General features: G+C 37.5%; 1 long non-coding RNA gene across 1 annotated transcript; it reads left to right on the forward strand.

Moving 5' to 3' along the window:
* The first annotated feature begins 48774 nt into the window (after nt 1-48774).
* Nucleotides 48775-184107, forward strand: LOC137208407 (uncharacterized). The gene is made up of 4 exons (XR_010935622.1): nt 48775-48904; nt 158708-158927; nt 168542-168610; nt 182100-184107. It is a non-coding gene; the product is annotated as an uncharacterized lncRNA (long non-coding RNA).
* The last annotated feature ends 104251 nt before the right edge of the window (nt 184108-288358 follow it).

Genomic DNA, 288358 nt, shown 5'->3' on the forward strand with positions numbered 1-288358 from the left:
ATACAATTTTTAATTGAAGTAACATGGACAAAATTAAGGTCACAATTATAATGAATACTCACTTCTAGGAAGATAACAGATAATTTATGTTTTTGTATCAGCCCTGCTGTTGGATATCTGTCTAAAGAGGCCAACCCAATAAAATTCTCTTATTTGACATTGTGTGTGTTTGTGTGTGTGTGTGTGTGTGTGTATGTGTGTGCGCACGCACGTGTCTTGGCATATGCTTTAGGTGGACTGAACCCTGATTATTATGGCAACCTCTCAAGGCTACTGATATCCCAGCTACTGTAGGCACACAGACACACTATCTGAGACTTCTTTTTCTTTGTCCCTCTTGAGACTGATTAATCATTTCTAGCGTGAAATGCCTGGATTTGCAAGCACTGAGATAATGGTAGTATCTGATTTTACTATCACTGTCTAACACCTACTCTGCTTTACTAAGTCCTCAATTATGTGTTGGTGTTCAACATTTTCATGAGGGACTTCAACTGACACAACGTTACTGATCTTACCTGATTCCAATTTTTTAATGAAAAGGGAAGAAACCTTTTGATAACACCAGCATCAGAGCCTCAGAATTTTGGAGAAGATAGGGAACTTTTAGAAAACAGACTTCAGAATACCAATTTTATGTTCGTAATCATTAAAGATTTTTGTGTTTCTGTTTGTGCATGTATGTGGGTTCATCTTCAAGCCTTCAGTGAAAGTGAGGCCGTGTATTTTCTTCTGATGTATCAAATGATTTGAAAACCCTTCCAGTAAATGACATAAAACAATATAATGAAATAATTTAGTATCTTGAGGTCTTTTCCTCCCTTTGCTTTAAACTATCTGGTTTACTTCTCCATTGAGCATGGATTACACACTTGAAAAGCAATACTAGAGTAGAGTTTAAGGGTGAAGATGCTGGGGCCAGGTGACCTGGGTTCAAATCTCAGTTCTGTCCTTTAGTTGCTCTATGACACTGAATAAGTCAGTTATTTCTCTGTGCTCTTGTTTATTTAGCTGTAAAAAATGGATAATAATCTTATTTCCCCCATAATGTTGTTTTGAAGGCAAAATGAGTTAATATGCAAAAAGAGTTTAGAGCAGTGCCTGGCACAGGATGAGTACCCTATAAGTGATGTTAGCTATTATTATTATTATGCCATAACCATCTGCCGTAAATATGTGTTGTTTATGACAGCAAGGCGTCCCTTTTTCTTCACTTTGGGAAAATCTCTTTAATTTTCTGCACGCCTTCTGCATAGTGTCTGGTCTGGCTTGGACTCTTGCGCATGGCAGCAATACCACCGTTAGAGTCAAGTAAGAGGGATCTATGCCTCAGGAGCCCCCAAACTTTAGAATCCTCTGTGGTGCCTAGGAGCAGCCAACATGGCAATACCATTCAGACAAGGTCTGAACCAATGTGTGATTCATAAAAGAAAAATTTGAGAGACTGTACTCCATCAAAATTAAAAATGTTAATTATGCAGAAGATTGAATGAAGAGATGAAAAGATAGTCTACAGACTAGGAGAAATATTTGAAAACCATATATCTTAAAATAGATTTTAACCAGAATATATAAATGACCTTCAAAAATCAAAAATTAAAAAACAAAAAAACAAATTTAAAGAAAGAACTAGTGTCATGAACACATACCTCCACAAAGAGGATATAAAGAAGACAAATAAGCACATGAAAAGGTGTTTAAAGTCATTAGCCATTTAAAATTAAAATCATGATGAGATACTACTATACATCTAATAGAAAGGCTAAAACAAAACATTCAATACCAACAGCTAACAAGGAATGTATAGCAACTGGAACTCTTCATAGATTGCTGGTGGGAATGGAAACTGGTACAGCCAATCCAAAAAATGGTTTGGCATTGTTTTGTAAAATTAACTGTACCCCAGGGCTCAGCAATCCTGCTTTTGGGAATGTATCTTAGAAAATATATGTTCACAGAAAAATCTCTACATGGATTTTTATAGCAGCTCTATTAGTTATAGATCCGAACTGAAAACAAACCCAATGTCCTATAACAGAAAAACAAACCAAATATGCTATAGTAGGTAAATGGACATCCACACAATGGAACACTCAACAATATACCAAAACAGAATTGTGATGCACACAACTCGTATGAGTCTCAAAGACATTGTAGTGAGTGAAAGAACCTGTTATCCAAAGGTTACTGCTGATGGATTACACTTACATAACATTCAAAAATGATGAAGCTGTAGGTATGGAGAATGTAGCAGTTGTTTCTAAGGGTTATGACTGAGAAAACAGCATGAATATAAAGGGATAATACAGTAATTTTTTGGAGTAAATGAACTTTCTATGCAATGATTATTGTGGTTTATACATGGACCTATAAACATACATTAAAATTCACAGAACTGTATGGTGCCAAGTCAATTTTTTTGTATAAATTTAAAAAATAAAATAAAGACATTGTTAAGTAAATAAAAAGATAAGACATAAACTGAGAAAAAATATTTTCAAAAGACATGTCTATTAAAGGTCACGTGTCTAGAATATATTAAAACTTCTCAAAAGTTTATAATATGAAAATATTCAACACAATTTAAAAATAAGATTGAACAATGTTTCCACAAAGAATACAAATATGCACATGAAAAGGTTCTCAGCATCATTCATGATTAAGAAATTTCTATTTGAATGGCTTAAAAAAATAGCTCACAGTGCTGCATATTTGTGACTATGCAGAGAATTTAGACATCTCATACATTGCTGGTGGGAATATAAAATGTGTTAGTATGATCCAGTAATTCCATTTCTAGGTTTTTTATCTGAAAAATAAAAACTTATGTTCACACCGGCTGACAGGGTCTTGGTGCTCCAGCTGCTGTCAGGCCCAAGCCTCTTATGTGGGAGAGCCAAGTTCAGGACATTGGTCCACCAGAGACCTCCTGGCCCCATGTAATATCAAATGGCGAAAGCTCTCCCAGAGACCTCAGTCTCAATGCTAAGACCCAGCTCCACTGAACAACCAGCAAGCTACAGTGCTGGACACCCCATGCCAAACAACTACCTAGGCAGGAACACAACCTGATCGATTAGCAAAGAGGCTGCCTAAAATCATAATAAGTTCACAGACAGCCCAAAACACACCACTGGAAATGGTCCTGCCCACCAGAAAGGCAAGATCCAGCCTCGTCCACCAGAACACAGGCACCAGTCCCCTCCACCAGGAAGCCTACACAACCACTGAACCAACCTTACCCACTGGGGGCAGACACCAAAAACAACGGGAAATATGAACCTGCAGCCTGAGAAAAGGAGACCCTAAACACAGTATGTTAAGGAAAATGAGAAGACAGAGAAATACGCAGCAGATGAGGAGAAGCATTATGTGTGGGGAAGAGGTGAATGTGAGTGGTTACTGAAGTTGAATCTGGAGCCCCCTCTCCAGATACTGGAATCAGCTCTTGTTGCAATATTTAAAAGCCGTAATTGATTGCTTAGGTTATTTCAACTTCATTTTTGTACTGGAAAAATTCATGCCAAGGCAATTCCCTGGGTCCAGTGGCTAGGACTCCACGCTTCCATGTCAGGGGGCATGTGTTTGATCCCTGGTCAGGGAACTAAGATCCCGTGTGCCGCGGCATGACCAAAAATAAATAAACAAACAAACAAATAAATAAAGCCAAAGACTATGATGTTTCCACCTGTCCAGAGCACGGTGTTGGAGGATAGGTGCTTGGCATCTCCACAACCACCTGCATTGTCCCTTTGAACCTGTTCCCAGTGATGGGAAGAGGTGTTGACAGAGTTTCAGGTAAAAACAAGAAGTGCATGCTGAGTTGTCTGGACCCTTGCCTAGCTTTCTGTTTCTGAAATCTGGATGATATATGACTAATGCATTGAAGAAAAATATGTTAAATTAATACATTAGATAAACAAAAATAAGTGAATGTGGTAAAAACAGCTACATTCTAATCAGCTTTTTAAACTGTCATAATTAATAAATAGACAGAAAGGTAGAGCACGGGGGATAAATGCTTTCTATATCCTGTCCAGTAACCACAGACTTTCTCTTCATGCTGAAGGCTATAATTTATAAATGTGCCTCCTTCCCATTAATCATTAATCATAGCTGTCTTTGACTATTCTGATCTTCAAAGGACAGAGTTGACATTTTAATGTAGCACCTGGGCATCTCTATTAATTCCTTTCTACATTATTTAACTGGAATAGCATTCCTGAGAAAATGGGGCATGTGTTTGCTTAGCCCTTTAAGTAACAGTTGTTATTAGCCCTTCCTTTAGCTCTCACCTTTATTCAGCCATTGAGAAAGGGAAAAGCATTTCATAAATAAAGACAGACAAATAGAAGGCTACATTTATCCCAATAGGGTAACCTGAGAAAGGAAGCAGTTCATTTAAAATCAATCTGGGGGCTTCCCTGGTGGCACAGTGGTTGAGAATCTGCCTGCTAATGCAGGGGACATGGGTTTGAGCCCTGGTCTGGGAGGATCCCACATGCTGCGGAGCAACTAGGTCCGTAAGCCACAACTACTGAGCCTGCACGGCTGGAGCCTGTGCTCCGCAACAAGAGAGGCCGCGCGCGATAGTGAGAGGCCCGCGCACCGTGATGAAGAGTGGCCCCCGCTTACCACAACTAGAGAAAGCCCTCGCACAGAAACGAACACCCAACACAGCAAAAATAAATAAATTAAAAATAAGGAATGATATTCAAAAAATAATAAAAAATAAAATCAATCTGGTTTTAAAACTTTCTTTAGAATTGAGAATTTAGGGATTAAATTTCCTGAACTTTTTGGGTATAATACAAATTTCAGCCCTTTCCTGTGGGGAGGAATAAAAAATGATGAGGAACGGTTTTAGGGAGACTGGTGTGTGTGTGGGAAAAAGTATCTGCACCAAGGGTGCTGGGTTGTTGGTTCGAAACCTTGAGACGTTACTGGGTGAAATCTGAAACTGGCCTCCTTACATACAGGGCAAGGAGAATGAAGAAAGAGACAGACCACCCCAGACTGGTAGGTGGCAGGTTTAATAAGCAAGGGAACTTACATACAAGGCTTGTCTTTGGCAGCCACAAAATGGGTAGATCTCTGCCCCACCTGCCAGAATCTCAAAAGTTCAAATAGAGGCCTTAACTAGGTTCAGTCATGTATACCATCCAGATGGTCTCAACACGTTGCTCTCTCAAGGCTGTGTCCTTGAAAATGGTTCCCACTATGGGAACGGTGGGCAGACTACATTCCAAAGGCAGGAGAGGCGGTAAGGAATCTTGAATTGCCTGGGTCCAGCTTGCTGGTCAACTAATATGCACATTGTCTCAATGACCATCTCCAACATGAGTGCCCTTGTGTGCATGAGAAGTTGACTTCATTGATGCAATGTTTTGTTTATGTGAGCAAATAGAGGATTTAAGTCAGAATCAAGTCATAGAAGCATAGAACTGGAAATTGCTGAACCTCTTAAAGCAGGTGATTGAAGTCCAGGGTTAGCATTGCCTGCCTTCCCTCCCTCCCTCCCTCCCTTCTTTTCTTTTCTTTTCTTTCCTTCCTTCCTTCCTCCACTCTGCCTTCCTTCCTTCCCACTTTCTCTCCCTTCCTTCCTTCCTTCCTTCCTTCCTTCCTTCCTTCCTTCCTTCCTTCTTTCCTTCCTTCCTTCCTTCCTTTCTTTCTTTCTTTCTTTCTTTCTTTCTTTTCCCCAGCTTTATTGAGGCATAGCTAACAAATAAAAATGATATGTATTTAAGGAATACAGTGCAATGATTTGATATATATGTATATATATACACTGTAAAATCATGATCATAATCAAGTTACTTAACACATCCTTCACCTCACCTAGTTATCATTTAGCATAGCCTTCCAAAGATCCTGATTACTTGTTCTGACACACTATAGTAGACTCAAAGCGGAAGGTATTATTGGAATAATTTGGGGACTGTTGGATGTGGAGTCAGGACATTGGATTAATTGACATCTCAAGGATTTTTTATGACTTTGAGATTAGTTAAATTATTATATACCATATTTACTAAATGTTACATATACTTCATGTTTTAAAGAACACATGCAAACGTCTCCAGATAGAATTAGAGACTTTTTTCAGAAACAGTAGATTATAAATCCTGGCACAGGGAAATGCATGCACTTTTATGGAAACAAACGGTATGACTATAATGATTTTCTAATTTCTCATCATTTTTTATATTCCCCATCACAAAATGAAAATCAGGTACATCTTTTTGTAAACATTATGTGTTTTGATCCCTTTGACTTTGAAAAGGGTTTGTCTTATTTTTTTTCCTCAGTCCACTTCTGCTGCAACTAACATTACACCAAAGAGACTCCAGCTCTGGTATACCAAAACCATGTTTTTCTCTCTGGACAGTGAGAGGGCCAGTTCTGCACTTTGATTCTGAAAATGATGCAAAGACTGCTTCAGAAGCAGGGTATGCATCTCTAACCTTAGGTGGAAAATAGACTAATATTTATGAGGCAGTAGCTCCCAAGTTTCATTTTGAAAACCAGCATTTTTAGTTTTGGTTAGATAAAGGATTTTAAAAACTATATTGTCCAGGATTCAAGAAAGTGGATGGACAAAGGCTGTATTTGATTGTACCATGAGCAGAAAAGAGAGGACACCAGGGAAGTTCATCAAGTAACAGAAATGGGGGAAGCTGGGTTAGAAAGCAAAAACAATGTCCTGTTGGCTGCAGGTGTGGGGAGAGATTCCAGGAACCGAGAAGGCTGTTTATGTGTGAGGCTGATCAGGGGGAAGGGCCTAGATAGCAAGCTGATCATATCATTTTTTTGTTTTTATGTTATATTGGACGAAGTTGATTTACAATGTTCTGTCAGTTTCAGGTGTACAGCAAAGTGATTCAGTTAAACATACACATATATTATTCTTTTTCAAATTCTTTTCCCATTTAGGTTATTACAGAATACTGAGCAGAGTTCCCTGTGCTATACAGTAAGTCCTTGGTGGTTATCTATTTTAACTATAGTAGTGTATACATGTCAGTCCCAAACTCCCAATTTATCCCTCACCCCTACCTTTCCCCCCAGTAACCACAAGTTTGCTTTCTATATCTGTGAGTCTGTTTCTGTTTTGTAAATAAGTTCATTTGTGTCAGTTTTTTGGATTCCACATATAAGAGATATCATATGATATTTCTCTTTCTCTGCCTGACTTACTTCACTTAGTATGATAATCTCCACATCCATCTATGTGGCTGCAAATGGCATTATTTCATTCTTTTTAATGGCTGAGTAGTATTCGATTGTATATATATACCACATCTTCTTATCCATTCATCTGTCAGTGGACATTTAGGTTGCTTCGATGTCTTGGCTATTGTAAACAGCACTGCAGTGAACATTGGAGTACATGTATCCTTTCGAACGATGATTTTCTTTGGATATATGCCCAGGAGTGGGATTGCTGGGTCATATGGCAACTCTATTTTTAGTTTCTTAAGGAACCTCTATACTGTTCTCTGTGGTGGCTGTACCAATGTACATTCCCACCAACAGTGTAGGAGGGTTCCCTTTACTCCACACTCTCTCTGGCATTTATTATTTGTAGACTTCTTGATGATGGCCACCCTGAACACACCCAATCTCGTCTGATCATATCGTATTGTAAACAACAAGATTCTTTCTGTCTTTTATTTGGATCCCTTCTAGAATCAAAAGTCTAGAAAAAGTCAGGTCTAAAGGGGACATCAAGAATATCCTTGCCAGGGCTTCCCTGGTGGTGCAGTGGTTGAGAGTCTGCCTGCTGATGCAGGGGACACGGGTTCGTGCCCTGGTCCGGGAAGATCCCACATGCCGCGGAGCGGCTGGGCCCGTGAGCCATGGCCACTGAGCCTGCGCATCCGGAGCCTGTGCTCTGCAACGGGAAAAGAATATCCTTGCCATACTTCACAAGAACATGGCTTATACCAATCCTATTTCTAAGGACACTACAAGAATTTGTGAAGTTTTTATTATATGTCCTGTACAGAACCTGAAGATCTATCTCAGAAACTTTACCACAACCCTGTGAGGTATGTACTATTATTACTCCATTTTAAAGGTAAGGACATTGAGGCTTAAAGAATTTAAGTAACATAAACAAAGTCTCATCATTCAAAATGGTAGTGATGGAGTTTGAATCTAGGTCCATAAGACCAGAAAGCTCTTAATGATTGTTCTGAATTGCTAGGACACTATTGGCGTGAAACCATTTATTTGTAGGTAATTGAAATTAAATAAGTACCATTTACATTTAAAAATGAGATTTTGTTGAGAAGAGTAATAGCATTCAAATGCTATATGGTATGCAATTAATAATTTGTGTCTTTTTCTTGTCACCAAGTGCCCATACGATTAACCAAGCATTATTGAGGTAGCTTTGCGATTTAGAGATGTGTGTTGGCAAATAATTGTATGAGAGCCTGTGGTAAAAGCCGGCAGTTTTTAAGCAGAAAGGAAGAGATTTAGAAAGAAAACTCTATTATAAAATCATCAACTTCTTGCTTAAGGTAAAAATCTTACAAGATGCTGGAAAAATGTATCACAAATGAGTGCAAACCATCATCTATATTTTTGCTCTTGTTGTGTTTATGCTTGAGGCATTTTTATTTCATCATTGTTTTATTAATGGACTTGAACCAATGAACAAGCTGGTGAAAGCTGCAGTACCTGTGGTATAAAGTATATTTTCTGAAGAATAACTTTTATTTTTCACATCCAGGTGTAATACCTCATGGAAGTCAATTTAGCATGGGTAGCATTAATATATGGTTGAGGGCTAGGAAATTTTTCAGGGACGTAAGCACAGCCAAATCAATCCATATTGGAAGAAGAAATTCACCAGAGAAAAGAGCTCTTCTCCATTGTATATTTGGTTGTATTATTATGTCCAAAGTTCAATTCTCAAAGGATTATGTTATAGGGAGAATTAGTCTGTCATTTACATACTATGTAACAGGCTGTGCATTCAAGATCAGAAAATAGTTTATCTTATTAATGCTATAATGGTTAGGCTTTGAAACTTCTAAAAAGACAAATACTATGGCCCCGGAGTGAAGTCTGTTACTGAAGATAGGAATATAGAGAAATTGGATTCATTTTTTTTAATCTCCTATAGAGCTGGTGCATACAGAGCAAGTGTTCAGTAACTAGTGAATGCAGGAGAGAATGGAAAGTGAAGATGAGGAAAGTATGTGATGCGTAGTGCCAGGAGTTAGAACTCATATGCGTGATCTGCATCTCTAGAGCAGTTATTTTACATCAGGATTTAATATGTGAGATGGCTATATTTCAGGATTCATACTTTGTCCTGCTACATGTATAGCCAATATAATTTTAATCTGGATGGGATTTTGAGGATCACCCACTTTAGTCCCCATGTTTTGCAGATGAGGAAATAAAGTTTCAAAGAAGTTAATTATGTGAAGTTACCCTTTAGATAATAGAAGAGCCGGAATTAGAATACAGATTTTCTGAAATTCCCTTCAGTAAACAGATGATTTTTTTCCCCCAATACAGATCTTCCTGCTTTCCAAAAGTTCACGTAAGGCCACTTCACTCTTATGAAGACATACTTTAGTACCTGTTTTCACTAACTGAAATAAATCCGAAGAGGATTTTCACTTTTACCAAAAAAGCCATTACTGTACTAATGCAGGTCTGAGGGATAAAGCAAAGTGGTAAAACTGGAATTTTCAGAAAGTATGGTATACTCTTCACTTTACTCCATTTCTGCTTTTGAAAAGTTTCACAGGAATGCTGTGTTTTCCAATAGCACGGAAAACCTGTAATTTGAGCTTATGGCTAGAGATTAATAGAATCGAATAAAATAGAATTTACTTTTCTTCCAATTTTATTGATAAAATGTGAAAGGACAAGCAACAGAGTGGGAGAAAATATTGACACATCATATACATGATAAGGTACTTGAATCCAGAATATGTGAAGAACACTTAAAACTCAATGATGAGGGGCTTCCCTGGTGGCGCAGTGGTTGAGAGTCTGCCTGCCAATGCAGGGGACACGGGTTCGAGCCCTGGTCCGGGAAGATCCCACATGCCGTGGAGCAACTAGACCCGTGAGCCACAACTACTGAGCCTGCGCGTCTGGAGCCTGTGCTCCGCAACCAGAGAGGCCGCGATAGTGAGAGGCCCGTGCACTGCGATGAAGAGTGGCCCCCACTTGCCACAACTAGAGAAAGCCCTCGCACAGAAACGAAGACCCAACACAGCCCTAAATAAATTAATTAAGAAAAAAAAAGAGTAAATCCTATTTAAAAAAAAAAAAAAAACTCAATGATGAAAAGACACAGAACTCAATTTAAAAATGGGCAATGGATTTGAATAGATATACCTTCATATAAGATGTACAAATGGTCAAAAATATCGTGAGAAGATGCTCAATATTGTTAATCATTAGGGAAATGGAAATAAAAACCACAAATACCAATTCACACCTACAAGGATGGCTAAAATAGAAAAATGACAGACAATAAAAAGTGTTGACAAGGATATAAAGATATTTAAACTCTCATATATTTCTGGTGGAATTCTAAAATGGTACAGATATTTTGGAAAACAGTTTGTCAGTTCCTTAAAATATTAAATATAAAGTTATCATATAACCCAGCAATCCCGCTCCTTAGTATATATCCAAGATAAGTATAAACATATGTCCACACAAATACTTGTACAGAAATGTTCATAGAAGTATTGTTCCAAATAGCAAAAAATTATTTAAGTAACCCAAATGTCCATGAACTGATGAATAGATAAATAAAATGTGGAATGTCCTCCAGCCATTATAAGGAATGAGGTACTGGTACAGTCTACAACATGGATGAAACTTGAAACATTATGCTAAGTGGAAAAAGCCACACAAAAGGCCATATTTTGTATGATCCTGTGGAACATAAATGAAGACCACCCAAATGAGAGCAAGCTAAGGTGATTTATTCAGAGTTGGCTATAGCAAGGGAGTCAGCCACCAGCACTTGCGTTTGGCAGAGACTCAAAGGCAGGCAGAAGGGTGAAAAAGAAGGGCGGCTTCAAGTATGCCCTCTTTGGATGCTGTTGACATGGGCAAGTTGTAGGGTGGGCCAACTAGAAACAGGGCATTCTTAGTAATTGATTGATTAGGGGTGGCTTTCTCCAGGTGGCCCTAATTTGGAAACAGGGGCAAAAATTAGAAAAGTGTAAGTCATTAATCAAATCCTGGTCATTTGGGGTCTATTGTTACAAGGGTTTATTATCTAACTTCCTGGACTGGTTACTTTAAGATAATGGGTTGACTTCCAGGCCTAATTAATTACTACAGGTTGTGGGTCAGAGTTCTATTTTCATATGTAATCTGTCCACTGTGTTTTTTGAGTGCTCAGTCTCTAAGTTCATTATATGAAATGTACAGGATAGGTAAATACATAAAGATGGAAAATACATTAGGAATTGTCTGGAACTGGCGGTGTAGGATGGAGAGTGTTAATGAGTATAAAGTTTCTTTTCAGGTAGATGAAAGTGTTCTAAAATTAGGTTATGGTGATTTTTGCACAACGCTAAATATACGAAAAACTACTGAATTGTACACTTTATATGGATATACTTTTTGTTACTTTATACATCAATGAAGCTTTAAAAATAGCTCACTGATACTCATGTTTATTTGAAATGATAACATTTTGAATGTAGCTGTTTAAATGCCTTTAAAATTATTTTCAGTTTCCTTTAATTTTTCTTAATCTATTAGAAATTTTAAAATGACATATATGGCTAACATTTAATTATTGGTCTAATAGGAAGTCAGATATTTTAAAAGTGATTACAAGTGTAAAGAATGCTATGGCGGGTTCTTTGAGGTTATTCTTTTTGCTTTTTGTAAACATAGATGAGGAAAATGAAATTCCTAAGAATTTGTTAGGAAGATGCAGGATCTACAACCTGTAACTTTTTGTTCCTGATTTAAATATGTATTTTCTATTTCACAGCTACCTTCATTGTAGATAAAGAAACATGGGCTTTTATCAATTATTAACAACTTCAAAGGTTTTTGACCACATTGAAAATCTGATAAAAGCCATGGACACTCTTCTCAGGGGGAAAAAAATTAACACACTTGTGAACCATGGTGAAATCTGTTGTTTTGCCTATATAATGTTTATTCACACTTCTGGTAAGAGTAGGTAGACTTTTTTGGGGAGTGATGTCCTTCCCCCACTCATAGTCCTTGGGACTTGGGGTGTGGGGTAAGGGATACTCACCCTTTCTAGTCACAGTGATTCATTCATGAATGAATGCTTTACTTTAATTGGCCCAAACTGGAGATTTTAGGAAGGTGAAGCCCCCTCTTTTGCTGGACTCAAAGCAGGAAAAGTCTAAGATAGAAGATGTTGAGTACTATTGCATGGAGACAGGAGACCTGAGAGATGGAAAATAACAGAAAATCTTTAATATCACTTCAGCCTCTGGGTGCAGCCCTGCCTTAAACTAATTTGTCATGTGAGGAAGTCAATACATTTATTTTTTTTGGCTAAGGTGATTTGAGATGGATTCTTTGACATTTACAACAGAAAGAAAGCTGGTTGTTACCCATTGTAAACACAAGGGGGTTTTATGGATATCACCAGGCACACCCACAGGTCCCATCTTACAGATCCATGAACTATAGCATAGGTAAGCTGGGAGGGTTGCTTTGTGGGCTTTGAACAGTGGGTAATTAATCAACTTAAATTATATATGTAGTATGTATGTATTTTTTGTGAATCATCCTGTGTGCTTGTTTGGGGAGGGTGATATTTATGAACTGAAAGCCCTGTATCTTCTCTTTTCCTGTGATCACCAATCACATCCAATAATTAGTTGAGTGGTTTTCAATTTCGATTTTATCAAAACCACCCATGCATTTATAATGTGGTAATCCTTGGACCACATTTTGAAAATACTGAAATAGAAATGTGTAGTTTTGATTTTCCCCAATGCCGTCCCTCCACCCTCAGCCCTGGGATAACCTCAGAGCCACTGTTAGAGTTTGTATATCCAATTAAATTATAGATGCAAGAAAGTGACTTCTGGGATTTGATTTGCATAGGGTTCTCTGTGAATAGTATTGAGAATTTTGAGGAAGATTTGGGTCTGTCATCTGAGTTTGGAAACTGAGAATATGTGTGTAATTCTTCTCTCCTACCCCATGAGTCAGGGAAAATGGCCTTCTGTGGCATGAGAGCTCACCTAAACCAAAGTGGATTCATGGGAATCTGTCTGCCTCGGGGAACAGGAAAGGGCATCTGATAGATAGGGGGCAGAGCACCTGTGAGTTCAAAGACCAGTTGCAGCATAACAGCCATTACTAGAGGGTTTGCACCAGGGCTATGCTTCAGCTGTTTTCTGGAAGCAAGTACACTGGAACCGTCCAGATTCAGAGGGGCCTAATAGTTTTTTAAAGGTGTTGTGTAGGGAGGTAGAAAAACACTCAGGACTTCATAGGACAGTCACTGGAAGTAACCAATGAAGGGAGCTGCTGCTAAGCTGCTTGAAGTAAGGACTAGAAAGTTACAGTTATAATCTTGTGGGAGCAGTTGCTGGGAATGATCACAGATATTTATGAAGTACTTTCTGTGTGCAAGACTTTCGCTAACTCTGAGAGGACTGCCAAAGAAGCTAAGGTATGACTCCTGCTGTAGGAGATCTTGCAATCTGGAAGGAGACTGAGCAATATTAACTGTCTTACCTATCCAATGGGGATAACAATATCTGTCTGACAGGGATTCTTGTAAAAAATAAATATTGTATTCTTTTATAATATAAAACACTTAGTCCTGAAATGTGATAAAAAATCTCAAATAACTAGGTGGTTGATGATGACTCTCATCTCCTCGTGAATCAAAAGATACAGAATAATATGCATGCTCTTGGTAGGAAAAGAGTTGGACAGTCATGATCCAGATGTATGGTTCAGTTGCAATAAAGGAAGACAGCCACCACCTTGAGTTCACTGGGAGTGTCTTTGTTTTCTGTTGATTACCCCAACTGGAATTTAGGAGGGATGCCTCCTTCATCCACTTCCAAATATTGTCTCAGTTCAAACAACTGTGTGTGAGTGTGTGTGTGTGTGCATGTTTATCATTCATCCAAGAGATTATAATTGCTTACTTGGCAAGTTTCCCAAATGTGGCTGAGGTCAAAATACATGACTTATACGATCCATTTTCCTTGGTAACTGACAGTTATTGAGTCCTCATTCTGTGCCAGGTGCTGCATTAGGGATACTTCATTTCATGTTGTGTTTTCATAAACAAGGCAACATAGGTACTATTATTCCAATTTTACAGATGGGGTGAATGAGGCTAACTTTCCTGATCACATAGCTAATAATTAGTAGAGTTGGGATTTCATTGTAGCCATTACTATTTTGGAGGCCACATTCTTAACCACTGTAACTTTGTGCTTCCTTGATGGATGGTCTGAGGTTCTCACAGCATTAGGATTATTGATTCTAGTCCAAGCATTAGCTCTTACCTCTTGGGACACTCCTGGTAGTTATGGAATAACAGAAGTGCTTTTCATTGGCAAGATTTTGTGCTACCCTGATTAAACTTGACTCCCATTCCTTAAAACACAAGGAAGGTCCACCCACACCTGCCACTAGCCCCTGCCAGGTACCCATTATTATCTGTTTAGTTAATCCCCCCAAAAATAAATATTTCATTGTTTTTTTAAAAATTAATTAATTAATTTTTTGGCTGCGTTGGGTCTTCGTTGCAGGCACTGGTTTTCTCTAGTTGGGGTGAGTGGGGGCTACTCTCGTTATGGTGTGTGAGCTTCTCATTGTGGTGCTTTTCTTTGTTGTGAAGCACAGGCTCTAGGCACGCAGGCTGCAGTAGTTGTGGCTCACAGGCTCTAGAGCGCAGGCTCAGTAGTTATGGCGCACAGGCTTAGTTGTTCCGCGGCACGTGGGATCTTCCCGGACCAGGGCTCGAACCCGTATCCCCTGCATTGGCAGGCGGATTCTTAACTGCTGTGCCACCAGGGAAGTCCCCAAATACTTCATCGTTAAACTTCACTATCAAAAGCTTTCAGCTTACTCTCTGCCCCCAGAATCCTATGGGTCATCTATATGTGAGTCAATTGAGGAATTAAGTAATTAGTTCAAATATAGATCTCTAGGTCCCACTCCTGAAAATTCTGAAGCAATTGGTCTTGTTGGTGCCACAAGCATCTTCTTTTATAAGTGCTCCCAGCGTTTCTTACTCACGTTTTTTGGATCATAATGATTATTGCTGTATATAGATGAATTTGTCAGAAAATATGGTCTCTGTACGTAAAATTAGAGTTGTATTAAAATATACAGAATATTAATATGAGAAGATATAAATGATCAAGTTTAACATAAATCTTAATGTATATAAATTTAAGTATGTTTATTCCTTTTATGATATTAGCCGTATGCTCTCTTCTAGTTATAGATATCTAACTTGCCTACTGAGAACACTTCATCTTTTTCCAAGCATTTTCATATCTCAGTCTTATTATTTGAAATTCAAGGATCGAAATGAGAACGCATATCATCCCCCCATTTTACAGCTGAGGAAACTGAGGCTAAGCAAGGTTAGATGGCCTTTCTAGGTTAATTAGGTTTGTAACTATTGATCTTGGCTCTGTTTAAGCCAGACGCTACCTTCAATTGCAATCAGAATTACTTCAAGAAGACAGAGACCTCTTTAAAGACCATTCTTTAACTCCCAGGACAGAGGGCATCTATAATGTCTTGGATTAAGGAAGGCATCATTTAAAGGCAGCTTGGGTGTCAGACCCACCATGACACCATATCCAGAGAAATCCTTCTGCCAGTAGCACACACTGCTTTTGATGTCCCCAGCTCTGTCTTTGATGTTTCTGTCAAGTCCTAGCCAGAAGATAAGGAAGAGAGATTGAAGACATCTCAGATATCCTTTAGCCCAAACCACTCATTTATTCACAAACACAGAGCCCAAGTGGCAATACATGTTCTGTCTGTAGCAGCTCAATGACTTAGTGACAGAGCCAGTGCCAGGGTGTCTGTCTCCTGAGGCTCCATAATGGGGTAGATGAGCCCTGGGATGGGAATCGAATAGACTAGGCTTTGAAATTTACCTCTGCCCTTTACTGGCTTTGTGACCTTGGGCAAGTCACTTAATATCTCTGAGCCTCAGGCTCTTCATCTGTGAAATGGGGATAAGAAACAAACCCCACAGACCAGTTTTTCAAATTACTGATATCATTTTAAGGCATCTGGCCTTATTCAGGGTAGGTTCTCAGTGAATGATGGTTTTCTTCCTTGCCCAGTTTCCTTTATGGTTCAAAGCTCATTTTTCAGGTCAAGTCCAGCACCACGTAACTTGCTCTATAACCATTACTGTGTATATGGTTTCTTCGATACTGCCACATTTGTAAAGCAATATCCTACTATTCATGAATGCAAATCAAGCCCCCGGGAAGCAGCCCTTTGACACTGCAAATTTAGACCTGGTTATTCACAGGAATTTCTCTAAGTGTCTCTGGATTATATAATAACCCCTGCGGGATGAACTCCTGCAGAGTCACCAGCACCCCTGGATTGTAAGTGCCCCTGGGCAGGGAGTGTTGCTACTTTATTCACTACTGTTTCTGTAGCTTATAGTACAGTAGCTGGCGCATAGTAATACACAATTACTAGTACAATACATAGTTAATGTGTATTGATGAAAGGAATCCCTAATTTTAACTCTTAATAGTTTCCTATGTTCTGTTGTTGGCTCATTTATTTAATTTTGATTAGTCTTGTCCCTCCTCAAAGGCAGGTTCCAGTAAAATTAGTCATGAAATTAACCGCAATTTCGAAAGTATCTGCTTCTAATAACAGGGCCTATAGAACACACATCGCAAACAGAATCCTCTGCACATTTTTAATTAAGTTAATTATTATTTCCATATGACAGTTGAAGAAAAAGGGAGGTTACGTAACTTGCCCTTGATCACACAACCTCTTCACCGCACAGCCAATGGTTGAATCCAAAGCCTGTATTTTTCATCACCATACTTCTTCTCTATCCCATACAGTGTTTTGCAGAGTTTACACATTGCGGACATTAAATATAAACCATGATCAGCAGAGCTGGGAAAGGTTAAAAATCTGACATGAAAAAAGTGGCTTTTTCCCATTTTGGATTGCCATTTTGCTCCTCTAGAGATGTCCATGGTCCTGGCTCCCTCTTGCCATACCCTATTTAGTCCTGTCTATCCCACGAAGTGCCTTTTCCTTGAAGTTTCCCCGACCAGCTCCCCTCATGAAAAATTGTTTTGTTGTATTTTGTTAGCTGTCATTTGTAAAATGTTCATGCTGGCCCAAAATCCATACTATGATCATTTTATAGAGTATATTATGTAATTCTCACAGTAACCTTATGAGGTGAGTTTTATTATTTCTGTTTTAATGATGTGGAAACTGAGGCTCAGGAAGATTAAGAAACTGGATCAAGGTCATAGAAATATGGCTCATTTCATCATGCCTTTCTATTTGTTCTTTGCTCCTGGGTCAAAATCCTAAATGCAGTTAGTGCATGCGCTACTGTACCAGCCATACCTTAGAGTTCTATGTTCCAAAGATTTCAAATAATGTCTCACATTTGATCTTCACAATAGCACTAACAGATCAAAAATCTTAAGTGATAATTACACAGCAGCAAGGGAAAGTAACAAGGATGAAAGGCCTTGGTCTCCTGTCTTTATCAAATATTCTTCCTGCTGTACCATACCAAGCCTTCAAAGACACACTTTCATATTATGTCAGAGGCCTTTCACAAATCAGTGTCTGAAGGTGGACATACAGACCCTAGGACCACAGGGAAGATATTTTGGCACAGGGAATATCTTTGGCATTCCTTTGGTCTCACCACCAGGCTGTTGCCCTGCTAAAGGCCAACCTTCTCTTTAACCCAAGTTAAACTGACCTTGGACTTGGATAAATCAGAAGGGGATTTATCCAAGGATGTGTAGTCTGTAGAGTCCTGGAGAGTTTGGGACTAAAAACTCAACTTCCTTGTTGTGAAGAAACATTTATTTCAAGTTCAATACTTCCTTTTAATTTTTTCCATTTCCCTTTCCTTTGTAGTACTAAATTAAATTTCAAAATTTTAATTGTGTTGAATATATTATGATTCTGTTGAATTAGATTTATTCAATACAGCTATTTTTCTATCCATCTATTTATTCTTAAAGAATAGAAAGACAGCGGAACTTATGTCCAGCAAATGGTAATGCTGTTTCTCCCTCCCTGGGATGTAAAACTTCTAGTGATTTTATTTTTACTCTCCTTTTTTGTATGCTTCTATATTACTTATTTATTAAAAGTTTAAAATATATTTTATTTTCAGAAATCATTGCTAGCGAATAAAGTTAATTTGCATACTAGTTTCTTATGGCTGCTGTAACAAATTACCACAAACTTGGTGGCTTAAAACAACTATTTATTTTCTCATAGTTCTGAAGTCTAGAAGTCTGAAATCAGTATCACTGGTCCAAAGTAAAGGTGTCAGTAGGGCCATACTCCCTCTGGAGGCTTCCGCGCAGAATCTGTTCCTTGCATCTTTCAGCTCTGATGACTGCTGGTATTCCTTGGCTTGTGGCTGCATCACCTCCATCTTCATGGTCAGTATCTTCAAATTCTCTCTGCTCCATCTTCACATTTTCTTTTCCTCTATATGTAGTCAAATTTCCCTCTGTCTTCCTCGTATAGTGATGCATGTTATTGTATTTAGGATCCAGACAGATAATCCAGGGTGATCTCCTCATCACAAAATTCTTAATTTAAAACATCTGCAAAGTCTTTGCCATACAAAGTAATATTTACAGGTTCAAGGGATTAGGATCTGATCTTTTTGGGGACCATTATTCAATTCACTATAAGTAGTTTCCAAAGGGAGAATGATAACCAATTAAAATCTCATACCTGCTTTTTAAATGGATTTATGCATCAGGAAGCCCTAACTCCATGTTCTGCATCAGCTTTGTGTCTATATTTAGATCAAATCATGGCCAACTTACCTGGAATAGCTCTAATTTAGATCAGTTGCCTATAGAATTATTAATATACCATTTTAATTCTCAATAAGTGTTTTAGTTTGTGTGATAAATTATATAGTCACCCTTCATATGCTACCACATATGTTCACAAAGCCAGACTCTTTTAGGTTTATGAGAATCATGATCTTGGGGCCAGAGAATCTTGCTGGGAACAAAGTGTGGTCACTGTATTCCACCATACATCTCCTCTAAACTCAGCTGCCAAGTGATAATGAGAAGGCATCTCAGCAGACTGGGGCTGGGGCCCAAGTGCCTCCCCAATACATCTGAGGATGTGTACAGGCAGAGTGGCCGATGACAGGCATTTATTTAGGTTGCTGTAGGCTCTTTTGCTTTCACTTGCCCTTGTAATGGTGTCTATAATTGCAGAGCAAGGGCAAGGCCATTCATCTGCTGATATTCTCTGCTAGGCCACATGGTCACAAGGGGACTCAGCATCTTCTCACTCCACCACCACAAACAATTAATGTGCTTGACACTTGGATGGCCTTAGGGCAAATGCTCCTAGAAGGCTGACGTTCCTTCCATGTTTATATCCTCCTCTATTTTCTAATTCATGTAGCTCACAAATTATATCAGTGAAATTTGAAAACAGGAACAGGCTCTGGTAGAAATGCTTTGTAAAAGATGTCTCCAGCCTGCCCTATTACAGATCATCTGTAATAAATAGTTGACTTTGGACAATTTTCTTTGGTTTCTTCTCCTCTTCTTTCCTTCCTTCTTTTGTTCCATCTGTCCTTCCTTCCTTTCTTCTGCTAAATATTCTTTCTCGTAAGCCTAATGTAGGTACTACTATATATACCTTTTTCCTAAGTAGGAAATTCTAGACTCAGAAATGTTAAATAACTTCCCCAAATGTTACTCAGCTACAGACTGAGCTGAGATTCAAACCTGATCTGTGTGACTCTGGAGTCCTCACTGTTAGATAATCTACTCTACTCCTTACCTTCCAAATAGGGCATCAAATTTTAACTGGACAAATTTACAAGCTGTAAGGTCCAGGGATTGTACCTGTGTACTAATAATGGTCAGGCTCTAATCTGGAAGCTACAGAAGAGAGTAGGAGAGGACTAGGCTCTCACTGACAGCAATAGGATCAGAGAACACTCAATAATAGAGGCCACTTGGTAGCATTTAACTCCAAATAAATAGCCTGTGGGACAGCATTTGAGGAAGAAAATGATGTTACAGAAAATTCCCAGGAGACCAAGAGGCAATTGAAATAAAAGTGTGGAAGCCAGAAGAGAAGGCATCCTTGGTAGCTTATTGAGAGGCTCTCATGATTGGCAACCAGAGTGCTCAGAAACCTGAAGACCAGGTACTGAGTCAGAGTGGCTAAGCTCCAGAGAAGATTAAAACCCAGCCAAGGGAGGTCTGCTTTGCTAAGGACTTACAGAATGAGACCTTTTCAAGGGAAGTCTTGCTGCCAGCTCCCAACAAATAGACTTTAGTTGTAAGCCCATTCAGGATTTGCTTCACTGTAGAGAGCCACCTCTCCTAAGGACATGACCAAAAGCCCAGACATTTTGGCCCAACATGGAACAACTCAGACAGGCCATACATACTCCAACACTTCCAGTGGGGTTGGCCAGGGTCTTACGTGACCTGCTTTGCAGTTAGACATCTCCCTTTTACCAATCTCACTTCCGCTGACACCTTCCCACAGGTGTCGATCCCTAATAGATATCTAGCATGCCAAATTTCATCTTATTATCTGTTTCTGGTATGCCGACTTCCAATAAACCCTGAGAAACTTCAAGTCAAGTTCTTCTTTGGACAGAATTAATATTCTTCCTTCTACCATGCTAAGAACAATTCCCCCAGTCAGAAGGGTAGAGTGTCCTAGATAAGCAAGAGAAGAGGACTTTTTACAAAACATCTGTTGTGCACCAGGCTATTACTAGGCACGGTCTGACCTACCACCCAGAGACCTCATTCCTCTTTTTCTTGAAGAGGTTCTGGTGCCTAAGCATTGTTCTCTGGAAGCAGACAGATGGAATACAAACTGTAGAGAACTCAGTTTGCTAAAGCATTATCATGCTTGGACTTTTGATGACTTATTCACACAACAGAGTGTGTTAGATCAAAACTTTCCTAAATCTGACACCTTCAGAATGCTTCAACATCCATAGCTGGCAGCTGTCAAATTTGGGAACAAAAACATCACCACTTACCAGTATTCATTAACCAGTTCTAGAGAATCACATGACTCTGTGTTCTTTCATCCAGCCACCCAACTCTTGGCATGTGTGAGAATGAAGCACAGTCCCACTGGGAAGTTGCCACAACTGCCTGGGATTGGTGTCACTGGGTTGTTTTTTAAGCAGGACCCCTCCAAGAGGGACAGGAATTGCAAATGCTCCATCCCATTTCTGTCTTGGAGAATGGCCATCCTAACAACCTTGCTGTCCTCTACCATACAATGCCACATGGGGAGGTGTGTGTCATCTTTAGAGCTGCTACAACTCAGGGCCTCAGGCTACTACCATTTATAGCATCAAGTCAGATTTAATAGGTCTCTATTTGACAGATTTAATGTCCAGCAACTCCTGGGGAAAATGTATCCAAAGGGCCTGAAGATGAAAGAATTTGCCTGCCTTGCAAAGCGGAGTGAGTGAAACATTTCCACACAGAATCTTCAGTAAGTTATAACCCATAAATCTGTCAGCAATCTTCATCCTCTGTGTGCATGAAATTATGCGAGCTTCTTTATTGTCATTTTGAATTACTCACTCTGTGTTATAGATAGATCAACTCTTCCTAGGCAGCTAACTGAGCCTTGGAAGACAGGGATGTCTTGGAAGACAGGGATTTTCATGTCGACTTACTCTGATTCAGTGTTTAGGGTGACATATAATCAGGCATCAAGTTAAAAAAATCTGTATTAAGTGTAAAGTGCTTTCCATCATGACCGATGAGATGTAATTGCTGCTATTGACGGCGCTCTGGGCTGCACTGATTTTCCCATCAGGCTGAAACCTTGATGACAACTTTTTTTCCCACCCTAACTACTTGACTAGTTATGAACCATCACAAAGGGAAAATTATATAAATTACAATTTGTTGTACACAGCTATGCTGCTTTTCCAAAAGAAGCAAACTTGGACATAAATTATTGATACAACATAATAATTTCCACTTAATGACTGTTAAGCAGAGTTGCCATATCCTGGTCTTCAGAGACCTACTCGCCAGTTGTTTGCCCATAAGAAAAAGCACAGTTTTCTTATTCCTATAAATGTTGTATGGGCTTGTGGAGGGCCCGCTACTGTGGGCCCACATTCTGAAGGTTTGATGCACATTTATGTGGAACTCATATACAGTAGATAGTATTACCCCCAGTTTACAGCTGCAGAAGGTGAGCCCTACAGAAGTGATACAACTCATCCACGGTCAGACAGCCAGGAAATGGGGGACTCAAGTCCTGGTCTCTGAAAGTGCAGAGCCCTGGCTTATTTCCCCTCAGCCGTGGGGTCTACACTGCACCACAGAGATGCTTTTCTAAGGAGAGGAAATGTATCTTTTATTAGTCAGATTAGATACCAGTTGGCTTACCGGCAATTCTCCAAAGCTATAGTGAACAGTTTTGCTTATGGTTTTTCTGGATAATCCCCAAACATTAGCCAGAGTGAAGTGAAACTCTAGGAACATAAAACGTTGCTTAGTTGGCTCCTTGAAATCTTTGCTTTTAGAATTAATATAGAGATTCCCATCTATTTGGAAAGAAAAGAAAACGAGTAGGTACAAATGAAAAGGATTGAGTGGGAACCATGGAAAAACTACAGTGAGATTTCATTGGAATCTAGGAAGAGCTGAGCATGAAGCCTCGGGAATATCAGGAATTGAGCCTCCAGAAGGACAGCTCTAGAATGTGGCTGCTTTCTCCACCTGCTCTCTTTCTTGTGATCTCTCTGGGTCTCTCTAAACATTTACTCTGTAAAATTTCCCATGATCTGCATACTCTGGGACTTCACTGCTTTACGATAGTGCTGTGTACATTGGCTGGTAACCTCCCCTTTCATGGATCTCTCAGTTCTACATCTGGAATTGGAATTTCACTCTGTTCAAATTCCCAATAGAAGGGAGAGGGTGGATAGTGACGTCATGTGCACCACACACTCTGCAGGGTACAGTGCTGGGGACTTAGATAACAGAAGGGCTTCAGCCCCTGCGTGTCGGCTTTGAAGTTACTCCATGCTCTAATTCCCACGCTGTGCTTCAAACATGTTTCTCTATCTGTTCCTCTTGGTGGTAGAGCCTATGGGCATCACTCCTTTTTCTGATGAGCCTATTGGATTGACAGTAGCATTTTAAGTGATCCTCTAAACTCTGACGTGGCACTCCTTGAGATGCTGTTTCCCATACACATTCTTGAGCTCCACCTAATCATACCCAGTTTTGATCTCTTTCCTATAAGGTTTTGCTTGTTACTGCTGCTACTATTGCTACTACTGCCGCTATTACTACTACTACTAGCTAACACGTATGAGCATTTACAATATAACAGTGTTCCTTTTTTTTTTAATGGCTTAGCTCATTTAATCTTCATGAAAATCTTAGGTGGTAGCTAATATCACAGTCTCCATTTTATAGATAATAATATGAAGTTTTGGTGAGAAGAACTATCTTACCCAAGCCAGCACAACATCTAGAATATGCTCCAGGTGTATCTGACTCTGAAGCTTATACTCTCAAGTACCACATTATCCTTGTAAGTGACTAAAAACTGGCCAGTTGATACCTAATACTGATTGTCTTATCCATGGGGAACAACCTTCCTGTTTCTTTGCATGTAATATACACAGAAACCTTGTCTCTTCAACTAGTCTTTGAAACTATGGTGGGACGGAAGCATAGAAAACATGTCTCTAGAGTCATTTGTAACTCATCCTAGGTGAAAGCACAAATAAAGCTCATATATGCTTATTGTAGGTCCGCACTTATATTTTCTTCAGCTTTCGGTCTCATCAAAAATTAGCTGTAGCTATATATTTTTTATTCTGCTCAACTCCAATTGACTTTCCAAAGACAAGAAGATTTAGGATTATTTTTCTGAGCCCTAGACCCTTGAATACGAAAAATTCTCAAGATACGGCACCATGATCTAATTCATTTGTTCTGATCTGGTAACAATAGAAGCAGAAAGTGTGATTATCTGGTACAGGCAGTGTTGGTAATAATTTGCTTAAGGAAACTGCACAATAATTAAAAACGTAACACTAACCAAACCAAAATAAAGAAAACACACATTTGGCCCTGCTGCACTGAATAGTGAGAAGAACTAGCACCTGCCCCTCCCCACATACAAACCTTGCCCAATTAACCTCCCTAAACTAAAGGGAGACTCTGAAACATTTTTAAATCATTATTATCTGGCTGACAAAACGAATATCCTTCTTTATTTCCTCCCTACTCTATCACCTTCGTAACACAGTAGGCTGGAACATGCTTAGATCTCTCTGTTTCATAACTGTCAAGATAATAATAATGTGGGAAACACAAGAATGCTTTAAACCATTAGCTGGTATGTCCTTAGCCTCAATTAGCTATGAGATATATTTGGGAAATAACTTTTAAGGACAAACATATGGGATTTTATTCTAAAGCACAAGGTTCAGAGAAGAATAGGAAATGGTAAAGACAGAATAGGATCAGTTGTTCACAGATTTCTCCATCAACTGCCCTCTGACTCTCTGAGATCTTTACTTTTTATTTCAACCAGTCTCTGAGCTGTAATAGAAGGGATGCTTGAAGCTGAAGACCAGGGGTTGGTGCTGGCTCTGCTAATTACTAACCGTGTGACCTTAGGCTAATTATTTAGTTTTTATGGTGTCAGAACTTAAAAAAAATTAATTTCCTCACCTGTAGAAGGGGAGGTAAATAATCTCCATCCTGTTTTCTTACATGGCTGCTGTAAGGATCTAAGAGGGCAATAAACACTAAAGCACTCTATAAAATTACAAATCCCAAGTAAGAATTACTATTTTCACTTTATTATTTCAGTATACTATGCTGGCTATTGAATAGATTAAGAATGCAGAAATACTTTTTTCCCTTTAGTAACTATGACAAACCTTGACTTTTTTCTAAGGGAACTTTTTTACCCTAGAAAACAAACAAATAAAAGAAGATAAATCCTCCTATCATTATTTTGGTATCTCCTTAAATGACATGATATCTGGACTCTCTCTTCCTTTATGCTGTTCTTCATTCTATTTCCATCTCGTCAAGCCACACAGGATGCCTGAAAATAGTCCAAAGGATATTGATAAATTCCTCTTCCTTTGAACACAATATAATTTGAATAAAAGGAAGCCTTCGCTGATGACCAAAAAGAATCTTTGGCCCACTGCGGATGTGGGTTTTTGAACGAGTAAAGTTTGATGCCTCCCAAATCTTACCAACAAATGGGGGCTCATTGTGCTTGTGACTGACAAAGAACTCAGGTCATCAGGGTTCTCTGTCCCCCATTAATCTGAATTGGTTGATAAGAGTACTGCTGGGCTATAACATGGTGGGTTAGACCATTGGCTTCAGTATCTTATCCACTTGGACTTTAATCCTAAGACCACCAATCATTAGCCACATAGCTTTGGACAAAAATCTTTAGTATGTTGAACCACATTTTCCTCATCCCTCTAGAAAAATGGTGTTAGTAAGAAATTCTATCTCACAAGATTGTTGTGGGTTTGAATGAGGTATGGTACTTAGCACAATGTCTTATGCATAGAATGTCCACACAAGTTGTAGCTATTATAATTTTATTACTCTGATTATTAGGTAAATTAGTAAACATAAAGTTAACTTGAAATGATAAAAATCTTTGCCTGTTTAGGACACCCATGTAACTGCCATCTTCCAGTCAGCTCTCTATGACTTTGCCTTGCTCTAGTTTTTCCCAGGACCCTGCACTTAAGTGGAATGAACAAACTAGAAGAAATTTCCTCAGGGGCTTCCTGAAGGTCAGGGCCTACTCTATGGGGAGCTGTCCTCAGTGTGTTAGGCTGAGCCCAGAGGATTATCATTGCCTTAGATCAGAGCTTGACTCACTAAAGCTGAATCATTATTGTCTAACTCACAAAGCCTCTTCCTGTAGAGAGGACAGCCTGGCTGATCTCTGGCAAGGGATAGCCCTTCTGGTTTTCTTCAAGCAATAGCTCATTTATAATTGATAAGATCCAAGGACATCTCCGTCATTCACCACCTAATATAATGAAATACCTTGTTAACTAAAACAGTGGTGCCTGAAACCTCTATTGATTCTAAAATGTCTGTTGATTCTAAAGGTTGTCATTATGGACCAAGTGTAGCACCACAATTAGTTAAATAAGACAGACATAAGCAAAGAAAATACTCTCTCTCAGTGAAATCTTTGCAAGAGCAAAATAGATAGCTACCAACACCTGTGTCTCCTTGCTTGCTCTCACATACTCCAATCTTCTGCAGATTTAATGTCTTGGCTCAGGATGGAAAAGGAAGGGTGGGGCTTAATTACTTGCTAATTGCCCTTTAATTGAAAGAGTATCTAAAACACCTGAGGAGTAGAACATGTGACTTTTACTGGGTACTTATCCAAGAAAGCTGGGATGAGATTTGCGTGAATGCCTGGGTCCTAAGGTCTTTGTATGTCATTTCTGCTGGGGTGGAGAGCTCTTGGAAAAAGATTGTCAGAAAAGTTTGATGGCTGTTTCTCACAACTGCTGTTTGGAGAACTATTAAATGAAGTGCTCTTCAACACACTTGAAAAGTCATCAAGCAACTGTTTCGTTGAAGATGATCTTTGACTTTCTTTGGACCAACAAGGTAAAGAGAATTTCTTTAAAAATATATATATTTACTTGGAAAAATAAAATGAAAACAGAATAACAATTCAGTGAATAATTATGTAGGACTAGTAATGGAGAATTATGCCAAGTTTGACGTGGTTCATTACTATTACTGTGCTAGGCCATCACAATAAAAGCGTGGAGAGAGACAGATGAGGTAGTAGTGCATTGCTCCTCAAAGAGCGTTTACAAACTGCAAGAAAATCAGCAATGGTTGGGGGCAGGGTTGGAGTGGGGAGGGAAGTAGAATGGGATGGGAGTGGTGGCTGCTTGTTAGGAATGAAGATTTATGAGACCCCTTTGGGATGACTTATTGGATTGGTAAATTTGTAACATATCAAACCTCCTTGGCTTTTCCTCTCAGGTGGCAACTGCCTGCAGGTAGGTGGTATTCTCTGCTGTTTTTTCAAAGGTGGCTTTTCCCTTTGCTACCTCCTCAAACGTGTGGGGGTCTTGCCCTGGCCCAACACCTCTGAGTGCACTGATAGTCTTTCTGATTCTGGGATCAACCGGCAGACCTATTTGTTTTGCTTTGTTTTGCTTATATTTGTTTTTATAATAACCTATGCCCCCCCCCACCCTCACTTTGATTTTATCATAGTAAAGGTAATATTTTGAACTCCCATTGACCTTATTCTTTTGTTCAGAACCCAGGATGGGACAGAGGGCTGTCATTTATTGGGTATCCTGAGAACCTGATCCATTTAGCTAACCTTTTCCTACTTAAAATTTGCCTACAGTTGACTCATTAGTACAGAGCAATGCGTTGAAATCTGCATACTTCCTTTGATCTGTCTATCCCCAGCCCATTCACCTGGAGAATCAGCTATTTTACATTTGATAGTGACTTTCTTCTAGTCACACTCCCCCATTGGTGCTAAGTTATCTTTTTCTTGCGATTGCCCCTCCCTCTGACCTTTCTCTAAAAATATTCCCTCTCTCCTCAATCCAGGATTTATTTATTTATTTATTTTAAAAATTTGTTTGGTTCTCCTTAGTATAGATAAGGTTGTTTGTTCTTCAAGCATGATGGATTTTCCTCCTTCATTGAATGGTACTTTGAATAGATGTTCTTTAATTTATGTAAAAAGAGACACACACAAGAAATCCTTGGCAGAAGTCTCTTCCTTTAAATCCCAGGGCAAAGAAATGCCACTTGCATGAACTTTCCTATTACTCGCCAGCTAATTAGTCGCTCCTTCCATTCAACTTCCCCAAATTGCTTCTTGTAACATTGTTGAAAATTAATGTTACTGTGCCTTACCTAACTGGTTTGTATGTTATTATTCCTCTTGCCAAATTGAAGCCCCTTAAAGGCAGGCATTTGTGGGGTTTTCATTTCCTTTGTGTACACTTGGGTTCTAACCCAATTCTAGAAAGAGAATGTGATCTGGAGCATGAAAGGCCTCATGCTTTTGTCCTCAGGACCAACATAATCAGGCCCGTGAATGGATGCTTAGAATGTGGTGTGCACAGTGCCAAGACAGAACTACACACAGCAGCCCAAAGGAAGTACCCCTGTCTCAGACAGTAGGTGGGGAGGAGATGGGGCCTTACATACTGGCACAGCCAAGCTCATAGTTGCCGTGGCATTTCTGACCAGAGTGCCATCTATCTAGTAGTATGGAATAGATGAAAGGTAAAATTGGAGGACTTAAAAGTTTCCTTAACTTGGAAGCAATTTTCCTTAATTGGAAACAACTGGAAATAGTCTTGGGGAGACTACTGAGTCAGAACTGATGGTGTTTGCAGGTTTACCCAATTTGTGATAATCGGATTTTGTACGTGGATATTCATCTGACAAAAAAAAAAGTTTATCTAAAAAGTTTGGGTGTTTATTTACAACTACTGTAGCTGAGAAAAATATTTGTATTTGTTGTTGATCAGGGAGTAACAAGGCAGCAAGCCACTTACACCTTAATTACAAGATAGTATTAAAACAAGACAATTTAATTGCAGTCAGTGTAGAATAATTGATTTATAAACTGCCATTATGTACATTTATATCCTGTAATACATTTTATTCCAGCCTAGTACTGTATGTGCCTCATTATATTGTAAAGTACAATGTCATTAACCTGCAATTTCATTTGCCATCTTGTTTATTATATTCTGTTCTGTGTTTAGTATGAAATTGTTAAATTCTCTTTAGTTATTTCTTACTACTTAATTTCTTTGTGAATCTCTTAAGGCTCTGACTACAACTAGTTAAGCAAGTGAGACCTGTGCTGTAAGCAGTTGGCTTTCCTTAAACATCCAGAGTGGGTCCGGGATGGGTTCTGCTCTTCACCCAACTCTCCTTCCTCATATTTGGCCCTGGTTGGTAGTGATTCTGGAAGCTCAGTACATTTTTCCAAGTACTGAAACATTAGAGTTCTTTGCACTTTTACAGAGAACACTTGGAACAGAGCAAAGTGAACTGTAGATAAACTCTGGAAGTAAAATGCTACTCCTGATTCTGAAGCTAGTTGTTTGGTGAGCTGAGTATGGTTAATATGTGTAACAAGTCTAGGATTGTAGAGTTGAAATCCCCATGTTGATAGTTTCTCCCAGATAAAACCAATTTAACAAAATATACATGCAAACATAGTCAAGAGCAGCCATCACCAGCCACTCTTGGGCTCAAATACGAGGACGGATCAACACAAATCTGTCTCCATTGCTAGCAGAGTGACCTGAATATTTGTATGAATAGGAGGGAACTGCTACTTATTGAGTTTGTACTATCAGTGTGCCAAGAACTGCTGAGCTAGACATTTTTCATTTGATATTTCAATCCAATTTCCCAATTCTCAAAGCTAGGTATTATTAAAAAAATCATTTTATATCCCCCAAAACTGAGGCTCAGAGAGGGAGAGTTACTTACTCAAGATTACACAGTCACTAGAGAGCTGGGTAAGCTTCAGACTCCTGGACTCCAAAGCTCTCTGCAGTATACTGCACTCCAGTTGTCCTTTTAGCATCACTATTTACAATTCTCCAAGGGTTCATTATTCTTTCTGAAGATTAATTCTATAAGATTTTCTTTCCTCTGCATAGCCCTGTATTTACCACAGAATTGTTTGCTAAAGCCTTTCACACAGTCAGCAAGCAGAAGGGGGAGAAAGTGCAAGGCAGTTACTATAAAAGTCTAGTTATTGATCACTCCTGGGGAATGAATATTTCAGAATAACCAAGTTTTCTTTATTTATTTATAAAGCACACCCATACTTATTCCTTCAAAATTAAAAATAAGGTTCTATTTGACTATGTTTTCTAAGACGAATTTTATTTCCTACATTTTTAAACATAACCACTTTACATATGTGTTTGGTCGTTTTTGGTAAATTGCCTTCACCCCAGGATGGTAACTCCATAATAGCTGTGACACTGATGGCAATATTAATTATGTTTCCCCTGCATCTACAACAATGCAAATGACACACTAACATGCTCAGTAACTGTTGAATTAATCAGTGCCTATTATGGTCATTATTTATTATCCTGGAGCTTAATATAATATGCCTTTAAGGATATTGGAAAGTGTAAGATTATTTGTTCCTTAAAGATCTATGTTCATTGTTCTCTTATCTGTTTTCTACAGTTTTCAGGCTTCTTCACTGTCAGCTCTTACAACTCCACTGTCATTTATTGTGTTTTCAGCACATGTCTGCCACTAGGAAGCACCTGCTGCATCTAAATGAAAGCTTTAGTGAATTAGGGATCTATATGCCCTTTGTTACTCAAATTTCGTAAAGGTTCGAAGCCTCTTCTAGGAGTGAGCAAATATGTTTAAGTGGGAGTTTGTGGCATTTTCCAAAAGAAAGGAGCTTTGAGTACTCAAGGATACCTTTCTTAGCTAGATTTTTCATCTAGATCTGTTTTAGAAAGTTGACAAATAAGTAATCATAGAAGACACATTTGGTACCCTGACTGCATCCCCTCTGCCCTTGCCTTTTCACTGCATGTTGACCCAACTTGCAACTGCAGTACATGCTTCCTGTCTGTTTGAGGCTTTCTCTGACAATCAGAGCCTCCTATGCTATAAGGTCTACAGGCCAGATGTGCTGGGGAATTATCACTCTTAAGGAGGGAGAGGACCCTAACTGATGGAATTGGTGCATAAGTACCCCAGTTCCCTTCCCACCCCCAAGTGGGATAACTCTGAGATGTACATTCCCCACTAATTCTCAGACTTTTGTATTATGATTATACCCTAGCCATTCATAATGCTAACGTGCTTGATAACTCACTGATATTGGCTTCCTACTTTTTGCTGTCTGGCTACCATATTCCCCTACTGTGTTTCATGAGGTTTCCTTCCAACAGGTCAATGACCTGCATTTAGATCTTTGTCTCAAGGTCTGCTTCCTGGAGATATTTAAAGTAAGTCACTTAGTTATAGATGAGTGAAGTGTTACAGTATTTATTGCAAGAGAATCTCTTTGTGTTTTTTTTTTCTCTATTGTATGTTCTTGATGCTTTTATATAAATTAATTGTCCGTATATGTATGGGTTTATTTCTGGACTCTCAATTCTATTCCATAGACTGGTGTGTTTGTTTTTAAGTCAGTACCTTACTGTTTTGGTTACTACAGCTTTGTAGTATAGTTTGAAATCAAGGAGTATGATACCTCCAGCTTTGTTTTTTTTCTCAAGATTGCTTTGACTATTTGGGATCTTTTGTGGATCCATACACATTTTAGGATTATTTGTTTTAGTTCTGTGAAAAATGCCATTGGAATTTTGACAGGGATTGCACTGAATCTGTAGATTGCTTTGGGTAAAATGGACATTTTAACAATTTGATTCTTCCAAACCATGAGCATGGAATATATTTCCATTATTGTGTCTTGCTCAATTTATTTCATCAGGGTCTAATAGGTTTTAGTGTGCAGGTCTTTCACCTCATTGGTTAAATTTATTTTGGGGTATTTTATTCTTTGTGGTACAAATATAAATAATACTGTTTTTCTTTAAATCTCTCTCTGATAATTTGTTATAGGTGTATAAAAATGCCATGGGTTTCTGTATAATGATTTTGTATCCTGCAACTTTACTGACTTTATTAATTCTAACAGGTTTTTGGTGGAGTCTTTGGGGTTTTATATCTATATCTATACATAGATATATTTATATTGTATCATGCCGTCTGCAAATAGGGACAGTTTTACTTTTTCCTATTTGGATGTGTTTTATCTCTTTTTCTTGACTAAATACTGTGGCTAGGACTTCCAATACTATGTTGAATAAAAGTGGTAATAATGGGCACTTGTCTTTTTCCTCATTTTAGAGGAAAAGATTTCAGCTTTTCATCATTGAGTATGATGTTAGCTGTGGGTTTGTTATATATGGCCCTTATTATGTTGAATTATGTTCCCTCTATATGCACTTTGTTAAGTTTCTATCACAAGTGAATGTTGAATTTTGTCAAATGCTTTTTCTGCATCTATTGAGATGACTGCAAGATTTTTATCTTTCATTTTGTCGATATGGTGTATCACACTGATTTGTGGACGTTGAACCACTTTTGCATTCCTGGAATAAATCCCTGTTGCTAATGATGTATGATTCTTTTATACATTGTTGAACTTGGTTTGCTAATATTTTTTGACGATTTTTACATCTCTGGTCATCAAGGATATTGGCCTGAAATTTTATTTTTTTGTTGTGTCCTTCTCTGTTTTTGGTATAAGGTTAATGCTGGTCTCCTAAAATAACTGTAAAAGTGTTCCCTCCTCTTCGATTTTTTGGAAAAGTCTGAGAAGAATAGGAATTAAATCTTCTTTGAATGTTTGATAGAATTCACCAGTGAAACTTTCTAGTCCTGGACTTTTGTTTGTTGGGAGGTTTTTTGTTTGTTTGTTTGTTTTAACTGATTTAATCTCCTTACTAGTAATTAGTCTCTTCATATTTTCTATTTCTTCATGATTCAGTCTTAGAAGATTGTATGTTTCTAGGAATTTATCCATTTCTTCTAGGCTGTCCAATTTGTTGGTGAAATATAACACTAAAGAAAGCCATCAAACCACAAGGATAAAGAGAAAGAGAAGAAAGGAACCCAGAGAAACTACAAAACAGCCTGAAAACAATGAACAAAATGGCAATAAGTACATACCTATTAATAATTAATTTGCATGTAAACATATTAAATCCTGCAATTAGAAAAATGATTGGCTGAATGGATAAAAAAACAAGACACATCTATAACTGCCTAGAAGAGACTCACTTCAGATCTAAAACACACACAGACTGAAAGTGAAAGGATGGAAAAAGATAGCCCATGCAAATAGAAACAAAAAGAAAGCTGGTGTAGCTATATATCAGAAAAAATAGACCTTAAAACAAAGACTGTAAGAAAAGAAAAAGAAGGGCATTACATAATGATAAGGGGGTCAATCCAGCAAGAAGATATAACATTTATAACTATATATACACCCAACATAGGGGCAAAAAAATATAGAAAGCAAAAATTAACAGACTCTCTAAATGGAGAAATTGATGCAATACAATTATAATAGGAAATTTTAGCACCCCATTAACATCAATAGATACATCATCCAGACAGAAAATCAATAAAGAAACATCAGTCTTAACTGACTCATTATACCAGAAAAACTTAGTAGATATATTTAGAACATTCCATCCAAAAGCAGCAGAGTACACATTCTTCTCAAGTACACATGGAACATTCTCCAGATAGATCACATGTTAGGCCACAAAACAGGTCTCAGTAAATTCAAGATAATTAAAATCATATCAAGCACCTTTTCATACCATGATGACATGAAACTAGAAATCAATTATAAGATAAACTGGAAAAACCACAAAAATATGGAGATTAAACTGCATGCTACTGAACAAACAATGGGTCATTAAAGATATTAAAGGAGAAATAAATAAAAAACCTAGAGCCAAATGAAAACATAAATACAACATACCAAATTACATGGGATGAAGTAAAAGTGGTTATAAAAGAGAAGTTCATAGCAATATAAGCCTAGCATAAGAAGTAAGAAAAATCTTAAACAATCTAACTTTACACCTAAAGAATCTAGAAAAAGAAGAACAAAGCTCAAATTTAGTAGAAGAAAGGAAATAATAAAGGTCAGAGCAGAAATAAATTATATAGAGACTAAAAAGACAATAGAAAAGACTGATGAAACTAAGAGCTGGTTCTTTGAAAACAAACAAACAAACAAAATTGACAAACCTTCAGCTAGACTCACCAAGAAAAAAATGAGGGCACAAATAAGTCAGAAATGAAAGAGAAGATGTTACAACTGATACCACAGAAATACAATGAATTTTATACTTTAAATGAGTGAATTGTATGGTGTGTGAATTATAGCTCAATTAAGCTGTTAAAATGCTCATTGAATGTTTAAATACAAATAATAATAACAATGTATTATATAGTTTTTAACTTTTGTATAAGTAAAATATATGACAGCAAAAGCATGGAGATCTCACAGATTTTATGGGAATTGGATTTGATAGCTGAAAACCATTAAAGATTTTTCTCTGCATCTGACTCTGTCAGATGATGTCCTGATTTCTATTTCTGTCTCTGTGTATCTCTCTCTCTCTCTGAGACCACGTTTTCTCTCATTTCTGCTTCTGTCTGTTCATGTGTCCCATTATTCTCTCTGCAGATAAGCTCTATTTGCTTTAACCCATCTGCTTTACTCCTTCTACTTCACTCTTTGCCCAAACCATAGTTTTCTGTGAGGCATAAGCTCTAACACTATCTAAACTTTTAGGTCAGACACTTATACCAATATAACATATTAGGGAAGCAATACTTTCTATGTAAAAAATGCTCTTATGCTGTTTTCCTACTGATAGCAGAATATTTTTCTTCCCTTTTAATAGCGGAGATGTGTGTGCTCTGAGTAACCCACACTTTCTGGCCTAGAGCTCTCTGTAACTGTGTACTGTCTGAAGAAGAAAGCAAAGCTAAGTGCTCCACAAAGGAATGTCATTCATAACACTGATTTTACCAGCAAAGGAACTAATGAGACTTAAGGATTAATAATTGCTACAAGTAAGAGAATTTCAGACAAATTATTTCAAGGTTGGTTTTAGAGACCTCCAGCAGCTTCACCAAGTGTTTTACTTTAAGTCCGTTCATGCTAATGACCAAGGCTTTTCCTGGTTAAAAGTCATTTCCAAGCAGCCTGAGCAGAGCCATTCATTGTGATTAACGATGACTTTTTTTCCTTGTTGGTGTCAGCCGTGCAAAAGGGACTCCTTTTTGATGGAGGGCTGATCAGTGGATAACAGACAATTATAGGGTAGCTATATTACTCCCCCAGTGTCTCTGCCCCTAACCCTCCCATCTCATGGCAGCCATGTGGGTGTTATGAGCAGCTTAATACTCTCATTATCTAGTTCTGCCTTCTCACTCTGTTGAGGAATGGAGGAGGCCCATCTGTCACTTGTTCTTGCCATCATCTTGTTCCACCAGGAATCGTCTGTACTTCTCTCTTAACTATGTAATCAAGAACATGTGGTGTTTTGACTGTGATGAGTAGTCAGGGAAGGAAATTGAGTTAGATGTACATGGGTTACAAAGATGAAAGCAGACTTGTCACTTCAAAAGAAATACCTGACTTCTTTGCTTAGAGTAAAGGAGTAAGAAATACATGAGCTTTGGAGATCTCAGTCAAAACTTAAATCAAATAACTCTTCACTTACTTGCTGTGTGACTTTGAGGCGATTACATAATCTCCTGGAGACTCAGTTTTCTTATTTTTGAACTGTGGATGATAATACCAACCCAGAAGCATTGTTGGGAGAATTATCTATTACCATTGTTGAATCAGGGCTAAACTGTGGCTATAAAGGGTAAAAACTGGTGATGGGAGATCAAGGACTGGGGTTAAAATTTTGGTCCTGTTGTTCAGAATTGCTCACTTGCTTGGTTTTTAGCACTTGGCTTTGAGTTTCTCAAAAGAGCCCTTTCTATTCATGTTGATTTGCCCAGTCATGGTGACTTTTTGCTTTTCTGACATAAGCTCGTCAATTTTTCTGTGGTATATTACAAACTCCATTCTCATTTACAAAATATACCAAGGGAGTGAGACGTCTACTTATTTGTCTCTAGCACAATTAAAGTGAAGTTTGGTTCTCAAAATTTTTTAATAAATATTTCCTTGTGTGCATTTCTAATGTATAAAATAAGATTTGCTTGTACTAGAGTTTAAAATAATTTCAGAAGAATTATGTATTATTCTAATTTTATTTTATGAATTATACCTTACAATTAGTACTTTTCAGAGCACATCACATATGTCATTTCATTTGATTCTCATGATAGCAGACTTATTACTTCCACCTTTCAAATGAGAGAGGTTATGACTCAAGGAGCAGCAGAAATAAAATTGGGACTTGGGTCTATTGATTCTTAACACAATATTCCATCCATTTTATATATTGTCTCCCATCAGTGTTAATTTTTTTAATGTGATAGTAATAATATTGTTAATTATAATAGGGAGATGTCTTTCTGCTAATTTATGCCCCACATATTTCTGATTCTTACAGAAAAAAAAAAACCCACCTTTACTCCTAAGCATATGTAAGAGTTACGATTTTCATATCATGATCTAAAGAAAAGAACTGTTCTTCATTTTCCTCCTAAATTGTCTTTCCTACTCCATGAAGTATTTTTCAGTACTAGGATTTCATAACTCTAGGTAATGTTACAAGAATGACATTCGACCATGACTTTTCTGATTGGCTACAAACATAATCCAGTATCCTAATTTTACTGTATTGTCAGAGGAGTTAATTGGATTGGTAGAGCCACCAGCGAAATACATTGGTTTCAGGAAATAGTGAATCTAATTTCCTCCATAAATATTCCTGCACAGGAACAGTGCAGGCAGAGGATTCAGGAGAAAGGGTGCTTGTGTAACTTCAAAAGTCAATTTGGCTCCAATGTTTTACTCATGACAGTGATAGAAAGAAATGTAATTAATTTATTTTAACATATATTATTGTTTTTAAATTGGGCCAGACCAACAAAGAAATGATCAATTTTACAGTGCCGTCCAGTTTCCCCAAAAGCAGGGGAGATGGATGCCTCCATCCCACTTCCCAGCACTTCATATACCAAGTCCCTAAGAACTTTAAGAATTAGCACAGAGAGGGGATTTTGATTTTTATTTTTGGTAATCAATATATCTCTTTTAAAAAATCTTCTTATTTATTCAGACTTTAGTGATTTACACTGGGTAGACTTTGGTCAATGCTTACCTGAGTTATTAGGAGGAACTTGATTCTAGCCTCACCCCCTACACCCACCTGCCTGTCCTCAGGCAAGTCACAAGATACTTTTCAGCCTCATTATTTTGCCTATGAAAGTGGCTTTAGTTACCTCTTGAAGACAAGTAATTATTAAATGAGAATGTCAACTTAAACTTTAACCTATTGCATATATTTAAGGAAAAAATTATAAAACTCAACAAACGATAATGTAGATAGGTATAAAAGGAAGAATTTAACATTTCAAAGAACAAGCTATTTTCACTTATGCGGGGATCATTGCTTACATCCCAATAATAAATAGAATAATGCCAAATTTCATGATTAGTTTTTTAAGGAATGTTTGTTGTGTGGCGCATTTACACTTTGTTAACCAGATTCAAGTTATTTCACCTTTTAAATATTCCTCATAATTCTGAGTTTTTAAAAATTCACATTGATTGTTACTGTAGTCAAAATTAGTGAGCTGGTGTGTTAGTTATTTTCAATGCCTGATTTGACAAGCTTTAGCATTAAAAATCTATGTTGAAAAACAAACTTGACTTTCGGAAAACAAAGAATACCCCTTTGAACTTCCTCTTCTGAGATGAGCCCTAAATAGATAATAGAAGAAATAGGGTAATGGTCTCCTTACTCCATGATCATTATTACTGTAATGCTTCAGGGTGGACAAAACACTGTCTAATATATGATAAATGGCGTGAGTTTTATCTCTCAGCATGGGGTGTTTCTTAAGGTATTATTCAGACTAGGAACCAATTTATGTCTCAGCAAAGAGTCAGTTACCCTGGAAGTCAACTATTCTGCTTGTTGTTGGGCTATTCAGTGTGCTTCATATAAGCAGTACTAAACCTCTGCTACCCCAGATCTGTTCCCAAACATAATCTTACTAGGGGTTTAACAAGGTTTGTGGTACAAACTGATGTTGAAACAACAAAGATAGTTTTAACTATGCTTTAACAATTCTTATGAATATTTCTTATAAATATACAATAATTCTTATAAATAATTTTATATCAAAAACAATGTACAGTAAACACATTGTATCATCAACAAATGCAATGTATACATTCTTCTGCTTCTTCTTCTTCTTCTTCTGGAAGTTGGGGGAAAGGATTGACAGCTATGGATGGTACTTGGTAAAAGCTTCAAGGAGGGAGAAAGAAATGCATTGAGTGTTGTGGGGTATGTGGAATTTAAACAGAACAAAATGTTGGAGAAGGGCTACTCAAATGGAGTTGAGAATGGGACCACAGGACTAAGTTATTAACAATTTAACCTGATTATATATACCATGTTATTCTTTTTTCTTATTCTATTTTTATAGGAAGTTGTACTCAATTACATGGCTGATGCAGGGCCTTCCCTCATACATGTAACTTTAACGGGTACTTAGTTATTTTATCTAACCAGTAGTCCTCCATTTTCTGCAAAAAACAGTGAAATTCTTCCTAAAATGTTACCCTCCAATACCATTTGGTTTACAAAGATATAACTTCTAAATAGATAGTGCTTATTATACAACACACCCTCTTGGCAAAGTTTCCTTTTAAGGATGGAGTAACTGACTCAAGCTGTGCCAATGAGTCTCTTCTCCATGTTTTTGAGACTTAGAACCATGAAGAGCATTAGACCATAAAATGAAATAATCTACAACTATTTTTTAATTGAAGTATAGTTGACTTACAATATTATAATAGTTTCAGGTATACAACATAGTGATGCAATATTTTTATAGATTAAAACTCTTTCTTTACCAATAAAAGAAACAAACAAAACCCCACTAAAGTATATGGACATTTGCTAAACTGAAGGAAAGCACATTGTTAGACTTGGAATCTTATAAAAACACTTCAGTACCCTGAAATGAATAAAAGGAAAATAAAATCCATAAAGAACTATTGCAGAAAGTCTGGAAGCAAAATTTTACACAAATCAACTGAATAAAATCCTCCTAACCTCAGGGCAACCACTCTAAAAGTAACTAACAATTATAGTAAAATAAATGACAAGGCATATAAATGGTAGACTAGAATATATCTATTTAATAAAAAAGAAGGCAGTAATAAAGGGCTAGAAGGACAAAAAAGGCATAAAACATGAATAAAACAAATAGCAAAATAACAGATGGAAATTCTACATTTAAAATAAATGAATTAAACAAATAAAAAGGTAGAAATTAGAAAAATACAAAAGTATGATCCAACTAGATATATATAACACACACACTGAGATTTAGAGACACAGATAGATTACAATTAAATAGATGGAAAAAGTTGTGTCATGCAAACAATTAAAAGGAAGAGATACGGAGTGGCTATACTAATACAGTCAAAATAGACTTCAAGATAAATGTTGTTATGAATGACAAAAATAAAATTTTAGAATGATTAATCCATCAGGAACATGAAACAATTATAATCAGTTATGCAGCTAACAATAGAGCCCCAAAGTACATGAAAAAAAATCCCAAACTGTCAGAATGGAAAATAGCAATAATAGTTGGAGACTTCAGTATTCAACCTTTTTTAAAATTAAAGTGAAATTCATATAAGATAAAATTAACCATTTAAAGTATACAATTCGGGGCATTCAGTACATTCACAATGTTGTACAACACCATTTATATTAAGTTCCAAAATATTTTTATCACCCCAAAGGACAGCCCAATACTCATTAAACAGTTACCCTCTATTCCACTATCTTCTTATTCTTAGCTCATGGCAATCACAAACCTGCTTTCTGTTTCTATGCATTTGTTTATTTTGGATATTTAATATAAATGGAAATATAGACTATCTGACAGTTGGGTCAGCTTCTTTCATATATCATTACGTTTTTGAGGTTCATATATACTGTAGCATGTATCAGTGCTTCATTCCTTTTTATGGATGAGTAGTATTCTATTCAATATATACACTAAAATATTTTTAATGCATTCATCTGTTAAAGAACATTTGGGTTGTTTTCAGCTTTTGGCTTTTGTTAATGGTACTGCCATAATGTAGATGGACATGTATATATTTTGGTACCCATTTCCAGTTATTTGGGGTATATACTTAGGAGTGGTTATATAATAATTCTATGTTTAAGTTTTTGAGGATCCACCAAAATGTTTTCCACAGCAGCTGAACCATTTTACACTCCCACCAGCAATGGACAGGTATTCCAATTTCTCCACATCCTTGCGAATATTTTTTCTTTTTTTCTTTAAAAAATAATTGTAGTCACCCTCATGGGTGGAGAGTGGTACCTCATTGTGCTTTTTATTTGCATTTCCCTAATAATAATGTTGAGCATCTATGTTCCTGTTTGCCATTTGTTTATTCTTTGGAAAAATGTCTATTCAAGTTCTTTTCTTCTTAAATTGAGTTTTTGTCTTTTTGTTGTTGAGCTATAATTTTTCTTTATATATTTTGGATACTAATCTCTGATAAGATATATGATTTGTAAATATTTCTTCCCATTCTGTAGGGTATTTTTTCATTTTTTGATAATGTCCTCAGATGCAAAATTAAAAAAAAAATTTGATGATGTCTTATTTAATCTATATTTTCTTCCGTTGCTTGTATTTTGGTGTTATATCTAAGAATCCACTGGCAAACATGAAGTCAGGAAGATTTATCCCTATGTTTTCTTTTAGAATGTCATGGTTTTAACTCATATTTAGGACATTGATCCATTTTGAGCTAATTTTTTTTATATATAGTGTGAGGCTGTATCATTCTTTTGCATGTAGATATCTGGTTATACCTACAACATTTGTTGAAGAGAATATTCCTTTCCCACTGAATGGTTTTGACACCCTTGTCAAAGCCAACTGGCCATAAGTAAATGCATTTATTTTTGGACCCTTAATTCTATTCCATTGCTCTATGTGCCAATCGTTATCCTAGTTATACAGGCTTTTGATTACTCCAGCTTTGTAGTAAGTTTTGAAATCAAGAAGTGAGTCCTCCAACTTTATTCTTTTTTTTTGATATTGTTTTGGCTATTCAGAGTTCCTCACAATTCCAAATTAATTCGATGATTTCATAGTTTTTCTACTTTGGATAAAAAGTCCATTGGTATTCCATATAAATTTGAGGATTTCAGTTCTTTTAAATTTTGCAGAAAAGGCTTTTGGGTTATTGTTAGGGATTGCATTGAATTTGTAGATTGCTTTGGATAGTAGTACCATGTTAACAATGTTAAGTTTTCCAGTCCACAAACGTGAGATGTCTTTCCATTTATTCAGGTCTTTTAAAATGTCTTCCAGCATTATTTTGTAGTTTTGAATGTACACGTCTTTCACTTGATTACATTTATTCCCAGTTATTTAATTTTTTGGCTGATGTTATAAATTGAATTTTCTTAATTTCCTTTTTGGATTGTTATTGATGGTATACAGAAGCACAGATGATTTCTATCTGTTGATCCTTGTACTCAGGAACTTTACTGAATGTATTTATTAACTCTAGTAGGGCTTCTTTTGTGATTCTGTAGGATTTTCTCTGTATAGGGTCATGCCATCAAAAAATAGAGACAGTTTTATTTATTCCTTTCCAATTCGAATGACCTTTATTACTTTTTCTTGCCTATTTACTCTGTTTAAAACGTCCAGTACAATACTGAATAGCACTGGTAAGAGCAGGTATTCTGATCTTGTTCCTTTTTTCAAGGGAAACACTTTGAGACTTTCATCATTGAATATGATATTACCTATAGTTTTTTTTTCATAAAGGTACTTTAGTCTCTGAAGCCCTGTTCTATTACCTGATAACTAGGGTCTAGTTCACACACTGGGGCTTTGGGAAGTTTTGTGAGTGGCTGTCAGAAGTAGTTTAATGAATTAGCTGGGTGTTATTTGGATACTCTGAAAATAGTGCTGCTGTATGACTGTCCCTGGGCTGTGATACACCTGTAAGCTGGGGCACTGTTTGCATCCACCACATACTCAGGGGATGCAGGCCGTGAGAGCAGTGACTCTGCTCATGCCTTATGGGCTGTACAACATCATGAAGGGAAGGGTTGGGAGCTTGAAGATGAACAGAAAAGAGCTCCAGTATGTATTTGAAGTTTATATTCATCTATTATAATAACAAGCCTGGTTTGATAATCTCCTCTGTGCACTACATGAAGATGAACTATTTTTATAAGGAGCTTACTGCAAACATTCATCTCCTTTGTCCTTTGTATTGTCATTTTCCTTGGATTTCATTTTAGGTGTAGTCTCAGGATACAAGGCACAATTGGAGTTACAAATGATGAATTTTATGCTGAGGCTATGACCATCTGCAATCCACAGAAACACACCAAAGAAATGCAGTAGATGTTTCTTTCAGTGATTTATTTCTCCTGACCTTCCAAAATATTTAACTAATTATAATGGGTGACAAATCCAATTATGCTCTAGTAGAGAAATCACGTCATTTTATATCACTTCGAGTAGCCCGAATACTTATCCATATCAATTGGAAAAATAAGCTCCATGATTAAAAATCAAGTTTTCAAGCTCTCACCAAAGAAGGTTTTCTCTAATAAAAGGCTTTTACCACTGAGAAGGCTATCTCCTTCTTGATATCTTGATATTTCTTGACATCTCATGATGTCATTATCATCATCAACATCTTCACCATCATTATAATATTCATGGAAAAAAATTAGGGTTTACCATATATGATAAAGCACTTTATATACATTTTTCATTGTTTTTAAAATTTATGCAAAGATTGTATAAAGTGAGAGGCACTCCTATTATTCCCATTTTACAGGTGAGACTTAAAGAATTTGAGTAACTTTCCCAATTAGCTAGTAATGCCAGAGTAATAATGCCTATATTCTGGAGGGAAAATCTGATGCTATAACCATTCTGTACTCTTACCTCTCATCCAAAAGCATCTTTCATGCAAGTTTCTCAGTGCCTACCACAGTCATAAATTAATTTCTTACTCAGTCCTTGAGAGACAGTAACATCACCCAAAATAGAACTAACCAATCAATGGACAGAAGAGATTTTATTGATCAAGAGTAACAAATCGATATCAAAGTTGGGAAGGAAATCTAGTGTACTCATGACCAATAGCTCTGCCATGATAATCAGAATTTATTACTACCTTTCAATGGCTAAATACTTTTTAATAGATTTTTCTTTAGCAACAGGGTTTTACAACATGTAAAAATATTTATTTCATACCTGTCATGTTCTGGGTACTTTTTATAACATAATTTTTTCTTACAGCAATCCTGAAAGGTAGCTAATATTATCATCATTTTAGATGTATAACAAACTCACAACTTTCCCAAGGTCACCCTTATGGTAGAGTTAGGTTTCCTACCACATCATTTGATACCAAAGAGCATGTGTTTAATCTATAAACCACATGGCCTTTCTGATGCAGTTGATATTGTTCATCAAAACCTTGATGTAAAGATTAAGAAGGAGAGAGGAAGTGACACTGAAAAAGAAAAGTAATGGAAAAAGTATCCATAGGAAGTTTGGAGTCAGATGTGGGGGAAAACAAATGGAGGAGGAGGATGGAGGTGGAGGGAAAGGCTTGTAAATTCTATAAGTTTTCCTGTATTTTTCTAATTCTGGATTTGGGCATGACTCCAGAACAGGAAAATAACTACGTGATGCAGTGCTGCTTGATTTAGACACTTCTCTGTTGATTCTTGCTCTACCCATTAAGTGGCTTAAGTTAGAATTAATATATGTTGGAGTTGGTGTCACCCAGCACAGCCAAATTCATGAGCTGAATAACTGAGCGAGGAATATCAAGGAGAAATTCTATTTTAAATAAGGATGTGAATAAACAAGTGGAAAAGATAAAAATGGTTGTTTCTGGGAGCTGAATTTGGGGAAGTGGAGGGTTGGTGCAAGACACAGTGAAGTATCTTTGTTTTATTGATAAAATTATTAGTAAATGTTGTTGCTGTTAACTGTGGTTTTTACTACATATATTACATACTATTATGAAATGTAAAATAATAATAGTCTCACAAGCAGTTAAACATAGATAAGGAGCATAGTCAAAGGAAAAGAATTGATATTTATTCCTGCCTTTTTGAGAAGAAACTAGTAGAATGACCTAAAGATGATGTATTATGACATTTCATGAGTAATGTCCCAACAAGTGCTGGCCACACTGAGGTTCACCATCAGGAAGGGGTTAGTTCTTGGCACATAGGAGATACTTTATACATGACTATTGAAATGATATTAATTAACTCTCTGTTGATCTGGTGAGTTCCCTCAGCCACCAAACATCTTTCAGGCACACTTGCCCCACTTGAGGAAGATGGAGTACTCTCAGAATCAGAAGTTGTTTCACATGGTAGGGACTAAAACTTAGATAAGAGAGGAAATATGCTATAAGTAAAATGTCTCAAAACAAATAGAGATGGTTCATCTATATGCTTGTGTTTTTTTTGCCTATTTTTATCATGTAAACTTGGGGCTGAGGCGTTTGTCCTGTAATACTTGGAGCCAGTCGGAGTCCCATTAATTTCTCGAGAAGAAAACAGTGATGGGTTTTCCAGATGCTGATGTATAGACACCAAGTTAAAGTAGTTTAAACCGAGCTTGCTTTGTTTTTCTCATTCAGAATACATTTTTCTGTCTAAAACAAAGTAAAATGCCGGGAAAGAAAGCAAAACCAAATCAAACCAGCGAACAAAAAAACAGTACCAAGCAGATGGCTGCTTTGGGGATAAATAAAGTAAAAGTTGTTAGGAAGCTGTGGAATTCTATTTCAGGGACGTGGGGAGCAGGTGTGGTATTTGCAAGTGGATGATTCTTTTGTGATGTTCATATGGTGAAAGAAACACTACCTGAGAGCATCTGTGTGTTATTCTGACAAGTAACTGCCATGATACAGGTACACACATTCCTTCAATAAATCCTCTGATTCAGAGCATGATATTGCTATTCAGACAACAAGTGCCAAAGATATTGCTGAGAAGCCAGAGAGAGAAACAACGAAGTCTACATCCTGGAAATGGAGACAAACTTAGTGAGAAAATAACTGTATGCACCCATGACTAGGAAGTGAAGAGCACCATCACCTGAATGGGTTTCTGGAGAGCCACACTTTGATCATGTGCCTTAGGATGGCCACCATTTATTTCTTGAAATAAGGTGGGGGAGGGAATTGCAGAGTCCACAACTTTTAATTGAATGTATCTGCTCCAGGAACTTTATTTTCTCAGTGGACCTCTTAACTGGATATTCTGATAACCTTCCTATAAATGTGGAGTTAGTGGGCTCAACCAAATTAAATAATGGATACACAGCTAGTATATGACAGAGCAAGAATTCAGACATACTTTTTTTTCTTTTACTATAGCTTTTATATTATTACTTGCACAAAGCTAGGAATAGAGGGAGAAAAGGTGGGCATCTATCTATATTTGCTTAAATCTGTGTTTACGTTCAGCCCTTCATGTCTCACCAAAGACCTCACTCTGTCTCTGTCTTTATCTTTACCATCATCCCAGTTTGGAAATCTGTTCACTTACCCACTCTCCTACCAATGGGAAGATTGTCCTAAGTTAAATGAAGAGCCTATATTGGACCATTTAAAATGATTACTACAATCAACTTTGTCTTTAAAACAATCTGTTCTTGGAGAAGCACTTTTCAATTGAAAAATAGTTTTAAATTATTTTATGCTACCCAGAAATATAGCGGCTGTATTAAGAATGATTGGAGCAAACTAAGGACATCCAAGAAGAGCCTGTGGCTTCTGAGAGCAGGAGTTGTACCATTTGGAAGCAGAAAGGAGGTGCCTTTGATTTTGGAATCAAGTTTTAAAGGGGTACATGAGGTAAAGTTATATTGCTTCCAGAATCCCTTAAGAAGGTGCCACATTGGAGACACAATGCCATCTTTCAATGAGTTTAAGTTCCCTTCTGGATGTGTGTCCTGTGGCTCCTTCTGTGATTGGGCATCAGATGAAGTAGTTGGCTCATCTATAAGCCATGCCATATGAAAAAGTTTTGTATTTTAGATACTGAAGGATGTCCAAGCAGCTTACAAGACCCCACTGTGGGAGATACTGAGCCTGATGAAAGGAAGGTGAGTCAGGTTTCCCATGTTTAGCTCCTCTAGGGAGCATACTTCATGCACAGAATGGCAGAGGCTGTGTCTCCTACTGATTGTCTAGTTATGCTATTCTCTCTCTGTCTCTCTCTCTCAAACTTTCCTCCTTCCTTAAGCAGGTATAGTTGCAAATTTCCACAGAATGCAGAGCTACTGCCGCATTCATAATGGTTGAGAGTCTTACTGCCTGCACTTGAATTCAGGCTCCACAACTTAGTTTTCACTTTACACAACTTAAGTGCTATAAGCCTCATTTCCTCACCCATAAGATAGGCTTAATAATAGTTCTGATACCATTGAGTTGTTTAGGAGAGATAACAAATGTGAATTGCTCAGCACAGTGCCCAGCACTTGGTAGGTTCTCAACAGGAATTCCCTGCTAGTGCTGTCTTCCTATGTGTATCCATTGATGAATGCTCTGATGCCCACTGTGGCCACCTCTTCCTCTCTTAGGTCTCCTTAAACTGTGTTCCAGTGATTTCCCATTTCTGCCAAGGCCCAGAATCTAACATAGGTTTTCTAAAGAATAATTCTCTTTCATTTAGTTTGAGCCCTGCTGCTGCTGTAGCACTTTACTGATGTCTGCTTTGCTGTTTAGAGAATCAAATTTTAGGTAAATATTCACTGATCTGTGCTGGATTTTATATTCTAGGTGGGCATTTTCCTCCCTGAACTGGCAAGATGTGGTAAAAACGAACCAATAACTTGGAAAAATGAATGAAGTTAGGGTGGCCAAGAGGATTTTCTCTTTCTAGGTGATCCTCTCTCACTCTTTTCATTTTTCTCTTTTACACAAATACATCTAGTCTTTGTCCCTCTTGTCTGTTGTCTTTCTCAGCTCATGTTAAACAGAGGGGTCCTTATGACAGGACACAAAACCTGAGAAAACTTAGTTGAGTGGGTTGCAGCATTTATGACACCATGCTATGTGCTAAGAAATAAAATTAAATAAATAATAATCAGGTAAATATTGTTATTTTGAAAATAAGATGTTGGAAGACAGATATTTGAAAAAATGAGTGTGTTAAAAATATGAGCAGCCAAATGAAATTCAGATATAACAGAAAATTAGAGAGGATCACACACATGTCAGTGGCTGGGAAACAAGTTGTATCTATTAAGGGATAGTGCCATCCATCTTAGTATATTGAACAGAGGTTTAAATACTGAAAGATTCATGAAGGAAAATGAAAGCCGGAAGCCCAGTTACAGCATCAGGCTCTGGTTTGACGTATACTATTCTGACAGGATAAAGGGAGAAGAGGAAGAGAGTAGGACCAAGGGAAAATCTCCATGTTCATTTATTTTTCTTTCTTTCTTTTCTGACCATATTTATACACTTTTGCACTGGGAATGCCATAAAATAAATATATACATTTCCAGAAGGAAAATTTTAATATATCTTTCTAGAATTTCTTTCTTCTAGGAATATTTAGATACAATGTCTGTGTGCAAAGCAATGTGGGTCTTGTTGGTGGTGAACTTGATGTAGGATGAAGTAGAGTGGTCTCCAGGGTGATGGTTGGTTTAACTCACAACACAGCCTCACTGCCTGATGTCTCTTTGTGCTTGCAAGTAAACCTGAATCCAATTAGTCTGCAATACACTTAGACAGAATTAGCTCAATCATAAAGAAAGGAGATGAGAAATTTTACTCTCAGAAGATGTGCACACAATGATATTGAGTTAAACCTGGTGAAGTTCAAGTGTGAGTGGTATTGGAGATTGAGAATCTTTGTTTACCAAGATCTCAGTGACCCTCTGACCTGCTGAATTTTACCTACTGCTATGATTAAACTAAAGATATTTACTTTTCTTCAGAAAAGGGAGAGGGAGCCCAAAGGTTGCAGAGACTATATATAAGATAATTTATGCATACAAGATCAACTAACCAACAGTATTTTTGGATGTTTTGCTTCTGAAGATATATGAAAAAAGGCATTACTTCTTCATGTATTTGGTTGTATAAGTTGCCTGGAATGTTAAAAACGTTACTTGAACATTTAATGATATAGAAGAAATGCAAGATCTTCTCTACAAGATATACATTGTTTTGCATTCTAGGATTGGGAAATTTCATTTACTTGCAAAATTTTTGACTCAAGAACAGATTATTCCATTCAATATTAAGCTGGGGCTCCAAGACACCATTGATAGAGATGTGGTTAAGATGTATACATAGGAAGAACACCCAGAAATTTTATGATTGAAGGGAGAGAGGAATATTGTGCAAATTAATGAATTACAAGTCTATTTAGATTCTGTTGTGAAAGAAAATTCACTTTTTTATTATTAGAGTTAAACATAGACGTATAGTCTAAATGGATTCCTGATGTCAAATGGAACAAAATATGTGAACGAAAAACAAGTATCAAAACACACATTTTAATTTACTCATGGACACTAATGGCTTTGAATAAGACTAGCCTTTCCACTGATAATAAATGATTGACCTCAGCCTACAGAATTGTTACTGATATATTTGATTATTCTTCTTCTCTGCTCTAGACATTATGTAATCATTGGTCTCTGACTGCGACACACATACTTCATGCATTTGTCACTGGTCTCTGGCATTTGAGGATGCTGCTGCTGAGAATGGTTACCACCTACATGTGCCGTTGCAGCTACAAATTCTGGTAGGTCTTTAACTGTTCTTGCTATATTATTGAGCAACTTTCAATCTTGGGTAAAAATTTCTGCTTTGGAGTTTGTTGCTGTAACCAACTGTGACACTTGCCTTCCTAGCTGGCCCAATTCACTGTCCTAAAATTCTTCACATTACAGAAGTTTGGTTACTGTTATACTTTATACCATTCTTCAGCTATGCCTTGATACTGATGTATATGCATCAGAACATATTTAAGGTGTTCTTTATTTCTGCTCTGCTGCCTACACCACAGTGGTTTGGTCTAGAGGCAATAAGAATTGCAATTACAGAGCACATATTACCGTACATTATAAAACTCACAAGTCCTCCTCTTGCCCTGACTGGAGGGAAACTGAGAAACAAAGTCAGTTTCCTGCAAGTATTTAGCACTTCGTGGTAGTTCTTTCTAGAATAAGGTGGAGTAGTAACCAGCCAATTAGGTAAGATTTGTGGTGTCATGAGCTGTCTTTTTGTCCTTCATTCTTTGTGGTCATTACCGATCTCTTTAATAATATTTCCTCTCCTGTCCCAGTAAACCAATTGAGGCAAATATGGGTGGACATAGCTGCTGTGATTTGTCTAGTTTGGAAATCTACTCTATTTTAAGTTTGCAATTTGATCATAATGCATTTTGGTGGTTGCTTACCTACTTAGTACTATTTCACTCTGCTGTGCTTTAGGGAAAATCATAAGATGGCTGATAGCAATTATTTGTAATTGGGAGTACAGAGATCTATTTCCTATTTCCCCTGCTCTCCACTGCTTTAAATCCTGACAACTTTCTCTTATCATCGTCCTTGACCTTAGGAGCAGCTCATAGTTATTTGCCTGTTAAAACTCTGTTCTGGCATTCCTTCTCAGTTTGCCCTCAGTAACTCAGCCAGGAAAAGATTTATAGTAGGAGGGAATCCTAAATGCTGCCAGGTGCTAAAGCAACTGAATTTTCTCATTGAGCTGTAATGCTGGCCATAGAAATGCATCAGATTTCAGAGCACATTCCTTTTTCTGACACTTTTGCCTGTGGTTAGTAGTGGCCACTGTTTACTCTAGAGAGACTTTATGAACAATTGTACAGGTCATTCTGGAGGAGGTACCTATGCTGGTTACTGTTTGACTTGTCCATGGAGAATGGTCTACGGGGGAGCCCAGGATTATCAAAGATTTACCCATGGAGCTACGAAAAATGTCACCACAGACTCATTATATTTTATTGGAAAATCTGAAATTCAGTGATGCAGAGAAAACTAGTTTTCAATTAGAGGAGATCAAATGCATATATTGCTGCAGGAGAACATGACAGTTTCCAAGAATAGTTTCTGAGTTGGTGAGACATGGCCTAATGCTGAGGGAAGGTGAGAATATGAGGGTAAGTCGAATGTTGATGGTTTAAGCAAATGGGTGGTGTGATGGAGGAATATATTTAGAGGAAGAAATCAAGAGTTCTATTTTGGATATATTACGTTAGAACTGCCTGAGCAATATCCAAGTGGAAGTGTGAATTAGGTAGCTAAATATATGGATTTGGAACTAAAGGTAAAAGCCTGAGGCAGGGTATACCGTTATCATGAGATTAGATGATATTACCTATGGGGAGTGAGATAGAGGATCCCAGTCAGAGAGAAGAAGCAGAGCCAGCAAGGAGTGAGGTGGGAGGAAACTACTAGAATTAAGTTAGTCTCTGTATTGATCCTCAAGACATTACAAGGAAATCCTATCATATTAAAGATGATATTATTGTAGAGTATTGAATATTTTGTGTTAACTCTTAAAAGTTAACTGAGGATTTTTTCCTGAAGTCTAGAATCATGAATAAGGGGTCACGCTGTAATCAAATATCTTTGGCCTGCCCTACCGCCAACAAATAGCTAACCTCAGCGCATCTTAGGAATCCTGCAGAAGCTCGTATGTCCAAATTCTAGACTTCCAAAGAGAAATTAGAATAAGTTTAGTGATTTAGCAGCCATTTTATTAATTTCATTTAATTGATAAACCTATATCTCAATAGTTACTGTCAGAGAAAAATCAGATAGGATGTGATAAGTTTATGTAAAATATAATTAAATTCTGAGTACAGCCACTTGGCCTAGATTGATGGACAGTTTTCTTTTTCTGAGATGAGCCACTATGAAAGATACATCTTCTGATCTTCTGGTTCAATCATTTATTATTCAGTGTTTCTATCTGTTCATTATGTACTGGCTAGGGATAAAGCAATAAAGAAGCGGAGCAGGTCCTTTTCTCCTATAGTTTATATCAAGTAGGAGTAGGGGTAAAGTGGATGATGCACAGACTGTAACCAAGCTAAAGCAGATGAATATATTAATTTCAGATTATGAAAAATGCTATGAAGTAAACAAAATAAGGTGATATGAAAGAGTGCTGTGGCCGCTCCTCTACTTTGGGTAGACAGGAGGACCTGGCTGAGGAGCTGACAGGACATCTGTGCTTGTCTTCTAGATGATCCTGATCTGTCCTTCATCTCCAAACCCTACCTCAGGGCTGAGGGTTAGCAATGGGTGGCAGGGGAGAGCCTCAAGAATGGAGTACCATGAGCTTATTCATGAAGTGTTCATTTAAAAAGCTGAAATTTAAGTGTCTCTCTCTTAGGCTGTATTACTATATCCTCATTTAAAAATGAGTATATCAAAGTAATCCATTAAAGAAACAAGGCAATGTTTGGAGGACCCAATGAATTAATGGACAGAGAGGCCCTTGGGAGACTGAACAATGAAAGTCAGAGATTCAGGCCAAGAAAGTAAAGGAGATTAAAAAGATCACAACCACTATCAAAATGTTTCCCATCCCTCCGGACATACTGGAGGTGGATTATATAGTGTGTAGTGCTTTGGAGGAAAGAAGACAAACAACAGTTAGTTGTGTTCTTTGACTCTCCTGAAGGCAGGAGTTAAAGAAGCCAGAGGGATCTGAGATGCAGCCAACGTGGAGAGAAAGGGGAGCAGACTGACCTGGAGTATTTGCTCAGAGGGTTTTCCTGGCAAGTTCCAAGCTTTAATGTTTCAGTGGGGTCTCAAAATGTTGGGTGGTACAGAATAAACTGCAGCCCTAGGTCTTAGAAAATAATCCAGGAAAAGGAATAAAGCGTAAATTGCCATTGGTTGGGTCAGTGGACTTTGTGGATTTAGCAATCTTCAAATACTTCACATAACCTCTACAATCAAATCTCAGTATTTGACATTCATTTTACATTATTTTTAGTAAATGTAAACATCATCATAATATTTCTTTCACATATATTTATTTACCCTGGATAGTGATGGAAAAGGGAAATCGACCAACCAGGTATATTCTGTGTATCTAATTTAGTGAATTCATGATGATTAGATGAAGGGAGTAGCTACACTGGCCTCTACCACCAGTCTGTGTGTTTCTTGATGCCAGAGACTTGTGTCACTTAGTTCTGTGCGTAAGTCAATCTCTAGCACAATGTTGATTGTTAGTATTTAAGGTAGCGAATAGAGAATTATTTGGATGGGAGGACTTACAACTATAAAAACAAGGTAGCTGCAAGAAGGGATGACTCCTTGAAGGCAGGGCTTGTGTTAGTATTTAATTTGCTATATCTCCGCAACACGGCACAGAGCAGATGCTCCAAAAAAAAGAATGAATGGATTAGGGATTTTTAACTTACAAAGCTGTGATAGTTAGTCTTCAAATGCCTAATGGATTCGTCTCTGGGATATAAATTAGACTTGTTACATGTATTGCTAGGGGCTTAATCCAGAGCAGTTAGTGAGATTTACATATGAGTGTTCAGTTAAAAGTAAAAGGATGTGCTAAAATGTAATTTCTGATTTAGTTCTCTCTCCATGAAATAAATAGTTTGCTGTGGTAGAGATTCTTGTCCACTGCTGTGCTCCTTATTCATAGCACAGTGCCAGCAGATAGTAGAAATTTAATAAATGTTTGAGTTAATGCATAAATGAATGATGATTAGAGCTTTTCACATGGAAGTAGTGAGCTACCTGTTAGAGGTGTTGTAGTATTGCCTACATCACTATATATCATAGGCCTTATACCAAAGATTCAAGAAAAAAGGCTGAACTAGGTGACCCAAAATGATTGTTCTAATCATGGAAACTGTGTTAGGGTTCTCCAGGAAAACAGAACCAATATGGTATATCTATCTATCTATCTATCTATCTATCTATCTATCTATCTATCTGTCTATCTAGATATATGTATATTGGCTCAGGATAGCTCTCTCTGTTTCCTGTTACCTGGATTTTAGAAGCTGCATGTTTCCCAGGCCACTGTTAGAAGCATCTCATTCACCCGTAGGAGGGCAACACAATAAAACCGTGTTCCTAAATGTTGCCTAATAATAGATTTTCTGCAGGGAATTCAGGCCAGATGATAATCCCAAGAACTCAAGCTATCAGATGTACCTTCAATGTCTCTAGGAACCATCTGTTGCTTTGATGTGTGTGTGTTTGTGTGTGTGTGTGTGTGTGTGTGTGTGTGTATGTGTGTGTGTGGGCATATGATGCTTCTCATAGACAGAGCAGCAGAGCCATGAGAGAAATCATGACAATGTCTTTGGTACTTGCTGGAGCCTTCTTTCTGAGCAAAATCACATTAACTGGAATTTCTTTTTCTTCTGAAAATATTCTGATATTGGACTACAGTGCTAGAGCACACCTACATAAACATTGCTTATTTCCTTAGAAAAGCTGCTCTGCTCTTAAAATAGCCGCTTACCGAGGTTTTAAAATCAGCCTGGAATGATGTTGTGCGTTTCGATGTTTACCTGTTCACTTCATCTTCTATTTCTAGAGTTGATGGGCAGAAATGCAGATTTACTGTTTTCATTTATCCTTAATTTAACATTTTTCTTGGCTATTGGGACAAATTGGAATAACAGTTTTCCATCTACATTGAGCACAGAATACTAAAATATCTTCAAAAATAAAGATACAGAAAGCATTGCACAGGTGAAATTTTGTGACTTGCCCAAAAGAACCTTCATGACTAAATTTCACAAAATCTCTCAGAAGGTAAAAGAGAAAGGGTAAAGAAATAATAATAGCTAATATGTATGCAGGACTTTATATCATTCAGTCTTCACCCTTTAGAAGACTTGTCAGAGTAGAATTAAATTATGATTTGACAAGAGGAGAACTGAGGTACAGCGTGGCCCAGTGACTTTCATAAGGTCACATGGTAAATTAGTCCTCAGGCCTAGAGCAGTAGTTCTTACGCTCTTTTGGCTTATGGATATTTTCAGGATTCCTGTGAAACCTTTGGATCTTTTCCCCAGACCATGTGTGTGTGGAGTGCGTGTGTGCGTGTGTGTGTAGGGTTACTGGCATTTGAATACATTTTTTCATTTGACTTCAGGGGATTCCTAGGCCCCTCAAGTCCATCTATGGGCTCTGAGATAAAATCCCTTCATCACCTGAGGGTCATTTCTCAGTCTCCTGACGACCAGGTTAATAACACATTGTTAAAAGGGCTATTGAGTGAGAGTGTTCAAAATCAGGTAGTGTGTACAGTTTTTGAAAGCCATTGGCAAAATAAATTGTAAACAGCACCCTATGAACACAGTTAAGCTCTTGTCCTACAACATCTACAACATAAATCTGGGATGAGAATTAAAAACCTTCATAAGGCTGATAGCGCGGGGCTAGGGTTCCTGGACCCAGATTAGTGGGTCAAAGCAGGGCTTTGACGAAATTTTCACCAGTCTACAGGAAAATTAAAAAAACATTAAAAAGACAAGTGAGTTTTTCACTCAGGTAGTATTAGGGTCCACATTACATGGGATGGTCAGGAGAGCAAGCTCTGGGGCCAAACTTCCCTGAGCCCACAGCCTGGCTCTGCCATGGGGTTAGATGGGGAAGTACACCTAACCTCTTTGAGTTCCGGTTTCCATATAATTAAAATGGGAATAATAATAGTACCTAGTTCATAAGGTGTTGTGTTGAAATGAGTTAGTAGACAAAAAAACACTTAAAAGAATAAGCGCTCAGGAAATTTATATCCCAACATTGCAAAATATTTTCCAACCCTATATCAATATTCCAAATAATTATTATGTTGAATTTAACTATTATTATTATATTGAAGTTATACCAGTTATGAAAGTTCATATGTGTAGTATGTGAAAGGGAGAGAAAGGGGGAGAAGAATACGGAGAGAAAAAGAGCAAGCAGGAGTGAGGAGAAAAATAGCTCTTTAGTTCCTTTCTGAGAAATACTTTGTCTAGAAGGGGGTGGGAGGAAGAGGATTAGGTGAACTGGGTTCCATTAGAAACCCCTTTTATTTGAGGCCCTCACATTAAATTTACTCTGTGTGTGTGCTTTCCCTTTCAGTGTCAACTTTGAAATCATCCCTCTTGTCTGTCTTGCTTGCTGCTGTTCCCCCAACACATAGAAAAGTCATGGAGCTCAGTAATTATGTGTTGAATGAATAAGTGACCGTTCGATGACACCATTAGTGCCAAAGGCTCTGACATGAAATTATCTTGCTGTTGCCAGTTCTCTGTCCTCCCTTGACCCATGCATCCTACTGGCTAAGGCACAGCCTCCGCCCAACCTAGTCCAGGTGCCATCCCTGGGGCAGTGGCTTAAATCTTCCATTGGTCTGTAAATTCTATATTGTATATGATACGTTATATAGATGTATAAATATATAAACTATATATCTATATAACATGTATTTAATTTCTCTCCCTCTCTTTCTTGCTCTTGTTCTCAGTCTCACCAGTAAATTAACTGCAGGCAATTAGTTAATTGACTTTTTAATGCCAGGGTGCTTCCATCCATAAGATTAAAAGGTGTTTGTCTTACTTAAGGCAGAGAAGGGATGAGCATGCTTTGGTGGTGTGAGAGACACAGCTATCAGTGTGTTTTAAAGCTCTCTTCTTATGAACAAGAATAATTATTGTTTTTCTCTCTTTGAGGAACAAACTTCTCCTTTTTTAAAAATCAGGCATAACAGAGAATAAATAAAAGTCTTACATTCACTAATGTCAAGAGGAAAACATTTAAGGCAGCAACACAAGCAACCTGACAATGACTCAGCTATAGCTTGGAAACTTTCTCAGTATGGAGGGCCCATCATGGTGCACTACAGAATCACAGGGTTTGTGCCGATTATATCCCACCTGGTTCAAGCTTATATTTGATAGCTGATAGAAATATAAGCTCAAACAAGTAAACTTTAGCTTTAAAAAAAGAGAAGGAAGGAATGATGGAGGGAGAAGGAATAAATAAATCACCTGGACCTTAGTCCCCCAAAACAGCATCCTGAGCTTCTTAACAATGTATAGTTATTAATCTCGGCACACAGTAAATTAGCCCATATCCCTGCTATTTATATTTGAGTTGAGGAACAAACAAAGTTCCAATTCATTTATTTAGTGAGGTTTGTTGGAAGGGATGGAGTTTGGAAAGTCTATACACTCTTCCCTTGGTCTATACACTTCTACACAACGGCAGTAACTTCAAATTATCACTTATGCAAATACTCTAGTGTTTAAGGGCTCCTATCTCCCCCTCACCTCTTCAAGATAGTATCTGAAAAGAGCAGAAACTAGAGAGAAAGGATTTGAGAATCAAAATTCAAACTTTACTACTACAAAAAGACATAAGTACACAAGTTTAGAGAAAGAGATACTGATTCTTCTGTGGGTGTCCATTTAATATCCATTTAATAGGAGACACTATGGATTCATTGAGCAAACAGGATGAAGAAGGCATTTAAGGCAAGAAAGTGGCTTAAGTGAGCAAAACAACTTTCACCTTTATTTAGAGTATGATTTCTCCAGTATAAAACCCTTCTTAAGGTAATCATTTATTATAAGCAGCATAGGTGCATTCTGTTTTATTTGAAACTTTTAATATAGTTAAATATATATTATTGAATGTCTGTTTATCTATTTATAGATAAGAATTCTTAAGCAGTTTTTGGCTTATGCTAATTCTTCACAGCATTAAGAGATATTAATTGACAGGGGAAAAAGGCTTCATTTCATTAAATAATTTTCTTTATCTGGATTATCCCAACATTACATAGGTGGGTCATCTTGTGTGTTGTGAATCTTCAAGGGCGCTAGTTCATGCAAGACTTCCAAAGTTATTTGAACATAAGACCCACTCCCTCTTTTATTCTCTGTAGAGTGTTTCATGGTTGGGGGCAGGGTTGAATAGTTCACAGAATATGTTTTGGGAAATGCTGGTATAGATTTTGGCTCTTTTCATTTGAAGGTTAAAGCCTTGTTGGCAAAGAGACACTAGCCAATCATGCCTAAATTCCGAATACCCTTCTCAAAAAAAAGGCACTCTACTCCTGTGAGAGAGGGTGTGTATTCATTATTGGAGGGGACTGACCTCTTCTCAACTCCCTCCCTCCCTCTGGGTTTAAGAGGTTGTTACAAATCAAACTTTACAGTAATAAGAATGCTTTCTCTAATCACCTCAATTAATTACAGGGAAGAACGAATCAATCATTAAGCATCACTAGCACTGCTAATAAATCCAAAATCATTTAAACAGGGTTTTAAATCCCAGGAAAAAAAGAGATAGAGTGATAAACATTTAAATGAGTGTCCCTGTTGCCAAAGGCTTAGCAGGCCGTGACTTATGGGGCACTGCTTCCATCCACTGACTCAGGGCTGTATTTCCTGAGCATTTATCACATGGTGGGCAATATGCTAGTCATCTTCGGAATATCTCATTTAGTCCTCCTGACAGCCTCCAAGGTAGTTCTTGGTATTTTCTCCTTATGAGCTTGTGAAGCTCAGAGAAGTTGATATTTGCCCAAGTCCTAGAGTTCATAAATGGAGCAACTAGGATGGAAAAGAAGGCTCTGGCTCCAAAAGACCCTCCTTCAGCTTCCCCAGACACTCCCTGACCAAACCCAGATGCCCTTCTTAGTGGCTAAGGGACATCAGAGTGACACAGAATATCAGCTATTTTTCAAAAGGAAAAGGAACTGCTCTAAGTGCTGTGAAACATCATGGAGGAGAAAGGCATGAGACTAACTAAAAATAATAATTATAATAACCATTAATATATGATTAAATAGGAGGCAGGCACTTAGGAAAGCGCTTTTACAACTTATGTCATTTAATCTCCATGATGATCTTGTGAGGAAGTTTCTTCTATTATCATCCCATTTTACACAGGCACACTCATGAGTCCACTGAGGCTACTAATGATTTAAATAACATGTCTAAGATCACAAAACGTAGGATTTGAACCCAAGAAGCCTGACTCCTTTATGTAACCCTTTGTAGGAGGATGGAGGTCTGACCTCCGGTGCTAGAGCTATCAAGGACTCAGGTTTGGGAACTTGGTCTAAACTAAAATTCACTTGGTTTTTTCTTCGTGAATTCAAACAGTTTTACTACAACAGATGATGTCTAGACAGACTCTGCCCTTGCAAATGCATATTTATCTTCTGGGTTTCCTTTAAAAATATCAGTTAGGGCCTTGAATAGTGTCTAAATGACATAATCACAGGCACATTAGAAAGACCCTCTGCTTGTTACTACATGGGTATCTAGCCACTCTTCCCCAGGTCTCATCTCACATGAGTCAAGGATTAAAAACAAAAAAGATGTTTTTGCTGAAGGAAAAATATAATGAAACACAATGAGAAAAGAAGAAATTAAACAAAATTTATCTAAGGAAATTAAGATAATTTTATATTCTTTGTTTTACTTTATCCTATATTTTTCACATTTTTGGGAATAGCCTTGAATTACTTTTATTATTATAAAACAGATATAAAAGAGAAACATGTACAGATTAGTCTGTTATTTTACTTTGCCTCTCGGCAGCTTCCAAGTTTTCCTTTTTATATTATTCTCAAGTTTTTAATTAAAATATTACATTTATTCTCAAGATTTTTCCAATATGTGCTTTGTCCCCTTCAATTATATCGCAGGCCTGCTGGAGGGAAGGGGCCCTGAGAAAGTCTTGGTGTGGCACTTCGTATTTTCTCCTTGTGTTTAGTTACCATTTTAATATTGCAAACTACTATGTGTCAGTTCTTAAAATGCAAATACCTCCTTTAAGTATTTTGGCCAAAAAGAACCTATTTGTATATTTGCATGTAAAGCTTATTCTGTGCCTTTGACTGTTTGCACAGGGTAGACTCTCATAATTGACATTATGAACTCTGTCTTTTGACACTTTTAAAGCTTGGATATACACTTTCTAAAACCTTTCCTATAGCATTGTATACTCTTAACACAAATATATGAGAGCCAGCTGAATTTTTTCTAATCAGGTTATCTTCATTAAAAAAATATGGCCAGTGTGATAAGTGGAAAAGTATCTCATGTTTCTTTTAATTAACATTTTTGAAGGTTGGACAGTTTTCTATATACTTAATTTCCTAATACCTTTCCTCTTGTGATTGCTTTTTTTATGTTTGATATCTGTTTAGTTTGGCCTTGGATGTTGTTTATTTGCTTCTGTTAATTCGTATAGAAAAAACATTTTGCCCCTTTGATGTACTTCCTAGAAATACTTGTTTCAGTCTGTGTTCCATTAGATAAAATGGGATTTTAAAATTTTACTTAGCAAATATTTGCAGTTTCCTCTCTTGCTTTCATATCTATTTCATGTTTTTACAATTCTTACACTTTTCAAGGACAACTCTGTGTTTACTCTAGAATGTTAAAGTGTAAAGCACAATTTATAGTCAAGAAATAAAGTAAAATTTTAATTTCCTGGAATAAATAGCAAGTACTTAAGTTATGGAAGTGATTCACGTGTGTTTCACTTTCCCCAGGGCTAACAAGACATCCCTTTTCTCCCACTCCAGTTAAAGTCAAGCCAGTCAAGGCTTTGCTGAAAATATAAGTGTATCCCTGTACTTTTTGAAGAAAAAAATCTATTGATCATTGACTGTTTGTCAGGTACTGTGCTAAAAATTTATATAGATAATATTTAATTTTTACAGCAACCCTCTAAATTATTTTCATTTTATAGATGAGGAAATGGAGGCATTAAATGCTTAGATAACTTATCCAAGCACACACAGTTAGTAAGAAGAGCCAGGATTGAATCCCAGACATTCGTACTCCAAATTCTAGCAGCATTATAGCCACTTTGCAAAACTACCTTCTGGATGCCTCCAGATATTGTGTGCTCCACCACTCCCAATTTTCTCACATCACTCGTTTACATCCCCTGTGTGGTCTGTGTAAGCGTTTAAGTTCCAACACCTACTGTAGCTTCTTCACCTCTGTATTCTCAAAGAGCAGTGTAGATGGGTGGGGTGTAGCCCTATTCACTACCAGGGGACTAACTGGATGACGTTTTCTTCCAGTTATCTCTGATAAACAATTTGTTCCTAATTCTGCAAGACTCAAAGACGAAAGCACCAAGAATATAGAGTTTTCCAAAGTCACACAGCTGGTGACAAGGATGCACAAAGCAGCCACTGGAATGTTTCAATAAATGTGAGTGTCCATCAAAGTGATGAAAAAGAGGACTAAAAATTGGAATCTTGTGGTTTTTTGGGTCCTCTTGTTCCTGAGGGTTGCATGTTACATTTACTGAGAGGTCTTGATGGCTGCTTTGTACTTTTTGTCAGTAACTTAGGAAGCTGATATAAGCTCCCGTTGTGTAACAAAAAGAAAAAAAAAAAAAAGGTAGCCTGTACGTTTTTTTTGGTCACTTCTTTCTAACCCACAGTACTCAAAACCTAGAGCATCAGGCATAAAGATTGGTTTCTCTTTTTCCTTTGAAGAAAAGGCTATCTTGACTAATTTTCACACCAAAACAAAGTTTCTAACAAAAACAAACATACCAACAAATAAAATATGCATTAAATAGAATGCATTTAAAAAATAAACTTTGTGTATTCATTGATAGAATGAATTTCTGGGTTGACAATTTAAAGTCATATATTGGGAGTGAGTGTGTGTTGTGATGCAATTACATTTAAAGCTCCATTTAGATATATAGACATATAAAAGAGATCTAATTCCTGCTTTTTGAAAATTACTAATTTGGTAGTTTGGGGGATTAGTTAGTGCTCTGAACCTCACTTTTATTATTTGCTAAAATAAGGATAATACTATCTACCACAAAAAGATTGTACACACTACCATTTGATTGAGAAAGATAAAAGCATAAGTACACCAGTCTGTGACTGGTTTTTAACAGATGCTAATTTATTTCCTTCATTGAAGCAGCACTTCCTGAATATCCACCTCACATCTCTTCAGTGATGAGAGCTGGAGGTTTGACCACTTAACTGCCAAGTTTTTTATCATAACCCCAGCTCCAGGGTCTTAGTTATGGTTCAGATTTAAACTTTCCCTAAGAAACAGGGATCTACTCAGAGGGTCAGTCCAGATTGGTCAGATTCTCATCCTGACTCAGACTATTTCTCAGAGTAGTTTACCTCTCTAGACCTCGTCTTTCTCATCTGCTTTGTACTCCTGTGGTCAATAAGAATAACGTATTTAAGAGTAAGCATTTATTTATTAATTACAACTGTAGAGAGCAAATGGTGATCTCTCCGCCACAATTAACTGTTTTCCCAAGACCCCGGACTTTGCTGGGCATCTGTCTAGCCACCTTAGACTGAACAGAATTGTGTTTTGATCTCCATACCAGTGAAAGCAAGTAAGCAAGCTCTCGATTGACCCTATCAACAAGTTCTTACTAACCACTTAAAGCTCCAGATACACTGTAAACTCACAGATTATTGCTAAGGTGAGGCTTGGGAGTGGGGCTTGGGATCAGATAGATTTTATATGAGTTGACCAATGACACTGTGGAAATTAGAACAAGTTAATTAATATTTATGAGCCTCAGTTTCCTCATCTTTATACAGGGAAAGAGTACATAACTCACAGGACTTTTGTGAAGGTATGAGGGAATTATACATCCAGCATTTTTAGTACAGTTCCTGGAATATAGGAAGCCCTCAATAATGGAAGCTATTATGTCATCATCATCAATTTCAAATGTTACCACCAGCTTTCAGTTGCTGCTCAGACACAATAGAAGTAGACTGGGCAGTGGATTTGGCTGAAGGCTTCTGTGCTAATTAACCCATGTGTTAGTTGGAGAAGGCAACCCAATGGTGGGGGTAGGCAATGGGAAGTGGGCAAAACAAATCTGACAGTCACATTAAAAGTCCTCTCATTGCTTTGGTCTCACTTTCTGTTATTTTGAGATTCAGTTAATTGAAGTGTACACAGTGAGGTCTGACACTGAAGGTAAATGTCAGTTCCTGAGAGTGCAAGATGTTGACAGTTATTGATAAAGATACAGCAGAAACCTTTCTATTCTCAGAGAGATATTACTACTTCTACACATGATTTTCCAGATCCATGCATTTATTTACTAAATCAGTTTGGACCCTTTATTTTAGAAGCAACAGAAAACTTGACCCAAATTATCAGAAGAATAATTTCTTCAGTCTAAGTAACCAGAAAGTTTAGAGCTAGCTAATTCCATGTAGGCTTGACATTCAGGCTCAAATGATGTCATTAGGATCCAGTCTTCTTCATCTCCTAGGTCTTACCTTTATGTTGGCTTTAGTCCCAGGGTCCATGTGGAGGAAAGATAGCAAACAGCAGCCTCAGGCTTATCCGTTCCCATGCTCAAGGTCATTGCCAAAGCAAACATCACCTGTTCAGTCACTGACTCAAAAGGCCTAAATACCTTAAATCAAGGTATTTGATTTAAGCTCTAAATACCTAAATCAATCACTGTGGATAGTAAAATCAGATGATAGGCCTAGGTTACCACCAGTAACAGCAAATACATTCAAAGAGCACGGACTAGAGTGGTACTTCCTCAAAGGAAAATCAGGGCTATTTTGCCAGGAACACAATGAATATATACCAGCCAGCAAAAATAAGATCATACATGTTCTTTATTTTCTGTGGAGAACCTTTCTTCACCACCTCCAAATGCTGAGTCTAACTGTTCCTTCCAGTCTCATCTGAAGTGTAACTCCCTCCATAACATATAAGTGTCTTGACTCAAGTCCCATTATCCTGGTGAATTTGTTTCCTTCCTCAGTTTAATCCAAATGGCACTTGGGCTTCTCATGTGGGCTTTATTATAATGTTCTTTTTCTTGCTTAGATGAGTTTGAACATTTGTCTTAACTAGCTAAAGGCTCATGAAGGGCAGAGACTCTGTCTTATTGTCATGGAATCCTTTAAAGTAACCAGTATATTGACTTACACTCAGGAGATATAATATAGTACATACTTTCTGAATCAGATGCCAATAACAATTTTATATGTCTAAAATGCTAATTATATTTCCACTGGAGCATTAAACAAAACAAAACAAAAACTGAGCTCCCACTCTCTTCCTTTGGTGGAAACTGTCCTAGATTTTGTATTTGAAATCTTGTGAAGCCTCGTCTCGGAAATTGGCAGCGATTTGAATATAGAGATTTGAGCTCACGTGATAGATAAATGAGTACTATCTCTTCGATTATAAAGCAGAAGCTATTACATGTAATCACCTTCCAAATCACCATCTTAGCATGGTGATTTTTGTTAATGTGAACTGAACAGTTTCTTAAGTCAAGAAGGAGATAAGAGGCTGGAGAGAAACATGTTTGAATAAAAATAATGTTTCTTTGTGAATGTTTGGGCTACGTAGAGTTTTTATGTGATTCATAAACATGGGGGTAATTGGAAATAATATTCTGGCCTAGGGGTTTGTGTACCACAGACATAACAACAACAACAAAAACAGGTCTGGTTTCTTCATCTGAAATCTTATTTTTCTTGTGATATAAATCAATCCACAGTGGAATCAATCCTCACATATAATAAAGATGAACAATTGAGGCTGAACTGTTATTTAACTTCCACAGTTTTTAACTTGCGATTTGTTTCCTGGAGATAAATGTAACTCTGAATTGGGAATTTTCTACTGCTTTTGTGACTTGACTTTGGCTAAGATATTATAAATTGATATGTATTACATGTGCTATGTATTTTTATTTTGTGGTGAAAATTAAGTCATTCATTAAATATCTGAGTATGCACTATGTGCTAAGCATTGAATTGGATACAAAGAAAGGGAATTACCTTTTTTCTTATGGAACATACAGTTTTATCAGGGAAATTAAATTTACATATCATGCATGATAGAAAATAAATGCAAAGAGAAAAATATAGGTAAAGAGAGACTTTAAGAGCTGCAATGCTTATATATAGCTATGGGTTCAAAAAAAGGCATCCTTGAAGTAGAGGATCGAGCTGCTTTGAAGGCAAGATTTGGAGATGGGATAATAATAGCTGACATTTATTCAGTATTTACTAAGTAATGGGGTACCTTTCTAAGTACTAATTTTTTAATTGTCATATTCACTTCATGAGTTATGTACTATGATTATTATTTTCTTTTATCAATTTTGTTTATCTTCTCAAAGAACCAACTATTAGTTTTATTGATCTTTACTATTGGTTTCTTTGTTTCTATTTCATTTATTTCTGCTCTGATCTTTATGGTTTCTTTCCTTCTACTAACTTTGGGTTTTGTTTGTTCTTCTTTCTCTAGTTCCTTTAGGTGCAAGGTTAGTTTACTTGAGATTTTTCTTGTTTCTTGAGCTAGGCTTGTATTGCTATAAACTTCCCTCTTAGAACTGCTTTTGCTGCATCTCATAGGTTTTGGATCATTGTGATTTCCTTGTAATTTGTCTCTATGTATTTTCTGATTTCCTCTTTGATTTCTTCAGGAATCTCTTGGTTATTTAGTAACGTATTGTTTAACCTCCATGTGTTTGTGTTTTTTACATGTTTTTCCCTGTAATTGATTTCTAATCTCATAGCGCTGTGGTTGGAAAAGATGCTTGATATGATTTCAATTTTCTTAATTTTACTGAGGCTTGATTTGTGACCCAAGATGTGATCTATCCTGGAGAATATTCCATGTGCACTTGAGAAGAAAGTGTAATCTATTTTTGGATGGAATGTCCTATAAACGTAAATTAAATCTATCCGGTCTATTGTGTCATTTAAAGCTTGTGTTTCCTTATTAATTTTCTGTTTGGATCATCTGTCCATTGGTGTAAGTGAAGTGTTAAAGTCCCCCACTATTATTGTGTTACTGTCAATTTCCTATTTTATAGCTGTTAGCAGTTGCCTTATGTATTGAGGTGCTCCTATGTTGGGTGCATATATATTTATAATTGTTATATCTTCTTCTTGGATTGATCCCTTGATCATTATGTAGTGTCCTTCCTTGTCTCTTGAAACATCCTTTATTTTAAAGTCTATTTTATCTGATATGAGTGTTGCTACTCCAGCTTTCTTTTGATTTCCATTTGCATGGAATACCTTTTTCCAGCCCCTCACTTTCAGTCTGTATGTGTCCCTAGGGTCTCTTGTAGACAGCATATATACAGGTCTTGTTTTCGTATCCATTCACATTTAAGGTGATTATCGATATGCATGTTCCTATTACCATTTTCTTAATTGTTATGGGTTTGTTTTTGTAGGTCATTTTCTTCTCTTGTGTTTCCCACTTAGAGAAGTTCCTTTAGCATTTGTTGTAGAGCTGGTTTGGGGGTGCTGAATTCTCTTTGATTTTGCTTCTGTGTAATGGTTTTAATTTCTCCATCAAATCTGACTGAGATCCTTGCCAGGTAGAGTAATCTTGGTTGTAGGTTCTTCCCTTTCATCACTTTAAATATGTCTTGCCAGTCCCTTCTGGCTTGTAGAGTTTCTGCTGAGAAATCAGCTGTTAACCTTATGGGAGTTCCCTTGTATGATATTTGTTGGTTTTCCCTTGTTACTTTCAATAATTTTTCTTTGTTTTTAATTTTTGTCAATTTGATTACTATGTGTCTCAGTGTGTTTCTCCTTGGGTTTATCCTGCCTGAGACTCTCTGTGATTCCTGGACTTGGGTGGCTATTTCCTTTCCCATGTTAGGGAAGTTTTCTACTATAACCTCTTCAAATATTTTCTCGGGTCCTTTCTCTCTCTCTTCTCCTTCTGGGACCCCTATAATGTGAATGTTGTTGCGTTTAATGTTGTCCCAGAGGTCTCTTAGTCTGTCTTCATTTCTTTTCATTCTTTTTTCTTTATTCTGTTCCGTGGCAATGAATTCCAACATTCTGTCTTCCAGGTCACTTATCCATTCTTCTGCCTCAGTTATTCTGCTATTGGTTCCTTCTAGTGTATTTTTCATTTCAGTTATTGTATTGTTCATCTCTGTTTGTTCTTTAATTCTTCTCAGTGTTTGGTCTTTAATTCTTCTAGGTCTTTGTTAAACATTTCTTGCATCTTCTTGATCTTTGCCTCCATTCTTTTTCTGAGGTCCTGGATCATCTTCACTATCATTATTCTGAATTCTTTTTCTGGAAGGTTTCCTATCTCCACTTCATTTAGTTGTTTTTCTGGGATTTTATCTTGTTCCTTCATCTGGTACATAGCCCTCTGCCTTTTCATCTTGTCTGTCTTTCTGTAAATGTGGTTTTTGCTCCACAGGCTGCAGGATTATAGTTCTTCTTGCTTCTGCTCTCTGCCCTCTTGAGTTAGGTACTGTTATTATTCCTGTAAAATAGATGAGCAAATGGAGGCACAGAGAGACTAAGTAACTTGATGAAGAACACACAGCTAGTAAGTGTCAAAACCAGGATATAAATGCAAGCAACCTGACTTCAGAGTCTGTTTTTAATCACTCTACTATGGGAAATTCCAAGTATAAGTAATAGTATGAGTGTAATAGCAAGGAGAGGAGAATATGAAGAGGGTGTGGGAAAGACAGGGCTGAATCTGGCTGTAACAAAGTGTCCCGTGCAGAATGTGTTGAGAAAGAACATTAAAAATGACAATTAGTGTGAATCACCATAGGCCATTTAAACTAAGAAGTTTGGGTTTTACTCTGAAAGTAATTGAAAGCTGTCAACAGAGTTTGAGCAAGTCAGTCATCGATTGGGGTTCCAAAAGTAAACCCTAAGACAAGCATTTGAACCAAGTAGTTAATTTTATAAATGATCCCAGGAAGGACTCACTTGTGTGGTGAAGTTATAAATTGAAGAAAAAGATGCATATGATATATACCAGAATGTTGTGAATTCCACATTGGACCACACACCAGCATATCCCCAGATGGAAATATAGAGCAGAGAGCAAGTACACTTCTGCTTCCCTTTATTATGCTTCACAGATATTGCATTTTTTTTTACAAATTGAAAGTAACCCTGTGGCAACCCTGCATCGAGAAAGTCTATAAGTACCATTTTTCCAACAGCATTTTCTCACATCGTGTCTCAGTGTCACATTTTGGCAATTCTCACAATATTTCAAACCCTCCACTGGCAAAAAGATTATGACTCACTGAAGGCTCAAATGTTAGTCAACTCAAAGGTTAGCACTTTTTAGCATTCAAATGCTAAGTTAGCATTTTTTAGCAATAAAAGTTTAGCATTTTTTAGCAATAAAATATTTTTAATTAAGGTATATACATTGTTTTTTAGACATAATCCTATTGCAAACTTAATAGATTATATTGCACTGTAAACATAACTTGCATACTTGCTGGGAAACCAAGAAATTCATGTGACTTCTTGCTTTATTGCAATATTTGCTTTATTGCAGTAGTCTGGAACTGAACCTGCAGTATTTCCAAGGTATGTTTATAGTAAGCACACATCAAGAAGAGCTCAGGAATGAAAAAAAATACCTTTGGACACAATCTATCTCACAGAGGTGACAGCTACTCCTACATTCTTATGAACTCATCTGAGATATTTTGCTCTCAGAAAATGTAGAAATGGCCCAACTTGGAAATCTTGAACTTTGCTCCTGACTGATTCTAAGTGAATAAGGTTTATATACCATGACAAAGTTGATTTAACCCCTAAATGCAAGGTTGGTTTAACATCCCAAAGTCAGTTAATGTAACACACAGTTGTTTTTTTTTTTGTTTTGTTTTGTTTGCGGTACGCGGGCCTCTCACTGTTGTGGCCTCTCCTGCTGCAGAGCACAGACTCCGGACGCGCAGGCTCAGTGGCCATGGCTCATGGGCCTAGCTGCTCCACGGCATGTGGGATCTTCCCGGACCGGGGCACGAACCCGTGTCCCCTGCATCGGCAGGCGGACTCTCAACCACTGAGCCACCAGGGAAGCCCTAACACACAGTTTTGATAGAATAAAAAGTTAAACCAAATTTTCATTTCAACAGATGCATAAGTAACATTTGACAAATCCAACAACCTTTCACAATAAAAATATTCAACAGGACATCTAGCTTCCAGTCTGACATATAGAGAGGTTGTAAGTTGTCACTCCTACCCCCGTTGCAAGAAAAAACCTGAAGAAATTGGAATAGAAAGGACTTTTCTTAGATTCTTCAGGGAGTCAAGGTCAGCGGACAAATTGCCACCCTCAAAACTGGAGAGACAGGTGGATACACAAAACACAGAATACAGATTAGCTAGCTTACCTAAAGCAGATTCTGGAACCAGTAACTTGTAGGAAAACTTAAACAGTGGCTTCAGTGAACTTCTGGAGGCTATATATGGACTAACTTGAAAGTTAAAATCTCTTGGGGACCAGTCAAGGAGGGGTAGACTTTCATGTGTTTTACCTCCAGGAGCCCCACCAGTAAAGATGGGAGAAAAATCTGCCAGTGTTTGAACAGGGAAAGGGGAAGAGTAACCTATTTAAAGTAAGCCCAGAGGGGCTTCCCTGGTGGCACAGTGGTTAAGAATCTGACTGCCAGTGCAGGGGATATGGGTTTGAGCCCTGGTCCGGAAAGATCCCACATGCCGTGGAGCAACTAAGCCCGCAAGCCACAACTATTGAGCCTACGCACTGAAGCCCACAAGCCACAACTACTGAGCCCATGTGCCAGAACTACTGAAGCCTGTGCACCTAGAGCCCATGCTGTGCAACAAGAGAAGCCACCACAATGAGAAGCCTGTGCAATGCATTGAAGAGTAGCCCCTGCTCGCCGCAACTAGAGAAAGCCCATGCAGAGCAACGAAGACCCAATGCAGCCAAAAATAAAAATAAATTTAAAATAAAATAAAATAAAGTAAGCCCAGAGAATTCTTCTCAATGACAACTTACCTGCCAAGGCAAAAGACTTCACCTGAGCCTCATTTGACTTTGGGGAAGGAAAATTATACAACTTCCACCTCTACTAGTCTTCTGTGTCACCAGAGTGGGGAAGGGTTGAGAAGCACTTGAAAAAGCCAGAGTCCAGGGGCTCAGGCCCACTAAAAACCTGAAACCTAAGCATAGAATTTTGTAATACATTCCCTACCCCCCAACACCTTACCAGCACATCAATAAGCCCCCCCCCCCCCCCCCGTATACTAGCTGGGGATTATAGCTGAAAGAGCTTCAAAGCTCAAACTCTATTTACCAACGAGTTTCTAGGGAAACTCAAAGACAATAGAGGGAACAAAAACAAGGACATTAGAAGAAGTTGGAGTCTGTGATACCTACAGCCACAGCAAAGAGCTTAACTCCTAGGCAGATGAACAAAAAACTTCACACTAGGGCTTCCCTGGTGGCGCACTGGTTGAGAGTCCACCTGCCGATGCAGGGGACATGGGTTTGTGCCCCGGTCCAGGAAGATCCCACATGCCGCAGAGCGGCTGGGCCCGTGAGCCATGGCCGCTGAGCCTGCACGTCCGGAGCCTGTGCTCCGCAACGGGAGAGGCCACAATAGTGAGAGGCCCACGTACCGCCAAAACAAACAAACAAACAAAAAAAACCTTCACACTAATGGCCTATGTACCCAGTTTCTGTTCCTCAATACATCATGCCTAGCTTTAAACAAAAAAATTACAAGGCATGCAAAGAAGCAGACACACACAAACACACACACACACACACACACACACACACAATTTGAAGAGACAAAGCAAACATCAGAGCCAGACTCAGATGTGACAGAGGTGTTGAACTTATCAAACCAGGAATTTAAAATAACTATGATTAATATGCTAAGTGCTCTAATGGAAAAGTGAACAGACCAAAAAAACAGATGAATAATGTAAGTGGAAAGATAGAAACTCTAAGAAAGAATCCGAAGAAGCTGCAGGAAAATAATACTGTAACAGAAGTGAAGAGTTTCTTTATGGACTCATAAGTAGACTGGGTCTATGAGCTTGAAAATATATCAATAGAAAACTTCCAAAACTGAAATGCAAAAAGAAAAAGAACCAAAAAGATGAAGAGAATATCCAAGATAGGTGGGACAATTACCAAAATAGTTACAGATGTATAAATGGGAACATCAGAACAAAAAGATAGAAAGGTTCAGGAAAAGTTAGGAGTAATAATGACTGGGAGTTTTCCAAAATTAATGAGAGAAACTAAACCACAAATCCAGTAATGTCAGAGAATACCGGGCAAGGTACGTACCCCCAAAATATGCATACCAGAGCATATCATGGTCAAACTACAGAAAACCAAAGACAAAGAGAAAACCTTGAAAGAAGACTGGGGTTTGGTAGGGTGGGTAACACCTTACCTATAGAGCAAACAAAGGTAGGAATTACATCAGATGTCTAATCAGAAACCACATAAGCAAGGAAAGAGTAGAATGAAATATTTAGTGTTAAAAGAACAACTTAACGAATGTAGAGTGTTATATCCAATGAAATTGTCTTTCAGAAGTGCAGGAAAAGTAAAAACTTTCTCAGAAAAACAAAAACTGAAGGAACTCATTTCCAGTATAGTTGCCTTTCAATAAAAGTTAAAATAAGTACTTCAGGGCTTTCCTGGTGGCTCAGTGGTTAAGAATCCGCCTGCCAATGCAGGGGACACGGATTTGAGCCCTGGTCCGGGAAGATCCCACGTGCCACGGAGCAACTAAGCCCATGTGCCACAACTACTGAGCTTGCGCTCTAGAGCCCGTGAGCCACAACTGCTGAGCCCACGTGCCACAGCTACTGAAGCCTGTGCTTCTAGAGCCTGTGCTCCACAGCAAGAGAAGCCACTGCAATGAAGAATAGCCCCTGCTTGCCGCAACTAGAGAAAGCCCACACACAGCAACGGAGATCCAACACAGTCAAAAATAAAAATAAAATAAAATAAATTTATTTTAAAAAAGTACTTCAGAAAGAAGGAAAATAATATAGGTCAGAAATTCATATCTACATAAAGAAAGAAGCTGAGAAAAGGGAAAAAATGAATTTAAAATAAAATCTTTATTTTTCTTGTTTCTGTCTGATTCAATAGATAATTCAAAGCAACAATAGCAATAATTATTGGTTGATTACAGCATGTGAGTAAGTGAAAAGAAGGCAGCAAGGTTACAAGGGATGGGAGGGAGGAATTGGTAACACTCTGCTGTAAGGTATTTGCATTACTCATTAAGCAGTATAGCATAATTTGAAAATGGACTTAGATTAGTTAAAATGTAAATTGCAATCTCTAGGGAAACCACTGAAAACATTTTTAAAAAGTACAGTTAGTTTGCACATATAAAATGTTCAGTTAACGCCAGAGAAGCCAGAAATAGAAGAGATGATAAAAATAAAATGAGGGCTTCCCTGGTGACGCAGTGGTTGAGAGTCCGCCTGCCGATGCAGGGGACGCGGGTTCGTGCCCTGGTCCGGGAGGATCCCGCATACCGCGGAGCGGCCGGGCCCATGGGCCATGGCCGCTGGGCCTGCGCGTCCGGAGCCTGTGCTCCGCAACAGGAGAGGCCGCAGCTGTGAGAGGCCCGTGTACTGCAAAAAATAAAAATAAAAAATAAAAAAAAATGAAATGAAGATCCAGTGCAATGGATACAAGAGTTACAAACATAGTATATATAAAAAGAAATATATCAATAATTAAATACATAATTAGATGTGAATGATCTAAATACATTGCTATGGTCTGAATGTTTATGTCCTCCTCCAAAAGAAAAATAAATCATATATTGAAATCCTAATGCCCAATGTGATGGTATTAGGAGGTAAGTCCTTAGGTCATGAGGGCAAAGCCACATAGAGCTCCCTGGCTCCTTCCACCACGTGAGGACACAGTGAAAAGTTGTGTCTATGAACCAGGAAGAAGACTTTCACCGGAATGCGACCACACTGGCACCTTGACCTTGGATTTTCCAGCCTCTAAACTGTGAGAAATAAATTTATATTGTTTATAAGCCCCCCAGCTGTGATATTTTGTTATAGTGGCCCAAACAGATTAAGACATACATCAGTTAAAATACAGTGTATAAAAAAGCAAGATCCAACTATATGTTGTCTATAAAAACACTTTAAATACACAGACTTTTTAAAAGGTATGGAGAAAGATACACTATTTAACACTAATCAAAAGAAAACGAGTAGCTATACTAATTTCAGGAAAAGCAGACTTCAGAACAAGAAATATTATCAGGGTTATTGTATAATGGTAAAAAGGGTCAATGCTTTAAGAATATATAACAGTTCTTACATATATGCATCTAACAATAGAGTATCAAAATAAAAAATGTACAAAAAGTGATAGAAAAATTGACTAATTCACTGTTATCATTGGGAACTTCAACAACCTTCTATCAGTAATTGAGAAAACAGGCAAAGAGAAAATCACCAGGGATATAGTTGAATGGAATAGAATCAGTTAGCTGGATCTAATTGACATTTATAGAAACTTTAATCAACATCAGAATACCTATTCTTCTCAAGCTCACATGAAACATTCACCAAGATAGACCCCATTCTGGGCCATAAAACATATGTTAACAAATTTAAAAGAATGGAAATTATACCAAGTATGTTCTCAGATCAACAATGGAATTATACAAGAAATCAATAACCAAAAGATAGCTGGAAAATCTCAAAATATTTAGAGATTAAACAATATTCTTCCAAATAACACATGGATCAATAAAGAAATTTCCAAGAGCGGCTTTAAAAAATAATTTAAGCTGAATGAAATGAAAGTACAACTTATCAAAATTTGTGGGGGCACAGCAGAAGTACTTAGAGGGAAATGTTATAGCATTGAATGTATATATTCAAAAAGAAGATCTAAAATTATGTTAGGAAACTAGATAAACAAAAGTAATATAAGCCTAAATCAATCAGAGGAATAGAAATAATAAAAGAGCAGAAATCAATGATATTGAAAAAGGAAAACAATAGAGAAAATCAGTGAAAACAAAAACTAGATCTTTGGAAAGACCAATAAATTTGATAAACCTGTAGCCAGGCTATCCAAGGGGAAAGAAAAAGAGAAGACATAAACGACTATTATCAGAATGGTAAGTAGGATCATCACTGTTAATCCCATGGACATTAAAAGCATAATAAAGGAATTTTGTGAACACTATGCTGCAAAATTTGATAATTTAAATTAAAATGGACTAATTCTTTGAAAGACACGATCTGTCAAAACTGACACAAGAATCAATAGACAAATTTAATAGGCTTTTAATCTACAAAAGAAATTGAATCAGTAATTAAAAAGCTTCCCCAAAATGAAAGCACTTGGTCAAGATGGTTTCAGTGGTGAATTCTATCAATCATTTAAGGAATGAATGCTACTAATTCTCTAAAATTTTTTTCCAGAAAATAGAAGCAGGAGGATTACTTCCTAACTCATTCTATACCAAAACCAGGTAAAGACATCATAAGGAAGGAAACTTATAGACAAATATCTATTGTGAACATAGATGATAAAATCATCAAGAAAATATTAGCAAACTGAATCAAGCAACATATGAAAAGATCATCTGCAATGATAAAAACGTTTAGAGTCTGAATTCAGGGTGGAGATTATATTTATGTGAGTGTCTCAAAAGTAATCAAACTATACACTTAACATGTATACACTTTATTATATCTAAATTATACCATAATTCAGAGTGGGCAATTGAATTAAATTTGACAAATGCATATACAAATACGTATGTTTCTTTTCTTACGGATTATAAGATACATTTTCTTGTTTCTTGACATGGCTATTAATTTTGTGTTACCTGATGTGCTTATCCAAATTTCACCAGTTATATATGCAAAATTATATGCAAACTATTGAGAGTCTGGATTTCCTTCTCTTTTTAAAAGAAAGTTGAGTTTTATTCTGAAAGACAGTTAATTTTCCAGGGGATATGCTGAGCCTCTCATGGCTTGATTTTGAATCTTGTTAGGACAAGTCTAAAGAATACTTTATTCTAGGTCTAGAAGTGCATCACCCCTAAGATCTGGCCTTTCTGATGTGTTCAGCTGACCTCCCCAGGAGCTCAGCAAAGTCATTCTACTGTGGCCAGTCAAGACCACCGTATTTTCCACCTTCTTCTTCAGTCTCCCTTCATCTCATAGCTCCCTGGAAGCTTTTCTTTGCCAATCTTCAAGAGCCTTGCTCTTTACATGCATAGCTTAGCATATGGCCAGAGACCTAATGGGACATCTTTAAACTTTGGAAGCTCCTTTTTTTTTGGTGCAACTTTCTTGTCTTTAGTACATGTCCTACAAATTCCAGTCAGTTCAGTAACTCAGTTTTCAATTTCTATATCCTCTTTGGGCAAGACTGTCATATTCTGCCTAAACTCTTAACTCTCTAACTCAGGCCACGGGCTTGAAAGTAATCTGAGTCAGAAAGCTTGAGGAGTTGAGGGGCTCACCTTATGTGTTTCTCCTCTGTCAAAGAGGGAAGTTCTATGCCACCTGTAGTCCAGTGTCTAAAAACAGTTGCCTTATATATTTTGTCCAGTTTTGTAGTTGTTCGTGGTGGGAAGACCAGGTCTAGTTTCTCCATTATGGGCAGAAGCAGAAGACATACTTAAGTAGTCATAGTAGTTATACTAGTATATGCTTAATGGCTTCCAGTGGCTGATGGTTATACCTACCTTCCCCTTTGAATAATGTTATCAGGGAGATTTAATCTTATATTGTTACTTGCAACACTAGTCTTTCACCCTCCCCTTAGGAATTATAAGTGGGGTAATGGATTAGATTATTGGTACACTTGTTATATATAATTTTTTGCACTGTTTGTAAGATACAAATAAAGATAAAATTCAATATTATTGACATGATAAAGTGAAAATGATTAATAAGGAGAGAAAGTTGATCATACTCTTATGTGAATGGATTGGAAAGACAATATATTAGATTAAAAAAATTTTTACAGGACTAATCAATTTCTATTTGCAGTTTTGTCATAAGAAATTAGTATACGTTGTGATGACTATTTTTAAATACCATGGACACTGAAGAAAATAGAAAGTAGATGATGTGAAACAAAAAGATAATTTATATTTCAGTTGAGATGAAATATCAAGTATGGGAATATGCACATTATGTAGTTTATGATCCATTTTAGATTTATGTTTGTTAGTATAAAAGTACATTATCTGATTAGGGCAGTGATGGAGAACTTTGCTAACAACAACAAACTCTTTAACCCATGACATGTATGCCTTAAACAGAACCATGAGAAGGGATGTTTACTCAGGCAAGTAGAGCTGAGAATAAGGATAGAAGAAGATGTTGTCACAGAAAAGGGCAATGTTGTCATTTTAATAGGGCTATTAAAATTTTGTAAATTCCTTTACCAGATAAACATTCTTAGAAATCTGTGTGTGTTTCCCAGCAACAAATGTGTATTTCAACCTTACCTGGATTTAAATAAATAATGAAGAAAAATCTGATTAGAAATTACTTTAAATCAGAGCAGATATATGGCTGTACATTTCAGAGAAGGAAGAGTTATAATACTTATTAGTCTCTCCCAATCAGTAAAATGAAGATTTACATGAAATTTAAGTGATCCCATATAAAAATGCATCTTGCAAATTACCTTGCATATAATCATAATTTAATGAATACTGATTCAATGAACAATTGCATATGGGTACTATCATTATCTTCACATGATAGGTGTAAAAATGTTGCCCAGGGAAGGTAAGTAACTGGACAAAGGCCTTACAGGCTGAATTTGGGATTCTAACACAGGCCACCTGATTCCAAAAGTCCACCTGTCCTTGAATTTTAAAATATTCAAGTAGTATAACATAGAATCCTATATTCCAGTACTAAGAAGGCATCAAGTAAGGAACATTTTACCTTTTTCTCTTTCCTCCATTTATCCAAGAGTACTGAATAGATCATGAAATGTTTCATTTTCAATGATCAGTACATGAGGGCTCTCCATATGGAAGGAGCTTTGTAAGGCAACACGCAAGAACAAAAACATAATAAGGACCTATTCTCCAAAAGAAGGGGCTTTGAAAGAGCTTTATTCCAGCTAGGGGAAGGGGATTTTTCCCACTTGAGCCCATTCTAGGCTTTCTGTTTCATCTCACGGGGGAGGAAGACATAATCAACAGGAGTTGGATCTTTAAGTAAACATATTAGAAACGTGAAAGGGATGGAAGGGGAGTACAAGGCATGGAGAAGGGTTTTATTACTGGAGAAATACTTCTGAAGTTATAACAGTCCTGAGACACAGGTTAAATAAGAGACTGAAATTTAAGTGGAAGATTATAGAACACAACTCATATCCCACATCTAACCACCACACCAATAGGGCTCTAGTACAATAACAATGGATCACAGGAAAAAGTGTTTTGAGACATAAACTCTCTGAGGAGTTGTGCTTAGGGAAGCCCCAGATCAAGAGAGAGATAACAATAAGGACATTAGAGGAATTTGAAGCTATAGCAAACATTAAAAATACCCGAACTGCTAACCAGATTCACATAAACCTCACAATAAAGGCATATTTGCTTCTGTTCCTATTAACCAATGTAACATGTGTGGCTTTTAAGAGGTACAAGGCATGACAAAAGGCAAGAAGAAAACAGTGACAGAAGAGTGAAAACAATAATCAGAACCAGACTCAGATGCGACAGAGATATGGTAATTATCAGACAGGGGATGCAAAATAACTATGATTAACATGTTAGGGCTCTAATGGAAAAATAGACAATATGCAAGAACAGATGAGTAATGTAAGCAGAGACTTAGAAACTCTACAAAAGAATTAAAAGGAAACTCTAGAGATCAAAACCCTGTAACAAGAAAGAAGAACGCCTTTGATGGACTCATCAATAGACCGGACATGGCAAAGGGTAGGCTCAGTGATCTTGAAGATAGGTCAATAGAAACTTCCCAGACTGTAATGTAAGTAAAAAACAATGGAAAAAATCAGACCAGAATATCCAAGAACTTTGGGACAATATCAAAATGTGTATTATGTACATAGTTAGAATGCCAGAAGGAAAAAGAGAACTGAGCAGAAGAAATATTTGAAGTGATAATGGCCAAGAACTTTCCAAAATGACATGCATAAGATTACAGTTCTAGGAAGCTCAGAGAGTATTTTAAAAATTGACACATAAAGAGACATGGGAACATATGTATATGTATAACTGATTCACTTTGTTATAAAGCAGAAACACACCATTGTAAAGCAATTATACTCCAATAAAGATGTAAAAAAAAAATTTGACACATACACATATCATAGTCAAACTACAGAAAATCAAAGATAAAGACAAAAATCTTGAAAGAAGCCAGGGGTGGGGAAACTCCTCACTTATGGAAGACCAAATATAAGAATTACAGAATTCCTATATTCAGAAACTATGCAAGAAAGAAGGAATGAAGTGAAATATTTAGAGAATTGGGAGTATGGAGGAAAAAACCACACCAACTTACAATTCTATGTCCAGTGAAATTATTTTAAATTGAAGGAGAAAATGTCAAGGGACCGAGGAACCAACTGAGAGTGCCCATTGGCCAAAACTGAAATACATTTGGGCAACAAAATAAATGAATTTTTATTGAATTATAACTTAAGGTATAAAATAAATAAATATTTATTCTCTATAATATATAGTAAATAAAATAAATATAATAATATAAGTATATAAAAATAAATATATTTGAATAAATGAATAAATAAGGGAGGGTAAATTTCCCATGCTGAATAATTCTAAATAATTTATGTGGATACTCTTCCCTCAAGGAGGTAGAGTATAATTCCCCTTCCTTAAGTATGGAGTTAGGTTACAGTATGGAAAGTAAGAATACAGTATGAAAAGGGGAAAAAAAGTAGCTTTATAGTAGAGAAATCTGACAAACACTATTTCAGCCAGTAGATAAATATTAACATCAAGGTGATAATTCATGTTGATAGTATATACCCGTTAAATCATGATGAAAAAGACACTTTACCTCTGTGATCTTCCTCCCCAAAACACATAACCATTGTGCAATCATAAGAAAACACTAGATAACCTCAACAGAAGGACATTCTACAAGATATCTGACCAGTATGTCTCTAAGTGTAAAAGTCAGCAAAAAACAAGGAAAGTCTGAGAAATCATCACAGACAACAGGAGCAAAAGGAACCTCAACTATAGAAAGTTGTGTGCTATCCTGGATCCTGCAGCAGAAAAAGGGCACTAGGTAGAAACTAAGGAAATCTCAAAAACTATGGTCCTTATTTAATAATAATTTACCCATATCAGTTCATTAATATGTAGATATACCATAATTATGTAAAATCTTAATAATAAGGGAAACTGGATGTGTAGTATATGGAAACTTTCTGTATTACCTTCATAACTTTTCTGTGAATCTAAAACTATTATAAAATAATTTTTTTCAAAAGAAAACCCAGAGAATAGGAGAATACATTTGTGAAATACATGTCTGTTAGCATCCAGATTATATAAAAAACACTTATGAAACAATTTAAAAAAGGCACACAGGGCTTCCCTGGTGGTGCAGTGGTTGGGAGTCCGCCTGCTGATGCAGGGGACACGGGTTCGTGCCCTGGTCCGGGAAGATCCCACATGCCGCGGAGCGGCTGGGCCTGTGAGCCGTGGCCGCTGAGCCTGTGCGTCCGGAGCCTGTGCTCCGCAACGGGAGAAGCCACAACAGTGAGAGGCCCACGTACCGCAAAAAAAAAAAAAGAAAAAGTCAAACAATCCAATAGAAAAATGGATAAGATTTGAACCATCACTTCATAAAAGGTTACAAATGATCAATGAATATATAAAAATTGTCTCAGCTCCATTAGCCATCAGGGTGATATAAATGGAGTAGCAGATGCCCCTTGAGAATGTATACCAGCTACTCTGTAAATTCAGATTGTGCTGCAGTATCTGGAGCCCCGTAAGCAAGCACAGGCAGCCTTCTCCTGTTGTCTTTGAATCCTACTTGGTCTTTAAGTCACATCTCTTCCATGTTGACACCCTTGACCATTAACTCACAGGACAGTTTCTGTCTCATTTGTTATAGAATTAACTAATTATATCATTACACATAACTTTTCTTGAATTGCTGTCATTTTCTGAATATTGATGTATTTTATATGTATATTTTCCTATGTGTATTGAATTCTGTGTATTGTATTTCTATGGTGTTGTGTTATATTTCAGTGGGCCCCCATATGCATGTCAGATCAGATGCCTGTCCCTCAGCCCAATACTCCAAGACATGCAAATGAGCCTTTCCCACACAAAGTCCAGGTTTTGAGTTGCCTACCAACTCTGTGTCACATAGCCAGGGGTGGGGTTTATGGCATGATTGTGTCTTCCTGCTTTTCTCTTTGCCCAGTGTGAAGTTGCTCAGCCAGTTTTCAGGTTTTGTTTTGTTTTGTTTTTTTCCAGAGAAAACTGTTCCATATGTAGATGTGGATTTGGTATGTTTGTGGGAGGAGGTGAGTTTAGGATCCTCTTACATATGACCATCCTAAACAAAAACTTGTCTATATTTCTTTGTGTTTTTAATGCATATTTTTCTATATGTGTTTTTCTATTTGCTAAATAGAAGTGTGTTTTTCTATGTGTTAAATTGTACCCTCCATAAAGATATAAGATAGTGAGTTAAATCAACTAATATCTGCATTAAGTTTTAGGGTTCCACAATCTCATCTCATTTGCATGCACCACAGATCCTATGAAGCGGGAATAATTAATGCCTTCATTTTAAAGATGAAGCAACTAGGTCTCAGACAGGGAATTTCTTCATGATTATAAAGCCAATAATAACTCATAGCTTCTGAATCTAAATGGCTTAGCTCTATCCAGCTAGTGCCTTTTCTCTGTTTAATTCCTATCTGTAGACAAGCATAGAGTCTGGCTCATATAGGTACTCAAAATGTTTGTGATTGTACAAATAAGCATAAATGCACATTTGGTCCTGAAAGATGAATTGGTGTTTTCCAAGTGAATAAACAGGGATGGACATTACACAAAGAGAGATCAGTATGTGCCAAAGCCATGGAAGTGAAGAGATATAGGGAAGGTGAGAATGGCGGTGTGGAGAGACAGAATGGGAAAGTGGAGTTATTTGCAGAGTAGGCTGTAGAGACATGCATGGCGTCTCTCTGGAATAATTTCTGTCTCAAGTACAGCATTAATTCTCCACACTCCTGTTTATCAGAGGAGCTATACAATCTACTTTTTATAATGGAATACAAAAAACAAACTATAAGAGCCACAGCTTATTATGTTCCTCTTATATATCTTAGCCTTATAGTAGGTGCTTTATGGATGTCATAAAGTTAATGGACTAGAATAACCCTATAAGCTAGACACCATTATTCTTATTTCACTGATGATGCATCTGAGGGCAAGAGAGGATAAGTAACTCACCTATGGCCACAAAGCTTATAGGCAGTGCAGCCAAGACTTTACTCTAGATCAACCCCAAAACTTATGATTTTGCTGGTAATCAGAAGAAAGGGATATACATGCACATCACACATATTGGAAGCTAGGAGACCAGTTATGAAAGAGGGAAATTATACAAGTACTAGACTAGTAAAGATGTTATAGGGCTTGAACTAAGGCAGAATCAATGGGTTTGGAGAGAAGGATGGAATCTGAGGGATGTTTCTAAGGTTGACAAACTCTTGCCCTTTTCCAATCCAGCCACCATCAAAAGAATCACATCATTTTCCTTCAGTCTCTTTTTGTAGAATTAAGTAAAAAAATTCAACATGGAAAATAAATATCTGCCAATTTTTCCAGCCTCCTGTCCTCTATTCCAAGAATATCAATCTTCCTCAAATTCTTCCAGTGTGATGAGGTGTTTCTGATCTCAGGGCCTTTGCATATGCTCCTTTCAACTAGCTAATTTAACACACAGACTCTTTCAATTAGCTAATTTATCCTACACTCAGCTTAAACATCACCTCTTCAGAGAGGCTTTTAAAAAAAAATCAGGAATTACTTTCTAATGATAAAATCTGGTCAAAATAAAATAGACTTAATTTGTAGTAATGAGTTACGTGCCACTAGAAGTATTTATAGAGGAACTAACAAAGATTTGTTGGAAATTTTACAGGCTACAACAAAAGAGAATAACATATATAAAAATATATTGACATATAAGGATATCCTCATTGAAGTAGTGAAATTATGGCTGGAGGCGTAGGAAGAGCCAGTTTAATAAAAGTAGGGGAGGGCTTGGTAATGAAATGAGGAAAGTGAGAGAAAGAGCATTCAGGAAAGACAAAAGCAGAGGACCCAGGGTGCAATGAACTTGATACACTCAAGTACCAGAAAGAAGACCAGTGTAGCTGTACCACGCACAGGGCAGCGAGGTTACAGGTGGATTGGCAGACAGGATTATTGTGCAGAGGTGGACGTTGATGCCTATGCTGAGAGGTTTCCTCAGTGCCACGGGGTGCAGAAGCTCAACTAACCTTCATCTTGAGGTGCAGGAGTAAAATTGCTTTCTCTTGAGGAAACTCAGAGTTCAGTGGCCTGTGGTCCCGGCCAATTTCATCAACCACCAAGTTACCATGTACCCATCCTGATGGAGAGTTCAAAGAAGTCTCTTATGAAGTCAGAATATGAAACAGATTAAATCAAAATGTGTCTGAGGAAAAGGTCAGGGATGTGCTAGTAAATCTTCCCGCACTTCCCACATGAAAGAACACTTCAAATCCTGTCCTGTCAAACGCTCCTGTTCACTTCAGTATTGTTCTTGGCTGAAGGAAAGGCCTGTGGGGTTTGTGGAAGTTGGCTCTTTCAATATAGAATTTTTCATGCTCCTTATAAAAATGCCAGTGGGTTGATTCAAAAATATTTTTATTGGCACCCGAACTAGTGAGTCTGCAAAAGACTCTGTAAAAGTTGATTCTTTAGAATATACCAGGCTCCCTCCAGGGAAGAACGAATAAAACCCTCAGATCTGGGCTTCCCTGGTGGCTCAGTGGTTGAGAGTCCGCCTGCCGATGCAGGGGGCACGGGTTTGTGCCCCTGTCCAGGGGGATCCCGCATGCTGCGGAGCGGCTGGGCCCTTGAGCCATGGCCGCTGAGCCTGCGCGTCCGGAGCCTGTTGCTCCACCACGGGAGAGGACACAGCAGTGAGAGGCCCGCGTACCGCAAAAAAAAACAAAAAACAAAAACAAAACAAACCAAAACCCTCAGATCTGAATCTAGAGAACTTTCCTCCCAGGGCTCTTTGCAAACACATTATTTTACAGCTTGAGACAACTAAAAGTGCCCTAGCCTGCCGGGAAATATCCATTTATTTCTCTTCTTTTTCTCTTTCTTTTTTTTTTTTTACTTTAAAAATACCAGTTTCAAATTGTTTTATAGGTTTTATATTGTAATGATTTTTGTTTTAGGGTGACAGTGGCATCACCTACCTGCACCCCTAAAATAGTCCACTTTTGAAAAAACTTCCATGAATGGGAGATTTAAAGGGGTTCGTTCAGAAAATAACAAGAACTCAGATTTATTCATCTTAACTGTGTAAGGTGTGTTGCTTCTTTGATAAGAAGTAGAGAAAGCAATGACCTGTCAACTTAGTCTGCAGCCTGGAGACGAGGCCATTAATGAAGCCACTGATAAAGCCATGCCAATCACTTCACTCAGACTTCCCCACAGGGTCAGAGCTTTCACCAGTGTTCCAGTTGAGGTTATTTCCAAGCCAAATCTAGTTTTCCCTGTGGAGGAAGGGTGAGGACAAGTTGGGCTATGGCAGTAAAATGAGGAGAGAAGCCATGATGTCTGAATGTCATGAATGGTCTTCTGGGGGTCTTTCTCATGAGAAAGAACAATAACAATTACTATTAGTTGAGCATCTACTCTGCGTGAGACACTGTGCTATGCACCATAGATGAATTATTTTATTTAATATTTTAATCATGGATATTATTATTGCCTCTATTTTGCAGATATGGAAAGTAAGACTTAAAGTTAGTGTGGGCTAAAGCCAGTCCTGGAGCTCCATTAAGCTTCTAACACATCCATAGACAGGTTGGTGATGAATGGAGAGGAAGCAGGTACTTGCAGTTGGGAGGATTGAGTTTAAACAGTGGGTGTCTTACTCGTGTGCTCAAGAGTGATCCCCTTGAGGTTCAGTTTCCTTGTCTGTTAAATGGAGATCATTATAAGACCTTGATGAAAATTAAATAAACCAAAGTTAGTGAGTGTGCCTGGCACATTGCCTGGTATCAGGAAGGTGACCTTTGCTTGACTCTGAACTTTAGAATCATCCCAAAAGCAGACAATGAGCCACATTTTTAACTCATTTAAAGGCATTTACTTTAATAGAAAGCATTTTTGTAAGTGTTTGGCTATTCATACCCTTGAAGTACTTAAAAAATCTTATCCATGAAGATGCAGAAAAAGTTAAGGTATATCCCATTGGGCAGCTGATCAGATGCATACATCTGTGATATTCATAGACGGTGAGAAGGAATTCACAGAAGGCTTCAGTTATAGGTATTTATTTCTTCACCTGTAAGGTATATATACAGGTGTTCATTGCGTGTGTCACTACTCCCATTGTACCTGAACTATTACATGATAACAAACAAAAATGTAATGCTAGCAAAGAGAGCCCTCTCAACGCCTCCAGTTTTCAGACTGAACCCTGTTTTATTTAATATTTCCTATTTGTGCTTCTCTTTCAAGGAGCCTACACAGAGGCAGACACTCTCTCAGCTTTGGGTTGATCTATCTTTGGACCATTGCTCAAAATTATGTGCTTTATCATTAAATAACTCTCTAGTCATGCCTTGTGTGACTCTTATGTCTCTAGCTAGAATATATGCCAGAGAATAGGCACCGTATCCCAGCCTTTTTTTTTACTCTGGGCATGAAGCACACTTGAGAACAACCAAGATGGAAAGTTCAGTGAGGGCAAGGAACCCATTTGTCTTTTCCTATAGGATCTTTAATGCCTAGCATAGCGTCTGGTACATAGGTGCTTACAAAGTGTTTGCACATTAGCTGACCTGCTTGCTTCTATGCACGGGCTTTATAAATTGTCATAATTAAGGATGGGGTATTCTTGTCAAGGATTGTCATTCCTTAAGTTTCAACCTTTAACCCTGATGTAATTAAGCTCAGGAAAAAAGCAGCAGATGTAAAGCATGGCTGGGGGGCTCGGAAGTAACACCACCATCATCAACTGAAATAATAACAATAAGAATGAATTTTGTTTACCATGTGCCAGGTACTGTACTTAGTACTTTATGCATTATTTCATTTAGTCCTAAGGAAACATATCTTTTACCATTTCAATTTATGGATGAAAAAATGAGGCACAGGGGAGTTAAATAATTTGCTCTAGGCCCTAAGTAAGTTGCCACGCTGGGCTTTCAGCCTGGCCATTCATGGTTGGGGTCACGTTCTAACCACTATGCCAAGTTGTGATTCCAGGTCTCCAGATCCTGTTTTGTCTTTCAAAATAAAAACACCATATGCTAACACATATATGTGGAATCTAAAAAATATATACATATATATATGGTTCTGAAGAACCTAGGGGCAGGACAGGAATAAAGACACAGAAGTAGAGAATGGACTTGAGGCCACGGAGAGGGGGAAGGGTAAGCTGGGACGAAGTGAGAGAGTGGCATGGACATGTATACACCACCAAATGTAAAATAGATAGCTAGCGGGAAGCAACCACATAGCACAGGGAGATCAGCTTGGTCCTTTGTGATCACCTAGACGGGTGGGAAAAGGAGGGTGGAAGGGAGACGCAAGAGGAAGGAGATATGGGGATATATGTATATGTATAGCTGATTCACTTTGTTATAAAGCAGAAATTAACACACCATTGTAAAGCAATTATACTTCAATAAAGATGTTTAAAAAATTTTTAAATAATAAATAAATAAAAACGAACGCCATAGAAGTCTTCATGTGGAGGGCTTGTTTTCCTTCCTCTAGTGCGTGCTTCTAATGGCATGAGATGTTTATAAATTCCATATCTTCTTCTTTTGGCAGCTTGGTGAAGTAGTGCTCTTTGGTGGTTAACAGGGGTTCTGAAGTCAAAAGGACCAGAGTAAGAATTCTTGCTCTGTGTTTGAAAGCTGTGCTCTTAAAAAAATGCTACATGAATGACTAAATCAGTTTATTTTTATTTTTTATTTATTTATTTTTTTTGCGGTACACGGGCCTCTCACTGTTGTGGCCTCTCCCGTTGCAGAGCACAGGCTCCGGACGCGCAGGCTCAGCGGCCATGGCTCACGGGTCTAGCCGCTCCGCGGCATGTGGGATCTTCCCGGACCGGGGCACGAACCCGTGTCCCCTGCATCGGCAGGTGGACTCTCAACCACTGCGCCACCAGGGAAGCCCTCAGTTTATTTTTTAAGTGGTGATGAATCTGTATTCTACAGCTGTATACTGCTTGACCCCATCATACGCAAAATACTTTAGCACAAAGTCTAACGTGAAGATAAACTATCATTATCTTATAATACCAATAATAATTGCTATACAAGTAGCATGGGTTCTTTGTGTTTCTGTCATGAGGTGAATACAGAGCAGTAGGTAAGATTTAGATGTAGATGCTAAGTAATTTAGAAGACCTTGGATCATTAGAATTCCCCCATGTTTGTGTAATCTTTTCAAAAAGTCAATTGTCAAATCAAATTATGTGGTTATAATGATCATATCTTTTCCCAAAATAGGATCATATGAGCTGACCAAAGATATTTTGCTGATATATAAATACACACAGAGGCTTACCAACCGTTAACAGTGGATTTAGTTGTACTTTTATTGAACAGGACTAATTGAGGTGAATAAAATTATCTACAATTGTGACAGTCTTAGGAAATACAAGATGCATAGCCATAATATCTATAATGCAGAGTATTAAGAAAGCAGATACTTCTCTCTGTATTCAAAGATATCGATGACCTACTTTGTGGAAGACAAATTTTTGTTTCTCCCAAGTCCAGAAACTATTCTTCCCAACCATCTCTTCACTGTTAGTGAATATTAGCCAACAACACTGCCACATTATTATCTTTCTTGATTCATTGTTCCAAGTAGTTCTCATTTTCTCAGCCCTTGGACATGTTCTATGGAATCTTCTATTCTATGAACATATTGATCCACTCTGTTCCCCACTTTGCATTACACTGTGTGGTATTAAATTTTGTGATTGATTGATTGATTCTTCCCAATATTTTCCTTTGCTTTCCCTACTCTTCTTTTCATGAAGAATTAAGTTCTAAAACCCTTATATTGGGCAGCATGGGAGAAGTACCTGTGCTGGAAGGTAGGGAAGCCACAGTGACCCCAGTGCGGGGTGTCAGAGGTGAAGCAGGGCAGAAGGGTATGCATGCATGTGTTGGGTGGTGGGAGAAGCCCAGCTTGGAGTGTTGGATAGCAAATGGATAAGGAATAAAGGCTTCCCTGCTGGGGGTGGCCTCACATAAATTGTTGGAGCCCAAGTTGGGTAAGATGGGGATTGGAAGAGGTGAAAGATTGGTTATGTACAGGGGAATTAATGGAAAATAAGAAAAGTAGATTAAGGATAATGGGAGCCTTATTGCTCACTGTCAGAGAAGGGAGAATATCAAATATCAAAAGGGAGAAAACTGAAAGGAATACTTTCAGTTTGGTGGGTTGGAATTTGAAATATCAGTATGACTTCATGGAAGTATGTGTGTGTGTGTGTGTGTGTGTGTGTGTGTGTGTGTGTGTGTTGTTTAATTTCATTCATTCCTTTGTCCATTGAGAGGGCCTGGGAGCAGTGAGATACCAATAAAAATGAGCACACCTTATGCCCATATCTTGTTTTCTGAATATATTATCCACTAATAGGAACTAGAGATAGCTTTCTGTGCCAGAAAGTAAGAATATGCTCAGAGTGATGAGGGCATGTCAAAACAACACAAAAGCCAGTTAGGAGGGGGCTCTCTGTGCCAAATGAAGCATGATTTGAGCATCAATATAAATAATGCCTGTAACAGATTATTAATCATTGCATAACGTAGGAAACCATTTATCTAGCCATATATGAATAAATGAATGAATAAATTTGAAGAACAAAATAAACTTTGCATAGTTTCAAAGTAAATCTTCACAAAAAAATAGTGGAAAAAAAAGAGTTAACTTTGCAGTGGAGAAGCACCATTTAACATCATCATTTGTAATAATAAAGTGAACATTATCAGTAATAGGAAAAATTTAATCATTAAGATGACAAAAGAAGAAAACAGAACAAAAATGTGCACGTAATCTAATCATGAGGTAACAGCAGACAAACCCACGAGGGTAGTTATGTGGGAGAATATCCTTGTTTGATGAAAGTGCTGTGGGGACCTGAGACCAGCAACTCGCTCTCAAGTGGGTCGGGGGAAAAAAAAGTCCTTTTTTAGTCATTTTTATGGCTATAGAGAGTATTTTGAAGCGGCCGGTGGCTCTTTTGTAAGCTGTAGTCTATTAAGAACACTCTCTCTCTGTCTCTGTCTGTCTGTCTATCCCTCTCTCTCTTTGGAGTTGGGAAAACAGGCAGATCTCTGTTCAGCTCTGCCACTTTCAAATTGTGTGACTTGAATATATGTAATCTTTCCAAACCTCAATACTGTAACCTATAAATAGAGGATAATAACAGATGAAAAGGGAATAGCACAGTATCTGGTCCATGTTAATTACTCAATAAAAGTTAGGTGTTGCATGATCATTATTATTGTTGTTCAAGTATTTCTGTGTCACGTTGAATAGATCCATCTTACCCTTTTCAACCATTTTTAATATTCAATATTTTGACATACCTTCTGCATCTATATGTATTTTTATTAGATATACATTTATAAGTTATCTTTCATGTACTTTAGATTGTTTTTAACTTCTTGCTATTGTGTATAGCATTACAATGGACATCCTTGTGTCTGCATCTTTATTTGTTCATTTCTTCATTTCTTCCCTTAAGATACAAACCTAGAATGAAAGACATACCAGTCTATTTAAAATTGGGGTTAGCAAATTTTTTCTTTAAGGAGACAAGATATTTTAGGCTTTTCATGCCATATAGTCATTGTCAAAACTTCTCAGCTTTGTCACTATAGCACAAAAGCAGTCAGAAACAAATAAGCGTTATGTTTATTTACAAAAAACAAGTAGTGGGCCATATTTATTTGTCACTAAAATCATGAAAGAAAGAATCCCTCTAGTATTTTTAGTTTTAAAATACTGAAAACACAGGAGGAAATCAACGTTTATTTTACAATAACCTGGATATAGAAATTCTACAGTGTGATGGGGAAATGTCAGTTGCCATAGATGGAAGCGTGTTTATCTCATCTGGCAGCCGTGACTCTTGTCATATGAGGTCCACCATCCAATATAGGTCCTGAAAGCACTGACCTTCAGGCAGAGAAGAGCATGGAAAAACACTGTAGTGGTGCTTTGCTCTCTAATGTAGAAGAGTGATTAGCTTACAATGGATTTTAAGCATTGTTTTAAAGTAGGAGAAAGAAGCACGTGGGTCATGAAGTACTGGTAGTGTGGCTTTTTAAAAAAGAGAGGGCTATATATTTAGCTGCTTCTGAAATGGGACAGATTAAAGTACCTAGTTTCTTCAAGGTTAAGCCTTTCTACAAGCCTTTCTCTGATACGTTCTTGTATATTTATTTACACCATCTGATCATTACCTGCATCTTTTTGTCTTAGGATGGTGTGCAGTTCCCCAGCTGATCATCTAGGATTTTTGGGAGTCTGGGCACTTTTTCCAATCTAAAGCTGCTGGTTATGGAGGAGGAACCTAGGTAGCAATTTGTGTGATACAAGGAGGACTTACAGTGCTTTTGGGCAGAAGGTCAAAGGTTGCTGAGAGGGGGATTTCCCAGGACAGATCATGCTAAGTGACATTCCGTTGTCACAGAATGTGTATTGTTGTGGGAATTGGAGGCTCCTAGAATGAGATGTTTTCACAGTTAATTGTAATATTAACCACATAAACACTTATATAGGACCCACTAGTTTCCAAGCATTGTTCTAAGTTCTTCATATATATTAACTCATTTAATTCCCACAACTACCCTGTGAACTAGATGCTTTTATAATATATAACTGCAGAACCTGAGGACAAAGAGAGGTTAAATGAGTGCTCAAAGTTACGGACTGTGAAAATAAAAATGGAAGCACTGGTGTTGGAACTCAGGTGATCTGGCGACAGAGACAAATTCTTACACTGAGCCACATTGTTTCAATAAAATGGTTTTATATTAAATTCTACAGGCCCTAAATCCCCACAGGATCCCCAGAGGCCACACACATCTCTGAAAATAGGGTCCTGACACAGCTAATGATTAATGTTTGGAAGCACTCTCTGTGTGGGCTTCCAAAACCATACTACAGAGTCTACCTTTTATTTTCCCAAATTTCCTGCAAGATAGTTCCTATTTATATTCTCATTTGACACATTATGGGCCCAAGGCTTAGAGACATTAAGTTTTTCTTTCTAGATCAAACCACCTAAGTGGCTGGACTGGTATTCATGTGCAAGTCTATTTCCCAAATCCAAAATCTTAACAAATATCCTATACAATTTCAGAAAAAAAAATAATGGGAAGAGCATTGGATTGGAATTAAGGTTCCTAAATTTTAGATGCCGCTCTTCTGTTGTATCATTAGGAGGCACTAGGTAAGTCATTGCTTTTCTCTGGGCCTAAGTTTCCTCCTATATCAAATGAGAGGATTTGGCTTAATTACTGTTCTTTCCATTCAAAATGATATTGTATGATTCTGTGATTTTTTTTAATGTCAAAATATGTACGAGTACATTTCCAAATTCTAAATTATTCCAAGATATATCTCAGTCCCCAGAGCTTAATGTAAATAAAGAAATTTAGATAAACGCTACTTTCAGTCATTGGGATAAAACTCTAAAATCTTAAAAATAGAACACCTACTTTGAAAAAATAACGCTAATCTTTAATAGAAATCATGTTGATTTCTTCAGGCCGTATTCTTCACATCCATACTCTGGCTACCTGAATGCTAGTGCTCAAAGACTCTTTCTTTGGATGTCCCACATGTGACACACACAGTAGAAGACCACAGGGATACGGAACTCTCTGGTGCCAAGCCGCCATGCAAATCCTGATCTGTATTTTAAGGCATCCTTCGATGCTGAGTTTCCTATCCCTTTAATCAGGGCAAATCAATGAGAAATGGAGAGTGAGTGGACTATCTTGTTGTTGTTCCCTCTGCATTTTGCAGGATCCCACTAACTCATGTCCTCTGAATCCTTCAGGGTCATTTCCAAGTCCTAGCTAAATGTAATATTACAGTTTCTACTGTAATCATAGAAAAGCTTTCACTGGGGTCTTTCTAGGTCTACTCATTTAGAATCTCTCTCTCTCTCTTCCTTAATACCCTCACTTCCCCAATATATATACCCTGTTCATGTGTCTAGGACTCCTTCTACAGATTGTTGGAATCTGAAAATAGAGCTCATTCCATTCCTTGCACCATTTAAACCAAACCAGTTCCTTAAACTTTTTTTCTCTCTCTTTTCTACTTATTATGTGTTGCCAACACAGTTGATTTATACCTAGTTCTCTTCTTTGCAAAAAGTCTATGATGTAAAGGCTGAAAATACCAGACAGTACATGTGATCTATTCCATGCAATGGGTCCTGAGGGAAAGTATATAATGATGGGGGTTGGGGGGGTGGTCTCTGGAAAAGATATACAGATGGAGATTTTACACTTTCTTCCTGTATAAATGGTTAGGCAAATATATGATGCATGGAATGGTGGCAGCCATTTTGTGATCACGAGGGTGTATGCATGAGCATTAAGGCCAACATGCTGAAGATACTGAGTGGTAAGATGGAAGTACCTGTTTCATAGATGACATCACTATGTTTCCGAATTAACCAAATCTAGAGCACTCTGGATGTTTTAGTTGAAATGATGACAGCACTGATCTTAAGACACTTTGATCATTCTATGAGTTTTAGCTAAGAGCTTTTTGATACATTATGCAAATCCAAATTACCTACTTGCAAAATTTTTCCATCCTCTTTGTCTAATTTAACAGACTTTATTTCAAGATTCTGGTAGAAGTGTTATCTCAGAAGGACACTAGATGGCAATATATGCTCCTTAATTTATGGTGGGGGAAGGGAATTTGAATTTAAGATTGAACTGTCAAAAATACACAAAATGCTCAACTTAATGTGAAAAATACATCAGAGTTTTATTTATTCTGTAACTCTGTAAAAATTATCCTTTTAATTAAGTAGAAATAAAGTCAAGGGAAATGGTTGAGCACTGGGAGTTATTGGACAGGAAACTCTTAATACCCTATCCATTTTTAGAGAACAGAGAATGCCCTAACTCAGAAGACTGTGTACAGAGAAAGAGTAGAGACATACAAACCTCATTTATCCCCTGCTGTTTATGTCAGGCAGGCTACTTACTATGTCTGTGGCACAGATGCTAAGGCAGGAGTGCCATGTGTAAGGTACATATGTCTCAATCTGAAAAGCATTATACTTTCTCAAAGGAAAAATATTTAAGAAATATTAGCCACATGTTTAAATTTTGCCCAAATATCATCCTTTGGATAACTTGTTTTTAGGTCTAAGAGATAATCTTAAGGATTGCGGTTGTTTTCATTCTTGACAGTAATTTGCATGTGAGTTTACCTTACTAGAGTCATCAATAAAACGCTGCTATGTAAAATATAGCTTCCTACAAATACGTTTATGTATGGTATCAGCTGTTGTTGTTTTCAAACGTATAAACAAATACGTTTATGTATGGTATCAGCTGATATTTATAAATGGTATATCAAATGTCACTTATTATCAGAAGACTTGTGTGTGTGTGTGTTCATGGGATAATATCTATGTATTTATATTCAGAATTTGCCTTACACACCCATCACCCTCTGGGCCATCTGTGAATTCCCTATAGTTGCAGTTAATCTTTTCAGACACACGGTTGTATATTAATAGAATGATAACTTTTTGAACCCAATTGATTTATTTTAGTGAAATATGGTATATATATATGTGTGTATATAGACACATATATATTTATATATATATATGTATATATGTACATACATAGTTGTTGTTGTTCTTTTTTATAAGAACATGGGCAACAGAATAGAAACTTGGTCAGTGGATTATTTGCTATTATGTTCCAGTGGCTGGGCTGCTGATTTTGGTGGCAGCTCTTGTTTAATTGCTTTCATTGGCACATCACACTCCTGTTGAAAAATAAACAACTTGTTTCAGAGTGTCTTCCTCCATGATCCATAACTAATGTGGAATTAATTTGCTTTAAATCTTATGACAAATAAAAACTAGAGCATCTTTATCTTAAATATTTTGGTACTGACAATGTTTAAAATCATGGAATAAGTGTGTGTCTTTGTAAATATTTAAGACATGCAACTGGTTTTACTACTTTTCTCTCTGATGCAGAAATAAAACAATTTGTTTTTTCAAAATAATATATGCTCATTTTCTCATTAAGAGATTGTGGAAAATCATGACCGGATGCTAAAATTACTTGGCAATTTCAATGTCCTCCCCAGAAAGATTTATGAAAGGCAAAATGTCAGTATAAGACATTTTAATTGCGTGTATTCCTAAAAGGATCAGTCTCGGATGGAGACATATTTATACTTTTCATGAGTAATTGAATAATTGGACTCATTTCTGAGCTTGAGATTACTGAAGGGTTTCTTACACAGAAACTTGATCCAAAACATTCAATTCAAGGAATAGTCAATAGGAATGAACCTTCCCACACCCAACTCAATAGATCAGCAACAGAACTGAAGTCAGAGAACATTTCTCACAAAGGGATTAAAACAGCTAACATTTTATGAGAACCTAACCACTAGGTGACAAGAATTTAAAGTAAATTATCTCTAACCATTACAATACTTTAACTGTTTCTACCCAGTTTACAGAGGTGAAAATGAAGTCCCGAGAAATTAAGTAACTTGCCATCAGTGGAATTTGTCTTTTTCCACACAGACAAGCCAATTACTGTATAATTCTCCAGATACAATGCACATACACACACACACACACCGACACACAAACAGTACAAGAAAGATTGTGGGGTTGGACTCATTTTAAGTTATTTATTTTATAACTATTTGTGATGAAGAGCTATGAATAATTATGTTTGGAGAACTAAATAGTGTATATGCCACATTGCCTAGAACAGAGCAGATGCTTAATAAACATTTGGCAAAAGATTGAATGAATGCAGTGGCATTGCAGTAAGCTTTTATTTGTGGCAATGTAAAACATTTATTAATACTGTACAAAAAGAGTATGTGAGTACTTTGAGATAATATTAAAAATGTAGATTATAGAGATGGGTCAATCTGATGAGTACAGAGAGGAAGAAAAAATCTTGTGTTTTCTAATTTCCAGCAGGGATTAAAATTATTCCCAAAGACACATTCAACTTTTGATGTGATTCGCAAACAAAACTCATCATGAAAATTTTTAAGAAAGGTCATTACTTTCTTTTCCTCAAAAATGATTTGCATGGAGACACTGTAATGCTTCCCTGTCCTTAAGTCTCTTTTGAGAATATTTATTTTATGAAACTACAGTAAGAAAAAATAAAACCTGTCCAATGCTTATGTTCCAAATTAGAAGAATTCTAAAGCTCTCCAAGTGGAAAACAATCTGAAATTGAATTGTCCTAGGCACCATGGTTTTATTAATACTCATAAAATAAAAAAGGAGATTCCTTGAGAGAAATTCAAAATCAACATCTGTGGCAACTACTCACTAGCTTATATAAATAAATAAAATTAGTTGTATTTTGAAAAAATAGGAAGCATATAATGAAGTACCTGCTTTTTTTTTTTTAACATCTTTATTGGAGTATAATTGCTTTACAATGGTATGTTAGTTTCAGCTTCACAACAAAATGAATCAGTTATATATATACATATATTCCCATATCTCTTCCCGCTTGCGTCTCCCTCCCTCCCACCCTCCCTATCCCACCCCTCCAGGCGGTCACAAAGCACCGAGCTGATCTCCCTGTGCTATGCGGCTGCTTCCCACTAGCTATCTACCTTACGTTTGGTAGTGTATATATGTCCATGCCTCTTTATCGCTTTGTCACCGTTTACCCTTCCCCCTCCCCATAGCCTCAAGTCCATTCTCTAGTAAGTCTGTGTCTTTATTCCTGTTTCACCCCTAGGTTTTTCATGACATTTTTTTTTTTAAATTCCATATATATGTGTTAGCATACGGTATTTGTCTCTCTCTTTCTGACTTACTTCACTCTGTTTGACAGACTCTAGGTCTATCCACCTCATTACAAATAGCTCAATTTCGTCTCTTTTTATGGCTGAGTAATATTCCATTGTATATATGTGCCACATCTTCTTTATCCATTCATCCGATGATGGACACTTAGGTTGTTTCCATCTCTGGGCTATTGTAAATAGAGCTGCAATGAACATTTTGGTACATGACTCTTTTTGAATTATGGTTTTCTCAGGGTATATGCCCAGTAGTGGGATTGCTGGGTCATATGGTAGTTCTATTTGTAGCTTTTTAAGGAACCTCCATACTGTTCTCCACAGTGGCTGTATCAATTTACATTCCCACCAACAGTGTAAGAGGGTTCCCTTTTCTCCACACCCTCTCCAGCATTTATTGTTTCTAGATTTTTTGATGATGGCCATTCTGACTGGTGTGAGATGATATCTCATTGTAGTTTTGATTTGCATTTCTCTCATGATTAGTGATGTTGAGCATTCTTTCATGTGTTTGTTGGCACTCTGTATATCTTCTTTGGAGAAATGTCTATTTAGGTCTTCTGCCCATTTTTGGATTGGGTTGTTTGTTTTTTTGTTATTAAGCTGCATGAGCTGCTTATAAATTTTGGAGATCAATCCTTTGTCAGTTGCTTCATTTGCAAATATTTTCTCCCATTCTGAGGGTTGTCTTTTGGTCTTCTTTATTGTTTCCTTTGCTGCGCAAAAGCTTTTAAGTTTCATTAGGTCCCATTTGTTTACTCTTGTTTTTATTTCCATTTCTGTAGGAGGTGGGTCAAAAAGGACCTTGCTGTGATTTATGTCATAGAGTGTTCTGCCTATGTTTTCCTCTAAGAGTTTGATAGTTTCTGGCCTTACATTTAGGTCTTTAATCCATTTTGAGCTTATTTTTGTGTATGGTGTTAGGGAGTGATCTAATTTCATACTTTTACATGTAGCTGTCCACTTTTCCCAGCACCACTTATTGAATAGGCTGTCCTTTCTCCACTGTACATTTCTGCCTCCTTTGTCAAAGATAAGGTGACCATATGTGCGTGGGTTTATCTCTGGGCTTTCTATCCTGTTCCATTGATCTATCTTTCTGTTTTTGTGCCAGTACCATACCGTCTTGATAACTGTAGCTTTGTAGTATAGTCTGAAGTCTGGGAGCCTGATTCCTCCAGTTCCTTCTTTCGTTCTCAAGATTGCTTTGGCTATTCGGGGTCTTTTGTGTTTCCATACAAATTGCAAAATTTTTTGTTCTAGTTCTGTGAAAAATGCCAGTGGTAGTTTGATAGGGATTGCATTGAATCTATAGATTGCTTTCGGTAGTAGAGTCATTTTCACAATGTTGATTCTTCCAATCCAAGAACATGGTATATCTCTCCATCTGTTTGTATCGTCTTTAATTTCTTTCATCAGTGTCTTATAATTTTCTGCATACAGATCTTTTGTCTCCTTAGGTAGGTTTATTCCTAGATATTTTATTCTTTTTGTTGCATTGGTAAATGGGAGTGTTTTCTTGATTTCACTTTCAGATTTTTCATCATTAGTATATAGGAATGCCAGAGATTTCTGTGCATTAATTTTGTATCCTGCCACTTTACCAAATTCATTGATTAGCTCTAGTAGTTTTCTGGTAGCATCTTTAGGGTTCTCTATGTATAGGATCATGTCATCTGCAAACAGTGACAGCTTTACTTCTTCTTTTCCGATTTGGATTCCTTTTATTTCCTTTTCTTCTCTGATTGCTGTGGCTAAAACTTCCAAAACTATGTTGAATAAGAGTGGTGAGAGTGGGCAACCTTGTCTTGTTCCTGATCTTAGTGGAAATGCTTTCAGTTTTTCACCATTGAGGATGATGTTTGCTGTGGGCTTGTCATATATGGCCTTTATTATGTTGAGGAAAGTTCCCTCTATGCCTACTTTCTGCAGGGTTTTTATCATAAATGGGTGTTGAATTTTGTCAAAAGCTTTCTCTGCATCTATTGAGATGATCATATGGTTTTTCTCCTTCAGTTTGTTAATATGGTTTATCACATTGATAGATTTGCATATATTGAAGAATCCTTGCATTCCTGGAATAAACCCCACTTGATCATGGGGTATGATCCTTTTAATGTGCTATTGGATTCTGTTTGCTAGTATTTTGTTGAGGATTTTTGCATCTATGTTCATCAGTGATATTGGCCTGTAGTTTTCTTTCTTTGTGACATCCTTGTCTGGTTTTGGTATCAAGGTGATGGTGGCCTCGTAGAAGGAGTTTGGGAGTGTTCCTCCCTCTGCTATATTTTGGAAGAGTTTGAGAAGGATAGGTGTTAGCTCTTCTCTAAATGTTTGATAGAATTCGCCTGTGAAGCCATCTGGTCCTGGGCTTTTGTTTGTTGGAAGATTTTTAATCACAGTTTCAATTTCAGTGCTTGTGATTGGTCTGTTCATATTTTCTATTTCTTCCTGATTCAGTCTTGGCAGGTTGTGCATTTCTAAGAATTTGTCCATTTCTTCCAGATTGTCCATTTTATTGGCATAGAGTTGCTTGTAGTAATCTCTCATGATCTCTTTTATTTCTGCAGTGTCAGTTGTTACTTCTCCTTTTTCATTTCTAATTCTATTGATTTGAGTCTTCTCCCTTTTTTTCTTGATGAGTCTGGCTAGTGGTTTATCTATTTTGTTTATCTTCTCAAAGAACCACCTTTTAGTTTTATTGATCTTTGCTATTGTTTCCTTCATTTCTTTTTCATTTATTTCTGATCTGATTTTTATGATTTCTTTCCTTCTGCTAGCTTTGGGGTTTTTTTGTTCTTCTTTCTCTAATTGCTTGAGGTGCAAGGTTAGGTTGTTTATTCGAGATGTTTCCTGCTTCTTAAGGTGGGCTTGTATTGCTATAAACTTCCCCCTTAGAACTGCTTTTGCTGCATCCCACAGGTTTTGGGTCGTTGTGTCTCCATTGTCATTTGTTTCTAGGTATTTTTTGATTTCCTCTTTGATTTCTTCAGTGATCATTTCATTATTAAGTAGTGTATTGTTTAGCCTCCATGTGTTTGTATTTTTTACAGATCTTTTCCTGTAATTGATATCTAGTCTCATGGCGTTGTGGTCAGAAAAGATACTTGATACAATTTCAATTTTCTTAAATTTACCAAGGCTTGATTTGTGACCCAAGATATGATCTATCCTGGGGAATGTTCCATGAGCACTTGAGAAAAATGTGTATTCTGTTGTTTTTGGATGGAATGTCCTATAAATATCAATTAACTCCATCTCGTTTAATGTATCATTTAAAGCTTGTGTTTCCTTATTTATTTTCATTTTGGATGATCTGTCCATTGGTGAAAGTGGGGTGTTAAAGTCCCCTACTATGAATGTGTTACTGTCGATTTCCCCTTTTATGGTTGTCAGTATTTGCCTTATGTATTGAGGTGCACCTATGTTGGGTGCATAAATATTTACAATTGTTATATCTTCCTCTTGGATCGATCCCTTGATCATTATGTAGTGTCCTTCTTTGTCTCTTGTAATAGTCTTTGTTTTAAAGTCTATTTTGTCTGATATGAGAATTGCTACTCCAGCTTTCTTTTGGTTTCCATTTGCATGAAATACCTTTTTCCATCCCCTTACTTTCAGTCTGTATGTGTCTCTAGGTCTGAAGTGGGTATCTTGTAGACAGCAAATATATGGGTCTTGTTTTTGTATCCATTCAGCCAATCTGTGTCTTTTGGTGGGAGCATTTAGTCCATTTACATTTAAGGTAATTATCGATATGTGTGTTCCTATTCCCATTTTCTTAATTGTTTTGGGTTCGTTATTGTAGGTCCTTTCCTTCTTTTGTGTTTCTTGCCTAGAGAAGTTCCTTTAGCAGTTGTTGTAGAGCTGGTTTGGTGGTGCTGAACTCTCTCAGCTTTTGCTTGTCTGTAAAGGTTTTAATTTCTCCATCAAATCTGAATGAGATCCTTGCTGGGTAGAGTAATCTTGGTTGCAGGTTTTTCTCCTTCAACACTTTCAATATGTCCTGCCACTCCCTTCTGGCTTGCAGAGTTTCTGCTGAAAGATTAGCTGTTAACCTTATGGGGATTCCCTTGTGTGTTATTTGTTGTTTTTCCCTTTCTGCTTTTAATATGTTTTCTTTGTATTTAATTTTTGACAGTTTGATTAATATGTGTCTTGGTGTATTTCTCCTTGGATTTATCCTGTATGGGACTCTCTGTGCTTCCTGGACTTGATTAACTATTTCTTTTCCCATATTAGGGAAGTTTTCAACTATAATCTCTTCAAATATTTTCTCAGTCCCTTTCTTTTTCTCTTCTTCTTCTGGAACCCCTATAATTCGAATGTTGGTGCATTTAATGTTGTCCCAGAGGTCTCTGAGACTGTCCTCAGTTCTTTTCATTCTTTTTTCTTTATTCTGCTCTGCAGTAGTTATTTCCACTATTTTATCTTCCAGGTCACTTATCCATTCTTCTGCCTCAGTTATTCTGCTATTGATCCCATCTAGAGTACTTTTAATTTCATTTATTGTGTTGTTCATCATTGCTTGTTTCATCTTTAGTTCTTCTAGGTCCTTGTTAACTGATTCTTGCAATTTGTCCATTCTATCTCCAAGATTTCGGATCAACCTTACTATCATTATTCTGAATTCTTTTTCAGGTAGACTGCATATTTCCTCTTCATTTGTTAGGTCTGGTGGGTTTTTATCTTGCTCCTTCATCTGCTGTGTGTTTTTCTGTCTTTTCATTTTGCTTATCTTACTGTGTTTGGGGTCTCCTTTTTTGCAGGCTGAAGGTTCGTAGTTCCTGTTGTTTTTTGTGTCTGTCCCCAGTGGCTAAGGTTGGTTCAGTGGGTTGTGTAGGCTTCCTGGTGGAGGGTACTAGTGCCTGTGTTCTGGTGTATGAGGCTGGATCTTGTCTTTCTGGTGGGCAGGTGTACGTCTGGTGGTGTGTTTTGGGGTGTCTGTAGACTTACTATGATTTTGGGCAGCCTCTCTGCTAATGGGTGGGGTTGTGTTCCTGTCTTGCTAGTTGTTTGGCATAGGATGTCCAGCCCTGTAGCTTGCTGGTCGTTGAATGAAGCTGGGTGCTGGCGTTGAGATGGAGATCTCTCGGAGATTTTTGCTGTTTGATATTATGTGCAGCTGGGAGGCCTCTTGTGGACCAGTGTCCTGAAGTTGGCTCTCCCACCTCAGAGGCGCAGCACTGGTCCTGGCTGCAGCACCAAGAGCCTTTCATCCACAGGGCTCCTTAATTTGGGATGATTAGTTGTCTATTCAGGTGTTCCACAGATGCAAGGTATATCAAGTTGATTGTGGAGCTTTAATCCGCTGCTTCTGAGGCTGCTGGGAGAGATTTCCCTTTCTCTTCTTTGTTCTGACAGCTCCCAGGGGCTCAGCTTTGGATTTGGCCCCGCCTGTGCGTGTAGGTCGCCGGAGGGTGTCTGTTCTTTGCTCAGACAGGACGGGGTTATAGGAGCCGCTGATTCGGAGGCTCTGGCTCACCCAGGCCGGGGGGTAGGGAGGGTCACGGAGTGCGGGGCGGGCCTGCAGTGGCAGAGGCCGGCGTGACGCTGCAGCCTGAGGCGCGCCGTGCGCTCTCCCGGGGGAGCCGTCCCTGGATCCCGGGACCCTGGCAGTGGCGGGCTGCACAGGCTCCCCGGAAGGGCGTGTGGCTAGTGACCTGTGTTCGTACACAGGCCTCCTGGCGGCGGCAGCAGTGGCCTTAGCGTCCCATGTCCGTCTCTGGGCTCCGCACTCTTAGCCGCGGCTCGCGCCCGTCCCTGGAGCTCTCTCAAGCAGCGTTCTTAATCCCCTCTCCTCGTGCACCAGGAAACAAAGAGGGACGTAAAAGTCTCTTGCCTCTTCGGCAGGTCCAGACCCCTCCCCGGACTCTCTCCCGGCCAGCCGCGGCACACCAACGCCCTGCAGGCTGTGTTCACGCCGCCAACCTCAGTCCTCTCCCGGCGCTCCGACAAAAGCCGGAGCCTCAGCTCCCAGTCCCGCCCGCCCCGGCGGGCGAGCAGACAAGCCTCTCGGCTGGTGAGTGCCGGTCGGCCCGATCCTCTGCGCTGGAATCTGTCCGCTTTGCCCTCCGCACCCCTGTTGCTGTGCTCTCCTCCGCGGCTCCCAAGCTCCCCCACTCCGCCTCCTGAAGTCTCCACCCGCGAAGGGGCTTCCTAGTGTGTGGACACTTTTCCTCCTTCACAGCTCTCTCCCGCTGGTGCAGGACCCGTCCTTATCCTTTTGTCTCTGTTTAGTTTTTTCTTTTGCCCTAACCAGGTACGTGGGGGGTTCCTTGCCTTTTGGGAGGTCTGAGGTCTTCTGCCAGCGTTCAGTAGGTGCTCCGTAGGAGTTGTTCCACGCGTAGATGTATTTCTGGTGTATCTGTGGAGAGGAAGGTGATCTCCGCGTCTTACTCTTCCGCCATCTTCCCCTGTTGTTCTGAAGTACCTGCTTTAAACTGATTCTTAAGTCAGACGACTTTTGTAGCTAGGTGAAAAAAATAGTGAAAGGAAATATCCGGCTTATTGTTGATAAAAGATTAATCTAGTGTCTCTTTATGGAATTGTTATTTATTACAGAAAGGTTAACCTTTGTGACTTCTCTCTTCAGCAGTGTGGTTGAAGAGTAAAATTACCTTGCTGCAGATTTCAATTATTTGCATTTGCTGGTCATACACACAAAAGATTTGTATTTTAAGACTGATAGTTTTTTCAAAATACGAAATACAAAAAAATAAAGGTTTTAAAAAACCAACATTCTTTCCTTTATCTTTATAATTATCAAGCTATCAGTTTTCCTTTTGGGGTGAATCAAATTATTTTAAATAAGCTAATGTTTTATTCCTTTTGCATCATCTTTAATAACAACTGTTTCCTGAGGATAAACCATGTTTAAGAAAAGCATGGGCGAGGGATTGGAAAGAGATGGAAACCCTGTTCTCAAGGGGCTTCTACCTAGCGGTGGCAGAACCTTACAAAGTGGGATTTATTCTTCCTTTCTGGCAGGACCAGTCCCCTGCTCTCTGCTCTAGAAAACTGGAGCTTGTCTTCTGCAGCAGATCCTGGGCTGTGCTCAGTCCCCAGTTTGAAAATCACCAGCATTCTCGACTGTGTTTCTTGTTCTTGAGTATTTAGTTTTATAATCCTAAAAGTTTATGTAGTTATCTTGGGATCTCCCCCAAGTAATCAGGAGTTTGGATTTTTACTTCTGAGTTCCTTACAGGCTTGTGTAAAAAAGCTCTTTTACATTCTTTATCAAATTAAAGTTGGATCCAGAAGGCCTTGTGATGGGGGAGGATCTCTACTCAGAGGGGTGATAGAATGAAAACTAAACTGATTCATGAACACCCCACAGAAGATCGTCCTCATACTTGACGAATCTTCCTCCTTTCATCCATGCTCACCAGGTGAGGACTCTCCTCCCTGACCAGCCTCTAAGTTTGGAGTTTGATTTTATTGTAAGATGTGGCAGAGTCCTTATACTTTTAAGCTTATACTTTTAGAGATGGGAACAGTACAGCACTAAGAAGCCAACCCACAAAAAAATAAAGAACATAAAAAGGAAGTGTATTTTTTTCTGGAGTAAACAGATTTTTAAAAAATTTTAAACCAATTAACAGCTCTCTTTGCATAAGAGAAAAATCACCTTAATGTCAGAGAGTAAGTTATAATACCTTAAAGGTTATATTGGTTAGGAATCCCTTTGGGTTCAAGGAAGAGAAATCTTCATTGTTCCTGAAGTGGCTTAAACACTTAAAATATTCTATTTCTCAAATAAAAAGTATTCCAGGTGTCAGCAGTACAGAGCTGGTGCAGCTTCTTAATGATACCATCAAGGAGCTTTCTCACTCTGTACTCCGTCATTCTTAGTGTATTTTTTTTTATCTTTATGGTTGTTACCTCATGGTTCCCAATGGCTGTTGTACCTCCAGTCTTCACATACACATTCCAGCAGGAAGAGGGAGTACGAGGAAGAGGCAGAAACCATAAGCTTATTTATGTCCCATTGGCCAGAACTGCGTCACATCACCTCCTGTTCCCAATCTATTAAGATGGCTAGAAATGTGCATTTTTAATTTTTTTATAGCTTCTGTTTTAAGGTAGTGAACAGAAGAATTGAATGGTGGAACAGCCACCCAAAGTGTCTGCCAGAGGGAGAGATGTGTGAATACTCCTCAGCTCACTTTTGGCATGTTGGTAACATAAGTCAGCCCTGAGTGCTTTGATGAGTTCTGTACAATTTGGGACTTTTTTCCTCTTTAATAAGTTTCCTTATAAAAGTTTGGGGAGAATACTTATTAAGAATCTCAGATCCTTTCAAAAGTGTACTCAGTTGTCAATGCCTCTGCAAATATGTACTTATAAAATCACCCATGTAAAAAAAATTCCATAGATCTTATATTGTCACTGTTCTTGTTTCCTTTCTATATGGTTTATTTTTGTGATTCTTCATCCAAAGGCCAATTTGGTCAATTTGGTGAAAGTTATGAGTATATTAAGTATATTAAGTATATTAAGTATATTATATTAAGTATAATATATTAAGTATATTTAATTCCATGGCTACCTCCTACTCTGCCTCATTCTCCTTCCAGAGCCTCTGTGTTCTCTGCTGTGTGACTGGGCTTTGATTGAGTGGATCACAGCTGTTGCTCTCTTGTCTCTTGAATTTGAATTTCATTGATTATCAGAGGGCATGGGGAAGACAGCAGCAGTGGGGTTTCTTTCATTGGTTTGGCTCCTTGGGCTTTCAGCCTCTCTGTGTCCAAGATACAATGAGAAAACTTATTCTCAAATTTAACAACGAACTTAGGGATTACGAAAAAAAATCTCTTGCAAAACCAAAAACAACCCAGAGCCTGTGAAAGGCCCAGGAATGCCTTTTGTGTGAATTAAAACAGCCAAAATGGTGAACAAATGCAATTTTGGAGAAGGAAGCTTCTCTTATGGAAGACCTGAATCAGCTTTTAAGAGCCAGGTCAGGAGGCCATTACCCGTAGAGGTGTATGCACATTGTGCCCACGAGGACAGAAGAGATGGATCGGTTAGCCAAGGTGCAGGCAGACAGCGTTGTTCCCATCCCACCCACAGACTGTTCCATCACCCACTTCCCACCCCAGCACCACACCCCCCTGTTCTCCTCTTCCACAGCTCCAGATCCAGAGAGGCCAGGTGTCAAGAAGCCCTATCTTCAGGGTGTGGTCGATAGTCAACTGTTTACTTAAAGCCACAGGAAGTCCAAGTATATCTCTGAGACCTTTTTTTGGAGTATAATTGCTTTACAATGGTGTGTTAGTATCTACTTTATAACAAAGTGAATCCGTTATACATATGTTCCCATATCTCTTCCCTCTTGTGTCTCCCTCCCTCCCACCCTCCCTATCCCACCCCTCCAGGCCTAAGGTGGGTTAGAGAAGCACTGCAAACAGCATTGAAACTAGGGCTATAAGGGAGGCAGCAGGAGGTGGCTTTGGCATCAGTGTGATCAAGGGTCAAATCCAGACTCCACTACCGCCTGCTGAGGCCATAGGCACGTGGCCTAAACTTTCTGAGTATCAGTTCCTCATATCTTTCAAGAAAGCATATGGAAGAAATAATATCTCCTGCAGAATTTCTAAAAGGATCTCATGATTTAAGAAAATGTGTACAAAGTATCTAGTACATCCTGACAAAATGGTAGCGATTGTTATAAAATATCCAAACTATGAACAAGCAACTCATGATTTAGATGTTTTGCAGAAATAATGGGGTTAGCCAGACAGGTGTGATTTTCACTTCTGTGTGTACGTGCTCCACGTAAAGATTTCTCTGCACTGAGTGGGGAAATTTGTTGTTTGGTAAATGCATTCTGGTGACTCATCCTTATTCTTGCTGTGAAATTTAACAGTGTGAGGACTTTCTACAAATGCCTTCACTTTTGAAGTGTGTGATTACTTATTCATTAAGTAATATTTTCATTGGTGAAGTGTGCAAGTTATTTCCTTTACCTCATTTTTTCTCATAAATTTAATTGTTGGGTTTAATTATAATCACTTTGTAATTACTGTATTTGGCATTAATTATATGACATCAAGCCATTAGCAATATTATTCAGCATAAAACTAATCAAATAATGAACACACATAGCCCACGGCTTACCTGTAATACCTTTTTTCTGTCTTCCCTTCTTTCCCCTTTTCTTTCTAACATATTTGAAAAGGGTTCTCAGTGACTTAGTTGTTTCTCAGTCCTATTTCAGTCAGAAGCACGCAGCACCCACAAATGTCTTATGGAGCCTGACTTTCTAAGTGCGACCTTCTCTTCTCACTTACCAACCCCCTGGACTCATCATTCATTGGTCTTTTCAGCAAACGGGACATTGAAGTTATCAGAGATATTCCTTAAGACTGGATTCTTGCTACAAAATATAACTCTCCATGTCTGTAATTCCATATACAAATTTGACTAAGTCTGGATTTTTTTAAAAAGTTGTTATTTTATGAGTCTACCTTCTGTCAGAGGATCATTATGTATAGAAATCTACCAGTATTCTTTGGGTTAAGTGACATATTAAATCATTTATGAGACAGTTTCTAGCAAAACCTTCTGTTTTTCACTTTCTAGTTCATTTCAACTATGTTAAAAAATGTTTAAACCCTAAAACAGAAAAGCATAGATTCAGTGTGTCTCTCATTTCCCATTTGTGTGTGTGTTTGTGAGTGTATTTAAAATAAAAATGTTTATAACAAAATATAGGAAATCCTTCTACACTACTTTTTACTACCCTGTTCCCCTCCACAGAAGTAATCTCTTTTTCATTTATTTTAATTATTTATTTAAGTTTTTATGCTCGTATTTTTAAATAATTTATTTGTAAAGATTCTTTAAAACTGTCTTGTTTTGTCAGTATCACTGTCAGTAATGTGCAATATCCATTGATATACTGTAGTAATAAAGCTATATCATTCTTATACAGCACCTCATCCCCAGTTAGTTTTTCCCATTCTGCCAATAGATTTATCCCAAATACTCCTGGGATAAACATTCACTGTGTACATTATTATGACTATTATACTAGTCATTGCAGATACAGAATCATATTATTTCTTTATGGAACATTTTTATGTTTTCTTAATGTATATCTGCTATTTTGGTCAGTTTCGTAAGTTTCAGTATGCCTACTTTAATGTTCCATTGCATATATCAAATGCTGCTTGATCAAAATTTTTCCTGAAACATTCAAACATATCTAATATCTAACCATTTTTTAAAAAAAATTTCCCTGGAGCTCTCTCTCTAGGAACCTCAATTCACCTGTTGCAATCAGAACTGGCTGGTTTTTAGGTTTGTTTTACAGTTGTTGTTCCCTACATTCTGTATCTTCCTCTTTGTTTACAAGCTTTATTTTGGTGGGTAAAATTCTTCAGTAGATTCCTGAGAAATATCTTAGAACGAAACACCAAGTTATTGAATGTATGAAATGTCTATTTTCACACTTGATTGAAAGCTAAGCTGAATATATAATTCTAAGGTAAAAATAATTTTCTTGCAAATGGCATGGTAAATACAACTGTGAGTTCTTTTCTAACCCTTCTATTGTGAGGTTCAGTCTAATTACACCCTGCTTGAATCTGGGCTGGCCTTAATGACTCACCTGACAAATAGAGTATGGAAAAAAATATTTTGGGAATTGTGGAGCTAGGTCATTAAAACCCTTGTGGCTTCCACCCAGTCATCTTGAAAAACTTGTTCTAGGGAAGCTGTACCCTGAGACTGCCATGTCATGAAGAAGCCCAAGGTAACCATGTGAAGAGGCTGCCTGAAAAGAGAGATGCTCATGCAGCCCTCAGATGGTCCAACCATCCCAGCCCAGATCCCGGATACTAAGTGAAGAAGTCATTTTGGAGATTTCAAACCCAGTAGATATTACTGGAGAAATAAAACAAAATAATCCATCCAAAAACAAAAACTGAGGCCCTAGACTTATGATCCCAGTCAACCTATCCCAGCTATTTTTAGCTGTTTGAGTCCCCTGGCTGAGGCCTCTTGGGGAAACGAAGGACTATCACCACTGTGCCCTGCCATAAATTTGTAGGTGTTCCAAATCATTTCTTTACACCACTAAATTTTAGTGAGATTTGCTACTCAGCAGTTGATTGAAAGCCTATCTCTGGCTTTAATACTGTGATTGAAAAAGGCTGATATCACGTTGAGTTCCTACTCTTTCAGCATCTCTGAGAATTTTTAGGATTTCTCATTATTCTGAGGTTCTGAAATTGCACAAAGATGAACATTGGTTTTTTCATTCAATTTATTAAGCTAAGCACTTGGTGGACTCTTTCAAACTGGAAAGAGGTGGTTTTTGTCTTTCATTGTGTTGTTGTGGTGTATCACATGAATTGATTTTCATATGTTGAATTATTCCTGCATCCCAGGAATAAATCCCACTTGGTCATGGTGTATGTTCCTATGAATGTGCTGTTGAATTTTGTTTGCTAGTATTTTGTTGAGGATTTTTGCATGTATTTCCATTAGAGATATTGGCCTATACTTTTCTTTTCTTGTGGTGTCTTTGCCTGGTTTTGATATCAGAGTAATTCTGACCTCATAAAATGTATTTGGAAGTGATCCCTATACTTTGATTTTTGGAAGGGTATGAGAAGGTTTGGAATTCATTCTTTGAGTGAAATGATATATGACAAAACTATAGTAATGAAAGCAATATGGTGCTGGCATTTAAAAAAGACACATAGACCAATAGAACAGAACTGAGAACGCAGAAAAAAAAATTTAAAAAAACAGACACACATGTGGTCAACTAATATTTGGAAATAGAAGCAAGAACAGTCAATGGGGAAAGGTAGTCTCTTCAATAAGTGGTGTTCAGAAAACTGGATATTCACATGCAAAAGTATGAAATTGAGGGCTTCCCTGGTGGCGCAGTGGTTGAGAGTCCGCCTGCCGATGTAGGGGACATGGGTTCGTGCCCTGGTCTGGGGGGATCCCACATGCCGCGGAGTGGCTAGACCGGTGAGCCATGGCCGCTGAGCCTGCGCGTCTGGAGCCTGTGCTCCGCAACGGGAGAGGCCACAACAGTGAGAGGCCCGCGTATCGAAAAAAAAAAAAAGAATGAAATTGGATCTTTATCTCACACCCCTCACAAAAATTAACTTGAAATGGATTAAGGACTTAAATGTAAGACCTCGAATCATAACACTCCTAGATGAAAACCTAGTGACATCAATCTTGGCAATGATTTCATGTCTATGACATCAAAAGCACAAGCAACAAAAACAAATTTAGGCAAGTGTGACTACATCAGACTAAAAAGCTTCTGCACAGCAAAGAAAACAACAGAGTGAAAAGGTAACCTATGGAATGGGAGAAGGCATTTTCATATCATATTTCTTTTTTTTTATGAATTTATTTATTTTTGCTGTGTTGGGTCTTCATTTCTGTGTGAGGTCTTCCTCTAGTTGTGGCAAGCGGGGGCCACTCTTCATCGCGGTGTGCGGGCCTCTCACTATCGCGGCCTCCCTTGTTGCGGAGCACAGGCTCCAGACGCGCACAGGCTCAGTAGTTGTGGCTCACGGGCCTCGTTGCTCCGCAGCATGTGGGATCTTCCCAGACCAGGGCTTGAACCCGTGTCCCCTGCATTAGCAGGCAGATTCTCAACCACTGCACCACCAGGGAAGCCCCCATATCATATTTCTGATAAGGGGATAATTTCCAAAATATATAAGGAACTCCTACAACTCAACAGCAAAAGTCTAGTTATTTAAAAATAGGCTAAATATAAGGAGACCATATGTGCATGGGTTTATCTCTGAGCTTTCTATGCTGTTCCATTGATCTATATTTCTGTTTTTGTGCCAGTACCATACTGTCTTGGTAGCTTTGTAGTATAGTCTGAAGTCAGGGAGACTGATTCCTCCAGCTCGGTTTTTCTTTCTCAAGATTGCTTTGGCTATTTGGGATCTTCTGTGTTTCCATACAAATTGTGAAATTTTTTGTTCTAGTTCTGTGAAAAATCCCATTGGTAGTTTGATAGGGATTGCATTGAATCTGTAGATTGCTTTGGGTAGTATAGTCATTTTCACAATGTTGATTCTTTCAATCCAAGAACATGGTCAACTTATCTTTGATAAAGGAAGCAAGAATATACAATGGAGAGAAGACAGCCTCTTCAATAAGTGGTGCTGGGAAAAATGGACAGCTACATGTAAAAGAATGAAATTAGAACCCTTCCTAACACCATACACAGAAATGAACTCCAAATGGATTAAAGACATAAATGTAAGGCCAGACACTATCAAACTCTTAGAGGAAAACATCGGCAGAACACTCTATGACATAAATCACAGCAAGATCCCTTTTGACCCACCTCCTAGAGAAAGGGAAATAAAAACAAAAATAAACAAATGGGACCTAATGAAATTTAAAGCTTTTGCACAGCAAAGGAAACCATAAACAAGATGAAAAGACAACCCTCAGAATGGGAGAAAATATTTGCAAACAAAGCAACTGACAAAGGATTAATCTCCAAAATATAGAAGCAGCTCATGCAGCTCAATATCAAAAAAACAGACAACCCAATCCAAAAATGGGCAGAAGACCTAAATAGACATTTCTCCAAAGAAGATATACAGATTGCCAACAAACACATGAAAGGATGCTCAACATCACTAATCATTAGAGAAATGCAAATCAGAACTGCAATGAGTATCACTTCACACTGGTCAGAATTGTCATCATCAAAATATCTACAAACAATAAATGCTGGAGAGGGTGTGGAGACAAGGGAACCCTCTTGCACTGTTGGTGGGAATGTAAGTTGATACAGCCACTATGGAGAACAGTATGGATGTTCCTTAAAAAACTAAAAATACTACTATATGACCCAGCAATCCCACTACTGGGCATATACTCTGAGAAAACCATAATTCAAAAGGAGTTATGTACCACAGTGTTCATTGCAGCAGTATTTACAATATCCAGGATATGGAAGCAATCTAAGTGTCCATCGACAGACGAATGGATAAAGAAGATGTGGCACATATATACAATGGAATATTAGCCATAAAAAGAAACGAAACTGAGTTATCTGTAGTGAGATAGATGGACCTAGAGACTGTCATACAGAATGAAGTAAGTCAGAAAGAGAAAAACAAATACCATATGCTAACACATATATATGGAATCTAAAAACAAAATGGTTCTGAAGAACCTAGGGGCAGAACAGGAATAAAGACACAGACGTAGAGAATGGACTTGAGGACACGGCGAGTGGGAAGGGTAAGCTGGAACGAAGTGAGAGAGTGGCATGGACATATATACACTACCAATTGTAAAATAGCTAGCTAGTGGGAAGCAGCCACATAGCACAGGGAGATCAGCTCGGTGCTTTGTGTCCACCTAGAGGGGTGGGATAGGGAGGGTGGGAGGGGAAGCAAGAGGGGAGAGATATGGGGATATATGTATATGTATGGCTGATTCACTTTGTTATACAGCAGAAACTAACACACTATTGTAGAGCAAGATGGGAGAGATATGGGGATATATGTATATGTATGGCTGACTCACTTTGTATACAGCAGAAACTAACACACTATTGTAAAGCAATTATACTCCAGTAAAGATGTTAAAAAAAACAGTAGGCTAAAGACTTGTACAGACATTTCTCCAAGAAAAGATTTTTTTAAATGACCAAGAGGTATGTTAAAAATGTTCAACATCACGAATTATCAGCAAAATGCAAATCAAAACCACAATGAGATTTTACACCAAACTTGTTAGAATGGCTATTAGCAAAAAGACAAAAGACAAGTGTTGGTGAGGATGTGGAGAAATTGGAACTTAAGCATTGTTGGTAGGAACGAAAAATGCAGCTAATATGGAAAACAATATGGAGCTTCCTCAAAAAATGTTAAGTAGAATAACTAACAAGCTCACTTCTGGGTATCTAGCCAAAAAAATTGAAATCTGTATCTCAAAGAGATGTTACCATTACCACTCCCATGTTTATTGCAAGGCTATTCATAAGAGCCAAGATGTGGAAACAACCTAAATTTTCATTGACAGAGGAATGGATAAAGAAAATGTGCCATATACATACAATGGAATATTATTCATAATTGAATAAAAGGGGAATTCTGAAATATATGACACCATAGATGAACCTGTAGAACATTATGCTAAGTGAAATAAGGTAGTCACAGAAGTATAAAAGCTGCATGATTCCACTTGTATGAAGTATCTAAAATAGTCAAACTCATAGAAACAAAGAATAGAATAGTGGTTGCCAGGGGCTAAGGGGAGGCAGAAATGAGGAGTTGCTAATCAACGTGTATAAAATTTCAGTTATGCAAGATGAATTAGTTCTGGAGGTGTGATACACAACATTGTGCCTATAGATAATAATACTGTGTTGGACACTTAGAAATCTGTTAACAGGGTAAATCTCGTGCTAAGTGTTCTTACCTAAATAAATAAATAAATAACCAAAACCCCCAAACAAACTGTGAACAGAAGTTGGGCAGTTCAGAGAAATTCTCTGATTAGTGTTGGTTGATCATTATCGTTTTAAATTAGAAATTTCCATTAAATTTTTCATTCCATATGTCCATTTGAAAAATAAAATTATATTCAAACCCACTCTTTCTTGCTTGATCATCTGCAGATATTTTTTGGCATCAGCATAATGGTAACCAATTAGTCATCACCTGACGTTAAACCATTGCCATCTTGATGTCTTGACTCAGTCCTGTCCCATGTTTTCTCTTCTGATCCAAATACTAGTCACCATGGCCCAACTCAAGCCTCATGTCCTTAGGAGGGCTTCTTACTATTCTGTCACTATCCTTATCTCTCTTTTTCCTGAATGCCTAAAGGTTAGTATTTCATATTTGTCTCTGTTGTATGCACGGAAGCGAGCAGTTCCAGATGAGTGCTGCCCCACAGAAATCTAATGCAAGCCAAATACGCAATTTAATTTTACTAGTGCGATTAGTCATGGCACCTAATACTTATACAGCACTTATGCACTAGATGATGTTCTCAGTTACGTTATCTCATTTACTTCAACCTACCTGTAGTATAGGTAGGACCTATTTTATTATACAGGCATACCTCAGATCTATTGTAGGTTTGGTTTCAGACCTCCTCAATAAAGCAAATATCACAAGAAAATGAGTCACAAGAACCTTTTGTTTTCTGGTGTATATAAAGGTTATGTTTACACTATACTGCAGTCTATTAAGTGTGCAATAGCATTCATTATGTCTAAAAACAAAGCAGGTACCTTAATTAGGAAAGATTTTTTTGCTAGAAAATGCTAACCATCATCTGAATCTTCAGTGAGTTGTGGTAGTGATAGCAAAGATTACTGATCACAGATTACCATAACAAATAAAATCATGAAAAAAGTTTGAAATATTGTGAGAATTACCGAAATGTGACACAGAGACACAAAGTGAGCAAATGCTGTTGGAAAAATGGTGCTGACAGACTTGATGACACAGGGTTGCCACAAAACTTTAATTTGCAAAAAAAATACAATATCTGTGAGAGCAATAAAGCAAAGCACAATAAAATGAAGTATGCCGATACCCATTTTACAAGTGAGGAAACTGGTGCACAGAGGTGTTATGTGACTTTCTCAAAGCTACACATATGGAAAGCTGCAAATTTGAGGTTTGAACGTAGAGGGTCTGATGGCAGAGTTTGAGCTATTAACCTTCTATCTGCTGAGTTACAGGTAAATTGCTACTAATTATAGTTCTGAAAGTTAAGTCAGTGATGTATATTTAATTCAAAGCTAACTCTATATATCACATCCATTGACCTGCATTCTGATACATAGTTCTAGTTATTATATCTATAATGAAGAAGAAAATGAGTTGAATTAACTCCTGCTTTTTGTGAAGGGCTCAGCATAGATGTCAGTTATCAAGAATAGTATTTCTCAAACTTCCTTAACAGTAAGATTACCTCGGGCTCTTGTTAAAAATGCATAATTTGGAGCCCTGACTTCAGAAGTTCTGATTTTAAAAGTCTAGTTTATTGTGACAGCCTGGAGGGGTGGGATAGGGAGGGTGGGAGGGAGGGAGACGCAAGAGGGAAGAGATATGGGAACATATGTATATGTATAACTGATTCACTTTGTTATAAAGCAGAAACTAACACACCATTGTAAAGCAATTATACCCCAATAAAGATGTTAAAAAAATAAAATAAAAAATAAAAGTCTAGTTTAGAGCCCTGAAATTGGCATTTTTAATGAGCAATCCAGGGGGTTCTGGTACAGTTTGGAAAAATTATTTTATTAGATACACTTCCTGCCATCAAGACTGCTTAGGTGGCCCACATATTAGCCTCACAAAAAGGCACACTTAACTTACTAGAATACTTTCCACACTCTGGGGTTATTGTTCACTTACTCCTCATTCTCTCTTCTTAGACTCTAAGATCTTTAAGGGCAAAGATTGCCTTACGCCACTGATTTATCTCTAATACACTGACCTTCCTCCAGATAGGTGCTTAATATTATGTGTTGAAGGAATGAACTGTAGGATGGACAGCATGAATGAGGGAATAAATGATTATGAGACAGTCTTAGAGTATGCAAAGTGATGAATCGTTTTCAGATAACTGGGTTTAGTATGCCTCATTGTCTCACTTCGTTGAATGTGTGTAGACAGAAAGATAAAATTTTTGTTTCAGTGATCTATTCTGCATAACAAAGTATCCGAACACCTATTGGTTTATGTTTCTCTTCTCCCTCTGCTGGTGTTGCCCAATTTTAGCCTTTTAAATTCATTTTCACTTTATAGAGTTTCTCAGAACTTGCTCATGAACTAAACCGTGGTGCTCACTGAAAATGGATACACTTTGGCAATTCTTTTGGGTGCATCTAGGTTCCAGAATGTGGTGTTTGCATGTTGTTCTTCTTCTTGGATGGGAGACAGAGCCTTGGGCTTTGCGTTAAGGTCTTCTGCCCTAACATAGACCTTGATCAGTGATGGATTCACATCATTCACTTTAACAAGTATTTAATGGTATGTTGATATGATGTTAAATACCAGAGAAGAAGAATTTAGTATGTAGAGGGATTTTCAATTTTTTACATTTTCCCACACATAATCCTATTTTATTCTTGAAATAACCATTTGAACTAGATAGACCACTTGACATAATTCTTAATTTTTCAAAACCTACTAGGACTCAGAAGTAGAATGATTGCCCAAGGTTAAACACCTGCCTAGTGACTCAGTTTGGACTGGAACCCAGTTCATAAAATTGGAGAGAGAATACAATCCAGATTCTCTCTCAAAGAACACATTCAATTAGATCAACAAAAGTTTACTGAGCCAATCCCCAGTGGTGGGTAGTGAGCTAAGAACTGGGAATTCAAAGATGAATCAGAAATTCTACTTGCCCTCAAGGAACTCAGATTATTACAGGAAATAGACTTGCAAACAAGTACATTAAAATCAACATAGTAAGTGATATTACAAAGGTATGAACTGAGTGCAGGTTGCAGAGGAAGGAGTAAAACTTGCCAAGGGTCAGAAGAAAAAGTTTTTTGCTTTCTTCTCAAGTTCATTTATGAGCATGAGAAAGGTAATTTAGATTTGGGTGCCAGTAAGGTGGGGGTTAGGGAGAGCGAAAGTTGAAATGCTTCCAGGAAAGAGGAACAGCATAGCAGAGGCATAGCATTCATTATAAAAGACTCAGCTTGTTTAGGGCAAGTGTTGGTTTGTAAACTGGTCCTCTTACACAGAGGGCAAGGAGAGACTGAAGAAAGGGGCAAGCCACATTGGTAGGTGGCAAGTTTAATAAGCAAGGCGACTTACATATGAGGCTTGTCTTGGGTGACCACGAGATGAGTGGATCTCTGCTTGTGCCCACTAGAATCTTAAAATTTTATATACAGGTCTTATCTAGGTCACGTATACCATCGAGATGGTATCAACAACATATTGCTCTCTCAAGCCTGCATTCTTTAAAACGGCTCTCACTGTGGAAATGGTGGACAGAGTGTACATTCCCAAAACATGGGAGGAGGCAAGGAGCCTCCAATTGCCTGGATCCAGCTCTAAGGTCAACCACTAGTCATGTCCTCTTGATGACCTCTTCCAACATCAAGTGAAGTTTTCAGTGCATTGCACCAGGGCCAGACAGGACAGAAGTATGTCAGGAAAGGTAAACACTTCGGTGTTCCTTTCAACCAATATAAATTTTATTTATTTATTTAAAGAGATTCACTGATAATCTTTTAAGAGAATGGCTGAGAAAGAGGACTGTTGTGGGAATCCTTGATCTCTATTATTCTTCACAGTTTGTTTGAAACTTAATTGTGCATTTCCATCTCAGCACAGCAAATCCTTAGAAGGAAGTTTAGCTACCATGTTTTATAACTCAACTTGCCCTTTGGAAGTGTTACCACCCCAAACAGCTTAGCAAAATGCTCTTTTGAACCCATGTGGTACTCCTTTTTCTTAATTTAAAATATATTTTTGTGTCTCTTATAGATTGGTATTCTGGAAACTTCTCAGCTAGTCCATCAAGGAATCCTCCCTGTGTAAGTAGCTGGAGAGGAGGGCACAGGGAAGGTGTGTATAGCCTTGAGTGACAGATTAAAATATCTGGACTTAATTATTCAGGCACTGGGAAACTAAGATAACTTCAATACAGAGGACTGTGAGGACTAGTTTTTACTTTTAAGAAGCTGTTTCTTTAGGGGATTTCACCTTACTAGTTAGATGAATTAGAACAGAGAGAGAGTCCCTGGAAATGGAGAGATTAGAAAGAGGACTATTGGGGAAGTATAAGAGATCAGGGCTAGCTTCAGTGTTGTTGCAATATCTTAGCAAGAAGCACCCGAATTCAGAGACATTATGAGCTACAACCAACTTCATTTAATGATTGATTTTTTGTGAGGAGTAAAAGAGGAGCAGGGGTTTAAGGGCAACTCCAAGATTTCTGACTACAAAGACTGGTTTGCCTGTGATCAACACTGAGACAAAAAGAAAGAATAATGGAGATGTGGATCTGAAAGAGAGGATAATACTTTCTCTTGGGGCCATATTATATTTGAGGGACCCTAAGATGTCACAGTGAATGTACCCAGGATGTAGCTCTGACTCCAAGTTCAATCTCTGTTGGTGTTTTATTTTATTTTGTTTTATATTGGAGTATAGTTGATTCACAATGTTGTGTTAGTTTCAGGTGTACAGCAAAATGATTTAGTTATACATATTCATATATCTGTTCTTTTTCAGATTCTTTCTTTTCCTATATAGGTTATTACAGAGTATTGAGTATATTTCTCTGTGCTGTACAGTAGGTCTTTGTTGATTATTTATTTTACATATAGTAGTGTGCATGTTTTGAAAGTGTCACTTCTAGAATTGCCCACGACAGGTTAACAATATGATTAAAAATAGGGGAAATGCTTGAATTTGATAATTTTAAAATGTCCACATTTTAGAAGATTTTCTGTGTACATAGTGAAGTGAGGCCTGGCTAAGTGACCCAGCCCACTTCCTTGACTAGTCTTTAAGGAAGAAATTCATTTATGAATGATCCAAAGTGTAATGCATAAAGCTACCCACAAGACTTCCCCAAGTCATTCCTGATATTGGTATTTGGTCTTCTTGCTTCAGTTTGAACATTCTTATTGATAGGAAATCCCATGTTTTACTAGGATATCTATATCTGTATCTATATCTATATCTATATCCCTTAGAGTGATGTAAAATTCACTTTCCTGTGACAACCGCCCATTGGCCCTCCCTCTGCATCCTAGTAAAATATAGACTAAGGCCATATGACTGATAGATTTATGTCCATTTAATAGCTGCTAAATATATTCTCTGTAAATTCTCTAGACACACTCATTCAACTTCTAAAAGTCACTTTATTTTATTTTACTATCACTTTTTTTCCTGTGACAGGGTTTTCAAAGCTCTTCCCCAGTTTGTTTTTTGTTTTGTACTCTAGTTTATTCTAGTCTGTCTGTGTGCCCTTTTCTTTAAAATGTGATAACCAGTATAAGCTGAGTGCTCCTGAGTTGGTCTGAGCTATCTAGAGCATGTTCTTCTAACTGATAGTACTAGAGGAGAAAATCTGAATGGATTGATCATTAATAATGAAATTGAGTCATTAATCAAAAAACTCCCAACAGTCTCACAGACATAGAGAACAACCTTGTGGTTGCCAAGGAGAATGAGGGGTATGGGGGAGAGATGGATTGAGAGTTTGGGATTAGCAGATGCAAACTATTGTATATTGAATGGAAAAACAATATCCTACTGTATAGCACAGGGAGCTGTATTCAATATCCTGTGATAAACTATAATGGAAAAGAATATGAAAAAGAATATATATGTGTGTGTGTGTGTGTGTGTGTGTAACTGAATCTCTTTGTTGTACACTAAAAATGAAGACAACATTGTAAATCAACTATACTTTAATAAAATAAATTAAAAAATAACTCTCAGCAAACAAAAGTCTAGGACTAGATGGCAGATGGCTTCACAGGTGAATTCTATTAAGTATTTTTTAACAAAGTTAATACTTATCCTTCTCAAACTATTTCAAAAAATTAAAGGCGATAGAATACTTTCAAACTAATTTTGTGAGGCCAGCATTACTGTGATACCAAAACCAGACAAAGACAACACAAGGAAAGACACTAACAAGCCAATATCCTTGAAGAACATAGATGTGAAAATCCTCAGCAAAATACAATAGACCCTTCAGCAATGAGGGAGTTAGGGTTAGACAACCCCTTGTGTAGTTGAAAATCCACACATACCTTCACAGTCAACCCTGCATATCCACAGTTCCACATCTGTGGATTCAACCAGTTGTGTGTCATGTAGTATTGTAGTAGTATTTATTGAAAAAAAATCCACATATCAGTGAACCTGTGCAGTTCAAACCTGTGTTATTCAATGGTTAACTGTATTATCAAACAAAATCCAACAATACATTAAAAGAATCATACACAATAATCAAGTGAGATTTATTCCAGGTGTTCAAGGATGGTTCAATATTTGCAAATCAATCTACATGATACACCACATTAACAAAATCAAGATAAAAATTGTGTGATTATCTCCATAGATACAGAAAAAGCATTTGACAAAATTTAACATCCACTTACTATAAAAACTCTCAACAAACTGGGTATAGAGGGAATATACCTCAACATAATAAAACCCATATATAACAAACCCACTGCTGACAAAATACTCGACAGTGAAAAGCTGGAAGCTTTTCCTCTAAGATCAGGAACAATACAAGGATGCCCACTATTGCCATTTTTATTCAACATAATATTGATAGAACTAGCCACAGCCATCAGACAAGAAAATAAAATAGAAGACATCCAAATAGGAATGGAAGAATTTCCTAAAATTGTCACTATTTGCTGATGACATGATACTGTATATAGAAAACCCCAAAGACTCCACCAAAAAACTATTAGAAGTAAAAAATTAATTCAGTAGAGTTAAAGGATATAAGATTAATATACAGAAATTTTGCATTTCTATACAATAGTAATGAACTATCAGAAAGGAAACAATCCCATTTATAATTGCATCAGAAAGAATATAAAAATACCTGGAAATAATTTAATCAAGGAGGTGAAAGACCTGTACTCTGAAAACTATAATACCTTGATGAAAGAAATTGAAGAAGACACAAATAAATGGAAAGATATATCATGCTCATGGATTGGAAGAATTACTGAAAGCAATTTATAGATTCAGTTCAATCCCTACCAAAATACCAATGGCATTTTTCACAGAACTGGAACAAATAATTCTAAAATTTGTATGGATCCAGAAAAGATCCCATAAAGCCAAAGGAACCATAAGAAAGCAGAAAAACGCTAGAAGTATCACATTCCCTGATTTCAAACTGTACTACAAAGCTACAGTAATGTAGACTGTATGGTACTGGCACAAAGGCAGGCACATAGATCAATGGAATAGAATAGAAAGCCCAGAAATAAACCCACACACATATGGTCAATCGATTTATGACAAAGTAGCCAGGAATATACAGTGGGGAAAAGACAGTCTTTTTGATAAATGTTGTTGGGAAAGCAGGAGACCTACATGCAAAAGAATGTAAGTAGGCCAATTTTTTACACCATTTGCAAAAATAAACACAAAATGAGTTAAATACTTAAATTAAGAATTGAAACCATAGAACTCATAGCAAAAACATAGATGGTATGCTCTTTGACATCAGTCTTAGCAATATTTTTTTTGGAACTGCCTCCTCAGGCAAGGGCAACAAAAGCAAAAATAAACAAATGGGACTACACCAAACTAAAAAGCTTTTGCCTGGTGAAGGAAATCATCAACAAAATAAAAAAGCAGCCTAGTGACTGGGAGAAGATACTTACAAATGATATACCTGATTAGGGGTTAATATCCAAAATTTACAAAGAAGTCACACAAATAAGATAAGAAAATCTGAATAAAAATGGATAGAGGAACTGAATAAACATTTTTTTCCAAGAAAGACATTCAGATGGCCAGTATGAAAAGGTGCTCAGCATCACAAATCATCAGGGAAGTGCAAGTCAAAACCACAATGAGATATCACCGCACATTTGTCAGAATGGCTATTATCAAAAGACAATAAATAACAAGTGTTGGCAAAGAGGTGGAGAAAAGGGAACTCTCATGCACTGTTGGTGGGAATGTAAATTGTTTTAGCCACTATGGAAAACATTATGAAGCTTCCTCAAAAAATTAAAAATAGGACTACCACACAATCCAGAACTTCCACTTCTTGGTATTTGTCCAAGAAAAACAAACAAAAAACCTAATTCAAATGTACGTATGTAGTCCTATGTTCTCCACAACATTATTTACAACTGCCAATATGTGGAAGCAACCTTAATGTACATTGATAAATTAATGGATAAAGAAGTGGTATATATAAGTGATGGAATACTATTTATCCATAAAGAGAAATGAAATCCTGTCATTTACAACAACATGGATAGACCTTGATGGTGTTATGCTAAGTGAAATAAGTCAGGTGAAGGAAGACAAATACCAGATAATCACATTCACATGCGGAATCTAAAAAACAAAACAAATAAACAAACAAAACAGAAACAGACTCATAGATTCAGAGAACAAACTGGTGGTTACCAGAGGGGAGGGGGTGGCTCATTGGTTGAAGTAGCTAAAGGAGATTAAGAAGTACAAACTTCCAGTTATAAAATAAATATGTCAAGGGGATATAATTTATAGTCAATGATATTGTAATAATTTTGTATGGTGACAGATGGTTATTAGACTAACAATATTGATCAATTCATAATGTATATAAATGTCAAATCACTATCTGGTACATCTGAAACTAATATGTTAAATATCCTTCAATAAAAAATAAAAATTGAAAGAAGACATTTCTTTATAAGCTTAGACCAATGAAGACTCTAGGCCTTTTCTTCAAATACCTCTCAGATTTGAGCACCTCCACCATAGACTTGTATTTCATTTTTTAATTTTACCGAAAATGTAGTAGTTTTCTGCTCAGAGCTTATAAATTCTTCTTTCTTATTTTTGAGATTAGATATTAGCTCACATTCTAATATACTGGCTGTGGGGTAAGGTACAAATCATTAATTTTGACCTTGGTTATTCCTGGGACCATGACCTGGGAGTGTGACCACTGATGGTATGGCTCATTTCAATGATACAAAGTACATGATTACAGGATGTGATTTTTTTGGATAATCGTTCCTATAGCTTTAATGAGGTCATGTAATTTCCTAGTGCCTCATAATATCTGTAGCCATTCTACATAAGACAGCTAAGAGGATATTCAAATGTTGCTGCATCAGTGCTCAAAACAAGTGCCTAGAAGACCAGAAAGTAATTTCCTCTCCCATGGTACATTATTGTGTTATTTCCTGGTTGTTCTAATCTTAGAATTTTGAAATATTATTAATTTGGGGGGCAGAGGTTCTGGATTTGGCAAGGTGGCTTTTAATTCCAAACATGTCACACCTAAGGCTGCAGAAAAACTGGGAAAACACACTCTCCCCACAGGCACAGGATATTTAAGTGCTAGACTTGTAAATATCCTTATATATAATTTATTTTCCCAATTTTCAAACTATTTAATCAGCTAATTAAAGAAATTCTAGGGAACATTTGCCAATGTATAAAGTGTACAAAGCTAAATTGGCTGGGTAAGGATTTAAATTTTTACTCCAATAAGCCCTCCATTTACTAAATATGTGTAATTCGAAGGTTATTAAATGTATCTTATCTTCATATCTTTTAATCTTAAAATGATAATGATAATTCCTGCTTTGTCTACATCATAGATCAGTTGGTTTATATAAAACTATAATTTATAAAATATCACATTATACCCACACCTATTAGTTTTGCTACATCAAAAGAGAAGCACTTATGGTAGTACATGGTAAAGTGGTAAATAGATGGTTTAAACAACATGTGTTCTGGAAGAGACGAATAAGAGATTCTAAGTGGGCTTCCCTGGTGGCGCAGTGGTTGAGAGTCCGCCTGCCAATGCAGGGGACACGGGTTCGTGCCCCGGTCTGGGAAGATCCCACATGCTGCGGAGCGGCTAGGCCTGTGAGCCATGGCCACTGAGCTTGCGCGTCCAGAGCCCGTGCTCCGCAGCGGGAGAGGCCACAACAGTGAGAGGCCCGCTACTGCAAAAAAAAAAAAGAGAGATTCTAAGTATTTTATCCAAAAATCAATTTCTGTTCACTCCAAAATTACCAAATGATTAAAACAAATCATATGAAGACATATCATTTTATTAGGTTATGTCATATTGTATGATTATCCTAGTCAGAAATGAGTAGTCTAATACTAGATATTGTCAAAGACTATGGATGGCAAATGTGTTTCTTGTTGAAAATTTGGGAGTGACTTCTTGGAAGGCTGGGGTCATAACGGTTTTGAAGCTTCCTCATTCCTTAACAGAGAGGGGTTTGTTGCTAAATTAGTTTGTAAGTGACTGCGTTTTTTTGTACCTCTTCACTTTCAGAGGTGCAGTCTAATTCTCCCATCCTTAAATATGGGATGCTTTGAGACTTGATTTGTCCATTAGAATGTGGGGAAAGCAATTTTGTTATGAGTTCGGAGCCTAGAAACCAAGGGGCTTTGTACCATTCAGCTTTTGATTCTAGAACTTTCACCGCTACCATAATTTGAATGGATCCATGCTATCCCTCTGTAGAATGAGAGCATGTATGTGCAAAGACCAGCTCTCCCAACTGAGCCATCTTCGTACATTCAGCCCTGAGCTAACTCCAGTGCTGACTGCAAACGCATGAGTAAAAACGAACTGGAACATACGAGCCCAGCCCAGACTAGCAGAACTGTCCAGCTCACCTGCACACTTATGGGCTAGTAAATGCTTCAAGCCACAGAGTTTTGTGGTGGTTCGTTATATAGCAATCAATCCATAATTGTTACAATTAATGATGTCTGCTATGGGTAGAAGATAAGATTGATGTGCATTTTCCAGCACTATCATAGTTACCTCCATTTCTTTGATTCTTTCCCCTGCCTTTTCCTCTTTCCCACATTCACAGTTCTGGTTCATAATGCTGAAATTCACAGCATTTCTTAGGACAGTTGGGACCCATTGTTCTCAAAATTGCAAGGTGAGGATGGGGGCTGAATGCTCAGGCTTTCTGTTAGTACAGTTTGTGTCTCTGTTTTCTGAGCCTGACAGTTTGGAATTCTGACTGTCTGTCAGCCTGTCAGTGCCATGTTACTGTCTCCTGTATAATATGCCACTATTAGAAAATCATCCATGATGAGTGTCCACTGGACCCCATTAACCTGTGGACTGACAAATCTAATACAATATCATTGCAAATGCCTCTTACCTTTGGTATATTTTGAATATAAATCCAAGTGCCCTGTTGGGGAAATAGAGAACAGTCTTAATGAATGATCACTTAACAAAACAGGACCATGGGAGGCACACATGAGAAACAGGGGGTACAACTTCCTCTGCTGGTTCTTCATTTGAATATTTTCAAGCTTGTCCCACCTGCTTGGCAAATACTGAAGGTGCCACTGAGAGAAGGAACAGAGGCAGATGAGCAATTCCACAAACCCCCACTGAGTTGATGAGAAATGAACAAATGCTGCTTCTTTGTTCCCTAGAGACAGCATTGCATATCCTACTGCAGTTCCCAGTGTTTCTGATTTCTCTGTATGTGGTTTCTCCCTTGGCAATAGCCCTATTCATGCCAAGGAAGACAAAGTGATAATGGCAGCTCTATCTCTAAATCTTGCCCCTATAATTATGATGGCTTATGAAAGTATTGGCCTTAAGTCTAGATTTGGAGTCCACAGAAAATAGCCCCTTTCCTTTCTGAAACAGACTAAATGAGTGATTGGAGTAGATAAAAAAATCACTTTCTGAATGATATTTTGTAGATTAATGAATGTATTGAACCATTCTGATGATAGATAGGGAAATTATTTCCACTGTAAGTTAAAAAACTAAAACTGCTCTATCTTAAAGAGGTCTAAAATTTGTCGAGCTTATCAAAAGTGCATGAGCAATGAAGAAGTGCAAGTTTATAACCCATTATGGAGTACATTAATTTCTTAACATGCATAATTTTTCTGCTTCATTACTATTGATGTGATCCTTGTGGGAAACAGTAATTTTGGAAAAACATAAATATGGGTCAGAATATTAGATTTTTAGGGGAATATTAAGATTTGTCCACTTGATTAATATGTTGCAAATTAATTTTATTTCTCTGGCATTGCCCTCTTTTAGCCTCTATTTTCCAAGCTAGAAACATGATCCATTTTGTTCAGTAATGAAATCTAGATTTGAATTAAATCCGGTGAAGATGTTAGTGAAGTCTGCAAAAAGGGTGAACAAAAGGTTTTATAAAGTCAAAAAAGCAATGAGGAAAAGGTGGTAGCAAGCTAGAAAAAAAAACTCCTCAAACTGTGAAAGGGAAGCTATCTTCTGTGGTAACCTGGAAGCTAAGAAATTTACATGATGAACTTGTGAGCCTTGGAAAGATAACTTTCATGCACAGTGTTACGAATTCCAGTTGGCTTTGTTTTACTCCCTATGAAAATTTAGGAGGAGATAGAAATGAACTAAAGAAGGAACTGTTTAGTTTCAAGCAACATTTAGGGGCTATACAAAGGATAGGGCTTGCCTGGTTGGTAAAGTATTTCTTTTCTTTAGTTATTCCAGAAATTTTTCAAGTGAAATGAGTCTTGGACCAAAGTGCACATCAAGGGTATAGCTGTAAAGACACTTGATTAAAATCTTCGAAAGGTTTAAGTTGTTCCCCTGGTAGCTCCTCTCAAACCAAGGGGCTCCTACGTTTCCTAGGGGCATTACTCCACAGCAGCCGGGCACAACCCATGTAGAGAGAGACCTGTCACTCAGATTTCCCAGTTATTTCTCTTTTTCTTTTTTCTTTTTCTTTTTTTTTTTTTTTTTGCAGTACGCGGGCCTCTCACTGTTGTGGCCTCTCCCGTTGCGGAGCACATGCTCCGGTCGCGCAGGCTCAGCGGCCACGGCTCACGGGCCCAGCCGCTCCACGGTATGTGGGATCTTCCCGGACCAGGGCACGAACCCGTGTCTCCTGCATCGGCAGGCGGACTCTCAACCACTGCACCACCAGGGAAGCCCTCCCAGTTATTTCTCTTAATACAATTTTTTTTACATGTCTAATTTAATCTGGGCCTCCGCTTCCCAAGAGAACCTTTACTTAAGTTAAGCAGAAAGAGATGTATTATTTCCCAAGAGTTGCCATAAAAATCTAGAATTATATCTCAATGATTCAGATGGCTCTGGCTTGGGTCATGTGACTAACCCTAAATCAATCACTGTGGCCAGGGGTACGTGACATTCTCATTGGTCATTCCTAAATGATATTTCAATCCCTGATATTCAACTTCCTTTCCAGATTATTTTTCAGACTGCCGGCTTGTCGGTTGTATTCTTCCCCTAGCATGCTGTCAGCTTCCAAATAACACAGACAGTCCTTTACTTGACTTCTCACTGTATTTCCTACCTCCCTTTTCTGGGCAAACACACATCTCTTTACAAACACTCCATTAGTTTTGATGTTTGTCTGAGTGCTCTGGTGTGTTTAAAGGGTTTCTCTAAGGTCTGCCGGCATTTCCTGATTGCCCGCTGTGTGTGATTTCTGTTTTTCTCCTGGGCCATCATTCTTGGAGAGACATCCACTTCATCAGTATCCTTTAAAACTGTTTGGATTTGTGGGTGTGCATTCAAGCAAGAAGGGAGGCCTACTGAGGTGAGCAGAATCTCACTGATGTGTTTTGTCAAGTACCGGGGAAACTTCATGGTAAACAGGGAGCATGCTTAGACAGGCAGGCTGCTCCTTTCATCATGGGGCTAATAGGACAGAACGGGTAGGGTAATGGAGGAGATGCTCAGGTGAGAAGGAAGGGACAAGTTGTTGACTATGTGTATGTTAGATTGTTACATTTTCTCTCTCTGGTGGAACATGAAGCCTTGAATATTTTTATCTGAGGACAAGAAACCATTGCCACCGCTTTAGCTGGGGTCTCAGGAAAAGGCAGGATTTGGTGTCTATTTCACAGCTTCCCAGCTGTTCCTTACAAAAATTCTCAGGTGCCTTTGACTGGTACAGGCATTTCTGCCCAGACACATATTTTAGGAACGGCAAAATTCATCTCAAAGATGCTATTATAGATGCAGTTTTTCATGGGTGATGCACAGTTCTGAGAGCATAGGGGTGAGTTTAAATTCCTGGATAGCTCCAGGCTGTAGCTCAGATCCTCAACAGTCACCTTTGTAACTGTTGTCAGTTGATCACAGTGTCCATTGTTAAAGAAAGGGTATGTGATGCAGTACAAAGGATGCCTCTTTTCCCTTTCGAATTTTCACCAGCTCCGTTTACTATCCTTAAATGATCCTTGCCTGAATTATCTATTACATTGGTGATTATAAAATATTAGTTTTCTAATACTACAATTATTCCCATTCTTAAAAGCTGCTATTCTCCTTTAGAGCAGAGAATTGACTTGGGAAGGTCAATTTTAAAACCGTACATTATGAAATATTTATATTGTCATTGATATAAGCATCCCATGAAATATTTGTCATGTTTCATAAATAACCAAGAAAAACTAAGTGCTCTACAGGCCTGTGGCAAATGTGTACAGCTGAGTGCTTCTCATGTTTGGACAGGACAGAGAACAAACTAGAATTCTTTTTGCCAATTCACTTAGTGGTCATTTTCCACCATATTTCTATCAGTACAATTTCTACTTGTGTCCTTACGGTGCTAACTCTACTAAATTCATCTCTTAGAGAGTTTGTCACAGTGAGAGTATGGTGGGCTGTTGAGCAGGTTTCAGTATATTATAGTTCAAAGAGTATTGGACTAATAGTCTAGAATCATAGATGCTGCTAACCAGATTGTGACCCTCAATTTCCATGCCTACAAAACGAAGATGTGTGGCTTTACCTCTTTTTTCCCCTAGAGATATATACATTTTTAAATTGAGATCTAATTGATATATCACATTGTGAAAGTTTAAGGTTTACAGCATATTGATTTGGTACATTTTCATATTGCAATATGATTACTACTGTAGTGTTAGCTAGTACTTCTTTTATTCCTAACATTGGTTGGTTCTAGAATTCTGTGTGTCTACAACTTTTTATGAATGATTTGATGGATTCCAGAGGACTTTTTATAAAGTCTTCACTATGTTAAAATATTAAAGAGCATCTCTAAAATTTTCGATGTCTCTAAAAATTTTCTTTAAGATGATTAAGGCCTTAATGTAGTTGCAAAATTCAGTATCGTCATCATCATCATCATCACTGTTACCATCGCCATCAACATTTACATTATCACCAACATTTCTTCAGTGCATTTTATGTTCTAGGCATAATACTAAAGGTATTACATGTATTTTCACATGTGATCTTACAATAAGAGGTACTAGCATTATTCCTATTTCACATATGAGAAAAATTAAATTGAAAAGGAAGTTTTCCCAAGGATGCGAAAGTAGGAAATGATGGAACCCAGTTCTTGAAGTCAGTTTGGTCTGACTTTGAAGTATATGTCCTTCACTGCTACTTTATCACTCCTGTATGGACACAGTTAATGAGATAAATTATTGAACTATTTATGAGGCCCATTATCAAATTAAGCAGTAGAGCAAGGACACATTATTCCATTTTATGTATTGGTCCCCTATAACTCCATATACTCACAGGATACATTAATACCCATCCTTAAATTTTACCTCTATCCAATGAAAACAGGCCCCAGATTTGTCCATTTTAAGGTTCCCAAAGCCAGGGCTTCAGACTTCAAAATGCTTCCCTTTGGTGCTCCTTTGTTTTAAGTGTCTTTTATTATGAGACTTTGTTGCTCTGTTTTTTGGTTTCTATGGTTAAAACTTCATTTCCTCATTTCTATGTTCAATTATTCCCATGCATTTCCAGGATTGAATAGTCCAGTGACTCATTACCATTTAGAAATATTTTTCACAGTAATAGTCAAATTAAAAGTCTAAAATATAGAGATATCTCTGTGCTAATATCCAAGGAAAATTTGCTGTTTTTTATCCTCCTGCCAAACTTTTGACAATAGAAGCGGTTATTTTAATTTCTTAGTTTTATGTCTTTACCAAATAATGAGTTTATTTCTCCACATCACCACTCAAAGAGAAAGAAGGCAGATTCTCAAAGTTATCCAGGGATCTCGGCTTACAGCCCTGACTCTTTTTTTCCCCACTCTAATCTGTCCTTAGAGTCAAATTTTAAGGATTTTCAGAGACCAGAAGTAGAGGGAGGACTGCTGAGAAAATTTGCATTTCTTATGCTATTTGCGTATGTTTATTTAATGTGATCCCAAACATTTCCCTGTGACCTTGAGTTGTACATTTAAAAATTAAAACCTTAACATTTACACTCAGTTTGAGGAAGGAAATTTTGCGAGTGAATATTTATGGTGGCAGTCGTTTTAACAGTCCATCATATGGAAAATGGTAAAAGAAGTAAAACCTGAATGAAGGTTATTACATTATATGACCATTAGTCATATACCCTTATTAAGTGCCTGTTAGCCTGTCATATTCTATGTCTGGCATTTAGAAGATCATGGTGGTGAGAACTAAAACAACAACATAACAAATTTGGGCTCTAACCTTATGGAAAAATATATATAGTTTACTTGGCTTTAAATTTTCCTCCCACTAGTCCTATGAGGTTGGATTAATTATCCCCATATTACAGATGACTATTCAAAATAGTAGGTACAATGAATGCAGTCCTCAGTATCCAACCCCAGTATTTAATAGGTATAGCCTGTGGACGCTGAGTAGAGGATGGTGGCAGGGCGTTGAAGTAGATACTTCCCTTTAAGTATTTGCCCTACAGTAATTGTGGAATCAGGAAGAAACATAGGAAAGTTCAACAAAAATTGATAGCTTATTATTATTCATAAACCTGGATCATTTAGACTGAAATAGTAGGGTAAAATTGTTACCGAGTCCAAGCTGCTCTGCTCGCCGCACAACAGGCCAATAAATCGGAGACGAGGTGTTGAGGCAAGAAAGATGACTTTATTTGGAAAGGCGGCAGACTGAGAAGATGGCAGACTAAAGTCTCAAAATAACCATTTTATCGGGGTTTGGATGCCAGTTTCTTTTATAGAATAGAGAGGGGGAGGAGATGAGGAAGTAAAGTAAAAAGCCCCGTAAGATTTGCAAATGTCTCCTGGAATGGCCAGCCTCGGGGAGGGGATGTGTTAATTTCTTCTTTCTTGCAGCCATCCACAGGTGGACAGCGTCCGCATGTTTCCCCGAACAAAGGCACTTTGGTTTAACATTCAGGCAGAGGGGCAGGGTTCCCCGAGGCAGACCATTATGTAGAAACAGTATCCTTTTAGTGAACAAAAGCAGCGGAAAGCAAAGGTTAAAGTAAAAGAAGCAGATCCAACATGTAGTCAGATTTGGCTCTTCCCTGTTACAAAAGGGGATGAGTGAAAGGAGATGTTTATTGTAGGATTGGGCAAGCACAGTACCATTTTTGGACAGGACAGAAGAAAGAAGAAAAGACGTTAAGGTAAAAAGAGAAAACAATGCACATTGTGAATTTTCCAATTATACCTGTCTATCATACATTGATATTGGGAAGATGGGACTGGAAATCAAGGGGTTAATATAGAAAAATAGACATTCTTATGTATAATATCCTTAAGTTTAATGTATGTTAGAGACTTTATCTTAACTAATCCTCCCACACAAACTCTATGTGGTTTGTATTATTATCCTAATTTTGCATGTGGTCAGAGTACATTACAGATACAAAATGTACACAATCCTTAAGTTTCCCATTTATATATATATATATATATGTTTCATTCTCCAAGTAGGGAACATAGAAGCAAGTGTTAGAAAGAGGGAGATTCCTAATGATTTTGTTGAACTTCTTGATCCAGTCTTATCTGGAGGCATTTTCCCAGTTGATTTGTTTGCTTGTGTTTGCTTAGGAGCCTCAGGACTCAGTTTAACTTAGATTTTTGTCATCAAAATCAAGACAATCCTGATTTTAGTGTGGAAAAATGGAAGGGACAAAGTTAGACTGAGGTATAGTTCAGGAGCCCTCCAGCAGAGGGGCTGGGGAAATTATTCAGGGTGACCTTATTTGTCTCTTCATTTGGTAAGAAGAATCTCTGTACCAAGTCAATCACCAAATCAACATAACTGAGAAGTTTTTTTCCTGCCTCATGAAGGGGAACTTGCAAATTTCTAACTAATCTAAGCACAAGGTAAGGCAGGAGAAGACTGATACTTATTATGAAACATCTAAGACCAGTGCTGTTCTGCTTCCACTGATTTAGAGATATTAAAGTGGGAGAAGCTGGGAAGAGATGTGCTTTTCCATACCCAAACATCGTTTGTTTTATTTGCACTGGCTGCTTTCCAGAGAACTGTTGCCTTCCTCCTTTCTCATGTCTCTTTTTCCCATTTATCAGTTAGTCCATCAATGTCAGTATGTCTTTCTGGCTCCCTTTTTTCCTTTCCTTCCCTTTTATATTTCATCTCAAGGAGATAAACCTTCAGAGAGAGAAACTTCTAACCTTGAACTTGCGTAAATGACCCCGTGATGGATGACTCTCCCAATTATCTTCTTAAAGGAATAGGATGCAGGTTTTATGTATTTTCTGAATGCCACATTCTCAATTCCTGATCCCACACTCAAAAGAGAAAGCAGTAGGTTTCCTGCTTAAAATAGAGGTAGCCTTTTCTCTTTTCCTATGGTTTCTAATGATCATAACTTTAATAAAGTTCGAGGTGATGGGTAAAAGTGAGATAAATTGGGGTTTATAATAAGAATGATCCTTTATCATTCCCGACAGAGCTCGAACTCTGTGTAAGCATTCATGAAATAAGGGCTTCAGGACTCATAAACACACACATGCACACACACAAACAAGGTTTCTAGTAAGGTAACTGCTCCTTGTAATGGCTAAGCCAGGGACTGTGCTCAACATGACCACACAGGTGTTCTTGTAAGCAGCTGTTTGGAGATCTCCATAGAGATTAGAGGAGGAGATTGAGTGAAGGATAGGAGTAGGAAGGGGGTTTCCTGTTGATGGGCAAATCTGCCCTCACATGTCCTCACAATTTTAGAGATGTTGGAAGGAGCCATTGCAGACTGGATCTCTAAGAGGAGCTGTAGACAGTGGAGTTAGTCAGATCAGTTCCTAGTCTAGAAGGAAATAGAAATGAAGAAATGACTCAAGGTAAGGGGTTTATAGAGGATAAACTGGTAGGCCACTGTCCTTGATAGCTGCTGAGGTTGAGGCAAGAACAGATGCCTTGGCCATGCACCTGGAACAAGTTAGATTAAGCAGCTGAGAAAACCTTCTGACAAGTGAATACGAAGGCTTTAGAATGAGTGGCAGAGGGCAGATATTGAAGCTTCATCGATCAAGATCTGGAAAAGAGAGATTTTCTTTTTCCGCCAGGATGAGAAGTTCTGCAATGTCCTCACAAGATTTCTCTTCATTGCAGACACCAAGATTTGAGGTGAATGTTTTTGATAAAGGTACATTTCTCCTCCTGCTTCTGACTCTGCTGCATAGAAGGAGAAAAAGAGAGAGAGGGAGAGGAGAAATAGAAAGAACAAGGATTAATGAACAAGAGAGAGGCCTGATAAGCAGAAATATGTAAGTAGGAGTAAGACTTTGAGCACTGTGAAAACCTCAACCTCCCTTGTATTACGAGGGGATAGTGGTAAACATTAGATTCTGATTTATCAGTTCTTATTTGGAAAAAAAAAAAGAGTTCTGATTTGGGGCAGATATTCTGTATTTCTATCAAGTTCCCTGGTGCTGCCAATGCTGCTGGTTTGAGTTTACACTTAGAATCGCAAAGACAAGAGAACAGGTATGTATCCAGGTGAAATACAGCAAACATCAACAAGTATGAAGGAGAAAATGAGAGAAAGCTATGCTACAAAGTGGAAACCTGCAGCCTGAGGTCAGGAATGCAGTGAAGCTGAGAGTCAATATACCCTACAAATTTGTCTATTCTCCTTAAAGCCAGGGGCATGGTTGGGAGCTAGCAATTACCTACTAGCGCATGAGTCAGCTTTGGAGACAGGTGGCAACACCACCTTCTCCTCCCTGTCTCTCCTCATTTCTCAGCTTTGTTCAGTTCACGTGGGGAGAGGTGGCTGTACCTTGGAGAGTAAATGCTTCTCTGAGTGGAGTCCTAGAAAAGGAATAATCTAGATCTGTTTTCCTCTGCCTTTCAGGATGACAGGATAACAGAGATCCTTCCACAGCTCGTTCATACTTTCATTCCACACTTGAAAACATTTTGGTTTTAACTTGGAGTCTAACACTCCAAATTAACTTGTTTTCTTAGTTACTTAAAATTGATTTCTTAATGTATTTTCTTAGCGAAACACATTGAGAGAATGTTCCCTTTAACATACTCTTCATCTTCAAATAAGGGGTCTGATGCTGAGATCATATGAAAATTTTCAGTTACCTCAACAAAAATTCTACACTGATCCATTTTTCTTTCTCCCTGTAATTTCCACATTTAAGCTTAATTGACCTTCCCATAAGTGAAAGCAGAGTTGCAGTAATATTTCTGCACACATTAAAAGAAAATGTCAGCTGTCTTTCTTTGTATTCTTCCCTTTGGAAAATAAATGATGTTGTCCTGCTTACAGGAGTACCTACATGAATCTGAATATTTTATTATTGGAGTCTCATATTGACAAATTTGTGAAATGCTGATTTATGTTCCTGTAAATCACCACACTAGAATAATGAAGAGTAAGTGTTCAGGAGAAGGAATGGGCTTAGCAGATGCGAAAAGGGACATCAGTCATTGTCCTTTTCCTGAAACTTTAGCCATCTCAATTTAACTCCCTTCTCAAACTATAGCTTAAAATGATGTTATTAGGCTGTGTTTCCAGGAAAGGAATGGCAATTGGGTTATATCTCATGTAGTGACTGGAATCGTTTAATAAGTAGCTGTTCAGAGTATGTGTTAAAAAGGATCATGAGACCTTGTATAGACTCAGAAACTTCTTGGCTTGGTTACGGCTGACCATCATGGACACAGGGGAGGAGAGTCACAGAATATAAGCCATACAATTTCCCAAATAGATATTTAAAAATACACCAACGGTTGAAAGCTTATGTCCACACAAAAACCTGCATACAAATGTTTATAGCAGCTTTATTTATAATGGCCAAAACTTAGAAGCAACCAAGATGTCCTTTAGTAGGTGAATGGATAAGTAAACCATGGTACATCCAGACAATGGAATGTTGTTCAGCACTAAAAAGAAATGAACTATCAAGCTATGAAAAGACATGGTGGAACTTTAAATGCATATTATTAAATGAAAGAAGCCAATCTGAAAGGCTACATACTGTATGATTACAAGTATATGACATTCTAAAAAAGGCAAAACCATGGAGGTAGTAAAAAAGATTAGTGGTTACCAAAGGGTGTGTGTGGGGGGAGAAGAACAGACAGAGAACAGAGGATTGTTAAGGCAGTGAAAATATTCTCTATGATATTATAAGGTGGATATATGTTATTATACATTTGTCCAAACTCATAGAACTTGCAACACCAAGAGTGAACACTAAACTATGGATTAGGATGATTATGGCATGTCAATGTGGGTTCATCCTTGGTAAAAAGAAAGGAACCCTTCTGGTAAGTTATATTGATAATGGGGGAGGCTATGAATGTGTGTGGGCTATGGTTATATGGGAAATCTCTGTACCTCCCTCTCCATTTTTTTGTAAACGTAAAACTGCTCTAAAAATTAAAGCCTTAAAAACAAAAAAATATAGATCAAGGAACACATAAGATTTTAAAACCTATGATAGAAATCAGATGACATAGAGCTTGGAGACTAGGAGAGTTCTACTGTCACATATTGGCATTAAATCATGAGGAACACATTTGGGACATACTTTCAAAGACCTCTGCAAATCTTGATCATAGGAATAACGCTCAACATTTACTAATCACTTACTATGTGGTGATGATAATTATTATTATTCTCAGTCCTTACCAGAGCCATTGGATAGGTGCTGTACATATCCTGGCTTCTTTATTCTTCACAACAATCCTGCGTGGGAAATGTGATTATTCATAGAAGTCAATCCTTGGAATCATTAGTAAATTATCAGAATGATGAATATTAGATGCATAAACACAAAATTACTATATAGTGCTAAGTACCAGTCATCACCATATTTTGAAGTTTAGCTTTTGGAAAACAGAGCAGGAGAAAAAAAAGGTACAGACTTTTTTCAGGTTGTTTTTCATTACTTATGATTTAGACCTTTAAATGAAAATGCAAAAATAGTCATATTGTAGAAAAATCTGTGTGCAGTGGAATGCCCTGTTTATATTTCTTTCCATTCAGAAATCATCAAACCCCACTTCACTGCAGATAAATATTTTATGGAACTCATTAGTGTTTCTAATTCATTATGAATCTCATTTATCTTCTGCCATTATTTATAGTCTAAGAGCTAAAAATAGTACATGAAAATTAAAATAATAGTAGTGGGGGGGGGGCTTATTTTGTCAGCCACTTCTCTTCTCCACCAAGGAAATATTCTGCAGAATTTTGGTCAAATTGATTTATTTTTATTAAAATTTACTTTGCAAGACTCCCTTCTTTATAATGACACTCATGGTAAAATTATATGTCCACTTTCAACCCATTCCTTGAAAACTAATACACAAACTGTCAATAGTTCACATAAGTAGGCTCAGGTCATGTAAACAAATCTTCAAGTTCAGACATTATTATGACCAGAATATCTTGGAAATAAAGCCAAAATATGAGTAACAGCCTGCTGCTTCTGCACATCTTCACATAAGTCCTGTTTGGAAAGGCAAAAACATTGCTTTTATGCCCCATGAGTCTGCTCAGCTATAGCTGTACTGTTACTTCATCTAAAAGATAGTGGGGTTTAGGGATGAAGTGTCAGATGGCAGAAAATGGAATCATTTTCAGGTTTTTTTTTTCTTTTGGAATCAAGAAGGTTTTATATAAAAGAAGTGATGGTGAGAGGGATGTCTAGATACACAGATGTAAAGCATCTAAAACCTTTAGATGTAAATGTAACTGCAAGAATACTAGAATATAAAGATATAATGGACCATGATAGAATTGGAAGGAACAAGAACTTCAGACTCAGAAAGAGCTACTCAAATCCTGTATCCACTTCTTCTCTGCTGTTTGAGATTAAGCATGTTGATGAATATTGCTGAAACTGTTTTCTCATCTTTGAAATGGAGAACTAGGAAAATGCCCAAAGCTTGTCTGCTGAGACAAGTTTGGTGCCAAGGTGCAGATGGGGCACCAGGGTTGGATCTCATCCTCTACAGTGTGGGCAAATATTGACCTATTCATGGAATGGCTGTTTCTTCTGGCAGTAAAATGGCATGCTGTAGAATCTGGAAAAGAGGAAGGAGGCTTACATTGAATATTAATATTTGATGTTGAAATCTAACATTATACCTCTATTAATAAACTCTTATGATTAAAAATTTATAAATTGGACTCAATCAACTTTGGATCTTTTAATTAGATGTGAGCAGGTATAATTTGTTGTTATATTCTGATACTCTTAAAATTAGCCTCTTTAAAAGATGCTTTTTCTATCTTGAGACAGTGTGTGAAGTGCTTAAAAGGAAGGTAGACTGCTGCTTTTAGTCTTGAATCTACTACCTTTTAGGTGTGTGATCTAGGACAAGTTCATTAACTTCTCTAAGCCTGTTTCTTCACCAAAAAACAAATATAAGAATCCTAATTCTATAATCTGACAGGTTTTGTTTTACGACACCATGAGCATTTTATGGAGTGATTTCTCCCTGTCCTGAAACAAACCCTACTCCCAGATCATCCTCTTCCATTTCTTTCATGTCATTGGTCACCTTCTTCCCTGTTGTCTCCTTTGCTATATTAGATTCTACAGTCCTTGATGACAGGGTACGTGTCTTATTCATTGTATTCCTAGCAGTTCTTGTTATATAATAGGTGCTCAAAAATGGCTTTAAGGAGGGAGGGAGAAAGGAAAGTAAGGAGAATATACTTGTTGATTCAATCAACAATCCATACATTCGTTCATCTTAGAAAGTGCTGTGAAAGTGTCAGATATTGTTATAACATTTGGCAAAAATAAACTAAACTTCTGACTTCAGCTCTGAAACATTTTATTTTCATGACTATTATTATGTTTGCTCTTCCCCTGGGTAAGTAGCCTATGAGTATTTTGCCTGCCTTTTTGCTCAGAAAATGTGTGAGGATCTAAAGCAGTGGGGTCCACCAAATTGTTGTCTGGATAGGTTGAGGAAAGATAGGACAAAAATAAATAAGTATAGCTGCTTTATAGGTGATGTGGCTCCTTCATAGACCCTCTCTCTGTGCTTCTGGTTTTGGCAGGGATTTGGAGAGGATTCCATTGGTGAGAGAAAAAAATCCAGGTGTGCTTGAAGAGAACAAGCACCTGAGAGAGAGGACATCTTCTCTCATTGTGATCCCTCCTATACTTTTCTTTGTAGAGTAGCATTTTGTTTGTTTGTTTGCTTGCTTGCTTATTTGTTTTCTTTAGAATTTGGTCATACCACTACTTAATTTAGATATTAAAATCAATTCCCCTGAGCAAAAAGACTAAAGTTTTCCTTAAACCTGACATTTTCATACCCAATTTCTGTAAGCCCACAGTATGACCAGAGTTACTTCCTAAATCTACAGACTCAATGAATCCCTATCCAAATCCCAATGGCATCCTTTTAAAAAATAGGGAAAAATCATAAATTTCATATGGAACAAAACAAGACACCAAATAGCCCCCAAATTTTTGAGAAATAAGAATAAGCTTGAAGGCATCACACTTCCTGATTTCAAAATATATTAGAAAGCTATAGTAACCAAAACAGTATGGTATGGGAATAGAAACAGATACATAGATCATTGGAACAAAACAGAGAGTCAGGAAATAGATACAGACATTTACAGTCAACAGATCTTCAAAAAGGGTGCCAAGAACACACAATGCGGAAAGGATAGTCTCTTTAATAAGTGACGTTGGGAAAACTGGATATCCACATGCAGAAGAATGAAACTGTACCCTTTTCTCAAAGCCATATACAAAAATTAACTAAAAAATGAATGAATAAATGTAAAATAATTAAATGTAGGACCCCAAACTGTAAAACTACTAGAAGAAAATATAGGGAAAAAGCTTCTTGACACTGTTCTTGGCAATGATTTTTTGGTCATGGCACCAAAATCACAGGAATTAAAAGCAAAAATAGATAAGTGAGGTTGCATCAAACTAAAAAGCTTCTGCACAGCAAAGGAATCAAGCATCAAAATGAAAGGCAACTTATGGAATAGGAAAAATTGTTTGCAAACCATGTGTCTTATGAGAAGTTCATATGCAAAATACATAGGGAACTCAAATAACTCAACAGCTAAAAAACAAATAGCCCACTTAAAAAATGGGCAAAGGGCCTGAATAGACATTTCTCAAATGAAGGCATACAGGTGGTTAACAAGTACATGAAGAGGTGTTCTGCATCACTAATCATCAGGGAAATGCTAATCAAAACCACAGGAAGAGATTATCTCATACCTGTTAGAAGTGCTGTTATCAAAAAGATAGAAGATTACAATATTGGTGAGGATGTGGTAAACGGGAACTCTTATGCATTGTTGGTGGGAATGTAAACTGGTACAATCTAGAGGTTCCTCAAAAAATTAAAGATAGAAGTACCCTATGATCCAGAAATCCCATTTCTGGGTCTATATCCAAAGGAAGTGAAGTCTTGAAAGGATATCTGTTCATCCATGTTCATTGCTGTTTATTCACAATAGCCAAGGTATGGAAACAACCTAAATGTCCATCAGCAGTTAAATGAATAAAGAAAAAGTGATTATATGTTGTATATGTGCATTATTCAGCCTTATGAAAGAAGGAAGTCCTGCCATTTGCGGCAACACGGGTGAATCTGGAGGACTCTGTGCTAAGTGAAATAAGCCAGACACAGGAAGGCCAAAACCATGAGTTCCCACTTTTGTGAGGAATCTAAAATAGCCAAACTCATAAAAGCAGAGACTAGGATGGTAGTCGCCATGGGATACTAGGGGGAAACGAAGAGACGTTAGTCAAAAGGTACAAAGTGTCAGATGAATGAGTTTTGGAGGTCTAATGTACAGCATGATGATAAAAGTTAGCAATACTGTATTGTATTCTTGAAATTTGCCAAGAGGATAGATAGATATTAAATTAAGTCTTCTCACAACACATAGACACACACACACACACACACACACACACACAGAAATCCCAAAAATAGTAACTATGTAGAGGTGATAGATTAGTTGTTCAGCTTGATTATGAAGATATTTTCACAATATATACATATATCAAAACATCGGGTTGTATACCTTAAACATATATAGTTTTTTATGTGAAAGACATCTCAGTAATGTTGTTAAAATGTATTTTAATTTTTCTAAATATGAATAACAAATATAGGTCACACACTTCATTTTGTTTTGTTTTCCTGAGTGAAAGGTATGTCTCTCAGGGAAGCAAGTTGAATCCCTATGCAACCAGACTCCATCCAGCATATTGGGTCTTCATTGTTGTATAGGCAATTTGTCACAGAGGACATGAAGTCACTGGGAGATATGGCTCATTTTCCCAGGGCTGATCATTTTGCTCAATGATCAGAGAGAAACATTTTTGTACTAAATCAAACATGAATAAATTCAAAATCATTGGCACTTTTAAGATGAATGCACACTTCTAAGAGATGTCTTATTTGTATTTGGCCAATTCATGTGGCTACCTGAGGTCTCCCAAGAGGACTTTAGTGAGAACCACTGGTGTAGGGAATCCTTAGAGATAGATTTATCTCTGATACTCCATGCATGGAGAGGTTCTAGTTACAATAGGATGGCTCTTATCCTAAAAGTATCACTCTCCTTATTTATATACAGGTAGGCTATGATCTGAAATTCTAATATGAGAATTTTGTTTCTCTCAAGAATTTGATTAATTCAGACTTGACTATTCACAATTTCAAAAAACGCTTTAGTGTTTCCTGCCTCAGTATCTTTGCTTGTTCTGTCCCCACATACCGGGAAATCATTTTCTGTCACTTAATTCCTAATGTATGCATACCCAAATCCTTCCCTTTCTTTAAAATCAGTCTCAAATTCTAAGTCCTTCATGCATACACGGACACACACGTCTTTGAAAACTCTGCCTTCCTGCCACTTTTAGCCAGAACATATACTCAGTAAGTACCTGTCAAGTCTCAATTCTGTCTGGACATTATGCCAGACATAAGGGATATGACTTTGAAGAAAAGAACCAGCTGAGTTACATCTCCTCTGATCTACCCCACTTTCATCTACAATCGTTCATATTTATTTTATTATTTTATTATTATTATTATTTTTGCGGTATGCGGGCCTCTCACTGTCGTGGCGTCTCCCGTTGCGGAGCACAGGCTCCGGACGCGCAGGCTCAGTGGCCATGGCTCACGGGCCCAGCCGCTCCGCGGCATGTGGGGTCTTCCCAGACCGGGGTACGAACCCGTGTCCCCTGCATCGGTAGGCGGACTCTCAACCACTGTGCCACCAGGGAAGCCCTAGTTTATTATTTTAAACTCTTTCTTACCATTACTTCTAAAAACATAATGCAGTGGAAAGAGCATGGATTTTAAAGTTATTTTTAAACCAAAGTTCTACCAGTAACAAATCTGTGACCTTGAAACAATCATTTAACCTCTCTGAATCTCAGCTCTTGCATCTTAAAATTTATAGACAATGATATTTGTATCATGGTCCATCTATCATGATAGATGTTAAATAAAAAACATTGGATTTCATAGCCTAGACTGCTGAATAGTCAATGAACCACAAATACTGTTTTCACCTTACTCCTGCTAGCCTACTTAGCCTTTGAGAGCTGCATACCCCATAGAATCCAGCAGAATGATAACCAAGTATTGGAAACAAAATAAATAATAGAGTATGAATATTGATGGATGTACTCTAGGGAGAAGTGACATAGTCATAGACACTTTCAAGCAAATGGAGAGTTGGAGAGTAAGTAGGGGGATGGGGAGGAAGCATTGCTAAGTGTTTGTGAGGTAGAGTTTGAGGGTGACTCATTATGCAGAAACTGAGAGTTCAAACTGGACCTAACTACTATTTATCAAAGACCAGTTCTGTCTACTATATCCTTAAATATCGCTCTGATCCGCCCTTCTCTATTCTTTGGAGGTAAGGAAAATGTTGTATACATTCAGAACCATGACCAGAACCATATTGCTTTTCATAACCCATCATATCAGTATCACTTCTCTCAGGATCCCATCACTATTTTCAGCAGGATCTCGTAGGTACAGTGGAGGGAGTTCTATATGATACCATCATGGGACAGTTCATTTTTATCCTCAAATTAGTGACATGTCCCAAATAGTTGGAAATTTTTTTCCTGAGGTTCTCTAAACACCCAGCTTCTTCCTTCCCTAGAATTAATTCTTGACCAGGTAATACTGATTATTACAGCTAAATTATCTTTGTGGTCATGGATATTATACTGAATAAAAACTAACTTCAAATCAAGACAATATAAAAGAGAATAAGATAGTAGCCTTATAGTACTGAGCAGATAGGGTCATGGGTTGAAACTAAACTAATTGGCTTTTTGAACAGAACCCTCCTCCAGGGGCTCCAGTGACCTTTCATTTTAATGAATATTTGCCAAAATTAGAGACCTCTCTAAGCTACAGTCACTCAGGTATAGTGCAGAATTGTTAAAGGTCTAAACTAGAAACATTTCAATGAGTCTAACAGAGAATGGAGTATTAAGAAGATACAGTGTTATTAGAGTCTATTAGCATTATTTTAACTTCCTTCATCCCCTCAAAGCTCAGGAAAAGTAGCTTTATTTGCATCCTATGAATAGTGTAAACTGGAGTTCCTGGTAGTTATAATTTGGTTATTCAATCAGTTTGTGAAGTAGAACTCATGATTTCTGGATCCACACCAGAATTTCTACCCTTAGTCAAGTCATTAATCAGTGCTTCTATTGTATTATTTACTTTTATTGCTTATAACACTTAAATTGCCTATTATTCTTTTTTTCTTCCAATAAATATTTCTCTAATCACCTGTATTGGAGGAGATCAGTTGAGAACATTTGAGGACTCTTCTATTTAGTTGAGTTAAGATATGGACACATAAGAAGATAATTAACATTGCATGTGTCAAATTTGTCTTTAAAATTATTACCAGTGGTGCTATGAGAAGGCTTCTTGGTGGAAGTAATGATTAAGAGAGTTGATATAAATGATGAGGGCATATAAGGGCACTGTTTACAATAGCCAAGACATGGAAGCAACCTAAATGTCCATTGACAGAGGAATGGATAAAGAAGATGTGGCAATATATACAATGGAATATTACTCAGCCATTAAAAAGAATGAAATAATGCCATTTGCAGCAACATGGACGGACCTAGAGATTGTCATAGTGAATGAACAAACAGAGAAAGAGAAATTTTGTATGATATCTCTTATAAGCGGAATCTAAAAAGAAATGATACAAATGAAATTACTTACAAAACAGAAAGAGACTCATGTAGAGAACAAACTTATGGTTACTGGGGGGGAAGGGATAGTTAGGGAGTTTGGGTTTGACGTGTACGCACTGCTGTATTTAAAGTAGATAACCAACAAGGACCTACTGCATAGCACAGGGAACTCTGCTCAATATTATGTAACAACCTAAATGGAAAAAGAATTTGAAAGAGAATAGATACATGTATAACTGAATCAATTTGCTGTACACCTGAAGCTATCATAACATTGTTAATCAACTGTACTCCAATATAAAACAAAAAAGTTAAAAAAAATTGACTAAGAACTTCCAAGCCTGGGAATTAGTATATCTACTAGCAACTAGTCAACTAGCATATGTGCAACACCATTACAGACTGGTGAAAGACTTTGCCTTATCCTTACTTTGCTTCCTTTAAGTAGCTTATGCATGTTGGGCACAAAGGAGACACTCAACAAATACTTGTTGACCTGAGGCACAGCATGGCTTAGTGAAAAGATTTAAAATAAAATAGATTTTGGCTTTATCATTGACCATGTGTTGAAGACAAAATTAAATACACCCCTGGGACTGATTTTCCTCTTTGATGGGGACCCACTGTCTACCTCATTGGACTTTTCTGAGCAACTCTTCTCACTTTAAAAACCTTCCTGAGCAAATGCATCCATGTGGTTGGCTGCTGATCTCATCTCTTTTTTTTTTAACATCTTTATTGGAATATGATTGCTTTACAATGGTGTGTTAGTTTCTGCTTTATAACAAAGTGAATCAGTTATACATATACATATATCCCCATATCTCCTCCCTCTTGCGTCTCCCTTCCACCCTCCCTATGCCACCCCTCTAGGTGGTCACAACGCACCGTGCTGCTCTCATCTATATGCTGAGAACTTCCATACCTGAGTCTCCAACATCTGAGTCTCTGTTTGTTTGCCTGCTATAGCCTTCTTAACATCCACCAGATACCTCAAAATAAAAGTGAATAAAAACAGAGGAAAAAAGAAGATATTCTCTCTTCCTGTTCCACTCCTTCTCCATAGCCTCTTATTGCTCTTTTATTCTTCATTGAAGTGAAGAGTAACCTCTCTATCTCAAAACTTCAGTCTCAGAAAAAAGTCTCAGAAATGCTTAACCCTTAAATAGCTGAAAACAAAACAAAACAAAATAAAACACAAATTCACTCCAGCAAACTAAGGATGGTTAAGTCATCATGTTGCCTCTTCTAAGGGTAATTTTGTACACCATAGATTTATAAATAACTCTTTTTATTTGTATAGTCTAGTGCGTTATATATATATTTCAGAGGAATTATTATTTGTATATTTTAATTCTCAGTAAGAGGTTATGGAGGGACAGTGGAAGTAATTTTTAATTAGAGAAGCTGTCTGGCTTCAATTATTTTTCACCTACCACTTAACCAGTGTCTTTTCTAACAACTTGGGCTAGCCCAAGTACCTCCTACACTCACACTTTGTAGATGTTAGTAAAAATGTTATTTTTAATTTTGTTTTTGTTTTTGTTTTGACTGCACCACGAGGCCTGTGGGATCTTAGTTCCCCAATGAGGTATTGAACCCACGCCCTTGGCGGTGAAAGCACAGAATCCTAACCACTTGACTGCCAGGAAATTCTCCAGTAAAATTTTAAAATGGATGTATACATGAATGAATAATTGAATGAGTGCCCTATGTACTGTGGATCCATGAAAAGTGGACATACCCACATGCCCAGCTGGAATAGCTGTCCCCTAAACCACACAACTCCTGAATGCTACCTTGATGCCTTAGACTGAGGATATGTAAATTTGGCACTTGACTCAGGAGACTGAAAGTAAATTCCCTTTAAACTCTAGATAACCTTATTGATACCTGTTACTTAAGAATCGCACATCGTTAGCAGGGAACCCTAGCTCTACAGGTTCTTAAAAATCATATAACAAAAATTCTGAAAGTGAGGATGCAGAATTTTGAGAGATAACATAAATTTGAGCTTAATTTTAATAGAACCAAACAACACATGTTAACCTTTCTTCTGTGTTTGGAGACCCTGCATAAATCCTCAGAGCCTGAATTACTAACATTGTATCCTGACGATGATGTCTTGAAAGACTTGAGTAATGGACTAAGAACTCTTGGTTGGATTCTAAATCAAGCTACCCTCCTAATTTCAATAATTAGACCTTGAGGCTTTTGCTTATTTTTGAGTTGATACTATATATGTTTATATACAGTATACTATATAGTTAAATAAAATGTTATATATATTATGTATATAACATTTTGTGTGTATATATAACATACATGTATACATAACATATATATGTTTTATGTTTAAAAGTATGTTATGTATATACCCACTTTTTTTTTTTTTTTTTTTTTTTGTGGTACACGGGCCTCTCACTGTTGTGGCCTCTCCCATTGCGGAGCACAGGCTCTGGACGCACAGGCTCAGTGGTCATGGCTCATGGGCCCAGCCGCTCCGCGGCATGTGGTATCCTCCCAGACCAGGGCACGAACCCGTGTCTCCTGCATCGGCAGGCGGACTCTCAACCACTGCGCCACCAGGGAAGCTCCCTATATACACACTTCTAAAATAACAAGTGAAGTGGGAAAAGTGGCAGTGTGGCTCTGGAATTTTTGTTCTAGGAGTTGTCTCAAGAATCACTGAGCTAGAGGTTTCTGAAGAGTTTCTTCTGCTGTTATATCTGGGTGCTAGTGTGTTTGTATGTTTAGTAGCCTGCACCTGAGCTGATTTGGGTTTGTCATGCTTGGCAGCAGATGTAGCAAACCTCAGCTTTACTGAAGAGTGACTGAGACAGCTTTGCCTGATGGGTGAGTGTTTGTCAATCTTTAATCATCTCACACGAAAGGGAGGTTCGACTCTCCCAAAGTTGACACTTGTTTTAAGGGAGATCGACCCTAATTTAATCCTGTTTTTCACTTTATTAGCTATGTGAAGCTCTTACTGGTGCTAAATTTGGAGCAATAAGTCATGAACATGTGATAATATGAGCCTGTCCTGTACTATGGAAATATCAGAAGTTAGATGAAAATCTTACTCACATTCCTTAAGAAGCTCATTCTAAAGGAGCTGGTTAATCAGGATATAGATGAGAGATTCTCTCCAGCAGAAGGAGGGGGCAGCTGTAGATAACAATGCAAATTTTTTAAAGGATATGGTTATGTGCAATTAGAGGAAAATCCTTACAAGAAATGAAACCCAATTCTTTAGAAGGGTATGAATTGAGGATGAATGTCCATTTGAAGCACACGTTTGGAATTGATTCAATACAGAGAACCAAGCATAAAATACAGCCTCCGTTATTTACTCGAAATCCTTTGAAATGCTAGAAAGGATTTTCAGAAAATCCGTCAGTATTCTTGAACATAGAAGGATAATCTTCAATGGATGAGTAGCTGTGCAGAATCCTAAGCGAATGGAAAGCAAGACGGGATCAATTGAAAACGGGAACCTCAGCCCTGGCATGTACATCAGAGGGCCGCTGCAGAAGGAGAGGGTAGGGATCTTCTCTAGGAGTCCTCCAAGCCTAGTATTTTACCCATTTTATAGATATGGAAATTGAGGCTCAATTTAAGTAGTTTGTCCAAGTGAGATAAATTTCAAACCCAGAAGTGTCTCACTCTCAAGCCGCTGAATTAATTGTTCTAGCTTTCTATCCTGTTCCATTGTTCTAGCTTTCTATCCTGTTCCATTGATCTATATTTCTGTGCTTTGTGCCAGTAACATACTGTCTTGATTACTGTAGCTTTGTAGTATAGTGTGAAGTCTGGGGCCTGATTCCTCCAGCTCCGTTTTTCTTTCTCAGGATTGCTTTGGCTCTTCAGGGTCTTTTGTGTTTCCATACAAATTATGAAATTTTTTGTTCTACTTCTGCGAAAAAGGCCATTGGTGGTTTGATAGGGATTGCATTGAATCTGTAGATTGCTTTGGGTAGTAAAGTCATTTTCACAATGTTGATTCTTCCATTCCAAGAGCATGGTATATCTCTCCATCTGTTGGTATCATCTTTAATTTCTTTCATCAGTGTGTTATAGTTTTCTGCATACAGGTCTTTTGTCTCCTTAGGTAGGTTTATTCCTAGATATTTTATTATTTTTGTTGCAATGGTAAATGGAAGTTTTTCCTTAATTTCTCTTTCAGATTTTTCATCATTAGTGTTTAGGAATGCAAGAGACTTCTGTGCATTAATTTTGTATCCAGCTACTCTACCAAATTCACTGATTAGCTCCAGTAGTTTTATTGTAGCATCTTTAGGATTCTCTATGTATAGTATCATGTCATCTGCAAACAGTGACAGTTTTACTTCTTCTTTTCTGATTTGGATTCCTTTTATTTCTTTTTCTTCTCTATTGCTGTGGCTAAAACTTCCAAAACTATGTTGAATAATAGTGGTGAGAGTGGGCATCCTTGTCTTGTTCCTGATCTTAGTGGAAATGGTCTCTGTTTTTCACCATTGAGAACGATGTTGGCTGTGGGATTGTCATATATGGCCTGTATTATGTTGAGGTAAGTTCCCTCTATGCCTAGTTTCTGGAGGATTTTTCTCATAAATGGGTGTTGATTTTTGTCAAAAGCTTTTTCTGCATCTTTTGAGATGATCATATGGTTTTTATTCTTCAATTTGTTAATATGGTGTATCATATTGATTGATTTGCATATATTGAAGAAACCTTGAGTTCCTGGCATAAACCCAACTTGATCATGGTGTATGATCCTTTTAATGTGCTGTTGGATTCTATTTGCTAGTATTTTGTTGAGGATTTTTGCACATATGTTCATCAGTGATATTGGCCTGTAGTTTTCTTCTTTTGTGACATCTTTGTCTGGTTTTGGTATCAGGGCGATGGTGGCCTCGTAGAATGAGTTTGGGAGTGTTCCTCCCTCTGCTATATTTTGGAAGAGTTTGAGAGGAATAGGTGTTAGCTCTTCTCTAAATATTTGATACAATTAGCCTGTAAAGCCATCTGGTCCCGGGCTTTTGTTTGTTGGAAGATTTTTAATCACAGTTGCAATTTCAGTGCTTATGATTGGTCTGTTTATATTTTCTGTTTCTTCCTGGTTAAGTCTCAAATGGTTGTGCTTTTCTAAGAATTGGTCTATTTCTTCCAGGTTGTCCATTTTATTGCTGTATAGTTGCTTCTAATAATCTCTCATGGTCCTTTGTATTTCTGCAGTGTCAGTTGTTACTTCTTTTTCATTTCTAATTCTATTGATTTGAGACTTCTCCCTTTTTTTCTTGATGAATCTGGCTAATGGTTTTATCTTCTCAAAGAACCAGCTTTTAGTTTCATTGTTCTGTGCTATCATTTCCTTCATTTCTTTTTCATTTATTTCTGATCTGATCTTTATAATTTCTTTCCTTCTGCTGACTTTGGGGTTTTGTTGTTCTTTTTTCTCTAATTGCTTTAAGTGTAAGTTTAGGTTGTTTATTTGAAATGTTTCTTGTTTCTTGGGGTAGGATTGTATTGCTGTAAACTTCCCTCTTAGAACTGCTTTTGCTGCATCCCATAGGTTATACGTTGTTGTGTTTTCATTGTCATTTGTTTCTAGGTATTTTTTTATGTCCTCTTTGATTTCTTCAGTGATCTCTTAATTATTTAGTAGTGTATTGTTTAACCTCCATGTGTTTGCATTTTTTACACATTTTTCCTGTAATTGATATCTAGTCTCATAGCATTGTGGTCGGAAAAGATACTTGATATGATTTCAATTTTCTTAAATTTATCAATGGTTGTTTTGTGACCCAAGATATGATCTTTCCTGGAGAATGTTCTAGGTGCACTTGAGAAGAAAGTGTTATCTGCTGTTTTTGTATGGAATGTCCTATAAATATCAATTAAGTACATCTTGTTTGATGTGTCCTTCAAAGCTTGTGTTTGTTTATTTATTTTCATTTTGCATTATCTGTCTACTGGTGAAAGTGTGGTGTTAGAGTCCCCTACTATGATTGTGTTACGATCGATTTCCCATTTTATGTCTATTAGCATATGCCTTGTGTTTTGAGGTGCTCCTATGTTGGATGCAGAAATATTTACAATTGTTCTATCTTCCTCTTGGATTGATCCCTTGATCATTATGTAGTGTCCTTCTTTGTCACTTTAATAGTGTTTGTTTCAAAGTCTCTTTTGTCTGATATGAGAATTGCTCCTCCAGGTTTCATTTGATTTCCATTTGCATGGAATATGTTTTCCCATCCCTTCACTTACAGTCTGTATGTGTCCCTTGGTCTGAAGTGAGTCTCTTTTAGACAGCATATATATGGGTCTTGTTTTTGTATCCATTCAGCCAGTGTATCTTTTGGTTGGAGCATTTAATCCATTTACATTTAAGATAGTTATCGATATGTATGTTCCCATTACCATTTTCTTAATTGTTTTGGGTTTGTTATTTTAAGTCTTTTCCTTCTCTTGTGTTTCCTGCCTAGAGAAGTTCCTTTAGCATTTGTTGTAGAGCTGGTTTGATGGTGCTGAATTCTCTTAGCTTTTGCTTCTGTGTAATGCTGTTAATTTCTCTGTCAAATCTGAATGAAATCCTTGCTGGGTAGAGTAATCTTGGTTGTAGGTTTTTCCCTTTGATCACTTTAAATATGTCCTGCCACACCCTTGTGGCTTGCAGAGTTTCTACTGAAAGATCAGCCATTAACCTTATGGGGATTCTCTTTTATGTTATTTGTTGCTTTTCCCTTGCTGCTTTTAATATTTTTTCTTTGTATTTAATTTTGATAGTTTGATTAATATGTGTCTTGGCATGTTTCTCCTTGGATTTATCCTGTATGGGACTCTCTGTGCTTCCTGGACTTGATTGACTGTTTCCTTTCCCATATTAGGGAAGTTTTCAACTATAAGCTCTTCAAATATTTTCTCAGTCCCTTTTTTTTCTCTTCTTCTTCTGCGACCCCTACAATTCAAATGTTGGTGAGTTTAATATTGTCCCAGAGGTCTCTGAGATTGTCTTCCATTGTTTTCTTTCTTTTTTCTTTATTCTTCTCTGAGGTAGTTATTTCCACTATTTTATCTTCCAGGTCACTTATCCATTCTTCTGCCTCAGTTATTCTGCTACTGATTCCTTCTAGAGAATTTTTAATTTCATTTATTGTATTGTTCATTATTATTTGTTTTCTCTTTTGTTTTTCTTTGTCCTTGTTAAACATTTCTTGTATTTTCTCCATTCTATTTCCAAGATTTTGGATCATCTTTAGATTCATTACTCTGAATTCTTTTTCAGATAGACTGCATATTTCCTCTTCATTTGTTTGGTCTGGTGGGTTTTTACTTTGCTCCTCATCTGCTGTGTATTTGTCTGTCTTCTCATTTTGCTTAATTTACTGCATTTGGGGTCTCCTTTTCATAGGCTGCAAGTTCGTAGTTCATGTTGTTTTTGGTGTCTGCCCACAGTGGATAAGGTTGTTTCAGTGGGTTGTGTAGGCTTCCTGGTGGAGGGGACTGGTGCCTGTGTTCTGGTGGATGAGTTTAGATCTTGTTTTTCTAGTGGGCAGGACCACGTCAACTAGTGTGTTTTGGGGTGTCTGTGAACTTTTTATGATTTTAAGCAGCCTCTCTGCTAATGGGTGTTGTTGTGTTCCTGTCTTGCTAGTTGTTTGGCATAGGGTGTCCCTCACTGTAGCTTGCTGGTCGTTGAGTGAAGCTGGGTCTTAGTGTTGAGATGGAGATCTCTGGGACAGCTTTTGCCATTTCATATTAGGTGGGGCTGGGAGGTCTCTGGCTGACCAATGTCCTGAACTCGGCTCTCCCACCTCAGAGGCTCAGGCCTGACACCCGGCCAGAGCACCAAGACCCTGTTTGGAAGTCTGAGGTCTCCTGCCAGTGTTCAGTAGGTGTTCTGTAGGAGTTGTTTCACATGTAGATGTATTGCTGATATATTTGTAGGGAGGAAGGTGATCTCCATGTGTTACTCCTCTGCCATCTTGAAGGTCTCCTCTCTAAGAGTCTGTTTTTAAAATCTACTCTTTCTTCATCTTTTTCTCCATAATAATATTAGTAAGGAGCCAGATAAAGATTTCAAGCCTTCTAAATCTACCCTCTCTACTCATTTAATTGGAGAAATTATTCTTCATTCTGGACTTAACACATTATAGATGTTTACTTCATGTTGTCATGTTGTAACCTCATTTCACTGGTAGAAAAAAGAATATTATTGCTGTGAGCATTTATTTGTATCCCCATTTCATATTCTAGCCTTTGGCCCTGGTCACTGGGTTAACCATTATAAAACCTGATCTGACAATGCTGGACATGACACAAATCAATCTGAAGTATAATTGTTATGATTTTTCAGGTAGCACTGAGGATTTAGGAAATGGGTTCTATGTATTTAATTTTAGAGGGTAAAATGATGACTGAGTGACCCAGAGATTCAGCATCCAAGGATCAGAAATGTAAAAGTCTTACAGGAAATTCTTGTAAGAAAGCAGAGTCACGAAGCTGAGGCATTAGTGAGTGGTTATCAATTTTTAAAAAATCTGATGTATGGGCTTCCCTGGTGGCACAGTGGTTGAGAGTCCGCCTGCCGATGCAGGGAACACAGGTTCGTGCCCCAGTCCGGGAAGATCCCACATGCCACGGAGCGGCTGGGCCCGTGAGCCATGGCCGCTGAGCCTGCGTGTCTGGAGCCTGTGCTCCACAACGGGAGAGGCCACGGCGGTGAGAGGTCCGCGTACCGAAAAAAAAAAAAAAGTAGGCAATACTATTCCATAGGGTGGTGCGGCAAACTTAAGTGTCTGCAGAGACCCGGCAGGAAATATGAACCCAAACTAAAGGGAGGTCCAACATATTGCTGCTCTGTGGGAAGGTAGGCCCGGAATTGCGAGATTTCTAATTTTTAAGTAAAATCCATGACTCCTTAGTTCAACTGATATTTTTAAACTATTAAATGTAGGTTTAAATTAAAACATCAACAATGAAAAAGAACTGAGGTTATGAAGGTGAACAAAACCTGCCTAGAAGCTGCTGGCTTGAGTTATCTGTACCACAGAAGTAGGAAATCTTTTTGTCACAAACAGTTATTGTACTAGAAAATGAACAAACAAACAAACAAACAATATATGTATAGTACTAGGTATATAAACTTTGGTAAGGCATATGACCTTCTAGGACCTCAATTGCCTCAGCTATAAACTATTCTCCCAATGCCCTGTACACTTCTCTTGCCCCAACTCTAAAATCTCAGATGTTCATAATAAAACCCATGATACTGAATTTGCATCATTCATAGGATGGTTGAGGAGTTGTAAAACACTTAGATATAAAAAAAATATATTTGAAGATTCTTTCGTAGCAGATGACAGTTAACTTCAAATGGGCCCTTATATGCATCTTTGATCTCCTCTTGCCAAGTGAAGGTGATTAGATTAAGTAAATGCAAACTTCCAAAGGTGTCCCAGTGGTCAGAGCCTAGAAAAGTATTCAGGCACCTGGAACTCTAGCAGTAGGATATATTTGGCAAAGATTAGGTAAACATGAATTTGGAAAATGGGGATTGGCAATTTGGTGAGCAATATATGAGTCTGCAGGAGAGAAGACTTGGAGGACAATTATGATTTCAAATAGATGAATGACTGTCAGACACAGAGAGGGGTTGATTTTTTTTTCTGCCTGACTCTAGAGGTTTGCATTTGCATCAGCATATGAGGGATGCTGGAGAGAAATTTTGCTTGTATAGAAGAAATCACTTCTTAAAACTGTTATATATAGACAGAGATGCTTCAAGGGACATTTTGAGTTCATTATTAAAAATATTTAAGCCAAGGTAACAGAAACACTTGGCAGCAATATTGCAAAAGGGACTTGAGCAATGGAATTTAGGGTGAAATGAATAAGATAGTGATTTGCAAGTGTGACTGCCCACCAGACTCACTTAGAAGGGCGGTTAGGCATATAGTAAACATAGTATCTAATTCACTATCTATGGGGTATTGAATGAAAAAACACGTATTTTTTATCAAACAGCTCTAGACGATTCTGTTGAATTCACTTGTCTACAGAAACACTGGCGTAAATTTCCTTAAGCTTCTTATATGCCCAGTATTATCAAAAAAAAAGGAGAAGAAAATGATCATTAAAATCTACTGAACAAATGCTTTGTTCCAGGTATTGGCTACTTGCATTACATTTATTTCATTGTAAGCTCACTCATCCCCACTGCTTTATGGATGATAAAAGTGAGGCTTCAAAAAGTTAAATAAATGGTAACCATGAGGTTGTGAGGTAAGTGAAGGAGCAAAAATCTGAATTTGGAGGTTTACACCAAAACCTCTTAACTCTTAGATATACTGTCCATGGTATGTTTTTACTGTGCCATAGAATCTGCTGTTGGAGACAGAGATCTTGCAAGGCATTGGGTGGGGTGATACTCTTAGGAAGAGATTAGCACCTTTGTCAGGTATTCAAGCACCAGCATCTGTAATTTTGTCTCCCTAGAACAAAAAATTGCAACTTCCACCTTAACACTAATCCCTCAGGTGGCATCTATGATTATATGAATAAATTAAATCAAGGGGCAAGGACAAAGATAAAATGAAGCGAGGCCACAAAAAAAGCATGATTTTCAAATGGAATGCTATTTATCTGATTGATGCTCTAGGCTGACTGCCCACATTTAATGAATACAGCTCTTAGAGCCACACAGAACTCTGTAATGAATATGAAAAAACAAACTTAATACAAACACAAGCAAGAGGACCTGTTTCAGAGGGAAGCAGGGGCTGTGCCTGCAATGTTAAATTTTTTTTAAATAAATTTATTCATTTTATTTTTGGCTGCGCTGGGTCTTCGTTGCTGCGTGTGGGCTTTCTCTAGTTGCAGTGTGCGGGGGCTAGAGCACAGGCTCAGTAGTTGTGGTGCACAGGCTTAGTTGCTCCACAGCATGTGGGATCTTCCCAGACCAGGGCTCGAACCTGTGTCCCCTGTATTGGCAGGCAGATTCTTAAGCACTGTGCCACCAGGGAAGCCACTGTTAAATATTTTAATTTTCATTATCTCCATAGCTGCAGCAAGGCAGAGCAATGTCTACGTGATTAAGAAGAAAATTTTGTTCACTTCTTTAATTTATTAATTTCTCCAGGATAGGACAAGGCAAATGTGAAGGTATTTCTATTCATATCAAGAAGACCAAATTTTGTTAAATTAAAATAGTCTCCAGGTTGTAAAAGTTGGCCTCAGTCTTGACTGTTTTTATTTATTCTCAGCAACTCCTTGTCCAGTCTTTGTAGCTTCCAGCTTTTAACAGAGATGCTTGAAGATGCCATGAGAAATGGCCAGTGATGAATATAATACGTTGCAGAATTATAAATAGCTGGGGCAAGTTCAACACACACACATACACTCACAGACACAGGTACACCCACCACACTCACACACACCACACTCACGTTGACTAAAAGCACTATAAGTATACAGCATATGATTAAATAAACTATTAAATTTAAATAGAATGATCTTTCTAGAAAGAACAATGGGACCATTGTGTTGTGCAGTTCTGTTACTTGATGGTTGGTTGTTTAGGGCCTGCAGTTATAGGGGTTTTATCAACAAAGAAATCAAGTGACACCTATTTCTTTTTTTACTAAGGTCTTGGCATGTATTGCTATCCTATTTATGGTGCAAAATAGATGTTAGTTCCCCAGGTAACAAAATTCCCTGCTAGTAAATGCCGTATACAAGAGAAGAGAACAAGTAGGGGAATGTTACCATAGGGTAGTAGGAGTAGAAAGGGCATATATGCCTTTGAGGCTCCATTCAGAGACAGCATTTCTGCCTGTCACCACGCAAGACACATACTAAGCTCCCAATAAATGTTGCTTTCTTTATAACTGAATTTAAAAAATGGCAACTGACTGGATAAAGGACTTTAAGTTAAAGCCGACTTTAAGTTGAAAGCCAACATGTTCATGATAGAGGACCCAGGAAGGGTTGGGATTTGGAAGTATGAGAAAGCTGGTGATTTGGATTTTGACTGAATGATTTTGCCAACATTTGTAAATGCTGCAAAAATTTAGATAAAAACATGAAATAAAGTAATAAGTAACAAATTGTGAGATATCAGTATTTCAACAAAAAGATGATCTCCACATCTAAGGAATATGGATTTTTAAAAATTGGCCCTCCAGTTGGCACTTACGTACAAGGGGATGAGATTTGGAGCCTCTGCCTTAGTAGTTTTAGTTTCCACAAGTCACTATTGCTTGTAACAACCCATCAGATTAATGCACCAAGTTGAGAGAAATGCTTTGTACTGGAGGACAAAGACATAGAAGTCAGAGTTGGAAAGCATACATATGCATCTTAGAGTCAGGGTCAATTTTACGCAATGATGTCTACCAGCAGAGTGACCATTTCATTTTATCAGGTCTTTGACGTGTTACCTACTAACATAGTTATCATCCCCTAAAAAAGCCTCAAATTTCCCAAAAGTACAGACTCAGAAATGTTACCTAGGGATAGATTTACATAGAAGTGGTTAAAACATTTGGTTTACTTCTTATTTATTTAAAGTCCTTCACTTCATGAACTTCAATAATTTTAATGAGAAAATAGAGACACATTAATACGTGTGATCACCAGGGATTTAATGCTCCTTTATTTTTTTTTAAATAGCTAATATCTTAAATAGTTATTTCAGATTTCTAAGCCTGAAAGCAGAATCATACCTCAGTCACAAATATGGTGGTTGTAGGTTACTATGTCTGTTTCTGTCTCTCAGCATGGTTTGGTCTCTTGCCTTCAGTTTTCCACCTGCAGAAACTGGATTACTGGTAAGCCTATTTCATGGGTGGTTAGGGGAAGACACATTTGACCTTCTTTTAGTGGTCCAAATTAGCCTTATTGAAAATCACAGTAATGTTTTCTCTGGACTTAGCTCCTGGCCTTTTTTCCAGATAAAGTCTAAGAAAGAGAAAAATATTCAAGTCTTGAAGAGAGGATTCATGTTTCTTTTGAATCATTTCTCTAGTTTAGTGTGCCTGGTTAGTTTACTCCTTTGGGTGTAATAATAAAATGTTATCCATTCCTTAGTACATCATGTTGATGCAGAAAGGAGATACTTTTGATTCCTGCCAACATGGACGTCCTTCCTAGACTCCCAGTTAATTAATAGCTTTGCATTCACAGTCAGACCACCTCCTTCCATGGTTTCTCATGCTGTTCTCAAAAGCGAGTGTGTGCTTTCCTGTTTGGATCACGGACAAGTTATTATCCTGAACTTAGTCATCCAATTTCTTGCACTTATTAGACCACATTGTAAAATCAATTTCAAACCCTTCTTGCTGTGCCATGTGTCACAGGACATAATCTCAATTACAAAGATACTAAGAAGTACAGGTTATTTGATGCAAAGAATATATACAGATTGAAGAGAGTTTGGAACGCTGGTCATAAAAAGAGTTCCCCCTTAACAGTTGTTTTTCTTATTTTTCCGGAGGTGACATTCAGTCTTCCCTGAGAATGTCCATTGAAGTTGGGCATCTGGGAACATTCCTCAAAACTGCCTGTGTTTAGTCAACTAGTCAATGCATGCCATCTATTACCAAATATCTAATATTTTTAAGACCTTTGATTTAACAATATTTTATGCTGAGCAGATGCTCTGTATTCCTATTATATAGTATTTTTTATCCTTGCATGATGGAATAGTTCCATGTTCTCAAATACCTTATTGGAATCAGGCACTTCTAACACCAGTTAGGCTCACTATAACATGTAACGAAACAAAATCACTACATTACATGGAATGGTGAATTACTGGGAGTTTATTGAATTTATAGCTGACTTTTCTTTCCAAATGCTTTTATTATTTATACTAAATGATGTTTGGAATTCAAATGGATAAAGCATCCAATTTACCCATGAATCAATGAATACAGCAATTTGGAATTTGTTACTTGGGTATCTTACTGCTCTTAGCATGTAGGATCATCAAAATACCCTAAGGGCAGTGATAAATATTTGAATAAACAGCAGTTCAATTATTTCTGTTCATGAAATGAAAGGTTTTACAAAAGCTAAGTATTATATATTACCTACATCCTCTGAATCAAAACAACATGGGAAAGGGAATTATTCTGGAAGTGATTTAAGTCAGATAAAAAGGGAAAAAAAAGAGTGAGAAAGAGCTAAGGTATACTAATCAAATTGAAAACTTACAGTCAATATCTGACTTTCACTTGTGTCCACAAAAATTGCACTAGTAATTGCCAAGTCATCCTGAGGAATCCAAAGAGGACTGCCATTCTCTATATACAAAAGCAGGGATTTATGAAGAGAATTTTGCTTGAGATTCTGGGAAAATTATCTATCATCTATCTCTCTATCTATCATCTATCTATCTATCTATGAATTTGTGTGTGTGTTTGAACCTCTCCTGTGCATTTTCTAATTGATTCTTAATTTTGTCACATACTAAGAAAAAAATTTTAAAAAAAAGGGAAACGAATCTCCTCAACAGTGGAAACTGGGCTTAAAAATGAAGAAGTTCCCTCAAGGATAATACTATCATATTCTTAATTCTGGATGTAACAATCTTTCTTCAAAGAGAAATGTGGCCAAACTAATGATAAACTGCTTTGAAATTCCAGATGGGAAAATCACTGTATGTCTCACATTCAGATTTGTTGCTTTTGGAAAGTAGAAAAATTGGCAGATTCATCAAAATAAGACCTTCCACTTTCCATCATGCTTTTGATGAGGGTAACCTCTCATATTCACCCCAAATTTTGGCTTCTCAGTGATAGTTTTGTGGGTTTTTTCCCCACAATAAATGATCAGTTTAGCACTTTTGAAGCAAAGTGCTATGTAGAATTTTTGAGGGAAAATGAGTTTGTAACCACATGAAAAATCAGCTGTTCTTGTTTTGAGCCAACACCCGGCTAGATCACGGTTATTTAGACCCAGGATCCTGGTAGGATGCCTGGGTTACCAGCTCTTTATGTTCCGAACTCAGCTAGCTGGCAACACACCCCTTCTAGTCACAGATGTAGAAGACACTTGAGTAAATAACGGTTAACTGAGCCAAGAACTCTCCATCCTTGACAACCTTTTCCACTATGACTGTTCATACTCTTCTCTGCTAAAGCTGGGCCTTGATGTTTCCAACATTCACAGAAGGAAACATGTTCACTGAATGTCTTCAGTGGACTAGGTGCAGAGGCACCAGTGATTCAAAAGTGAACCAGGCCCAGGCCCTGCCTTCAGGATGCTTGCAGTTCTCTGAGGGGAGACAAAGAGATCAGCTATTATCATATTATTGTTAAGAGCTACCATATTGCATTCCCGGGGTGTAAGAGGAACAAAGTGGAGGGATGAGCATGGTGAGGGATCCAGCAAGGACTGTCAGCAATGGCTGTTTGAGAATCTGTGGTCTGTATGTTGAAAGATTAATAGGGGATTGTAAGAGGAACAAAAGAGGACTAAAGATTATTAATAACAGCAGCCAACACTTGTGGAGTGAGTGCCAGGCATAAGTTACTGCACTTAATACCCTCGAGCCCCCTATGTGTTAACTGCTGTTAGTATCTCCATTTCACAGATAAAAAAAAGTAAAAGCTTTTGGGAGGATAAGTGATGGACATGATATTCAAACCCATCCTCTTTACAGGGGGTCTGCTCTTTACCAAGGCTCATATATGACAACAGAAGGGAGGATAATCAAGTAAAGGTGACAAATTATAATTGTTTTTCACACTTTTGTAGTATGGCTATATATGAAAGTAGAGAAAATAAGAGAATAATAACTATACTGAAGAGGTAGGAAGGGATACATCAGGTGACATCATCTAAGCTGTACTACAGAGTATGGATTTTACCTGGAAAGCAATGAAGTATCATTGAAGAGTTTTCAGCAGTGTATTCCACTGGGGTCTACTGGAGTTGAGCTGTATTATTCTGCTGTTCATGGATGAGCCGGCTCGCATGTGTGGGCACAGAGTGGCTGTTGGCTGATTTAGGGTAACCTTGACTGGGACAAGACTGCCCCCATTTACCTCTGATTCTCCAGCATCTAGTCTAAGCATGTTCTCATTACAGAGGCAAAGATACAAGGGTACAAGTGGAAATGCACAAGTGCTTTTACAAGATTCTCCTTCTATAACTTTTGCTAACGCTGTCCAAAGCAAGTCAGATAAAGGAACACAGAATTGAAAGGCAAGAGATCATACTTTGCTTCTTGATGGCAAAGGGCATTAACAAAAGGCGGGGTAAATAAGTGAGGCCAGTAATGCCACTGATCTGAAATAGTTTTCAAAAATGGGCCTGTCAACTTATATTCCCTCAGTATTTTTTTTTTTTTTTTTTGCGGTACGCGGGCCTCTCACTGTTGTGGCCTCTTCCGTTGCGGAGCGCAGGCTCAGCGGCCATGGCTCACGCGCCCAGCTGCTCCGCGGCATGTGGGATCTTCCCGGACGGGGGCACGAACCCGCGTCCTCTACATCGGCAGGCGGACTCTCAACCACTGCGCCACCGGGGAAAGACCCCTCCAATACTGTTTGAGAGCCACAGTTACTCCTCTTCCAAACCAACACTTGGTATTCTTTTCTCTGTTTAAAAATTCTTCTTGGGCTTCCCTGGTGGCTCAGTGGTTGAGAGTCCGCCTGCCAATGCAGGGCACACGGGTTCGTGCCCCGGTCCGTAAAGATCCCGCATACTGTGGAGAGGCTGGGCCCGTGACCCAAGGCCGCTGACCCTGCGCGTCCGGAGCCTGTACTCCGCAACGGGAGAGGCCACAACAGTGAGAGGCCCGCGTACCGGAAAAAAAAAAAAAAAATTCTTCTTCCTCTTCCTCCTCCTCTCTCTCCTCCTCCCCTTCTGTCTCCTTCTTTTTCTCCTCCTCATTAGTATCATTATTATCTTAGTTCTTCTGGGGGATGTGTGCATATTTGGCATCATGGTTTTATTTGCATTTGCCTAGTAATTAAATAAGCTAAATGCATTTTCATAGCTTTATTAGCAATTTAGATATCCTCTTTTATAAAATAAAATGCTTAAATAAGTTGTCTTTTTGTTTGTTTAGTTGGAGTTTTTGTCCATTTTTTTCCCTGTTGGGTTGTGTGTCATTATTTATAGAGCTGGGTACAAGTTTTATTTATAGAGCTTTATTTATAGTTTTATTTATAAGTTGATTTATAAGTTGATTTTATTTATAAGTTGATTAAGTTATAAGTTGAATATATGTAAGTTGAATAAGTTATAAGTATAACTTATTTATAAGTTTTATTTATAAGTTGATTTTCCCACTTTGGAAAACTTTATATATATGAAATTTATGTACACACATGCATATGCACACACACAGATTTCTTCCTTTCTCTTTCTCTGAGTTGACTTTTCATTCTCTTAACAGCTTCTTTGATGACAGAATTGCTGAATAAATCCATTCTGCATTGCATTATTATTAGTTTGCTCAGTCCTGTGCTAGGAGATACATGTGACTCTGAATGGAAGAGAGTATCCTTTCTGCATAAATATTTTGTGGTCTAGGTTAAGGGTCAAGCGTAACACTCTGAGAGGAAGCAACATAAAACCAAATATAATTTTGAGCTACTGAGGCATTTAAAAGCCTAATTTAAATTCTGGGGTTTTTTTGTATTAAATTTAAATGTGTATAATTCACTCATCCTCTTTGAGTTTCAAATTCCTTGAAGAATGTATTTTGTTCATTCCTCAGACCTAGGACCATGTCAAGTAAAAGAGATAGTTTAACTGTTAAGGTCATGTCCCAGATTGGGAGAAATATCTCCATCTTAAAAAAAGGCTAGAGGGGTTTCCCTGGTGGCGCAGTGGTTGAGAGTCCACCTGCCGATGCAGGGGACACGGGTTCGTGCCTCGGTCCAGGAAGATCCCACATGCCGCGGAGCGGCTAGGCCCGTGAGCCATGGCCGCTGAGCCTGCGCGTCCAGAGCCTGTGCTCCGCAACGGGAGAGGCCACAACAGTGAGAGGCCCGCGCACCGCAAAAAAAAAAAAAGCTAGAGTGAAAGGGTAATATTATTTACATTACTCTATAATAGTTCAGAAAGAAAGAGAAACACATGTAAAGCTATTTGTAGCTAGGCTGCATGTTTTGACTTACTATTACAATTTCCCAAGAAGTGACATTTAATGTGTTAAAGTGTCCTGAGTTTCTGATAAATATCTGTACATCGTTTCATATTGCAGAGCAGGGAGAGAAAACCTCCAGGGGAATATTATTGAGAATTTTAAATGATGGCAATCTATCAGGAAAGACCAGTCCACGTTAAGGAGAATGAAAACTGAAAAGAAGTGTTGGAAGTCACTTCACAAAGGTAAATTGCTGTGCACAGAGGAGAGAATTTGAAACCAAGAGCTCCTAGAAAGAAGAACATTCTAAATATATGCACAGCCATCTCACCCTCAGGTATGAGGTTCTTCTCCAAGGCTAATTTCATAGTGTTATTTTAAATGAAAGTTTTATTCAATCTATAATGCCTTGAGATTGCAGCAGGTAGATCTCATAGAGAGAAGAGTCTTCCTGTAAAAACATAGGATTTAGTCTTCCACATCTCTGGGCTATTAAGAGGAAATTGTCCATGGGATTATATGATTAATTCAAAGCTGCTACAATTGTGTGTGTGTGTGTGTGTGTGTGTGTGTGTGTGTGTGTGTGTGTTTGGTCAGTATGTTTTTAAGGAATGTAATAGTTGGAATTCGAATATATTTGAAAAGGTACGTAATCATTTTTATTTTGTTGAAATTGGGACTTCAGAGAAATTTGCCTCTTCATATGTATGGTAGACTGAATAATGACCCTCCAAAGATGTCCATGTCCTAATTCCTGAAACCTAAGAATATGTGACCATACATATAACAGAGACTTTGCTGATATATGTAAATGCAGGATTTTGAGATGGGGAGATGTTGGCTCCATGTAATTAGAAGGGTCCTTATAAATGGGAAGCAGTAGGTAAGAGAGAGAAGGCAATGAGAGGATGCAAGCTGAGATAGGAGGGATGTGGCTACATGCTAAGGAAAGCCAGCAGCCTCTAGAAGCTGGAAGAGACAAGGAAGGGATTCTGCCCTAGGGCCTTCAAAAGGAAGCAGTCCTGAGAAGTAGCCCCAGAGTCTGTGTCAGGGTCCCCTTGCATCTCTGGCTGAGTACTGAGCTTCATATGCCTAAGACAAGGTCCTACGGGGCCTGATAGAGAAGAGCTACTGGTAAGCTGTGAACTTATTGGAGATTCTGTAATTCACACAGTGTTGGGCGATATTAAAATTCCAACCAGCCAGGGCGGAGAGACATCACTAAGTAACCCAGGCATTTATTTGAAATTCTAGAAAAGCTACATTTTAGGAGGAAGTTTTCTCTAACCCTAGATTAGCCCTACACTAGACCCACCCTAACAAAGCCTAAAATCCAACCTCAGCAATGTCAAAATAAGCCACTATTTAGCTGTCCATCAGAACAACACTCGAAAATCTTTGAGTAGACAACTAAATTCGGACTCTCAACAATATGGCATTCAGAGTGTTCAGAATGATAGTTGGGGAAGTTCACCATTAAGGTTTCCCTTCAAGAAATAACTTGCTATCCTCATGCAACCAGGCCAGTTAGCTGGGAGCCTCTGGCTGCAGTGCTTTCATGATCCAGTTCAACTTATGAACCAAAGCTCTTGCAGGTCAGCCTTCAGCTACTCTAGGGCTCTCGAATAAGTGCTTGTGTTTTTAAGTGATGTCTCTCCACTCTAGCTAGTTGGAATTCTATTATCTACCAGCACTGTGTGACCTCTGCATCCTCCAGAATCTCTATTCTGCTAGAACTATCTAATCATAATTAAATTCTTACTTTTCATCACTCTGGACATCAGATAATTTCCAAGTATCGTTGCTTGCTTCTTTTTCCCTAGTATCTTATCTCTCTGACTGCTTTTCTTGACACACAAGCCTTCAGTTTATATAATCTACCCAGCTTACTCCCTCATTATTTCTTCCCTAGATTATTGTAAAAACATCACACCTGATCTTTATTGTATTCTAGGAATCTGGGGCTCTTCTAGTTACCTTTATCCAACATTTTCTTAGGAAAATTTCAAACATTAAAAAAAAAAATTAAAGAATTTTGCAGTGAATACCTAACCATCTACCACCAATATTATGCAATTAATATTTTACAGTACTTCCTGCAGATCCATTTATCCATCTGCTGATCCATCATTTTTTGTTACATTTCAAATAAATTCTAGATATCAGTATTTATATCTGAATGTTTTATTTAATGCATATCATTAACTAGACATCAATATTTTGCAGGGTGTTTTTCTTACGAGATAAAATTTATGTACAATAAGGTACACACATTTTGTACTTTTTCTTTACATCACAGAATAACAATAGTTTTGGCAGGTGATAGGGAAAAATAATGGTAGAAGAAATGAGCAAAAATAATGATTTTTCCTTTACACAAAAATCATAGTTTACATATACTCATACAAGTACCTATATGAAATTGTTTGAAATAGTTATGAAAACATTAGTTATAATAATATTGGGGTAGTAGATTGGGGAGGATTTTAAATAAGTGTATTTAGGGTAATATTTTATGTTATTCTTGTCAGAGTCTAACATATAAGTTTTTAACAATAAATTAAAATAAGAGGTGTTGATCATATTGACTTGAAGGGAATGAACATAAAGATTGAAAACAGAGAAACTAGGAATTTGACAGAGACCTTAGGATGAGAGATACAGGATGGGAGAAATGCTTTGCTTATAAATGCCACGAAGTCATGTTGATGATGAATTAATACATGCTAATTTAGCTTTATTAATTTAGTTTTGTCTACTTCCTTTGGCATAGCATATTGAATATTTGGAAGATAACATAAGCAAAACATCACGCATATTATAAATATCTAGAGGTAAAATAGATGGGTTTTTCAACTATATTTAATTGCATTACTACTATTAGCATTATTATCACTGCTATTACTATTGCTAAAGCTTTTATTTTATTGATTGAATCTTCCAGTTTGTCAGCTCTCATTACCAAATAGCTCTGTAAGTATTATCCATGGGTTAATATCTATAGATAAGAGATAGTCCTATAGACCCCACATTTTTTAAACACTATAAATACTATTTTATTAATAGGTTGCTTCCTTTATATTAAGTTACCCCTAAAAAGTACTTTCTTACAAATAGCTTATGCAGTTTTAAAACTCAACAGATCTCGGTTTAATCACAATTACTGAGAAATCAAGCTGCCAGCTTGATTTTGGCTAGCTCGTGTTCTAGATGAGCTAGCCAAAAGTTATTTCATAAATAAAAGCCATGAGTTCTCACATAGAGAATAGCCTGGCTCAGTTAATAGTGGAATTGGGGTAGAAAAGTTGTTCAGTTCTGAAGCCAATGGCTTTTCCCCCTGCCCCAACTTGCCTTCTCAGTTCATCCTTAGAAAATCCACATTTTTCTTCTAACAAGAATATCATCACATGCCCAGGGAAGTCCGAAGAACTTCGGAGATGGGTCAGAGTAAATGACTGTACTTTTCTTAAACTTGAGGCCACTCGCATTTATCTTTGCCTCTAAGAAAGAGAAACAGAGAGGGAACCGTAGTAGGGGAAAAGTACCTTGGAAGGAAACATGGTTTCTCCTATTTTCTAGATAGCTTTAATTGCCTTTAAATAATTATAAAAGTAATTGATGTTTAGTTTAAACAGTTTGGAAACTAAATAACAAAAGCACATAGAAGAAAATAAAAATCATAACCTCCTCACACAAAGGTCAACACCTTGTGCTGTAAATGTTTCTGGTTTTATATATATGCATATCAAATAATGTACAATTGTATGATATGAAATGATATATAATAATACATATACTCTCCAGCTAGCTAACATGTTTAGAGAAAAAAGAATATAACTTAAATTATCAATAGGAATTAATATAGTGATTACTTTGAATTCCATTGAAAGAATGTTGTACTGTAAGATACATATACACACATGTACATGTGTACATCTTTTAAGACTTTATTTTTTTAGATCAGTTTTAGGTTTACCACAAAATTGAGAGGGAGATACAGAGACTTCTCATATACCACCAGCCCACATGCATAGCCTCGCCCATTATCAACATCACTCACAGGAATGGTACATTTTTTACCAAGGATAGACCTACAGTCACACGTCATAATTACCTGAAGTTCATAGCTTACCTTAGGATTCACTTTTGGTGTTGTACATTCTATGGGTTTGGGTAAATGTATAGTGGCCTACAGCCATCTTATAATATCACAGTGTTTTTCACTGCCCTCAGAATCCTCTGTGCTCTGCCCATTCATTTCTCCCCCTGCCTCTAGCCAGCAAATATTCATCTTTTTACTGTCTCCATAGCTTTGCCCTTTCCAGAATGTCATATAGTTGGAATCATAGTATATAGCCTTTTCAGATTGCCTTCTTTCATTTAATAATATGCATTTAAGTTTCCTCCATGTCTTTCCTTTTTTTTTTTTAATTGAAATAAAGAAGTTTATTACACACGTCCTGGAAGAGGCACGTAGCACAACACCAATATCTTTGAATCAACCCTTTGCTGATAGCTTAAAAGTTTGTATGCCCAGGGTGATGCCAGAGTTAGATCCAGGATGGGCAAGAAGCAGGAAAATGAGGATTATGAGAGGAGAAATAGGAAAGGAAACCCTGTGCTTTCATCTCACAAGAGTTCCTAAAAGGAAGATCAATTTTCAGAAAAGAATGCATATGAAAAATAGAGGATCTGGAAATTGTCATGTGTTTTCATAGCTTGATAACTCATTTCTTTATAGCACTGAGTACTATTGCTTCCAATATGTATGTATCTTTAGGGAAAAATTCAACAGTGATACTTTTTTCTAACAGAACATGTTAATAATAAATGTGGGCATTTAAATTAACATATATCATTAGTGAAAACTAGTATTAAATGTATTTGCTTTTCATATATTTTGGATATTAATCTATTAATTTATAATATTTATTTCCTTATTGATAGTAGGAACTCTTTGTGTATTTAGTACAGTAACTCTTTTCTTTCATATATATTTCAAATTATTTTTACCTGATTATTTTAACTTTTGTGTTGGTAAAAGGCATTCTTTCTATTTGCTTATGTATCTGTTTTAGGGGTAGAAAGTGATAGGATCATTCTTTCTAAAATCAACATTTACAACATGAAAATTCAAAATTCATCCGCCCACATCACTATCTTATTACAGAATGCATTCCCATAGAATAGAATTGGTGTTTGATTGTTTTTACCCTTCCATCAGGCATACCTGTTTCACAGTTTAAAGTTCTCTCTGCGCAACATGTAAAGAGGTTGATGTTCTTGCATGCCAAACAGTAAATCTACAGGAAAACTGCCCATAACATCTCTTTCAAGGTGCTTAGTAAGATAGGCTTTGAAGAAATAGAAAATTTGACCTATATTGATTCTATGTCCTTTGAGAAACAGGCAGCTTAGGCTCGATTAATGAGTATTTCCCATCTCATTTATGTCCCAAATCCCTGAAATTGACATCTGAAAATTCCTGTGTATTGTTCCAAAGTAAATTATGTTGAGTGCCTTCTCTGGTTGTAGTATCTCTTTGCCTCCAAAAGGCCAAGTGCTATATTCCTAGCCGTGTAGACAACAGCTAGTTTGGGAAGAAGCAAAAGAAACAAAATCAAAACAAAGCAAATCAAACCAAAAAAATTGAAATATGATAAATATGCTCTGAATCTTAGACCATAGCTACACTGAAATATTTTTGAGATGGTTTTTCTTGCATCCATGGACTCCCAAAGGACCTTTTTGTTTTGTTTTGTTTTTATATTTAAAATAGAGTAACAGTATCAGTATGAGTTAACCAATAGGAGACTGGAGATTTTGTGTCCTTATTCTAAGATTAAAATTGCATGCTCTTTTTCATGAATTTATAATCGGACATCTACACTGATATCTACAATTAAAGAATCTCAGAAATATAAGGGATCTTATAGATATGTTAATGGAGTGTTTTCTATAAAAGGATATACATTAAAATCATCTGGGAATTTTTTTTTTTTTAAATACACATGTCAGGCTTATTTCCTAGAACAGGAATTGGTAAAAAAAAAAAAAAAACTCTGTAAAGGGACAGATAAAAAATATTATAGGTTTTGTAGTTCACTCAGTCTTCATAGCAATGACTCACCTCGCTATTCTAGCCAAAAAGTAGCCATAGATAATGCCTAAACAAATAGGTGTAGCTGTGGTCCAATAAAACTTTATTTATAAAAACAGATAGTTGTCCAGATTTGGCCCAGGGCTGTAGTTTGCTGACCTCTGCTCTATAAGCTCAGTTTGATGTGTTAGCGACTTAACCGGCGATAGAAAAACAATAGCATTTGTCTTCAGAGGAGGATTGCAGAAATTAGTTTCTCTGATATATCACCCACAATGTCTCGAATAAATTTTAAAAATACTGGACATGAGAAGGAAACAGAAAATACCAGCCACAGTGAAGAGGAATAATACTTTAAAGTAAGAGATTCACAATTGCTCAAATGTTGAAATTAGCAAAGCCTTTAAAATAAGGCTTTGATAAGTTAGTTAAAAGTACACTGAAAATGATGATTATATAGGTAAAAATATTAGGAGTTTAGGGGAGATAATGAAACATAAAAGAGAATCAGGTTTAATAAGAACTAAAGAATACAGTAGTTGAAATAAATAATAAACATGAAGACCAGACAATAGAGAACCAAGTGGGTCTTGGGTAAAAGGGAAGCAGGTATTCCCAGCAGAGGAGACAACTTAAGCAAACTCATGGCAGCATTAAAAAGAAATGCATGTCATGAAAACTGCACAGAGGTGGAGTGACTTGTCCAATATCATGCAAGAACTCAGTGGCAGAGCTCATTTTCAAGTTCAATATTCTTTCCACATCTTCTTCCCTGGTGGTAAGTATCCAGGCTCTGTCTAACACACTGCTTCAAGCTTCTTGATTAGGATACTTGCCTGATTAATTGCCCTCCGAATAGGTGCTCAGAGCAAATTATCATCTTCACTTCATAGTTGCAGCCAAAATTATTTGCCATAATTTGCAAAACAGTTATGATCATGGTAATAACATCATTTGAATAATCAAATGCAATTGAAAGTAAATGTGCAAATTTAGGCTGGACATGAGCTATCGTAATGTGCATTTATGTTTAACATCCTTATGTTTCCCTGGATGCTGTGATGGACTGAGCTCTGCAATTTAGTTGTATAGGCAAATTTTGTTTCAACCATCTCTGTCCCTACGTTTGAAAGGGAGGGGGAACAATCAACTTGCTGTAAACTGATTATAAACAAATTACAATAGGGCTCAGGTAATGAAGGATGGGCAATTATAATTGCATTCAAATTATTATTATTGACAGAGCTATATTGGACTAGTGTTAAGTAGCCATGAAATAAACTGGATTTAACAAAGCACATCTGCCCTTTTGTGCGTTTCATGTAGTCTTGCTTAATACTACAGTATATTGTAAAGTGTGGACGTTTCTATTTTGGCTGCTCTAGAAATTCTCATATTAGTTGAAGACAGTGTCTGCTAAAATTTTTAGCTTTCTATACAGGAAAGGCACAATGTGTTTGGAAGTTGGAAATCCAGGACGTGTATTAAAGAATAATTTGCAGGGCTTACCTGGTGGCGCAGTGGTTGAGAGTCCGCCTGCCGATGCAGGGGACACGGCTTCGTGCCCCGGTCCGGGAGGATCCCACGTGCCGCGGAGCGGCTGGGCCCGTGAGCTATGGCCGCTGAGCCTGCGCATCCGGAGCCTGTGCTCCGCAACAGGAGAGGCCACAGCAGTGAGAGGCCCGCGTACAGCAAAAAAAAAAAAAAAAAAAAAAAAAGAATAATTTGCATATCAAAGACATTGCTTTTATCTGCATCTTGTATTTACTTGAGATAGGTTGGGACTGAGGAGCAGAGTGTGACATGCTATCGTTACAGCTCTCCGAGGTTACCCTGTAGGGGTCACAAGTTTTGGAGACCAACTTACCCTCCCTCCAACTGTAATTGAGCTGAATGTATAAACATATTCCAAATGATCAAGCCAGGGATGGCACCTGCTTCTGTGGCAATTTATACCAATAAATAAGGACTCAAAACCCCCTTTCCAGGCTTTATTGTTCTGTATAGAAAACAATAAATCAAATCCGTCTACATTTCTTTTCCACGCAAGACTTGCTAGACATTTCAAAATAAGCGTACTGCCGTAACTAGTTGGCTGACAAACCACTTTACACAGTGAATATATACAACTTGAGGCTCTTAGAGTAATAACTGTGAATTTGTCTATTGAATTTATTTATATATAATTGCTAAAAGCATTGAGATGGTCTTAGCTAAAGACCATCTATGGGCGTCATAGAGGGGGTGTGTCCCCTGATATACCCAGGCCATCCCTGTGGATGGAAAAGATGGACCCCTCTAGACTTCCCACCCTGTAGATTCTTGATATAAATAACAAAGTGAAACAACCATACATTGCCCACAAATGTGTCCTCATATGCTGTAGTTTCATCAACTTTAGGCAAGTATGATTAACTAGGCAAGTATTTTAACTAACAGGCATGAAATAATAATTGAGGTTTAAATATTTGCATTTCATTTTTCTAGAAGATCCCTCAGAATAATAACATCTTTGTGCTTGGGCTAATTGATAATAAACCCACTGAATTAACCCCTAAGTCCATAGCCAACAGAAATAAAAACCAAAATTAATGATGACTATCAACATATGTTATTATGTACCTGGCACCAGTCTGAGCATCTTGCAAATATAAACGTATTTGTTTTTTATCAATGGCCCTATGACAGAGTTATTACTATTATCCCAATTTTATCGATGAGGAAACTGAAGGTTATATATATTATTCAAGAATTTGGCTGCTCAAGAAAGTGGAGACAAGAGTACCAACAGCAAAATCCATACTCTGAACCAGAGATCTGCAGACTAGACTTGGGGTCAAATCTGGCCCATTTTTGTTTGGCCCGTGAGCTACTTTTAAATAGCCAAAAAGAAAAAAAAAATCAAAGATGTACAATATTTCCTCAGCCATGAAAGTTATGCTAAATTCAAATGTAAATGTCCACAAATAAAGTTTTATTACAGTACAGCTGTGCTCATTATATATTCTCCATGCCTGTTTTCCTACTATAGTGGCAGAGTTGAGTGGTTGTAACAGAGGCTATATGTGGATACAGCGATGCTCAGATGTATTCTCCATGTCTGGTTTCCTGCTGTAGTGACAGAGTTGTAACAGAGACCAGATGTGGTTCTGTCATCACTTTGCCCTGCTGCTTGGTACACTACAACTTGAGCGATGCAGTTATAACTGACAGTGTTTTGGTGCTTCATATATAGCACTCAAATAGGGCATAAAATATCAAGATATTTTATTTATCTTTTTATTACTAGTGCATAATAAACAATGTAAAAATAACAATAAGAAGAAAAAATAATGTGATTTAAAGGCACAATAGTGTGGATTATTTTGTTATTGAATTAGAAGTCAAAGAATTGTATTTATTATGCAATGGCATTATAGCTATTCTAAAAGAATTCATTATACATTGACTTTAGCAAACTAAGCACTCATGACAATATCCCTATTGTGGGATATTGGAAAGCAATGTTTATAAAAATTAGAAAATTTGAAACAATATCTTATCACAGCAGAATTGCTTCACTAAAATAAAAATAAGACCACAACTAAAGTGCCTGAGTGACTCATTTGTTAGCCAAGCAAAGAAAATGTTTACCAATTGTGGGTTAATTACACCATCTTTGATTACAACAGCAAAAGAAATGTGTCCAGAGAGAAACAAAATTGTTAGAAACTATTTGCCTTTCTGTGAAAAAAAAAATTGAAGAGTTGTGGATATTAGGAGCAAATCAGTAGTCAATTAAAAATAAGCTGGGTGATTTTGAGTTGTTCTCCTTGACTATTGATGAGTTAACACATTTTACTTTTTTCCAGGAGTCAATACTGAGTTTGAAGTGATTGAAGAATTAGCCTTTATGAATAGCCTGCATGGAATAACCACAGGTAAGAATATTTTCAAAGAAGTTGAGAAAATACTAGTTCATTAAAACCTGAAGTGAAATCTGCTATGATGTGCTGTAACTCATGGTGGTAAAGGTATGGGTGAAGCATAAAAGGACTCATTTGGACAGATTTACAAAGCTTGTGAAAGTGTAAGTTGTTTAAAGGTATGTTTATTTATTATATTATTCATCAGCACGTACTATGTGGAAAATATTTTAGCCTGTTGAATCTGTAGTACCAATGGTGAACATTATCTGCTCTAGTGGATTTAACATTGTCATTTCATGAATTTTCGTAAGAAATGGGAGTTGAATATCCTAACTTGGCTTTACCACATAGCAGGTTGATGGTTTACCAGTGGTGAAGTTTTATTGTGATTTTTGATGGCAGGACCCAAATTGAATTTTTTTGAATAAGAAGAACTAACCTCAATCATTATTGTTAAACACTGACTGGCTTTAGAAATTAGCTTCTGTTGCAGATGATAATACTTCTTAGTGAATCCATCTAAACTTTCAAGGTGAGATATAGCTTATATACGAAACTTATATTGGTTTAAAGTCATTTCCATAAAAACGAATGTTTGAAATACAAGTAATTTCAACAGACTTATAACCTTCCCATGCTGACAAGAGTTAAAACAGGAAGTAAAATTATCACTATCACACAAATTTTCAGTACACAATCTACAAATTTCTAAGCTTAAACTATAGTTCCAACAGTTTGTTTCAAACCTCACACCAAGTGAAAAAAAATTTCTATATTTCAAAATCAATTTAACCATGAAATTGAGTAGCTTCCACCTAACCTTCAACTGGAAATGATTAATCTGAAATATTATGGCATGTTAAAAGAAAAATATCAAGAGAAAAATCTAGTAGAATTCTGTAGGTGCCTTCCAAGCAAAGCTCAATTTAAATTGAATAAAGAGTGACATCACCAAGATGGCAAAGTAGGAGATGCCAGCCTCTATTCCACAACAAAGATGGACAATTTGACAGTTATTTATGGGAAAAAAACAAACAGCTCTGGAAGAGCACAGGGGTCTACTTAAGAAACTTCAGCAGCATACTAGAACAAAAAACCTGAGAATAACCAGGAAAAATATGAAGGAAGAACAGCTTCATTTTGCCTGCATCATCATCATTCCCCAGGCCAGCACTGCTCAGCGCCGAGAAGAAACTCCCCACCTAGAAAGTGTTCCTCTGACTGGAAAGAGAGAGTGGAGTGAGTGACCAGCTTCCCCACTCTTTTGGGGCACCAAAAGAAGGACCTGCTTTGATTTCACCCCCCCAGAGACCAGCAAATCTCTGATATATAGAGATGGCTAGGAACAAAAAAGAAGAGCAGGGGCTACCGGTATCAGCCATGCAGCAGCAGCAGCTGTGGTTCCCAGTGATGAGCTCTGCAGGAGATCTTAGTAGCTTTTGCCACTGAAGAAACCAATGGTCAGCACAGCCATAGTGGACCCAATGCAGATTTCACCATGCTTTGTCCTAGATGTATTCATGTTCACAAACACCAGCCACCCAGTTCCCTCCCCACTCCCTCCTTGCACCTCGATCAGAGCCAGGGATTCACACAGGCCACCAGCCCAGGCTTCTGTGGCAACATGGGTGCAAGATGCCAGCCTGAAACCTCATGGCTGACTGCCACCACTATGTGCACACTTAGGTCTAGCCTCCCTAGCTGTGCACCTGTATACCACCAGCTTGACCTTTTTCACCAGTCTCTACTGTGGTGTGCACACCCATGGCAAGATCCTTCTACCACGAAGGATAGCATCTAAACTAATCTCTGGTTTAATACTAAAAATATTCTTAATCATGATATATTTGAAAACCATGTTATATTTATAATGCAGTTTCTAAAACAGAAGCACGTGGCATATTCATTTTACAGTACAATAAATTATAGATACAAAAACTCAGGTTAATGCTTTCAAGTTATCACCTTAATGCAAACAAAACTTTCCTTTAAAAAAGATTTTTTTTAATTTTTATTTTGAAAGATAATATTTCTACACATCTTTAGAAGACATAAACATATCTAGGCCATAACATGTCCTGACCAGCATTCAAGCACATTCCGCCTTTACCTATATCATTTCTGTACAGATAAGGCCATTCCTGCTCTTTCTAAAATATGAATGCTTAGTCCATGAGACGATATATCCAGTTACATATTTACTAAATGAAGGAGATATTTTAAAATATGACTTTCACAGCATTGTGAACAACTCCCCACTTTTCTTTCAGCATCTAAAAGAAAATGCTGGCAACATCATTGAATAGTAATTCAAAAGAACATGGTAGGAAGAAAACGTCAGTTACGATGGTTGAATAAGGACTTTCACAACTTCTCTACTTCATAAAATCAAAGAGAACACTGGCAAACATTGTGAATATCAACTTTTTGACAAATCTGGAAATTAATCAAATACTCGCAACAATTCATAAAACACTTAATCCAGAAAAAAAAAAAGCTGTGTCTCAGTAAGAATAACAAGTATTATGGTGTTTTGACTTTCTCTATCCCCATCCTCCACTACCTGACTCAGCGGTACCCTTGAAAACTAATACCTCCATAATTACAGTAAAAAGCAGCAGCTTAAAAGTCCATCGGGCGGAACTGAGTTGAAGCTCCTCTAAAACACTGGGTTGAGGCTTCTACAAAACTCCATTCCTAGAGAAGTGTAATTATTTGACTTACTTAGAATTTCCCCAGAAAACTCCATCTGCAAGAGTGTTCTTTACTTGACCTGATGTAGAGCCCACCTAATGTGAACACCTTTTTCTCCCGGAATAATTGTCAAAAGCAATCAGTGGCAATTGTTTAACGTTGCAGGAGCAACAAAAAAAAACTGACAAAAAAAAGAGAGAGAGAGAGAGAAATCTGAGAAATGAGATGGCCGTAGAAGCTTTGTAAAGTTCTGACATATTCCTGAGAATCTAATAGTCCATGAACATGCAAAGATCTAGGCGCAAGCTCAAGAAATACCTGAGAAGGCCCTAAGTCCTCACCTCTGGCTGACCTTGAAGCTCTGCACAAGCAAGAAGGCAGAGTTGTAAACTGCCTACCTGAGCATTGAAGGTATGTCCCAACGTGAACACAGAGCCCCTTGGCAAATAGTCTGGGGGACTTATTCATTCTAGGCATTTCGGGAAATATCTGGCGATCATTAACTGACACTAAGCTATCTGAGCAGAAACTACAGTGGCCACAGAAGACAAAGTATACAGACTTGACAAAGTTACATCGGCAAAGTCACTAAGCAAATAAACAGTATGAACAAGAATAGAAACAACAATAAACAGCAATAGCAGCTTATGGGAAGGGAGGAAAATCTGATATCCAGAATAGTCACATTTTATTATTTAAAACCTTCAGTTTTCAACAAAACAAGTGTAAGACACACAAAGAAACAAGAAAGTATGGCCCACACACAGGAAAAAATAATCACTAGAAATTGTCCTTAATAAAGCCAAGGTACAGAATTTATTGAAAACAGTATTTGTTGCCCATTCTGATTTTTATCTCAAAAAGTCAGGAATGCAACAGCAAAAGACTTAACTTTCTAAGTATCATTTCTTATTTCCCCAATGCATGTGTTCTCTCTTTCTGTATTTTAAATATATTGAAAGAACTAAAGTAATCCATGCATGATACCCTATAAAAAATATGAGAACTATATATCATTATGGAAAGAATATCAAAAGTTGAAGGCTTTAATACTTCACTTTCAATAATGGGTAACAAAATGAGACAGAAGATCAACAAGGTAATAGGACATATAAAAGACACAATAAACCAACTAGACTGAGTAAATAACTATAGAGCACTGCTATGATCTGAATGCTTCTGTTCCCCCTACATTCATATGCTTAAATTATAAGCCCGAAAGATGAAGGTATTAGGAGTGGGGCCTTTAGGCAATGCTTAAATCTTGAATGTATAACCTTCATGAATGAGATTAGCACTTTATAAAAGAAACCCACAGGGATCCCTAGCACTCCCACCATGTGAGGACACAGCAAGAAGGAGCATGCTGTGAACCAGAAATGAGCTCTCACCAAAATTCAAACATGCTGGAGCCTTGATCTTGGACTTCCTAGCCTCCAGAACTGTGAGCAATAAATTTCTGTTGTTTATAAGCTACCAAGTGTGTGGTGTTTTGTTGTACCTACCTGAAAAAACTGACAAGCACAACAATTTCAGATATATATATTATTTTCAAGTTCACAGGAGTCATTCCTAAGGTAGCCCATATGCTAAAACATAAAAAAGTCTCAGTAGAATTAACTGGATTATAATCATACAAATTATATTCTCTAAGCAAAATGAAATGAAATTAGAAGTCAATAACAGAAGGAATTTTGGAAATTCACATATATGGGAACGTTAAACAAATACTCTTATAATCAATGGATCAAAGAAGATAAATTAGAAAATACTCTTCTATACATGAAAACACAATGTTCCAGAGCTTGTGGAATGCAGCTAACACAGTGCTTACAGGGAAATTTATGATGTAAAAAGATATATTATAGAAGGAAGATCTCAAATTTATAATCTAACATCCCACTGTAAGAAACTAAAATAAAAAGAAGCAGGTACTTTGTTACAGCAGGTCTGAGAAAGTAATACAAATTTTGGTATCAGAAGTGGATATGTTGCTATAAGATATCTCAAAATGTGGCAGTGGAATTGGGTAATGTATTGAGGCTGAAAGACTTTTGAAAAGTGTATTAGAGAAAGCCAACATAGTCTTGAGATTTTTGGTAGAAATATGGAGGTTAATGGTGCTTCTGGTGAGATCTCAGATGGAAATGAGGAATACCTTATTGGAAATTGGAGGAAAGGTGATCCTTGTTATAAGTGGCAGACAACTTGGCTGTACTGTGTTCTAATGTTGGGCAGAAAGTATAACTTTTAAACAATGAACTTTGATATTTAGCTGAGGATATTTCCAAGAAGTGGGCATGGTACAGCCCAATATCTCCTTGCTACTTATAGTAAAATGTGAAAGAAGAGAGGAATTGAGGAAGGGACTATTATGTAAAGAGGAACCAGAACTAAGTGGTTTGGAAAATTCTCAGCCTATCCATATTACGAAAGATACTAAGGCATGCTCTGGAGAGAACACTAAGAATACTACCAGAAAATCTTTTGCTGAAGATATTAATCATGTGCGATTTGACTTTAATCAAACATCTCAGCAGAAGCCAGCATAGAGGTGGTGTGCATCCTTTTGACTTTACATCTATGGGAGACCAGCAAATGTTTTGAGAAGGATATATCAACAGAAACACTGCCAGCTTGGACTGAAGTATACAGGGACAGAACAAAATGCAGGAAGGCTATCAGACTTCCAAAAGTCTACAAGAAGGAAACAGTCGAGAGGATGAAGTCATGTCTGCCTCTGCAGATCCAGAGGGCAGGGCTCCAGTTGTTTCCATGGGCAAAGAGGTAGGGCAACGAACACCTTCACAGCTGAGAGGGCAGTGCCATCTCTGAGTGCTGAAGGGGGGCAATGGGCTGCTACCATAGGCCAGAGCATGGGGCTATTCCTTGGAATCCAGAGAACAGAGCATATACCCAAAGAGAATCATTCTCAGGACTTGAAATCTAATGAAAATTTCCCCTGCTGATTTTCATACTTGTTTGGGACACGTTACTCTTTATTCCTTCCATTTCTTCCTTTCTGAATGTGAATATCTATTCTATCTATGCATGATTCAACATTGCATTTTGGAAACAGATAACTTGTTTTTTAGTCTCATTGGTTCACATATGGAGAGGAATTTTGCTTGAGGATAGATCATACCCAAAGTCTCACCCATACCTCATTTAGATGATGAGACCTTGGACTTTTTGAGTTTATCATAGACTTAGAGTTGATCCTACAATAGGGTGGGGCTTTGGGGAATGTTAGGATGAAGTGAATGTATTTTGTACATGGGAAGGATGTGAATTTTTGGAGACTAGCAGCAAACTACTGGGTTGAACAGTGTCCCTCCCAAAATTCATATCCACCTGGAACCTGTAAATGTGGACTTATTTGGAAACAGGGTCATTGCAGATGTAATCAAAGTTAAGATGTGGTCATAATGGACTAAGATGAGCCCTAAATCCAGTGAACAGTGTCCTTATAAATAGAAGGGGACTTGGATACAGACACACACAGAGGAAGGAAGACCATGTGAAGATGGACATTGGAGTGATGCAGCTACAAGCAGAGGAACACCAAAGATTGCCAGCAACCAACCTCTAGAAGTTAAGAAAAGACAAGTAAGAATGACCCTGCCAACAGCATAATTTTAAACATCTAGCACTCAGAACTGTGAAGATATAAATTTCTGTTGTTTTAATTTACAGAGTTTGTACTACTTCATTACAGAAACCTCTGGAAACTATTAGACAGTCTGTAACCGCCCCCCCAAAAAAGCAAAGCAAAGCAAATTGAATTATTTGTCAAAATCTTCCCAAAAAGAGAAGTCCAGGATTAAATGGATTTATTGATGAGTTCCACAAAATGTTTGAAGGGGAATTAACACTAACCCTTCACAAAGTCTTCCAAAATTGAAGAGGAGAAAATTCTTCCCAACTTATTTTATGAGGCCAGTATCACCTTTGAGCAGACAAAGGTGTTACAAGAAAATACAACTACAGACTCCCTTAGGAATGTAAATTCAAAACTCCTCAATAAAATATGATCAAACCAAATGCAGCCAAATATACAAAGGATTATATACCATAACCAAGTGTTCAGTAGTGCAAGGATGCTCCAACATAAAAAATTAAACAAAAGAATATACTGTATTTATGGAATAAAAGACAAAACACACAATCCTCTCAACTGATGCAGGAAAAAAGTATTTGACAAAATCAAACCCCCTTCTATGTTAAAAGTCCTCAATGAAACTTTGAATAGAAGGAAACTTTCTCAAGCTAATAAAAGGCATTTATGAAAAACCCACAGCTGACATCATCCTTAATGGTGAAAGACTGAAAGCTTTTCTCCTAAGGTCAGATATAACACCAGAATGTCCACTCTATTCAACATCATATTGAAGGTTCTAAGTAGGGCAATTAGGCAGGAAAAATAAAAGTCATCAGACTGAAAAAGGAGAAGTAAAAAAATTTCTCTATTCACAGATAAACGATTTTGTATATAGAAAATCCTAAAAAAACACACACAAAACTCTTAAAGCTGATAAACTACTTCAGCAAGGTTTCATGATATAAGATAGATATTATATAGATAATACAAACATCAGTTGTATTTTTACACACAAACAGTGGTTACAATAGCGTCAAAAAACAATAAAATGCTTAGGAATAAGTTTAACAAACTTGGAAAACTTGTACACTTAAAACTACAAACCATCACTGAAATAAATTCAAGAAGACCTAAATAAATGGAGAAATATATCATGTTCATGAATTGGAAAATTTAATATTAAGATAATGCTACTCCCCATATTGAACTATAAATCCAACACATCCTACATCACAAGCCAGGTTTCTTTTGTGTGTGTGTGGAAATTGACAAGCTGATCCTAAAAATCTTATGTATTTTCAGTAGAACCAGAATATCTACAACTATCTTGAACAAAAAGAGAGCTTAAAATTGAGGAAATAATGTTTTCTAATTTCAAAAATTACTACAAAACAACAATAATTAAGAGTGTGTGGTACTGGCATAAGTATAGACACAGATCAATGAAATAGAATTGAGAGTTCAGAAATAAACCTTTGCATTTAAGGTCAACAGATTGTTGACAAAGATGCCAATATAACTTAATCATAACTTAAGGAAAGAATGATTTCTTCAACAAGTGGAGCTGAGACAACTTGCTATCCATTTGCAAAATACAAAATTGGATCTCAGCCTTATACCATGCACAAAAAGTCATTCAAAATGCATTAAGAACGTAATGTAATTACTAAAAATATAAAATATGGACTTTAATTTTTATGACCATGGATTAGGCAAAGGTTTCTTAGACGTGACACCAAAATGCCCAAGCAAAAAAAAAAAAAAAAAGATATTTATATTGGATTTCGTAAAAAACAAACCATGTGTCCTTCAAATGGTACTATCAAGAATTTTTTAAAAAAAGATAATGGAATAAAATATATGCAAGGGACTACTACCTATACTATGTAAAGAACTCATACAACTCAACAATAAAAAGACTACCCTATTAAATAATGGACAAAGTATTTGAAAACATCAGTTTACCTACAGAAGTTATCCAAATGACCAATAATCACATGAAAGGTGCTCAACATTATTAGTCATTAGGGAAATGCAAATTAAAACTACAAGGTATCACTTTATACCTGCTATCATTGCTGTAATTTAAAAAATGGATAATAACAAACCTAGGACAAGAAGAGCAGAAATTGGAACCCAAATACATTGGTAGTAGGAATTTAAAATAGACCAGTGACTTTGGAAATTGGTTTGGAGTTGCTTCAAAAATATAAACATAAGATTACCATATTTCCCTGCAGTTCCACTCCTGGGTATATAGTCAAAAGAAATGAAATTGTTCACACAAAAACTTGTACATGAGTGTTTATAGAAGCTTTCATTATTCATAAAAGCCAAAACTTGAAACTATCCAAAGGTTCAATAATGAGTAGATAAACAAAATGCTATATATACCAATACAATGGAATACTGTTTAGCCATAAAAATAATGAAATACTGATACATGCTACCACATGGATGAACCTGAATACTTTAAACTAAGTGAAAGAAGCTAGGCACAAAAGGCCAAATATTGTATGGTTCTATTTATTTGAAGTGTCCAGAATAGGGAAACCCATAGTGGCAGAAAGTACATTAGCGATTACCTGAGGTTGAGGTTACAGAAGTATGAAGAGTGACTGCTAATTCACAAAGGGGTTTTTGGGAGGCAATAATAATATTTTGGGAGTACACAGTGTTGGAGCTTGCATAAGTTTGTGCGTACTAAAACCCACTGAATTTTAAAAACTTTTATACTTTAAAATAATGAATTTCATGGTATAGGAATTATATCTCAAAAGTAGCTAAAAATACTATATGATATATAATATTAGGCATGACTTAAGGTAGGCACAGGATAGGAGCCTTCACTGTAAATTACTGAAACCATTTATGTATTTCTTTTGTTCTAATCATTTGACTCTAAAAATTCTGATATCTGTGCCATGATTTCTCTGAGGTGATTCTTTTTTTCTTGTGATTTCACTATCATTTCTTCACTTTCTTTTTCTCCCATTGAAACATTGGTAATAAATTCAGTTTTTAGAAGTTCATTTCTATTAAAGTCTATTGAATGTTTAGAAATTTATGTATGAAACTGTGTGGCAGATATTTTACCAGGAACTAGGGATAAAACATTGAAAGATAAACAAACATATTCCCTGCCACCGCTGAGTTTTGGGCCTAGATAAGGATTGGCACAAATTATGTCAGTAAACAAAGCCAGCGTAATATTTTTGAAGACCATATATTACACAGGATTGAAACAAGTAGAAGTAATCTTGACTAGAGTGTAATAATACGTTTTCCTTTATTTATCTCTTATTATATGCCTGTTAGCCACCATATTCAACTGAGATGTCAATTTCTAAAGAAATAGTCCATTTAAAATCAATACTCAGTTGATCCTTGACAGTCAACCACCTGTACTAGATTTCAGAACTTCAGAGATATTAAATTTGTGGTAAAAATAATGAAAAAAAATGGGGAAAAAGTTTTTGGTAGATGTTCAAACAGTTGATCTTAGTTGAAAGTATGATACAAACACTGATGGTTAATAAATTTATTCAGCTGTAGTTTAAACATCTAGGGATGGTTTGGTGACCAGATCCATTTTCACCTGGGGTAATCAATTTCACTCAGTTTCCAGACTCTGCTCTGGGTCACACATGACATTACTAGAACATCGCTCCTGCTCTAAAACCTTACATATATGTGTAAAATATACGTACACATATATATAATCCTACATACATAAATCATGTATGATTTATATATATATAATTTATTTAAATACACATGTAGTTATCTATATATATAGAGAGAAACAGAGACAGAGACAGAGATAAAGAGAAAGGGAGAGAGAAATAATGTAATTTTAAAATTCTAAGCCAATAGCATAATTATTACATAGAATAAGTAGGTACGTGGCCGTTTCCTTAACATCTAGGGTATTTTAATGACCATGAGATCTCACTGTTTCATAATATAGGATTATATGATATTCTTATATGTGATAAAGCATTGGAAATAAGAATCTTATCAAATTTGTGCATTTAATCTTCTATTCATGGGTTACAAAACAAATATTTGAACTATCATTTGTTTATGAGCATTATTCAGTACCAAGGGCATTCTAATGAAGACTCTGAGCCTATTACTTTTAATTATACTCTTTCTAATTAAACCCAATAAATCATCTCCTGAGGAAGTACAGACAGTCCTCAATCTAGGATGGTTTGATTTATGAGGCAATATGTATTCAGTAGAAACTGCACTTCAAATTTTGAACTTTGATCTTTTCCCAGGCTAGCGGTATGCCATAGGATACCCTCTTTCATGATACTCTGTTGGCATGCTGGGCAGCCCCAGCACGTGGCAGCTGCCAGTCAGCCACAAGATCATCAGGGTAAACAACCAATATACTTACAACCATTCTGCACCCATACAACCATTCTGTTTGTCACTTTCAGTAAAGTAGTCAATAAATTACATGAAGTATTTAACAATTTATTATAAAATAGTCTCTGTGTTAGATGATGTTGCCGAACTACAGGCTAATGTAAGTGTTCTGAGCAAATTTAAGGTAGGCAAGGCTAAGCTATGATGTTTGGTAGGTTAGGCATTAAATGCATTTGCCAATTGTAACATTTTCAGTTTACCATGAGTAACCCTACCGTAAGTCAAGAAAGATTTGTAGTTTAATTTTTTGCTAGATCCACCATACTAAAGAATCCAAATAAAACTCGTTAGTGATGACTCCAAACAAAACACATTGTCCTTTTTCATAGTTGAAATCCACTATAATCTTCATATCTAACAAATTCTCTTCCACTGGGCTTTCCAATGACTGTCCCTAAATTGCCATTGATCTTTTTGTCTTCCCTGAGTTCCTCAAATTTTCTGTATCTCATGGATGGGACAGTCTGTCTTCAATAACATCATCCTACCTTTGCTGGACTGTACCTTCCTTACAGGCAGAAATCATTTTGCCATTCATCCCTAAATCTTTAAATATTTAAGTCCCTGACCTTCAATATGAATCCTAGTTCTCTGAGTTGGCCTCAATAATGCAGTAAATTGTCTCCTCTAAGGCTTTCTTTTTATCACAGTTTTAATAACTGTTATGTCAAGAAGTAACCTTGAAACTGTTTGAAAAGAAACTACTTTGGGGGAATGTGCTAGAGGTAGGTGGATGTTCCCCTTGATGTCCTCCAAGATGCCTCTGGAATAAACGGAGGCATAGAGATTAAGCAACTCCTCTGAGTATGCAAAGCAAGGAAATAGGGAAGCAAAAATTCTGACCTCGGTTGGTCAGAATCTAGAGTTCAAACTTTTAACTTCTAAGTAATCTATCCTTAATAATAGGGTGTGGAGAGCATTTTTAAATCCTGTTCATTGTCTCTGCCATTAGATAGAGTTCTGATTCCTAGTAACTATGATATCTTCAACCAAATTAGTACATAATTTCATTTTTCCACTTTTTTATTGAGCTGAATACATCAAAACTTCTCAGTCATTCACACATTTTCAATAAAGAAAACACTTATGTGCAAAGTGAGGAAAATGACTCTCAGACTACATGGCTATTCATCTCTAGCTGGGTTGCTTTTTAATACAGCTGTTTTTAAAACAGCCCTTTATATTTAAAAAAAAATCCTTTTCTTTCCCCTGAAGCCAAGTCTAGAGGACTTTTTTTTTTTTTTTGGAAGGAGTGTGACTCAACACTTCACACCTTCTTCTTTATAAGAGAAATGCATGAGACAGGGTTAGTGACCACTATCTCTGTGTGTGAGAATAATTCCTTGCTTGACCAAAATTTGGTCAGGGTCCTCAACCTTCTCCTAGGCCCATCTGTGCATTTCTTTGTAAATCTAGTTTTAGCAAAACCCCTGCTAAGTCATTTTAATTAGAACCCCCGACCCTTGATATCTGATTACCCTCGATAGCTGATCAGGTTCCTCACTCTCTGCTGTCCTCCAGATGATGTTCGATTCCTCTGGCCTGTCTTCAGCAAGAATCTGGTTAGGTCGGTTTAGCCAGAACTCTCCTTACCCCTAACGTTTTCTCTTAATAATTTTCCATCCACTGACTGCCACCGTGTTCCCTGGCTATAAATTCCCACTTGTCCACACTGTATTTTTAGTTGAGCCCAGTCTTTCTCCCCCACCGCAAAATCTCATTGCAGTGGTCCCTATACCTCTCCCAACGGTCCTGAATCAAGTCTGCCTTACCATGTTGAGCAAGTGTCATTGAATATTTTTTTTTTTCTTTAACACATGCCAAGGGTTAGTTCTGGGAATTTCAGCAAGAGTCATTATTGCTTGCAGGAAAGAGAGAAGGGAACCCAGTGATCCTCTCAGCATGGAGGGTCCAGCCCTTGGGTCAAGTCCCCAGGAGTCCCCTGCAGTTCTGCCAACTCATGCATTTCATGGGTGGCATTAAGTCTCTTCAGTGGAGACCAGGTGTACAGGGGAAACTGGGACAGTGAACAGTAGGAAACCAGAAATAAACTTCATATATCATAGCTTACAATATTGAGATTATTAAACAACAATAATTCTAATAATAGCAGGCAACATAAATATGCCAAATGTCTCCTCCAGAACTAATTAAAAATAATGAGCAATTACTAAATAACACAGCTCTCCCAAAAGACTGTAGTATTCTGGGAATAGTAATAAGTATCAACAACTTTCAGAGAGAGGTGACCTAAGTCGGAGAAAAGAAATACATCTCAGAATCTTATTTTATAAGCTACAAGAGGAGGAATAAGATGAAAGAAAAATTAGTTTATTGGTTCAAATAATTTTTCATTTTACAGATACAAGAGAAATATGAGACCCAGATCTGTCAAAATTCTAAAGAAATGCTATGTAAATTTCCTATCTTATTAAGAATCTTATTAGAAAGCAAAAAAACCCAGATAAAATGTAATTGAGTTTGTGAGCCACTGTAGGGATTCTGAACTTGCAAATAGGTCAATTGCCAAGGAAAATTATACATGAAAGAAAAATCTAGAAGATTACTATCTAATAAGTCAAGTGAGAAAACTTTGCATGTAATATCTTTATGTTTATCCCACACCCCCTGTGGATACTGAATTATTCAATTTTATTCTTTAAAGACATTTTCTTGTTTTGATTTCTGTGTTAGCAGAGATCAAAAATCCACTAGCGAAATAAACATTACAATGTATTTTGGCCTCATATATTATGATAATTCCAGCAGTCAAACAGCTGATGTCAGGAGATTTGAGAAGATGGCGGAAGAGTAAGATGCGGAGATCGCCTTCCTCCCCACAGATACATCAGAAATACATCTACATGTGGAACTGCTCCTATAGAACACCTACTGAACGCTGGCAGAAGACCTCAGACCTCCCAAAAGGCAAGAAACTCCCCACATACCTAGGTAGGGCAAAAGAAAAAAGAATAAACAGAGACAAGAGAATAGGGACAGGATCTGCACCAGTGGGAGGGAGCTGTGAAGGAGGAAAGGTTTCCACACACTAGGAAGCCCCTTCGTGGGCGGAGACTGCGGGTGGCGGAGCGGAGAGCTTCGGAGCCACAGAGGAGAGCGCAGCAACAGGGGTGCAGAGGGCAAAGCGGAGAGATTCCCGCACAGAGGATCAGGGCCGACCAGCACTCACCAGCCCGAGAGGCTTGTCTGCTCACCCGCCGGGCGGGCAGGGCTGAGAGCTGAGGCTCGGGCTTCGGAGATCGGGTCGCAGGGAGAGGATTGGGGTTGGCTGTGTGAACACAGCCTGCAGGGGGTTAGTGCACCACGGCTAGCCGGGAGGGAGTCCGGGAAAAAGTGTGGACCTGCCGAAGAGGCAAGAGACTTTTCCTTGCCTCTGTTTGCTGGTGCGCAAGGAGAGGGGATTAAGAGCACTGCTTAAAGGAGCTCCGGAGACGGGTCGCAAGCCCCGGCTATCAGCGCAGACTCCAGAGACGGGCATGAGACGGTAAGGCTGCTGCTGCCGCCACCAAGAAGCCTGTGTTCGAGCACAGGTCACTATCCACACCGCCCCTCCCGGGAGCCTGTGCAGCCCGCCACTGCCAGGGTCCCGGGATCCAGGGACAACGTCCCCGGGAGAATGCACAGCGCGCCTCAGGTTGGTGCAATGTCACGCCGGCCTCTGCCGCTGCTGGCTCACCCCTCACTTTGTACCCCTCCCTCCCCCTGGCCTGAGTGAGCCAGAGCCCCTGAAGCAGCTGCTCCTTTAACCCCGTCCTGTCTGAGCGAAGAACAGACACCCTCAGGTGACCTACACGCAGAGGCTGGGCCAAATCCAAAGCTGAGCCCCGGGAGCTGTGCGAACAAAGAAGAGAAAGGGAAATCTCTCCCAGCAGCCTCAGAAGCAGCGGATCAAAGCTCCACAATCAACTTTATGTACCCTGCATCTGTGGAATACCTGAATAGACAACGAATCATCCCAAATTGAGGAGGTGGACTTTGGGAGCAAGATATATTATTTTTTCACCTTTTCCTCTTTTTGTGAGTGTGTATGTGTATGCTTCTGTGTGAGATTTTGTCTGTATAGCTTTGCTTTCACCATTTGTCCTAGGGTTCTGTCCGTCCGTGGTTTTTTTTTTCTTTCTTTTCTTTTTTACTTTTTAAAATTTTTTTCTTAATAATTATTTTTTATTTTTTCTTACTTTATTTTATTTTCTCCCCTTCCTTCCTTCCTTCCTTCCTTCCTTCCTTCCTTTCTTTCTTTCTTTCTCTCTCTCCCTCTCTATCTCTTTCTCTCTCTCTTTCTTTCTTTCTTTCTTTCTTTCTTTCTTTCTTTCTTTCTTTCTTTCTTTCTTTCTTTCTTTCTTTCTTTCTATTTTTTCTCCCTTTTATTCTGAGCTGTGTGGATGAAAGGCTTTTGGTGCTGCAGCCAGGAGTCAGTGCTGTGCCTCTGAGATGGGAGAGCCAACTTCAGGACACTGGTCCACAAGAAACCTCCAGCTCCACGTAATATCAAATGGCGAAAATCTCCCAGAGATCTCCATCTCAAACCCAAGACCCAGCTTCACTCAACACCCAGCAAGCTACAGTGATGGACACCCTACGCCAGACAACTAGCAGGACAGGAACACAGCCCAATCCATTAGTAGAGACGCTGCCTAATATCATAATAAGGCCACAGACACGCCAAAACACACCACCAGATGTGGACCTGCCCACCAGAAAGACAAGATCCAGCCTCATCCACCAGAACACGGGCACTAGTCCCCTCCACCTGGAAGCCTACGCAACCCACTGAACCAACCTTAGCCACTGGGGACAGACACCAAACACAATGGGAACTATGAACCTGCAGCCTGCAAAAAGGAGACCCCAAACACAGTAAGTTAAGGAAAATGAGAAGACAGAAAAACACACAGCAGATGAAGGAGCAAGATAAAAACCCACCAGACCTAACAAACAAAGAGGAAATAGGCAGTCTACCTGAAAAAGAATTCAGAATGATGATAGTAAAGGTGATCCAAAATCTTGGAAATAGAATACAGAAAATGCAAGAAACATTTAACAAGGACCTAGAAGAACTAAAGAGGAAACAAGCAATGATGAACAACACAATAAATGAAATTAAAAATCCTCTAGAAGGGATCAATAGCAGAATAACTGAGGCAGAAGAACAGATGAGTGACCTGGAAAATAAAATAGTGGAAATAAATACTGCAGAGCAGAATAAAGAAAAAAGAATGAAAAGAACTGAGGAAAGAAGGACACTACATAATGATCAAGGGATCGACCCAAGAAGTAGATATAACAATTGTAAATATTTATGCACCCAACATAGGAGCACCTCAATACATAAGGCAAATACTAACAGCCATAAAAGGGGAAATCGACAGTAACACAATCATAGTACGGGACTTTAACACCCCACTTTCACCAATGGACAGATGATTCAAAATGAAAATAAATAAGGAAACTCAAGCTTTAAATGATACATTAAACAGGATGGACTTAATTGACATTTATAGGACAATCCATCCAAAAACAACAGAATACACATTTTTTGAAGTCCTCATGGAACATTCTCCAGGATAGATCATATCTTGGGTCACAAATCAAGTCTTGGTAAATTTAAGAAAATTGAAATTGTATCAAGTATCTTTTCTGACCACAATGCTGTGAGACTAGGTATCAGTTACAGGAAAAGATCTGTAAAAAATACAAACACACGGCTTCCCTGGTGGCACAGTGTTTGAGAGTCTGCCTGCTGATGCAGAGGACACAGGTTCGTGCCCCGGTCCAGGAAGATCCCACATGCCTCAGAGTGGCTGGTCCTGTGAGCCATGGCCGCTGAGCCTGCGCATCCGGAGCCTGTACTCCACAAAGGGAGAGGCCACAAGAGTGAGAGGCCCACGTACTGCAAAAAACAAAAACAAAAACAAACAAAAAAAACACATGGAGGCTAAACAATACACTACTTAACTACTTAATAAAGAAGTGATCACTGAAGAAATAAAAAAATACCTAGAAACAAATGACAATGGAGAGACGATGACCCAAAATCTATGGGATGCAGCAAAAGAAGTTCTAAGAGGGAAGTTTATAGCAATACAACCCTACCTTAAGAAACAGGAAACATCTCAAATAAACAACCTAACATTGCACCTAAAGCAATTAGAGAAAGAAGAATAAAAAACCCCCAAAGTTAGCAGAAGAAAAGAAATCATAAAAATCAGATCAGAAATAAATGAAAAAGAAATGAAGGAAATGATAGCAAAGATCAATAAAACTAAAAGCTGGTTCTTTGAGAAGATAAAACAAAATTGATAAACCATTAGCCAGACTCATCAAGAAAAAAAGGGAGAAGACTCAAATCAATAGAATTAGAAATGAAAAAGGAGAAGTAACAAGTGACACTGCAGAAATACAAAGGATCATGAGAGATTACTACAAGCAACTCTATGCCAATAAAATGGACAACCTGGATGAAATGGACAAATTCTTAGAAATGCACAACTTGTCGAGACAGAACCAGGAAGAAATAGAAAATATGAACAGACCAATCACAAGCACTGAAATTGAAGCTGTGATTAAAAATCTTCCAACAAACAAAAGCCCAGGACAGATGGCTTCAAAGGCGAATTCTATCAAACATTTCGGGTAGAGCTAACACCTATCCTTCTCAAACTCTTCCAAAATATAGCAGAGGGAGGAACACACCCAAACTCATTCTACGAGGCCACCATCACCCTGATACCAAAACCAGACAAAGATGTCACAAAGAAAGAAAACTACAGGCCAATATCACTGATGAACATAGATGCAAAAATCCTCAACAAAATAATAGCAAACAGAATCCAACAGCACATTAAAAGGATCATACACCGTGATCAAGTGGAGTTTATTCCAGGAATGCAAGGATTCTTCAATATACGCCAATCAATCAATGTGATACACCATATTAACAAATTGAAGGAGAAAAACCATATAGTCATCTCAATAGATGCAGAGAAAGCTTTTGACAAAATTCAACACCCACTTATGAGAAAAATCCTCCAGAAACTAGGCATAGAGGGAACTTTCCTCAACATAATAAAGGCCATATATGACAAACCCACAGCCAACATCGTCCTCAATGGTGAAAAACTGAAAGCATTTCCACCAAGATCAGGAACAAGACAAGGTTGCCCACTCTCACCACTGTTATTCAACATAGTTTTGGAAGTTTTAGCCACAGCAATCAGAGAAGAAAAAGAAATAAAAGGAATCCAAATCGGAAAAGAAGAAGTAAATCTGTCACTGTTTGCAGATGACATGATACTATACATAGAGGATCCTAAAGATGGTACCAGAAAACTACTAGAGCTAATCAATGAATTTGGTAAAGTAGCAGGATACAAAATTAATGCACAGAAATCTCTGGCATTCCTATACACTAATGATGAAAACTCTGAAAGTGAAATTAAGAAAACACTCCCATTTACCATTGCAACAAAAAGAATAAAATATCTAGGAATAAACCCACCTAAGGAGACAAAAGACCTGTATGCAGATAATTATAAGACACTGAAGAAAGAAATTAAAGATGATACAAATAGATAGAGATATACCATGTTCTTGGATTGGAAGAATCAACATTGTGAAAATCACTCTACTACCCAAAGCAATCTACAGATTCAATGCAATTCCTATCAAACTACCACTGGCATTTTTCACAGAACTAGAATGAAAAGTTTCACAATTTGTATGGAAGCACAAAAGACCCCGAATAGCCAAAGCAATCTTGAGAACGAAAAATGGAGCTGGAAGAATCAGGCTCCCTGACTTCAGACTATACTACAAAGCTACAGTAATCAAGACAGTATGGTACTGGCACAAAAACAGAAATGTAGATCAATGGAACAGGATAGAAAGCCCAGAGGTAAACCCATGCACATATGGTCACCTTATCTTTGATAAAGAAGACAAGAATATACAGTGGAGAAAAGACACCCTCTTCAATAAGTGGTGCTGGGAAAGCTGGACAGGTACATGTAAAAGTATGAAATTGGACCACTCCCTAACAGCATACACAAAAATAAACTCAAAATGGATTAAAGACCTAAATGTAAGGCCAGACACCATCAAACTCTTAGAGGAAAACATAGGCGGAACACTCTATGACATAAATCACAGCAAGATCCTTTTTGACCCACCTCCTAGAGTAATGGAAATAAAAACAAAAATAAACAAATGGGACCTAATGAAACTTAAAAGCTTTTGCACAACAAAGGAAACCCTAAACAAGACCAAAAGAAAACCCTCAGAATGGGAGAAAGTATTTGCCAATGAAGCAACTGACAAAGGATTAATCTCCAGAATTTACAAGCAGCTCATGCAGCTCAATAACAAAAAAACAAACAACCCCATCCAAAAATGGGCAGAAGACCTAAATAGACATTTCTCCAAAGAAGATACACAGGTTGCCAACAAACACATGAAAGAATGCTCAACATTATTAATCATTAGAGAAGTGCAAATCAAAACTACAATGAGATATCATCTCCTACCAATCAGAATGGCCATCATCAAAAAATCTAGAAACAATAAATGCTGGAGAGGGTGTGGAGAAAGGGGAACCCTCTTACACTGTTGGTGAGAATGTAAATTGATACAGCCACTATGGAGAACAGTATGGAGGTTCCTTAAAAAGCTACAGATAGAACTACCATACGACCCAGCAATCCCACTACTGGGCATAAACCCTGAGAAAACCATAGTTCAAAAAGAGTCATGTACCAAAATGTTCATTGCAGCTCTATTTATAATAGCCAGGACATGGAAGCAAGCTAAGTGTCCATCAACAGATGAATGGATAAAGAAGATGTGGCACATATATACAATGGAATATTACTCAGCCATAAAAGGAAACGAAGTTGAGTTATTTGTAGTGAGGTGGATGGACGTAGAGTCTGTCATACAGAGTGAAGTAAGTCAGAAGGAGAAAAACAAATACCATATGCTAACACATATATATGGAATCTAAGAAAAAAAAAAGTTCATGAAGAACGTAGGGGTAAGACGGGAATAAAGACACAGACCTACTAGAGATTGCACTTGAGGATATGGAGAAGGGGAAGGGTAAGCTGTGGCAAAGTGAGAGAGTGGCATGGACATATATACACTACCAAACGTAAAATAGATAGCTAGTGGGAAGCAGCCGCATAGCACAGGGAGATCAGCTAGGTGGTTTGTGACCACGTAGAGAGTTAGGATAGGGAGGGTGGGAGGGACGGAGATGCAAGAGGGAAGAGATATGGGACCATATGTATATGTATAACTGGTTCACTTTGTTATAAAGCAGAAACTAACACACCATTGTAAAGCAATTATACTCCAATAAAGATGTTAAAAAAACAACAGTTGATGTCACTTAAAAAACAAGAATACTTAAAATGCAACACTTGAGCAATAGCTCCTACCTGAAGATGGAATAGTCTCCCTTTCAACATTTAGAGCAAATATTTTCTTTCTGCTAGTACAATTAATGATCAAAAATTTTTTCATCTGCTTTTATACTAACATGAGTAGATTAAGTGGAATAAATATACAATTATAAGAATTCTGAAACTGTGGAATTGCTGGCAAAGGATTTTTTTGAACCTCTCTGCATGAAATATTGAAAGCAAGGATATTCTATCTGGATAAAGAGAAAAATGGAGTGTGGGAGTGGAGCGTGAATAGTTTTAAACCTCTCTTCACAGCTTTGGTTGCTTTCTGGAAGGTTTCAAATAAATCAGTGTTCATCTGACACAATTTTCTGATAGCCATCTTAATTCCCATTTTATCTAGTGTTTGCATAAGGTTTTGAAATTTTCAAAAATGCTTTATTATTATTATTTTTAGAGCTGCACATCCACCTTATAGGAATGCAATGAAGATATATACATAGAGAGAGAGAGAGAAGTCAATTAAGATATAGAAAAATTAGGAATCTTGAAAAGGTCACACTACAAGTTAATGGCAAGATCCAGGACTGAATTTACCACTTACTCATTAATTCTTTTGGATAAGCATTTATAAGCTCATACCCATCATTATTTAAAGATAAGTTAGTCCAGCCTGTAATTACACAGATGTAAAAGCGAAGTTCTGTGGAATAGGTAACAGAGCTAGAGCTCAAGGGGGAGGGAGGGAGGGAGAAGAATGGACTGGGAGTTTGGGGTTGATAGATGCAAACTATTACATTTAGAATGCATAAACAACAAGGTCTTAATATATAGCACAGGGAACTATATTCAGTATCCTGTGATAAACCATAATGGAAAAGAATAAAAAAAGAATGTCTATATGTGTATAACTGAGTCACTTTGCTGTACAGCAGAGACTGGCACAACATTGTAAATCAACCATACTTCAATAAAATAAAAAGAAAGAAAGGACTAGGTCAAATATGGAAAATCTAGATTTATTACTTCTTTAATTTTACAAATGATTTTGTAATTAAATTCACACTCAATGTTTCCTGTCACGTCTGCACTTGCTGTGGAACAGGCTTCAAGACACAGTCCTGACTTAGCTCTGCCTCTCTAGCCAGCTTAGAATTGAAGCAAAATTTTTAAGTGTCAATGCATGTGAAACCAGTATGATGATAAAGGGCAACAATGGACATCACCAAAACACAACTTTATTTTCCACCATCCCTTTAAAATATATTCAAGACAGGGTGATTTTTCTCTGCCCTTGGATGAAAACTTCCACACCAGCACCTTTTATGCACACTTTTTGACAGAGATCAGAATGTCCAATCAAAGATATCAATGAAAACTCTGAATTTTACTAAGCATTATAACCTCTCCTTCAGTGAGGACTTCAGGGGAAATGGAAGCCTGCAGTAGGAAAAAGAGAATAATAACCTTCTTGTTTAATTCTTTATTTGTTCTTTTCAACCCTCACCCGACCTTGCTGGGCACATTCTGACACCCACAGAGTCCGGGAAGGGTGAGTGTGAAGTATTAAAGGAAAGTGAAATCTTTTATTTAAATGATACAATTATAGGTTGTTTTTATGGTCTCTGGGCCTCAAAGATGTTTAAAGCTGATGTGTGTGTGTGTGTGTGTGTGTGTGTGTGTGCGTGTGTGTGTGTGTGTGTGTGGTGCTACCAGAGACGCTTTAATAGTTTGTGGCTTTTCTTTCCAACTAAAGTTCACGTGACCTGGGTAAGCAGATGCATCATTTTATGGATGACAGTTTTCCATAAATTAAGCAATTCCTAGGAATAGAAAGCCTCCCCCCTTAGTTTCTTGTTACAGGGATTTGTGCATCCCATGTGGCCCAATTGGACAAGACCCATTATGAACCCAGGCTGGTTCTTCCCCTTTACAGATGGCCTCCAACTATCTGTAGGAAATACCTTTTTCTCACCAGCTCTTAGAGGTAGGCTGATTGCAGACTAGCAGCCCTCTCCTGGATATCCAACAAAGTAGCATGTCTTGGACCTTCCTTCTGTCCTTTGTAGGAGTCACACCAGCCTAGATGCAGGGTGACCTCTTTCACTGGGAATGAGATGAGACCTTTCTGTGAGGTGGTGGGCAAATCAGAGCACAACAACTCTTTCTAAAGAAAAACTCTTCTCAAATATTTCTTACCAAACCCTCTCTTCTTTCACTTGCCAACCCCTTTTTGTAGATTTTATCTAGCTGAGGAATCCAAAAGTTCTAGACTTGATTCAAAGAATTGCCTTTTAACATCTGCTTATGGAGATTTGAAACCGCACTTTGGAAATTCTCATGTCGTGTCAATTGGTGCCTGGTTGGATTTCATTTTTAATATCTTGCAATATGTGATTTATAGTCAAGGGTATATGTATATGAGTCGTAGAGAAGCAGTTCCTGCAGCCAAGTAGGTGTTTATTAGATGTTGAGATAATAGATGGATAAAAGCAAATTCAGCCATGCTGTTGATCATTTCTGAGCTGAAATGGAAGATCTTACCTCCAGTCTATTATTTGCAATGGAGATGATTGGGAAAGGGAACATATTTACAAAAATCGTATATAGGGATTATTATTTTGACTTACCTTCCAAAATTCGTACAGTGAAAATTCTCTAATCAGGTGGCCTCTTCTAAATCAAATTAAATTCTAAGGTACTTATGGTTGTCCTTTATAATTTTCAAAATAAAATTTAAAAAGCAATATTTATTTTGTTTAACTTAGAATATCTTCAAATTAATATGTATTTATCATATTATTTACCATTTGGAAAAAGTGCTTTTTTTTGAAGCCATCATTTGATACCACCATTAATGATAAAAACAGCAAATACAGTTTACAGATCATTGTTTATAGTCTTCTTTTCCCCATCATTATTCCTTTTATTCCAGAGGAATAAATAAGTTTTTCCAGAGTCAAGTGAAGAGCTATAGTGACAGTGATGGGCATGCATATTTTGTGCTTTGTCAATTCAAATAAAATCCAAGCTATTTTTTAGCAAGGATTGAAATCAAGTGATGTATATTTAAAAAGGACCTGTGTATACAGTCACAAGTAATGATGATAGTATTTTAGAGTATTCTTTTTTAAAAATTCATCATCTGTTCAACATGATTTGTCACGTGTCTAGTATTTTTGTTCTCCTCAGTTTTCTATCATTGGTTATATTTGAAACTGATTTGAAATACAAAACACATTATAAGGCATATTATGTGACTGGGTGCAAGACAAAGCCAAATTATCCATCAGGAATGGGGAGACGTACAACGGGAGAAGGGGAGCAAAAATGAGAAGGATGTCACCTATGCTCACACTGTACAATTATACTATCAGCAACTGTGCTATTCCCTGGATCACTGGCCTTTCAACACAGTAGCAAACTGAAATGACAAACACAATTTTTTCCTTCAGATACTTTATACAATCAGATTTGTTTGTACAAAATAACTAAAAAATGACTCAGAACTTAAAGAAGGCTGGAAATTATAACTGCCCAATTGTTATACTAGTGAAGCATGGATTGTGGGAAGGACTGCCCGGGTTCTAACACTGCCTTCTACACTAAGTAGTTGTGTGACCAGGATAATCACTTAAATTGCTTGAGTACTATTATTACTTAAGTAATAGTACTTACCTCAGGCAGTTTTTGTAAAAATAATGAGATAGTACATGCAAAACATGTAGCAAGTTCCTGGCACATAGTGAACTTTTGAGAATATTGGGTAGTGATTTTTTGGAGATTGAGCTGCTGTACAGGCGTCAGTCAGTCCACCACTATTTAGTGACCATCACAGGGGGTCAGATACTGAGAGAGCATTGGGATCAGAGATTGACAGGCAGTCGTAGTCTCTATTCTAAAGAGCTTTCCATCTGGTAGAAAAGACAAAACAGAGTCAAAGGAAATGATTGCAAATTTTACAGATAATAAGGAGATAAAATAGGACAAAACTAGTGAGGGATCTATGTTAGTTATGGTTTTAGAAATGTTATCATTAAGAAGGGAACATTTAGTATTGCCAGTGATCAGCTTAAAAGATGAGAGGAGCCATATGAAGAATGTGAGCTCAAGCACTCAAGCAGGTGAAAGGCACGTGTAAATGCAATGAGAAGGGAACAATGCTTCGAACAATGTAAGAACTGATAGACCAGGGAGGCTGGAGCACACTCTGAGTAAGGGGGGTAGGGGCATCATGCCTTGAATATAAAGTCAGAGTTCACCTCACTCAAGATCCCATGGACCATTGTAAGGATTTGGGATTTCATTGTATGGAATGGGAAACAACTGAAAGGTTTTAAGCAAAGTTGCAACATGGCGTAGTTTGCACTTAAAACCTCTCTTCTGCTGCTTTATGGACAAGTATCACCAAATGTTTTGCATGCTGATCCGTTAATGGCGAAGGCAGAATTTGAACCTAGGTAGTCATCCCCACAGCCATGTGCTTAACCATTGTGCAATGCTGCTTCTGATTCTATAACTCCTATGTCTAGGTTGTGTCATTTTTAGTTACTTCGTACAAACAAATCTGATTGTACAGAGTACCTGAAGGAAAAAAAAAAGAAATGCATAGCCATTTCAACTTGGCATTGTGTTGAAAAGAAATAACGTGCTAACTACTCATGTAATTCTGTGATGTGGGCACCAGGTAATATGATTTTCACTTTGCAGCTCTTCTCCCTCTTATAGGCTGTCCTAGTCTTAACTTGGCTCCTTCATCTTGCAGTCAATCACATATGTCTTATAATTGCAACAATGTTTTGATACTATTTAACAAAATACTTGGTTCCCAATGGATACCAGGCAGTATCTTGCATGTTAGATCAGTTTCAAATAGAACCAATGATAGAAAACTGGGGACAATAAAGATACTGAATGTGCTCAGACCCTATCAAAGGAATGGCAGATTTAAAAAAAAAAAAAAAAGAATACTCTTTAAAATACTATTAGCACTAGCTGTGACTGTGTATACACAGGTCACTTTTCAGACATCACCGGCTGCTAATCTTTGCTAACAGAATAGTCTGTCATTTACTACTTGGGGTTTATTTGAATTGACAAAGCACCAAACATGTTTGCTTATCACTGTCACTACAGTGCTTCAATTGAGTCTTGAAGAGCTTAATGCAGGAGAAAGAAAAATGATGACAGGTTAACTAATTACCAATGTAATCACCTATAAACTGTATTTGCAGTTTTTCAACAATAATGATGTTATGATCTGAGGGACTTCAAAAGAAAAAAAAACTTTTTTTTTTTTTTTTTTTTTTTTTTACCAATTGGCAAATATATTAGAAGACATTGCAAGTTAAAGAAAATATTTTAAAAAATTATTTTGAAAACTATAAAAAGTAACCAGAAATGATGAAAACTTCCATTTGGTTTAGTGGCAATCATCTGATTAGAGAAACATAATTGTGTCAGCTTTGAGAAGTAAGTCAACATCATGACAGCAATCCATATATAAAATTTGGGAGATATGTTTCCTCTCCCAGTCATCTCCACTCCAAGTGCTAGATTGAGAGTTTGAATCTTCCATTTTTGTTTTCAGTTATATATGTACTGAAATCATCAAACAAAATAATTCAATAATTGAAGGTTAATAAAAGTAAATCTCTCTATTTTTTTATACAAAAGTTAGTCTACCTAAAATATCTATGATATTTATCCTGAGTCCATTGCTGCTAAGATAATGTAACCCACATTGGAGACAATTGTAGTAGAAAGGGGATGGGAGCAAAGCAGTGTTGGAGGTAGGGGGTGTGTCAGTGTACATCAGTGTAGCTGCTGTGGTTGTCCAGTTGTAATTGAGGACAGCTTCAACGAGGGTGGTGGCGATTCTTATGATGAAAAGACAATGCCTTTAAGATATATTTTTCTCATGCATAATTGACAGATCACCATAATTACTGTGACTGTACCCACTTCTTGGCTCACAGCATCAATGGTTTTCCCATTAAATGCTTATTCATTTTAATTCCACGAATGAAGTCTATTGAGGAAAGTTAGTGGGCTAATGGATTAAAAACACCTCTAATTAGATTAGTTCGCTTTCTGATATGATTGGCAAAAGGGGATTGATTTGGAGAATTTGTGATATTTTTATTCTGTTTATTGACAGAGGTCAATGGGTGGTAGAGATGTATAAAATTAAATGTAATAATGTGAAAAATTGAAGTCAACTTAATCTATATCCAGCTAGTTAGGAGGTGCCAATTTTATACTAGGGTACAATCCTGGGTTCCCAGAATAAGCCATTATCAAGGATAGCACACACACCTGTGAACTTCCCAGGGTCCTCTGATGACAGACAGGAAACTTGCTCATTCTTCCTTCCACCTTTGTTATCAAAGGCTGAGACTTTTTTTTTTTTTTTTTTGCAATAGTTTTCAGAAAGAGGACTGTTGGGTAACACCACTTGTGAAGGTTTGTAAAACAATTAAGTGTATCAATTTTCTATAAGTGTTACCTATCAGCTGCGAACTTAGTGGCTTAAAACAGCAATCTTTCAGGTCACTCAGGAATTTGCCTTTGGGCAGGAACCTCTCTTCTCCGTTTCTCTTTTTTTTTTTCTTTTTACAACAGTCTGCTTTGATTTTTTTTTAACATCTTTATTGGAGTATAATTGCTTTACAATGGTGTGTTAGTTTCTGCTTTATAACAAGTGAATCAGCTATACATATACACATATCCCCATATCTCCTCCCTCTCGCGTCTGTTTCTCTTGACATTTGCTGGTACACCTTCACTAGGGCTGAGCATGCCCTTTTGAGATACCTTGATCACAGGGCCCAATCACTTGCCAAGCTGGCAATGGCTGTCAACTGGGGCTAGTTTCTGGGGGCCTTTGTTCCTCTTCCTTATGGCAAGGTGGCTGAGCTCCAAAGCAAGTGTCCGAAGAGAACCAGGCAAAACTTGTATAGTCTTCTGGCATCTAACCTCAGAGATCGCATAATGTCACTTCCGTCACAGCCATGCTCTGGCCAGGTTAGGAGACGGGAATGTCAAAGTCATATGATAGGTAGAGCATGTGGGGTGAGTGAAATTGTTGCAGCCATTTTCAGAAAATACAATCTGTCATAACTAACTTTTCTTAGATATTACCTAAAAGTTTTCATTTTTTATGATTAACAATTTCTCTCGAGGTGTTACCATTAGAGGCACACAGGCTAGATTTTCTGTAAGAAAACATAGTTATATTAGAAACTGGAAGTAGTATTACTTTATTGTAATTGTTATTTGTATTTTTGGCATCATTCGTTATTGATTAAATGAAGATACATTAGGATTCTAAAAACTGCAAAGACATTATTAAGCAGGCATTTCAGTCGGCTACAGGCAAACACACACACCGGTCCCCACACAAGCAGGACCTCACATTACCCTCCCCCCACCACGTGCACACACAGACCCTGCTGCTGCTTTGCATTTCTGGGATGTCCTCCACCCTGGGACGTTCAGGTTGTGTTCTGAGTGTCCCAAAGACCAAGAGCAGACAGGACGCCATCCCTACCTGCAGTACACATACCGATAACACCGACAGAGTTTCTGGAGCCCTGGAGACAAGGCTCCCAGGGGGGACAGGAGGCAGCAAAGAGAGAAGAGGTGGGGTAGGGTGTGGGACCAGGTGGCCGCAGCACCCGAAAGCCGAGAGGAAGGGTCGTTCGGGGCGGCGGCGCGTGCAATCCGTGCGCAGCCGGGGCCGCAGCTCCCTCACTCCGGCCGCCCCGCCAGCCCGCGGTCCCTCCGCCGGTGCTTCCGTCCACCTCCAGGCCCCTTGGCGGCGGTGGGTCGTGTGCTCAAGGGGCGCCACCCGCCCCAGAACTGTCTTCGTTGGTGCCCCCTTCAACTTAAATGGAACGGGGGGTCTAAGCGCCCTGCCCTAGGACCGCTCAGGGGAGATCGCTGCGTCGCCACTCAGGTTTGGGACCTCTCTCGGGTTCAACGATGGGGAAAGGTGGGAAAAGTTGGGAGGCGGCGGCGCCACTCTTTAGCCGGGCTGTGCGCCTTCCATCACCTGTGGGCTCGCGCTCCTCTGCGGGGCGGAAGGTTGAGGCTTCTGCGGCCTCAGCCACACCCGGGCTCGGAGCTGCTCTGCACCCTGCTCTAAGCAGGGTGGCGGGATTTCAACTTGGGGAGGCGAGGCTGGGCTCCTACCGCGCCTCCGCTTCGCCCAGGGCGCCCTCTAGAGGGACCAGTGGAGAAGGGAAGGGAGCCTGAGCCCGGGGGGTAAATGTCCTGCCCTAGGGCGTGGACAAAACCTCTAGCTTGCTGGTGGAGGAGTTAAGGAGGATCCGCAGTGGGTTTGCTCCAACAGGAGATTCAGCACCGGAGCAAGCCATGGTCCGGTGGTTAAAAAAAAAAAAAAAAAAAAAAAGCATAGTGAATAGAGACATGGTGATGGGCTGGGAGCCAAGAAATGAAGAGTGGAAAGGGTTAAAGTCAGCGGGGGATCAAAAGGGGAAGAGGTTGGATGAGGGCTTCTGGATTTGGGAGAAGCTATGAACTAGAGCCTACACCCATATTCCTTGGAAATAATAAAACTTGCTGAAAAAACTATCTCCATCCCATCTCATCTCCATCTCCTTCAAAATCCAAGTGTCCAGGAAACTTCCAAGCAAGAAGACAAATCTATTTCCTGGAGAGTGAGTGCACAGATTATCCAGCCTGGTACCTTTCCCTGTTTTCAGTTGTAATGTAATTGCCAGAAACATTTTCCTGGAAGAAAAGTGCTACTTTAGTTAGTTGTACTCATCTTTAGGTTCTTATTTAAAGTTGTACACATTTTAAAATAATCTGCTCGTTTTTATTTCTTTGGTACATAGGTATATATTACATTAAGACAAATCATAATAATAACATTTAGTATGATATCATCCACAGGGTTTACCCTACAATTCAACCTTTATGTCACAGGTTATGATTTTATATCATTCTTTGGATTGGTTTAATTAAATAATTGAATCATATATTCTTCCATTAGGGTTTGAGAGACTTTTGCTTTCACTTCGTAACTTAATTACCATATCTCTCATATCATAACCCTGAAAATTAATCCTCCAATTTGAACTTGAATCCTCTTAAACTAATTGAATAACTTTCCTGCTGCTTTAAATAATTATCAAAGTTCTATATTTAAGCAGAAAGTTTAAATTCTTGAAACATGTAAGACTCGTTAAGCCAAAATTCAAAGAACTTTGGGCTTGAATTATTTCTCCCTTTTAATACTGTCCAAGTTGGAAAACACCCCTTTGGGTTCTATATTTGTTCATCCTGAAATAAAAATCTTGGAAAGACTGAGGAGAAGAGAGCACATTTTTTTTGGCAAATCAGAAACTTCAGTTAAGAAATGGAACAAAATACTGCTGGGTTTTTGTCTAAAGTGCTCGAAATCTTAGTGGGGCTTATTTGGTTCAGGACACAAGAAGTGAATGACAGAATGAAATTTCTGTAGTAACCTATAAAATTTGTTAAATATAAATATCAAAGCATGTTTATTAATGGAATTTCTTTTCTTTGAAGCCTTATATTCAATAATGACAACCCCCAAACACACTAAGAGGTAGCTTTTTCACTATGTGCATACTCGCTGAAAAGGAAGAATTTATTTTGTTCCCCTAAAATAATATGAAAATACAGTTCTACCTGTTTGTTTATCTTAATTACTGTGTTATTTCTCTACCTAAACAAAGATTCTGGGAAAGATTCCTGAAAGATTCCTTTCCCTTTCAGAAAGGGAAACACTGGACAAACAGCATTCCTGCAGCAAGCAAAAGTCATGGTAGACAAGAGTGTCAGGATGAAACACACCAGAGCGAGATTAATGGCCACCTTTGAGAAGCATGTTTCTCATTACTTTGGATGGGAAAGCTATTTGAAAGATGTACATGAGACAAAGAGCAACTTATTATATAATGTTTATTATGAAAGAATAGGATCTATTCTGACATATAGGTAAGAAAAAAATAGGGTGTAAATGTTGTACACAAGAAGATTCATGTGTTTTTAAAATTCTCATGTTGGAATAATTTTAGATTCATAGAAGAGTTGCAGTGGATGTGGAGAGTTTCTGCATTCCATTCACCCAGATTTCACATTTCATATCACATGTTTGTAATAAAATAAGATAATTAGTTTGCATCCCTTCCTGCGATTTCACAACATGATGGTTGACTTTTCTTTTAACTTGTACTCTTTGTGATATACAGTTATATGAGTTTTGTTAGATGCATAGTCATGTATCCACCACCTACTACTATAAAGAAGAGTTCCATCACCCTAAAATATTCTCTGTACTGCTGTTGTGTAGTCAGCACTTCCCCCTTCTCTCAGTACTTAGCATCCACTGATCATCATGCCATCTCACAGTTCTGTGTCTTTCTCAGTGTCATACAAATGCAGTCATGCAATATATATCCTTTGGGGTTTGACTTCTTTCACTTAGCAAAATGCTTTCAAGGTTCATCTGTGTTTTTGCATGAATTAATATAGCCCATTCCTTTTTATTGTTGAGTATTATTCCATTGTACGGATGTACTATAATTTGTTTATCCATTACCCTGTTTCCAGGTTTTATGAATAAACCTACTATAAACTCTCTTCAGGGGATTTTTACAGAGATGGTAATGTTTGTGTTGGGTCTAGAAGACTAAATTGCAGCTCACCAAGTAGAAACGCTAAATGAGAGACTTAGAGGTTGGAAAACTAATGAATAAAAATAAAAGAAAAACTTGAGTTTCAGCCCAGAGTCTACCACCCAATGTTGGGAAGGACATTCTGAGTCTCAATTTCTTTATCTGTAATAGGGCTATTGCAGTAATCAAGGAAGATGCTGCACATGAAACATCCCATATGTGATAAGATGCTGTGCTGTATTGGCCATCATAGTAACTGCAGCTGAGTTCATCAAGCACTTTTTTTTTTTTTTTTTTTTTTTTTTGCGGTACACGGGCCTCTCACTGTTGTGGCCTCTCCCGTAGTGGAGCACAGACTCCGGACGCGCAGGCTCAGTGGCCATGGCTCACGGGCCCAGCCACTCCGCGGCATGTGGGATCTTCCCGGACCGGGGCACGAACCCACGTCCCCCTGCATCGGCAGGTGGACTCTCAACCACTGCGCCACCAGGGAAGCCCCCATCAAGCACTTTTTGAGCACACCCAGTGTGCCAAGCACTGTGTTGGTAGAAGTAGCAAGAACAGATGAGTCAGTTCCTAGATCTAAGCCCAATGTTTTATGGGAGACGGATCTGAAAAAGGAGGAACACAGAAGGTGTGTTAGGAAGACGGCATATAGATGTTAACGACAGCCTCTATGCATGTTGGGCTGACTAGGAGATGGTGATGTGCACGGCAAATATGTAGATGTCAATCCTTAGAGTTAGTGTGGGGTACTGGAAAGAGCATGGACTTTGGGGTTAAAGAGAATACATTCAATCTTATTATTCATGTGGCTATTAAATAAATCAATAGTCTTGAGCAAGCTTCATTTCTTAGGGCAGAGGGATTTACAGTTATTAATCAAGATATAAAAAGTACTTGACACATTCACTCACTCACTCACTTATTCATTCAACCAATATTAACATTGCTTTTAATGCAATAGATTAGATAGCCAAGGAGAGGAAATAAAACCATAAATACATGAAATGAATAATGAATTCTGGATGATGATAAATCATGTAAATTTAATAGGGTGATGTGATAGGGAGTGACAGAAGAAGAGACATTAGATTGGGTGGATAAGGAAATGCTTTCAAAGGAGGAAATATTTTAGCTGAAATGTGAATGATGAGAGGAGTTGGCTATGTTCAATGGACTGTTCCATAAACATAATGAATGCTTATTACAGAACCCATGTTTTTTATCTTAAAAAGTAGGTATCAAATTGTCAGATCAGGAAGGGGTTAGAGATAATCATAACGTGTGATTGTTTTATCTTTAATTCTGAGGAGTGTGTTAAAATGCAGATCCCAGGGCTCCAGGTCTCAGTTGCTCTCTTAGCCCAGCACAGAGCCAAGGTCTAATTTCTAAGCTTGGCAAAACTATCCAAGTCCAGCTTTCTTTCTAAGGCCTCATTCTATTTGGCTTCCAAAGAGTCAACAGAGGGCTTCCCTGGTGGCGCAGTGGTTGAGAGTCCGCCTGCCAATGCAGGGGACACGGATTCGTGCCCCGGTCTGGGAAGATCCCACATGCCGCGGAGCAGCTGGGCCCGTGAGCCATGGCCGCTGAGCCTGCGCGTCCGGCGCCCGTGCTCCACTACGGGAGAGGCCACAACAGTGAGAGGCCCATGTACCGCAAAAAAAAAAAAAAAAAAAGAGTCAACAGATACACTGTTTCTGTGCTTCTAGCAGCCTAATTAAAAAGAAAACTGACAGGCCTCGGAGGTCCTGAAGGGTAGAATTGGAAAGAATGCCTTGAACTTATGCTGGATGTTGACCATGAATCAGGCTCTTCCAACTGCAGCTTTTTCTTCTCTGCTGGCTTCCCTGCTACCTAAAAGACAAATTCTAGGAAAACACCATGGATTACTGTTGACTGGATAGTGAAAAACAATCTCATCTGCTTGGACCCTGCCTTGTATCAATGTTGCTATTAATGCTATCGATTTAATCAAAGGGATTTGATTGGTACAGCCCCTGTTACATGTTAACAGATTGCTGCTCTAAAAGATTGTCAGTTTATATTATTGCCAGCATTGGCTCAGGGGTCCAATAAACCCCAATAGTGAGTAAAAAAGAAGGTTCTGAATCAATTTTTTAGCTTGAAATAACTGATGCTTGCTTTATATGCATACTTTTATTTAATATCCAACTTCATTTTTTCCCCTTCAAATAGCTTAAAAGAATTTTGAGATTTTGTTCCAGTTGTCCTTTCTTAGGCTCAATTCTGCCCTCTCTTCCTCCCAGGAACTGGGTTATAGAATTGTATCTGCAAATCTTTAATGCCAGTGGCACGAAATATTGTGAAGCTATATACTGAGAGGGCTAAGTGCAAGTGCGAAGATGGTCCCTATATTGGGGACTTTTTCCTGGGCTGTCAGAGGGACTGTCCCTAAGAAAATGTACTCTGAGACCCCTTCTCTCTGTTGCTCTTTCCTTCTTACTTCCATAACTATGGGAGATGCTGTCACATCAACATTCAGAGCAGGTTCAAAAATGTGAAAAAGCCCCTAAATGTTTTCAGCCCAAGGCAGCCAACAGAGACTGAGGAGAATCCAATATCTCCCCTTTGCCTAGGGGATAGTAGGTGCTCACAGGTTTTCTGTTCTTATATGGAGTTTACTTGAGAGATAGAGGGGGCAGAAATAAATGTTTTATTAAATTAAAGAAAAGGAGTACACTGGAGTGTAAAAAGTAAAAATTAGTCCCCTTCCAAATAATATCTGGGTTAAGTTTAATGTGTTTCTAATAGATTTACATTATTTTCTTTAAAAAATGAAATAATTCTAACATATATAAAGTATTATAAAGTAACGTAATGGACTAGTGGACTCAAGAACCCATCTTTGAAACATTTTGCCATATTTCAATTTTTTATTTGCATATTAAAAATAAACTCATGATTAAGTTGGTTGATTTTTGTAACACAATTGGATCATACTGTTCATATTGTTCTTAACTTGTGTTTTTTTATTCAACAATAACTCACATTTTTGAATATATAGGATCATGTTTCTCAACATGGGAGGTGCATCATAAGCATTTGAGGAGCTTTGAAAACAACATCCACACCCACACCCACACCTGCTGAGATTCTGAGTCAATTAGCTGGGGGAGGGGTAAAAGTCCCCAGATGGATCTAATGGGTAGCCAGGCTTGGAAACTATTGATGTGAATATGCATCCTTTAAAAAAATTTATGTTGGATGTGCATGAGTTTCTGTACTTTTCCATTACTTATTTATTGATGGATATTTAGGTTAGGTTCAGTTTAACAGCATCTGGCATAGTTATCTTTTCTCCCGTACATATATATGTCCGGGAGCCCTAATGCAGCTGACAAGTCTCTGATTGATAGAAGTGCTCCTAAAATTGTAGGACACACACCTATTGACCTTGTTTGCCTTGGTTTGAAGCTAGCTTTGATAATTAGGAATCATGGTAAATGATGTGAGCTTAGACTTGATCCCAGAAAAGGCAGGTAATGACCCAACACAGGTGTGTCTGCTCAGGGCCAATCTGCGAGTTACTTTACGGCAGGCCAGCGCTGTCGTGATTTGTGCTATTTAAACTCATTACCACAGCACCGGGGTGCTCACTCTTTTCTAGTAGCTCAACTGACCGTTCAACTTGCGTGACAGCATCACCAGTTTTCCTGCCTCGTAGATTAGATGTTTGGTTGCCTGCTCTACGGCAGAGGCATCTCGTCAAAGATCCCGAGGAAGCAAAACATGGGACGAAGAAATATTAGCTCCTTCACTGTGTTCCTGGATATAAGGTAAGAGGAAATATTGAATTTTACTGCGTGCAAATGCGAGCTGATGTGACCTTATTCTTTAAAATGTTTGCCTGTGCTTTAAAAACAAAGCCTCTGAAAGAAATGTAAAGGAAGGGGATTAAATTTAAATGTAAGAGAAGTGGAATTTGTATCTAGACTTTCGGATTTTAGAAAGGCTGGTGTAAAAGATAATTTATTTGAAAAGAAATATTGGTTGCATACAGATAGGCTGAAAGTGGTGTTTTCTCGGTGTTTCTTTATGCACCCTGTGCCCAGGGTCTCTCCTCTGCTGAGACTGCCTGGAACCAGTACTCTGGTTTTAAATTCCAGCCCGAGCTCCTTTTCAACAAAAAGAGCAATACTTCTAGGTACATTGGTGATAAATGCTGGTAAAAATATGTATTTGAGGCAAAATTCATCCTTCTCAATCCTGGGCAAAGCTTGAATCTGTTTGACTTTATTCATTTTTTAACGTGTATTTACTGAGTGCCTGATATCAAACAAAGCAAGTATGGTATCCTCTTTCATAAAGCTACAAGTCTGGTGGGAAAACAGATGGAAGCATTACAGAATGTAATTCAGAAAACATTCCCCCCTTTCTCTCTGTTTTTACTCTCCTCTTTCTACCTCTCCACTTCCCTTGATTCCCTCCTCCCTCTCTCTGCCCCACCCCCCGCAATGAGGACACACACCTGAGGCTCCTGAAGATAAAGTATCTGAGTCTGTGGGGAAATGATGTGATACATTCCGTTATACACCTGGACCAGGAAGTCTCCCAACTTGTAAGAAATAAAATAAAATTGTCCAGAGCGAGAGACCAGCAACTAGGACATGGGCATGAATGGCGGGTGGGGGAAAGACAGAGCTAAGACCCAGGCTGGGAAGACGGTTGTGTGGGATGCGTGTATGGGAGGATACTAGATTCGGAGATCTGAAATAATTTCTGTACCTCGTTTAGAAAACTATGCTTTTAGAGTTATAATTCTTTACTGAAGAAATGAAATGCAAGTACGTGGTATGAACTATCCTTGGATGTAGTGAGCACTTGGCTCAATTCATAAGATGAGGCTGAAAAAAAAGACGAGTTTACAAATGTGTCACTCCAAGAGGACATCTGGGATCATGACAGATTTTAAAAATTGTTGTAACAGCAAATTGTTCTGTCTCAGATCTCCCCTTGAGGCATTATGAGGGGTGGACCAAATACACACACACACACACACACATACACACGCACTCACACACTCAGTTTTCCTTGCCATCTAAGACTGTTGAACTGCATGAGGTAGAGGAAGATTCAGGCAGAGAAACACTGTATGTAGCTAGAGCTATAAAAATATCAATACACACCATATACATATATACAGAGACATACACACTACCTTTAAAAATATATTTTGGTGCTGTCCTGGTTTTTCAAAATGGGAGAAAGGATCTAATTCCAATTAATGAGTCTGATGTGATTCAAAAGAAATATAATTTTTTCTTTGGACAAATATTAGTGACAGGACAAGGACTCTGCTGGATGGATTCACACTTGATTAAGACTCAAATCGTGGCAACCTTGAAAGCTGTTTCTAAGATTTGCTCGAAGTTTCTTCACTTGACCATGTCTGGTACAACATTTTTTTCAGCAACTAAAAAAAAAAGCTTTTTATCACCTTGAGATCATTTAAAAACTAAGCTAAACAGTCATTATATTATGAGGAAAAAAAAGATTCAAAACAAAATACTTGAATAAGTAATTCAGCAAGAGATACCCAAAATAAAGTTCTATAAAACTATGCACACCTTTTGCTCCCGAAATTCAAATTATACTTTTCATCCTAAGAAAAATTTAGGCAAGAGTCAATGATACAGCACTACAATTTCTCATTACTGCTTTACATAAAATAGTAAATTACAGAAACCTACATTCCCAAGACTACAGTATTAGTTTTGGCCTAACAAATTAATGAAATATTTTAAAAATCACATAAAATATGCTTTAGTAATTCCATAAAATGACCATGATATTTTCAGAAGGTGGGGGGGGAGAATGTACAAGATATTAGAGTATGATGACATTTTTTGTCTAAAACTGCACTGATTGATTTACTAGGCACAACCACATAGCTCATGACTTCACGAACTTTTGTAAGTTGAACCTAATTAATTTAACTGGGAATTAGCTTTGTACTCAAGTAGGGGAAGGTGGAGGGAGTTCTGTTGGCTAAAATCCATAATGTTCATGAAGCAGCATCTTCATCAAGAGAAAAAGGAACTACAGTTGGAACTGGAAATCAAGAGTGGGACGCAAAGTGAGCAGAGGTCTGGGAGAAAAATATAAAACAAAAATTTGTGGAACCCAGTGAAAAACAACCTGGAGAACCAGGAACCTAGGAGACCCAAGGGTGAATAATGCCAGGTTCCACCAATAGGGGGAGCCCCACTCATGACAGCACCTGGGCTGGGTGGCCTTTTCTCTCTCCTTCAGCACTATTTGCTGTTGGAAACAAAAAAAGAATGAGACACTGATGTTGCCTTAAATCACAGAAGGAAGTAGTAAGTGAGGTGGGGAGTGTCAGGGGATATTCATTTGAAACAACGAATAAATGCATTAAATACAAGTATAAGGGATGATGTCTATATTTTAAGTTTGCATGACACTTTTTGATTTAAAACCTCAAATGGAATTCGTCCCACTTGAATCTAATGGGTTATGTGAAACAAAGACATTATCGTGCCCATTCTACAGATGAGAAATGTCACTTGCTGTGTTACCCCCAATGATAAAACAATGGCTCACTCTCATAACACAGGGAGAAACACCTTCCTGTGAGCTGGCCTGGAGAGCCTTTATGGAGGTCAGGTAATTTACAACAGTCCAGATTGGTTGAGCTAGAATGTAAATTCCAGGAGAGTATGGACTGTAACTGTCCCATGCATAACTGAATCACCAGCACTGAAACAATGAATACTCAACAAATGCAGAATGAAGGAATAAATGAAAGAATACATGAATGGACTGCAGCTGAGGTGTGGTTGTCAGGCAGGTGTGGACTCCTACAGACTAGGGCCCAGCCAGCCCTCTCTGACCAGGATGTTATGGGGCAGGGATTGGCCCTCTGGAGAGCTTTAGACCACACGGTTTGGACTCCTCCCTCTGAGGTGAGGATTGGTAGGCGGGGCATTCATCTTTTTCTATCAGCAAATATTTATCTGACACCCACTGTGGGGCAGGTGCTGGCCTGAATACCAGTCAATTTCCTGGCCTGGTTCAGGGCTTCACATGGTTTCCCAGGCCCTTAGCAAGTGTTTGGTTGCCCCCGACAGGCCCCGTCCACTCAGGCCTCCAGCCAGGAGAGGCTGAGTGAGTAAGGTTGCTGCATCAGGGTTCCCTGTCCTGGTGAGTTGACACATCAACCTTACCCTTCTCTCCACCTACACACAGGGGCCTTGAAATGGGATCAGTCTCTGGCAGGAAGCAGAGATGGAGTCTTAGTTCTTTCCCCACAGAGGCCAGAAGAGAAGCAAAGGAACATGAGGAATTGGAAGCAATGTCACAGTTCCAAACCTCTCCTTCAGGAACAGAGGCCTGAGAGGGTAACAGGCTTTCCTAAAGCCCCAGCCAGTAAACAATAGCTCCTACCCTATATCCGAGCAACATGTTCCCCTTCCCCTCCCCCAGTGAAGAACAGGTGCCACAGCAGTCCTGGGAGCACCAACCCTCTCAAAGGCAGGCCCTGACTCCCCAGGAGCAGAGGACTCCTTACTTTAAATGCTTGAGGAGGTCTGGAAGCAGCTGCTTCCAGCCCTGTTCCCTAAGGCGTAATGGACCCCTTGCTGCTCCCTCAGAACCGGAGAAGCATTAAACACAAAGAAAACAGGATGTTTAAAAAGCTTCCCTGTCAAAAGTTATTTTACCATTTATTTCTTTTTTTTATGGTGACAATGGGCAGAATATTTTTTAACATCTGTATTGGAATATAATTGCTTTACAATGTTGTGTTAGCTGCTGTTGTATAACAAAGTGAATTGGCTATACATATACATATATCCCCATATCTCCTCCCTCTTGGGTCTCCCTCCCACCCTCCCTGTCCCACCCCTCTAGGTGGTCACAAAGCACTGAGCTGATCTCCCTGTGCTTTGTGGCTACTTCCCACTAGCTATCTATTTTATACTTGATAGTGTATATATGTCCATGCCACTCTATCACCTCGTCCCAGCTCACCCTTCCCACTACCCCATGTCCTCAGGTCCATTCTTTACTGCTGCGTCTTTATTCCTGTCCTGCCCCTAGGTTCTTCAGAACCGTTTTTTTTTTTTTTTAGATTCCATATATATGTATTTGTTTTTCTCTTTCTGACTCACTTCACTCTGTATGACAGACTCTACATCCATCTACCTCACTATAAATAACTCAATTTCGTTTCTTTTTATGGCTGAGTAATATTCCATTGTATATATGTGCCACATCTTCTTTATCCATTCATCTGTCGATGGACACTTAGGTTGTTTCTATGTCCTGGCTATTGTAAATAGAGCTGCAATGAACATTTTGGTACATGACTCTTTCTGAATTATGGTTTTCTCAGGGTATATGCCCAGTAGTGGAATTTCTGGGTCATATGCTAGTTCTATTTTGAGTTTTTTAGGGAACCTCCATACTGTTCTCCATAGTGGCTGTATCAATTTACATTCCCGCCAGCACTGCAAGAGGGTTCCCTTTTCTCCACACCCTGTCCAGCATTTATTGTTTGTAGATTTGTTGATGATGGCCTTTCTGACCTGTGTGAGGTGATATCTCATTGTACTTTAGATTTGCATTTCTCTAATGATTAGTGATGTTGAGCATCCTTTCATGTGTTTGTTGGAAATCTGTATATCCTCTTTGGAGAAATGTCTATATAGCCCTTCTGCCCATTTTTGGGTTGGGTTGTTTGTTTTTTTCATATTGAGCTCCAAAAGCTGCTTGTATATTTTGGAGATTAATCCTTTGTCAGTTGCTTCATTTGCAAATATCTTCTCCCATTCTGAGAGTTGTCTTTTCATCTTGTTTATGGTTTCCTTTGCTGTGCAAAAGCTTTGACGTTTCATTAGGTCTCATTTGTTTATTTTTGTTTTTATTTCCATTTCTCTAGGAAATGGGTCAGAAAGGATCTTGCTGTGATTTATGTCAAAGAGTGTTCTTCCTATATTTTCCTCTAAGAGTTCTGTAGTGTCTGGCCTTAAGTTAAGGTCTTTAATCCATTTTGAGTTTATTTTTGTGTATGGTGTTAGGGAGTGTTCTAATTTCATTCTTTTACATGTAGCTTTCCAGTTTTCCCAGCACCACTTATTGAAGAGGTTGTCCTTTCTGCATTGTATATTCTTGCCTCCTTTATCAAAGATAAGTTGACCATATGTACATGGGTTTATCTCTGGGCTTTCTATCCTATTCCATTGATCTATATTTCTGTTTTTGTGCCAGTACTATACTGTCTTGATTACTGTAGCTTTGTAGTATAGTCTGAAGTTAGGGAGCATGATTCTTCCAGCTATGTTTTTCTTTCTCAAGATTCCTTTGGCTATTCGGGGTCTTTTGTGTTTCCATACAAATTGTGAAATTTGGGCTTCCCTGGTGGCGCAGCAGTTGAGAGTCTGCCTGCCAATGCAGGGGACACGGTTTCATGCCCTGGTCCGGGAAGATCCCACATGCCGTGGGGCGGCTGGGCCTGTGAGCCATGGCCACTGAGCCTGCGCGTCCAGAGCCTGTGCTCCACAACGGGAGAGGCCACAAAAGTGAGAGGCCCGCGTACTGCAAAAAAAAAAAAAAATTGTGAAATTTTTTGTTCTAGTTCTGTGAAAAATGCCATTGGTAGTTTCATAGGGATTGCACCAAATCTGTGGATTGCTTTGGGTAGTATAGTCATTTTCACAGTGTTGTTTCTTCCAGTCCAGGAACATGGTATATCTCTCCATCTGTTTGTATCATCTTTAATTTCTTTCATCAGTGTCTTATAGTTTTCTGCATACAGGTCTTCTATCTCCCTAGGTAGGTTTATTCCTAGGTATTTTATTCTTTTTGTTGCAGTGGTAAATGGGAGTGTTTCCTTAATTTCTCTTTCAGATTTTTCATCATTAGTGTATAGGAATGCAAGAGACTTCTGTGCATTAATTTTTTACCCTGCACCGTTACCAGATTCATTGATTAGCTCTAGTAGTTTTCTGGTAGCATCTTTAGGATTCTCTATGTATAGTAGCATGTCATCTGCAAGCAGTGACAGCTTTACTTCTTCTTTTCCAGTTCGGATTCCTTTAATTTCTTTTTCTTCTCTGATTGCTGTTGCTAAAACTTGCAAAACTATGTTGAATAATAGTGATGAGAGTGGGCAACGTTGTCTTGTTCCTGATCATAGTGGAAATGGTTTCAGTTTTTCACCATTGAGAACAATGTTGGCTGTGTGTTTGTCATATATGGCCTTTATTATGTTGAGGTAAGTTCCCTCTATACTACTTTCTGGAGTTTTTTTAATCATAAATGGGTGTTGAAATTTGTTGAAAGCTTTTTCTGCATCTATTCAGATTATCATATGGTTTTTGTCCTTCACTTTGTTAATATGGTGTCTCATTGCCTGATTTGTGTATATTGAAAAATCCTTGCATTCCTGGGATAAACCCCACTTGATCATGGTGAATGATCCTTTTAATGTGCTATTGGATTCTGTTTGCTAGTATTTTGTTGAGGATTTTTGCATCTATGTTCATCAGTGATATTGGCCTGTAGTTTTCTTTTTTTATGACATCTTTGTCTGGTTTTGGTATCAGGGTGATGGTGGCCTCATAGAATGTGTTTGGGAGTGTTCCTCCCTCTGTTATATTTTGGAAGAGTTTGAGAATAATAATTGTTAGCTCTTCTCTAAATGTTTGATAGAATTCGCCTGTGAAGCTATCTGGTCCTGGGCTTTTGTTTGTTGGAAAATTTTTAATCACAGTTTCAATTTCAGTGCTTGTGATTGGTCTGTTTATATTTTCTATTCCTTCCTGGTCCAGTCTCAGAAGGTTGTGCTTTTCTAGGATTTGTCCATTTCTTGCAGGTTGTCCATTTTATTGGCATAGAGTTGCTTGTAGTAATCGCTCATGATCCTGTATATTTCTGCAGTGTCACTTGTTACTTCTCCTTTTTCATTTCTAATTTTGTTGATTTGAGTCTCTTCCCTCTTTTTCTTGATGAGTCTGGCTAATAGTTTATCAATTTTTTTTTATCTTTTCAAAGAACCAGCTTTTAGTTTTATTGATCTTTGCTATTGTTTCCTTCATTCCTTTTTCATTTATATCTGATCTGATTTCTTTCCTTCAGCTAACTTTGGGGTTTTTTTGTTCTTCTTTCTCTAATTGCTTTAGGTGTAAGGTTAGGTTTTTTATTTGAGATTTTTTTTGTTTCTTGAGGTAGGATTGTTTTGCTATAAACTTCCCTCTTAGAACTGCTTTTGTTGCATCCCATAGATTTTGGGTCATCCTGTTTTCATTGTCATCTCTTTCTAGGTATTTTTTTATTTCCTCTTTGATTCCTTTAGTGACCTCTTGGTTATTTAGTAGCGTATTGTTTAACCTCCATGTGTTTGTATGTTTTACAGCTTTTTTCTGGTAATTGATATCTAGTCTCATAGTGTTGTGGTTGGAAAAGATACTTGATACGATTTCAGTTTTCTTAAATTTAGCAAGGCTTGATTTGTGACCCAAGATATGATCTATCCTGGAGAACGTTCCATGAGCGCTAGAGAAGAAATTGTATTCTGTTGTTTTTGGATGGAATGTCCTATAAATATCAATTAAGTGCCTCTTGTTTAATGTGTCATTTAAAGCTTGTGTTTCCTTATTTATTTTCATTTTGGTTGATCTTTACATTGGTGACAGTGGAGTATCAAAGTCCCCTATTATTACTGTGTTGTTGTCAATTTCCCCTATGGCTGTTAGCATTTACCTTATATATTGAGCTCATATGTTGGGTGCATAAATATTTACACTTGTTATATCTTCTTCCTGGATTGATCCCTTGATCATTATGTAGTGTCCTTCTTTACCTCATGTAATAGTCTATTTGAAACTCAATTTTGTCTGATATGAGAATTGCTACTCCAGGTTTCCTTTGATTTCCATTTGCATGGAATATCTTTTTCCATCCCTTCACTTTCAGTCTGTATGTGTCCCTCGGTCTGAAGTTGGTCTCTTATAGACAACATATATATGGGTCTTGTTTTTGTATCCATTCAGCCAGTCTATGTCTTTTGGTTGGAGCATTTAATCCATTTACATTTAAAGTAATTATCAATATGTATGTTCCTATTACCATTTTCTTAATTGTTTTGGGTTTGTTATTGTAGGTCTTTTCCTTCTCTTGTGTTTCCTGCCTAGAGAAGTTCCTTTAGCATTTGTTGTAAAGCTGGTTTGGTGGTGCTGAATTCTCTTAGCTTTTGCTTGTCTGCAGACGTTTTAATTTCTCTGTCAAATCTGAATGAGATCCTTACTGGGTAGAGTAATCTTGATTGTAAGTTTTTCCCTTTGATCACTTTAAATATGTCCTGCCACTCCCTTGTGGCTTGCAGAGTTTTTGCTGAAAGATCAGCTGTTAACCTTATGGGGATGCCCTTGTATGTTATTTGTTGCATTTGTCTTGCTGCTTTTAAAATTTTTTCTTTGCATTTAATTTTTGATAGTTTGATAATATGCGTCTTGGTGTGTTTCTCCTTGGATTTATCCTGTATGGGACTCTCTGCAGTTCCTGGACTTGATTGACTATTTCCTTTCCCATATTAGGGAAGTTTTCAACTATAATCTCTTAAAATACTTTCTCAGTCCCTTTCTTTTTCTCTTCTTCTTCTGGGACCCCTATAATTCAAATGTTGCTGCGTTTAATGTTGTCCCAGAGGTCTCTAAGACTGTCCTCAATTCTTTTCATTCTTTTTTCTTTGCTCTGCAGTAGTTATTTCCACTGTCTTATCTTCCAAGTCACTTATCCGCTCTTCTGCCTCAGTTGTTCTGCTATTGATTCCTTCTAGAGAATTTTAAATTTCACTTATTGTGTTGTTCATCATTGTTTATTTGCTCTTTAGTTCTTCTAGGTCCTTGTTAAACGTTTCTTGTATTTTCTCCATTCTGTTTCCAAGATTTTGGATCATCTTTATCATTACTGTGAATTATTTTTCAGGTAGAATGCCTATTTCTTCTTCATTTGTTTGGTCTGGTGGATTTTTAAGTTGCTCCTTCATTTGCTGCGTATTTCTCTGTCTTCTCATTTTCCTTAACTTACTGTGTTCGGGGTCTACTTTTCGCAGGCTGCAGGTTCGTAGTTCCCATTGTTTTTGGTGTCTGCCCCTAGTGGCTAAGGTTGGTTCAGTGGGCTGTGTAGGCTTCCAGGTAGAGGGGACTAGTGCCTGTGTTCTGGTGGATGAGGCTGGATCTTGTCTTTCTGCTGGGCAGGACCAAATCTGCTGGTGTGTTTTGGGGTGTCTGTGAACTTATTATGATTTTACGCAGCCTCTCTGCAATGGATGGTGTTGTGTTCCTGTCTTGCTGGTTTTTTGGCATAGGGTGTCCAGTACTGGAGCTTGCTGGTTTTTGAGTGGAGGTGGGTCTTAGCATTGAGACGGAGATCTCTGGGAGAGCTCTTGCCGATTGTTATTACATGGGCCCTGGAGGTCTCCGCTGGTCCAGTGTCCTGAACTCAGCTCTCCCACTTCAGAGGCTCAGGCCTGACACTTGGCTGGAGCACCAAGGCCCTGTCAGTCACACGACTCAGAAGAAAATGGAGGGAAAAAAAGAAAGAAACAAAATGAAGAATAAAATAAATAATGTTATTAAAATAAAGAATTAAAAAATTCTTTAAAAAATTTAAAAAGTAACTTAAAAACTGAGAAAAAGAAGAGAGCAACAAAACCAATAAACAAATCCACCAATGACAACAAGTGCTAAAAACTATACTAAGATAAACATAAAAATCAGAAACTAGGCAGTGGCATACAGCAAGTCTATAGTTGCTCCCTAAGTCCACCTCTTCAATTTTGGGATGATCCGTTGTCTATTTAGGTATTCCACAGATGCAGGGTACATCAAGTTGATTGCGGGGATTTAATCCGCTGATCCTGAGGCTGCATGGAGAGATTTCCCTTTCTCTTCTTTGTTCTCACAGCTCCTGGGGTTCAGCTTTGGATTTGGCCCCGCCTCTGCGTGTAGGTCGCCGGAGGGCGTCTGTTCCTGCCCGGATAGGATGGGGTTAAAGTAGCAGCTGATTCGGGGGCTCTGGCTCACTCAGGCCGGCGGGAGGGAGGGGTACGGATGCGGGGCGAGCCTGCTGCGGCAGAGGCAGCATGACGTTGCACCAGCCTGAGGCGCCCCGTGCGTTCTCCCGGGGAAGTTGTGCCTGGATCCCGGGACCCTGGCAGTGGCGGGCTGCACAGGCTCCCGGGAGGGGCCGTGTGGATAGTGACCTGTGCTCGAACACAGGCTTCTTGGTGGCGGCAGCAGCAGCCTTAGCGTCTCATGCCCGTCTCTGGGGTCCGCGCTTTTAGCTGCGGCTCGCGCCCGTCTCTGGAGCTCCTTTAAGCAGTGCTCTGAATCCCCTCTCCTCGCGCACCAGGAAACAAAGAGGGAAGAAAAAGTCTCTTGCCTCTTAGGCAGGTCCAGACTTTTTCCCGGACTCCCTCCCGGCTAGCTGTGGTGCACTAACCCCCTGCAGGCTGTGTTCACGCCACCAACCCCAGTCCTCTCCCGGCGCGCCGACCGAAGCCGGAGCCTCAACTCCCCGCCCCGCCCGCCCCGGCGGGTGAGCAGACAAGCCTCTCGGGCTGGTGAGTGCTGGTCGGCACCAATCCTCTGTGCAGGAATCTCCCCGCTTTGCCCTCCGCACCCCTGTTGCTGTGCTCTCCTCCGTGGCTCCGAAGCTTTCCCCTCCGCCACCCGCAGTCTCCGTCAGCGAAGGAGCTTCCTAGTGTGTAGAAACCTTTCCTCCTTCACAGCTCCCTCCCACTGGTGCAGATTCTTTGTCTCTGTTTTTTCTTTTATCTTTTGCCCTACCCAGGTACGCGGGGGTTTTCTTGCCTTTTGGGAGGTCTGAGGTCTTCTGCCAGCGTTCAGTAGGTGCTCTGTAGGAGTTGTTCCACGTGTAGATGTATTTCTGGTGTATCTGTGGGGAGGAAGGTGATCTCCATGACTTATTCCTCTGCCACCTTGAAGGCCCTCCTACCATTTATTTCTAAAAACAGTTTAACCACTCCACGCTAACAGCTGCAATCAAAGCAGATAAAATGCCTGCTCCTGTCAACCGGAAAGATGGGCGGTGGGAGAGAGTGGGGAACGTGTGGGAGCTACGTGGCCGCACATTAGTTCTCCCTTTGCGTGGTTGCAGGAGAGTTTACGTGCTGGCTGTGGGGCTTTAAGGAAAAGCTAATGTTTCCAAGGCTAAACTGGGACATCAGGACAAGAGAGGATGGAGACTGAACAGACTCACAGGAGGAAGGGAACTGTGCTTCTGACTTTAGGGGGTGATGAAGATAGTGAGCAGTTCTTCCCATTCAGTAGGAAATCTTACGCATTAATGCCAAAGTCAAACAATAAAATATCACCTCTTTAGGACTGTACACAACTTTTAAAATCCACCCTCCCCCAAAATATCCATAGTTGTGATTTCATATCATTCTCACCACAACCCAGAGAGCTGGAACAACTTTCATTATTACCCTTGGAAAAGACAGTACGCACAGCAATGCACTGTGTCCTGCCCAAGGTCACATCTCAGAAAGATAGTGGCAAAGCTTGGATTAACACCTACATCTCTTGCCTCCCAGACCTGTGTGTGTTCTTCCACTAGGGCAGAGGGTGACAAAGGATAGCACTGCAGCAGATCTGGCCCCTAATCTGTATTTGTAAATAAAGCCTTATTGGAACACAGCCACATCCAGATTATAGCTGCTTCCGAGCTACAACAGCAGAAGTTGAATAACTGTGACAGAGACCATCTGGCCCACACAGACTAAAATATTTACTAACTCGCACTTTACAGAAAAGTTTGTTTCCTCCTGTTCACCCACCTACTCCCTCTAGGGTCATTACATGGCCCTTTTAATCCAGAGGACCACCCCTCATAACGCCTCAAGGGGAGATCTGAGACAGAACAATTTGCTGTTACAACAATTTTAAAAATCTGTCATGATCCCAGATGTCCTCTGTGGAGTGACACATTTGTAAACTTGTCTTTAAGTTTTTTCAGCCTCAGCTATGAATTGAGCCAAGTGCTCACTACATCCAAGGATAGTTGGTAATACGTACTTGCATTTCATTTCTTCAGTAAAGAATTATGACTCTAAAAGCATACTTTTTTAAACGAGGTACAGACATATTATTTCACATCTCTGAATCTAGTATCCTCCCACACCCTCCCTCCCTTCCTTCGTACCTTCCTTCATAAGAAGTCTCATACCTCAGCTTACTACTTCCTCGTGGATTTGGGCATGAACTTTGGAAAAATTTGGGCCCGTAATTTTGTAATTAGAGGACGGTTGATTACAATTGATTACTATGCATCATGGTGATATGTTGGGAAAAATAGAAAATTCGGGGCTTTAGAATTGGGGTCATAGAGATGAAAAGATAATGACAGGGACCTAAGAGAAACTTGGTCAACTTTATAATTTTGAGCCTCATTCCTTTATATTGTAGAGTTGGAAAACTTGAAAAGTTTAGTATTTTTCTTCTTTTCCTGCAAGCAGGCATTGCCCTTCCACTGCCCATTTGCCTTTGGTAGTTTACCCAGTCCCGGTTTTGTGGGGAAACAGAACGCTGTAACATCCTGGTGCCATGGTAACCCTGATCTCTCTTGAATAATCCAGCAATAGCATAGTGGTCCTTTTCAGAGCCAGGGAGACAAGATACAGGCAGTTAGGAGTATGTCACTTTGTTCCGTTTATCTTTCATTTTTTTAAACAAGGGTTTGCATTGGCCAAGAACAGGAGCCAGGAAAGAAATAGCTTCCTCCTTATCAAAGTTCCTTATTTAGAGGGGCAGACGAGGTCCTGGCATGTCTTCCTTTCCCCACTCAAACTGAAGCCTAGCACTGCTCATTCCCTGCCTGACTTTGTGAGCTACCTAGGGGAAATCCACACTGACACCGAGAAAAATGTTGACTAGAGACCCAGCTGGTGGACATGAAATGTGAGTGAAAACTAAGTCTTTTAAGCCACCTAGATTTGGAAGTTGTTTGTTTTTGCGGTATAACCTAGGCTGTCTTCGTTTTCACAGCCACACAGGGGTGTGTGTGTGTGTGTGTGTGTGTGTAAGGGAGAGGAGAGAAAGGTGGAAGAAGTAGAGGATGAGGAAGGAGGAGTGTTGGAGTCCCTGTTTGGAGTCTTTTGCTTTTAGCTGAAAGAACAATTGGCAACTTTAAATGTGTATCTAAGCTAATGGGAAGCTTCAGCTGTGTCACGTTATTTAATTCATACAAAAACTAATTTATCATATCCTATGCATAGCCTCATTTTACAAAACAAGACACTGAGACATGGTTTGGTTAAATCATTTAATTAAGGTCTCACAGTAAGTAAGCAGAAACCCAAACCCTAAGGCTGCCAGTAAGGTTTACATTTTTTTTTTTTTTTTTGCGTCACGCTGGCCTCTCACTGCTGTGGCCGCTCCTGTTGTGGAGCGCAGGCTCAGCGGCCATGGCTCATGGGCCCAGCCACTCTGCGGCACGTGGGACCTTCCCGGACCGGGGCACGAACCCGTGTCCCCTGCATCGGCAGGCGAACTCTCAACCACTGTGCCACCAGGGAAGCCCAAGGTTTACGTTTTAATTGCTAAACTATATTACTTTTCTAAGGCTTGAAGTTGTTTAAACGATAATTGATCACCAACCTGATAATGACTATTAAATTATTGCATTTAGGGTTTCTGATTGAGCCAGAATGGAAACATTAGTTCTGCTTGTTAGGTTCTGCTCTAGACATGGTAAAAACTAGGGAGATAAACAATTCCCAGTGTATTTTCAAAGAGGGTGTATCTTCTCTGACAGAAAAGAGAAGATAAAAAGATAACATAAAAAACTCTACAGGACTTCCCTGATGGCACGGTGGTTAAGAATCTGCCTGCCAATGCAGGGGACACAGGTTCGAGCCCTAGTCCAGAAAGATCCCACATGCTGCAGAGCAACTAAGCCCATGCGCCACAACTACTGAGCCCACATGCCACAACTACTGAGCCCACATGCCACAACTACTGAAGCCTTGCTCCTGGAGTCCATGCTCCGCAACAAGAGAAGCCACCACGAGAACCCCGAGCACCGCAATGAAGAGTAGCCCCTGTTCGCCACAACTGGAGAAAGCCTGCCCGCAGCAACAAAGACCCAACACAGCCAAAAATAAATAAATAATAAAATAAAAATGAAAAAAAAAAACTCCACAGTGGGGTAAATTATAAATGCCGTAAGAAAAGAATATATAAAATTCTATGAATGTCTAGAGTTGTGAGGGATTTCTTCTGGAGAATGTGAAGTCCTTTTATATAGTTAGTATGAGTTTGAACAATAAAAACCCATGAAAATTGTGAAACTAAGCATTAAAGAGTCTAAATATCACCTTAAGGATATACATTTTGTCCAAAATATTGTCATTAAATAAATGAATTTGGAGCACTTTATTATAAAGGCAAATTACTAGATGCATTGATAGTAGAGGTTTGTGAAGATGAAATGAGGTGAAGCTGGGAAATGAGGAGGGATCATAAAATTTTCAAAGAATTCACTGCTAGGTCAATAAATTAGCAATGGCAGTACCAACGCCCTGATGACATTTCTCAGGAAACTTTTAAAATCCTGCCTATAGCTGTTTTTTCTCACAGACATGGAAATTAGCATCACTAGAAACTACAAACAGCTGAAAGTGGACAGTATAGCTCTGACTTAAAATCTGGTCTGATCCTGGGTTATTTCCCAGTACCGTCATGAGGGAAAGGAGCTATCTTTTACCAGGAACTATTTCTGATTTCCAGAAAATAAATGGCAATAATTTGAATGTGTGGTTTCCCAGGATCAAAAGCAAGAGGAGCGCTTTACTTGACATTTTGTCCTGTGAACATAGCACAGGAAGACAAACTATCACTTTTCAGTGTGTTAAAACTTTTGACATTTACATTTGACTGGAATTTGAATTTAAATTTCTAGTAATTCCCTGCCTAAGGCATGCCCCAAATATGGGTTGTCACTGCCAGTTAAGCCTTTTCTTTGGTGGAGACACTAACTTGAGGCATCCTGATTGTACCGATTCTCCCCTTTGCCTCTTTAATGCCCCTGCCTTTCCCTCACCAACATCTCAGTGACAAGTCTCAAGAAGGGAGATTGTCTGAGTGGGTATGATTTTACTAGTCAGTCTGATGACAACCCCAGTGGGCTCTTTGGAGGCCATAGTGGTGAGATAGTTAAGGGTGTGGGTGCTAAGCTCAGCTTGCCTGGGCTAGAATCCCAAGTCTACCTCTTAATAGAGCCAGTGCCACGTCGTATTGATCTTTGGAGCAATTAAGAGACTACATGACCTTATGCCATATCAAGTCTCAAATCTAACCCTTAATAGCTGGGTTTCTCTGGATAAGTGACTTGTCTCAGAGCCCAGAGCTATGGGGTCCCAATAGACTTTACTTGGGCTCAGGCAGTTCTTTGTGAGCAGGTAATGCAAGGGGAATTCTAAGTCAGGGTAGATAGTCAAATGCTGTGTTTGGTGATCTATGGACCAATGGATCTGATTGATGTATGCTCTGGGGAAAAGAGGAGGTTTCATCAATTTGGCATTGAGAATTGGCATTCTCAACTTGGCATTGAGAATTTCTAATCTTCACCCTTATTTTCCCTTCTGACAAGTATATACTGGGGCTCATCCAGGCTCTAGGGGCTCCAGCCATTTGAGTGTTCTCCAGTGGGCCCACAGACCCCAATGTCAGGCTGAGGAAGACAACCTTAGGAGAAAAGGATGGATAAATGTCTCTGATTAATCACTAGATTAATCAGAATTAATCTCCAGTTCCAGGGACTTCTGGCACTAGAAGCCTCTGGAGGAACCAGGTGTGTGTGTGTGTGTGTGTGTGTGTGTGTGTGTGTGTGTGTGTGTGTGTGTGTGTGTGTGTGTGTGTGTGTGTGTGTGTGTGTGTGTGTGTGTATTTACATTCATAGGGTCCAAAACCAAAGTTCTTATCTTCCAGCCTCGTTGCAGTAATGAATGTAGTAAAATGCTGCTAGGTCTTCTTGACAGCTAAAGAAATGGTCAGAGTTGGGTTTGCATATGCAAGAAAAAATTTGAGTCATAATGAAGAGTTCTGGCCGCTGAGTGTGCAAAAAGTTGTTAGATTGGACAATACCTAAATTGTGTCTCCCACAGAGACATTGGATCGGGCGAGGATTTCTGCATGGCTTGTGTTGGAACCTTGAAAGGCTCTGTAAAGATATGACTGGTCTGCATACGTTTTGATATCTCTCTTTCCCCTGAACCAGAAAACAGTAGTAATAAGAAATCTCCTTTGGAAAACAAAGTTAGTATATTCAGGTGAGAACATCTTTGGTGTTGTCCATCAGCCTGCAGGTCATGAAGGTTGGATTGATATTACTGAAGCCTAGGAGAACATTTGAGCCCATCTCTTCTTTTAAGACTCATATTTACTTCAGGATTGACAACTCTAGGATGGTGAATAGTGAGAACTGGGGAGGGTAGGAAAGGGTGTAAGATGAGAGTGGTCACAATTTCAGAGCTTTTCTACCTCTATGACTTTACTCTTCATCTTGAAAACTATTTGCAGAATAGGTATTTGGGGCAAGAGTAAAAGCATGTGAAAACATGCACTGAAATTAACAGGGGAGCTGGCTGTCTCCACTTCCGTAATCCATCAAAGGCTTGTCAAATAGTATTTATTTGCCATTAAGCAGTATTGTTCCATATTATAATTCTCCAGGTCAGTAGCTTGATATTCTGCTTTACCTGTGTGTGGTTACACTCATGTTTCTGTCACTTCTTTGTTAAATGATAGTTATATGATTGCTTACTCATTCCTGATTTATACTTTGTCCAAAGACAAAGAAAAGACAATATTTCAAATACTTTGGTGGACATCACAGTGAGCAATGAATGGAGATATCAGTCATTTGAGATGATCTCTCCTAGGGAAATACCAGTAACCAACCAAAAACTGCTCTACAGTTTGTGCTAATGGGATGAGGAATGTACCTCAGAGTGGGTTCCATGGGTGTTACATAAAGCAATGGATCCCATAAACAAGTTATAAATAAATTAAATACATACATTTGGGAAACATTGGATAAAGAGTTTTTTGTTTTTATTACTACAGGATTACCAAAGTCTTTAATAGGGTAATGTGAATTAAAAAATCCTCTGATTAATTTTTTCTGTGTCATCTTTCAGGCTGATTGTTCTATGAAAACCCCTGGAAATAGCTTGTTAAGATGGATTTTTTCTTGTTGTTATATTCATATTGATAAATAAGATGGGAACCCAGACATCAAAGTTTGAGGGTGACAGTTTCATCTCAGTGGTTCCATCAGAGACAGTCTTGAATCAAAGGTAGTTTACTACCCAACAGTCATTCTTTGTTCTTTCCCAGAAATTATTTGCTAACAGACTTTGGCTTTTTTTAGAGGATGCGGTTTTAATTTCTCTTACCTTTTGCTAGATATTTATTATACTATCCAAGCTTTTCTTGCATTTAAGCATGTCCAAGTAACCTAATTCTAGAGAAAGAGAAATGAGAAATCTGTTAGGAAGTTTCTGGGAAATATTGTAGTTTCTAATAGGAGGCAGGAAGGCAGATAGGAAGGAAGAGCTCTTAGATATCAACTGTTCCCCCTCCTTCTTGCCTTGAGTGTCTTTGGCATTTCTGAAGTGCCATCTTGGGAATGTAGGAAAAAGCCAACAAGAAGAGTAGAAAACTGTGAACTCTGACCGTTTTGTTGAGGTACTGCACTAATTCTGGAACCACCTTCCTCCAAATGACTTGTTATATAAATGATGAATATCCTTAGGTTTAAGGAGCTACTCAATATCTTTCCTGTGACTTGCAGTTGAAAACACCCTGACTAATACATACTTTATTTTCTTTTGTTCTTTTTTTTTTTTTAACATCCTTATTGGAGTATAACTGCTTTACAATGGTGTTTTAGTTTCTGCTTTATAACAGTGAATCAGTTATACATATACATATGTTCCCATATCTCTTCCCTCTTGCGTCTCCCTCCCTCCCACCCTCCCTATCCCACCTCTCTAGGTGGTCATAAACCACCAAGCTGATCTCCCTGTGCTATGCAGCTACTTCCCACTAGCTATCTATTTTACGTTTGGTAGTGTATATATGTCCATACCACTCTCTCACTTTGTCACAGCTTACCCTTCCCCCTCCCCATATCCTCAAGTCCATTCTCTAGTAGGTCTGTGTCTTTATTCCCATCTTGCCCCTAGGTTCTTCATGACCTTTTTTAAATTCCGTATATATGTATTAGCATACGGTATTTGTTTTTCTCTTTCTGACTTACTTCACTCTGTATGACAGACTCTAGGTCCATCCACCTCACTACAAATATCTCAATTTCGTTTCTTTTTATGGCTGAGTAATATTCCATTGTATATATGTGCCACATCTTCTTTATCCATTCATCTGTTGATGGACACTTAGGTTGCTTCCATGTCCTGGCTATTGTAAATAGAGCTGCAATGAACATTTTGGTACATGACTCTTTGAATTATGGCTTTCTCAGGGTATATGCACAGTAGTGGGATTGCTGGGTCGTATGGTAGTTCTGTTTTTAGTTTTTTAAGAAACCTCCATACTGTTCTCCATAGTGGCTGTATCAGTTTACATTCCCACCAACAGTGCAAGAGGGTTCCCTTTTCTCCACACCCTCTCCAGCATTTATTGTTTCTAGATTTTTTGATGATGGCCACTCTGACTGGTGTGAGATGATATCTCATTGTAGTTTTGATTTGCATTTCTCTAATGATTAATGATGTTGAGCATTCTTTCATGTGTTTGTTGGCAATCTGTATATCTTCTTTGGAAAAATGTCTATTTAGGTCTTTATTGTTGCCACTTCTCTCTCATTCATTTCTCAAATTTCTTCTCCTCAGGTTGAAAGCATTTCAAGGAAGTAAAGATCTTTCTTTGAATGTTTTTATAAAGTGCTAGAGTTTGGTTTGTTTTTGTTTGTTTTCTTTTTTCATAGACTGGTCAAACTGGAGAGTATTTTCTAAGAGTACTCTCCCCCCTCCCCCTATATTCCCTAAGATGCTTGAGGTAGGTCTTTGTCCCACCCCATAACAAGAAATAGACAAAAGAAAAAAATATCATGGCATACACTATATATGTATAGCTAATTACACAGAGCCAATATTTATTTTATAATTGTAATTACTGTTAGATTAAGTTGTAAGCATCCTCCTGCACTTCCCATAGAATTTTAGTAACAAAAACTAAGCTTGCATGGGGCCTTTGAGGAACACCTCCACTGAATTGATTGAGGTTTGCCCTTTATTCTCTTTGCTATTGCTGTCTCCTAACAGCTGGGCAGCCTGTTGGCAAGAGGGTTGTCAAGAAGTGGGTTGCAGTTTCCCCAGGTCCTAAGGGAATCAGTGCATAATGGTGTATAATTTAGGATTCAGGGAATGCAAACTGAGATAAGCTAAAAAGCAATTGCAGCTACTTAGGACCTCTTAATTTATGGCCATTTTGTGCATAGTGGATAATGCATCCCTTGCCACCTCTTACCAAATTAAGTAACTTTCGTATTCCCAACCCTCAACCTGGCACAGGATTGTCTTTTCCTACTTAGTGTACCTTGAAAGAACTTGGAGTGACCATAGCTGCTTTATAAGAGTTTGAAAAGCTAGGAAAATAGATGCAGAAGCATGGGTAAATTTCATCTCCCCATCTACCTACTACCCAATGGGACATCTAGTGTTTTTGACATCAGAGTGCATCATTTTTAGTAGCCCCTTCATCTATGTAACACAATTATTTTTTTAATAATAATTACATAAAATGAGCAATAAAAATAATGGCCCAAAATACAGAGTGCATTTCTTCATTTATCAAATTTTAAATGTATAATCATAATGGTAAAAAGTTTATAATGCAGAAAGTAAAAAGAAATAAATTAATACTTTTCAGTGACATTAATGTATTTTTTAAAGAGCTTACATCTGCATATGAACGTATGTTTAACACTGAATAAAAACATTATCGTTTATTTTTTTCAAGATTTGGTTTCTGCAAATTTGTCATTGACTATGTAAAGTTATTTTTCCTGTACATAGTCTTCTTCAATTGTCTGTAATCCCATTTGGCACATGGCTACCTTTACTCGACTTAATCTGATAAACTTCTGTATTTTCATTTCAAAAAGTTCCTTCTATACTAGGCAACACGTATATAAATATCTGGAAAATATAAATGTCTTTATGGAAATTCTTAAACCTAAAAATAAAGTTTGCCATAGATTATTAAATATCCCAGATTACAAACAAACGGAGAAATCTCATGTCTTTGGTTGTCTGAGATTTATTTCTAGTGGCTTTCAAAGGTCTCTGCAGTTAAAAATTCTCTACTAAAATATCCTTACCAGAAAATTCATCATAAGTTAATTTTTTTGTAGTTTATGAGTTTTTTCTTTCTGCAGTATTCATAGAAAATGACTAATTAATAGCAAACATTGAAATTTTATTCATTTATTTAGAATATCCAGTCCTAGAAGTAAGTAGTTAAAGCATACAAATGTTGCCTATTTGGATTCTTCTGCCAGTGTAAGTGCTTACTTTCTTACCAGGATCTTTTAAATCACTGCCAAGGTGTTGACTTGCAAACCCTGGAATTTCCCAGGTGAAATCTGAAACTGACCTTCGAACACAGTGGACAATGAGAGCAAAGAAAGAGGCCACTCCAGATTGGTAGGCAGTGAATTTAATAAGCAAGGGAACTTACATGAGGGTTGTCCTACGCAGCCACAAGACTAAGATCTTAGTGCCTGCCTGTCAGAATGTTCATATAGAAGCCTTAACTGGGTTCAGTCGCATACACCGTCCAGATAACCTCAATAACACATTGCTCTCTCAAAGCTGTGTCCTTGGAAAGGGCTCCCACTGTGGGAATAATGGGCAGGATGTACATCCCTAGGACAGAGGAGGGGGTGAGGAGCCTCCAGCTGCCCAGGTCCAGCTCCTGGGTCAACCAGTGGTCACATCCTCTTGATGGCCTCCTCCAAAACTTGGCGTTTGCTTTCCTTCATCTCCGTGTCTGCAAATCCTGCACCGTTGCTTCTCAAAGCTGGTTTTCCAATACCAAGTCACAGCCTGATCTTATTGCCAATAGCCACATGTGGAAATACATCTGGTGTTGGTTGGTGGAGAGTATGCAGAATACAAGAAATAGACAAGACTGTGGGTCAGATAAAAAGCTGTTGAATACATGTGCTAGCAGAATCACTTTAGCAGTTTGTGATACTAACTTCTAGTGGTGACTTTATTTAAATGATCAAATATTGTACGAACTTCTAGAACTTAGGATTTTATTTTTTGAGAAGCTTATTTATTTTTGGTTTGTTTCATTTTCTTCCTTTCATTCTTAGCAGAGGTTTAACTTCATCGTACGATATGGGCGTCTGTCATTTATTAGCCCCTCCACCACATAAATCCATCACTCTAAGTTGTAAGTCAAAGCAGTGCTGCAGGCTAAACACAATTTCTTTTTAGGGACTGTATTTGCATAATAATACCAGTAAACATTTACAGGTTACATAATAAATCATGAAGTGAGAGAAAAAGGGAGAAGGAGTCATTCTTGTTTCCCAAGAGGGAAGAAAATTATTTTGATCATTTTATTGATAAATTTGTTGTAGATCTGGAAGCAGAATTTATTCAGCAAAAGGTGCATGAGGGCAATAAGGGGTTTTTGTGTGTTTTTGGTTTGTTTTTTGATTTTTTAATGTTGCCAGATAGGCTTTGTCAAGACATTCTAGAGAGGAGAAAGCAGCATGATATACTAAAAAGAGTAACAGATAAGGGAAATAGTCCTGAGTACTTGTTCTGGCTCCATCATTGATGAACTCTGCGACCACACAAATCACCTTCTATCACTGAAAACTAGTTATTCAGGGTTATATGAGAGATCTGGCCTGGACAGTTTCCAGAGTCTTTGCCAGATCAGTATTCTATGAAGTGTCTGTCTTTCTTGTCTTAAAAATCCCGAAGCAAGGCAATTGCATACCTTCCTCATTAGCATCTTGTGTATTCCCAAGTAGCTTAGGAAATGAGATAAAAGGGAGGTACATGATAAGGGAGAGTTTGAAGTGAGCCCCATCTCTACTACTTAGTCAATTGCTCTATCATCTTGTCCTTGGTGTATGGAGAATGGGTGGTATATTGCTTAAGCACACAGGCTCTGGAATCCTATGATCTGAACTGGAATTCGGGCTTTCTCATTTACATATCATCTGACCTTGGATGTGTTATTTGATCTTTTGGGCTTAGGTTTTCTCATCAGTGCCACTGGGATAACTAATACACCTGTCTCATTAGGTAGTTGATACAAATGGAGACAATCCGTAGAAACAGCATCTTTCTCATGCTTTTTCATGAATGTTTTGTTTCCAAGACATATTCCTGTGGTGATAACTGTGCTCATGTTACAAAGCTTCCCTTTGATTCTTTTCACTGGCTTCAGTCAAGAGAGCTTTATGAGTTGCTTTTTCAGTTCTGACAAGTTGTTAAACAGTAATATATTCCTTTATCCCACAAATATTTATTCAGCACCTTACTGTGATTCTCACAGCTTAATGCAATAGTGGAACTGAAGAATGTTTATAAATCCAGTTTCCCTTTTGGGTAATCAAGTGTCGGTCCACCTGATTTCTTGTTTATGGGTGGCAGAACCCAAATGTTCAGTACCATGGAGAGCTCCAAAAGGGTGAGAGTCAGAGATGAGAGAAGGGCTACATGGACACCAGGCAGCCTGTCCCACTCTTGTGGGGATTCGGGGATGTTCACTAAAAAAGGATATAAGCTGAGAGTGTAAGCAGGGCTGAATCCTAGAGGAAAGCAGGATTTTGATTTGTGGAAAAGTATCTTTTAGGATAAAAGTGGCCCTGTCTCCCAGGTTAAACATCTGCAGTGTTTGGTTTTTTTTTCCTTTCCAATATTTTGATCCTCTCTCTCTCCTGTCCTTAAATCCCCATCCTTCAAGGCTATCAATTCTGTTCCATTTACTGCCCTTCCTCTTTTCATTACTATGTAAAGTATGCTCCAAAACATGCATTTAAATTTTTATGTAGTACTTATTTTATTATACTAATAAATTCCTTTTTGTTTGCCAAAGCCTTGTAGGGGATGTGAAGAGCTTATATGTAAATTAAGAAAACACTTTGTCATTTTAATGATGCAGAGCTATATATAAGAACAAACAAGTGCTAGATAAAAGAGAAAGAGAGCTGGGAAGGAAGTTTCTCTTCAGTTATTTTCATAGGTCAATCCTCTAGGCTCCAGTGGATGGAGTACCTCCCAACTCAGCAGGAAAGGAGGGGATCTGTTCTCTTCTACATGAGACTTAAGTACTCTTTCCTACCACAGCATGATGTAAGTAAAGACTCATATAGTTGAAGCAATTCAAACTTTCCATGAAGAAATTCAGCCTTCTCACTGGTAGGGTCGTTTTGAAACCTGGCTTTATATTACAATCAGTAGGAAGGAGGTTAAAAATTGTCTGATGTCTGGACCTCATCCAAGAAAAGACTAAGTAATTAAAAATTGGTAGAAATAGGGTTTTATCATCAGAATGGTTTTAAAAGCATAAAGGTGATCCTGTTTTGCAGTCAAGTCCTGAAAAACTTGCTTTCCTATGGATTTGTTTGATAGCAACACAGAATCGTTTAGGAGCATAGCTGGACTGAGTAGAAGTTTCTCAATCCCTTCCTTTGTTACATACAAAAAAATAAGACACATACATATAGTTCAAAGATAGTTTCACTGACATAGACACACAGACATACTTGGAGACATACATGTAAACCCCCAGAAATACCTTAAGACAGAGATAAGACTGGCCTGATCTGGCTCAGAGACCCAGGGAGGCCTGGAGTCGGGACAGCCTGCGAAATACAGGCTCTAGTGCTGGAGCTTTGAGAACCACTCTACTTTCATTTTCTGATCGAGCAGCCGTTGCCACTGTCCTCTTTTCAAAGCTGTTACCTGGGTGCAAATAGCAGTTACAGATTCATGTTTAAGACACCATTCACGTATGGTTACAAAACATTATCTGAAGAAAGAAGAAAGTCTTTGCAGAGCAGCCAGTTCTGAGAGAGAAAGAAAGAGTAACAAGCCATTTTTCATTCTTCTTCACCTGGGGGGAAGGTTCAGAAACTCACTCATTCACTCAATCAAAGAAACATTCCCTATTGCTTAGATGTTTTCAGTGGCCTCTTCCACTGCTCTTCCTGCCCTTTGCGGCTGCCCACAGCCTGCTGCCCTCTTAGCAGATGAGTTTCCTAACAGCATAGCTCTCAGTTTATGCCCAGATTCTGCCCCCTCCCACATCTGGCCCCAGCTTCTCTTGCTGGTCTTACCACATGCTCACTCCCTTTCTTGAGGGGGGAGTGCCCTTCATCCTCTCTTTTTTTAACTGGTACAAATATTTAACTTTACACCTTTTATCCCATCCCTAAACCAAACCAACACAGCTGCCTTAACAGTGCTTCAACACACAGCATTTTGTTTGTACCTTTAAGGTGTATATTATATCTAGCATTTCTCTATAGCTGGGACAGGGATAAAGAAAATGATATTAATTCCCAAGTGATTGAAACTGTCCCCCCTTCCTGCTGATTTTTATGGAGGAGTGACTTGATTTCTATGTCTACTCCCAGGTCTTTCTTTATGGTGTAGAATCTGAGTAAAGAGGATGAGAACATTTGGAAAGGGCCACAGGCTTAAGTTGATGTGAATGACAAATAACTAAGCTAGAGAAGGCAGAGGCTGGAGGATAACATCAAAGCCTGTTTGGGCTTATGGCTCTGATGTAGAAAAGATGGTTTTTATTTGTATTTTAAGGAGATTTTGGGATGGAGGAAAGGAGAGACAGATTTTGAAAGTCCTGCAGCCATGCATGAGTGAGGGAGGCTGGGCGTGAGAGAATGTAAGGAGGTTTGCTGAGAGTGACGTACGGGATCCTCAGTTGGTATACATAGCTAGGCTTCAAAGAAAATAAATATTAAATTTCAATGATTTATGGTTGTCACATTGAGGTTTCTTAAAATATGAGTCTGTGCTAGGATTGAGCCAAAAGCTGTTTGGTTTGCTATGTTTTATACTGTTTTATTGTGGGGTTTTAGTTGATATTTTTCTACTTCACCTCCCCACCCCCAATACAATGGGATGTTTCTGGAAGACAGAGGCTTGACATCTCCCATGTCTTGAACATATTGCTCATTTCATGATTGCTGAAAAATGATTTTATTATTATCATCATCTAATATATATGTGGATCACATATTGTCTATCATATATATTATATCTGTCAAGATTTAATTTCACAAGCAGCAGTGCATGGGTATGATTACCATTTCCACTTTTCAAGAGAAAACAGGGATTCTAGTTAAGTAACTGGCCCAAAGACATGCATCTTAAAAAAATATTGTTAGTAAAAATAATCGGCCAAGAAAGTTGTTGTACTTTGGCCATTTCATTCATCGGAACATTTTTGCAAAGTGCAGCTCTCTGAAAGGCATTGTACTAGCCTGCTTTTTCCTATCAGTTGAATGGGAGATACCAGAGGCTGCCAGGATGGCCTTGTTAGCTGTCAGTAGGTGAGCCTGTAGTCATTTCCCAGGATATTTCAGCCGGTAGGTTGGAGATATTAGAACCCCTTCTATTTTCTTCATTTATTGGCAAGTCCTTCATCTACCTCTGCCTCTCCCCGCAATCCCCAAACTGCTAGAAGTTGATGGCCCAGAGAAAATGCACCTATCTTATTCTTTTTGTGAAATGACTTTCTGCTGTCATTGGCTTTTTTTTTTTCTAGCCATCAGAAAACTTACTTTTGTGAAGTACTGGAAAAAGGACTTTGTGAATTTGTGTGGAGAAGCTGTTCATGGTAAAGGACGTAACATTGTGCTGAAATAACTGGCTGAAAAAAGTTGAGGGAAAAATAAGAGACACAAGAAGCAGCCTCTCTGCTGGATATAATGATGTCACTTGGTGGAGGGAGGTCATGGGGAGTGGGAGACAGGTTTCTCAGTGAGATGCAGGCAGAAATTATTATCCAAGAGCACTTGCTCTCCTCGTTAGCGCCCCCTGCCTGTCTCCAGCTCAGAGTTCACCTTCACTTTGGCAAAGGGAGAGGCATTTCAAGATATTTGGTTCTCAGCATCAGGAAGAGATCAAACTCTTAATATGTGGTGAGTCATCGAATAAAAGAATCCAGGAATAAATGCACAGAAAAGTGGTTAGATCAGAGGGAGTGTTATCAGAAATAACAATCACATTGCTACCACCACCATAGTTGATGAAAATATGCCATGTGCCAGACCCTGTGCTAAGCTCTCATCCGTCTCTTCATCAGTGCATTCCGGTAACCACCGAGGTAAATAGCACCGCTATATTTATGTCACTGATGAAGCTATGGAGGCTTAAGAGGGTTAAGAAATGTGCTCAAGTTTGATAGGGTGGTAAGTAGGAGGTCTGAGATTTGAACTCAGGTCTGTCTGCTTACGCTAAAATGTCAGACTTCAGAGAAACCTAGTGTAGGCCTTGCGGTTATTATTTCGATTATACGGATGAGCAAACTGAGGTTCAAAGAGATTGACTACGTTTCTCATCAGGGATACAAGTTGCTGGAGTCACTTTGATGCAGGTTTGACTCCCAAATTTGCCTTTTAAAAGTTGCATGATCTTGGGCATTTGTTTAATGTCCAAAAGTAGGCTTTTGGAGCCTAACTTATTATAATTTCTATAAAATGGGGTAGAAATAGTATCTAACTCATAGGGTTGTTGAGATCTTTTGAATGAGATCATCTATGCAAACTCCCAACACAGGCTAGTACTTAGAAAACTCAATAAATGTTTCACTTTTGTTTCTCAGAATATTCACACATCCAAACACACACATAGTGAAAAGGGGGTTTTCAATGGCTGTATAAAGTAGGCTGAGGATTGAGGGAGGCCACTGTTGGGGTGGCAGTATAATTCCCAAATGTTCCTTGAGAACTGACTCTGTGTATCTCATCATCCATTCAACACAGTCCTGGGTGTGTAGCAGGAGCTAAATAAATCCATGTTAAATTGAGTAGAGTTTGGATCAAAAAAAAGTTGAATTTAAATAAAATAAATCCTGGAGACTTTATTTTTTTAATTTATTTTTTATTAGAGTATAGTTGATTACAATGTTGTGTTAGTTTCAGGAACACAGCAAAGTGATTCAGTTATACATACATATATATCTTTTTCAGATTCTATTCCCTTGTAGGTTATATGTAGTAGTGTGTGTATGTTAATCCCAAACTCCTAATTGATCCCCCCTTTCCCCTTTTGGTAACCATAAGTTTGTTTTCTATATCTGTGGGTCTATTTCTATTTTATATATAAGTTCATTTCTATCTTTTTTTTTTAGATTTTACGTATGAGTGATATCATATGATATTTATCTTTGTCTGGCTTACTTCACTTTGTATGATAATTTCTAGCTCCACCCATGTTGCTGCAAATGACATTATTTCGTTCTTTTTTATGGCTGAGTAATATTCCATTGTATATATGTACCACACCTCCTTTATCCATTCCTCTGTCGATGGGCACTTAGGTTGCTTCCATGTCTTGGTTATTATAAATAAGGCTGCACTGAACATTGGGGTGCAGGTATCTTTTCAAATTATCGTTTTCTCTGGATATATTCCCAGGAGTGGGATTGCTGGATCATATGCTTGGAGACTTTAAACCCTTACCAGGATACATTGCAGATTTTCCTGCAGAGGTCACATTGAGGGACATGGCTAAATTTTTTTCTGGGATGGTATCTGGAGAAAAGAGATTAAATTAAAGCCTTCTTGATACCGTTTCTAGCTCTTAAAGTACTGATATTTCCACAAAAGGAGCCGGGAGATAACTGCCTTTTGCAATATATACCAACTGCCATATCCTCTGCATCTACCTACATTGTCTCATTTAATCACAGTTCCTGCATAACAAACCACCCATCATGGAACTTAAAATGATGACAGTTATAATATTTTGTTCATAAATCTGAGGGTTGACTGGGCTCAGCAGGCACAGGATTTCTCATTAGGCTAGAGTTAGAGGCTGACTCTGGGTTCATAACAAAAGCTTCTTCAACTGTATATATGGCATCTTGGTTGGAAAGTTCAGGTAACTGGGAGCTCCCTTCTCCTCTCCTCTCTTCCTTACTTCCCTTTCAAGTAGACTTTCCACCCAACAGCCTCAGAGTAGACTGAATTCTTGCATGGCAGATGAACACCCCCAGAGTGAGTGGACCACCAGTGACAACACGATTTTTTTCTGTTCTAGCCTCAGAAATCATGCAACGTCACTTTTGTCACATTCTGTTAATCAAAGAAGTCACAAGTCATTTGAGTTTAAGGGACTCCATCTTTTTTTTTTTTTTTTTTTTTTTTTTTTTTTTTTTGCGGTGTGCGGGCCTCTCACTGTTGTGGCCTCTCCCGTTGCGGAGCACAGGCTCCGGATGTGCAGGCTCAGCGGCCATGGCTCACGGGCCCAAACGCTCCGCGGCATGTGGGATCCTCCCGGACCGGGGCTCGAACCCGCGTTCCCTGCACCGGCAGGCGGACTCTCAACCACTGCGCCACCAGGGAAGCCCAAGGGACTCCATCTTTGATGGGAAGAGTGTCATACGGTTTGCAGACATGTTTTAACACTAACCAGAGGCCCCCCTCTTGCCAAAGTTATTTACATTCCTCCCAAATACAAAATATACTCACTACCTCCTAGGATCCCCCCAAAGTGTCATCTATTGTAGCATCAGGCTCAGGGTCAAGGTCCGGTATCTCATGATCTAAACCACATTCATGAATGATAAATGAAGCTTCAGATGGATGAAGCTTCCCAAGTGTGTTTTCCCAAGTTCAATTATAGCTCTTCAAGTAACACCCGTCTCGATCTGAAGCCTTCTGAATTAAACAAGATACCTGCAAATGTTTTGTCTTATTTTCGGAAATGCTTTTACATTCATGTGCTTTGTACTTAAGCTGCAAAAACTTAAAAAAAAAAAAGACCCTCAACAGTATAACATGGTTCATCCCAAAGTTTTCTTCACGCACGTGTCTGCACCTGGGCTGAGACTCAAATAGTTAGGTGCGGGGGAGCAACTGAGTCTTCTTTAGTCTCTCACCATCCCTTCTTCTCCTTTATCTCCATATGTTATTTCCACATGACAGCCTCAGGTAAGTTGACTTCTTAGATACATGATGCTACATTCATATAATGGATCATTTTACAGCCTCAGAAATTGTGCTTTTAGAGTCTTAATTATACATATGAAATATATACATATGAAATACCTAGTACGTAAAATATGTGAAATAAATCAGGGTACGAATCATGTATAAAGTATCATTCCATGAGGAAACTAGACAGAAATATATAAAATGTAATAGTCATCTCTAGGGTGTCATCTTCTAGACTATTTAAAACTTATTTCTCTTAATTTTCTGTATTTCCACATTTTCTACAAAATGCTTTGTATTAGTATTCAAGATATATATGAAAATAATATAGAGGCTCATAGAAACTAAGGAACTTTCACAAGGTTCAAAATTGCTCTGAGTTTTCAAATTGAGAATTAAGCCCTGGTCTCTCTTAATTCCCAACCCTATAACTCTCCTCTCAATGCTGTTCTTTCTTCCTATAGGAAAAACCAAGATCATGTCTGCCTTAGTTAATAGCCCTTACTCTATACATAGTCTCTGTTTGGCTTCAAATATTCAAGCCTGTCTTGTCCAATCACATTTATTCAGCAGTATGTAAAGAAGGCATGGCGAGTAAGGTGTCTGTGCCTTAGGGTGAATATTCATGTTCTAAGCCCCTTGGCCTTTAGAGAGCACAGGACTCGCTGTCTTTTAGATGTTATCGATGTGAACTAAATGTATACATTTAACTCATATCTACTGCCCTCCCTGGACTCATTTTTTTTGTGCCAGCCTCTTCAGTAACCGCCAGCCTCCTGCAGTCTTGCATTCCCTTGTTTTCTTGCTTTTTTGGTCCTGCTCAACCCACACCAGCCTTGCACGTCCATCTCTAAATGGAACCAGCCTTCAGCATTTCCTGGGCATGATCCTACAGGTCTGTACCCAACTCTTCCTTTTCTGATAGTTTTATGTAACTCCGTTTTGCAAGGTCAAGATTCAGGTGAAAGGCTAATTAGCACTCAACCTAAAAGTGAAATGTTAGCAAGTTTTTCTGAAAATGATCAACTATTGGACCTCTGTTAACAACTTTATTATCAGGTGCTAATAGGTTTGGCAAGGGCACAGTTTTCCATTAGTTTAATTAAATAAAGTTGGAGATTAAAGTTTATAATCTGTTTAGGCTATCTCAGGCTATCATTCCAGGCCCTTTCATTTTTTTTTTAAATTGAAATGCCCTGGGGCTAAAAGAAACTTGATAAGAAGATAAGACATCCACAGAAGTCAAGGACCAGGGTCAGCAAGATATTTTCAAATATCTTTTTCTCCCTGTAGCAGTTTATCTTCCTCCTTTGACCTTCATATCCTCCTTCCCCCCTTCCCCTCCTCCTCCTTTCTCTTCAGGAAAATGCTAATTTGTCTATAGCCATATCACTCCCAGCCTTTACACTGTTCATGTGGAGGCGCCTACAAATGAGATCCAGGAGAGCAAAGGGTGGGCCAGTTTGCTAATGAGAATATGTTTCTCTGAGTCACAACTGATATTCATGAACACAACCATACAGGATGACCATATTGTATATTTTTCTATATAGCACATTACATTTGTCTTCATGAATAATTACACCTCTTATTTTTCATCCACAGAATATCATGAGATAGGTTTTGCAAGTATTATCATCTCCATTTTATATACGAGGAAACTGAGGCTTGGAGGAATTAGAGTTGCCCTTCTTTTCATCTCTCATTCCTGGAAATCATTTTGTACACTAATGCCCAAATGATGTTATGTACTACAAATATGTCCCTCCTCTCCTTAACCGCCACCCCCCCAACTGCCAATGGAAAAAACTACAGACTCCTGTGATATTTTTCTTTAACTGTTTGTACCCTTCTTAAATGTAATCTCACAGCACTGCATACTGGGATCTCTAGTCAAACTTATTTGTTAGTAATAATTGCTAACCTATGGAGCCCTTCCTATAATCTAGGCACTTAATGCTTTAAATAAATCATGTTATTCATTACAAATATGTGAGGCAGGTAGGATTATGATCACCATCTTAGAGACATATTCATTCATTCTACAAATATTTATAGCATGTCCTATGTGTCAAACACTACTAGAGAGTAGAAATACAGTAGTCAACTGGATAAAACCCATTATGTAATTTCTATTAAAACATTGGTTAATTAAAAAATATTTTAGCTGAGGATATTTTAAAATAGTGACCTCTAGTGTATTTAAAGTACAATTTTTCAAAAAATTCAAACTTAATTTAGGGGCAAAGCTTTTATTTTTCCCCTTTCCAGTTAGTATAAATAAGGAGATTGGCTCATAAACCATAAATTTCTCCCCAGGTCTAGATGTGTGGAAAAGTCAACCTTCATCACAGGGCAGGGATCAACTTGTCTGGGCTAAATTGCATTGATTCCCTATACAAGTGCTAGTTTGAGAAGCTGGCATTTGTGGGTGACGAGTAAAGCAATCAAAAGACAAAAAATATACAGCCCCAGCTTGCAGCACATCATACTATCTCTGCAAGTGCCTCCAGGAAATGGATGTCTTGCTGCTGTTCACACTCTGCTCATTTTCTTCCTTCGCCCCAGTCTCACCCGATTTCCTGCGGGGTCTCACATGCCATTTTCAGTCTTTGAAGATGACAAGCTAGGCCGAAGTCTGATTTTTATCTTCTTGATCAATATGGTCAAATGTCAAAAAAAAATGTGAAAGGAACTATTATTCTGGATTATGATGACCTGTACTGAGCACTTACTATGTTCTAGGCACATTTGTGTGCAACCAAATCAAACCATGTTGACAGAGTGGAAGGGTGGGTATAGCTTTTTCCTTTTAAGATCTGGGGTTCTGGAGTTAGAATACTTGGGTTGGAATCCTGGTTCTGCCACTTTACATAATCACCTTATTTGATTCCTCAAATAAACCAATGAGTAGATGGTATTACCCCTGTCTTCCAGATGAAGAAACCGAGGCTAAGAAAGCTTATGTAATTGGTCAAATTTGCACAGGCTTTAAGGGTTAATGGTGGAATTGAACCCATGTCTGAGTGTAAAGCCTAGCTCTTAGCCCTGGCACTGTGCAAAGGATGCCTGATGATCAGTCCTTTGTCTCTATAATCTCTGCACAGTACTCCTGGATAAAATTATAATGCTGACCGCCTAAAACTCTTCCTAGTAAGCGCTACGGAGAATTACAGAGATCCCCCAAGGGAGTTTAATAACGTATTGAATATTGAGTTTTAATCATTTCAATTTCTTAAAGATAATATTTTAAAAATAACTCTCTTGTCGCCAATTCTTTCATTTATTAATATCATAAACTTGTTTATTTTGATTTGTCTACAAGCAGCTAATATTCAAATCCAATTTTCTAATAATTTAAATTCAACATAAATAACGTTGTCTTTGCTATCATCTCCAGAATCTCCCAACATTTCCATTTTCACAAGTGTGTAATATCCTTCAAACACTCTACTTTCTTGCTGTACAAAGTTGGATGTGCTCTGATATAGATCTTCCTTATATAGTACACTTTTGTGCCTTCAACAAGCCAGTTTTTAATGATATATTTATTAAGTTAACATTAATCTCACCTCAATGAGAACTCGGCTATGCTTCCAACTTTTACACCAATATGAAGGTTCAATTCATTTTCAAATTATTGAGTGCTGCACTCTGCTCTCTAAAATTAGACCCTAGTTATTATTCTTTTACTTGCTCATTTATTTGAAATCTTTCTGTTTTTCATGTCAGTGCCTCTGAAGGCGTATATATTTCATTAATGATTCTGAAACAAAGCAGTAGTGTTAAAAGTTATAAAAGTTCAACACCTTTATTTGGCAAAGATGCAGCATCCTAGCGGTATTGTTAACTTGATAGTAATTTAAACTGCTATAGCCTCCTTGAGATGAAGATGCACTCTGATTTTAATAATTATCTGAATTGAGATAGATAAATTCTTTAAAGGTTCTTTCCAACCTAGAGATTCAATACGATATGAGGAGCAAGAAAATGGATATATCTTTTTAGGATGTTGGATAAAATTTTAAAAGTTGGAACTTTTTAGAAAAAAAAAGTTAAACATTTTATGTGCCAATGACTTGTTTTATTTCATCTTTATATGGCTTCCAATTGGCAGCATTTTAGTCCCATTTTATAGATAAGTCTGGGAGTGGTCAAGTAACCATCCAAGGTGGATTAAGGGGAGAACTGCAGGCACCAAGGCCCATATGTGCAAAGACTTAACCTAGAAAGGAAGTGGATGAAAGTTGGAAAAATGGGAAGAGTGGTCTGAGCAGAGGAATGTGAGATAGACAAGGCTGGTATATGGAGGATCTTCCAGGAAATGCTAACTATTTGGGGCTTCAGGTATTACAACAATGGAAGGGTCACTCTTTATGCCAGAAACTCAGCCTCTGTGCACTGATGCCAAATTGAATCTCGGAGACAGTTTCAGGTGAAGTAGAATAGCTTTATTGCTTTGCCAGGCAAAGGGGTACACAGAGGGCTCATGCCCTTCAAAACTGTGTGTCCCAAACTGGGGAGGATTTGGAGGTGTTTTATAGTAATGGCTCAAGGGTGGGGTTGCTGATACAGATCGGGGTGTGTGTCGGCCCTGCATTCCTTTAATCTGGCCTCAGGTGGTCTCCTGATGAGCTTCTCTCTGGAATGAAGAATGCTTCATCAAGTAGTTAACATCTTCCATTTGTTGGGGGTTTAGTTCTGTAGAAGAGCTCAAAGATATTGTTATGCGTATCCCTTGAGGCAGAGCCAGGATCCTGTCTCAAGGCTGCACTATTGTTTATTGACTTCTCCCTTGTCTCTGCATCCCCTTCCTTCTCTAATTAGCAACTGTTTGAACCTGCCCTTTGGAACTCAGGGAAGGTTATGGAGGTTGAAACCTATGCCCTACAAACAAGAAATGTGGGACACGGAAAGGCTTCTGTGCCTAGAAGCCCCACAGGGTCCTGCTCGGTTTCACTCTTGCCACTGTATGATAGACATATTGGAGGGTACAAGCAGCAGAGCCTATTAAGAAGGTTTGTGGAGTCACCAAAGCAACATGATGGCGGTGTGGACTTGGGAGTTGTTAGTGGAAGTGGAGAGTACTTGGTTGGAGAGGGATTTTGGAGATAAAATGATAGAACTAATTTATAATTATAAGGAGATGGTGGGAAATGTTGGTGAAGAATGTATTGAGCGTAATTCCCAGGTACAGGCTTGCAATACTGTTAACATCTGTTGAGATTTGTAACAGCAGGAAAAAAAGAAATTTTCAGGAAAAAGCTTGTCAGTTAGTTTTAGGATATAATATTTTGATTGCCTTTGAGACATTCAGAATAGGTAGTTGGATGTACAAACTTGGAGTTCAGAGTTGTTTGGATGGAGATTTAACTGAGAGTGGAAAAGTAAGGAACACACATTATTTGTCACAGTGATTCATGGACTGCTCAATCTTAAGCCTCTTCATGTTTATCCTTAACTTGATTCATGCTGGAACTTAAGATGTATCAGAATCACCTGGATAATAAATAATGCAGTGGGAAAGATGCAAGATTGAGAGTCACACTGCCTAGGTTTAAATCCCATAATCCCATCTCTGTCATCTCCTAGTATAATGCTTATAATTTAATTTAATCTTTCTGTGCCTCAGTTTCCTCATCTGTAAAGTTGGACATAATAGCTAACTTCTAATGTTTCTGTGAAGTGCAAATTACGTAACTGATGCAATGCTCCCAAAACAGTTCTTAGTACATCTTAAATGCCCAGTAAAGATTAGCTAACATTATTAGCCAAGGAGTTGTTAAAATGAGCATTCCTGGAGCTCAGACTAGGATTTGCATGCTCACTAATTTTGAGAACCATTGAGTTCCAAGATAGGTATCCCTTCCTGAATTAGTCTGACTGTGCCCCTGCTTGGAGGTAGATAATGGATTTTTAATTTTTTTCAACATCTTTATTGGAGTATAATTGCTCTGGAGTATAATTGCATTAGCTTCTGCTGTATAACAAAGTGAATCAGCCATACGTTTACACATATCCCCATATCACCTCCCTCTTGCACCTCCCTCCCACCCTCCCTATCCCACCCCTCTAGGTGGTCACAAAGCACCTAGCTGATCTCCCTGTGCTATGCAGCTGCTTCCCACTAGCTATCTGTTTTACATTTGGTAGTGTATATGTGTCCATGCCACTCTCTCACCTTGTCCCAGCTTACCCTTCCCCCTCCCCATGTCCAAGATTATTCCTGTCCTGCCCCTAGGTTCTTCAGAACTCTTTTGTTTTGGTTTCTTTTTTAGATTCCATATATATGTGTGAGCATAAGGTATTTGTTTTTCTCTTTCTGACTTACTTCACTCTGTATGACAGACTCTACATCTATCCACCTCACTACAAATAACTCAGTTTCGTTTCTTTTTATGGCTGAGTAATATTCCATTGTATATATGTGCCACATCTTCTTTATCCATTCATCTGTCAGTGGACACTTAGGTTGCTTCCACGTCCTAGATATTGTAAATAGAGCTGCAATGAACATTGTGGTACATGACTCCTTTTGAATTATGGTTTTCTCAGGGAATATGCCCAGTAGTGGAATTGCTGGGTCGTATGGTAGTTCTATTTTTAGTTTTTTAAGGAACCTCCATACTGTTCTCCATAGTGGCTGTATCAACTTACATTCCCACCAACAGTGCGAGAGAGTTCCCTTTTCTTCACACCCTCTCTAACATTTTGTTTGTAGACTTTTTGATGATGGCCATTCTGACTGGTGTGAGGTAATAATACATCATTGTAGTTTTGATTTGCATTTCTCTAATGATTAGTGACGTTGAACATCCTTTCATGGGTTTGTTGGCAATCTGTATATCTTCTTTGGAGAAATGTCTATTTAGGTTGGGGTGTCCAAATGTCTATTTGGATTGGGGTGTTTTTTTGGTATTGAGCTGCATGAGCTGCTTGTATGTTTTGGAGATTAATCCATTGTCAGTTGCTTCATTTGCAAATATTTTCTCCCATTCTGAGGGTTGTCTTTTGGTCTTCTTTATGGTTTCCTTTGCTGTGCAAAAGCTTTTAAGTTTCATTAGGTCCCATTTGTTTATTTTTGTTTTTATTTTCCTTTTTCTAGGAGGTGGGTCAAAAAGTATCTTGCTGTGATTTATGTCATAGAGTGTTCTGCCTATGTTTTCCTCTAAGAGTTTTATAGTGTCTGGCATTATGTTTAGGTCTTTAATCCATTTTGAGTTTATTTTTTATTATTTCTTTTTTGAGGTATGCAGGCCTCTCACTGTTGTGACCTCTCCCGTTGCGGAGCACAGGCTCCGGACGCGCAGGCTCAGTGGCCATGGCTGACAGGCCAGCCGCTCCACGGCATGTGGGATCCTCCTGGACTGGGGCACAAACCCGTGTCCCCCACATCAGCAGGTGGACTCTCAACCACTGTGCCACCAGGGAAGCCCCATTTTGAGTTTATTTTTGTGTATGATGTTAGGAAGTGTTCTAATTTCATTCTCCTATATGTAGCTGTCCAGTTTTCCCAGCACCACTTATTGAAGAGGCTGTCTTTTCTCCATAGATAATGTATTTTAATTAAGTCATTCTGGTTAGAGTGTATCTTTAACTAGAAGTGTGACCTGAGGGAACTTTTAAAATATCCATTTCTCGATACTATCACAGACTTTCTAAACCATAATATATAAATGAAGAGCCACAGGAATATGTATTTGAAAAGAAATTTTCTATGTACTTAGTGATATCCTGACCCACAGTCTAATTTTTTTTTTTTTTTGGTATGTGGACCTCTCACTGTTGTGGCCTCTCCCGTTGCAGAGCACAGGCTCCGGATGCAGGCTCAGTGGCCATGTCTCACGGGCCTAGCCGCTCTGCAGCATGTGGGATCTTCCCAGACCGGGGCACGAACCCACATCCCCTGCATCAGCAGGCAGACTCTCAACCACTGCGCCACCAGGGAAGCCCCCCACAGCCTAATTTTTAAACAATTAAATGACTTTATTTAGATGATGTCTTGAATTTCCTTTTGCACTTTAAGTGTTTAAATGCGGGCTCCCCCTTTCAGAGTAGAGAATTTCTGCTAACGATAAGCTGCGTATATACTAATCACATTTACAAGCCCTTTCCATCTAAGTACGGCCATGTGACTATTTCTTGCCATTGAAATTTGAGTAGAAGTGATGTAATTTCTGGGGCAAAGCTATGAAGAAGTAGCTGTTCATATTCAATATTCTTCTGTCTTGCTGACTAGCTGCAGAGGATGATGAGGCCCTAGGTGATAATGGATGCAAAAGATGGAAGAAACCCGAGTCTTTGGACAGTGGTGTGCAGGAAGAGTGCTTACAAAACCTATATCACATAGGGCTATAATAAGGATAAATATTAAGCTTCTATTTCATTAAATCATGAAAACAGCGGGGCATGTTTTTTACAGAAACTTCTGTTACACTCAGTGGTTTTCAACATGAGGCATTTCTCTCCAAGTCTGTGATGGTTAAATTTTATGTATCACCTTGGTTAGACTATGGTGCCCAGACCTTTTGTCAAAATTAGTCTAGATATTGCTGTAAGATATTTTCTATCAATAGATGTGTTTAACACCTACAATCAATTTACTTTAAGTAAGATTATGGTAGATGATGTGGGTGAGCCTCATCCAATCAGCTGAAGGCCTTAGGAGCAAAACTGAGATTTCCTGGAGAAAGAATTCTACCTCAAGACTATAACATAGAAATCCTGCCAGTTTCCAAGCTGCTGGCCCAACCTATAGATTTCAGAATTTCTAGCTCCCATAATAATTATCTGTTTACACACGTATATCCTATTGATTCTGTGTCTCTGGAGAACCCTGACTGACACAAAGTCTGTATTCTTCAGAAGATGCTTGATAAAATGTGTCTTCATCATCATAAACATATACATAGAGTTCATTCAATGTATACTGGAGGTCGTACTAGACCCTGAGGAGGAAAGGAATGGACTATCATTTGTTTGGTGTTTAGAATATAGCCCAATTATGAATAAATATTAACGTTTCAGGCATGTTGATTTTATATTGTTCAAATATGCAGTCATTAAAAAAAGTGCATTTTGTAGACTTATTTTAATATTTCAAAATACTTTTACTATTGGTACCTTTATGCTTGGCATCACTCCTTTCTTAGCTCAGAAGAGTTTGAGTGGTTAGTTTTCTTTAAATAGGAGATGGATTAGATCTCTGTTTTGTAGCTCCACAGACAGCCAACTACTGTGTTGTAAAAAATGAAATAATGGCTTATAAACCATTATTTTAAATATAACTTTTAGAGATCCTCATAGACAAATAATATAAATATTCATAAATTATTATTTAAAATATGTTGGTTAAGTTTACATAGAGCTAAGAGTTAAAATTTATGAAATGCTATTTTCTGTTCATGCTGATGGCTTAATGCCAGTCATCTTCATGGCTGAGGTTTTAGGACAAAGTGGCCTACACTTCTCCATCTGACTGAGAACACATGATTCTTATCCTCATGCAGACAACACAGGGTTAAATTACAAACTAGCTTCCTGATGACGGAAAGATGGGTTGGAGAGGGGCTGGGGCTTGGAAATTAGAATTACATGAAGTTAATTCATTTGACTTGAGAAACTTATAATCAACCTGTCTCCTCTTAAAAGAGAGGTTATAAATGGAAGTTTTAATGATTGAGGCTGCATGCATGGTGCCAGCTTTTGATCAGCACCATCTAAGCTGTTCTCTATTAGGAAAAGATAATAATCTCCTTGCCCAGAGGTTATTGCGTGCGTGTGGGTATACACACGCATACGCACAGGCACACCCCCTTTTGGCAAGGCTCTTTCACTCATGGCCTGATGTAAGTGGATATAAGACCCCCCTCTTTTCTTTTAGATTTACTTTTTAATTGCTTTCATTTGGGATTGGGTAACAAGAACTACGGTTTTCTTTCATTTTTTCCAAAGTCATGTTATTAGCACAGCCAGCTTATTGGCCTACTTTGATCCCTCAGGGAATAATGATTCATTAATATCCATAATGAGCCCCCTCAAACTGAGACTTGACAGACTTTCCAATTTACAATAATCTTCCCTCCCCATTTTTGATCTTTCTGCCTTTCCTACACCATTTGTGTGACCTTGACCCAATAACTTAAACTTTCTGAATATCAGTTTCTTCAGCTACTAACAAGAGGGGCTGTTATAACAATCTTCATCAACATCCTATCATGATTAAGTGGAATGATAATTTTCCTTTATTCCTGCCATGTCTGCTTCTTTTCCCATCACTATTAATTCCAGGGAGCACCAGCTACAGGTGTTTTGCCGTCTTGTAAAGTGACCTTTACAATGGGACCAGTTTAGCCTTACATAATAGACTAAGAACAAATTTAAGGAGGACGGAGGGTGGGGCAGAAGATCAATGGAAAAAAAGGAACAGGTGTCAATAAACAAGTTATATGCAAGATAATAAACAATTAGAGTATATTGATTGCTTTGGTATTACTGAAAATGTGGCCCTCAGCCCATCAGATGCACCTCAGGTGCTTCTAAAACACTGAGATTCCTTGTTCTCACTCAAGTGCCCCTGAATCACACATCCTTGGGGGCTAGTCCTGGGAACCTACTTTTTTTAACAAGCCTCCGTAGTGATCTTGAAGGACAGGAATTTGAGAACCACTGGCCTCGGATAGGTCTATCACTGGGGTAGTTTTCATGAAAGTACAAATATGTAATAATTCAGCTGCTATTACTAAATTTTACCTTTGAAATAGTAATTGATAATCTCTACCCTCCCTCTCCAACCCTCCCCTCCCTTCTCCCTCACTCACAGGTGCACTTGGGTGGGATAAACAGGGCTACCTTCAGCTTCCCCCAAAGAACTAGGACAGTGTAAGGCACAGCCTTAGTACAAAACAAGTGTTCTTTAAATCTTTTTGGTGACTAGACCATTGCTTATAAACAAACTAGATAAACAGCAAAATCAAGGGCATTCCAGAAGCTTCAGGCCTCCAACTCTCTGATCCACGGGCCATCAGGAAGCTCAGTAGCCTTAGAAATATCATCAGTTCTGCAAAGTAGGTGAAAAATAAAGTTTTTTACAGGTGGATAACAGGGATAATATAATATCTTTACTACTTACAAGCAGATACCTAGCTTTGAAGCACCATAATAATATTCACACTTTTATATGTTTAATACCTGCAAGATATGTTTCTTTTTCAGTACCTGAGCCCCATTGATCAGTCCTGCATTATTGATTTTTGTTTCTACATTGGATAAGAATCATGCAATAAATGTGTCATAAATTAGACCCAAACGCCTCAGAGTCAGGATTGAAATCCTCTTGCAAAACCAAGAGAGAGGATTTCTCATTTTTTCATGATTCTGGCTATATAGAGACTGCAGGAAAGGCAGAGGGAAGAGGCTTATTTTCACATTTACACTATATGTGGTTTTGTAGCTATGTGTTTACATACAAACACACACTCATTTACACATACAAACATTCATATTCTTCCTGTGTGGAATTTGATGTATTATTGTGGGAAAGAAAGATTTGTGACAGAACTATCTTATCTGGTTCTATAAAATAATAGGCTAAATTCTGGTAGTTTTCAACACTGAACTTCCCCTCCCTCCCTCCCTCCTTCCCTCCCTCCTTCCCTCCCTCCTTCCCTCCCTCCTTCCCTTCCTCCTTCCCTCCCTCCTTCCCTCCCTCCTTCCCTCCCTTCCTTCCTTTCTTCCTTCCTTCCTTCATTCCTCCCTCCCTCCCTCCCTCCCTCCCTTCCTTCCTTCCTTCCTTCCTTCCTTCCTTCCTTCCTTCCTTCTTTAAGGAAAGACAAGGATATAAAAGATCTTTTTGTGACATTTGGGCAGAGAGATTTAAAGCTATGGAGGTGTTCTCTCTGAACTATATAATGGGTGCATATTTTGGTCGACTATTTGCTTCTCCTTTTTCTGTGTCCGATTCTAAAATTTACTTTCATTGAGAATTTACCATGAGCATGTGTCAGGCCTGGACTAAGTACTTTATGTACATTTCCTTTAATCTCATAAGAGCTCAGTGAGATATGTAAAAATGAAGAGGCTGAATGAATTGCCTAAATTACCCAGTTAGTCTAGGAAAGCAAGATTGTTTGTTCATTCATTCATCTCCCAGATACTTCTGGAACATATATCATATGCCATTATTCTAAGTGCTGGGGATAGAGCTGTGAGCAAAACAGAAACAGTTCTGTCTTGTTAGAATCTACATTCTAGTGGGAAAACAAATGGTGTCTCAATTAAAAAAAAAAAGCAACGCATAAATAAGGGCTGTGGAAACAATAACACAAAGAGAAAGAGCTAGAGAGTGGTAGACTCCACATGTTACTTTGGATGCCGTGGTCAGGGAAGGCCTCTCTATGCACATGACTTTTTGCACAGAGAGCTGAATGAATCCAGTGAGTGAACCGTGGAGGCATCTGGAGGGTGAGATTCATTAACATGGCATTTTCTGTCCTGTAGAAGCTGGCCCTGGGCCACCTCTGAAGTCTCATGCCATTCTACTCTCCCCCAATGCTCTAACCTAGATTGAATGTTTCTTCTTCTTCACTGAGTTCTGTGCTTCCTATTTCAGAATTTCTTTTCATACTTTTCCCACTTTCTTCTGCTTGAATGTCCACCCCGGCCCCAACCCAAATCTTTTGGGTAAGTCTAGCTGTGATAGTTTCTTTTGGCTGGAAATGCCTTTAAATACTCACCACAATCAGAACAATATTGTGGTCTTTCTCCTCCTGCATGGAGGGCTGGATGAACAATGGGGCCATTATGTGAGTTGCTAAGGATCTACTACTGCTATTGATCTAGAGAAGTTATACAAGTCAGTATATGCTTACACAGTTTCACTGATCTACATTAGTGGAGGAGATGTATTGCTTGCTTTTTCTGATCTGTAAATCTAGAAACAAACACATTGCCCCACTATGTCAGGATATGGTTCACTTATTCCTGTGTTTGTATGTTCTTGTGCTTTTATGTTTGGAAAGATTTAATTTATGGGAAAACACACTTATCCTTAAAACATCTGCCCAGTTACAATTTCTCATAATCTGTATTGACCAATTGTAATAAATAATAAATATTTATTATTTAAAAATTTACTGAATAAGTTGACACTTTGACTCTGTTACCTGTCAGATTGGTGTTTCTCTGGCTAAAGTGGTCTGCTCACTCCTTCCCTTTGCCCTGAATCTCTCTTGCTCCAGTGACTGGTATCTTGGGAGCATCTCTTTGAATCTGGTGAGCGGGAATGAGCACTAGTGTGTAACTCAGGAGACAACTTGTCTCCCAGTTATTCTATCCTCAGCTTGCTGGGTGGTTTGGGGAGATATCTCTAAATTTGTGAACTTCAAGATTTTTTTTTTTTTTTTTTTTTGTGGTACGCCGGCCTCTCACTGTTGTGGCCTCTCCCTGTTGTGGCCTCTCCCGTTGCGGAGCACAGGCTCCAGACGCGCAGGCTCAGCGGCCATGGCTCACGGGCCCAGCCGCTCGGCGGCATGTGGGATCGTCCCAGACCGGGGCACGAACCCGCGTCCCCTGCATTAGCAGGTGGACTCTCAACCACTGCGCCACCAGGGAAGTCCATGGATGATGTTTTATAAATTATATAAACTCTAAGCTTCATATACCTCATCTATAAAGTAATACCGGCCTGTAATTAACATTATATTTGGAAAATTCCCCACCCACCACTCATTTTGGTGGGCTGTCAATCATGGAACCCTACTTTTTGACCCTCAGAGTTGGGCATATGACCTGAACTAGCCGATAATGGAGCTTCATGCTCCCAGTTATGACAATTGGCTAAAGGATAGACATGTGGTGCAAGCAACATGGATCAAGACACTGCCTTGGAACTTCCGTGCTTAAAAATACAAGGGAGATTCTCCTTGATAATTTTAACTATTTATCTTCTCTGTCACATGGAGGAATCCTGTTCTTACAATGGAAATCCCCTTCTTTAAGGTCAAAACATAAAGATAAGTAAGGAGATTAAAAAAAGGAGTAAATAGGTGCTGTATGTAATGCCTAATCCATTTTCACCCACCCTTCCCAGTGCCTTGACATAATAAAAACCTCCTATTGCTTTTATTATGATTTTATTTCATATAATATAGCTAGAATTTGGCTTCTTTTGATTGCATTTTGGAGAATCTTTTCTAAAACTTACTTTTTATTTTATATGGGAGTATAGTTGATTTACAATGTTGTTAGTTTCAGATGTACAGCAAAGTGATTCAGTTATATAAAAAATATATATATAGCATATATACTGTATATATATATCCATTATTTTTCAGATTCTTTTCCCATATAGGTTATTACAGAATATTGAGTAGAGTTCCCTGTTCTATACAGTAGTTCCTTGTTGATGATCTATTTTATATATAGTAGTGTGTATATGTTAATCCCAAACTCCTAATCTATCCCTCCCTCTACCATCTTTCCCCTTTGTTAACCATAAGTTTGTTTTCTATGTCTGTTTTGTAAGTAAGCTCATTTGTATCATTTTTTTAGATTCCACATATAAGTGATATCATATGATATTTGTCTCTGTCTTCACTTAGTATGATAATCTCTAGATCCATCCACATTGCTGCAAATGGCATTATTTCATTCTTTTTTATGCTGAGTAATATTCCATTGTATATATGTACCATATCTTCTTTATCCATTCCTCTGTCGATGGACATTTAGGTTGCTTCCATGTCTTGGTTATTGTAGATAGTGCTGCAATGAGCATTGGGGTGCATGTATCTTTTTGAATTATGTTTTTCTCCGGATATATGCCCAGGAGTGGGATTGCTGGATCATATGTTAGTTCTCTTTTTAGTTTTTTAAGGAACCTCCATATTGTTCTCTATAGTGGTTGTACCAATTTACATTCCTATCAGTGGTGTAGGAGGGTTCCCTTTTCTCCACACCTTCTCCAGCATTTACTGTTTGTAGACTTTTTGATGATGGTCATTCTGACTGGTGTGAGGTGATAACCTCATTTGATTTGCATTTCTCTAATAATTAGCGATGTTGAGCATCTTTTCATGTGCCTCTTGGACATCTGTATGTCTTATTTGGAGAAATGCCTATTTAGATCTTCTGCTCATTTTTTGATTTTTTTTTTTTATGTTGAGCTGCATGAGCTGTTTATGTATTTTGGAGATTAATCCCTTGTCAGTCACTTCATTTGCAAATATTTTCTCCCATTCTGTGTGTTGTCTTTTCATTTTATGGTTTCCTTTGCTGTGCAAAAGCTTTTAAGTTTAATTACATCCCATTTGTTTATTATTGCTTTTATTTTTATTACTCTAGGAGGTGGATCCAAAAAGATATTGCTGTGATTTATGTCAAAGAGTGTTCTGCCTATGTTTTCCTCTAAGAATTGTATAGTATCCAGTCTTTCATTTAGGTCTTTAATCCATTTTGAGTTTACTTTTGTGTATGGTGTTAGAGAGTGTTCTAATTTCATTCTTTTACATGTAGCTGTCCAGTTTTTCCAGCACCACTTATTGAAGAGACTGTCTTTTCTCCATTGTATATTCTTGCCTCCTTTGTCATAGATAAGTTGACCATAGGGGCGTGGGTTTATTTATGGACTTTCTATCCCATTCTATTGATCTATATTTCTGTTTTTGTGCCAGTATTATACTGTGTTGATTACTGTAACTTTGTAATATGGTCTGAAGTCAAGGAGCCTAATTTCGCCAGTTCTGTTTTTCTTTCTCAGGATTGCTTTGGCTATTCAAGCTCCTTTGTGTTTCCATACAAATTAAAAATTTTTTTGTTCTAGTTCTGTGAAAAATGCCACTGGTAATTTGATAGGAATTGCACTGAATCTGTATATTGCCTTGGGTAGTATAGTCATTTTGACAATATTGATTCTTCCTATCCAAGAACATGGTATATCTTTCCATCTGTGTCATCTTCAATTTCTTTCATCAGTGTCTTATAGTTTCTTGACTAATGGATTATGTTGTAAGGTCATGGTAAAAACTGAGCTAAGTAACATATACTAACTATAATGCCTGGCACATGGCAGTGTAACTGAAAAAAGAATTATGAGATTATTGGTAATATTGATAAGAATACTTTGTTTATTTTTATTTCTATAAAACTTTCAGGACAGCCTGAAAGAGTTGCTCATTCAGTGATGTTTGATGACTTGCTTCCTTTCCTTTGTAGACAATGAGAGGAATGATGAGTTATAATTGAGATGTAACTGACTCATTTGCGTAAAATAATCATCCATGATTACTTCCATTTTAATTCATTCTTATGATAGTTTAGTATATCAAGATCACAGAACACTCTATTAATACAAAAATCGGCTACTTCCCTATATAAATGTAGTGAGCAATTGGAACTTGAAATAAAAATACATAACATTTAAAACAGCTGCCCAAAATAAAGAAAGTAGTACCTAAATATAAATCTAACAAAACACATACAGGATTTTATGCTGAAAGCTATAAAACTCTGATGAAAGAAATCAACATTGATTTAAATAAATGGAGAGATACCCCATGATTATGGATTTGGAATCTCAATGTTTTAAGGTGTCAATTGTTCCAAATTTGACCTGTGGAATCCATGTAATTGCAATGATAATCCCAGCAAACTATTTTGTGGATATAGACAAACTGACTCTACTGTTTATAGAAAAGATAAAAAAGTTAGGATAGCAAGCACAATACTTAAGAATAAAAATAACTTCAAGTATACACACTACCCAATTTCATAATTTATTACAAAGTTACTGAAATCGAGACAGCATAGTATTATTTACAGAATAGACACACAGATCAATGAAATAGGATAGAGAAGCCATAAATAGAGCCACACAAATATAATCTGCTGATTTTTCACAATGGAGCAAAGACAATTCCGTGAGGAAAAGATAGTCTTTTTGATAAATAGTACTAGATCAATTGGATGACCATGGGCAAAACAATGAACCTAGACATAGAGCTCATACCTTTCACCATAATTGATTCATAATGGATCATAGGTCTAGATGCAAGACACCAAATTATAATCATAGAAGAAAACATTATAGGAGAAAATCTAGGTGACTTTGGGTTTGTCAATGCATTTTAGATATATCAAAATCATGATTAATGAAAGAAAATAGTTCATAAGTTAGACCTTATTGAATCAAAAAATCCATTCTTTCAAACACTAAGAATGAAAAAATAATCCACAGACTGGGAGAAAATATTTGCAAAATGCATATAGGTAAATAACTTGTATCAATATTATAAAAAGAATTCCTAAAGCTCAACATTAAAAAAAGACAATTGAATTAAAAATGGGCTACTGATCTGAGGAGTCACCTCACCAAAGAAGATACACAGATGGCAAATAAGTATGTAAAAGATGCCCAATAGCGTTTGTCATTACAGAATTACAAATTAAAACAATGAGATTCCCGTACATGTTAGAATTTCTAAAATCCAAAAGCTGACAATACCAGCTTTTGGGGACGATGCAGAGCTACAGAACTATCATTCATTGCTGGTTGGAATGTAAAATGATATACCCAATTTGGAAGACAGTTGTGCAATTTCTTACAAAGCTAAACATTGTCTTATCATACATTCCGGTAATTGTACTCCTAGATATTTTCCCAACTAATTTAAAAAACATACCCACACAGAAATGCACACATAGACATTTATAGCAGACCTATTTATAATTGCCAAAACCTGGGAGCAACTAAGATACACTCCCCTAAATGTGTAGATAAACAAACTACATATATCTATATAATGGAATATTTTTAGTAATCAAAACGAATGAGCCATCAATTCAATACAAATGAGTGAATTAGGTTTCCCTGGTGGCAGAGGGTTAAGAATCTCCTGCCAATGCAGGGGACACGGGTTTGAGCCTTGGTCCAGGAAGATCCCACATGCCACGGAGCAAGTAAGCCTGTGCACCACAACTACTGAGCCTGTGCTCTAGAGCCTGCAAACCACAACTACTGAAACCCACATGCCATAACTACTGAAGACCGCATGCCTAGAGCCCGTGCTCCTCCACTGCAATGAGAAGACCATACACTGCAACAAAGAGTAGCCCCTGCTCGCCTCAACTAGAGAAAGCCCGCGCACAGCAAAGCAGCCATAAATAAATAAATAAATAAATGTAAAAAAAAAAAGAGTGACTCTTAAATGCATATTGCTAAAAGAGAGAAGCTAGTCTGAAAAGGCAAAGGACTGTATGATTTTGATTACATAATATTCTGGAAAATGCAAAACTATAGAGGCAGTAAAAGTATTTGTGGTTCCCAGTGGTTCAGGAGAATTGTAGGGTTGAATGTTGAAACACAATGGATTTTTTAGGATGGTGAAACCCATTTTTGTCAAAACACATTGAACTTTTTAACTCAAAGAGTAAACCTTGAGGTATGCAAATTTTGAAAAAATCATTTAATAAATAAAGAGAATTCCAAGATGGAATTCAGAATGTGCCACAACAATCTAACTCTACTACAAGTGTATGAAACAACCATATTGAAGGCAATCATGGAGGAAGTCTGACCTAAGTAACTTTGGAATCCAGTGGGGTCTGTAAGACGAAGGGAAAAATAAACTATACGAAAGACTGTTTTCTAGTTGGTAAAGTGGTTTCCCACAAGCATACTGCATAACAATTCTGTATACTGAAAATGAAAATTAAGTAAATAAATGGTGGATGGTGGAAGTCAATTTTCTCGGTACTGGAGTAAAATGTACAGATATGCGATTAGAGGAGACTGGAATAACCATTATAGCAATGGATTAGAGTTGGAGACCTCAGTATGAATTAGTGTTTAGCTTAATATAGATAGAGATAATTATATATATATAAATATTTATAGAGATGTGTATCTAGATGATACATGTTTTCTTACTATGTCAGCTAAGAGGGCCTAGAAATAGCAAGCATACACAGCACCCATATCTTGCTTTCAATACCATTCTTCATTGAAAGCAACCAGGGTTCGTTAGAGAAAGGCCTGATTCTAGGATTGTGGCAGGAAATATACAAGATAAAGCTGGAGCATCTTATAGTGCCAGGAAGTAATGAAGTGCTCAAAAAAAAATGCCCAAACAAAAACATAATGATGGATGTATATCAAAGGAACACAGGAGTCAAATGAGTGAGCTTCCAAAGGCCAATGTTGAACAATTTGAACAATAAAATAAAATTGTTTTGGATTATAATCTAAAGTATGAAATAAATATCCATGAATCTGTAATGGTATAAATAAATGAATAAATATTTGAAGGAGAATAAACAAATTTCCCATGCTGAAGAACTGCAAATAATGTATGTAGATAGATAGCCCATCCTCATTGAGGGGAAGCACACTCCCCAATTCCTTAAGTGTGAGCTGTGCACAGTAACTTCTTTCTAAAGAGTATAATATGGAGAAGTAAAGGAAAAAAGTACAAACGTGTAGTGGAGAAACATAACCAACACTACCTTGGTCATGTGACCAAGGTCAACATCAACAGTGATAAGGTATGTGGCTAGCATATGTACTCTTGGTATGATGTGATGAATATGGCACTTTAACTCTGTCATCTTCCTCCCAGAAACTTACATCCCTAGTCTAATGATGAGAAATAGATTAAACAATTTTTAATTGAGGGACATTCAATAACATACCTGGTCAGAACTGTTCAAAACTGTCAAGGCCAACAAAAACAAGGAAAGTCAAAGAGACTGTAACAGCTAAGAGCCTAAGGAGACAAGACAACTAAATGCAACATGGTATCTTGGTTGAGATCCCAGAACAGTGAGAGACCATTAGGTAAATGCCAAGGAAATCTTAGTAAAATGCGAACTTTAGTTAAGAATCATGTATCAGTATTTGCTTATTAGTTGTGACACGTGTATCATACTAATGTAAGATGTTAATAATAGGTATAACTGGCTGTAGGGTATATGGAAACTTTCTGTATTATCATTGTATTTTTTAGTCTAAAACTTTTTAATTGTTAAAAAATTAACTTCTGAAAGTTAAGAAGTAGGGATAAGATTTGAATGGCCACTTCATTAAAGAAAATATACAAATGACAAAAAAGCATATAAAAGATGCTGAACATTCTCAGTCATTAGGGGAAATCAAATTAAAAACTGCTGTGCGATACCATTACACATTCATTCGAATAACTAAACTTTAAAAAGAAAGGCAAAGCCAAGTGTTAACAAGTATATAAAACACCTGACACTCTCATAATCTCTGTTAGCATTGCAAAATAGAAGAGCCACTTTGAAAAAGAGGTAAACAAATTTTTAAATGTAAATATACACTTAACATGAGACCAAGAAAATTCCTAGATATTTACACAAGAGAAGTGAAAGACTCATTGAATTTTCATAGCAACTTTATTCTTAATACTAAAAATTGGATACAGTCTAAATGCTCATGAACTGATGAATGGATAAGAAATCAGTTGTGACTGGCTCATTCATACTATAAAATCCCACTCACCTAGGAAAACACTGTAACACAGATGAATTTCAAAAGAATTTTGCTGAACGTAAAAAAAAAAAAATCAGGTGTATTTAAAAATTGACTCACTTATATTCTGCTTATAAGAAGGCTACTTTAAAGACACCAACAGTTTAAAAGTAGGTGGGAAAAGATATACCATGCTAACACTAATCATAATATATCTATAGTAGCTATACTAATATCAGAAATTGTTAGAGCAAAGAATATTACCAGGAATAAATAGGGTCATATAATGATAAATAGATAATATATCATGACCAATGGAGTTTACACCAGGAAGTCAATGTTGGTGTAACATTTGAGAACTAATTATTGTAATTCACCATGTTATCAGATTTACAATAAAAGCCACATGGTTACTTCAATAAGTGCAAAAAAAAAAAAAAACTTTGGACAAACTTACAGATGTATTCAATAATAAAAAGTATCAGCAAACTAGCAATAGAAAATGTACTCAGACTAATGAAGTGTATGAATGAAAAGAACTATAGCTAATATCATGTGAAATGATAACTATCTCATAGTTTTCTTGTAAAATTGAAATCACAGCAAGGGTTTCCAGTCTCACCACTTCTATTCAACATCAGATTAGAAGGTATAGTAAAATAGTACAAGAAAATGAAAGTCATCCAGATTAGAAAGGGAGAAGTAAAACTGTCATTATTTATAGAACATCACACAGAATCTCAAAAATAAATAAAAACTCATAGAGTTAATACATGAGTTTAGCAAGGTTACAAGATCAATGTACACAACTCTATCATATTTCTACATAGTAGTAACAAATGTCATATATTTTTTGTTAAGAGATACTTTGAAATAAACCTGATAAAAATATTTGAAAGTGCTATGCACTGAAAACAACAAATTACTGTTTAGAGAATTAGAGAACACCTAAATAAATGTAGATGGATACTGTGTTCATGGATCAGAAAACTCCATATTAAGATATCAGTCCTTTCAAGTTGATCAAAATCCAATGAATGTTAATTGAAAAATGCCAGTTGGCTTTTTGTTTTTTTCTTTGAGATTTCCTCTCCAGAGATAGTGGAAAATCCAACCAGGTAGAGAATAAAATCTGGTTCTTACCCTGAATTATCACTGTTGTTTTCAAATAAAATTTTGAAGTATGGGTCACTATGTGTTTGCATAAGATTGAAAGCAAAGATATTGTGCAGAAATATATAAGTATAAGAGATCAGAGCAAACGGCAGTTCAGAATTTAGTCAAACAAAATGAGTTTTGGGAAAAGCTCCAAAAACAGGTGTCAATGCATATTAAATATTCAAAGTCTTGGCAGACAATAAGTCAAGGCAAAACTCGAGACATCTGAGCATTGTGATTCGATCCAGGTTTAATTTTAAGGTATATGTCAGACATAAATTTCTTATTTAGAGAAATTTATCAAATTAGAGGTGATTGACTCCAGGAATAAAATGATGTAAACTGCAGCCTTGATAACTAATTGAGCTTACCTGACATAACAGATTTCTCATCAGCTCAAATTCAATTATATTCTTATTTATAATTTGCCATTCACTTATGGTGTTTAGAAATATCCCCTTTGTGGATATTTAACTATGTTAATTAACTATAGTTAATTACTTTGTGGGTTAATTAACTATAGTTAATTACTTTGTGGAGTAATTAACTATGGTTGGTATGAGAGAATATATGAAAGGCCAGTTTGAAGAGATAGGTTGTGAACTCTACTTATTGGAGTTTAGTATAGTTGATTCCCATTATTATCTTAATTTTTACTATTTTGTGAATAATTAAAAATTCTAATACATACTTATTAATATTTTATAATATAAAACTTCATAACCCTAATGCTTATCCTTGGGACATAGGACTAGGTGAAGTGTTCTTAGATACGATAACTAATGCATAACCCCCCAAATTAAAAAAAAAGATAAATTGGACTTCATCAAAGTTAAGCCTTTTGCATTGAAAAAGACCTTATTAAGAAGATAAAAAGACAAACTATACACTGGGATAAATGATCTACAAACCACAGATCTAAAAATATTCCTATGTATAAAATATAGAAGTCTTAAAACCCAGGAGTAAAATAAAATCCAATTATAAATGGACAAAAGACATGAATAGTCATTTCACCAAAGAGAAGAGAAATGATCTATGCATCACTGGCATCCCAAAAGAAGAGAGGGAGAAAGGGGCAGAGAGCTTATTTAAAGAAACAATGGCTGAGCACTGAAGTAAGTCAGACAAAGACAAATACTGTATGTTATCACTTACAGATGGAATCTAAAAAATAAATGAGTGTAACAAAACAGAAACAGACTCGGATATAGAGAAAAAACTAGCATTTACCAGTGGGGTGAGGGATGGGGGGAGAGGAAAGATTGTAGTAGCAGACAGTCTGTATGTTTTATACATACAAACAACTATGCATAAAATAAATAAGATACAAGGATGTATTGTACAGCACAGGGAATATAGCAATATAGCCAATATTTTATTACAAGTGTAAATGGAGTATTGTGTCACTGTGTTATACACCTGAAACTAATATAATATTGTAAATCAACTACACTTAACTTAAAAAAAAGAAAGACTGAGAACTTCCAAAATCTGGGGCAAGATTTGGTCATTTAAGTTCACAGGGCTCACAGGTCCCCAAACAAAGTCAATTTAAAGATATATTCCCCAAGACATAACAAAACTGCCTAAAATCAAACACAAAGAGAGAATTTTTAAAGCAACAAGAGAAAAAAAAATTCTCACCTACAAGGAAACTGCCATAAGCCTATCAGCAGATTACAGAGCACAAAACTTGCAGGCCAAGAGAGAGTGGGATGATATAGTCAAAGTGCTGAAAGAAAAAAAGGAAAAAAACCTGCCAACCAACAATACTTCACTCAGCAAAGTTGTCTTTCACAAATGAAGGTGAGGGAAAGACTTTCCCAAACGAACAAAAGCTGAGGGAATTTATCACTATTAGACCTGCATTACAAGAAACACTAAAGGTAGTTGTTCAGTTGAAGCAAAAGAACACTAACAACACGAAAATATAAAAATTTCAAAACTCACTATAAAGGTAAGAATGTAGTCAAATTCAGAATAATACAGTAGTGATGGTATGTAAATCACTTTTAACTCTAGTATAAAAGTTAAAGGACAAAAGTATAAAAAATAACTCTAGCTAGAATAATGTTTTAATGAATATGCTATATATAGAAGATATAAATTGTCATATCAATAACATCAAATGTGCTGGGAGAAGTTAAAGTGTGGAGTTTTTGTATGTGGTTGAAGTTATCAGCTTAAATTAGACTATTATATCTATAAGACATTTTAGGTAGGCCTCCTGTAACTACACATATAAAACCTGTAGCAGAACACAAAAGATAAAGACAAAGGAACCAAAGATTACCACTACAAATATATCGTCTAATAACAAAAGACTGCAAAAGAGGAAGAAAGGAACTACAAAACAGTCAGAAAACAATTAATATGATGACAATAATAATTAAATGCAAATGATTAATTCTCAAATCAAAAGACATAGATTGGCTGAATAGATTAAAAAAGAAAGACCCATCTATATTCTATCTCTGTAACAGTCACTTTATTTATTTATTTTTTTTAAAAGAAGATGTTGGGGGTAGGAGTTTATTAATTAATTAATTATTTATTTTTGCTGTGTTGGGTCTTCGTTTCTGTGTGAGGGCTTTCTCTAGTTGTGGCAAGCGGGGGCCACTCTTCATCACAGTACGTGGACCTCTCACTATCGCGGCCTCTTGTTGCAGAGCACAGGCTCCAGATGCGCAGGCTCAGTAGTTGTGACTCATGGGCCTAGTTGCTCTGCGGCGTGTGGGATCCTCCCAGACCAGGGTTCGAACCCATGTCCCCTGCATTAGCAGGCAGATTCTCAACCACTGAGCCACCAGGGAAGCCCTGACAGTCACTTTAGATTTAAGGACACACACAGACTGAAAATAAAGGGATGGAAAAAATTATTTCATGCATATGGTAACCAAAAGTGAGCAGTAGTGGCTATACTTAAATCAGATAAAATAAACTTTGTCAAAAATTGTCAAAAGAGACCAAGAAGTTCATGATCTAATGATAAGTCAACTCACTGAGAGGATATCACAATTATAAATGTATATGCACCCAACATTGAAACACATAAATATGTAAAGCATGTATTAACACAAATGAAGGGAGAATTGGTTAACAATAGAGTAATAGTAGGGGATTTCAGTACCACACTTTCAATGTTGAATAGATGATCTAGACAGAAAATGAATAAGGAAACAGTGGAAGTGAATGAAACTATAGATCAAATAAACTTAACAGACACATATCGAACATCCTATCCAGCGGCAGAGTACATCTTCATTTCCAACACCCATGGAACATTCTCCACGATGGATCATATATTGGGTCACAAAATAAGTGCTACCAAATTTAAGAAGATTGATATCATTTCAAGTGTATTTTCTGACCAAAATAGTGTGAAACTAGAATCAATAATAGGAGGAAAAATAGAAAATTCATAAATAGGTGGAAGTTTAGAAACACACTTCTGAACAACCAGTGGGTCAAAGAAGAAGCCAAAAAGGTAATCAAAAAATAACTTGAGACATATGAAAATGGAAATTAACCACACCAAAACTTAAGGTGTGCAGCAAAAGCAGTTCCAGTTGGGAAGTTTACAGCAATAAAACGCCTACATTAAGGAAAAATATCTCAAACAACCTGACTTCACACATCAAGAAATTAGAAAAAGAAGAACAAACTAAACCTAAAGTTAGAATAAGGAAGGCAATAATAAAGATCAGAGCAGAAATTTATGAAATTGAGACTAAAAAACAAAAGAACAGATCAATGAAACTAAGTTCTTTTTTTTTAAAGATAAACAAAATTAAATTTTTAGCTAGACTAACAGGACTCAAAATTACAAATGAAATAGGAGCCATTACAACTTATACCACAGAAATATAAAGATCATATGAGACTACTATGAACACATAATGCCAACAAATTGGGCAACCTAGAAGAAATAAATTCCCAGAAAAATAAAACCTACCAACAGTGACATAAAGAAAAAGAAAATATAAACATACAAATAATGAAAAAGTATATTGAGTAAGTAGTCAAATCATCCCCCAAAATAAAAGTTCCGGACCTGATGACTTCACTATTGAATCCTAACATTTAAAGACAAGGCCAGTATTGCCCTCATACCAAAGTCAGATAAGGACACTACAAGAAAAGAAAAGGATAGACCAGTATTCCTGATGAATATACATGTAAAAAGCAAACAATACCCCAAACCCTAACAAACTGAATTCAACAGTATATTAAAAAGGATTACACACCATGATGAAATGTGATTTACTCCTGGGATGCCTAGAAAGAACACAAACCAAATGTGACATACCGCATTAAGGAATGAAGGACAAGAATCATATGATCATCTCAATAAATGCAGAAAAATTATCAGATATGTATTTTGAAAATAGCTTCTCCCAGTCCATGCCCTGTCTTTTCATTCTCTCAACAATGCCTTCTGTAGAGCACAAGTTTTATATTTTAATGAAGTCCAATTTATCAATTTTTTTCTTTCATGGATTATGCCTTGCTGTTTTGTTCTTTCTTTTTAATTTAATCATACCTTAGGGAAATTTTTTTTTCAGGAATAATATTACTAGATGAGAGCTTTAGAACACTAACTAGGACTAATTAAATTGATAAGAATTCTTCCCATAGATTTTAGATTCCAGTGGTGTCATTTGAGAACAGCAAGGGATATATGATTTTCTCTATTTTTAAAAGAGTGAAACTGAGAAAATTTAAGTAAATTATACTAGGATGAAGTCACTCAGTGGTGAAGCCAGGTTTACAAAAAGCAAAAAGCAGAAAACTTTTTGTCCTGAGATTTTTCACACTAAACCCAGAGAAAATAAGTAGATCTTTTAGTGTTTGCTCATTTTATTTTGCTTAACAGTGATTATTAATTACTTTCTAATGTTTATAGTATTTCTAAATTTGATTACACAGACTTTGAGGGAGGATGTTGAGAGGAGAGAAAAGAAACTTTTTTCACCATCCTTGAGGAATGATTTTTGTTTTCCCAAACTAGGTGGATAATTTGGTTGAAGCCTCAAGACTAACATTTTCTTAAATTTCTCCAGTAAATCTGTGGTTCTGTGCCATGGATCTATGATTAAAAATCCATATTTTAATTGAATAGGGTGGTGTTCTACAGGCTTGAATGGCCCCAGCTTGTGTCTCAAATATATATGGGAATGGATGTTTGGTCTATTTCAGCTGTAGTTCAATATGTGACCCCACTGTGTCTGATAATAAGCAGTTATGATTTTCTTTATACAAATCTCCTTCTTAATAATAATGGTTTTGATAATGGTTTAGTTCTGACATGCCATCTATTACAGTGCCAGTTATTCAAAGGAGAGGTTAAAAAAATAGTATTTTCTCTTCACTCTCTTCCAGATGGCTTCATAATTGGTTTATTATTTTTGCAGATGTTGTAAGGGAAATTTCAGGGTATGAGCTAACATAACATCAAAGAAGGTAATAAAAGTGGACTTTTTCATTGAGTATTCATTATGTAAAAAATATATATGTTTTATATCAACTGCAGGTACAGTAGATTATCAGTCAAGCATATTGTGATTTTATAAATTACATGCCAATTATTTGAGATATAAATTGATCTTTTTGCTTCATGGGGGAATGGTGGGCATTTGGAAATTAATTTAGTTATAGCTGTAAATCAAATGTTCTTTTAACTTCATTTTCAAAAAAGTCATGTAATTACAGTTTCTTGCCTTTTTATATGATTTCATGGGTTTTAAAGTGTTTGACTATAATGCTGGGTAGAAAGCCAGCCAGGTACTATTATTCTGAGAACCATGCTGAGAAAACTGAAGTTCAGAGAAGTAAAGTGATTTATTATAGTGTCAGTCAGTCTTCTAACTCCTAATCCTCTATGCATTATTCCACTACCAGAGAATATCTTGGATACAGAATCCCTGATGTAGATGCAAGTTAAAGATGTTTCACTTCTTTAGAGGACCATTTCCAACACCCAAATCTGTAGGAATACAAAAGATAGATCTTGTATGAATTCTTTTTTTTTTCATTTGGCTCCATAATACTTTGTTTTTATGAAAGGAATCATTGGAAGTTTTTATGGGAAAATTCTTAGTTTTAGAGCTTGGGATAGGCCATAGAACTCATGAAATTCAATGACCCATCCTAGGTAAAAGTCTTTCCTACATCCTTCTTGAAGGATAAATTTCCTGCCTTCGACAGAAGGTTTCTAAAGATGGGGTGATATATTTCCATTTTTTGAAATTTCTGAGTTTAAGACATTTTCCTCCTAGAGCAAGTCAGTATTTATTTCCTTCTACTTCTACTGGCCTCAGGTTTTCCATGACACGTGTATGAATAGATATGTTAGTTTTGTGACAGGATAATTTATTTAACTGATTTAATATTTCACTTTGACTCAAAAAATCTTCTTATAAATCTTCATCTATTGATACCATTATTTTATTTCTGCTAGCTCATCTTTTCCCTAAAAGTACCTTGGCCCTAGAATAAACTGCCATAGGGAAAGGTGTCCAGATTTCTCATCAAGCTGGTCATTTTCAGTTTTTACTAAACTTAAAATTCTTCAAGATATGTCAAGCCATAACTCTTCTCAAAGTTCAGCTAATAGCCTAGAAGTGGTGTGATACTTAACGGTGGGAAGGAATGGAACTTACTTAAGGAGGCTGTTTGGGGAATGGCTGTCCAGGGATTCATATTTCATCATGCTCTTAGTTGTTCTGCTGTTTTGTACAGTAGAAGGAGATGGAAAAACTGGTACAGAGATGTGGAATGAATTTAGGGAGAGTGATTTGGAACTCTGCTCTTCCTCAAACCAATGATTAAATAGAAGTTTTCAGTCAGAAATAAAATTTATTGTACTGGCAAGGGACATATCTCATGGTTAGTTAATAACATAATTGTCTTGTATCTAGGAAAATTATATAGCTCATTAAACTTTTATGGGGAAATAGACACAAAAATAACACTGCAGAATAATTGCATTCTTAGGGTCACAAGAGCCCAGCGGGAGTCCAACCAAGTGTATCTAAGGAACCAACTCTTATTGACTTGTATGCATCCCCACTCTGCCTCTCTAAGGAATCTCCTGCACCTGATATTGATATTATAAGGATAAAACCCATAAGAAATATGACAAAACATAATTAGAAGTGCTACGACCTGAAGTCAAGCTAGCTTCACTTTTGGCTAAAGTCTGGGGTAGTACGTGCATGTTTACTTAGTAGATAAAGATAAGATCACAAGAAAGAAATTTGGATTGCACTGAGCACATAGGCTAGAGATCTTCCAGGGTGTTGAAGACCTATTTAAACATCCACTGACTTCAGTACATAAATTACATGCTTTAGAAATCTCTTATCTCAGTATTTCAGCGTGATGTCACTGTTGCATAGAAGGGAATCTTTGAGGGAACAGCCATTTTAATGTGAGGATCTGTGACTACAAAAAATGACCAAGATGGGTAACTTGCATGAGTGTGTGTTAGAAAACTATCTCTTGAATCTGGATACTGATATGAAGCACCTGACTATGCTGTACTTTAGTTCAGAATAGATTTAGGAAACCAATAATTATATGCACTTCAGAAAACAGGATTTGGAATATATTTTTAATGGCTTTTCTGAACATAAGTGGAATCAATAATTTATTGTAAAAATATGGAAGATAAAAAAGGAAAAAATGAAGAAAATATATGTGATATACATATATATGTAACTGAAGAAAAATACTCAATAATCATTTTTTTCTGTAGACCCATCCATTGCTTTTGTTGTTTTTAATGCTTATGCATGTGTACTTTATCTGGAGTTAATGTTATAAAATTGATGTTCCACAGTTTCCACTCTTTTGTAAATTGGTTTCTCACTTAACACTTCATGCATATTTTATGTTATTAAATATAATTTCAGATCTCGGTTTTTTAAATGAGATAAAATTGATATATAGCACTGTATTAGTTTCAGGTATACAACATAATGATTAAATATTTGTATACATTGCAAAATGATCACCACAATAAGTCTAGTTGACATCCATCAACTTACATAGTTACAAATTTCTTTTTCTTATGATGAGAACTTTTAAGATCTACTCTCTTAGAAACTTTCAAATATACAGTAAGGTATTATTAACTATAATAATAGTTATAATATACACCATGTTATATATTACATCTCTGTGACATTTATTTTATAACTGGAAGTTTGTGTCTTCTGGCTCCCTTTAACCATTTCACCCCCTACCCTCCTGCCTCTGAAAACCAACAATCTGTGCTCTGTATCTATGAGCTTGTTTTTTTTTTAATTTTGTTTTTGTTTTGTTTAGATTCCATATATGAGTAAGATCATACAGTATTTGCCTTTCTCTCTGACTTATTTCATTTAGCATAATGCCCTGGAGGTCCAACCATGTTGTTGCAAATGGCAATATTTTATTATTTTTATGGACTAATAATATTCCATTGTGGGCATGTATGTGTGCATGTGTGTGTGTGTGTGTGTGTTTATTTATTTTTTCTTTATCCATTCATCTACTAGTGGATGCTTAGGTTGTTTCTACACCATGGCTATTGTAAATAATGATGCAATGAGCATGGCATCCATATATATTTTCTAGTTAGTGTTTTCATTTCCTTCAGATAAATACTCAGAAGTGGAATTGCTGGATCATATAGTAGTTCTATTTTTCATTTTTTGAGGAACCTCCATACTGTTTTCCATAGTGGCTGCACCAGTTTTTTGTACATTCACACCAACAATGCATAAGGATTCCCTTTTCTCCTCATCCTCACCAGCACTTGTTATTTCTTGCCATTTCTGATATTAGCCATTCTGATAAGTGTGTGGTGATATCTCATTGTGGATTTGATTTGCATTTCTCTAATTAGTTGAGCATCTTTTTGTGTCTACTGACCATCTGTCTATCATCTTTGGAAAACTGTTCAGATTTTCTGCCCATTTTTAATTGGATTGTTTGGTTTTTTGCTATTGAGTTGTATGAGTTCTTTATATATTTTGCATATTGACCCCTTATCTGTATATCATTTGCAAATATTTTCTTCTATTCAGTAAGTTACGTTTTCATATTTTTGATGGTTTCTTTTGCTGTGAAGCTTTTTACTTTGATGTAGTCCCATTTATTTATTTCTGATTTAGTTGCTTTTGCTTTTGGTGTCAGATTCAAGAAATCATCTTTGCAGTTGAAAATATGAATATAACTTTACAGTTGGCCCTCTGTATCCACGAGTCTGCATCCATAGATTCAACCAACCATAAGTCATGTACTACTGTAGTACATACTGAAAAATGTCTGTGTATAAGTGGACATCACAGTTCAAATCCATGTTGTTCAAGGGTCAGCTGTATATTGAAAAGTTGTAGTAATCAAAACAGTATGGTATTGGAATAAAAACAGGGACTTAGATCAATGGAACAGAATAGAGAGCCCAGAAATAAACCCATGCACAAATAGTCAATTAATTTTCAATAAATGAACTAAGAATGTAAATGGGGAAAGGATGTTCTCTTCAATAAATGGTCCTGGGAAAACTTGCCCCCTACGTTACAGCATACACAAAAATCAACTCAAAATGTATTGAAGACTTAAAAGTAGGACCTGAAATTGAAAACTTCTAGAAGGAAATGGGAAAAGTGGTGGATAATCTCCTTGACTTTGGTCTTCCCAATTATTTTTTGGATTTGATACCCAAATCAAAGACAACAATTTAAAAAAATTAAAAGTGGAATTATATCAAAGTAAATTTCCACATAGCAAAAGAAAGCATCAACAAAATGAACATAGGTTTGTGGAACTGGAGGAAATATTTTCAAACCACACATCCAGTACAATGTTAATATTCAAAATATACAGGGAATCATGACTCAATAGCTAAAAAGCAAATGATGCAATTAAAACAGCAAAAGACTTGCATAAACAATTCTCAAAAGTAGATATACAAATGGACAACAGGTACAAGAAAAGGTGCTCAACATTACTAATCATCAGAGAAATGCAAATCAAAATTATAGTGAGATATCATCTCACACTTACTAGGATGGCTGTTATCAAAATGATGAGAGATAACAATACTGGTGAGGATGTGGAGAAAATGAAACCCTAGTACACTGTCAGTGGGAATGTAAACTGCATCTGGGTAAATGGATAATGTTTAGATGATCAAGAATTTTCAGCATGTGAGAATTCTTGGATGGAATTTTTCACACAGATTCAAATTGAATCACTAATCCCAGATTTTAGCTTGAGCCCAGTAGGTATTGTATTCCTCAAAATGAAAGTTCCCTTGATGTCTTTTTCCATTTAACACTCTTGATGTGTTCCAAAGGGATTTTACCCTTGAGAGAAGATTTTTTTTTACATTTGTCTTTAATATTTTTATATTGTTTGAATTATTTATAATAAGCAGGTATCATTTGGATACATAGTAAAGTGATATAAAACAATACTGTAATTTAGATGTGGTGTGCTTCTCCACATTTCAGTGTTTGGTTAAGTGCTCCATCTGGCCGCCTTCTGGCCAGGATGTCCTCATCCACTAGTTTTGTAATCTTTAATTTGTAATTTTACATAGGTAAGTAGAACCACAAAGTTTTCTTTTCATTTCCTTCCTCTTTCCTTCTTCCTTCATTTTAAAAAACTTCTTGCAGTTATTAAACATTGCGTCTGTGTGACATTTTCTAAAGTTGCAGCAAATGCACTATGTAGAGAATAATAGGGCTCAAAGTTTGCCTCTTTTATAAATAAGTTTTATATCAACATCCTTGACTGAAAATATTTGCTGACTTAATGGCATTTATTGTATTTTTGATATAGTAATGGTAGGAGAGTAATCATGCTCCTTAGGAAAAAAGAATTGCCTAACAAGTAAAATAAGATGTAAGTATTAGTATTAATTGTCAAAACAGTTTCTGTGTATTTTTGCTGAATAACATGTCAAACTTAGAGAAACACTTTATTTTCCAATGAAAGGAATAACAAAATATTTTTTTAATGGGGTCATAAGAATCACTGTGGGATTGACATATATACACTAATATGTATAAAATAGATAACGAATAAGAACCTGCTGTATAGAATTTAAAAAAAACACACAGTAAAGTCTAGGAAGAAAAAAAAAGAATCATTGTGTATGGGGATAGTCCTGCTATTATTTAATGGATGGAAGAAATTGGGGGGAGGGAGTGGAATTGCTTTCCCTTCTGGTTTTATTCTTGACTCACTTGAGGAATTACTTCAACATCCTTAACATAGTTCCTCCTCCCAACCCCCATACCAAGTGTTAGATGAGACTAGCAATAACTGACCATTATTGAGTATCATTCAAATGCATTATCACTTTTTCCCCAGCTTTATTGAGACAAAATTGACATATAACATTCTGTAAGTTTAAGATATAAACCTAATGATTTGATATATGTGTATTTTGTGAAATGATTACCATAATAAAGTTAAACACATCCATCACCTCACATATTTAGAACTTCTTCTTTTTTTTTTTGGTGAGATCTTTTAAGATCTATTTACCTTCTTAGCAACTTTCAGATATACAATAAATATTCAATACAGTATGGTTAACTATGGTCATCATGTTACTATTGTTTTTTTTCCCAATGGATGAAAATTTTACAAACAGTGAGAGGCACAGAAAAGAATTGTACAATTCAATGAGTTGTGATAAATACATGCACTTACAACCTTCACTAACTTAAGATATATAACACTTCCATCATGCTAGAAAGTTCCCTCAAACCCCTTTTCTGTTATCCTCCACACCACAAGCAAACTCTGTTCTGATTTCTATCACTTCATATTAGCTTTTCCTTATTCATATAACTCGAATCATATATTGTATATCATCTTTCACCAGAAATAATGTTTTCTGAGGTTCATCTTTATTGTAGAATTTATCACTTGTTTGTTCTTTTTTAACTGCTACATAATATTTCACAATGCACATATACCACAATTTATTTAGCAATCTCTTCTTGATATACATTTATTTACAGGATTGGGCTACTATAAATAAAGCTACCATGGAATTAGTTCACAATTCTTTTCATGAATTGTGAAATTCTCTTTTCACAATTTAGGTTTTCACTTCTCTTAGGTAAACATTTAGGAGTTCAAATGAAAGGTCTTAGGGTAGAAGTATATTTTACCTTGTAAAGAAACCACCCAACATAAAAAGTCTAGTTATTCCACATCCTCAGTAATACTTGGTATTTTCCATCTTTTGAATTTTAACCACTCTACTGGGTATGAAATTGTATCGTACTGTATGTAGCATTTCCCAGGTGAATAATGATCTAGGGCTTTCTATGTAACAGTCTGTACCTCATTTTCTTTGTGCGATGTGTTTAAAATGTCATGTCTTATACTGCTATGAGGATTAGATGAGATAATGTGTATACAGGCAGTGTCTGATACCTAATAAGAGCTTAGTAAATTATAGATCGAAGAATACCTCTTCAGACTGGAATGCAAATCTGTCACTCCTCCTTTTCTTTAATGTTCCATCGTTTATGATTTTTTTCTATGCTCAGCCTTCCCAGAAGAGAGTTGATTATTTCTGTGTCATCTGTAGTTTCAAAGCATAAGTGATACCCTTTGAAAAGAGTATGATTTATTTTACTCTGTGTGTCAGGGCTGCTTCTCTGCTTTCTTATTCATTCGATATTCACTTTGGAAAACGCAGGAGAATTGAGACAGCTTACTTGGGCAGCATTATCAACTTTTTGGTTACTTTTTTTAACCAAGCAACTTTATGCAAATATTTCTGAATATAAGATGTACAGTATTTCTATGTTTCTATTGGATTTCAGTCTGTCCTGTTATTTTGCCTCCTGAAATGTGCTACCTCACTACCTTCGGGTTTCATGCAACTGTGTATACTATATGATCACTGCTTTAACCGTTGTAACACCATAGTTATTCAAAGTTTTGTTTCAGATTTGGGGACATTGGGTGTTATGAATTAATCAGTAGCTCTCTGTGCTTGAGTCTAAATAAAAATTCTAGTGAATCTTTCGCTAGAATAAGGCTTTCTCTTCAGACATTGCTGTAGCTAGAAATTGACAGCTAATGAGAGGGAAATGATGAGCAAAGCCAGAGGGGTGACTTTTGTTAAAGGGGCCAAGGAGATGACAAAGAAAGTACTGGAGAATGGTAGAGAAAGGTCTCTCTGATCATCTGGTGGGGGTGCAAGCAAAAAGGCAGAGAATAATTGTTTAGTGACAATATGTAGAAAAGAGTGGAAGATTTTATAGTCACATACTGGAATCTTCCTCTAGTGATACAAAACTATTTGGGGATAATTCAGGCCAGAGCAAGTCCATCTTGTACCAGAGGACAATAAAAGAGAGACAGTAATAATATTATATGGAGCACAATACAGAACTGTGATTACAAGTCCATCCTGGAGTCATTAGTTTTGCTATTTTCCTGCTGTGTAACCTGAAGGCAAGTTACCTCTGAGAGTCTTTGTTCCCTCACTGAATATGGAGAATAATATTAGTTTCCACCCACAGGGTTGTCCTGTTTAACAGAGGAGGTAATGCATGTAAGTGACAAGCATGTGGGATGTAGAAATTGTGTGATGCATTTTAGCCACTGAAGTTAAGGGATTTGAGGGTCTATTCTACCCTAAATGCTGCACAGGACTATTCATACATTATTGTATTTAATTCTTCATTTTTTTCTCTAGTAGATGTTACTTCTCTCATTTTGCACTTGAAGAAACTGAAAGAAACTAAACGACTCCTTGTCAAGTCTTGTATGTCTTGGATGTCTTTTCACCATGTTCCAGGTTGCATCAAATATAAAATAAGGCTCTATTACACATTTATAGCTACCTACCTATGTTACTGATAGCAGCATCTCATCAATTTGGTGAGAAATTTGAGGAAAAGAGATAGAACAAGGGGAAGTGTACTGCAAGTGTTAGACATATTTAAAATATATAGATAGGTATAGATATAGATGTAGATAGATATTTAGTCTCCAGAGGCCATAAAATGCCATAATAATTGCAGGAAGAGGAAACCATCCAAACTAATTTACTGGTGAAGGATTCAATGTTTAGTTCTTAAGCAATTGTTCTTTCTCTTAATACAAGTGAGAAATAAAAGGAATCCTCAGGGATTATCCATTTCACATTTTAGTTTAGACTTATAACTATCTGAGGCATTCAAAAAAGTTGATTTTCTCTACCTGTGAACATCTCTAGTGATGAAAATATCACTTAAATGTGTAAGCGTGGCTTCTGATCCCTTTAGTATAAAGTCACAGGAAACTTAACAATGATAACTTGTCAGATAAGCTTCAAAAACATAGATTTTTAAAAACCCATCAGAGAGACAAGGATGTAAATAAAACTAAATGAAAGTAACTCCATAAAAGAATGAAACTTTTCTAGAGAGAAGAAACCTATGGTTATTTTCATTACTGGGGACATGGCAAGAGGCAGCAAGATCCCACCATAAAAGTTGCTAAGGAGAATCCATCCAATATTTAATGTTATATATATATATGTGTGTATATATAAACATTAAATATATATTGTATATGTAATATAATTACTTTTAAACTTTAAAAATAAACCTTTAATTTTAGAATAGTTTTAGATTTACTGAAAATGTAAAAAGTTAGTACAGAATTGCTGTATCCTCCTCACTTTGACTGTTAGCTTCTAACTTTTTATGGTATATTTATCACAACTAAGGAAACAACTTTATTCAATTTTCACTAGTTTCCTATTATTCTTTTTCTGTTCCAGGGTCTCATCCAGAATAATATATTTTGTTTTCATGTCTCCTTAAATTCCTCTTGACTGTGACAATTTCTCAGATTTTCTTTGTTTTGATGACCCTGGCAGTTTTCAGGAGTACTTGTCAAGTATTTTAGAGACTACCCCTTAATTGGGGTTTGTCTGATATTTTTCTTATAATTTAATCTGGGTCATGGGTTTCTGGGAGAAAGACAATAGAGGTGAAATACCATTCTTATCGTATATCAAGAGTACCTGTTATCAACATGACTTATCACTAATGATGCTGACCTTGATCACATGGCTGAGTGAGGCAAGTGTTTGCTAGGTTTCTAAACTATAAAGTTACTCCTGCTTTTTCCATATTCTGCCCTTTGAAAGCAAATTGCCTAGTGTAGTCTTTATTAACACTTGCATGGTTTGGGGAGTTAAGCACCACCTATTGGAGAGAAAATACCTATATAGATTACTGGAAAGTCTTCTGCATGGGAAATTTGCCTCTTTTCTCCCATCTATTTATGATTTAATAATTTATATCAATATGGATTCATGGATATTTATTTTATACTTTGGATTATGATCCATCACTACATTATATATGTGTTGACTTTCATACTTCCAGCTGTGCCCATGGATGCTCTTCCAGGTAGGCACCTGTAATCCTTTGACATGCCCCTACCCTTTTGTTTCTTGATCACTTCTTTAATTTCTGGCATTACAATACTTTTAACATTTTACTCTGAAATATTTTTAGATTTCTGGAAAAACAGCACAGATTGCATAGAGTTCCCTTACACCCTTCATCCAGCTTCCCCTACTGTTAACATTTTACATAGCATGTTACATTTACCAAAACTAAGACACTGACATTGGTATAATACTATTAACTAAGCTAAAAACTCCATCGAGATTTCCCCAGATTTTCTTCTGGTGCTTTTCTTCTTTTCCAGAATCCAAATTAGGGTACCCCATTTTATTTAGTCCTTGTGTCTCCTTAGCCTACTCCATTCTGTGACACTTTTTATGTCTTTTCTTGTCTTTCATGGTCTTGACACTGTTGAAGACTAGTGGTCAGGTATTTTCATAGAGTGTCCCTCAAATTTGGTTCGCCTGATATTTGTTCATGACTAGACTGAGGTTATAGATGTGGTGGAAGAATACCACAGAAGTGAAGTGCCCTACCTATCATATCACATCAGGGAATACATAATATATATCAGCATGATTTAATACTGGTGTTGTTAGCCTTTGTCATCTGGCAAAGGGTGTATCTGCAAGGTATCTCCCTGTAAAGTTACTATTTTTCTCTTTACATACTCTATTTCCTAGAAACAAGTTACTGAGCCCTGCCCACACTCCAGGAGAAAGAAACTAGCTCCATATCCTGAAAGTAGTAGTATCAACAGCCAACACAGAAATTATCAGTTTTGAGGAAGACTTCTGTTCTTCCTTTCTCCTGCCTTCTCAAAAATGAGACCTATTGTAATCTCTTGCACAAAGCTTCTGGTGACTAGTTGGGAATATTAGCAGGAAATTTGGCGTGTGGAGAATAGAATGGTGAAGTTCACCTCTGAACAATGAATGGAAAATACATGCTGTTGGGTGGTGCCCTTGGCATTTGTCAGATCAGTGGAATCTTTTACCTGCATACAAAATCTCTTTGCTTTATAAGTAAGATCTATTCTTAGTCCTCATCCTAGAGAAGTTTATCCATAAGGGAAATGATAACGTAGAATGAATCCACGTACTTTGTAATCGTTCGCTCTGTTTAATCGAACCAGACAAGTTTACTCTAAAATTGTACTATAATTAACTTTTCATTACAGTATCTCTCTCTCCATTGTCCCTTCTCCTTTACAATTCCCGTCCAGACCTCTCTTTGCATTGACATTTGCTGACTCTGCCTGTGAGTGTATGTAGATAAGCAACTTTACCTCATACGGTGATTATTTTAAGAAGGGGTTTTGTCACAAAGGATTTTCTAATATTTCATCTAAGTGTGGATCTTCTAAGTCTCCACAACAGTTTTTGCACGTTGAAGAATATCATAATAGAAAAATCTAATGGTTATCAGAGGCCATAATAGTGAACAGTCTTTGAGAAAAAGAACAAAACAGTTTTGAGTTAATGTTAAACCTTGGCATCAGCATGCTGTGCTGTCCTGTATAAAGGCAACACTTTATTTAAAGTTCCATATTAGGGGGTAGAATGTTCAAAACACAGCCCTCACAGTATAACAAAATTTCATTGCTAGTAAATTAAAGTTAATATATTACTGACATGTTTAATGCTTAATGGTTAGTTGCAAATTAATTTTTTTCATAAGCTCTGCTATTGTCTATTTGCTTGGTTTGGCGTCCAATCCAGTAAAAGCCTCATATTTAACTTTATCTGCTTTTTCATGCAGCATGGGCCCTGGATGGACTAAACCCTGCTGATCTCTTCAGTCTCTAGAGGGTATTGATAATTCTTCCTTTGTAAACATTCTTTTCAGAGGCTTTTTTCTTTGTCCCTCCTGAGACTCTAAATCCTTTCTAGTGTGAAATGGCCTGGGTTTGCAAGCAAGGGTGGTATCAGATTGTACCATCACCTGTTAATGCCTGTTATGCTTGGTTAAGCTTCCAATTATGTGACTCTATTCAATTATTGTGATGAGAGACCTGAAATGACACAGTGTTAGCGGACCTTACCTGCTTCAAGAAAGAAGTTCTGATCTTTGAATATGTAACAAAAGGAATCTTTTGATAACATTTAGGCACTGAAGTCTCTGAATTTTGAAGAAGATAGTGGACTTTTGAAAAACTCCTTCTCCAAGCCTCAATTATAGGCAATGAATCATTAAGAAGTTAACTTTCATGTGTGAAAGTGAGGGTTTTTTTTTAATCTTTCAAGCTTTAGTGAAATTGAGGCCGTGAATTGGATTCTGGTTCATAAAATAAAAGTTCAAATACTCTTTCAATAAATGCAATAAAGTGGCATAATGAAATGGTTTAACAACTTTATGTTTTTTCCTTTTTCCCTTTACACTGCTTCTCTTAGCTCGACTGGCTGCTCTATTTCACAGATGCCACACTTTTCAGAAGCAATATGAAGTAGAGGGTAGACTCTAGAGCCAGGTGACATGGGTTCAAATTTTGTTTCTGCTGCTGCATAGCTGTGTAACTTTAGATCAGCTCTTAAGCTCCCGATATGTGAGTTTCTTTATCTGTAAGGTAGGGAAAATGAGGGTTGTTGGAAGGTTAAATGAATTAATACCAGTTAGTCTTAGGACAGGACAAAATGCTTTTAACATGTGAGTAATATTATATATATATTTGCCAGTGTTATTTTCCCACCACAACTGTATGTAGTAGACATCTGATGTTTTGTCTACAGAACATTCATTTCTCTATTGCTAATGAGTATTTAAAATTTCCTTCTTAGGAACAGCTCCCTTCTACTTTATGTGTCTTGGTTACACTGTCAGTTGAGGTATCCTGCCCTCCCCTAACCACGGGACTTGTCATACTTTAAATAAAGTCACACTTAATAGTCACGTTTGAAACAAAGCAATACATCAGGTCCCCATATTTTAAGAATATAATGAACTACCATCACTTACTTGATTTAATCATTAAATTTTAAATTCTGTGCTCTGGTATCTATGTTGAAATTCAAACCATTTAAAATGTGGCAGATGAACTTCATGCAAGTTGGCAACAGTTCTGGTACTAACAATCGCGGTGGTTTCTTATGTCATCATTTACCTTTAACATCTACAACCAGTGACATCAGATTTTCTAAAGGGCTTCATGTGAACTGTGATGTTGTAATTTTGCTAAGCATTTTGAAAATGATAACAAAATTACATGTTCATGTACTAATTCTATGCAGAAATATAAGCCAGGGAAAGTTGACAGTATTCATTAGATATTAACTGAATGGAAGTTTCTTATAATACCAGTTGTATAGTAAGGAAATAAAACACTAACTTAATGTGTATGCTTATGTATTTTTTAATTGCTAAGAAAAATAAACTTTGGGAAAAAAATAACATTTGGGGAAAAAAAAATCTAAGGTTTCCTGGCTCTCTCCTAGGAATTTGAATCTTAGGCAGGCTGAAACAGAAATAGCCAGAGTTGATGCATGTCAAGGGAAGTAACCTAAGGTGCCTATCTCATTGTCTCTGTTACCTGTATCCCCACAGTTGTCCTGTCTCTGTCCTGTTAATTCTTCAGACCACTCCACCTCTCCCTGCACACACATTAATCCTGTAGAAGGTGTTTAGGAACATCTGCTGTTACTTGTGCATGCTTCCTGGAAGTCTCAAATTCTACTTAATTATCTAAATGGGCCTTCCAACAATATACAGTATCTCCTTGAAGTGCATATTTTCTTTTACCTTATTATATTCAAAAAACATTTTAGTACCACAAGGATGTATTAGAGTTTTTTATATTAGACACAATATGAATCTGCCTGAATTGTTTGCAGGATATGAACATAAACCCTAACATATTTTCATTTATTCTAGTCTCATTTTCCCCTTCCCTTTGAGATAAATTATTTCACCTCTCAATCTTCCAAACTTAATATTTTTTCTTTGAGTTCAATGAGCACAAGGGTACAGATATTGTTTCTCCAATAACTGTAAGTAGAACAGAATGAAGACAGTTATGAGTAAAGATCTTTACTATATTTTATTACCTATGACAATATCACTGAAAGGAGGAATCAGAATTGATACTCTGAAAAATATATGAATATGTGTGTGATTTATTTTACACTTAGAATATTATACACTCAACTAATCTTTATCAAATACTTCATGTATGATTATCACAGTGTTAGGATTGCTTCAGTGGTAAAAATGACACAATCCTTGCCATTAAGGGGCTGTTTTTTTTTTTTTTTTTTGACTTGAAGCAAAATTATCTCTGGATTCACCCAGTCATACCCCTAATATTTTTATAATTACCCTTTTACAAATTCTGAAGAACTACTTTAAGATTTAATTCCATAGTTGTTGAAATCATGTTTGGTACTATATCAATGCTCTTAAATGCGTTGAGGTTTATATTATGGCTCAGAACATGATTTTTTCTGGTAAATGTTTATATGTACTGCTGTTGTTGTTGGGAAGACTGTTCTATGAATGTATCAAGTTAGTTGCCAGTGTTATGTCTTCAGTATCCTTATTTTTTGTCTACTTGTTCTGTTAATTACTGAGAGAAGAGTGTTAAAGTATCTAGTTATAATAGCAAATTTTTTATTCCTCCTTTTAGTTCTATCACTCTTTGTTCTTGTATTTTGAAACTGTTATTTAGTGCATATATATTCAGGATTGTTATGACTTCTTAAGGGATTGATTCATTTTTTATTACTAAATATTATTTTTTAAAAATTTTTATTTACTTATTTATTTTTGGCTTCATTGGGTCTTCATTGCTGCGCGGGGTCTTTCTTTAGTTGCCGCGAGCGGGGGCTATTCTTCGTTGCGGTGTGCAGGCTTCTCATTGTGGTAGCTTCTCTTGTTGAGGAGCACGGGCTCTAGGTGCACGGGCTTCAGTAGTTGTGGCGTGCAAGCTCAGTAGTTGTGGCACATAGGCTTAGTTGCTCTGCAGCATGTGGGATCTTCCTGGACCAGGGCTCGAACCTGTGTCCCCTGCACTGGCAGTTGGATTCTTAACCTCTGTGCCACCAGGGAAGCCCTATTAAATATTATTAAATGTCACTTGTCTTTTAATAATTACAATGTGATCCTTTTAATTAAGTTCACTTTTATTTTTAATTGATGTATAGTTGATTTATAGTATTAGTTTTAGGCATACAATTTAGTAATTAGGTATTCTTATAGATTATACTCTATTTAAAGTTATTACAACATAATGTTTATCTTTCCCTGTGCTGTAAAATATGTTCTTCTTGCTTATTTATTTTATACAAAGTAGTTTTTCTCTCTTAATCCCATACCTCTATCTTGCCCCTCCCCACTTCTCTCTCCCCATTGGTAACCACTAGTTCGTTCTCTTTATCTGCAAGTTTGTTTCTGTTTGATTATATACATTTGTTTGTTTGTTTTATTTTTTAGATTCCATATATAAGCAATAATATAGAGTATTTGTCTTTCTCTGTCTGACTTATTTCACTAAGCAAGCATGATACTCTGTAGGTATATCCACATTGTTGCAATTGCAGAATTTCATTATTTTTTATGGGTGAGTAATATTCTATTGTGTATATATATATATATATATATATATGTCATATCTTCTTTATTAATTCATCTGTTGATGGACACTTAGATTACATCCATATATTGGCTATTGTAAATAATGCTGCTATGAACATTGAGGTGCATGTATCTTTTTGAATTATTGTTCTTGTTTTCTTCGGTTATACACACAGAAGTGGAATTGCTGGATCATATGGTAGTTCAATTTTTAGTTATTTAGAGAACCTCCATGCTGTTTCCCATAGTGGCTGCACCAATTCACAATCTCACCAATGGTGCACTAGGGTTCTGTTTCTCCACATCCTCACCAAAATTTGTTAATTTGTTGAATTTTTGATGATAGTCATTTTGATAGGTGTGAGATGACATCTCATGGTAGTTTGGATTTGTATTTCTCTGGTAATTAGAAATGCTGAGGGATTTTTCATCTGTCTATCTTCTTTGGAAAAATGTCTTTTGCCCATTTTTTAAATTGTCTGTTTTTTGATATTGATTTGTATGACCTGTTTATATATTTTGGATATTAACCCTTTATTGGCTATATCATTTGCAAATATTTTCTCCTATTCACTAGGTTGCCTTTTTGTTTTGTCAGTGGTCTCCTTTTCTGTGTAAAACCTTTTAAGTTTAATTAGGACCCATTTGTTTCTTTTAACTTTTATTTCTTTTGCCTTAGGAGACAGATCCAAAAAAAATATCTCTTATGATTTATGTCATTGAGTGTTCTGCCTGTGTTCTCTTCTAGGTGTTTTATGGTTTCTAGTCTTACATTTAGGTCTTTAATCAATTTTGTGTTTATTTTTGAATATGGTGTGAGGAAATGTTCTAATCTCCTTCTTTAACATGCAGCTGTCCAGTTTTCCCAGAACCACTTACTGAAGAACTGTCTCTTCTCCATTGTATATTCTTGCCTTCATTGTCATATATTAATTGATAATAGGTGTGTGGGTTTATTACTGGGATCTCTATTCTGTTCCAGGACCTATGTGTCTGTTTTTGTGCCAGTACCATACTGTTTTGATTACCGTAGCTTTGTAGTATAGTCTGAAGTCAGAGTGTGTTCTACCTCCAGCTTTCTTTTTTCCTCAAGATTGTTTTGGTAATATGAGGTCTTTTGCAGTTCCATATAAATTTTAAGATTATTTGTTCTACTTCTGTGAAAAATGTAATGGGTATTTTGATTGAAACAAATCTCTAGATTGCTTAGGGTAGTATGGACAATATTTAACAATATTAAATCTTGCCAATGCAAAAACATGGTATAGCTTTCTATTTCTTTGTATCATTTTCAAATTCCTTCATCAGTATTTTATAGTTTTCAAAGTATAAGTCTTCTATTGCTTTGGTTATATTTATTCCTAGTTATTTTATTATTTTGATGTAATTTTAAAATGGATTGTTTTCTTTCTCTTTTTGATAGTTCATTATTAGTGTATAGAAATACAACAGATTTCTGCATATTAATCTTGTATCCTGGAACTTTACTGATATTATTTATTATTAAAACTATTAATTCTAATAGTTTTTTGGTGGAGACTTTAGAGTTTTCTATATATAGCATCATGTCATCTGCAAATAGTGACAGTTCCAATTTGGGTGATTTTTACCTCTTTTTCTTCTCTAATTGCTGTGGCTAGGACTCCAATACTATGTTAAATAGAAGTGGCAAGTGTGGGCATCCTTGTCTTGTTCCTGACTGTAAAGGAATGACTTTCAGCTTTTCACCACTGAGTATAAATATTAGCCATGGGTTTATCACAAATGACCTTTATTATGTTGTGATATGTTCCCGCTATAACAACTTTGATGAGAATTTTTATTATGAATGGATGTTAAATATTTCATTTGCTTTTGCTGCATCTATTGAGATGTTCAAGTAATTTTTATCCTTCTTCTTGTTAATGTGTTGTATCACATTGATTAATTTGCTAATATTATACCATCCTTGCAGACCTGAAATAAATCCCACTTGATCATGTTGTATGATTCTCTTTAAATATTCTTGAATTTGGTTTGCTAATATTTTGTTGAGGATTTTTGCATTTATATTTATCAAAGATATTGGCCTGTAATTTTCTGTTTTGTAATGTATTTGTCTGGTTTTGATATCAGAGTAATGGTGACCTCATAGAATAAATGTGGGAGAGTTCTATTCTCTTTAAATTTTTGGAATAGTTTGAGAAGAATAGATACTAGCTCTTCTTTATAAGTTTGGTAGAATTTCCCTGTGAAGCAGTCTGGTCCTGCACTTTTGTTTGCTAGGAGTTTTTAAAGTTACAAATTCAATTTCACTACTAGTGATCAGTCTGTTCAGATTCCTATATTTTCCTGATTCAGTCATGGAAGGTTGTATGTTTCCAGAAATTTATTCATTTCTTCTATGTTGCCCAATTTGCTGGCATATAACTTTTGTAGTATTCTCTTATGATTGTTTTACTCTCTGTGATAACTGTTGTTGTTTTTTCTCCTCTTTTGTGTCATATTTTGTTTATTTGGTTCTTCTCTCTTTGTACTATTGAGCTTGGCTAAAGGTTTATCAATTTTGTTTATATTTTTAAAAACTCAGATCTTTATTTAATTGATCTTTACTATTATTTTTTGTCTCTTTTATTTTTTTCCTCCTTGATCTTTATTATTTCTTTGCTTTTCCTGACTTTGGGCTTCATTTTGTTCTTTTTCTAATTCCTCTAGATGATAAAGTTGTATATTTGCTATTTTGAAAAAGTTTCTTAGGTAGTCCTGCATTGCTATAAACTTCCCTCTTGCAACTGTTTGTTCTGCATCCCATACATTTTCAAATGTTGTGTTTCTATTTTCCTTTGTCTCAAGATATTTTCTGATTTCCTCTGAATTCTTCATTGACTTCTTAGTAGCATGTTGTTTATTCTCCACCTGTTTGTCCTTGTCCCTTTTCTTTCCTATAATTGATTTTTAGTTTCATACCATTATGATCAGAAAAAAATGCTTGTTAAAATGTCTATCCTCTTAAATTTGTTGAGACTTGTTTTGTGGCCTAGCATGTGATCTATCCTGGAGAAAGTTCCATGTGCACTTGAAAAGAATGTGTATTCTGCTGTTTCACAATAGAGTGCCAGTAGGTATCTATTAAGTCTAAATATTCTATTGTGTTATTTGAGACCATGGTTGTCTTAATGATTTTCTGTCTATATGATCTCTTCCTTTATGTAGGTGGGGTGTTAAGGTCCCCTACTATTATTACATTATTTTTGATTTCTCCCTTTATGTTTATGCAAATTTGTTTTATATATTCAAGTGCTCCTGTATTGGGTGCATATATGTTAACAAGTGTAATATCCTTTTCTTATATTAGCCCCTTAATCATTATATAAAGTCCTTCTTTATCTTATTTATATACTTTGTTTTAGAGTCTATTTTATATGATATAAGTATCGATACCTCTGCTTTCTGTTGTTTCCATTTGCATGAAATATCTTTTTCCATCTCCTCACTTTTATTTTGTGTGTGTCTTTAGCACTGAAGTGAGTCTCTTATAGACAGCATATAGATGGGTCTTTTTTTTTTTATCCAAAAGCCATCCTTTATCACTTTTCTTTTTTTACTTACTTCTCTATGGGTATTAAAATAATTGTATTGTAAATAATTTTTTATTGAATGAAAGATTTTTAAAATTTTATAGTGCTTTACAATTTCCAAAAGTTTCACACACGTGACTTCATATAGACCCATGATAATGCTTTTTTCCCCCACCCCTATATTTCCTGCCCACACAAGGGGAAACCACTACTTTGTTCTTTTTATCTGTGAGTCCACTTCTTTTATTTGTTTATTTAATTTTTAAATTTTATTTAATATATTTTTTATACAGCAGGTTGTTATTAGTCATCATTTTTATACACATCAGTATATACATGTCAATCCCAATCTCCCAATTCAGCACACCACCATCCCCACCCCCACCCCACCCCCGCAGCTTTCCCCCTTTGGTGTCCATACACCTGTGTCTCAACTTCTGCCCTGCAAACTGGTTCATCTGTACCATTTTTCTAGGTTCCACATACATGCGGAATTGGTTTTTCTCTTTCTGACTTCCTTCACTCTGTATGACAGTCTCTAGATCCATCCACATCTCAACAAATGACTCAAATTCGTTCCTCTTTATAGCCAAGTAATATTCCATTGTATATACGTACCACTACTTCTTTATCCATTCATCTGTCAATGTGCATTTAGGTTGCTTCCATGACCTGGCTAATGTAAATAGTGCTGCAATGAATATTGGGCTGCATGTGTCTTTTTGAATTATGGTTTCCTCTGGGTATATGCCCAGAAGTGGGATTGCTGGATCATATGGTAATTCTATTTTTAGTTTTTTAAGGAACGTCCATACTGTTCTCCATAATGGCTGTATCAATTTACATTCCCACCAACAGTGCAAGAGGGTTCCCTTTTCTCCACACCCTCTCCAGCATTTGTTGTTTGTAGATTTTCTGATGATGCCCATTCTAACTGGTATGAGGTGGTAACTCATTGTAGTTTTGATTTGCATTTCTCTAATAATTAGTGATGTTGAGCAGGTTTTCATGTGCTTCTTGGCTATCTGTATGTCTTCTTTGTAGAAATGTCTATTTAGGTCTTCTGCCCATTTTTGGATTGGGTTGTTTGTTTCTTTAATATTGAGCTGCATGAGCTGTTTATATATTTTGGAGATTAATCCTTTGTCAGTTGCTTCATTTGCCAATATTTTCTCCTATTCTGAGGGTTTTCTTCTCGTTTTGTTTATGGTTTCCTTTGCTGTGCAAAAGCTTTGTCGTTTCATTAGGTCCCATATGTTTATTTTTGTTTTTATTTCCATTACTCTAGGAGGTGGATCAAAAAAGATCTTTCTGTGATTTATGCCAAAAAGTGTTCTTCCTATGTTTTCCTCTAAGAGTTAGATAGTGTCCAGTTTTACATTTAAGTCCCTAATCCATTTTGATTTTATTTTTGTGTATGGTGTTAGGGAATGTTCTAATTTCATTCTCTTACATGTAGCTGTTGAGTTTTCCCACCACCACTTATTGAAGAGACTGTGTTTCCTCCACTGTATATCCTTACCTCTTTGGTCATAGATTAGTTGACCATAGGTGCGTGGGTTTATCTCTGGGCTTTCTGTCTTGTTCCATTGATCTATGTTTCTGTTTTTATGCCAGTACCACATTGTCTTGATTACTGTAGCTTTGAGTATAGTCTGAAGTCAGGGAGTCTGATTCCTCCAGCTCTGTTTTTTTCCCTCAAGACTGCTTTGGCTATTCGGGGTCTTTTCTGTCTCCATACAAATTTTAACATTATTTGTTATAGTTCCGTAAAAAATGTCATTGGTAATTTGATAGGGATTGCATTGAATCTGTAGATTGCTTTGGGTAGTATAGACATTTTCACAATATTGATTCTTCCAATCCAAGAACATGGTATATCTCTCCATCTGTTGGTATCATCTTTAATGTCTTTCATCAGTGTCTTATAGTTTTCTGCATACAGGTTGTTTGTCTCCCTAGGTAGGTTTATTCCTATTTATTTTATTCTTTTTGTTGCAATGGTAAATGGGAGTATTTACTTAATTTCTTTTTCAGATTTTTCATTGTTAGTGTATAGGAATGCAAAAGATTTCTGTGCATTAATTTTGTGTCCTGAAACTTTACCAAATTCATTGATTAGCTCTAGTTTTCAGGTGGCATTTTTAGGATTCTCTATGTAGAATATCATGTCATCTGCAAACAGTGACAGTTTTACTTCTTCTTTTCCTATTTGTATTCCTTTTATTTCTTTTTCTTCTCTGATTGCTGTGGCTAGGACTTCCAAAACTATGTTGAATAATAGTGGTGAAAGTGGACATCCTTGTCTTGTTCCTGATCTTAGAGGAAATGCTTTCAGTTTTTCACCATTGAGAATGATGTTTGCTGTGGGTTTGTCATATATGGCTAGCTTCCCCCTATGCCCACTTTCTGGAGAGTTTTTATCATAAATCGATGTTGAATTTTGTCAAAAGCTTTTTCTGCATCTATTGAGATGATCATATGGTTTTTATTCTTCAATTTGTTAATATGGAGTATCACATTGATTGATTTGCATATATTGAAGAATCCTTGCATCCCTGGGATAAATTCCACTTGATCATGGTGTATGATCCTTTTCATGTGTTGTTGGATTTTGTTTACTAGTATTTTGTTGAGGATTTTTGCATCTATATTCATCAGTGATATTGGTCTGTAATTTTCTTTTTTTTGTAGTATCTTTGTCTGGTTTTGGTATCAGGGTGATGGTGGCCTCATAGAATGAGTTTGGGAGTGTTCCTTCCTCTACAGTTTTTTGGAAGAGTTTGAGAAGGATGGGTTTTAGCTCTTCTCTAAATGTTTGATAGAATTCACCTGTGAAGCCATTGGTCCTGGATTTTTTTTTTTGTTGGAAGATTTTTAATCACAGTTTCAATTTCATTACTTGTGATTGGTCTGTTCATATTTTCCATTTATTCCTGGTTCAGTCTTGAAAGGTTATACCTTTGTAAGACTTTGTCCATTTCTTCCAGGTTGTCCATTTTATTGGCATAAAGTTGCTTGTAGTAATCTCTTAGGATGCTTTATATTTCTGTGGTGTCTGTTGTAACTTCTCCTTTTCCATTTCTAATTTTATTGATGTGAGTCCTCTCCCTCTCTTTCTTGATGAGTCTGGCTAATGGTTTATCAATTTTGTTTATCTTCTGAAAGAATGAACTTTTAATTTTATTGATCTTTGCTTTTGTTTTCTTTGTTTCTATTTCATTTATTTCTGCTTTGGTCTCTATGATTTCTCTCCTTCTACTAACGGGTTTTGTTTGTTCTTCTTTCTCTAGTTCCTTTAGGTGTAAGGTTAGATTGTTTATTTGAGATTTTTCTTGTTTCTTGAGGTACGGTTGTATAGGTATAAACTTCCCTCTTAGAACTGCTTTTGCTGCATCCCATAGGTTTTGGATCATTGTGTTTTCATTGTCATTTGTCTCTAGGTATTTTTTAATTTCCTCTTTGATTTCTTCAGTGATCTCTTGGTTATTTAGTAACGTATTGTTTAGTCTCCATGTGTTTGTGGTTTTTTCCCTGTAATTCGTTTCTAATCTCATAGAGTTGTGGTTGCAAAAGATGCTTGATATGACTTAAATTTTCTTAAATTTACTGAGGCTTGATTTGTGACCCAAGATGTGATGTATCCTGGAAAATGTTCCATGCACACTTGAGAAGAAAGTGTAATCTGCTGTTTTTGGATGGAATGTCCCATAATTATCAGTAAAATCTATCTGGTCTCTTGTGTCATTTTAAGCTTCTCTTTCCTTATTTATCTTCATTTTGGATGATCTGTCCATTGGTGTAACTGAGATGTTAAAGTCCCCCACTATTATTGTGTTACTGTCGATTTCCTCTTTTAGAGCTGTTAGCAGTTGGCTTATTTATTGGGGTGCTCCTATGTTGGGTGCATATATATTTATAATTGTTATATCTTCTTGGATTGATCCCTTGATCATTATGTAGTGTCCTTCCTTGTCTGTTGTAACATTCTTTATTTTAAAGTCTATTTTATCTGATATGAGTATTGCTACTCTAGCTTTCTTTTGATTTCCATTTGCATGGAATATCTTTTTCCATCCCCTCACTTTCAGTCTCTATATGTCCTTAGGTCTGAAGTGGGTCTCTTGTAGACAGCACATATATCGGTCTTGTTTTTGTATCCATTCAGCAAGCCTGTGTCTTTTGGTTAGAGCATTTAATCCATTCACGTTTAAGGTAATTATTGGTATGTATGCTCCTGTTACTATATTCTTAATTGTTTGGGGTTTGTTTTTGTAGGTCCTTTTCTTCTCTTGTGTTTCACATTTAGAGAAGGTCCTTTAGCATTTGTTGTAGAGCTGCTTTGGTGGTGCTGAATTCACTTAGCTTTTGTTTGTCTGTAAAACTTCTGATTTCTCCATCGAATCTGAATAAGATCCATACCGGGTAGAGTAATCTTGATTGTAGGTACTTCCTTTTCATCACTTTAAGTATATCATGCCACTCCCTTCTGGCTTGTAGAGTTTCTGCTGAGAAGTCAGCTGTTAACCTTATGGGAGTTCCCTTGTATGTTATTTGTCATTTTTCCCTTGCTGCTTTCAATAATTTTTCTTTGTCTTTAATTTTTGCCAATTTGATTACTATGTGTCTTGGCATGTTTCTCCTTGGATTTATCCTGTATGGTACTCGCTGCACATCCTGGCTTGGGTGGCTTTTCCTTTCCCATATTAGGGAATTTTTTGACTATAATCTTCAAATATTTTCTCTGGTCGTTTCTCTCTCTCTTCTCCTTCTGGGACCCCTATAATGTGAATGTTGTTGCACTTAATGTTGTCCCAGAAGTCTCTTAGGTTGTCTTCATTTCTTTTCATTCTTTTTTCTTTATTCTGTTCCACAGTAGTGAATTCCACCATTCTGTCTTCCAGGTCACTTATCCATTTTTCTGCCTCAGTTATTCTGCTATTGATTCCTTCTCGTGTAGTTTTCATTTCAGTTATTGTATTGTTCATCTCTGTTTGTTTGTTCCTTAATTCTTCTAGGTCTTTTCTAACCATTTCTTGCATGTTCTCGATCTTTGCCTCCATTCTTTTTCCAAGATCCTGTATCATCTTCACTATCATTATTCTGAATTCTTTTTCTGGAAGGTTGCCTATCTCCACTTCATTTAGTTGTTTTTCTGGGATTTTATCTTGTTCCTTCATCTGGTACATAGCCCTGTGCCTTTTCATCTTGTCTATCTTTCTGTGAATGTGCTTTTTGTTCCACAGGCTGCAGGATTGTCATTCTCCTTTCTTCTGCTCCATCCTATATCTCTTGATTGAAGCATTTAGTTCATTGACACTTAAAGTAACTATTGGTAGGTATGCACTTAGTACCATCTTATTACTTGTTTCCTGGGTATTTTTGTAGTAATTCTCTGTTCTTCTTTTTGTTCCTCTGTGGTTTGATGATTTTTCTTTAGTGGTATCCTTGTGTTCCTCTATCTCTAGTTTTTGTGTATCTACTGTAGGTTTTTTGATTTGTGGTTACCATGGGGTTCATATATGTTGAGCTATAACTATATATATTTGTTTTAAAGTGGTAATCATTTAAGTTCAAACACATTCTAAAAGATCTGCATTTATTTATTCCCCTCCCCCATGATTTGTGTTTTTTATGTCATATTTCACATCTCCATGTTTATCTCTTCACTTTTTATGGTAGTTATAGTTAACTTTAGAATTCTTTTGTCTCATAATCATTGCACTAGCTTATTTAAGTGCCTGATACAGAGCCTTTACTATATATTTGCCTTTACTAGTGGAATTTTTCCTTTCCTATAGTTTGTTCCTTCTTATTGTAGTCTTTTCCTTTGCACTTAGAGAAGACCCTTTAACATTCTTTCACGGTCAGTTTAGTATGGATGAACTGTTAGTTTTTGCTTGTCTGAAGAGTTCTTTATCTTTTCTTCAATTCTAAATGATAATCTTGCTGGGTGGAATATCCTGGGTTGCTGACTTTTCCTGCCACTCCTTTCTGGCCTGCAGTGTTTCTGCAGAAGAAACAGCTGATAGTCTTATGGAGTTCTCCTGTATATGATTCTTCGTTTTTCTTTTGTTCACTTTAGAATTTTCTCTCTATATTTCACTTTTGCCGTTTTAAATTATGATATGTCTTGGTAAGGTTCCATTTGAGTTCATCTTTTTTGGGACCCTCTATGCTTCCTGTACCTGGATAGCTGTTTCCTTCTTCAGGTTTGGGAAGTTTTAACCATAATTTCATCAAATGTATTTTTGAACCCCTTATCTATCTCTTCTCCGTCTGAGACCCCTATAATGTGAACATTGCTACAGTTGATGTTTTCCCAGAGCTCCCTTAAACTGGTCTCTTTTTAAATTTATTTTTCCTTTTGTTGTTCAAATAGGGTGATTTCCATTATTCTGTCTTCCAGATTACTTATCATTCTTCTGTATCAGCTAGTGTGCTATTAATTCTTCTAATGTGTTTTTCATTTCAGTTATTATATTCTTCAGTTATGACTGGTTATTTTTTATATTTTCTGATTCCTTGAAAAATTGTCACTGTATTCATCTATTCTTTTATATAATTCAGTTATTATTCTTATTACTAATAGTTTGATTTCTTTCTCTGGTAAATTGTTTGTTTCATTATTTGTTTTTTCTCAGGGTTTTTCTCTTGCTCTTTCAGTTGAGACCAATTTCTCTGTCTCCTCATTTTGTTTAACTTTCTTTGTATGAAATTAGGTGGAACAGTTACCTATTGTGCCCTTGAAGAGTTGTCCTTATGTGGGAGCATTCCCTACACATTCTGTGTGTGCCCAGTGCCTTTGGTGGGAAAGCTGGATTTGACATGAACACAAGTCGTGCCTTTCCTCAGGATATGCCAGAAGCCATCACCGTGTTGGGAGGTGGGACTGGGTATGGAAGGGCTAGGGCCTGAGCCAGGTGTGAGCCAGGGCTTTTCCTCTGTTCAGTGTTGGTCACTGCCCTATCTTGTGTGGTGTCAGTTCCTACATTGCTGGAGCAGAACCTCTGAGGTTTAGGTCCAAGCTGGCTCCATCACTTTAAGTGTGTGCTCTCCCCGCCTCACAGCACCAGCAACATTACCCCAGAGGTAAGCAGTGCTGAAACAAGAGGGGTCCATGTGGGCACTCAGCATGGGTTGTGCTGCAGGCTGTGGTAGTCCAGTTGGGTCAAAGACCAAGACTCCTTCTGATGCACTACATGTGTAAATGTCAGAAATGTCTTCCTCTGCCCTGCTTAGATGCTGCTTCAAGTCTAAGTTACTTCTGTGTCTCACAGCCAAGCCCTTGCACTAGTGTGGAGCTGCATCATGAAGTGGGGCTGAAGTATTCACTAGTTCAAGCTGGGGCATGTGTCTGGGTGGTTGTGGGAAACTGGTCAGCATCTTGTTCAGTTTCAAGCCACCCTCTTCACCCTGCTTTGGGAGCAAGCAAGCATACACATGCTCCTCATGAGCAGAGTTCAGGCTTTCCACAGCCCTTCTATTATTCCCACTGGCCCTCCAACCAGACAAGGAGGCTTGTCTTCCCGGTGTCAAACCCCAGGGCTGGGTGTCCAATATTTGTCTCAAACTGCTCACTCTCCAGGAAACATCTCTACCCACTCTACACATGTAATGTTCCTCTTTCTCTGAGTCCCCTTCCAGGGGCACAGGTCCAACCTGATTGTTTCTGTTACCTTCCTACCTGATTTCGTATAGATCTTTCTTACAGCTGTAGTTGTACAGGAGCCTTTCTGCCAGTTACCAGTTAGTTTTCAGCGAAAACTGTTCCACATGTAGATGTATTTTTTATGTGTTTCTAGGAGGAAGTGAGTTCCGTGTCCTCCTACTCTGCTGTCTTGATCTCCACCAAAGGGCTTTTAATCTTTTGGGAAAGATATGTAATCTTGTATGTTGCCAAATACCATAGCCCTCAGGGTAAAAAAAAAAAAAATTAACCAACAAAAATCAAAACTTTTGGTGGTGGATTCACAATATCTGCCAGACTTCACTACTTTTCATTCTAGAAATCAACACTCCCTTGTTTTTCTTTAAAATCTCCTTAGTTTATTTTTGTAGAAGTATTCAATTTGGTCCATCACTTATGTCATCTATGAATTTCCAATAATTCTTTACTCTGTAATAATGATTCATACAGGATTAGATTTTTCCAAATTGCTTATACTCAGGGTATTAGAGCATAGCTATTTAAAATAGGAAGTCCTGCTCATGGAAGAGATCATCTAAAATACAAGGGGAGGAGGACTCAATGCTTTCTGATGGCTCTGCCCAGATATTCTCCTCATCTCTTTGTACCTTGGTTCTCCCTGTTTCTGCTGCAATGCTTTGGTGAGTGAGGAATCTATCACCAAGTACAGATGGTAGTATTTACTTGAGTTGTGAGAAAATGGTAGTGCGAAATCAGAAGGCATCCATGGAACCTAGAGGTCCTTCTCAGGAGATGGGAGAAGCAGCTAACAAATGCCATATAAAATAACAATCACAAAAGATGCCTTTAGTCCAGGTTACCATTATGGAGAATGGAGACATTGTATTAAGCCTTGGTATTTTACTGATTATTTTCTGAGCTTTGATTTTCTAATATATAATTACGAGTGAATAAAGCTGAACATTGTTGGTAAGATTTATAAGAGTGAAACCTAGAACTAGATAATATTTCACTTTGAAACATGGTTTAAAACATGACAAGTATCAGTCCAGTCTTCTCTCAAGAAGAAGTGGTTTTCTCCACATTTTCCAAACCTAAATACAGCAGAGTGGTGCAGGAGTCTGTAATTCCACGGTACCTTCAGCACCACCTAAAAAGCCCAAACAACATACTTTCTAGTTTTCTTAATCTCCACTTTCTTTTCTTTATTCCTTTGAAATAATGCTTGTGTCAGGGAGCAGGGGCCCCAGAAATAATTGCGCAACTTCAACTATCCACTTACTGTCACCTAGAAACTGTGAGCCAATTCTGCTCTTTGCTCAGAGTATCCAAAAGTCTCTTTTGTTTCCATCTTTAAAGGTAGATGAATGTGTTGGAAGACTAATCATTACTGCCATTAGGACGAAGGTATTCAAGTTAAAAATAATGGGGAAGGTGAAATCTGCACATATTTCAAATGAGTCTGGACAAAGCCCTGAAGACAGTGTTGAAGGGAACAATACGGTATGGTAGCTAGGGCTATATCTGCTGACCTCTCTGTAATGGGCCCTTTTTATACCTGCACTCCATTCTAGGAGCCTATTATGATGGAAATAGCCTTGGCAAATGATTTCCAAATACACCCACACTTTAAAAGTCATTTCATAACTGCTTGTAATCTGGCCATTTAAAAGTATAACCTTCAGAAAAGTTTTGCCATCTATCTCCATTATAGAGCTTGCAATTATGATAAAGAGTATTTTCTGCATATTCCCCTTATTGCATGATATCAGGAAGTCATGCCCATATTAGGAGCTTAAGTTGTAGTCTGCATGTTTCCCTA

This window comes from Pseudorca crassidens, chromosome 16 (assembly GCF_039906515.1).
Source record: "Pseudorca crassidens isolate mPseCra1 chromosome 16, mPseCra1.hap1, whole genome shotgun sequence".
NCBI classification, from domain to species: domain Eukaryota; kingdom Metazoa; phylum Chordata; class Mammalia; order Artiodactyla; family Delphinidae; genus Pseudorca; species Pseudorca crassidens.